The sequence below is a fragment of the Colias eurytheme genome, chromosome 2 (genome assembly GCF_061535395.1).
Source record: "Colias eurytheme isolate Ceu_HAF_F1 chromosome 2, ilColEury1 Martin Lab GWU primary, whole genome shotgun sequence".
In the NCBI taxonomy this organism is placed as follows: domain Eukaryota; kingdom Metazoa; phylum Arthropoda; class Insecta; order Lepidoptera; family Pieridae; genus Colias; species Colias eurytheme.
In genome coordinates, this window is record NC_142981.1 from 1,318,136 (window position 1) to 1,561,928 (window position 243,793).

The window sequence follows — 243,793 nt, forward strand, 5'->3', positions numbered from 1 at the left end:
TTTGAACTCTTAATGGTCCGAAAACAACGGATTATTAGGATGATGACAAGCAAAATTATATGATTGAGCTTTAGTTTCATTATAATGCAGGTGTAGTGTAAATATATTAATTGGCTTAATATGACAATCCTTAGCCTTTTTCTAAGTAAGAGTAGGTACCTAGTTGTCTCTATCTCTTTAATCTTTATACTATAAACTAGATGCGCCCCGTGTCATCTGCATGACTCCGCTCCTGTTGCTCTTAGCCTGATCACAAGCCTGCCACACGATAAATGGGCTATCTAACACCAAATAATTTTTCAAATCGGTCCAGTAATTCCAGAAATTAGCGCCTTCAAACAAACAAACAAACTCTTCAGCTTTATAATATTATATAGTATAGATAATAAGCGAAAATCCTCCGAAATTTGGTCGTTCTGTATAGAAGAAGAAGCTGGAACAAATAATATGTATTTCAAATAATTTTTACGTTATTTCAATTTATTATTTTTTTGTAAATTTTACAGATAAAATTGTAATTAACAGCTTTTAACAAAAATAAAATAAAGTTTTTACCTGTCATTTGTTTTCGTAGAATAGCAACACTTAAAACTGAATTCAAGTGAATTTTTTGAAAATCTACTCTATCTATCAGAATCTTTGCTTGTAAGGTCGCGTTTCCATCTGCAAGAAACCTTCCGTCTGAAAGAAATGTCCGACAGTCTGTCCGACAGCAGCTTGCAAACAGAGGCGGCTCGTGACAAAATTTTATGGGTGTTCACTTGAAATAAAACACTGAAAATACGTGGTGAAGGGCAGTACATTTATCAAAAAAATTACTTATAAAGGAAATACATACGTCTTTCTTTTTGGTGTGCAAAAATATCTATAACTTAAAGCGACATGACATTCGTAAATGTCTGTTGTTGCTTTCATCACAACCATACAACCACGGTGTTTTCACATACATAATATTGTTCGGATTTAAACACACGCGTATATTATGTTTTCGTTTTTGTCGTACATTTTTGCGTAAGGTCAAGGTCAGGCCGTGGCAGTCCCTGCTTTCAATTCAAGCCGAATTTGTAACGTTTTAACACACTTTTTAATGAACGCCACATTATAATTGTTCATTTTCACACTCACAAGTAATACTGATAACTACAGACTATTTCAACACGTATCTTATGATTTTAATTAGAAAATTCCCGAATTTGCATTCGCGCGCGTGCATTGAAGTTGACTCGAGAGTCGAGTGTTTGTTTATAATATAGATTATAGAGAGTGGCAATGTCGCGCGCGGCGGTAAAAACGAACCGGCAACGTTTGCGGGAGCGGCGCACCGAATTTTGCTATCTTTCCATAGAAAATCTTCTGTTTCACGCGCGCAGGGCACTGGCAAACCATCTCTTTCACTCCTATTGGATTTCGTATTAGGAAATGTACTAAATATTTTTTCATTGGAGCGCAATCGTGAGCGCTCCCCTTCGCGCGTTACTGTATAAATACAGTATTATTCAAGTGTATGGAAATTGGAATGATGGAATGATGGATATATTCATTGGTATTGACAGTAGATTTTTACGATTACGATTGATTTTAAATAGTAATAATTAATATTAATAATGAAATTAAGGAGTATGATTTTATTATAATTATTTATGGGAGTTCACTGCACCAGCGCTCCTTAGGGCGAGCCGCCTCTGCTTGCAAATCTAAACCATGTAGCAAGTGTTGGTTTAGACTAGCAAGCTGCTGTCGGACAGACTGTCGGACATTTCTTGCGGAAGTTTTCTTGCAGATGGAAACGCGGCCTTAGGGTCGAGATATAAGGATTTCTTTACTTTGTAATATAGTTAAAAGGAAAATAGAAATGCATTTCTATTTTACAGTAGGTACATATCTATTTTCCAGAAGAAAAAGGCAATAAGAAACTCTATAGATGTTATCTTCGTATTTATACAAATTATAATAAAAAAGCCTTTTAAAATGACATTATCAATACATTTAAAATACAAATAGAACATGAAAATAAGTGATAATTACCAGATTTTAATCGCAATTTATCTAATGAGTTAATAAACTTTTATTACCTTAAAAATGGTCGTATCCGGGATATAATACTTTATACTATAAAAATGTAATTTCCCTTTAAAATATGCTAATTATTTATAACATTTTCCTCTATAATGTTGAAAATAATTACCAATGTGTGACTCACGGCTCTTCTTCATTATTAACATGTTTTAACAATTACGATTATAAATAAATAAACTGGTCAGAGCTGTTTTAAGCGCCATTTTGTCAATTGAAAACGTTTCATTTTTTCGAGACGTCCTAGAATAATTTGAATTTAGAATTGAACAAATAGGTACTAAATTTGAATTGAACACACAAGTATATCTACCGCTCTACATTTTCGGCTTTTCAAATTAATTTCGTGTCAAATATTAAAACACGTGTAAAAATTATTATTCGAAGAAATTTATGTGTATATTCATATATTTCACTGGGCAATAACAATAATAGTTAACACAGATGCATTTATATTTAATTTTATACCAATCTATAAAACTGATAAGCATCAGATAAAAATCTCATCAAACTAGGTATAAACGATTGAATGATTGTAATTATTTATTAGCTATTTTATAGAAATCTAAAATCTTTAAACATTTCTGGCGACAATATAAACATACTAGCTTTCTGCCCGCGGCTTCGCCCGCATTTTCAAAGAAAAACCCGCATAGTTCCCGTTCCCGTGGGGTTTCCGGGTTAAAACCTATTCTATGTGTTAATCCAAGTTACCCTCTACATAATTCATAATCATATAATATTATGATGTATATGTGTGCTTAATTTCATTGTAATCGGTTCAGTAGTATTTGCGTGAAAGAGTAACAAACACCCCACACACACATCCTCACAAACTTTCGCATTTATAATACCTATTACCTAGTAGGATTTTGGTACAAGTAAAATAAATTCTTAGAAAATTAATTGTGACGCAGTAGATACAACGTTAAATTGTAAGGAAAATTCACGAAAACATACGTATTTTCGTACAAGTGTTGATGTAATTATTACGTACGTGTACGTGCCCCCCCTCCCCAGTCCCCGGGTGGGCGGGGCGAGCGCAAGGTCGTCTGCGCGTGCGCAACCGTGTACCTACTGTTTGCTACTGGGAATGTAAACATAGTGTGATTGGACATTCATATAATACTAGCGGTCCGCCCCGGCTTCGCCCGTGGTACATATGAAAAATAGATGTTGGCCGATTCTCAGACTTACCCGATATGCACAGAAAATTTCATGAGAATCGGTCCACCCGTTCCGGAGGAGTATGCAGACTAACATTGTGACACGAGAATTTTATATATAAGATAATATTATGATGATTAAATTGGCAATATGCATGTAACCGTGTAAATTGAAATGAAAGGGAAAATGTAGAGCATTAATGATATCTATTATCTAATAATTTTTCATTCTGCCAAAATTTTGCCAATAAGAAGGAATTTAAAGATGAATCGGCAATCTGTCTCTATGGTGCACTATTCATAATGCTAAAATTCATATTTGCTTATTTACAAAATATATTCCTTGACTCCTGCATAGTCAATCCTTTAGATAAGCAAGCCATCTTCATAACGATAAGAACCAATAATCTTACTTTGTAAGGCATTTCAAATCTTTGCTAATATTATAAAGCTGAAGAGTTTGTTTGTTTGAACGCGCTAATCTCGGGAACTACTGGTCTGATTTGAAAAATTATTTCAGTGTTAGATAGCCCATTTATCTAGGATGGCTATAAGCTATATTATATCATCTCGCTAAGACTAACAGGAGCGAAGCAATGCGGGTGAAACTGCGGGGCACAGCTAGTCTTAAATAAAATGACAAACACCTCAATCTGAGCAATTACAAAACTGTACATTAGAAAAAGGGTAACAATGTAATCCCACTCCTGGTGCAAATCCCGATCCCATAGTTATTAGAAACGGCTCGACTTATAATAACGGTAAAGCATTTGAATTATCCGACCGCTCGCCAGGGTCACATTTAATTGACTAAGAAATATGTCCGCTATAAACGTTTGGGGGTTTATTTTGTGTAGTTCCTGTGGGAATTGAATTGGTTCCGTACTTGGCAACGTCAAATTTGCGTTTTTCCGATTTAATTGATATACTTTTAGGTGCTGGAAGTTCAAAGATTGGACAAAATAGCGCCTGAAAGCGTCTCAAGGTTAGGTTTTTGCAAGTGTCTTGTGAGCATGAATCTGAATGATATTATCATTCTAATAAATTTTGTTTACTTGTAGCAAAGCCCAAAGCATTTGCAGAAATAAAACAAGACAAATTTCTATTGGAAAAAAGACGATCTCCTGATATCTTTTGTTATCCCATTCACACCCTCATTTTATTTCAAGGCCAGCAAAATACATGTTAACCCCCATTTGTTTTTTCCTGTACCATAATATGTTAACGTAGCGCAAATTGTATTATATTATTATGCACAAATTGTAACGTAGCAAGCAGTTATAATTTGTGCATAAACAGTCAGTAAAATAAGCTTTTTTGCTGATTATACAGCTTATTATTAATAATTGTTACCCAAACCTTACACGCGTCCTGAATAAAAAAGTGGACGAATCATTTAAATTTCGCAAACCGCCGCCGATACCTTCAATCCGTTTCACTTTTAGAACAATAGCGCTCGTGGCACTTTTTATTGGTAACTGTAAGCTCGGAATGTAGGCTGTACGGCATAATGAGCACAATTTATTATACACCCGAAATCTTTCTTAGAAACTACTGAATATAGTCGAGAGGTATGCGCCGGGTTCCCGCGGCACAGTTATGTTCGGTATTCTTACGTAAGGGACACACAAAAAGTTTGTTTGTTGTGGTAACGGAGCTTTGTATCAACTGAATTAATACATCAGTAGTGGACGTAGATGTGTGCGGGCTGTATACAGGAAAATTGTGAGGGAAAATATTTTTGTATACAGAATGTGTGTCATAAATAGTGCTTTACATGCATTTTTTTCGCTTCATGGAGGAGACGCTACCATGAAGATTCTAGTAATACCTCCTATTTGAATCTAATTATCAAGTATTCCCTTATGGAATAGATTCACCACTTTGCCCTTGTCCTTTGTAGGTATTCACAATCAAGTTGATTCCAAAAACCAAAATAAAGATGAACCTTTGCCACGCCTGTAGGATCAATATGTAAATTTCATACCAATATTATAAATGCAAAAATCTGTGCCTTTCCTCGGTTGAACTGTTGTTTTCCTTTTCTCAATAGTGTAGAACTGTAGAGGAAACCGCAGAAGACTAGCCATACATTTTTTTATTATCGAAAGGAGACATTAAACATACAAGCCATAAAGGAGATGTCCAAAAAATGACCCAGAATCGACAGGAATGAAATGTATACCAATGGATTGGTAATTAAATATAATATAATGTAGCAAAAGCAGTAATCCTGAAATCGTTATAGTATAGGAGCTAGGAGCAAAATAAAATAAGTAAGAAATTCGTTTAAAAAATCAAAAAATAAGTTTACGTCATGTTGTAGCTTAATATGACGTTATAATAATGTTGTATCACTTCTGTTATACATGATAATTATCATCAACACATTTCAAAAGCAACAGCAACATAATAACATCATGTTCAATCACAACATAACTGACTAAAGATGTAGTAGTTTTATTTTGGTTCAAGATACTACAATTGCTATAGTACTGTGTGTATTATTGGTGCCTAATTCTGTGGCTAAGGATTGGAAATAAAAAATAATAATAGGTATAGTATAGGAGTTAAAAGACAATAGAACTGAATAAAAAATCGTTTGAATATTATTATGATGTGGATGAGATTATCTTTGTTATTATAATTTTAATTTTAATTGATTAATTGCTTTTGCTGGTACATTCATGTGTAACACAATTTGTTGTAGATTCGAATGTAGTTGCTATTATAGATAGGTAGATTATAATATCATTAATACAACTTAATAAAATTAGACCTAATTATAAAAATAAATGAATAACAACGATATTCTAACACACAACATAACGAGTTTTTATTATTTTCAAACGATTTTTCACTTCGTTTTTTGGCTCTTAGCTCCTTTACTATACAGATTTTTTTTTTTCAATCTTTAGCCATAGAATTACATAATATAATACTATAACAATCGTAGTATCTATAAAATAAAAGAACAAAACTACAAAATTGAGAGTTTTTGTTATGTTGTGCTTTAACGTTTTTGTTTCGTTTCTTGTAAAATATGATATTTATTATGTGTAACCCAAGTGATAAAACATTATAACATCGTCATATTAAGCCACAACATAACGGAAACTTATGTATATTATGTTTTTTAAGGAATTTCTTAGTTATTTTATTTTGCTCCTAGCTCCTATACTATAACGATTTCGGAGTTGCCCCCTTGGTAATATTATATTATACTTCAATGCGAATCCATTGGTATACGTTTCATTCCTGTCGATTCTGGGTTTTTGGTTCATACATTTTTGGACATGTCCTTTATACAGTTTATTTTAATGCTGATTAGAATCTGCATTAGCAAGTATATCACATATTTTAATTAACAAAATTGCTATAAGTCGCAAATTTTCCATGATCGAGTGTTATTGACCCTGGTGCTATATGTGTTAAGTCATTGACAACAATCCAGTTCTAGAATTTTTATTATTTACACGTAGATTTCTTATTATTCGCGGACTTGTAGTGTTTATGTTGTAACGCCTCTCATTTTAAAGTGACTGTCAGAGGTTATGGATTGAAATATTTATAGTTACTGAAAATTGCACACATCATCAAAGTCATGGACCAAATATCCCTAGACTTTGTTGATGTGTGCAATTTTCAGTATTGCATCAAATATCTCAAAATCTATGGAGAATTTTGTGATATTGTAAATGGAAGAATTTTAGCTTATTTTAATTGAAGAATTAAAGCTCATTTTAAGGTCTTTAATAAAAAATAAAAATATTTCTTGTTTTTTTTTCAATTTTCATCAAAAATGTTAATTTTTCTCACCAAGGTGGAAACTTGAATAACAAGGATCTTCATTTGTTGTCAGAAAACTATAAATTTTGACTAAAACTGTTATTTTTAAGCTATTGCATAGCTTCTATCGCGGGCCTTGAGCGCGGGGACCGAATCCAGAAATTCCGTAACGAAAAACCTCACGCTCCCGCGTATTTCCAAACTATACATAGCCAGAACGCAACCATAGGAAACTGCTCGTGTATACTTTGTAATGCTGTTTTTAAGTTTGTTATTACAATATACACACGAATTTTGCGTACTGATCGTGTATACTTTGTAACGCGGATGCTTGCTTCTTCGTTCCAAACTATACACGATCAGTACGCAAAATATGTATAACTAAATATAGCTACTACACCACTTACGCTTGAGCGAAATAATAAATATATAGGCAATCAAAGACTTGTACAGCTATATCTATCTACTTTTATTCTTTTTGATTGATTCAGTAAATATGGAATAAAAATATTATTAGGTAAGCTTAGAAAAATAAAAAGGTAACAGATATCAGGGTTACCTATGGGTTAGGTCAGGTTCGTGTTTTTTTTTAACTACACAAAATGGGAGCCCCGCGAAGCGGGGCTCCGTCGCCTCGCAACCGTCTTCTTCTGGACTTATTAGATTCTTACATTTTAGCACTATTGTCAATTGTAAGTCGTGCAGTATAGTCGGGACGAAGACACAAGCATCCTCGATACAAAAAATATACGATCAGTACGCAACATTATATACACAACACACATGCATTTTAATAATAGATTTCAAAACAGCAACACAATAATATAAAAGCGAGCAATGGAAAGACGCCGCGCTTACTCCGAAACATATACGATTAGTCCGCATACGTACTGGCCAAGCGCGGATCCAGGGGGGGGGTCACGGGGTCATGACCCCCCCCTGGGCTAGGTCCACGACCTAAGTGGACCACTAATTTAATATTAACTTTTTTAAATTAACAAATTAATACTGTTCAATATGATGTTTTTATTGAATTTTGAGACATAAAAGTAATATAGAACAATGAAATCAATTACAAACGGTAACGGAAGAGAATATAACAAAAATTATAGAAAAAGTTTATTAGGGTCGACCTGTGGTCGTAATTTAAGGACAAATAACAGGTTTTTCGATTTAAAAAAAAACTATAACTGCGGAATAAAGTGTAATGGTAAAGTTGTATGTAAGTAATTAATTTTTTTTCTACAACTTTTGCTGTTACACTTTTCACACAAAACCTCGAATATCGAAATATCCCAGTTCGTGGACAAGACATAAAATAGCAAATTTTTTTTTCAAATGAACACTATAAAATACAGTCAAATTACAACAAAAATCGGCCAAGTGCGCGTCGGACTCGCACACCGCGGACTCCGAGCAAACATATTATGTTGTATCTTACAATTTTGTTTAAAGGATTTTTTTCTTTATCTGTGCTTGTAAGTGCTTAAGTCGTTGCTTTTAACCCAATTTCAAGACTGTGTTCACGGGAAGTACCTTGTAGGTTTTGATTGATGATTCCCTTGCAATGCAAGTAGTTGCGAAATAAAGAATATGCGGCTCTAATTGCTTTTTCGTCAGATTGCATTGACATATAATTTGAATTAAATAACAGATTTAAGTTATTATAGACCTGAGTTCTGATGTGAATATCAATTAAATATATGTAGACGTTCATGAGTAAAGGGATTGTAAAATTATTTAAAAATATATTTTTATTTAATTTAATTTAATAATTAGGGTTTTCGCAGTTATTACTACATCTGTGCTATAACACGATACTTTTTACTCAATTTCAAGACTGTGTTTACGGGACAGGGTGCTCCCTGCAGGTATTGATTCCCTTGCTAATGTCGAAATCCTACGGTCTAGGTCCCTTGATGCTGTGAAAAATTCAAATGTTTTAGCCAACGCAATCAAAAGATGCAGCTGTAATTGCTGAAATTTTTCGACACTCCCTAAGAAATCAAAACCTACAGGGTAGTTCCCGAGTACACAGAGTCATGAAATTTAGTACAATCAAACGTCTTATAACGCAGACTAGCTTACCCAAGGGCGGATCCAGCTTTAGTGCCAGGGGGGGGTCACATAGACGTGGTCAATTTTCAAAAGCTATATTTTGGTAATTTAATTGATACGTAGATTTAAAAAAAATGGTCAAGTGCGAGTCGGATTGGCGAACCAAGAGTTCCGTACAAACATTTTTATATGTTTTAATTTTAAATTTATGCTTTTTGCGATTTTTCCTTTATCTGTGCTATAAGACGTAAATTTCTATTAAATAAAGATTAAATATCAAGATTCTGTGTTCACGGGAAGTACCCTGTAGGTTTTGATTCCTGGCAACACTTGCGAATGTTGATAAGCATGAAATGTATGTTTTAGCAATTTTTTCTCCATCTGTGCTGACATTGCTTTTAACCAAATTTCAGAACTCTGTGTTCACAGGAAGTAGTACAATACCTATAGATTTTGATTCCCTTGCGATAATGTAAAAATTTGCGATAATTTACGGCATAAATGGCTGTATCTTTTGATTGCGTTGGCTTATAAGTTTGATTTTTACACAGCTATAAGGAACCGTAGATTTGAGTATTCCGTATGAATTTCAGATTGATACCTCCACGCGTTCCTGAGTAAAAGGGTCTTCACAGGCAGACAAACTTGAAAAATATATTTTTTTTGCAATTATTCCTGTATCTGTACTATAAGATGTTGCTTTGTACCGAATTTCAAGATTCTGAGTTTACGGAAAGTACCCTGTAGGTTTTGAGTTTTGATTCCCTTGCGAATGTCGAAATTTGCGAAATTTTTCGGCATTTACGGCTGTATCTTCTGATTCGTTGACATAGAAATTTGATTTTATTCATTTTATTATAGCGTAAAGGTATTTTAGACTTGAGTTTTTGGTATGAATATCAAGTTAATACATGTCAGCGTTCGTGAGTAACAGGGTTGTAAGTTAAAATTTTTTTTATATATTGCACGCCTCATAAGCGAAGCGTTGAGGTGGGTACTACTGTCACTTCGCGCAAAACATCTGATTTTTCAAACTTAAAATGTCTTTATGTATCATACATTGCACTTGTAAGATAATACATACACACACATATTAAGAAAAAACACTATTTTTAACGTTCATGATATTTTTGATGTCATTTTTGTTATTTAAACTAGTTAAAAAACAGTTTAAAAAAGTTCTGTCTTGGACGTCCGTGTGTCTGTATGTGCGGATCCTTTTTCTTGTTAACACGATAGCGACCGAAATACTTTACTAATCGAGTCTTTTTTTTTCTCTTACGCTTGAGTATGCTCAGGAATAGAACCCTTTCATTTTTCAGGGTCTGATTCGATGTGGTTTAATTGTTATTAAATAAACAAAAATAATAATTAATAAATATTTATTAAAAAAAAATTATGAGGCGTGCACTTTTGGATTTTCCAAATTATTTTTTTATATTATAATCTAAGGAAAAATTCATGCTTTTCGCAATTAGTAAACAAAGTCGTTGTCTCTGTGCCTATGTCCCTACGTATGATTAAATCTTTAAAACTACGCAACGAATTTCGATGCAATTTTTTTAAAGATAGAGTGATTCAAGAGGAATAGTATATAATTTATAAGGTTTTAGAGAAAGCGGGCGAAGCCGCGGGCGGTAAGCTAGTCTGCGTTATAAGACGTTTGATTGTACTAAATTTCATGACTCTGTGTACTCGGGAACTACCCTGTAGGTTTTGATTTCTTAGGGAGTGTCGAAAAATTTCAGCAATTACAGCTGCATCTTTTGATTGCGTTGGCTAAAACATTTGAATTTTTCACAGCATCAAGGGACCTAGACCGTAGGATTTCGACATTAGCAAGGGAATCAATACCTGCAGGGAGCACCCTGTCCCGTAAACACAGTCTTGAAATTGAGTAAAAAGTATCGTGTTATAGCACAGATGTAGTAATAACTGCGAAAACCCTAATTATTAAATTAAATTAAATAAAAATATATTTTTAAATAATTTTACAATCCCTTTACTCATGAACGTCTACATATATTTAATTGATATTCACATCAGAACTCAGGTCTATAATAACTTAAATCTGTTATTTAATTCAAATTATATGTCAATGCAATCTGACGAAAAAGCAATTAGAGCCGCATATTCTTTATTTCGCAACTACTTGCATTGCAAGGGAATCATCAATCAAAACCTACAAGGTACTTCCCGTGAACACAGTCTTGAAATTGGGTTAAAAGCAACGACTTAAGCACTTACAAGCACAGATAAAGAAAAAAATCCTTTAAACAAAATTGTAAGATACAACATAATATGTTTGCTCGGAGTCCGCGGTGTGCGAGTCCGACGCGCACTTGGCCGATTTTTGTTGTAATTTGACTGTATTTTATAGTGTTCATTTGAAAAAAAAATTTGCTATTTTATGTCTTGTCCACGAACTGGGATATTTCGATATTCGAGGTTTTGTGTGAAAAGTGTAACAGCAAAAGTTGTAGAAAAAAAATTAATTACTTACATACAACTTTACCATTACACTTTATTCCGCAGTTATAGTTTTTTTTTAAATCGAAAAACCTGTTATTTGTCCTTAAATTACGACCACAGGTCGACCCTAATAAACTTTTTCTATAATTTTTGTTATATTCTCTTCCGTTACCGTTTGTAATTGATTTCATTGTTCTATATTACTTTTATGTCTCAAAATTCAATAAAAACATCATATTGAACAGTATTAATTTGTTAATTTAAAAAAGTTAATATTAAATTAGTGGTCCACTTAGGTCGTGGACCTAGCCCAGGGGGGGGTCATGACCCCGTGACCCCCCCCCTGGATCCGCGCTTGAGCTTACCGCCCGCGGCTTCGCCCGCTTTCTCTAAAACCTTATAAATTATATACTATTCCTCTTGAATCACTCTATCTTTAAAAAAATTGCATCGAAATTCGTTGCGTAGTTTTAAAGATTTAATCATACGTAGGGACATAGGCACAGAGACAACGACTTTGTTTACTAATTGCGAAAAGCATGAATTTTTCCTTAGATTATAATATAAAAAAATAATTTGGAAAATCCAAAAGTGCACGCCTCATAATTTTTTTTTAATAAATATTTATTAATTATTATTTTTGTTTATTTAATAACAATTAAACCACATCGAATCAGACCCTGAAAAATGAAAGGGTTCTATTCCTGAGCATACTCAAGCGTAAGAGAAAAAAAAAGACTCGATTAGTAAAGTATTTCGGTCGCTATCGTGTTAACAAGAAAAAGGATCCGCACATACAGACACACGGACGTCCAAGACAGAACTTTTTTAAACTGTTTTTTAACTAGTTTAAATAACAAAAATGACATCAAAAATATCATGAACGTTAAAAATAGTGTTTTTTCTTAATATGTGTGTGTATGTATTATCTTACAAGTGCAATGTATGATACATAAAGACATTTTAAGTTTGAAAAATCAGATGTTTTGCGCGAAGTGACAGTAGTACCCACCTCAACGCTTCGCTTATGAGGCGTGCAATATATAAAAAAAATTTTAACTTACAACCCTGTTACTCACGAACGCTGACATGTATTAACTTGATATTCATACCAAAAACTCAAGTCTAAAATACCTTTACGCTATAATAAAATGAATAAAATCAAATTTCTATGTCAACGAATCAGAAGATACAGCCGTAAATGCCGAAAAATTTCGCAAATTTCGACATTCGCAAGGGAATCAAAACTCAAAACCTACAGGGTACTTTCCGTAAACTCAGAATCTTGAAATTCGGTACAAAGCAACATCTTATAGTACAGATACAGGAATAATTGCAAAAAAAATATATTTTTCAAGTTTGTCTGCCTGTGAAGACCCTTTTACTCAGGAACGCGTGGAGGTATCAATCTGAAATTCATACGGAATACTCAAATCTACGGTTCCTTATAGCTGTGTAAAAATCAAACTTATAAGCCAACGCAATCAAAAGATACAGCCATTTATGCCGTAAATTATCGCAAATTTTTACATTATCGCAAGGGAATCAAAATCTATAGGTATTGTACTACTTCCTGTGAACACAGAGTTCTGAAATTTGGTTAAAAGCAATGTCAGCACAGATGGAGAAAAAATTGCTAAAACATACATTTCATGCTTATCAACATTCGCAAGTGTTGCCAGGAATCAAAACCTACAGGGTACTTCCCGTGAACACAGAATCTTGATATTTAATCTTTATTTAATAGAAATTTACGTCTTATAGCACAGATAAAGGAAAAATCGCAAAAAGCATAAATTTAAAATTAAAACATATAAAAATGTTTGTACGGAACTCTTGGTTCGCCAATCCGACTCGCACTTGACCATTTTTTTTAAATCTACGTATCAATTAAATTACCAAAATATAGCTTTTGAAAATTGACCACGTCTATGTGACCCCCCCCTGGCACTAAAGCTGGATCCGCCCTTGGTACTGGCGCTGTATATTTTGGAGCGCTATTCTTACTTACTTCACTACAAAGTATACGCGAGTATTTGCGTACTGCTGTTGTATAGATTGGAAGAACTTTGTAAAAAAGTTATTTCCAAACTATACGTGATTAGTTTCACACCGTTGCGTACTGGCCTTGTATAGTTTGGAAAGACGCCACGCTCCCCACTCCGACGGGCACGGAGGTGTGACTTGAAGGCATAGCATAGAATAGCTTTAACGCGGCAGTCCCCGAGTACCACACGTCTTTTTTTTGTTTCGTAAGTGTAAACGAGAAAGAGTTAAGTTAAGTGTAAAGAAACACAACGATTGAAGTGATTTTAATGAACCTTTAATTATTGTAACGGAGACAATATTGATAGATACCTAACCAATATGTTCAGACATAAACATTTTTTAAAACTAATAATTAAAAGTGGAATTGAATATTATGCTAATGCCGAAAGATTCTTCTGCATTTATTTCAAAGTAAAGAAAACAAAATATATCACAGTAATAACGACGCCTCAATTGCACTATCAGCTGTACATTGCTGCCCCAGTACTGCATTCCGATAGACCACACGCTTGCGAAACCGCAATGTATACGAAAACAATCGTAAAACACACACTTAAAGCTTGTACAATGGAGATTCAAACGGTACGTCTAGACGCTTTTTTATAGACGCGTAAATTGTTCCCATATTGAAAACCTTAATTGGAAGTACTGGATAAAAATAATTAGTCATTTATATTTTGGATGCTTTATGACCAATATTTTATTTTGATGCATATTTTATTAACGTTTTGTGTTCGTGGAAAGGTTTCGTAATGAACGATTGGAGTAAGTAACTTCTACACTATATTATTAAAGAGTAGAGTGTTCATATTTGAAATGTTATTATGCTATTGCATAGCTTTTATCTCAGACTTTGAGTGCGGCGACAGAATGTAAAAACCTAACACCCCCCACTCCAACCGGCACAGCGATGGGATGCTATGCAATTATTAGCTTTACCGCGGCAGTCCTCGAGTGCGACACGTATTTTTTTTACAAATTGGATACTTTAGCTAATTCATTGTTCGCTATCGTGACTGAAAAATAATTAACAACCATATCAGTTTTTAAACGAAGTTCTTTAACGATAAATCAAGAGTTTTTTTTAAATATTGTCGTCACTGAAACGAACAGAAACTGTATTTAATAGAGCTTTATAATCTCAACTCTCGTGAAATATTTTTCTCCTCTGAATAAACAAAGCCTAGATTCAAAGTCAAAAACAAATGAACTAGCAATTTTTGTACATTTAAATGGCTTAATTATTTCTGTAATAATGCAGTATTATAATAAAAGATACATCATCAACATATTAGTAATAATATTGTATGCAACTTTGTTAATGTCAGTATTTTCAATGTCGCATATAAATATACACCCTTGCTACACTATAATTAATATAATTGAATAAACAATAAAACAATAAGCATTCGCAACACAGTTGATTAGCATTTATACACATTTATACTCATTTATACACATTTATAACAGACTTCAAAGGGAAGGGCTTAATGTTCCGCACGGTGCACAGCGAATGCTAAAATAGATGTAAACTTGTTCATTACACATGTTATTGTATGGTTCTATATATGTGTCTATATATTGTGGACGTAGGAACATGGAGAGGATAGAGTGAATATTCTGTGTTAGAAGCGTAGTCTATCGTAAAGATATCTTTCAGATCAATTATTGCAATAGAGTCTACATTTACGAACTGTATGAGATCTATTACAAAACATCTCTAATATACATCTATATACATATAATAAATCTGTAGAAGGGTCAATTCTGTACATTGAAAATATTGAAAAAATAAATAGCAGGGGGTGTTACTGGATCGATACCAAACCCAAATATGTATGTGATTAAAAAAATTTTTGTCTGTCTGTCTGTCTGTATGTGAAGGCATCACGTGAAAACTAACGGTTCGATTTCGATGAAACTTGGTACAATTATACCTTATTATCCTGGGCATAAAATAGGATACTTTTTATCCCGGGAAAATACATAGAAAAAAAATAAATAATATTTTTCTTAATTGTTCGGCGCGGACGGAGTCGCGAGCGGAAGCTAGTCTCTAATATATACAAAAAGGAATCCTTATAACATCCTTCTTAATACATAGTTTCAAGAAAATAAAAGTATGTATGTAATATGGATATATGTATCTATATACTCGCATGCAGAATTGTGCAGAAGTTTTCCCATGCCCATGACCCCGCAACTTATTCGCGAGACTAAGCATACCAACGTTCAATCGTTATATTAGACTAGTTAAATTGTGCTAAATGTTATTTGTCACTTATGGAACGGAAATACCGAGTTGGTAAAAAATACGTTCCTCTAGGGTCGGTTCATATCTAAAAGTTAATATCTTAGTATCTTTAAAAACACGTAATGCATGGCATATCTAGTTTATAAAAAGAGCTTAAAAGCACAGTAAAAGCTACTTATGTTCCTTTATCGTAAATGATTATATTTTCCGCAGAAAATAATTTATGAGTATGCTCTATGAATCATTTTTGGATGGATTGGATCAATATAAAACATATTATTCTTTTAACTAGCTGTTAACAGTTAATTACGCCTGCATTTGACGACATTTTGTGCTAGAATGTTCTAACTTTATACATTTAACAAAAACATATTATTTCAACATAACAAACAGATTTGATGTTATTTATCTGTATAGATAAGATGCTATTGCATACAAAACAGTGTTATTTATTACACAAAACGCAAATAAAATTGTACCGTTATGCACAACAATAACAGGTATCTATAGTTACTTATAAAATAGGCGTAGATAGATAAATCTGTGGAAATAAAATAAAAATAAATTCAACTCAGTGTCGCGTTACTTCGCCATGAATAATTCATAGATTGGAATCAATTCTCCGGCTATCGGACGACTTTCTGCAACCAAGTGTATGTGAAAAGCGTTATGTAATCGTAGTTTTGATGAATTATAAAGTTTTTTTTTAAATTACGTTTACTTGAATAAAAGGTAAATTTCTATGTCAAGTACCTGTACATAAAGGATGTGGTCAAAGAAAGAATGTTGGAGTGTATTGAAGTGTTTTGGTAGAGAAATTGTGTTCACCCACAGACATGGTGGGTTCACCATTAGAAATAGTGCGACAAAGTATCTGGGGACATTTTGTGAATACCTTAATTAAGGAAGGCCTACTATCTGAAATTCAGTTAGGATAACAACTACTTTACTATTTGCTACAAACTAAAACGTACGGGCGTAAAATCCGAGCCTCTAAAAATATTTGAATTACAAAATGCTATATTTAATAAACATGAATATTGACATAAAAAGTACCTCAAAAACTAAAAAATAACTAATCTAAGTTTAAAGTGTTACGAGAAACACTCCTTTTTTAATTCCCATAATATCTTAATTTCAACAATTTGTATATAAATTATAACAATAAAATCGATAACTTTAAATCGGTGGCATCAAAAATGCCGCGGACGGAACTCGTATGACGGTACAATGGTACTAATAAAATAATTTAAAATTTTATCGCATCTTATAGAGTAAACGCCTCTCACTAAGGATTAGCCACGTCTCACTATAATATGGAAGTCCATGTTGAATTTTATCGTTTATCCATGAATGAATAAGTATTCAGAATAAAGTAATAACATGCATTTATGAATACCTAGTTTGGTAATAGGAGTAAATGATTAGCAGATGTTTTCTAGTATCACAGATAATAATTATATATAATACTATTTAGTAGACTATATTTCGCATCTTCCTATTAATTATGGACTCTAGTCCAATCAGTAAAAATAGGAAGTAGCGAAATGAGTCTGTCAAGCACGTTATTTCATTAAATTAGGATGCATTTGGATAAAAACAAAACATTGATAAGAAATATCAAATATTTTTTATAAACTTAACCGTGAAGGACTTTAGGAAAGGCTTTGATTTACAAGCATTGAACATATTATTAACCCATTGAGCCCCGAACGGCCAGATCCGACCGCGACACAATAGATTTTCTATTGTGTCTGTGATTCCGGGGCCTGATATGTAATTTTTTCGCCAGTAAGTACATAACTTTTTTTTAAATTTTTACGTAGGTATTTGATATGTAGCTGGATAAAACCATTTGACACAAAGCTGATGAGAACATTACACTTTTAAAGCGGAAAATTACAACGTGTAAAGGAAAAATAAAACAAAAAGGTAGAGTCTATTAAAATCAAATTTTTATGGATAACAATGTTTTTCGAGTGTTCCTTACCAGACAGGAGATATAATGAATCAATTGGTCTAATCAAAATAAAATTTGATTTTTGTAATGATTACTGACATTATTGACGCACCGTTAAGAAGCCCTTATTTTATGGAGTGGGTATGGGTTCGAATCATGTTTGATAGGTGAATGATCCAAAGAAGGAGTGAAGAGAAATATTTTACAGCACTTCTATCAATTTACATTAAAGCTTTCCTACTCTTTAATGTTGATTTACCTGGATAAGAAGTAATGTATTTTTTTATATGAACTTTAATTACTAGGGTAATTACTAATTACTTTAAATTATATAAATGTTTCGTTTAAGTTTAGTTACCTGGAAGAAATGGCATTCTAGACATCCTTAGTCTATGCTTTTTAAAGTTTGTGTATACATACCTAAATTCCTCAACAATTTCCCTCTCAATAAAAATGAAGCAAACAAAATTAGGTTCTGTATGGCTACAAAATGGAAAGTGAATCAATCATGTGTCCCGCACGTGTTGTCTCGCTGAAGGCTCGACGGGAAGTGACCCAGTTCAGTGGAGTGTGCCCTTGACAGTGACTTGGCTGCGCGCGCGCGGCCTTCGTGACGGTGTTGCTAGATCCGGGATGCCAGGAGGTGCCTGGTTTTGGGGAAATTGGATGTTTCGAAGTTAGGAAAAATTTAGATTTAGGGCAAATTTTAATACCTAAATATTAGGAAAATTTGATAGTGTTTCGTGGTTGTTAAAATTTTAGATTGAGGACGAAATTTAATAATAGGTACTGTTGATTAAGTTTATATAGAAAGTAAATAAGGAACATTTTTTTTAAATGTTGTTTTTATTTTAAATGTTGTAACACAAGATAGAGTCGGTGTCGCCAGGCTGTGATGGTAGTTTTCATTCAAAGAGAAGACTGTGTTTTTAGAACTCTTATACTTATCGAAAGGGTCATATTATTATGTTATAATAACGTTTGCAACTTTTTAGGATGATTGTATTATAATAATGAGTAATTTGTTTAAAATGCATTTAAAATCATCATTAATAATAGTCCTCTAAAAGTATTTCCCACCACAAATAAAGTACTGATCAATTATCCTTATTTCAAATGCTTTTAAAGTTTTTTTCACCTAAATAAATGGATCCAAATACTTAATAGCTATTCTTTTGGAAGTATCTTCCGATATTATGAGGACTATTATGGACTATTAAGTATATTTGGCGCAAAAAGTTAATTTTTTGTTCTGTTGGGTGTTACGTGGGTGATTAATGATGTTGATACATGACCATTTAGATTGTCATTTAATAATGGATCATGCTGACATTTAAAAAAAATATTTTAACGAAAATACTTTAATTGTTATAATCAATTTAAATGTTTCAAGGCAAAATTATTTATTAAGAATACCTATAGATATTACATACTTCACATTTAAATTATATTTTATGACCCGTGGTGTCGTGAAGATCATTTGAGCTGTACAACCGAGAGGTCCTGATTTCAATCAACTCTGTATTCGATTAAGCGTTTCACACGTTTTTATAAAAAATTATAAAATATAATAATAATATCTGCATAGTTAACTGAGTTTTTAAACGAATGTTGGTATACTTTTGTAATTTAAGATCCATGTTTTGTTGGTTGAAAAATATTAGATGCTCTAAGTACATGAGTTTAGTAAGTGATAAGAACCTACAAAAAACGACTAATAAAAAAATGGAAAATATTATAGGTTGACACTCTACAGTAGTAAATTATGATGCCACTTGTAACACTACACCGCTATAATGTGGCAACACCGGCGGGGTCACCTTCCGGCGCGGGCGCAGGTTGCGAATTGTTATCATTATTGACTGCGCCAGCTGCTCGTGCAATTTATAGCGATTTTGTATAGGTTTTAGATAATTTGACCATTTATTTGGAAGAATTATTGTAGCTTGTTATATTTAGGGCCGATTTTTCAATACTTGGATAAAACTTATTCGTCGATTAATGTATGAAACTACCATTTTAAAAACGTATTCTTATTGCCCGTATTTGACAGTTTACGTGACATTTTAATATTATCGTGTAATACTTTATTGGACGGATAAGTTTTATCCAAGCATTGAAAAATCGGCCCTTATTAGACAAAAAAAGTTTTTTTCGACATGGTATTGGAACTTATTTCTATGCCTCTAAAGAGAATCGATTAGTATAACCAATGTAAATTGCATGAGTAGAAATATTAATTTTAATTTCTCCCTCGATATGTCCTGTTTTCTAAGTTATCGTTTCTCTGTTTATACATATAAATTTTTTTAAGTAGCTTACCAAATTCTTCTTAATCTTGAATTATTCTAGAATTATGAATCTTTAAAAAACAAAAGCAAAGGTTTTACATAATATGACTTATTTCACATTACCACCCATCATAAAGTAACATAACCACAATGACGGAAAATTACAATGTATTCTTTCAAAACTTAGTCGTTAAATTATTCGAGTAGGTATTCCGTAATAAGGTAATGTAAGTAATTCACAATAAATGGGTACATGACGTGAATAAACGACGCTATATGTATCCCATTCGGATGCAAATACTACTTATTAATCATGTAATGTTTATATTATTATATTTCAAATGTTTTATTTTGGTTTGCGACCGCCTGCGCAGACGCGTGTACGAGTTTCATAATGAAGCCTTTAAGCTAGTTTCACATTGTGGCTTTGAATGGATTTAAATTAATTTTATAGACACTGAAATCAACCTGCATTTTAGTTTACATATTTTACCCCAATTCGTTCAATTGTTGATCAATAATTAAACAATAAACATAGATACGAAATGACCGTACTTATGCATTCATGATTCTAATGAGGCTACGTTTCAAAAATTAAAAACACTTAAAAATATAAGAGCTTAAATTAATAATTAAGTATACTGTTTTTTTCTTATTTTATTACCTTTATTACAATAAAAATTCATTCTTGAAACGCAAAACCGAACTGGTTTAATGTCACTCTCATAATCCTAACTACCATTTGTTTTTGCATAAAGACATCAAGGCGCCATCTTTGTTTCAAAACTAAAAAACTCGACTGGGCTTTAATAAGTTAATCAGCTAATGAAATATCACGCAGCGAATGATTTGTTTCTGGACAATTTTCATGGCTTTTATCCCCTTGTAATAAAGGTCAATATTGTTTGTCCATTGTTTGGAGGAAATAAATAATTTGAGTGGAAAGATGGCGCGATAAAGTGTACCTGAGATTTGAGTACGGGCTAGGGTTGGCACTTGGCCAGTTTATAATAAATAATAATAATCTTGCTATATTTGTGTTTATACTTTATATAAAATGGAAGATTGCTCGATAATAGATTTTAAAGGGTTTTATTATAAAACGCAATAAATATTTTGTGAACAAGACACGGGATTATTTAAAATGAAGTTCTGCTGAATGCTTTACGTTTAAGCTAATGCAATATTTTAAACATATTTTAATATGCGATCGTTTTAGAACTTCATAGAATGAACATGCCTCTAGACTCTATTAAGAGTAAAATTTAGTAATAATTTAATTATGTATTTTAATAATAAAAGCTTACAACTGACAACCCTAGCATGATAAATGCAAAAAAACGTAAGGGTCGCGGTATTAAAATTCTGTGCACTTGCCGTCACCCGACCCCACAAGAGTTGTTAATGTTTTCATTTACTGTACCTACCTACCTATATTGTTTTAACATTTTATAACGTTTTATGAATTGCAAACGAGTTTATTTTTTCGTATGAATTTTCCTCAAATGTTTTTGGTTATTCAAATATTATGTAGGCACTCACTCGCTATATCATTATCTGGTTTAAAATAGCATTAAAATAAAATATACGTATTGATTTTAAACTCATAAAATATCAAATTCATTGTATTATTCTTAAGACTTACGACTATGTTAGTCAGATAGACGGGCTAGTTTTAGGCATGAGATTATGATGGTAAATAATAAATACCGACCTAAGTACAATTACTTTGCAATCAAAAGGTTTAGAACCTCTTTCCAGTGCTGACTTTTCGAAGTATACACACAGTATTTTTATCATTTCAGACTGACTCTTAGGCATTTAGGCTATCGTAAATAGGGCATGCACCCGGGTTTACCCGGTTCCGAAAAACCCGGGTAAACCCGGGTTTTTTGATGATCTTGAGAACCGGGTCTGAATTGTATGAAACCCGGTTCTCCCGGTTCCGACCAAAATATTAAAATATAAAGTATTATTTATATTTTGCTGCATTATTTTAACAAATTTATTCTATCTGGCAACGTCAGACTCACGTGCATCGCGAATTTTCGTGCCACGCCTCAAGCTCGGCTCTGATTGGTTGTCTAACCTTAGATGCTATAAGTTTCCTACGAGTGTATTACCAAAAAAATGTGTGTGTGTACTAGTGTACACACGTAAGAAGTGAAACTTCTTTATGACCTTATTTTTCAAAAAATAATTTACTATATGGAACTTTACAGAAATACGTCGAATCACGCGTGCGGTAGGGATAAGAAAAAGATGGCGCGTAACAGAAAAATATCACGCGTAACGAAAAATGTTACACTAAATTTTTTTCCAACCCCGATAAAGAAATTACACTTCAAAAAAAAAATAGGCTTCGAAATGACAAAAATTAGGCTACTGAAATATTTTGATTAGATTTGTCGTGAATTTGAAAAACCGTTGATTTTACTGTTTCATATAATGAACCAGTCATGTTTTTGTTTTTGGTATCAAGCTGAAATTTATATCGAATACTCAAGTCTTCGGTCCCTTGATGCTGTGAAAAAGTCAAACTCACAAGCCAAAGCATCAAAAGATACAGCCGTAAATGCTGAAAATTTTCGCAAATTTCGTCATTCGCATGAGACTCAAAACAGGATACTCTCATACTCTCACACAGAGCCTTTAAATTTGGTAAAAGTAACGTCTTATAACACAGATAAAGGAAAAATTGCTAGAAACATAAATTTTAAAGTTACAACATTATAAAAAATAAGTTTGTTCGGAGCCCTCGGAGCGCGAGTCCGACTCGCACTTGGCCGGTTATTTTTTTGCTTTACAGTTTGCAGTTAATGAATAAGGTTTAAGTTTATATGTGATATTATGATAACAAGGTACTTTTATAAGACTGATAAATAAAGAGAAGTATTGAAATTTTGTTTCTTTATTAATTAAATAAAATAAGACACAATCCGCGTAAAATAAAAGGCCCATCAGGTACTTTTACAGTTTCTTTTGTTTAATTTCGTATTTTTTTCCGAGGTATTATAAAAGAACCGGGTAACCCGGTTCTACCCGGTTCTGAGCTCGATTTGGAACCGGGTTTCAGAAACTTGGAACCGGACTCGGTTCTGCATGCCCTAATCGTAAAATAAGTCATGCCGATTTTCAGTGGCAAATTACGTCTTAATAATTCTAGCTCAGATCACAAAAAGCTTCGCATTTTACGCAATCAAAATGTTCTATGTTAAATGCAGATCGCCTTTGCAACACTAACTAGACCTGTATGATGAGCTAGTTACATAAACAATTATGTAACAACACACAGAATTACATCTTTCGCGAATTTCTCACGTCTTTTCATAAATTACTGACGTCTATTGGCCTGGAGATGTGGTTAAGGGAATGTAGACTCTAAGAACAGGGAATAAGGTCGTGTTTAGATTGTGATGTGTCTTGCACCTGACTGCTTTACCCCCGCACGCGGTCTCCACAAAAAATAATATCATATCTCGTAACTGAATCTATCTTTTGTTACGGTGGAGACGGGATGAGGTGATATTGGATGTGGCATTTTTATTGATATAATAATATGTGTATTACATTTTTGTTGCGGTTTGACAAAGATAGCACGATATTTTAAAAGCTTCTATTAATTACAGTGAATTGCAGCTATTAATTAGAAATTACAAAGAACAATAAGTAGTAGGTAAAATCAACAATATACGATTTTATTAATTTTTTTATCGAATCTAATTTTAAACATTTTTATAGCTATTTCGTGGTTGTAAGCACATAAACTATTAGAAAAGAAATGACAACATCTTCGTTTACGACTTCCTTAATCAGAAATAAACGAAAAATCTGTACCAAAGCAAACATAAATATTGCAAAATAATGCCGCATCAAATGTTTCCCACATCCGCACTTATCTCGATGCACTTTCGTTTTTATGCACCTGAGTCAGACCCGACCGCAACCTACGATCCTTTTATACAAATTCAATTTATCCTCCGGTCACTGTGCATTGTGTACACACGTAAAAAACACAAAAACGACGACTTTGAAGTCACGTTTGTTAATGCGCTTATCGTTTTATTGTGCATTATGCTGAGTAAAAAAATGCGCGAGTGGATGTGGCATGTGGGAAAATATTCGGCGACAATTTTTGGGCGTATTTGCGACACAACTGCTGCTAATGGCACTAAAATGTATATAGTGATTACAAAAAAATAAAAAAAGACGGGTTGCACTCCGGGAGTGCCGGCAGAAGTGAAAACTTGATTATTAACGTTCAGCATGTTTGATATTTTGGAATGGTATCCGTGATCCGTCTTACGCATGGAATATAAGGGCTAAAAAAAAAAAACATCCGTCTTACGCTTTTCCGATCAGGCCACGTGTCCTGACGCGAGTTTAAGATTTTATACCCAACGCCGCTAAAGAAGTTTTCACTTCAAAAAGTAAACAAATTATATCCACATAAAAATTGTTTCGGGAAAACCGACGTCAATTAATAACAATTCGATTGAATAAAGTAGGCAAAGGTCCATAAATTGGACAGGTTTCAGAGAAAGTACGGAACCGTGCGCGTCTAATCGCGTGTAAATATAGAAGTCGTTATGCAAATGTCGGGTGAATTATTTGTGTGGAACGCCTTATCTCAGCTTACGTGCTGTGATAGACTATATATGATGCTGTTGCGGTTTTAGGATGGATTACATTATATAACAACTTAACATGTAATTCTTATGAGTAAATCCTGTTAATGACTTGAAAACTGTACATTGAATATTTTTTAAAAGAATACTTTAATACTTGGGGCTCTATCACACATACTATAATATCTACTATGCCTACCAAAAATATAGTTTTTAGAATTTTTGTCTGTTTGTCTGTAGGTATGTCTGGGCTAAGTTCAAAAAGTAATACATGGATTTACTTCAAATTTTGTATGAATATTACTAATAGGACGGGTCACACATAGGCTATATACAATCACGTTAAAACCAATAGGAGCTGAGCAATGAAGGTAAAACCGTAGGGCACAGCATTTATGCTTCTGCAATCAAAACATTATAATAATGGAAGACATCATAAAACTATCGCATACCGTTCTTTAATTTAAATGAAAAACCAATTACGATTCTTACGGGTCACATACTCTCTGATTAATTATATTATACTAGTAAAAAGATAAGTAAAGGCCCATTAACATGCGAAATGACGCCCAATAAATTCCACAGATATCATAAAGGTAGAAATTCTACTAGTTTTGGACACTTTCTTTGGAATGCGATGTAAATCGGTATTATTAATCGTTTAGTTTTATGTCTCAGTTGAAGCAGGTTACGATGTATCTTGCGTGGCAGATATGTAGTTTAATTTTAGATCATGTTATCTATGATTTCTTCAGATTAGATAGATAGATGATACTTTATTGCACAAATCATTTGCATAAAGACATAAGAATACATTATGCAAAAAGTAGAATTAGCGGAGCGGCGGATTTATTAATTTTTTTTTGGAACTTTTAATCACCTACTACACTTCAAAATATTGCAATATTTGAAGCTGTGTTTATAAGAGTGTCCTTTCGTTAACCTCCTTCCATGAAGTGACCTGAAAACTGAACAAACCTTTGGATGACCATAAAACACAACTTTATCCACAATGTTTATCTCAATCGATATTCTAATTTACGATGAACAATATCCAACTCTACTAATAATATCGCTTGCCCAATCTTCGCCTACAAACTTAACGCGCCCTCTTCACAATGGCCAGCATTGGGCGAGTAGAGGCAATCACTATAGCGTAGAGTGCCTAGATGTCTATAATCGTTCATCACTGTAGATGTCAAACATCGACGATCATTTGTTGGGCCAACGCTGCCCATTGTGAAGAGGGCCCCTAAAACAATAAAACACACGAACATGGGTAGCTAGGTATGTACAGATTTCACACGTTCACATAATGACTAATGTATGCGAACATTAACACACATAGTTCAAGTAGAGATGATACCAGTATGTCGCGCTATAAATTTCGGTTATTCAAATCTGATACCTATCCGTACCGAAACTAATCACGACTGGTTTGCGTAGTGGTGTGCGGGTGTCGATAGTTTTGTAAAAATAAACAGAAATAATGTAACAGGCCTTATTGTGTATCGATAAATGTGATTTTTAATGATGATAGTTTTCAATTTTTGAAATAGTAAAGTGCAAAAAATTTGCTTTGGGACTATTTGGCACTTTGAAATGCCATATACACCTAAAGATAGACGAATTTCTTGAGAATGTTCAAATAATACGAATAAATAAGATTCTGCTGTGTGCGGGTCTACAATATGTTTGAAAAAATATTTCTATCGGCTCTGCCAATAAATAAGCCTTTTTAAATTTGTTCTTAAAGCAAATGCTTCATAAACTTAAGAATATCTTCTCAGATGGATAGAGTCTTATATCAGGAACCGCAGTCAATCGGTGATTCTAGGGGGGTTTAAATCAGATTTTGTTGATATTACTTCGGGCGTCCCGCAGGGATCGCATCTCGGTCCCTTATTGTATAACATTTACTTATTCGACATTGGTAACTGCTTTGTAAATTCTAATTTCTTACTTTATGCTGATGATAAAAAAATATTCAGAAAAGTCACTTCCTCTTACGATTGTCAATGTCTTCAAGATGATCTTAATAGATTAAGTGACTATTATAAATTAAATAAAATATCAATTAATATAAAAAAATGCCAAAAAATAAGTTTTACCCGTAATAGAAATAATAATATTATTTGTTTTGATTATAAAATTAATAGTGAATCTATACCTGCTGTTACTTCAGTAAGGGACCTAGGTGTGATTCTGGACGTCAAACTTGCATATCGTACGCACGTGGATTTTATTGTTCATAAAGCCTACAAAAATCTAGGTTTCATCTTGCGACAAGCTGATCCATTTAACGACATTACTTGCTTGAAAGTTCTTTATTTTGCCTACGTACGTAGTGTTCTCGAATTTGCAAGTGTGATCTGGCGACCGCAATATAAATGTCACATTAAAAGATTGGAAGCGATACAAAAAAAATTTGTGAACAAAATGAATTATAAAACAAAAAATTATTCGTTAAATTATGAACAGGCTTGCGCACATTATGGGTTAAATACTTTGGAGGATAGGAGAGATATAATAGACATTATGTTGTTATACGATATCGTGAACAACAAGTTTGACTATTCCACAGCGTTGGAAAATATAAAGTATCTTGTACCCACACAGCGTACTCGCCACACACGCCTATTCCACGTGCCGGCTACATCAACTAATTATCTAAAAATGTCACCGTTCCACAGGCTCCCGGACATTTATAATAAAAAATTTTCTTCTGTGGATCCCTTCTATTTATCACGTACTAGTTTTAAAAAGCAAATTTTACAATTAATTAATACTGAAGCTCAGCTCACATAATAATATAATACATTAGCTTTTAACACTCACACATTCTCATACACGCACTTTCACACACACACACACACACACACACACAATCACATCCTACTTACATTAAATTGGTTTTAATTTATTTGAATTCGAAGATATTTAAAACATTTCCTTTCTTTATAAATACTTATTGGGCTTGATCAATGCTTACTTATACCTACAAAAAATTAAAATCTTTTCTCTTATCATTTGTAAAATTCTTATACTAGTATTTGTTCACATACGTAGATTATTTTTACTACCTATTGGTGTACCTTTTAATTGGCGTAGCTTAGTATTTATTCATCTCATAAATTGTATCACTAGCTGTAAGGTACCTTATAATAAATAAATAAATAAATAAATAAATAAATAAATATCTGTGTAATTCAAATATGTACTTACTATATAAAGAATAAACCCGCTCTACATATTTATAATACTATAATATAAATAAATATAATGTTTATCGACACAAGCACAACACTAGTAGCAAACAAATATGGTTTTATTGGATATCTAGCCAATAATGTGTAATGAATCTCGTAAGTACCAATGGAATGAGATAACCAATTCGCCTAAGTGTGGGTATGGTCCGCTTTTTATTTTATATTATACCGGTTTTATTCCGTGTCACCGCACTCTCATCCGATTGTCACTACTGAGACTATACTTGTTTATGGAAATTCGAACAATATCGTTTAAATTTAGAACGCCCGCGTGGATTCGAATTAAATAGTTCCGTCAAAATTCTACGAATTATCGAAATTGTTTTTAGTCATTACATCACTATTTTGTATATTTGCGATATTAATATTATGTAAATTTTTGTTCATAACATTCTGGTAATTTATTTTAATGTGAAATGTTTTTAATATTTTTTTTTAATTAAGTTAATTAGCTGTTTGTACAATTAATTTGGTCTTCTATCACCGAGATTTATCTTAATATGTAAAGTCTATTAAAATGCTCCTTATAAGGCGTTGGATAATCTTGCTTCATTTATTTTTAAAATAATTGTCGACTTGAGATCCTTGTATTTTTTAATTGCGTGTTTCAATTTAGAGTTTTGTTTCAAATTTTTATCTTTTATTTCTTATTCTTCGAGTGATGATAAACTAGGCTATATCTTACTCATCAAGTGTTTATTTTATTTACAAGTCCCATGTTCCCTAGTGGGGAAGGGGGCAGATGCATTATACATCTGTTTCACTGATCGATTTTTTTAGGGACAAGTAGGTGATCAGCCTTCTATGTCCTGCCAGACCGAGACATTTCTTTTTCTTCGTCTCCACCGGGAATCGAACCCAGGACCCCTCGGTTCTACGCTCACGCGTCAACCACTGTACCAAGGAGGCGGTCAGGGGTCAGGGGTCAAGGATTTATTTACCATGTCATAAATAATACGTGCAATTTATTTATATCTAGACTTCATTTTCTATCTGTACTCGTAAAAGGGATAAAGACATACATACATAGGTTCTTTTTCAGATGTTTTTAATATACATAATTGCATTGACAATTTTAAAAATAATAGAATTCAATGTTAAATTACCAGTTACAAAAAATATAAGTAGTAATAAAAATAAATGTATCGACGTACTTATAAAAACTTGAATATAACTTGTATCATATATTACCTATTTTGTGTACGTGATCGCTAATTAGTTATTAGGAAAACATTGTAATCCCAATAAATTACAATTAAAAAAAAACATTGACGTTTATGATCTGTGGACTGGTAGATCACTCATAGATCTTCACTAGCTTTATATTTGGCCGTGATTGCCGCGCCCACGCTACGTACTCTACCGGAAATATATTTTAAACATATATAATTCGTAAATCAGTCTGTCTGTACGTTATTTTATGTCGTTAATTAAATTGTTGGTACTAATCGCAAGTCCGCATACTAAATAATATACTAAAGTAACTGTTACAATAGTATTAAATGAAATCGATTCAGTCTCTACATAAAAAATAATTAGAAAGTATTGGAATTTAATTGTTGTTAATATTAAATAGGATTACTATATAGTACACATTATATTTAAATTCTAATAGTGTTCAAATGATGCAATAAATTTCAGGAGGAATTCGTATAAATGTGCGAGTCCCAAATTGAATATTTGAATTAATTACATCAATATTATCCTAAGATATTATCTATCCATGGAAATATATTTCTTACTACATATATAATTTATATACTATAATAGTTGCTTATTATTATGGTCGTATTGCTCAATTACTTATATAATATTATTTTTAAGTAAGATATAAGACCATTTTTTTAACGGTTAAATAGGTGGTCTTACCTATGTATAAACTTAAACAAAAAAAAAAAAAATATTTATTTTTATTAATTTTAAAAAGATCTTAAGTCTATAGTTTCAGTGATTGAGCAATACGACCCTTAGGGAGTGTGACACAGCTTTACGTAGTTGCTAGATACATAGCTATAAAGTAAGCGATTTAATGGCGAGTGTAGCAGCGGTACCTACATCTTCAAAATATTCTATAATTACAATATACTTGATCTTTTATATAGTTTCAGTTGTAAAAACTGCAATTATTTTCAAAACTACTAGTAAATAGTATTTTTCCGCAACAAAGTAAATTTCAAGCATCTTTTCACTAAAATATTTTCAGTTTACTATGATAAATAGTCAGACTATATTAGCTTAATTTAATCAGTCAGAAATATTCATATTTATGGTGTCATAAACAGATAAACCGCTATATTATATGTTAACGATTTTAAAGATCACGTAAGACTATCAAATACATAGATAGTCGTGAAGTTGTTCCAATACAATCATATCAGTTTAATAGTTTAACATGCAGTCAAAACTAGGCACCCGCTGCTACGATCGTTAGCTTCATCACCTAGCCGTAGTATCCCCCAGGGTGGTGAGAGGCGCGGGCGCGGCAAGCGGCCCTCCGGCAGCTCGGCGTCCTCCCTCGGCCGCGGGGCCCTCTCCGACCCGGACCTGCAGAGCCGCCTGCAGCCGAACCTCACGGCCTTCTGGGTTCGTACTGTTTTACACAACCCGCGCCAATATTAGAACGAATTGGTTTACGCTACGCCGTGGAACGAATTGAGCATGGTTTACGCTACGCCGTGGAACGAGTTAAACATGACTTACGCTACACCGTGGAACGAATTAAGCATGAGTAATGAGTATGCTACACCGTGTCGCGGGCTCTATCAAAGATTATTTTATGAAGTGATACTTGCCTGACCGTGGCCCGGCTGTACACGGACGGGGCACGGCGTTGAAATTTGTATATTGTTTCATTTGTTTCCCGGTTCCGGCACGGTTCGTTCACGGCACGGTGTGGCGTAAATCACGCTTTAACAAAATATTCGATTATTTATTGGCGCGGTAATATGGAAGACTTTTGATGTTGTTTTCTTCCATCAGTTTTTTAGTTAGATGCACATAGTCACACTCCCTTTGTATTTAATGTAGGTTAAGAGAAGTAGTTTTGGTATTTTTTGTGTAAAATAGAATACATCATTGAAAAAGCAAATAATAATATTTAACTTCAATTCTTCGATGTTTGAAAACTATATGAGAAAAATAAGAATCTGAAAATAAAGAAGAAATGAACAACATCAAGTCACTGTAGGCAATTTGTATAAATTATGCAGTTTGTGTATTTAAATGTATGGAGGTTAGTAATTTTTTGAATTAAGACAAAGTAATAACATTCCCATAGGTATGCATGCATTGAACCTTTTTAATTGCACTGCACATTTTTTTTAAAAGCATGAGGTATATTTTACTGTAAGTAGGTATAAGTAAAATATACAATTGTACAGAAAATAAACGTCAGTAGTATAATATTTTAGTCAGTATTATTAATAGTCAGTAGTATATATAAGCATTTTTATAAATGTAATGAAAATATGATAAAACTTTTTTAAATGTGGGTTCATTCATCCCAACTCTCTATGCAAGTGGGGAAAAGATGTAGCGCGCACATTCTTTGAATTTATAAACATTAAAATTAAGTAAACATGTCATTTAATAATATTTTTTTGATGTCGAGGAAATAAGTAATGATCGGACGTAATAGATTTTTTTTGATTCCATATGTTTTTGTTAACAATCTATGTACCTACACATTAGGTATAAAATCAACAATAATTAAAGGATTCGCCTTTTTTAAATCACTCCATTACCTAAGATAACAGTTTATAGTTATAACTACGAATAAACACTTTTTTATGAGTAATTAAAAAGATTAGTAACACTCTTCATATATTCGAATGAGTAGTAAATAGTAAATCTTTCACTAGTTACTGCATCTGTTTTAAATTTAATCACAAATACCACCTATGTACAAATAATAATAGTAGTACTATTTATTATTTTTCCTGTTTTGAACTGTGACGTCAGGGACCAGCTAAAATAAAAATAATAACAGAGGTGTTGTATTACAATTAAAACATAAATCTGTCGCTTATTTTATTAATGCTTATTGCTCATGGTTGTTTACCTTCAAAATAGTTTAATCTTATATATAAAATTCTCGTAACTATATATAATCATCTTCACGTCTAATGAACAAATCATATTGAGCAATAGTAAAGGAAACCTTGAGATATATAATACACTAGCTGCTCCGCGCGGTTTCACCCCCGTGGCTCCACTCCTGTTGGTCGTAGCGTGATGATATATATAGCCTATAACCTTCCTCGATAAATGGGCTATCTAACACCGAAAGAATTTATCAAATCGGACCAGCAGTTCCTGAGATTTGCGCGTTCAAACAAACTCTTCAGCTTTATAATATTAGTATAGATAAAAAATCGCGTATAAATTAAATTGTTACACATCCAATTACTAGTAACATTGAATTTATCTGACCTGTTTCTAATTAATGCATCTTCGTGTATGTTTTTTTTTCTCACACAAAAAGTTCAAAAAAGTAATTCTAGAATCATCAGATATTCAAATATACAATACAATAATTTATATTCGATTCAAGATTAATCAAATAATCGAATTGTTTATTAAAATAAAACGAGTGCTATTTTTCCTTATTATTTTCCTTGAAAATTATAGTAACTCTACAATTGCTAAAAACCAAACCCGCGTCATAACGTTAGTCAAAACGTCCTTAAACTTTTAAACAAAGACTTACCGAAATTATTTTTTTACTATCGAAACTTACAAATAGTTATGCCAAAGCAATATGATCTCTATTGCTTAAAACATAAGAACGTTAAGCTCATTACCGTCCGACGCCTCAGTAATTTATTGCACATTGCGTAGAGATCGTTCCCAGACGTTATTCTAATATGATTCGTATATCGAAATGCCGAATGGTTTTAATAGAAATCATTGACATTGTTTATGTTAGAGTACCGTCTTCTTCGCGGTTCTCAAACTTTGGTAATAAATAATTATGATAGTTTTTTGATCAAATGACTTTTAAGTATTGTTTTAAAGAAGTACTGTTTGTTATTGTAAAACCTTTATTAATTTTCATGTTTTCCCTAAATATATTTTTCAGCATTAAATTTGAAGTAACTACATTACTTCTTAAATTCGTAAATTTTTGTGGCACTTCAATATTTTTTATAAAATAGATTAATAAAAGAAATTAAAGAAAATTATACCCACAAAAGTTCGGCATAAGTCATAACCAGTCGCCCGCTACGCGCGTAGGCGTGCTACGACGAGTCTACAAACTACATTCATTGCTACAGTTTAAGAACCGCTGACCCCGCTCCGAGATTCTCGTGTTTTATGGCGTATTATGCTATAATAATATTTTTTACTTAGCACATTTGTTTACCTGTATTCGCTGCGCGTGTGTGCGTAGAGCGCGCGGTGGTGTGCGCTGCGCAGGCGCGGGCCACTTACTTGTAGAATATAAAAATGTCGTTTGCTACAAACGGATCTAATAGCCAACTCGGTTTTATGTTCTTTCGCGGTAGAGATGAGGTTGCCACACGTCTTGTGGATTACGGATATTTTGAACTTTAAATATGAGGGGTTTGATGAAAAATATCTAAGTGTTTATTTCAAGACAAGACGATAGGTTGATCTTACAATACAAAATACTTGTCTAGTATTATATTGGAGGAAATGTTAACAATGAATTATGTCTCCATGAGAAAAGAATTATTATTTTACTTAAAATATACGTGTTGGCCAATTTTATAATTAAAAAAGGCTAAAATAAGATTGGGAACATCTTGAAATGATGGCAATCCTAATTACAATATACTGTTACACAGTGGGCTTTAGTTTTCGGTTTTTGACGAAATTGGTTATGGTATTTTCAATATGGCGACGATCCAATTAGACGATGTACCGCGAGCCTTTTGTTGTTCTTGATTTATGGCAATGGATTCCGGTCAAATGGTAGTTATATTAATATCTGTGTCTTTCAAAACAAGGAATTGTTATTACAAATACATATAATATGTATGTGTAGAACAAGTAATTGGTAGTTTTGATGATATTTACCAAGGATATATTATGTGACTAATAGCAGTAAGTTCAAACCGGACTAAGTTTTGGGCAACTTTTTAATACATTTATAAACTCTTTCCATATTAATTATGTCGACTATTAATCAATACTATCTATAACGATACGCACTAAGTATTTAAGATTATAAAAATAATTAAGACATAAAACCAGTCAACGAAATATCCACGTAAATCTTGTCACAAGACAAATGGCTGCGAAATCAATACATTAATAACAAAATTGAATCTCTAATCTTCGTGTAATACAAAAATACCTTACAGAGAAAGCTTAATTAATGAGTATGATTCCATCGCATTGGTAAATAATTTTTAGATGCCGCGCGTGTGGTCCCGATTACTCTAGCGGGTTAATTTATATCGGCTGGTACTGTTCTTTAAATTGATATCGCTTTTTTAATTTTATCATTATGGTTAATTAACTTGAGATTCGGAGATTGGTGGACGTTAAAATTTTGAGTCGTACATAGAATACGTTGAAACAGTTATTGAAAAACTTATTCCTTTAATTGTAGTGGTATGTAATTATTGATTTGGAAAAATATACCTATTGTTACATAATATAAATTTATTACAGGTTAGCTGTTTAACATATTAGGCATGTGTAGCCTCATTACAATAAATAAAACTTTTAAAGTAACGATCATACATTTAATTACATACTAATTATGAATTTGAATTAAAATTAAATAACTGAACAATACAAGAAATACAATGGGATTTGGAATGAGTTAAACCGGCTACTCACGTACCTGCCGCAGGGGCAATATTGGAACTACATTGCCCTTGCTTGCGTATACACATCACAATTAAGGAGCCAATTAAGGGTGCAATTTCAATATTGCCCCTGCTGTAGGTATGTGAGTAGCCGGCTTTAAATAGAAGGTATCTATGAATGTAGTAGTTTTCCCTCGTCGTTTCTTTTATTATACAATTAAATAGTTTTCTACCCTCCTCGCCATAAAAAACGTGACCTTACACGCATAACATTAAAACTCGAATCGAAGTTTTTACACAGCAACTTGTAATTGTTGGTACCTTTTAATATTTAGTACCAGATTTATTTTTACGGCTCCTCGCGAGTTTTATAGAAGTATTTAACGATTCACTATTTTATTATAATCGTTTTACAAGTGAGTTAATTAGTTGGGTTGTTAAGTGCTCTTATATCTGTACGATATTGTAAAGAGATTGATGGGTTTAGAATGTCGAGGTTTTTTTTGAAGATTTACTTTCGTAGTTTATCAAGCATAGGATGTATGATAGGACTAGCATACATGATAGAATATATGATAGGACTACGTAGCATAATGTAGATTGAAGTGAGCAATACTATAATATAGTAGAAAAAAAAAATGTATGCGTGCACTAGAGTACACACGTAAGAAGTCTACTACTACAGGATCTATCATGGTGAATGTGCTGAAGAACTGCACAACCTGATACCTGCTTCTCCTTTTCACCACCGGTCGAGTCGACGCGGTGCTGGTCTCCACCCCTGTCATCGACATTCCACCTATACGCACTAAGCGTTACGCTTCTTCCTTTCTCGTGCGTACCAGTAGGGAATGGAACAATCTTCCGGCCTGCGTGTTTCCTGATAATTACAATCTGGACTTATTCAAAAGAAAAGTGAATAGGCATCTATTAGGTCAGCATGCTCCATCCTAGACCATGCTTATCGCTTTCCATCAGGCGAAGCGATGGTCAAATGCTTGCCTAATCTCTAATAAAAAAAAAAATAAAAAAAAAGTGAAACTTCTTTATGACCTTAAAATGTCACGAGTATGGCGTAACGCAAAAATGTCACGCGTAGGTACGGCGTAACGCAAAAATGTCACGCGTACGGCGTAACGCAAAAATGTTAAACAAAATTTTTGTCCAACCCCGATAAAGAAGTTTCACTTCAATAAAATAATACATACTGCTTTTTTATAAGAATGCCCCTTAAAAATCAGAAAGGTTTATAAATATAATGTCTTTAATTTAATATTTACATAGACAATAAATATCTTATAAATAGCAATATAGTTTTTGATACATAGAAGTAAATACTTAATACATATAACTAACAAGCTGCCCTCCGCGGTTTCACCCGCGTTGCTCCGGTTCTGTTGGTCTTAGCGTGTTGATATATAGCCTATAGCCTTCCTCGATAAATGGGCTATCTAACACCGAAATAATTTTTCAAATCGGACATGTAGTAGTTCCTGAGATAAGCGCGTTCAAACAAACAAACTCTTCAGCTTTATAATATTAGTATAGATTTGTACTTAAACTGAATCCAGTAGTTATTATGATAACAAAACAATATACATTTCCAACAGTGTTCTAAACGAAAATTATGATAGCTCATTAATCCGTAATATCAAGACGGATCGGTAAACAATTTTTATTTGAGTTTCAGTAATAGTTACGTTATTATCTGATTGTCTTGCTGTAAACAGATGCCGCGTTTATTGTGTATAATAACTCGATGAGTGCGTTTTTATTTGATTCCGATGTTTATCTTTGATCGGGAATAGTTTTATCGCTTGCGATGCTGCTTTTATTGGCGTTCTTGAGGTACTGGTATCATGTTAAGTGGGTGCTTGTAACGTAGATTGTGTTGTTATAGCATAATGTATGTGGACAAATCTATACTTAATATTATAAAGCTGAAGAGTTTGTTTGTTTGAACGCGCTAATCTGAGAAACTACTGGTCCGATTTGAAAAATTATTTCGGTGTTAGATAGCCCATTTATCGAGGAAGGCTAGGCTATATATCATTACGCTAAGATCAACAGGATCGGAGCCACGCGGGTGAAACTGCGAAGTGCAGTTATGGGATAAGATCGGCAAAAGGCAGATCTCACTGACCGAACGTGGGGACTCACATAAAGAAATATAAACGTCGGCAATTTAAACCAACGCTTTTCATTACTATTCAAAACAGTAGTCAACGATGTTGATCCTTTTATAGCTGATATTTACATATTTTTAAATAAAGTAAGGATAATAATCCTTGTTGTTTTAAACACATACTATTTAATTATTTACACACAATTATTGTTCAAAGGTAAAAATTGTAGAACTATATTTCATTTTATTTCAAAACATTTAAAGACTATTGTTCAAAGGTAAAAATTGTAGAACTACCTATATTTCATTTTATTTCAAAACATAACCGTTCTGTAGAGCTTTCTTAAACTTTTATCAGGTATAGTATGATAATTTTCCTTAAACTGGAAAAAGTTTATTTTGCTACTGAATTACCTGAAATATATACAAAATTTAATAATATCACTCTTATACATAAATACCTGATCAACGCGTGCAAAGCCAGGGCGGGCGGCTAAGCTATTAAACTTAAAATTAAACACATCAAATATGCCAACGTGTGGTTGCGCTAGAACGAGTTCATTCGTGCCTTATTCGATCCATCTCGTTTTGGTCCACATCTCGTTATTTCTGTTTTATTGTATGAATACATAATGTTATGGCCGATGCCGAGTTGCGACATCGCCAATTGCCGAACATACTTAGTACGGTAAATTGGCATAGATTAGGGAATGTAGATGTGTTAGTTGAATGAAAATAAAAGTTTATTTATGGATTGATAGTAAAATATCACATTCATAAATTTAGAATGATTGCTTATATGCACTGTGCATTATAAATCTTATTCTGAAATATCTTTAAAATTATTTTTATTATACATATTTATCTAAAAACGAAGAACAACAATTATGGATGTGAAACGTAAATAGCAACGACTACATTGCATGAGCTACCTATGTAAAATACCTAGGACCTGAATTTAGAGTTAATCTTAAATAATGAACACAGATTAAATAGCTTACTTGCCAATATACTCGAGGAATATGTATTTTTAACTCGATTTATGCGCTGCACAGCACTTTACGTGAACTGAAAAATGTTTTCATTATACATTCATAAGTTATTAAGCTTGTTAATAACACTAGAAGTGAGGTCGCCGTTGAGGTGTGAATATATTATGATGCCTAATACAACGTGTGCAAAAATTTGCATTATAAATATGTATTTAATTTTTTATAATAATGAACACATTAATGAAAAATTGTTCAGCATCTGGTGGTAAATGAATATTTTAATTAGTAAACATTAAATCATTTCAGATACGTCATTATAATCCACTGATTTTAGACACTTCTAAAAACGTATGTCCTTTATCCAAAGAAAGCTTTCAGTCAAATTCTGAGGCTGGCTCGAAGGCACTAAACTAAATACGTCTCACATCTGTTACTAACATAATCTTTGGCTCAACTAGAAATAAATTTGATAAGTAGGTATGTGACATATGCTTTTTTATTACCCTATATCTTATTATTTAAATTCGTCCGACCGGTTGGTGTAATTATGTTGGCGTACATCTTCGTACCACAGATTAAAAATCTTACGTAAAATTTTAAGTATTATTATATTATATTTTATGATATGTTTGCGTGGATTATGTTATTTTTGTGATATTTTAAATATTTGACTCGGTTAGGTGCGAAGAAAATGTATGGGATTCAAACCTTATATTACTGTTAAGAAACAGAGCTAAATCAAATCGAATATCTTATTCTTTAGGTAATATAGAAATTAATAATGCTAATCTATAAAATAACTAGCTTTCCGCCCGCGGCTTCGCCTGCTGTGTCTAAAACCAAATAAATTATATTATTATATGTACTATCCTTCCTCTTGAATCACTCTTTCTATTAAAAAAACCGTATCAAAATCGGTTGCGTATTTTTAAAGATTTAAGCATAGGTACATAGGGACATAGGGACAGAGAAAGCGACTTTGTTTTATACTATGTAGTGTTAGTGCTATAACTTATATTAATTACATACAGAATATAACACTCATTTCTAAATTATTTACTTATGTTATGATAAATATAATTCTCACGCTAATTAGTTACAAAACACAAGTCTTGGTAATTGGGTATATTTACATGTATGTAAATTTATGATAGTATCATCATTTATTGATGAGCTTCGGCATCATTTCGTTAGTTCAAAATATTTCACTATCTAAATTATAAAGTTTTGTCAATATTGGTATAATGTGAAAAAGAGAATTGTGAAAAATAAGTAATATAAAATAGGTTTTACCCGCATTGCTCCGTTCATATTGTCTTGGCATGATGATACACTTTCCTCGATAAATGGATTATGAAACAGTGAAATATTTTTTCAAATCGGACCACTGAGGTTAGCGAGTTCAAGCAAACAAACAAACAAACTCCTAAGCTATGTATTAATATTAGTGTAGATTAGAAAACATATGAATTCTAGCGTTAAAAATTAAAGCCTAAGGAGAAAGTAGTTCATATATTATTTGAACAAAGATATAGAATTTGAAATGAAGATAAAAATAGAAACATAATATTATGTAAATTAAACATCTTAATGTGATGGAGGCGATTAAAGACGTAGTTTGGCTAAATATTTAATTATTATTTATTTATTATGTATGATTTTTTTCTTGGTGGGAATTGTTTTTATCAGTTATCAAAGCCGTGACATTTATATTCTTTCCTGTATTCCATTGGTGACATTTTTTTTAAATAAAAACTATTTTTTAATTAATAAATACTCTATCTGGCTCGCTCTAAGCGATAAGACCGCCAATTGTACTTAGTGTAAGTTATATTTAAGTGTTTGTATTTCTTATTTTTTTTATCTTTAAGTGAAATGAAGTATTTTTTTTTATATTATATACATATAAAACTCAAAGGTGACTGATATAGTGATCTATCAACGCACAGCCCAAACCACTGGACGTATCGGGCATATCGTAGATAGCATGCAGGTAGATGTTAGGACGTAGGTCACGTAGGCATCCGCTAAGAAAGGATTTCCCGAAATTCTTGCGGGAACGGGGAAAAACGGGGATGCACGTACAAAGTCGTGGGCGGAAGCTAGTTTATAAATATAAATATAAATACTCTTTAAATTGAATCGTACTCATTGCCTTCAAGCAATCTGACCTCCCATTAAAAAAAATGATATTTATATTCAAAACTAATCTAATTACATAAATGTTTTGCAATCGCAATAAAACGAACAAGTTTAGAGCAATTATTCGACACGGATGTTACTGGAGTGAGGAGTCGTGCGAAATTGTGCCCATCCATTTCCTAGAGCAATAATTGATTTGTTATGTTTGTTAAATACGTGTGCTGGTTTCCGCAGTCTATTGCACCAGTGCAAAGGCAAATGTTTGGAACCTGTTTATTTTTAATTGTTGTACGATCCGGGTGCGAAGTGACGTGGAATTTGCCGCCAAAACAAGTATTTTTTTTTTAATTTTGTTAAGTTGCCGCCAAACTGATGTTTTTTGGAATATTGATTTATAACGCAATGCCACGCTTGTGTGATGTTGCAGTGTGACAAAAAACAACTTACTGGACGTATACCTACCTACCTACACTTGAAAAACAGTATCGTCTGTATAGACCGGGAGATACTGACACAAAATTTCGAGTCATTTGTAACAGGATGGCGGTTCTACAGGGGTCTTAGTACGCAATGATAAAAAGAAAAATGATGGTGTGATCGCTGGTATCGGTGGTTTAGTCGCGTGGGCGTTAGCCGAACTCGTCGGAAAAATAGCGAAAGTCAAACGATTTGTAACACAAAAATTTTAGTATTTACCGATAGCCCATAAAAAAGAAGTTGGCGGTGGTGTCATGCCATACTTTTCCGGTGTGACTTACAGCCCGCCATACCGACGCGAATATGTTGATTTAAATAAAACAATTATTCAACCATTTGTACCAGGCTAACTTTTGCATAGGTAACCATCGTCGTGCAGCCATTTACGAAAATCACCATGCCATACTTTTCGGACGATTCCAAATGGTCGCCATACCGCCGAAAATCTGCAAAAAAAATTTATTTCGCCAAACTTTTTGTACCAGTATTGCATTTGGATTTTTGGAGAGTATTTGATAAAATGTGACCATTATTATATTTGCCATACTTCTAGTAGGGTGAAAAAGTGCTGTCATACTTGAAAAATTAATTTAGTATTAATTTATATAAGTGAAGATTTCCAACACCTAGATCTTTGAAATTTTGTATTTATATTCTTTGATCCTCAAACTTCCAGGAAAAATAAGTGCCATACTGTTACAAATCGTTTGACTTTCGCTATTTTCCGACGAGTTCGACTAACGCCCACGCGACTAAGCCGCCGGTACCAGCGTTCACACCACCATTTTTCTTTTTGTCATTGCGTACTAAGAACCCTGTAGAACCGCCATCCTGTTACAAATGACTCGAAATTTTGTGTCAGTATCTCCCGGTCTAGTACGACGTCAATGTTGCGTAAATCAATAGTCGTCTTTGAAAAATAAGACCATAATAAGACGACGTATTTTTTAACACGTTCACTGCGGCACCTAAAATGCCAAACTTACCGTTGTTGCGGCATGTCTTCCATACTTCACATCGGCAAGTTCACCACTGTGCGTCATGAGCCATTTTTATCACATCGCACCTTCTGACTTTGAAGGTTAATAATTTCATGAAATTTCAAGATATTTCAAAAAAATTTTTTTTAGATAATAGTATATATAGTCTAGTATATACCGCATAAATAGCTTTTAGTTTGACCCAATAGTTTAAAAGATATGAGGGAAAATGTAAACCGCTGATTTTGTGAAAAATTATTTGCCATCCCGCACTGCGATGATACGGCATGTTTAGTAATAGCGATGGGAAACACTGTAAAATAAAACATCGATATCGATTTAAATCAATTTTGTATATTTCATTCTGTTTGTTAACAGATAACGAGATCGTCGATACAAAAAAAAACACATATAAAACAAGGTACTTGATAGAGTACTATCAGGAAATTGTTCAGTAACTTTTGTTTTAATGTTTTATATTATTTTCACAACTGTCATCACATTTTTGCATTTATGCTACGAAATAAAAGAAAGTAAAAAAACTAAAGCCTCTAAGGTATCAATGTCATTTAAAAATTTGATAACGACGCGTGTGGTCCTGGTGCATCACTATGCGAGACTGACATGCGGCGCGCTCGCAGTACAGTGCGGCATGAGGTGCTTGTCCATGGCAAAATATTTGACATGCCGCAAACAAAAGAAACGGTTTCTTTTCTATGCGTTGTGTCCAATATTTTGCCATACGATTTTTAAACGAAATTGAGTCCTACTTCAAACTGTGATCACAAAAATATATTTGTCTCTTTTCTAGTCATTGATTAACATATAAAAAACCTCGCCGCTCCACGGTGAAAACTGCGATTTTGGGCGCCGCACTGTTGTGTAGTCGCTGATGGCCCGATACTGGACATGCCGCAGTGAACGTGTTAATTTGATTATTAAGCTATTGCATAGCTTTTATCTCAGACTTTGAGCGCGGCGACCGAATGTAAAAATTCCGTAACGAAAAAACTTAACACAGCGATGCGATGCTATGCAATAGCTTTACCGCGGCAGTCCTCGAGTGCCACACGTATTTTTTTTTATACCAACTCCATAAAATGAACCAAACGCATACTTATTTCCAACTACGCACAAACTATAAATTCTATATAATCTCTCATTATCTAAGATTTCATTAATTAAGACGGTTTTATTGCTGTTTTTCACAGTCCTTATCTTGCAAGTGAAAGACATTTTGATGAGATTTTAATTAGTGATAGTGGTCGTAAATACCGAAGAGAGCTTATTGGTTTAAATAAATAAATTATTTATGGTGTAGATTACCCCGTGATTGATGGATGGAATAAGAATAAGAATTCTTATGGCTTTTTAGGGTTCCGTAGCCAAAATGGCAAAAACGGAACCCTTATAGTTTCGTCATGTCCGTCTGTCCGTCTGTCCGTCTGTCCGTCTGTCACAGCCGATTTACTCGGAAACTATAAGTACTACAGTGATGAAATTTGATGGGAATATGTGTTGTATGAACCGCTACAAAAATATGACACTAAATAGTAAAAAAAAGAATTGGGGGTGGGGCCCCCCATACATGTAACTGAGGGATGAAATTTTTTTTTTCGATGTACATACCCGTGTGGGGTATCAATGGAAAGGTCTTTTAAAATGATATAAAGTTTTCTAAAAAACATTTTTCTTAAAGTGAACGGTTTTTGAGATATCAGCTCTCAAAGTCGTAAAAAGTATGTCCCCCCCCCTCTATTTTTATAACTACGGGGTATAAAATTCTAAAAAAAATAGAGGTGATGCATGCTAATTAACTCTTTCAACGATTTTTGGTTTGATCAAAGTATCTCTTATAGTTTTTGAGATAGGTTGATTTAACTGTAATTTATTATATTTGCTGCTACGGAACCCTTTGTGCGCGAGCCCGACTCGCACTTGGCCGGTTTTTTTATGTTTGGTAATGATGCGGGTAGCATAGGAAGAAATTGACGTTTTAGATACAGATTTAAGAAATCACTCTAGAAATGCTTTTGTTCTTGGAAAAATGCGTATTAAAAAAAAGAAAATAATACTTTAATGACAGAATGTAAGATGGTAGCTTATGAAAAGCTCAATATTTTTTTCCTCTTGTTGTTGGAAAAATCTAGATAACTAGAGGCAAAACCGGGATGAAAAGTATCCTATGCGATTATCCATGATAAACTATTTTAGTACCTAATTTTGTCTTGCTATAAAAACTATATATAATTGCATTCAATAAATAACTATACGAAAAGTCAGATCAATACTACAGGTTTCTTGTGCCTTATTATTATTGTATTTGTATATCTTATAACGCTACTAACTGTGCCCGTGGGTTTACCTGCATTGCTCCGCTCCTGTTGGTCTTAGCGTGATGATATATATTTATTATAGCCTATAGCCTACCTCGTTAAATGGGCTATCTAACACTGAAAGAAGTTGTGAGAACGGACTAGTAGTTCCTGAGATTAGCGCGTTTAAACAAACAAAAAAGCTCTTCAGCAGTAAGCTTTATAATATTAGATAATATAATATAGATTTAGTATGTATTGCACAATTAGCTTGCACAACACATACAATCCAAAGTCATATAAATATTCTATACATACCATATACAAAATTGGTGGGATGATTTTATTACACATTCTAATGTATAATGAACCATGTATCTTCTTATGAAATCGATTATTATCTGTTTTGTTAAAACTGGGTCATTTTGTTATTGAATTCGTGTTTACCGGATGCTCGTACCTAAAATGTAAAATTGGTTTTTACTAAATAGTTTAGTAGGTAGTGAAGAAAGTCTAGATTTTGAACACCTACGTCATGATATTTTTTGTAATATTGGATACAGATATTCTATTTATATTAATGGTAAAGAAGTCAATAAATATTTGTGAACTTTTTTCAAGAGCTTTTTGCTAGCTGTAGCTCTTACTTTTAAAGCTATTCCACTGCTATCTTAGTCATATTTGGTAATACATAGTTACATAATAATACATTCAAGAGAATACGTTCCACACTTTAGAAAAAAATTGTAGTTATCAAATCTTCATAGACACACTATAACTTTGTTAAACCATAAGCTCTACAGCTACCTTTTAAAGAAATTCCTTAAAAATAAACGCAATTTCTTCATGATATTATTAATGAATCTTTATTACTTCCCCGGAAATACATAATCACAAAATTAGCTGCGACTTATGCTATAAAAATACCAAACGGCGTGCGATAAAGCCCGAAAGCACTTAGTTATGTAAATAGATTGATAATGCCGCAAGCAATGAGCGAAGTTGACAAATCTCGGCAATATATTGTGGATGTACAGTTAGATCGTAAATATACATTCAAATAGGTTGTTGCATTGGTTTATGGATATTACGATACACGCGTATGGCACCTACTTTAGAGTTTTGTTGTTGTTCACATGTTTCACGGGTGTAGGTACTACGTTCGTATTTTGGACCTTTTTATTTTGCTTTGCGAAGTGAAATACCTAATACAATTCTTTAATTTCTAATTGTACTTCTTGTTATAGCTGTATTTACATATTTGTTACCATCCTCAAAGTTGCATGAAAAATCGAGTAGGATAGGAAATACAGGAAACTGTACTTCTATATTTAAATAGTGCTGCAAAATATGATGCTGTTATAATATATGTGTTATCTTCTTATATATAAAATTCTCGTGTCACAATGTTAGTCTGCATACTCCTCCGAAACGGGTGGACCGATTCTCATGAAATTTTCTGTGCATATCGGGTAAGTCTGAGAATCGGCCAACATCTATTTTTCATATGTACCACGGGCGAAGCCGGGGCGGACCGCTAGTCTATAATATAAAAATGAATCGCAAAATGTGTTGGTAAGCGCATAACTCGAGAACGGCTGAACCGATTTCGTTAATTCTTTTTTTATTATATTCCTTGAAGTACGAGGATGGTTAAAAACTTAAATATTAAGTTGAAAACTTAAATATGTACCACAGGCGAAGCCGGGGCGGACCGCTAGTAGATATATAAAAATGAAACCCGTTTTCCTTGGTCACGAGTCACGACATCACGCGTGAACGGGTGGACCGATTTTGATCATTATTTTTTTATTATATTCATTGAAATACGAGGATGGTTCTTATGTAGAGAAAACGTAAATATGTACCACGGGCGAAGCCGGAGCGGACCACTAGTTATTTAATACAATAAGAGTTAACAATCATATTATATTTGACACGCCTAGGAACAGTAGGAGACACTACCTACTAAAACAAAAACAATGTGAGTTCAATGGTAATTTGCTGACCAAGAAATAATAAACCAACAGATATCTTACATATATAATAAGTATGAGCAATTATTTATACAAAGATATGATCAAAACTCAACCAAAACCTACAAGATAGCATAAATAACATAGAGCCGATAATTATAACTATTGCTTTTCTAAATAATCTCAACATTACCGTTATGCGGGGTCACATGAGTCGTGTGATGTAAATAAATGTGCTTAATTAAAATCATTTGATCTGCAATCTAAATACATTATCTATCGGATCCAATAAGCCACGAGGTGGAATGTACGGGTAACAATCTTGTTTGGAATCGAGCGTTGAGACGCGGCGTTTTTAATTTATGGGCAGAAGTACTGTCGAAGTTGGGATGCTTATTAGTAGAGTATTATTATGTATTTAAAAGTGAAACTAGTAAAATTTACGAGGTTTTGAAAGAGAAAAAAGTATAATGTAATATTTATTATTATTATTTGTGCTAAGAAAAACTAATTCGAAATAGAGAGACTGTAAATACATATTATTTAATTCTCTACATCTAGTATTTTATACGCATATATAATTAGTGACTTTGTTAGTATAAATGATATCCATTTAAACAAATCAATTTGTTTTAAACTTAAAAGTATGTAAAACATGAAAACAAAACAATTCATAAAACATCCGCGTTTCAAAATATAATACCGGCCCGTATGTTTCCACATTTGGACACATTCTATACCAATAACAGGGTCATAATCGACAAGTGTTTCCGCCAAGAGAAATGATATCGACCAAATCAGAATTTTAAAATTAAATGTTCACCATTCAACAAAATTGGTATCATATCCATAATATATTCAAAAGATTATAGCTCTTATCTATTAAGTAATAAGTATTAGAATTGCTTGAATGGATGAAATAGAAAAACACGAAGATGGCTTTTACGATGAGCCGTTTGTAATAAAATTGGAAAGTACAGTATGAGAGCGGTATAACTACCGAGATACGCGGTACATCAAATGATTAAGAAATTCTTTAATTAATAAAATAGATAGTTTGATGTGTTGAGTTCATAAACGTTTCCTGTAGTTGTGTTTAAATTCATAAGCGCTTAAAGAGGTCATTGGTTCGATTACCAGGGAAAATTATTATTATTGAAGTGAAAACTTCTTTAGCGGCGTTGGGTATAAAATCTTAAACTCGCGTCAGGACACGTGGCCTGATCGAAAAAGCGTAAGACGGATTTTTTTTTAGCCCTTATATTCCATGCGTAAGACGGATACCATTCCAAAATATCAAACATGCTGAACGTTAATAATCAAGTTTTCACTTCTGCCGGCACTCCCGGAGTGCAACCCGTCTTTTTTATTTATTATTATTATGAGCCATGGCTGTCCCACTGCTGGGCAAAGGCCTCTCTTCCCCATCTCATCTCTTGAGCAATTTTGCTCCAATCTGCTAAATGAGAGTCAAGCTCGTCCCGCCATCTTATTCCAAAACCAGGGAAAAACAAAAACAAAAAAATACATAATGTATTTTGGCTCTATATAGTCTAAAGGTAGTAGTAAAGAAGTATTTTTAATTTAGATTTTAATAGCATCTTATGTTCTGTAAGTTGAAATTATTGTTGGTCAATCCTTAACACATTGTATTGTAGCCAAAGGCATTATAAAACGCAATGAGATATTAACTCAACTATAAAGCAAGTGAAGCCGCGGGCAAAGTACCTACTAATAACATATTACTTTCATTAAAAATATTCTAGCAATGTTTGCAAATAAAAAATAATTTGAATCATGCCAATTCAAGGAAAATATTAATAAGATTATTTAATAAGAAACTGAATGGAACCATTTTAAATTTCAAATTCTGATAATATATTGATTTTTATTTTCATACTTTTATTCCTACAGGAAAATCTCATTTACACGGATGAAACTGCGGGACGCAGTTCTAAAAACAATACTAGATTATATATTTCTACAGAAGTCATAAAGTCCAATTAACAAATCACCTTAATACTTTTATATGCCCAGGTGAAAGTACAATAAAAACAATAAGAATATTATCAATTGCGAATAACAGACAATACATCCCGTTCAATCGAATTGGCAAAATGCCAAGCGAGTAATAAAACATCGAATAGTTTTATAATTGCGCAAAACGATTTTTCGATTAATCCGATATCTACTTGATTGTACGTGCTTCTATATATGCAACTAGCTTTCCGCCCGCGGCTTCGCCCGCTTTTTCAAAAACCTAATAAATTATGTACTAAAACCTTCCTCATGAATAACTCTATCTATTAAAAGAAACCGCATCAAAATCCGTTGCGTAGTTTTAAAGATTTAAGCATACATAGTGACAGAAAAAGCGACTTTGTTTTATACTATGTAGTGATAAGTATTTTGCAAATTACAGACACTCTATTTTAAGACCTCAATAAAATCACTGTGATAAATGTAATAAACTTTAGTTTCCTTATGATACGTGTTTAATATTTTATAGCATATCAGTATGAAGAGATCCTCGTCTCTATTATTAATGTAGTAAATGATTTAGATGAATAATAACTATTATTTAGATATCTTTTCGTGAAATAGCTGTTAATTAAATGTGTGCTTCTTAAATTAAGCTCTATTATAGAGGCGACGATATGTGCACTATTTATACGAATAAATAAAACTGAAGTTACTATTTGCAATGTTAGAACAATATGATAATTTGAAGGAGTAAGAAGCAAGAAAAATGGAAAAAAATATGGAAGAAAAGCTGATTGTGGACAGCTATTTGTATCGTGTGACTAGAACATAAATAAATATTTCAGGACTAGACAGAAAATAAATAAATATTTCAGGAGAATTTTCACACACGGCACGATCTGATCCCATACTAAGCTTTCGCTTGTGTTACGGAAACCATGGCTGATAAACATACGTGTATAATTTTAAATAAATATACTTATATAAATAATTAACACCCAATGTTAATATTTACAATATAAATAAATAACACATTCATTCATTCATCGATCAATCCATTCAATTAATTCATTCACTACATTTTTATGGAAATCCTCAATTCTGATTCAAGTTTCACAAGCTGGCGAACTCATTCAGAAAACTAGAGAATGTAAATTATTCCAGAATTTATTGGATTTAATCTGGGTTACCACAATCTTATCATCAACGTAATTATGAGTTTTAAAATTCCTATGTAGCGTATATTATATGTGTTTTATTTATCGATAATACGAATCAGGCTCATATCTTTCGCTTCTTTTTTAAGCCAGGGTTAAAGCCATTGCCGTATATGAAACTGAAACCACAATATTATATATTACTAGCGGTCCGCCCCGGCTTCGCCCGTGGTACATATGAAAAATAGATGTTGGCCGATTCTCAGACTTACCCGATATGCACAGAAAATTTCATGAGAATCGGTCCACCCGTTTCGGAGGAGTATGCAGTCGCAGACTAACATTGTGACACGAGAATTTTATATATATAAAGACTAGCGGTCCGCCCCGGCTTCGCCCGTGGTACATGTTTACGTTTTCTCTACATAAGAACCATCCTCGTACTTCAAGGAATATAATAAAAAAAGAATTATCGAAATCGGTTCAGCCGTTCTCGAGTTATGCGCTTACCAACACATTTTGCGATTCATTTTTATATATAAGAGAAGATTATATAAGATACAATAAGATACAATCATATTCTATTAGCTATGAGTTAATACTCATAGCTCTATATTGTTCGATATTTGATTATGTCTGTGAGATTCTTTAGAATCTGTAAGTAGAAGTATTTTATCCCATTTAATGTAAGTGATAAGACAAAACCGGGGCAGAAGCTAAACCTATTTTTGCTTAGCTTAAATTATCTCAGTCTGTACACTAAAGTTAGACCTTCCTATAAGGCTATAACCTAGATTTCGAATGTAGAACTATATTTTAAACATTCCTAAATTCCTTATCTTCATACTTAATTTTAAAACATATTATGATCCCAAACCTTACTCCTAATCCTACTAAAATTCATAAATGCGAAACTTTGTAAGGATGGATGTGTATGTGTATGTTTTTACTCTTTCACGCAAATACTACTGAACCGATTACTATGAAATTTAGCACACATATAACTTAGATTAGCACATAGAGTAGGTTTTATCCCGAAAATCCCACGGGAACGGGAACTATGCGTGTTTTCCTTTGAAAACGCGGGCGAAGCCGCGGGTGGAAAGTTAGTTAGAAATAGTTATACCATATCTAACGATATGTCTCTTCATCTCAAGTCTCAACACACTTCATTGCGTAGAACAAAAAATGCAATATTCATCAGTATTGATTACTGGAACAAGTAGCGTTTTTTGTCCACCAGATGAATGTCCGTATGCGCCGGATGCAGCGTGCCAAATGTCAACCACGTGCGCTGCAAGTGCATTTTGTTGTTACTAATAATCTTACGTTTTGGGGCCAGTAGTTTGTTGGTTGCGTTAATTGACTAGCAGCAGAATAGTGAAATATGAAATATTAAATAAGTGTGTATTATACCTATGTAAGCAGTTTGAAGCCTGTTGCAATAAAAAAAAAGAAATTCTTAACAGAAAGGTACCAGGATTGATTTATGGGTACGATTGTCGATGTTGTTTATAAAGAAGTTAAATCTATTATAATCTATTAAATTAATAATGATATAATTGAATTTATATTACAATCACTAGAGCCCGCGTGCCGTGCGCTGTCTGTGCTAATTCGAGCTATGTAATATACCAAATTTATAGAAATCAGATCATTTCTTTTTGCATGTAATAGCAACATTACCATTTATGTCGTATAGAAAAGGGGTAAATAGCAGTATTCATTTCTAAAACAATATAATAACTACGGAACCATAGTTAATCTGAACCAAAGCATACGTCATCTTAAAACAAGACAAACATAATGACGCTTAGTTTTTGCGGCACTCCTCGGAAGTAGTGACATCTGTGCGGCTCGGGTTACAGTGACCTGGCTAGACCCTCTGTACCCATGCTGACATACTGGGCTTCTAGAAGCATCTATTTGTTATTTCATTATTTAGCTTTGACAACATTTTATTGAGGGTTATTTTTGAAGTGAAACTTCTTTAGGCGCGTTGAGAGTAACATTTCAAGGTCGCGTCATGGAGTAAAGCGACGATTTTGCCATCTTGCCAAAGAAGTTTCACTTATTTCACGTGTTCTCGGCACACACGCTCGTTTTTGTGCTTCTAGAGTCTTCTATTTGATATTTAATTATTTAACTCTTGAATAAAATGAAAACAGTAACTTTAAAGTAAAAAAGGAAGGGAAAGGGCATACTTTGGGAATTAAGGAAAATTTATAAGACGTTGTAGGGTAGTAGGTAAATGAAACAGATGATATACATATATAGATTTTTAATAAGTTTAACAATTCCCTGATTGTACTTGAAAGTATAAGTCTCTCCTTTTCATAGATCTTAGCATCTGAAGAAGATAACGTAGACCTGAAAAAGAAAAACAAGTTCTTAGAAAGATTAAAATGGTTATAACTTATAAAATTTGTATACTGAGCGACTTTATGTATTTATTTCGTCAAGGATTATGTTAGGAATTTTCTATTCTTACAACTTCATATTATCATATCTATAGTTCCTATACACTCACTACATAATATAAAACAAAGTCGCTTTCTCTGTCCCTATGTATGCTTAAATCTTTAAAACTACGCAACGTATTTTGATGCGGTTTTTTTTAATAGATAGAGTGATTCAAGAGGAAGGTTTTAGTATATAATTTATTATGTTTTAGACAAAGCGGGCGAAGCTGCGGGCGGAAAGCTAATCTATACTTTAATATTATAAAGCTGAAGAGTTTGTTTGTTTGAACGCGCTAATCTCGAGAACTACTGGTCCGATTTGAAAAATTCTTTCGGTGTTAGATAGCCCATTTATCGAGGAAGGTTATAGGCTATATTTCATCACGCTACGGGCAACAGGAGTGGAGCCACGGGGGTGAAACCGCGCGGAGCAGCTAGTTTCGTATATAATAAAACATTGCAACTACCGCTATTAGGTAAGTGCGTTTACAGTAGTCCGTTACTTGAGTACAAAGACATTATCAATTCACAGAGGCTTATGGGTAATATAAGACGTGTTATCGCTAACAATACAACGTGCAATTAGATAAAAATACTTATATTGTGTTGTATCGAATCACGGATCTCGACAATGCTCTTGTAAGGGTGCTTGTAGACGTGCTACTAAAAAATTAGGTATACAAGAAAGTTTAAATTTAATCGCATTACGAATTGTCTCTAAATGGAAACATTTTTGTTTAATCAACTCGATAATAAATTTTATTTTAATTTTATGATTCAGGTTTCTTATTTCTCTCAAACTCAAAATTAACGATTTTTACGTTTAATCTCATTTTAATAAAGTTGTAATGTAAGTAGGTACTACAAGTTATTATTATATTTTAAAACATATTATAAACATTGGAAAAGAGAACAAAAATGTTGTGTGGTTTTATGAAACCACGGAAAAGTGAAACTTAGGCACAAAATTATCGTATTTGTACGATAATTATCGTACGGTTCGACCGTCACGCGACATGCGCTACACAGAACAAAAAGTTTGAGACGATGTAATAAAAGTTTCACTTTAATAAAATAACACAATTAAACCAGCGGTCAATGTATACCTAACCGCTATGTAATATTGCTTTGAAAAATTTGTTTCAAAAGTCGTCATCGTCCGTGCGTACACAGCCTAATAGAAAAAAAAGCAATAAAATCCGATGTAAGTAAAAAAGAGCCATTAAATATCGAAGTACGATTATAACGAACACATGTTAATTATGAGTAAACCTCTCGGTATAAAATTTTACAATCGCATAGACAAATTGTAAATTTTTACAATGGTTTGTAATTACGCCAATAAAGTACGTTGTATTGAGGATATTTTTTACTCGATAATTGAGGTGTGGTTACATGAACTTTTAAGGTCGTAGTAAGACAAAAGAGGAGGCGTTTAGTGGTACTAGTTAGTAGTTCACACATGATTCAGGGATATATGTATGAATAGCTGTGCTACGTTTTGCCCGCATTGCTCCGCTCCTTTTGGTCTTAGCGTGATGATGATTTATATTGCCTTCCTTGATCAATAAATTCTTTTTAACTCACGCTATGTTAATTAATTAAACAAATATATGATGTATCAAAATTACAATTGCTAGTTATAAACATGACAGACCAATTAAAATTCTAATGTTATTTTTATTGTTGTTGTTTTTAGTTAGCTATTGAGAGGAGAAAAAAATATGTTTATCTCTATGTAGAGAATTAGTTCATAATTGTTAATTATTTAATTATATGTATCAGATAGTTTAACTATGCTAAACCACAGATTAAATCTATACTTAATATTATAAAGCTGAAGAGTTTGTTTGTTTGAACGCGCTAATCTCGCGAACTACTGGTCCGATTTGAAAAATTATTTCGCTGTTAGATAGCATTCATCGAGGAAGGCTTATCTTAATACTATTATAAAGGCGAAAGTTTGTATGGATGTATGGATGTATGGATGTTTGTTACTCTTTCACGTAAAAACTACTGAACCGATTACAATGAAATTTAGCACACATATAGAGGGTAACTTGGATTAACACATAGGATAGGTTTTATCCCGGAAATCCCACGGGAACGGGAACTATGCGGGTTTTCCTTTGAAAACGCGGGCGAAGCCGCGGGCGGAAATCTAGTAATAATATAATAAACAAACACGTCACAGCTTTGCCAAAGACAGATCTGATCTCATGTCTATAATATATAACATCACACTATTTTCAATCCTAATTCAAGGTATTAAGATACTAATTTGCAGGATCAATAATAACAGCATATTATGTACTAACATAAGGTGCATCTAACGTTGGCATTATCGCATGGTATAAAAAAGGATACTGTATGTACAAGCGTGACATAAGAGTGTCAGACTGGGGTCATTTAGGTATCCGCTCCATTAATTTTATTATACGATGTTATTTGCTAATAACTCCTTGTTTTTAAAAGGATGGTAGAGCTAGAGGTAGAGAAGGAATAATAGTACGAGAAAATAAATGGAAATAATTCGTGTAGTTTTGAAAATCGCTACAGTTATTCCTTGATAATTATGTCCAGATGATCATATCGAAAGTCCTCAAGGTAAAAGACGTTAGTAGAAAATGAAATTACATATTAGCTTTTTTAAACCGTTTTGACGTTTTTTTTTAATCTTTGACATTTAAACAAAGTTTCCTGATACCTAGAGTTATTATTACACCCCCCCCCCCCCCATTGCTAAACTAAATTCTTTACTTTTCTCTTATAGGACTGATTTAAAGATACCATAACAAACATAGTAATTGCTACAACAAGCTCTGATCTGTACATTTAAAATTACCTTCCTATAAGAAATGCCACCTACACATTGATATATTTACTATCGTTTACAATAAAACTATTGAAGAACCTCACAAGCACGAAAAAAGCGTAGCGCAATACATTTATGTGCGTATAAAATGATTTTCAATACGCATGACCGTCTGTTTATACTTTATACGGAGTTCTCACGATCAAAAATGACATTATATCTTCGAAATTTATTATTACGAAGCACAATGTTTTTTAAAATCGCCACTTTGCCAAGTACCTGGCTTGAGGACTGATTTGAACCTCCATTAATCATATTTTTTGTAACTCAGGTAGGTACTAGCAATGTTTTTAACTCGGCCAAATAGCAAAGGATCGTGAAAAAATATGGCGTCGGGATCATGGTTTTATCGACTTTTGCATTGTTTATCGTATTTATTTGTGATGTAATGTTGATTCGATAATTCTTTTTGAGGTTTTATATCCACTAAGACAACCGCGCTAGCAGGCTAAATAGTAGGCTTAGATAGTAGGCATCTGCTAAGGACATAAGGTAATTTTTTGTGCTAAAGTTGAAACAAAAATTTAAGTTTGAGTTTAGGTCATATTAAACGTACTCTATTGTTCTACTATCACTTTAGCTTTTACCATATAAGGCAAAAAGGTTGCATAATTTTATTCATCATTTTCCACGAACTATTTTCAACATACGGTATCAACTTTTATACATATATAATACAATATCACAACAAACGCTTGAATACACAACGCAACAGTTTACGCAATCCTTAAATAAAAAAGGGCAGGTATTGTCTAACGGTTTTTATAAGAAACTGGTTGACTATCGTATTACATTCAACCTGTCGTTTGTATTAATTGAATCCATTATAATATGGCTACAAAATATAATAAATCGTGTGCAAATTCCGTTAATATATTCTAAAAATAAATTTACAAAATCTCAAAATATCAGTTCTAGTTAAAGATTAAATACATAAAAAAGATTATACAAAAATGATTTTACATATAAGTAACATGATGCCGATTCGATCTGTATCGATTGTTGCGAATTAATTTAATTTGCTTCCTTGAATTTGGATTTGTAAGGCGTTGTTTACAATGTATGGCGAATAGAACAACTTAATAAAAATCGGATAAGATTGTAATTTGTTGTTTGATTTTAATATTTAATCATAGTAGGTAAAAAGAGTTGGTAATGTTATCTTCGCGCGGTCTTCCTATGTGTAAAGCGAACCAATGTCTTCAGTGATTTTGAATGTTTATAAAAACTAATCGTGACGTGATAATAATGAATTAAACTGCAATGTTTAGGTACTTGGAATACGTCTGCCTATAAGAAACCTATTTACTGTAGAGATGAAGAGTCCTAATCTATCGAGATGATTTTTGGTTATTTGTAAGTTTATAAATGTCACGTATTTCAATACACAACTGTAATATTAATTTATCTATCAACCAATATTTAACACGATGAATTCAATCGCTTATTGCACGCCTCATAAGCGAAGCGTTGAGGTGGGTACTACTGTCACTTCGCGCAAAACATCTGATTTTTCAAACTTAAAATGTCTTTATGTATCATACATTGCACTTGTAAGATAATACATACACACACATATTAAGAAAAAACACTATTTTTAACGTTCATGATATTTTTGATGTCATTTTTGTTATTTAAACTAGTTAAAAAACAGTTTAAAAAAGTTCTGTCTTGGACGTCCGTGTGTCTGTATGTGCGGATCCTTTTTCTTGTTAACACGATAGCGACCGAAATACTTTACTAATCGAGTCTTTTTTTTTCTCTTACGCTTGAGTATGCTCAGGAATAGAACCCTTTCCTTTTTCAGGGTCTGATTCGATGTGGTTTAATTGTTATTAAATAAACAAAAATAATAATTAATAAATATTTATTAAAAAAAAATTATGAGGCGTGCACTTTTGGATTTTCCAAATTATTTTAGTAATACGCTACCAAGCCTCAGTCGCAAAGCTCCGCGCTCCATGTGACCAAAGGTTTATCTAAATTGATCTGTCTGTACGACAGATTTATATTATTTCCAGTATGGGAGTATTTGCATAGCTTTCTATTTCTTATGCAACATACATATTTACTCCGTTGTAGAATTTACTACAGAATTACAGATTCATCTCCATTGTGAAATATTGTTTTGTTTTTATAAACACTGTTTTGTGGGTTGATTTATAATAATGATTTTGTTTTCTAGTAATAGTAATAAGGTCAGTAGGTAATTGTTAGAATTATAAAAAGTTGCGACGAATGAGGAAAATATACCAATATGATTACATTTTTGTGTTATTCTACTAAACTACTGTTTAAGATAAAATATGTGTCTAAAAATCGTATGTTAAAGAAGCTCAGAACCAACTTCTATAAATTATTATTTATATGATTTAAGTGACTTAAGTATAACTAACTAGCTGCTCCGCGCGGTTTCACCCCCGTCACCGTGGCTCCACTCCTGTTGGTCGTTGAGTGATTATATATTATAGCCTATGTTGTATGTATGTTGCGTTGAGTGATTATATATTCCTCAATGAATGGGCTATCTAACATCGAAAGAATTTTTCAAATCGGACCAGTAGTTCCCGAGATTAGCGCGTTCAAACAAACAAACTCTTCAGCTTTATAATATTAGTATAGATAAGCGACCGCTTCCAGAAAACAATATCAATATTATCATTGAAAAAAAATATAATTCGTTTTGGTATGAAAGAATGCGTAGAGAAATTCGTCACACGACCATAAAACACAGATTTTCATATTTATCTTTGTTTGATCGTATTAAGATGTTTTAAACTAATGTTTTATTATCAATAATTTAGTTTCTTTTACCTATTTTATTAATTCAATAGTTCTAGTAGCCATTTATATTCAATATTATCCTTTCTAGTCATTGTGATAGTTTTAAAATATCCCAAATTTTAAATCTTGTTCCGATGGTCGATTATGTTTTAACTTGTGAAAACCGAGGTCATGTTCATGATAAAAATTCAAAATTTGTAGTTCATTGCTCCGTTTGTTCAACGCGAATTATCACTGAGTTCACAGGTTCAATAATCTATTTTGAATATTTTATTTTACTGCAATACACTTTCAAGTCGATGTATAGGGTGATGTTTACGAACATGATAAAGTAGATAATTTTTATTAAAAAAAAAAATGTATTTAAATTGAACTGCACTATAGATCTATCATATTCTATAGGCGCGTTGAGAGTAATATTTCAAGGTCATGGCAATACCGTCACGTCACGTAAGACGACAATTTTGGTATAGTTGAATCTTGCCACAGAAGTTTCACTTCTGACAAATATGCTCGACACACATGCTCTTTTTTAAATATATATAAACGTATATAAAATGATTGTATTGATTATTAGGGAAGTTACGCAAGTCAAAACTGTCTAGTGTCTGAAATAAGTATAAAGCTTTCTTATACGACGTGACTAAGAAGAAAGTTTGTACAAAAGATCCTTGAGTGACGCAAGTGAAGTCAGTACATATAATATGTATTTTATTATTACCACTAGCTTTCCGTCCCGCCTTCTGTCGTATGAAGTGCACACGAGAGGTCTACATATTTTTTTTAGTTTTTTATCATGTTAAAAGACCTTTTCCAGGATTATTCTGTCTATTGTGATAGACAGAGTGACGATAAATTTAACTCGATTTTACTGTTGTGTCTCGATATCATAATAAACACACACGTTCATTGTCTTACAAATATTGAAGTTTTTGTTTGTAGAGGAAGCTTAAAGCTATTAATTGCTCATTTAAAAACACGCTGTATCTAAAATTATCTTCCTCTTTGCATTCTCACCATCTGCATTTAAAAATAATTTGGAAAATCCAAAAGTGCACGCCTCATAATTTTTTTTAAATAAATATTTATTAATTATTATTTTTGTTTATTTAATAACAATTAAACCACATCGAATCAGACCCTGAAAAATGAAAGGGTTCTATTCCTGAGCATACTCAAGCGTAAGAGAAAAAAAAAGACTCGATTAGTAAAGTATTTCGGTCGCTATCGTGTTAACAAGAAAAAGGATCCGCACATACAGACACACGGACGTCCAAGACAGAACTTTTTTAAACTGTTTTTTAACTAGTTTAAATAACAAAAATGACATCAAAAATATCATGAACGTTAAAAATAGTGTTTTTTCTTAATATGTGTGTGTATGTATTATCTTACAAGTGCAATGTATGATACATAAAGACATTTTAAGTTTGAAAAATCAGATGTTTTGCGCGAAGTGACAGTAGTACCCACCTCAACGCTTCGCTTATGAGGCGTGCAATATAAACTGCAATATGTTTTTAGTGAAATTTGCGGAATATTACAGAATTGGCTTTAATTGATATAATTTGCTCATCTGACATAGATTTGCTATTTGTATCATAAATGAAATTTTTAATCGTCGGTTTTTAGTGCAAATTTAGCATAAATAAAACCTATTGTTTGATACCGTTATATCGACAAATAACGGTAGGTACCTAGATCTTACTCTAAATATGTTAAATTTTCTTATTTATAACAAGTTTATTTGTGAATATACACAAATTTTATGCTTTTAAGTATTTTTGAATAGGTACATTGAAGATATATATTTAGCTTATATGTTGGAGCGGTAAGCAGTTTATTCCTGAATAGAAATATCACTTATAAAGACGAGTAAGTACCTAGTAGAAAGGAAATTTTTATTATTCTATTGCTGATTGTCCAGTCCTATCCTACTGTTGTTATAAAATTGGTGATTATAGGTGAAGGGGTTCAATTCTAATTACTTCATGTGAAACGGCCGATTAGTTGTCCATGAAGTTAGGCACGGAAGTCGGTGGATAAAATCACAGATAACACAAAGTTGAGCCTAACCTTATTGTCACAAATTTATTCAAGTTATTGATCAATATTTAATCTAAACGAATGCAATAATTACGACTAAAATTCCGTCTCTACCTCATCAATTGAACATTACAAAACGTTCATTGATAGCGCCATTAGTAATGTATAAAGAAACTAATCTTAAGTTTATCGCTTATAATGCAATTGAATCTCATCAATTTCGTAACATTCGTTCGCGCGAGTTCGTGTTTTATTGCCTTGTATAAATTATAATCTACATATTAGTGGTATTGCCGGTAATTTACAATTTTAATGGGTATTAGTGTATATTTTGAGAACGGGTTAGATTTTGGATACTTACTCGTCTTTATAAGTGATACTTTCATTTCGTTTATATAAAATGTAACGGTTTTTTTGTGGTATGTGATGATGCTTATTAATAAATTTTTAATCGAACTATTATATCTGCTCGTGATTTGAAAATTTTCCTCGACGTTAGGCGATGGTACAGATCTAGATATCATTCCATCTAATTAGATTGATCAAACATACTTCAATTTCTACTTTATTAAAATACTAGCTTTCCGCCCGCGGTTTCGCCCGCGTTTTAAAAGAAAACCCCGCATAGTTCCCGTTCCCGTGGGATTTCCGGGATAAAACCTATCCTATGTGTTAATCCAAGTTACCCTCTATACGTGTGTTTAATTTCATTGTAATCGGTTCAGTAGTATTTGCGTGAAAGAGTAACAAACACACACAACACATCCTCACAAACTTTCGCATTTATAATATTAAGTAGGATACGTATACCTACTTCTTGAATACAGGCGGGTCCAGAACCTCTTATAAATAAACTAGCGGTCCGCCCCGGCTTCGCCCGTGGTACATAATATGAAAAATAGATGTTGGCCGATTCTCAAACTTACCCGATATGCACAGAAAATTTCATGAGAATCGGTCCACCCGTTTCGGAGGAGTATGCAGACTAACATTGTGACACGAGAATTTTATATATAAGATAAACAATACCAATAAATAAAGCAACGAGCATAAAGGTCAAAACTATTAAAAAAAGCTTTACAGCCAGTGTTATTTCAGCCTAAAGTTGCAATTACACATGCGACAAAAAAAATCGCAGCGCTCACACGTGCACCACGGCACACGCATTCACGTAACGACTGTGAACGTGATTTATCACTGCGACCCGTTGTGAATCTGTGGACTAGAGCTGGAGCACCATCGTTATGGATTGCGCATTCAATGCTGAGAGTGTGCTAGCGAAATAGTTCAAGGAAACACGATATGGATGTGTTTGCGTTTTTTGATTGGTGCATGGACGGGCTTGTTTGCTAGGCAGTGTTTTAGATCACTTGGTGTAGGTAAATAAGAAATAATGGATAGGATTATTAACATGTTTTTATAGGTTCAAAATTGAAATGTTGAATTTGTTAATGGACATTAAATAAAAATGTATGTACCATCATACTAATATTATAAATGCGAAAGTTTGTGATGATGTGTGTGTGTTTGTTACTCTTTCATGCAAATACTACTGAACCGGTTACAATAAAATTAAGCACACATATAGAGGGTAACTTGGATTAACACAAAGGGTAGGTTTTATCCCGGAAATTCCACGGGAAAGGGAACTATGCGGGTTTTTCTTTGAAAACGCGGGTGAAGCCGCGGGCACAAAGCTAGTTTAATTATATTTCAAGGATTTAAAATAAAACAACTGATTTACTTAATAAAATACTTTTCTATAATTTGTCATATACCTAGTATTTAATTCTACCTAGTACCTACTTGTAGAATTGTACCTAGTTACCAAATACTAAATTACTTTAATTATTTAAAGAAAAAGCACGATATCAAATACATTGTCCTTACGAAGAATAGCCCGATTCCACCCTCACGTTTGCTATTTCTCTTGCAAAAAAAACGTAATACAAATGTAATCCATTTTACACGATTCACTACACAGTGCTAGTTTCATGGCATTTGGGTCTTTACCTGTAGGAAAATAGTGATGAAACTCGCGTACACTTTTGCTCAAAAGATTAACGTAGTTTAAGAAATTGTAGTTACAGAAAAAAAAGAAAAAATTCTCACTTTTTTATACAACAGTATGGTCAATAAAGTTAATGCGTTAAGTTATTTTTACGGTAGAATAAAACCTGCACTTATTCATAAATAGTTTTGCAATAAATATGTAATTTACAATAATGATATAGATGTTTAAATATTTTGTTTAGTAAGATTTAAATTGAATGTAATGCTATTACAATAAATTCGTACATGTAGTGACATCAAATATATTTAAAATTTCATCAACTCAATCCATCTTAACTTTAATGATCGTAACAAACTCCGCTTATGTGTTTGTATATGCTCATTATTTGCATTCCAATATCTCCTATATATAGAGACTAGCGGTCCGCCCCGGCTTCGCCCGTGGTGCATATGAAAAATAGATGTTGGCCGATTCTCAGACTTACCCGATATGCACAGAAAATTTCATGAGAATCGGTCCACCCGTTTCGGAGGAGTATGCAGACTAACATTGTGACACGAGAATTTTATATATAAGAGATAATCACTATATACCTATTTTCATGGGGTCAATCAGATCCTATTCCTGAGGTCAGATACAAGGCTTTATATACCTAATACCCTCTATTGGACGTGCTAAATTGTTCTTAAACCTCAATAATAAATGTCATTCCTGTACAAAAAATAAACGCATCGAAATACTAAGCTATAGATTGCGTTAAACGTTCGTATTTATTCGGGCTTAATAAAAACAAGTGCAAGATTTACCTGCATATAATAAATGTAACATCCACCCGCGAGTGAGAACGCCTAATGGCTTTTGTGGTTCCGTAGAAATGAATCGAGATCATTTTAATGATTGTAGATTATGATTTTGTACTTGATAACCAAAAAGTCGAATTTGAAAATTTTCCAGCAATATGTAATGACTTCTTAGTACTATAGATAAAACTATTATGCATTTGGGTCGATGTGGCGAGCTGCTTTCGAGCCAACACCAAATTAATCCATACTTAATGATATAATTCCTTCTGGATTTCCAGTTCTTTCCAAAAATATATTTAATCTTGGATTGTCTGGTGACTGTAAAATCCATACTAATATTATAAATGCGAAAGTAACTCTGTCTGTCTGTCTGTTACTCAATCACGCCTAAACTACTGAACCAATTTGCATGAAATTTGGTATGGAGATATTTTGATACCCGAGAAAGGACATACCACGGGCGAAGCCGGGGCGGACCACTAGTATTTTATAAGTCTAGAGATTCATATAGGTACCGAGTCAGAAATCTGAAGAAATGTCACATGAGGAACCCTAAAAGTACCCCAATACATTGCAATACGGATATAATTGGGGTAAATATAAGATTGGCAGCGACGTCCTAAACAAACAGACACGACGCACACTTGTGTGCATATTGTTACTATTTTTTGTCGCGTCTCATTGTAAATTCCATCGGATATTATAAAAACTAGTGTTAAATGATAAAATTGTACCCGAGTAAATAATGAAAGGTACCCGCCAATTTTAATTTGTTAGGGATGAAAATATGCGTGATTTGGGCATAGTATAGTGAATTTAGATGAAAAACATAAGGATATGTGTAGATTTTGTCCAATAATCCTTATTTTAATTTAGTTCATTTTCTTTCCTACCACTTTTCCCCAATGTTTTGCGACCTGGGTAATATTTCATGCACGTCTTATCATATTTGCAAATGCACCTCACATAACCATTTGGTAATATGACGTAACTATGTCATATCTTAAAATTTTCCGCCCTACACCAAACAAACCAACTCAACCCAGTATATAAGACAATTCCGCATTCCCAAGTGCAAATAAGAGTCGCATATCTCAATCAGCAGTGCACAGCTCGAGTTGAGAGCGACCCAGTTCCAGAGAACTTACCACTGTACAATAGAAATAGAAATGAACATGTCTTTGTGCTTGCACTCGACGCGACTCGAGATTTCATATTTCTTCACGTGGCCATGAGATTTGATCGTTGAGTTGTGCCTATGTAAGCTATGTTTTAGGATGCAGTTTATGTTGCAAGATCCAGGAACTTGGAGAAAAGTAAGGACTTTTCAATGTCAGTCACGTAGTCAGTCTCCAAATGGTTAAGTATTTGCAAAAGTTTCATTATATGCTATTATTTATGCTTTTGAAAAGAGCATCCTATACGATTATGATGAAGATGCAGGGGTTCATTTATTTGTGGGAGGTGAAAATTTTGCTCACCTGGGTAAACATTGACAAAGAACAATTACTAATCAGTTGTTTCTGGGTACCTTATAGCGAGAGGTGATAGAGAAACTTAAGATAATAATATTGAAAGATTGTAGGGATTGTGTTCCTGCAAAAAATTATAATGTCGGTCTTAAAAACATTTGTATATCATGAGACGGCTTAAAATGTATAGAAACGTTTCACAACTGCTATGTACTTTTTCCAATGATTTTGTTTCGCAAAAATTGTCAGCCAAAAGTAACGTATTTTCCCTAGCAACAAATCCTGGAAGTGATTCCTTCACATATATTATACAATGACCTGCGTTTGAATCGCAAATACAGTTGACCGAAGCTTGAGGTAAACGTACGGGAAGTTACAGTGGATATACAGTTTAAATTTACACAGATAAATAATAAGTACTTGATTCAATAATAAGTATTACAAATAATACCCGTATGTCGTATCTGTAACGATGTTTGTCGTTTGAAATTTTAAATTTTGTTTGTAAATCAACATAATGATATACTTTTTGGAAAAGGTCACTGACTCCTGTAAAATTGTTGCAAACTTTAAGTTTTCTGATGGTCTAAGAGCCAGTGGGGGATCGACCTTTATCCATCTGATCACCAGATGAGATGTATTTTTATCAAATATAAATTATGAACAAATATGCCTATGATCACTTGCCTATCAAAAAGTGCTCATGGCTATTTTGTCAATTTTGGCATGGCTGCATTGCTAATTGATTTGATTTATAATATTTAATTTAGTTCGTCAAATGTGAACAATAAGCTGTACAAATATGGGATTAACATAAAACATATGGATATTAATTAAAACATTACAATACGTAGATCAAAGCGGTGCAATCCTTTAATGTGCAGTCTCAATGCATTCCCTCAGAACCAAGGCAGGCTTCAATCGAGCGAAATCGCTCAGAAAATCCCGCCTTAGACCTTAGCAACGCGTTAGACACTGTTCACTGGTTCTAGACCAGTGTTCGGTTTCATTAGGGTTTGTTTTTATGCACAGGCACTGTCTAGATGGCTACACGAATATATTATACATTGTATTAGCTACTAGATGTGCTCTGGTTTCACCTGTGAATAGAATCACTTGGAAAGTTTAGACTTTTGTCTCATCTGATCCTGTTTGCTTTTGAGACAAAATATTATTTGTACATAGCTGTGTATGTAGCGTATGTAAGGGAAGCTCTAAAAAAGGATTGTTTTTCTCGCTTCTGCAATATTTTTCATCGCTGCTGTGCTCCTACTGGTGGTAGAGAGATCTTGTGTCATGGAAAATCATCATCTGACGACGTCATCGACGTCATCTTTCATTCACATAAAATTATTTTGTTTGAGAATTTTCCTCCTACGAAGAAAGCTTATATCATCAATCGAATCTTGCTCACGGAAAATCGTATTTATTCCAACATAAAACGGCATATAATTGTGTAATACTATAAGCTACTTACGACGATATTTTATAAAGAAACAGTTGTGAGGATTCGCAGTAGTCGATGATTTTGATCCAGTAAAGTATGAGTAAGTGAAAGTTTGGTAAGTTTTATGTGAATCATATGAATTTGATGATTTCATAGATATAATGAGGTTTTTAATGTAATAAATCATTTATGTACATACATTTTTGTGGCGTGACGCATTGAAGTTGCGTAAATCATCTAGTACCTACTATTGAAGAAGTATATCTAAGGATTAGATTCAGTTACAACCACTCAATGGAAAAATTCCAAAAAATATTAATTGAAAATAATCTCTATATTTTGTACCTAGTTATGTTATTTTCAGTACAAACGTAAAATCTTAATAATGTGCTCACCTCAAAAGTGGTTTATAAATCGATTTCGTTTCATAAACGATCTCCCAAAAACAACTCAAACATTTACAAGCGTGTTATAACCCAGTTTATTTAGCTCTAAAACAAAATGACCCGTCGGTACCCTCTTCAAACACTATTGCTCTTAATCGCTCGATTTAGTTTATACTTAGACAAGGAACGCCATATGTAAATGCATCGGGTCCTTCCGAGAACGCGCCATCTTGCTGCCTAATTATTTTTAATTGCCGCGCACAGACTCGTACGGCCTTCGAAATTTAAACATTTAATTTTTTTGCGTCTAGTCGTGTTGCCAGTATGAAAGTATGTATTCATACTTGGACGATTTGTTTTTTTTTTTTGAACATGTGGGCTAAGGAATAAAACAAAGAGTAGTGAGCAATATGTTACATTAGAATTTAGATTTTAATGAATATTAGTTTTCAGATTATAATGAAAATGTAACTGCATGCTCATTGCACATACCTAATTAATTAAACAATTAATTACAAAAGAAAAAAATTGTAAAAGTAAATTGTCACCACATAAAAACTAGTGCTCTTCTTCTTCACTTTATTAATGACAAAGAAGTATTTTTTTATTAAATTAAAAGATTATTACAGGTAATAAATCTGGCATCACACACACTAATATCAATTACTCTATGAGTCAGGCGGCGCGCAACAAAGCAGTCTTAAAACAAGTAAAGTTGCCTTCGTAGAAATAACAGGGCGCTCGTAAATCAGTAATGGCGCCTATTATTGTGGGTTTCGCATAAATTTCGGGATGGTAATTGCGATTCCGGAGCACCGCCGCGGGTGGTAACATTACTATTTTAAAATTACTGTAATGTGTACGATAGCTTCTTTCTTTCTTTGTTACTTTTAATGTGCAAAAAAGAGGTCAATTTGAGAAGTATTTATTTGATGTTAGTGTCCAATAGTTATAAATTAGGCAATTAGGGGTTTCAAATGCGAAATTTAGGCTTAGGCATGACTCTCCGTTTATAATTTTTGTTTGACTATGCATTACTCCGAAACTAATATTTTTTTGAACTAACGCTAGGGCGTCAGTTTAGCCGCTCATTTATCAATGGGAACGATCAACCGAGAAGATTTTGAGTAGCTAAAATATGAGATACCTAAGTTGAACAGAGCAATCATTAGCTACTATCTGTATTTCTTTACTATGTTAACAACGTCCAACGGTCCAATAGCTTGATTGATTAAGAAGTTATATAAATTATTTATATTCTTATTAACTTTTAAACACGAGATAATGTACCACTTTATTATCTACTAGCGGTCCGCCCCGGCTTCGCCCGTGGTACATATTTCGCAATAAAAGTTAGCCTATGTTCTTTCTCAGGGTCTAAAGATTATCTGTGCCAAATTTCATCAAAATCGGTCCAGTAGTTTATGCGTGAAAACCATACATACATACATACATACATACAAACCTTTCCTCTTTATAATATTAGTATAGATGTCAAGGTCATAAAGAACGATGTATTGTACATTTTTTATCTGTACTTATATCCTTACGTGGGTTGCTCTATATTATAAAAATTATTAATTTTGACTGACATTTTTTACTGCGCTTTAAATCACTTAATTCAATTTTCATAGTTGCTTTCAGCTTGCAAATTGCAGATTTAATTACATTTTTGCCTTGACTCTCCATCAATCTTTTGTTTTGTAGATTTAAATTATTTTTCATTGTTATAATGACCTTTCAATTTGCAGGCATTTGGTTTATCTGTCTCCTTTTTAATCGTTTCAGCTTTATAGAACATGTTATTCTTTTTGAATTCCACTGAAATTAAAAGAGTTAGTGTCTGGTAAATATTCTTCTTTAAAGACTTCTAGAAATGAATTTTATCCTGATTTTAAATATTCTTATAAGTCTATGAATGTGTCATGAATATAATTTATTTGCCTGAGTTTATAAGCTGTCTTCAAGAGTAGAAGATTTATACAATCTTCTTTATAATGTTTAATCCGAATAATGAACATTTTTCAAAACATGCATTCTTCACTACAAAAAATCAAAGAAATGGCACTATGGTATTAACGTGTAAAAAATGTATTAGATCGAACTGAGAATAAATTCTAAAAGTCCATTAAAAGAAAACGATTTATCACCGAAACCTTCCGCTCGCCCTTGCGTTTGCGCAAATCACACTAACACAACCTCAATTTGCAATACAATGCTGGCTCAACAAACGCTCCTACTCCAACTAGTCTTGTTAAAGGAGCAATGTATAGTGCATGTGTAGAATCTATCATATATGTACAGGGTGTATATGTGTGCGTGTCTCAGGTACTAAATTTAATTGGTATCGTATATGTTCAATACTCATACAGTTTCTACCTGTGTAAGTGTGGACAGGCTACTTTTAAGTTTTGGAATAATAAAATGGCTCTGGCACGATGGTTGCACGTGTCTCGGTATGGGAGGTCATGGGTTCAATTTTTAGTAATAGTGTTTATCGTATTTTATAGGATTTTTAACTGGACCGGACTGACTCTGAAAGATTACCAAAAGTGCTTATTGAAACATTAAAGATTTGTAATACTTCTTTAATTTCAGCATAGAAAGTAATGATTGAAAATTATAATCATAAAAATTATTTCCTACTTGTGAAGAATTTATTATGTCGTGATTTTTTGTGGAAGTAATTATCTTTTACTAGGTATTGATTTTCACACTTACCTGAATGAAATTTTATTTATGACTTTTAATTAATAAGGGTTGAAAATTGAAACGCAAAGTTCATTAAAACAATGTAGGTACCTAACTACCTACCTATAATTTGATAATTCAAAATCAGGAATTATAAATTATAACACCCCTCATTTAGATAGAGTAAATCAGTATTAAGATTTAATTACAGTCATATAAATAAATAAATAAATATTATAGGACATTATTACACAAATCGACCTAGTCCCACAGTAAGCTCAATTAAGGCTTGTGTTGTGGGTACTAGGCGACGATAAATATAATATTTAATAAATACATATATAGATAATAACACCCAGACCCAAGAACAAATAATTGAGTTCATCACACAAATATTTGCCCTGACCGGGGATCGAACCCGGGACCGTCGGCTCAGTAGGCAGTTACTTTACCACTGCGCCAACCGCGTCGTCGTCGTCGTTATAAACAGACAAGATACACAGCGTGGTCACAGATATAAATAAAAACTCCAAAATTAGTAGATCTAAAGTCCAATCACAAAATCGATAATAAATAATAATACTCATTATAACTGCATATTTTACATTTAACCTAAGGTCAGGTGGGGTAAGAGGGTCACTGGGGGAAGAGGGCCTAGAGACCATAACTAGTAAACCGAAGCGTTTATGACTATGTACTTTCCGTCGATAAAAAAGTGAAGGCGAATTAGTTTGAGCGGTTTTGAGTAGATGTCGCTACGTAGCACAGACATCACAAAAAATGTAAACAAATTTGACAGTTGCGAATTCGGCTAACACCAAGTTGGTTCGTTTTTTTGCGAACCCATATTTTAGTGATAAAAGTGTGCTAGAAATATTTTAAATATCCTGATACACGGAGAAAACTGTAAGTATTTCTTTTATTAATCATTTTAGTTAAGAAACAACTAAATATTGTGAGTTTCTTTCGCTTGAAAATCCTAGACTTCAAAAACAATAGCTGGGGTAAGAGGCTCACTATTGACGGTGAAAGAGGAACATATGTTTCTCTTCCCCCGTGTGAGGGGTGACCAACATTTTGATTAATTTATAATTATATGTGGATAAAATGAAAAGAAGTGACTGACTGTTCTGTACCTATTACAATTTTAAATTATAACTAAAAATTTCTCGCTCATGTGTTTTTTTATATTTTTTTTTTATTTAATAGGCGGGCAAACGAGCATACGGATCACCTGATGTTAAGCGATTTCCGCCGCCCATGGACATTCGCAACTCCAGAGGAGTCACAAGTGCGTTGCTGGCCTAAAGGATTATGCCTCCTGTGCCAGTAATTACTTCAGGGCCTCATCTCACCACCAAACCGGAACACAGTGATGCAAGCACCACTATTCGCCAAGTTTCGCTAAGTTCGCCTGTCTCAAAATTCCAGAAATTCCAAAGAATTTCTTTTGGATCAAGAAGATCATTTATATTTTTAACTGACTTCTTAAAAAGGAGAAGGTTCTTAATAGATGAATTAAAATACTGTTTCGTAATATTGATCTCATCACATAGTGCCATTGTTATTTTTAAAGAGTAACTAACTAGGAAAACTAGTTAGGGACAGACTGTTTACCATTACTATGTATGATTAAATAAAAATAGAATTATAACTAGTCGACTTCTTTTTAGTTTGCCACCCCTGATCGAACCTGTATGTCCCTCTTACCCCGAATTGATGTATTCTTGTTTTTTATTCCAAATTATACCTTATTTCATCGACATTAAGATCTAATATTGACCAAAGACATTCTATCTACAAATTAACGAACATTTAGCAACGAATATTTTAATTCAAACTCCAATCTTAGGAAATACAATGACTGTCCCTCTTACCCCTTGTAAGGGGGAAGAGGAACGATTACTCAATCTTGACATTAATGTCAATATCTTCGTAAGAACTGTTATTAGAGTAATGACATTTAGCCTACGGGAAGCTAATATATAAAGGTAAGTTCTGTGTGTTTCAAACATCTTAAAAAGCTATAAATGTTGTTCCTAGCAGTCAAAATATTTTACTGAAAATGAAATATGTTCCTCTTACCCCACCTGACCTTATAACCTTTATTTGTAATAATTGTATTAAAAATGTTAAAAAAATATCCGAGAATCTTATTACAAAAACAAGATACGCTTTACATTTAAATACCAAATGTATTTGTGACAAAATTTATTGTTTATATCCAGTCTTATATATTTCAATTACTAATTAACATAATATATTGAATGTATAGACAAAATACCGGTTGCGTTTAACAATTATTAGGTAATGGAAATCTATTGGGTATCGTTGTTTGGATGGGTAGTATCGCTACGACAATAAGTTTCGAGTATTATAAGACTAGCTTTCCGCCCGCAGCTTCGCCCGCGTTTTCAGAGAAAAACCCGCATACGCATAGTTCCCGTTCCGGTGGAATTTCCGGGATAAACCTAGGTATCCTATGTGTTAATCCCTACCCTCTATATGTGTGCTAAAAATTGTAATAGGTTAAGTAAAGTAGTATTTGCGTGAGAGAGGATTCTGATTGAAAATAAATAATGAATCTTAACGGCTAGCAAATTAGATTAACTTTGAATTCATTGTTTAATTCCCGATTCTATAGGGTTTATAAGCTTCGTAAACAGTCTGACTGTCTGTCGAAGCTTCAAAACGAAAATACCTTTTTCAGTAGCTTTTTAGGGTTCCGTAGCCAAAATGGCAAAAACGGAACCCTTATAGTTTCGTCATGTCCGTCTGTCCGTCTGTCCGTCTGTCCGTCTGTCACAGCCGATTTACTCGGAAACTATAAGTACTACAGTGATGAAATTTGATGGGAATATGTGTTGTATGAACCGCTACAAAAATATGACACTAAATAGTAAAAAAAAGAATTGGGGGTGGGGCCCCCCATACATGTAACTGAGGGATGAAATTTTTTTTTTCGATGTACATACCCGTGTGGGGTATCAATGGAAAGGTCTTTTAAAATGATATAAAGTTTTCTAAAAAACATTTTTCTTAAAGTGAACGGTTTTTGAGATATCAGCTCTCAAAGTCGTAAAAAGTATGTCCCCCCCCCTCTATTTTTATAACTACGGGGTATAAAATTCTAAAAAAAATAGAGGTGATGCATGCTAATTAACTCTTTCAACGATTTTTGGTTTGATCAAAGTATCTCTTATAGTTTTTGAGATAGGTTGATTTAACTGTAATTTATTATATTTGCTGCTACGGAACCCTTTGTGCGCGAGCCCGACTCGCACTTGGCCGGTTTTAATTTGTATAATCTGTTTACGACACAAGCGTAAACAGATTATACAAAATACCTATAAGTCAATTATTAGAATTTAATGTATTTCTTATTAGGATATTAGACTGATGTATTTCACGTCTTATTCAACGATCAAAGTAACTTTCTACTATCACAACACTTGTTTTTCCATTTTCACTAAGGATACATTCGAGAACCATTCTACTAACCTTGAATTCTGATAAAGGAGTACCTAGGTAATCCACCCCTTTACCAATTCCTCCTAAAATAATTTGGATAGATTGCATATAGCATACAAAATATATTAGTCCTATATACGTACCCACTCCTACAAGCCTCTACATAAAGATGCAGAACAAATAAAATCTCAATTATTTTTATCAAATATCCTTGAATACGTTAGATGCTTGGTGGAACAATTTAAATGCCAATGTTATCTTCAAATAAGGTAAGACAAAAAAAGAGTTACTCTAATCTCATTTGACTTACGAGTACGGGTACCTGGGACCCTCGGTAAATTTAATTGACAAAAAAACAGCCCCGACCCGACTTTATACAAAGAATTTATTTTATTACACGTATTAGTTACTTGGTATGTGTTAGGAAGCTTAGAATGTTGGAGTCGTTTATGTATTTTTGGATGTTGAGTGATTTTTAGGTTATATGTTCATAGAATAGAAAGGGGATTATGTAGATCTGCCGATTATGTTATTAGTATGTAGTAGACTTTTCGAAAAAAAAAAATAAATTATTGCAATTTATCACTTTTAATCTTTTAACCCATTGAGCCCCGAACGGCCCGATCGGTCCACGACACAATAGATTTTCTATTGTGTCTGCGATTCCGGGGCCTGAGTTATTTACAAAACCAGCAAAGCTTATGCAAAAGTTTTAATTTATAAGGATCATTGTTTATTCTCAAATCAAATAAACATAAATTCTTCTAATTAAATCAATAACAATAAAACAAAACATAACCTGTTTATCTCGTCCATAAGCAAAATAATAGATTCAATGACAGGAAACTTTTATACCGTAAATAACAAAAATTGGCGGCAAGCAATTGTAAAAATAAGGGATGAACAATAAGTGTGAGATTTCCATCATGGCGGGTGACGTTCATCCGATAGCACAGGTAGACGCGCCCGAACAATACCCGCCCGAGATCTGACGCAAAAACACAAAAAACGCGGTAATGAGCGCACTGTCCGGGATAATAGTGCCCATTGTCTATGCGGCCAGCGCTTGCTTCTGAAAAAAAAAACTTTCGAATTACATTTTTAAATATTGCAACGTAATGGCCATGAACTTAAAAAAAACAAATGTGCGCCAATTGTGTTTCGTTTATAATCATTAGTAGTGTGGCATCTTGACATGTTGTTGATGGTGATTTGAGAACTGACAGTGAAATAGATTAAGTTATTTTAGATTTTGGGATTTTAATCTCGTTATTTTATTGTTAATACATATTACATAGTATTCATGGCCTTCCATTTTTTACGATTAAAAAAAATCTAGAATTTTGCCGCCAATCGAACTACTTTCAATACAGATGCAATATGGACATTGATGATGATTTAAAAGTTGACATTTACGCTTAGAATAATTCATTTACGTTTCTAATTATAATAAATATGATTCTTTTACAAACGATTGACCAATCCGATTATTATTTATATTGTTGCAAAACCAATCAGCATCGTGGACACAGCTGTTTTATGAAAAATTGAATCTATCTGTGAATGAAGCGAATTACAATATTAAATGAATATTTATCTTGTAAATTGTGCAATAATGTCACGAACGATCTAGATTTGTAATTAATCTGTTTTTAACATTGAGTTACTATGTACTACGTACTAGAGAGGGCATCGCTACTACACTATTTAACAAGAGATAGAGCCAAGCGTCTCAAACATCGCTTATATCTATGACTAACTAGCCGCCCCACGCGCTTCCAGCACCGCCGCGATTGTCGCACAGATTTTGTTCGTGGTGTCCTCTCTATACGTAGTAATAATACCTCAATTGGTTTCTAAATGTTTGATTGTATAATATGACCTTTAAATTGCGAATTAAACGCAGATGATATATTTAATGGATACAAATTGCCAAGGGCAAGACTATAGTACCTCTTTCAATTTATCAAAAATAATTATAGTAGATTACCTATTAATGTATTTATATTGATGCACGAATTCAATCCATACTAATATTATAAATGCGAAAGTAACTCTGTCTGTCTGTCTGTTACTCAATCATGCCTAAACTACTGAACCAATTTTCATAAAATTTGGTATGGAGATATTTTGATATCCGAGAAAGGACATACTTAGGCTACTTTCTATCCCGGGAAAATGACGCAATCCTGGAAATCCCACGGGAACGGGAACTATACGGGTTTTCTTTGACTGCGTGGGCGAAGCTGCGGGCGGAAACCTAGTATTAGATACATTAAAAGGTAGGTCGGCTCTTCTATCATACAAATTATTGGAACTTGACTAGAGTAAGAGCTGACGTAATAAATACGTTACTAGGTACATATTATTATTATTATGAAAATATGTATAATATTTTATGTAATCGCAGAACATAGCGTGATTTAAGGAAAAAGCTTCACATTAGAGCTTAAAGCTTAAGTCTTAACCTTCAAAATCATCCTTAAACGTACCTAATAGAGGTTTTGTATTAAATTGCAATTTTATATAGTAAGTGCTGAAATTAAAAAGCAATATATTGCCATATACCATCGACCGCACAACCAGTGGTTGTGTGGTCGATGCCATATACAGGGTGTAATCGTTAAGTGTGCACAGGCGATTATTCCGTAACTATTACAGATATCAAAAAACTTTAAACTGATATCGAAAGTACTTAACCTAATGAGTAAAATGACCATAATAAATTTTTAAAAATAATACGAGAAATATCTAAAAAATTAACTTTAAACCCTCCCATACATTTAGTATGAGATATGAATATCCCATGTACATGGGTTGATCCAAAAGTAATGATAATCAATATTAAACAAGGTCATTACAGTTAAAATAATTATGTATTTCTCTAGATAGTCTTCTAACTAGATAATATACTTCGATATTTTTTTTCCTTAACTTAGAAAAAAAAAAACTTTGACTTCATCTACAAAAACCCCTCAAAATCGGCCATCACTTCGCTGTCGTCTTAAAATTTCTTGTATCGACGGTGTTTCTTGTGCCGAGGTAAGAGATAGAATTAACTAGGAGCTAGATCTTACAAACAGGGTGGGTGTTCAAGCATTTTCAATGCCGATTTTTGATTGGCAGCCATCGCAACTGACGCTTTGTGATCTGGTGCGCTGTCTTGGTGAACCAACATTCAAGACCGAAGTTTGCCATGTCTCTTTTTCTTACTAACCTACCCGCAATCTTTTAATTTGGTCTGTGTAGTAAGAGCCCTGTGTAGTAGTGGCTACCTTCTTAAAATATTCCACATTTCTTCAGCGTCCCAAAAAACTACGGTTTTAATCTATCCCACTAATTTTCACTTTGAAAATCTTCACCGTCACTTTGGAAGCTCGCATCCAGGCCATTGATTGTTTCTTGGTTTCAGCATAAACATGGTGAACCCAGGTAACGCCCATGGTCACAAATCGTGACAAAAAATTATCCTGATCTCATTAAAAATTTAGAAATTCACCCTCTAAATGTCGAATCGTTGTTTCTTCTTTTCGTCGGGAAACATTCTGGCTCGCACTGTTCACATTAAAATTAATGTTAATACTTGGAAACGTGGCCTGTAGATATAATTTTTTTGTGATAACTTAGTGATTACATGAGCAAGCATAAAACATTTATTTTATATTTTTATGTGCACAGGAAATACCCAATTATCATTACTTTTGGATCAACCTATACATTTAATATGAAAGATTTTAGCTTTTTTTTTGTTTTTTTGGTTTTCTGCTTTAATTACTTCGCGAATTTGGAGGGAAGTTCATTTAGAAACTGTAAATAGACCTCCTCATTGTATTGCACAATAAGGACGTCACTTCGAAAATCTACTATGAATACAAAATGTATGGGAAATAAATTGTATGGGAGCGTTTAATGTAACATTTTTGGTTATTTCTCGTTTTATTTTTAAAAATTTATTATGGCCATTTTACTCATTAGGTTAAGTACTTTCGATATCAGTTTAAAGTTTTTTGATATCTGCAATAGTTACGGAATAATCGCTTGTGCACACTTAACGATTACACCCTGTATACATACTTACAAAATAACAATTATGATAAAAGTCTATTAGAGTATGTATAAATATGTACCTATCACTACATAGTATAAAACAAAGTCACTTTCTCTGTCCGTATGTCCCTATGTATGCTTAAATCTTTAAAACTACTCAACGGATACTGATCCGATTTTTTAAAATAGATAAAGTGATTCAAGAGGAAGGTTTTAGTATAATATAATTTATTAGGTTTTAGACAAAGCGGGCGAAGCCGTGGGCGGAAAGCTAGTACCTACAGTACCTATAAATACGTTTTCGAATAAAGCGTGCCAAAATATCTAGTGATACTTGAATGGAGCCTAGGGCTGAATATCAAACGTCCGGATATCTTAATTTATTATAGATCTAAACCAGTATCGTATTGTACATCGAGTATGCAAATATGTAATATACTTAATAATATCTCACCGGAAATGAAGATGAACGAATCCACAGATTTATTACGGAATATTTTATAGACATCTAATTATAATTTATGTTTATTATCACTCTAATTGCAATCATTTTTAAACGATCTCAAAAGGAGGTTATCTTTTCGTATGTAATATGGGAGTTTATTTACGTAATTATTAATTAGGTAGTTATGTTTTAAAGGGTTTATAATTAATAATTATATATGCTAATGTAAAAAATAGAGATTATATTGCATACCTAGTTTAATGTTTGACTTTTTGTAATTTGGTGTGATTTCTTCTTCAAAAGGTCTCTACATAATCTGATCATTGCTTGTTGTTATTATTGCTGTAACGGGTCGTTTGATTTTTACACGCTTTATATTAAGCTTCACCTGTATGTTTGTAACCGACTTCTTTGAGCGCGATTTTGACCCACTTTAAACGGCCAGATTTCGTTCAAACTTTGTAGATTTATTGAGGACCGATGACAATACAATAATTTGATAAAATTTTCTATTTTTTAGTTCGGTTTTCTATGAAAAGCGTGTTTTTTAGTTTTTTTAAACTACATATTATTTGTATTATAATACAAGTAAGACGGCTTTACACAATTTTAAAAATATCAGTAGGTACTGTACAATGTACATTTACCAACAAAATTTTTAAAGTCATGTGCAATTACTTCAAACCATCTCCTATTATCCTATATTTATCCTTACTTACGACGCGAACTGGTGTAAGCATTTTAATTATTATTGTTTTAACTAGGGATGTAACGATACATGATTTTGCCGATACGATACCGATACCGATATTTGTAGTAATGTATCGGCGATACCGATACCGATACCGATATCGATGGCTTGGTAGAAAAATAAATAGTGAATTATGCATAAAAAGTTACCAACATTTAACAGAGACAACTGTTAATCGTATTCTTTTAAATAAAAATGTCAAATCAAAAAACAACAAAACCATTTATTTTAGTATTATTATTTTACGAAGTCAGTTATACTTTAAGTAATACACATACAATCAGTACCTAATAAAAGTTTACTATTGGTAGAGTTTTTTCAGAAAACAAAGTGCGCACGCGCGGGCGGCCTCCCGCATCGTTCATTGGGCGCGGGTTTTTGAATTATTAGCAAAACTGTACATTATAGGGCGTGGAGTTGAGAGTCGTAATTTTTTTGTGGTTAGCTATTGTCCTATGGAACCTAAATCTGATATTTCACACCGCGCAAACTTTTAGTTTTTGAGTTACGAATTTTTGAAAATCGGAAAATTTTACTCCATTTTAGCTTTGAAACGCGAACTTACTGTTATGACAGTGCCAAATTGACATACAGCGATTGTCAAACGCGTTTCATTTCAGGTAAAACATTTCTATCTAACAAAAAAAAATTATAATTTAAATTTTATTTATGAAATGTATATTTTTTAACAACAACATTAAAAATAATTATTATTAAGTATAGTTATTGTAAAATAGATTAAATAAAATAAAATTATTAATATTCGCAATTTATAATTTAACAAAAATATTAATTGTACGCTTTGTACCGTGGAACAAAACAATAACGACGTCATTTTCAGTTACCGTTCGTTTGCAGTCGAGATCGTTTCGTGCGTACTCCTGTTAAGCCCTAAAACTGTACTAAACTATTAAACTTTTACTTTTAGTATTCAAATAGGTAGCGAGGAGCGAAGCGACGAGCGTGTTAGGTTAACATTTGGTTGGACTAAAGCAAAGGGGGCGCAGGACTTAACAAATTTTAGGCGAATATCTCGGCCATTTTTTATTTTAGAGAAAAAGTTTTTTCTATAAAACATGCTTATCTTAGCGTTTTGAATAAAGTTTTCCTAAGTATTTTATGATTCCTATACAATTTTCTCTTTGGATCAAAAAATTTCTAAGTCCTTACTTTGCGCCCCCTTTGCTTTAGGCGGACCGCGACTTTAGGGCGATTCCCACTCAAACAAAAAAAAAACTACAGGTTAAGAAACTAAAAAGATAAGCAGTTTACTATGAAAAGTCCCTTTATCGATTAGACACCTCAAAATAATGAAATTCAGGGAGCATGTTTCAAAAATTTAACCATAATGTTTATTACATTAAATCTGTCATATTTCAAAACAAAGAGCTAATGCAATATTACTAGTATTGAAAACTATTATTGTAAAGTAATAATTAATATTAATTGCTTCAGATCAATGTGGAACTGAAAAAAAATACATGCTTTAGTTATAAATTGATGTTAATTTGCATCCTTGCCTGCCAAAAAGTGGTAACAATCCAACATAACCTCAAAAACTTCATTTGTAAATATCTCGAAAACTATTAATTTCCGCGCCCCCCCCTTTACAGGGAAAGTTCCTAGTACCTACCCCCCCTCCCTCCACCCCCCACCACCCCCAAATTCCGCGCCCTATAATGTACAGTTTTACCGAATTATTTGATACCAAAAAAATTGAAAACGTTATCACGTTAAAAATTAAAAAAATTCAAAATTATGTATTTCTTTCCTTTACATAAACAAATTTGTGATTGGAACACTCCTAGTAAATAAAATAAAATGCTTGTGTCAGGAGGTTCCGCTCTTCCTTAACACTATTACAGAAACAGAAATAAAACAATATGAATAAATACAATGCAAAAACATAAAAGAAAAGAAAGAATTTAATAAAAAAATATCGGTATCGGTAAATTTATTATCGGCGATACCGATATATCGGCTTGCCGATATATCGGCCGATATATCGGTATCAGTATCGGTATCGTTACATCCCTAGTTTTAACAATAAAGGGATCTCCAAAAGTTAAAAAGGGAAGTCCCGAGTCCCCATGTGGGGTAAGGGGCAGATGCATTATGCATTCATCTGTTTCACTGATTGATTTTATTGACAAGTAGCCTTCTGTGTCCTGCCAAACCGAGATATTTTTTTCTTTGTTTCCACCAGGAATCGAACCCAAGACCAGACTCCACTATACCAAGGAATCCAAAAGTTACTTGAATAATTTCATCATCTTAATAATAACATACTTATTTGTCATTCAGAACGATATTTATTACTTGAAAAGATTTCAAAGTATTCCTAAACATGATTTATATAATGTCTTCTTGCTTTCACCTATTTATTTAGAATAAGGTGATAATAAATATGTTATATTCAAATTAATTTTTATATTTACATAGTGACTTACATCTATAATCTATTAACTATAAATATAATAATCATTAACAAAGTGTGTTTTCTCACATAAATAATATTTTAATTTCACTTATTAAATTTGGAGGAAATATTGGTATTTCCTATACAAATGCTACCATCTGTTTTCTGCATGGATATGGTCAAAGAGCATTGATTATTTAAAGAATATTTAATATCTACTTCATCTATGTTCCTATGTTGTCCTTTTTTAATGATACTTTATTTCTATCTGCTATTAAAAAATATCACCCTCAAAAAATTGCCTGGAAATACTTGCTGTATACAGAGGCTCTGTGTCAAGAGAGTATATGTATAATGACAGCTATTAATGAAAAAAACAATAACGAGGAAGGCTATGTAATATAATCACGCTAAAGAGTGGAGCAATGCGGGTAAAACCGCGAGGCAAAGCTAGTATAAAATAACTATATTCGTAAATAAATAATTTATTAAAATCTAATTTTTATTTGCATTTATCTGATAAAATATCACCCAATACACTCTTAATTCTTTTTCTAAGCTGGTGGACGCGAACTGGTCCACGGGTGGACGCAAACTGGAATTTTTGGACGCGAACTGGGTAAAACGCCTAATTCTGCTATTTGTCTAGATAAATAATAAAAAACCGGCCAAGTGCGAGTCGGGCTCGCGCACAAAGGGTTCCGTAGCAGCAAATATAATAAATTACAGTTAAATCAACCTATCTCAAAAACTATAAGAGATACTTTGATCAAACCAAAAATCGTTGAAAGAGTTAATTAGCATGCATCACCTCTATTTTTTTTAGAATTTTATACCCCGTAGTTATAAAAATAGAGGGGGGGGGGACATACTTTTTACGACTTTGAGAGCTGATATCTCAAAAACCGTTCACTTTAAGAAAAATGTTTTTTAGAAAACTTTATATCATTTTAAAAGACCTTTCCATTGATACCCCACACGGGTATGTACATCGAAAAAAAAAATTTCATCCCTCAGTTACATGTATGGGGGGCCCCACCCCCAATTCTTTTTTTTACTATTTAGTGTCATATTTTTGTAGCGGTTCATACAACACATATTCCCATCAAATTTCATCACTGTAGTACTTATAGTTTCCGAGTAAATCGGCTGTGACAGACGGACAGACGGACAGACGGACAGACGGACATGACGAAACTATAAGGGTTCCGTTTTTGCCATTTTGGCTACGGAACCCTAAAAAAGACGTGTGGCACTCGGGGACTGCCGCGGTAAAGCTATTGCATAGCATGCCTTCAAGCCACACCTCCGCGCTCGTCGGAGTGGGGAGCGTGAGGTTTTTTCGTTACGGAATTTCTGGATTCGGTCCCCGCGCTCAAGGCCCGCGATAGAAGCTATGCAATAACTTAATAAAAGGAATAATATGATAATTACATAATTCGATGACACAATAGTGCTCGTTTACATTTACCAAAACAAGTTCTAAACAATTAGTTACAGTTTTTTTTAGAATCGAAGCAAATAAAAATCGTATATTAATTATTCGTAAATATTATTCGTAATTGTAAAAAATATAAATTATTCATCAAAGTATTAATGAATAACAAGTAGTACAGATGCAAACTTGATTAGAAGTGCTTAACAGAAATATCACTTAGATGATTTTTTTAATTTCAATTGAATCACTGATCAATAAGATTGCATCCGCAAGCGTGGGAATTATAATAATCTGGTAATACATTTATTTTTATAGTTTGTAAAAGTTGTAACGTATATGAGAGTAAAAGTTCATTAGCGCTCTTGATAGACTAATATACTTACACAATAGAGTAGTCAGTAGTGTTACAATAATAAATCTATACTAATATTATAAAGCTGAAGAGTTTGTTTGTTTGTTTGAACGCGCTAATTTCGGGAACTACTGGTCCGGTCCCATTTATCGAGGAAGGCTATAGGCTATATATCATCACGTTAAGACCAACAGAAGCGGAGCAATGCGGGTGAAACCGCGGGGAACAGCTAGTCATCCCAGGCAACTTCGTCCGCTGTAAGAAGCAATACATACGACAGCGAATAAATATTGCAAATTGCAAATCGCTCCTAAGGGCCGGCGCCCACTGCCGGCACGGCGTGGCATGGCAGGGCAGAGGATTTTATTACTAATGAAGTTATTTTGAATCTTATTTCAATCAGTTTAGAATTCAAGTTACTTTATTTCGATGCCACGATGCCGCGACGTATCGCAGGATGCTGCAGCATGACGCGGCACGCCGCAGGATGCGGCGGCATGACGTGTCTTGCTGTTTCATTCCAAGGAATGCCGCGGCGCGCCATTGCATCCCGCGAGGCGTATGCGTCACTTTGGGGTCGAGGAATTATGATTGCTAGCTAGTTGAAATAAGGTTGAAACTTATGCAGCATTAGTGGGGCTTTTAGCAGGATGCCACGGCATGCCACTGAATGCCGCAGGATCACGCAGCACGCCGTGGGATGCCACTGCACGCCGCGGGATGCCATTGCACGCCGCGGGATGCTCTGCCGTGCCATGCCGTGCCGTGCCGGCAGTGGGCGCCGACCCTTATGGTTGTAGTATGTTTAGCTACTATGAAGTATGCTGTGATTGTAGCTTGAATATTACATGATATTATATGTATAGCCTGTAATATAAATTGACTATCCAACAGAAGTAACTTTTCAATTCGAACTAGTTGTTCCTGAGATTAGCGCGCCCAGCCAAAAAAACAAGTAAACACACTCTTCAGCTATAATATTAACTTATTGATAATTTATGGAAAATTCTATTTTCAGAAAGATCTTTATTGATCTCGATTGATAAAAACACTCAGTTCAGATATTCCCACGTGATGCATATTCTAATTTCATATTATCAATTTTTCCTTATCGATATCTATGTTTAAAAACCGTCTTATCGTTCAATTATTTCATAGCTATACAAGAATAATTTAATGTGTCTGCGCTTAATGTGTTTACGGCGACGCAGCTAATTATAGTTTGAATATAAACAAGCATTTAGCGGGATAACGTCTTATTAAAAATTCAGCGTTACTCGCTGGTTGACCTGGGTCGTCACACGGATTATGAGCACGCACGTGTTCTATGGTCATGCTCGTCTTTTACCCGCTTTCAAAGTAGGTTATTTATTATATTTAATAGTTTTTAAAGTGAAACTTCAATTACAACGTCTCAATCTTTTTGGTTCGTGTAGCGCATGTCGCGTGACGGTCGGCTGCCGAGTAGGTATAAAGCAGTGTTCGGAACCGTACGATAATTATCGTACAAATATGTACGATAATTTTGTGCCTAAGTTTCACTTTTACCGTGGTTTCATAATTTTCAGCAAAATTCAAGCCGCAAGCATTTCCTGAAAGGTTACACCATAATAAAAGGAAACCGCCAAGACAGAAGCGACATTCCGAATTCGTAGTAGTTACAAAAAACATATGCACTTTTAAAAGTTCACTATATGAAAAAAGTTTTTGCTTTACAGTGTATTTGGAATCATTTTATAATCTAATAAGAATAATATACTTTTAGTAAAAGGCTACTTCTGAAAAAATTGATGTCACCCTCTCATTTCTACAGGTTCTCCAAGTTTTTGCGCCAAAAGTTTCGAAGTAGGCACGAGCTTTTGCCAATATCTTAAAATAATACATAAATAGAATCAAATTATAATTATATCTATCTATAATATTTTAATTTCCGAAAACTTGTAAAGCTGACATTCACAGATAATAAAACGAGCCATGTAAGTATTAATGACAATGGCCAGTTATATTTAAATATTAATAAGCAATGTCGAAATGTTACAAAATTTCCATTTGGTTATTTTGACCGTCGCAATTGTAGCATTATGGTCATTTTATGTAAATCTGTACGTCTTCGGCCATTAACTGAACGTCGAGATAAATTATAATATGTGCGGGCGCAAATTTAGTATTATTTCTAAGTTTAGGGGTCCGTGGTGGAATTTGTTAAAGCGAAACTTTTATTACATCGCGTCGTCTCAAACTTTTTGGTCTGTGTAGCGCATGTCGCGTGTATCGCGGCTACCGAGTAGGTCTACCGAGTAGGTATACCTACTCGGTAAGTCGGTAGCCGCGATACACGCGACATGCGCTACACAAAGCAGTGTTCGGAACCGTTCGAACAGTTTCACTTTTACCGTGGTTTCATAAAACCACACAACATTTTTTTTTTATTATGTAGGTTTTGTAGGTGGCTGAGATGGTTCTAGGAAGTAGGATTGTGAAAAAATCAATTTAGGAAGATGATATTTGAATGTATATTGTAATAATTTAAGTTGATGTTTATGCGTGGCTCCGTTTCAGTTAGTCTTAGTGTGATGATATATAGCCTACCTCGATAAATGGGCTATCCTACATCGAAAGAATTTTTCAAATCGGACCAATAGTTCTTGAGATTAACGCGTTCAAACAAACAAACAAATTCTTCAGCTTTATAATATTAGTATAGATAGGTTTTGATTTTAAGTAATAGGAATAAGTAGTAGTATAATAAAGTATAGATTATATTTTTTCAATATTTCTTTGTTTTGCTTTATTTTAACCCTTCTTCTCCAACTAATCTGTAAAAAGTAAGATAGCATTCGTTTTTTATTATATCGAAAACATATACAGAACCATTTCACTTATAATTTTTCATGCTTGCCTCTCCAAATACATGTAACGGTTGTACCATGTATCAAGTTTATTGTTTTTAAAGAAAGTATGTTGACATTCAAATTCTTTGAATTCCCCTTTTGAAATATAAATGTGGCGGCGATTGTCACCGTTATTTACTTACGTGAATCTAAATAATATACATTTTGATAAAAATATGTACCGGTCGCTTAGGTATATTTTTAGAGGAACTTTATGTACCTATTTTAAGAAGATTTACAAAAATCCTACCCTATCCAGCCTATTAAATGTTTAAACGAAAAACATGACTATAAAAAAGAAGACAAAACTTTTTTTTACAATAAGAAAAACTTCGCTAAAATACATAGACGCGAAAATATTCAGCTCTATTCAGCTAAATAGTCCGTTTCCAATTTAAAAATCCGCGGCGAAGACAACGGGCCGTGCCTCATCTGTCAAAACGGTTCAATGTTTTTAAAAAGGTTTCAAGATCAACCTGACTTATTGTTATTTATATTAAGACTGTCCGATTTGCCGGGACCCTTGCCTTCGCACTTGAGAAAAAAAAAACAATAGTTTCCCGCGCTTTTGATACTTATCGTGATCGAGTGTAGGTCGAATTTTGAGCGTTGGCAACATTTGTGTATGAAGGTATGGAATGTGGGATTGCGCGACTCATGAGTATAATTCTTGGACTTGGGGAGCAATCTATTAATATTTACTTAATAATTGTCTGTTATATTATTTCGGTTCACTTGAAAATTAAGTTTATGATAAATTATTAGAATCTTCTTATTGGAAGTGATCGAATTACTAAACCTTCTAGGTCTTAATATTTAGGGCGATTTTTCAAACTTCTAAACTAACCTTACCGACTTACAAAAAAGAGCGTGTGCTGAGCACACGTGTCAGAAGTGAAACTTCTTTACGAAATCAAAGATACCAAAACCTTTACCTTACTCCATGACGTGACGGTATTGCCATGACGCGACCTTGAAATTTTACTCTCAACGCCTAAAGAAGTTTCACTTCAAAATATATCGGTAAAAATAAATATATTTTTTTCAAATGCGTTTTTAACTCCACGGTTTATATGGAATGCGCTTGAGTGCAACTCGTGTAGGTACACGTTTTTTGTGTGTGTGCGAGTGAGAGATAGACAAGGGTCGTTTGCAAAGTGCACTAATGGCAGTTATAATATTACTGAGCTTTTTTCGATCGGATTTAATAGATTACTTTTTAAGATAAATTGAGTTTGAGTAAATTTTTTTTGACTTTGAAGGAATTTGAGTTACTTTTTGGTTACGGTTTATTTTGCAAAATTAGGTAATTTATCCTTTGTACGAAATATTATTACGTTTTCAGTATGGTCAGGATATGCCAAAATATGGAAATGATTTATTTATTTTATAGACATACCTAAACAATACAGAAAAGAAACTAAAATTTAGATTCATTAGGAATTAGGATATGAATTTTCTTCAGCTCTTACTCTTTTCAGTAATTTCAGATGGAACTTACCTGACCTACATCTTATCTTAGTACATTTAAATGAATTAATTTATAATACTAGCGGTCTGCCCCGGCTTCGCCCGTGGTACCTACATGTTAAAACTATCCTATCCACAAACCTATCTCTCAAGTTGGATCGAACTGCACATAGTGTGCGAATTTTATTATAATCGGTTAAGTGGTTTAGGAGTCCATTGAGGATAAACATTGTGACATGAGATTTATATATATTAAGATAGGGTGAATAATAATTTGTTTACACCACACACATAGCCTAGACCTAGACCTAGAGCACAGAATACATAATAGTAGCTAAACGCTACAGAACGGACACTCTCCGCCTCCCGCCAAAATTAAACTTACCTCACCCCCGCGCGATCAGACATAAAATGGGCCATATTTTTCTGCAAGGACGATACGCAACGAAGATTGACAACATTAATCAAATTGACTTAAAGTAATTTTATTATTTTGGATTTGTGATTATCGTTTTTCGTAGAAAATGGTTAGATATTGTGCTGTTTACGGATGTATTTCATCAGAAAAACGCGAATTTTTTTTACGCTAATCACAAATGTGCCAACCATAAAGCGTTAACACACACATTTGCAGTCTCTACAGTGTGACTGTCAAAACGATCATTTTGTATGGAGTGTCCGGGGTGTGCCTAGAGCATAAATTATTTACGATACATCAAATTCTATAACATTCTTAATTATTCCAAATTCCAATATGTTTCAGGAAAATAGACGTAGGTATCTACTAAAATCAATATTCAAATTACACGCATGAAATCTCAACCTTTATTACAATTAAGTATAATATTATTAAAAGATCTTACAATTCCAATAAGTATTAAATGAATACGTGAGTCAGCTAATAAGAATTCACAATTTGCTGATACAGGTATGAGAAATCTAAAAGAAAACACATTTTTTTTATAACTGTACAATTTTATATTATAGTAAAGGATAATTATTCTGTTCGATTCAATAAAATGAACTAATTCCCATAAGGTCTCTTATTACAATAATATTTCAGTAAAAATTGCAAAATTAATTGAACCACAAAAAAAGCGTCGGCAATTCTACATCTTCATTTATGTGGCTACCAAAGAGCACTGCCAATTTCTGCCGCCATAAAAAAGTAAGACCATAGCCCGGCCGAATAAAAAAAAAAGCAAAACCGAATGTTAACGGCATTTCTAAGAACAATTGTAATTTGGCGCGCTAATCCAGACGGGATGTAGTGCATTAGGTCACTTTCAGACCGGGCGTCCTTGAAGCCTGCATGTAGCCTACTTTGATACTCGCATTGTAAAGGCTTATGGTGAGACGGGTATACGCGATATTGGTGAGAGGAAAGGAGATGGAAGTAACGCGTTCCTGCACAACAAATGTATCGGGGTTAGAAGCACAGACTATAAACAAGGAAATATTGCTTTTTTTGTAGGGTTGTGCTGTCTGTGTTATTTAGCTATAAGGAAAATTTGATGTCTTTTCTTATTGGAATATGAAGGTGAAATTACTATGTAAGTTTTCTTAAAAGGGATATTAATATTAACCAATAAGATCGTAAAAGGATGAGATACAATAATTAAAAAACAGTAAAAACAATAAATAAATATTCAGGACGTTTATGCATTTTTTCAACATGTGTGTGCGTTTTTCCAGTTTATTTCTTCGAAATTTTTAACAAATTATTGTAGTTTTTTCCTGAGTTTATAGTATCTTATTTGTAAATTCAAATTATCTGGCTATAAATTAATAAGTTTACCTTTTTTACGTACTTTTTTACGTTTTAAACAATGTAAAACATAAGTTTATCAAAGTAATTTAATTGTTTTATTCAATGTAAAAAATAAGTTTATCAAAGTAATTTAATTGTTTTATTCAATGTAAAAAATAAGTTTATCAAAGTAATTTAATTGTTTTATTCAATGTAAAACAAAAATTTAATTCTTATTTACAAACTAAACTACACGTTGTTAATTCAATGTACAATTTTTTGCGTATGATCTATGGGCGGCAAGCGAAACATGATACAGAACTAGTATTTAAACTATAAGGTTACAAACATCAGTTTGACCTCAGACAGACAAAAAGAGCTAATAACTTATAATTACATATGACCTTTATTCAGTGGAATGGATAATCTTCCAATACATTACACAACTAGTACAATGAAACGATTTACATTATGTAATGTTGTTTTATTAATATGTTTTACCTACAAAGCACATATTATATTATGGATTTGAAATAAGTTTATTATGCATATATAATATGACAAGGTAGATATATAATTCGAAATTTTAAAAGATACTAGATAGAATTTTGACAATTTTGATTTATATGTACCTAAGTAATGTTGAGGAGAACCATTTTCTTTTCTCCAAAGAAGCTATTATCAGATTTGACTGATGATGATTTTTCATTAAAAATACCATAAATGCTAAAAGTGTGACTAATTCTGCAAGAAATAATTAATTAATATTATTAACGGCCTTATTTATAAAAGCATGTATAATTCTTACTAGGGATGTAACGATACCGATACCGATACCGATATATCGGCCGATATATCGGCAAGCCGATATATCGGTATCGCCGATAATAAATCAACCGATACCGATATTTTTTTATTAAATTCTTTCTTTTCTTTTATGTTTTTGCATTGTATTCATTCATATTGTTTTATTTCTGTTTCTGTAATAGTGTTAAGGAAGAGCGGAACCTCCTGACACAAGCATTTTATTTGCTTACTAGGAGTGTTCCAATCACAAATTTGTTTATGTAAAGGAAAGAAATAAATAATTTTGATTTGTTTTAATTTTTAACGTGATAACGTTTTTAAAATCGTTTTAGTCGGGTGACATGTTTATAAACTTGTGTCACACCAAAACCTCACGAGCGCGATCGCAGGTATAACGAGAGAGAGACGGACCGATCTCCCGTCTCGAGCGATGCCACCAATAAGACGTTATCACGTAAACATCTCGATTGTAAACCTACTTTACAAACAACCAATTTTTTTGATATTAAATAATTCAAAAATCCGCGCCCAATGAACGATGCGGGAGGCCGCCCGCGCGTGCGCACTTTGTTTTCTGAAAAAACTCTACCAATACCGCCGTCCTTTAACTAAAAAGCCGTTAACCCTCAAATGGTCAATTTTCAGTTTTAAATGTAGGGTGATAGAGTTCAGAATTCTCTATCTTCCTGTCTAAGAATCATTTCTCTAGCATTAATAGTTATAAATATATGAAAATATTGTAAGCCGTTAAGTAACACAATTTTCAGCGATTCCATAACTTGAAAGCGTCTAACCAACACTACTTCGCTAAATTTCCTTTAAAGTACCTTAACCGCCAGATTTAATAATTATTTTTTAGCTTTTTACTTGACTAAAAGTACGTTATCAGATAATACTTGACTATAGGGACGCAAAAGGACTATAACTGCTTTATGATATGCTTTCATATAACGATTCCAATGGAAATCCTTACCTTATTTGCAGTTACTCGCCCTTAACGCTTTTTTAGTTAAGTAATTTTATTTAGGAAAAATTCTAATAACACTTTTTTGCTTAGCTACAAAGCAGCTAACCCTCATTTTTTAGCTAAAAGGCAGTTATCCGATTCTGGTGATGCATCAGTTTTGGGGATGAGAGTGATGATGAAATGATGTCACTCTTATTTTTGTTTGATTGTTTTTGATTTTCTTTTACAAGACGTATTGTTTCTGATCAGGTTTACTAAGTTTTAAACAATCTAACAGCTAAATTACGGAAAATATAACAAGTCAAAGTTACGAAAATTTGGTAGATAATGGCTACGACAATGCGAACTTTCAATCGTACTTCTCTGTTTAGACTCTGATTTGTCTCTGTAACCGAGAAAGAGAAGAAAGACAGTCTGTACTATTTAATTTTTAAAACTATTTATTAATTATGTAATTTACCCCTTGGGTGGAATTAGTAATCGACTGTCAAGCAATGTACTAGAGATGGTGATACAAAAATTGTTAGGAGTACACTACCTTTGACCCGCTGACGGGGAGTCCATTTTGCAACGATTGCTATTTTTTCTTATCTTTATATGTATTAGATTATTAAGATTTGTATTTTTTACATTGTAGCAAATAAAAAGTTTTCTACCTCCTGCTATTTTCCACATATTCTGGTATATTATATTTTCTGAATGTGGATGAAAGAGTCTTCTAATCATTTGATAAGCGGTTCTACATTATTTATTAAGAGCATCCCACATGTAAGAGCTTGAAGCCCTATTGAAACCAGGGTGTATTTTTTCAAAAACCTTATGCACAAGTCTTAATTTATTTTTCAGGAAATGATTTATGTTTACATTGTTTGTGGTTCTATATGTACTCACATATCCGTGACTCGTATGATGGCTTCGCAGAAGAATATTTATAAAATAACATTAAAATTGCAATTCTAAATGAATATACGGTTCCAAAAAAGAAAAGCGAGAAGATTTATCTCAATCTTAACCCCTTAATGAGCCACTGTAATGAAATAAACGTGAACATGCCGAGAAATAAAGGTTAATTTTATCGAAAACTTAAAAGAGTCATTTAGTAAAAGAGTTTAAAATACTTGTTACTCACAATAAGAAGCTCAAACCATTAATTTAGATAGTGTTTAAATCCTTAATACTTAAACCTAAAAGCTTTTGATCCTTTTCCTTTCCATTGGTTGACCTAGAGGATGTAATTCCCGAGAGCAAAGCCTCAGACAGCAGCAAATTTTTAACATTAGTAAGATTAAAATTTAGTACAACTATATAGAATCATAGTACAAAAGCATCCAAAAGCCCTTAAACGCTGATTATAAAGTTTTTGAAATTTAAATTAAAACGAAAGTCATAGCTTAAAAGTAGTTATAGTAGTATAGTAAAATGAAAATAAAAATACTAAATTACTTATCTAAAAAGTCGCTATGGTATGTGAACGGCCGTCTTGTCCAGTAAATAGTTAAAATTTTCAGATTATATGCTGAACTAAACGAGAAAAAGTGAATTTAAAAATAAATTATAACAGTTTCTGGGTAAAAACTAATAATTATATATTATAATATAATTAAATGTCGATAGATGTATCTCACAATAATTATTGTAAGTGTCATAATTTTTAAGAAATAACGATTTCCGTGTTTTTTGCCATTTACTCGAAACTCACTTCGTGGGCTTAACGGCTTTCTAGTTAAAGGACGGCAGAATAGTAAACTTTTATTAGGTACTGATTGTATGTGTATTACTTAAAGTTTAACTGACGTCGTAAAATAATAATACTAAAATAAATGGTTTTGTTGTTTTTTGATTTGGCATTTTTATTTAAAAGAATACGATTAACAGTTGTCTCTGTTAAATGTTGGTAACTTTTTATGCATAATTCACTATTTATTTTTCTACCAAGCCATCGATATCGGTATCGGTATCGGTATCGCCGATACATTACTACAAAATTACAAATATCGGTATCGGTATCGTATCGGCAAAATCATGTATCGTTACATCCCTAATTCTTACTTTTTCGTAATTCCAATTGGAATTTGATCTTAATATTACGATTTAACATCTAGATTATTTAGATATTAGACCACTTAAGTAACAAATAAAATCATCTTTAACTAATGAAAATAAAGAAAAAAATAACTCCATAATTAGGACCGAAATCTGCACATGTCGCAGGTGCGCACGCGCCGCTAAATGCGCCTGTTTGCAACCTTTTGACGTTATTGTGTTTTATAAAACAACTGTTCATAAATTTTAAATTTTGATTATAAACCATAAAATTCTGAAATGTGTTAATTTTGGAACCATATAATTTGAAGTCGGTAAAAAGCTCAACCTGTGTTAGGAGTGTATACTACTACTTACTACATCGGTAGATAATGTCGTAATAAAATACTAGTTGTAGTTAAGAAAAATTTAAATATTATTCAACTTACAAACAGAAACATATTATAACATGCAAAAATAGAGAAAAAAGGAGAGTTTGACTTTATCAACTTCATATCTCTCACTGTGCTTTCTGATTTTCATGAAAGCCCTTTTATACCTAAAGTATTTGATAAACTACTTATAACCTGAAATAAATAACAAATAAAAAATACGTAAAAAAAGCTAACCATAGAAATAGCCACAACAAAGCTGAATTGTACACTCCACAGCCGTACAAACTCAAAGAATTCTCATTAAAATCCACGAAAATAGTTTAAAAATTAATTATCAGTTAAAACGCGGTTAAATGAAGCACACTGTAATTAAGAGAGACTCAGGTGACGCTCGGTGACGGTTGATGACGGTTTGTGACCCAGTTAAGTCGCTTCCTTTTCTCTCAATCAGGTGAATACGGAAAATTATTTTCACGCGGTTTTTAAGTGGGTTTGAAGTCTAGAAACTTCTGTGTAGTAATTATACTATTGATATCCATAAACTTTGTTGATAATTAGTATTTTCTGGCATTTCGATATTTAGGTACCTACTGATTAAATAATATCACATACAAACTCTCTTTTTCAACAATCGTCAAATAAGGTACAATTTAATACAATACGTACTTTAATACCTACTGCATATTATTGTTGATTTGTTACAATAAAGTAGACTTTTATTTTTTAAATTAAAGATAATTATCATGCTTACGATCAAATCAAAAATAATCAACATAAAGTAATCAAATCACATCAATATTCGTTAATCAATAATAAGATAATTTTACAGGGCAACTTTAAAACAACTGCGGTGGTCTCAAACGCTGTCATACTTTTTGCTTCAAAAACCTTCACACGGACACATGTACCTTGTATGTGTAATGGAATAAATAATTACAATTAGGTACAATCAATTTGAGTAATTTGTGTAGGTATTCTGGATAAGTTGTGTACCTGGAACCTAACTTTGGTTTTTTTAATGAAGAAAAATCTTACCTAATGGTACATCTACAATTTACTTCACACACAGAAATGTAACTCGAATAATAAAATACTCAAAGCATTTACCAAATCATCTACATGCACGAAGACAAAAAACGTCAGCAATTACGTCCGAATATCAATGAAATAGCTTCAAGTAATGCCAATTATATCGCGAGCTTTGATACGATAATGGTCGAATGTAATATTAAGTCGTCTCTACACGATCATGCAGCATGACATGCATAAGTGTCATGCATGCATGATTAGATCGATGATTGAAATGAATGTCATGCTAACTAAGAGCTGACTGATTGATGAAGCTTCCTATTTTCTATCCTCCAAGTTAGACTGATATGCGGCATGATCATTAGGTCGGTTGCAATCACTAGGCTAGGCTGACTAGCTGTGCCTCGCGGTTTTACCTGCATTGCTCTGCTCCTGTTGGTCTTAGCGTGATGATATACAGCCTATAGCCTTCCTCGATAAATGGGCTATCTAACACCAAAATATTTTTTTAAATCAGACCAGTAGTTGCTGAGATTTGCGGGTTCAAACAAACAAACTCTTCTGCTTTATAATATTAGTATAGATTTGATATTTTAGATGCTCATGCAGCATGACAATAAATACATGTCATGCTTGCTTTACTGTCTAGCGGCCATTTTATGTTATCTGTGGTTGAATGTAAATGAGTAACGTTTACTTTACAAAAAATGTGAATCATGTTGGGTGCGCTTTTTGCGAAATAAGAATCGTTAATCTGTACACGGTTTTTAGGGTTCCGTAGCCAAAATGTCAAAAACGGAACCCTTATAGTTTCGTCATGTCCGTCTGTCCGTCTGTCCGTCTGTCCGTCTGTCACAGCCGATTTACTCGGAAACTATAAGTACTACAGTGATGAAATTTGATGGGAATATGTGTTGTATGAACCGCTACAAAAATATGACACTAAATAGTAAAAAAAAGAATTGGGGGTGGGGCCCCCCATACATGTAACTGAGGGATGAAATTTTTTTTTTCGATGTACATACCCGTGTGGGGTATCAATGGAAAGGTCTTTTAAAATGATATAAAGTTTTCTAAAAAACATTTTTCTTAAAGTGAACGGTTTTTGAGATATCAGCTCTCAAAGTCGTAAAAAGTATGTCCCCCCCCCTCTATTTTTATAACTACGGGGTATAAAATTCTAAAAAAAATAGAGGTGATGCATGCTAATTAACTCTTTCAACGATTTTTGGTTTGATCAAAGTATCTCTTATAGTTTTTGAGATAGGTTGATTTAACTGTAATTTATTATATTTGCTGCTACGGAACCCTTTGTGCGCGAGCCCGACTCGCACTTGGCCGGTTTTTATTTATTATGTTTTATGAATATTGGATAAATACAGGAAGTGTTTGTTTGCATATTAAAAATTGCTTTTTTATTTTTGATAATATGTTTATCGTCTGTCTTTTTTTATTTAAATACTCTTTTTAGGGTTTTTTCCGCAAAATAACAAATATATACCTAATATAATGTTGTTATTATAGACATTTTTAGAAATGTACATACTAATAATCTATTAAATTTGTTTAATTAATTTAAAGTATTTCAGAATAATTAATTATCACTTACATTGACATTATAAAATCATGTTTTGATTTGCTACTTATTAATGCAATCTATTCAGTACAATTTTATACATCCATTATTAATAAATGTAAGTACATACTTGTTTTTTGAAATAATTTTAAATTTTAAAACATCGTAATTCCTTATCAATTTTATAATGTCACATATTTTAATTTCCTTGTACACTTACTCATTAGTTATTATTTACAATATTATACGTAAAGATATACTATACCTATCTATATTGTTTAAACTAGCGGTCCGCCCCGGCTTCGCCCGTGGTACATATTTACGTTTTCTCTACATAAAAACCATCCTCGTACTTCAAGGAATATAATAAAAAAAGAATTGTCGAAATCGGTTCAGCCGTTCTCGAGTTATGCGCTTACCAACACATTTTGCGATTCATTTTTATATATAAAGATTTTTATATATAAGATAAGAAGAAGATAAAACTAGTCGATATAAATACTTACTAAAGTCGGCAAATATTAGCACCTGTCCTTGTACATTGTTGTCTGAGATGATTTTTGGCTTAAGGCATTGTATAGGGATGCGCATGTCGATATATTTTATCGATAGATCTTAAATTCTTTATTTAGTAATATTGTAAATAAGAAATGTTACTGCATAAGAAAATATGCCGAATCAAAGAAGTTTAGTGACAGTAAACATAAATATTACGTTTTCAGTAAATCATTTAATGTCATGTCTGTAGTACAAAACACAGTTCTTTAATATTTTTGTAAATTACGTATATGCAGTAAATAACAAATACTATTATAAAGGCGAAAGTTTGTATGGATGTATGGATGTTTGTTACTCTTTCACGTAAAAACTACTGAACCGATTACAATGAAATTTAGCACACATGTAGAGGGTAACTTGGATTAACACATAGGATAGGATTTATCCCGGAAATCTTACGGGAACGGGAACTATGCGGGTTTTCCTTTGAAAACGCGGGCGAAGCCGCGGGCGGAAATCTAGTAACAAATATAATTAAATATCTACCTAATTTTTTTAATAAGTACAATCACGATATCAACTTGTTTTTAAGCAGTCAAATTAATTATTGATTGAAATATACTTTACGATACTATGTAAATAATTCTTAAGGAATTTCAAATGCATTTTTATCGACAAGTGACAACCCTACAACAAAGCTGGTCATTTAAAGCGAACAATACATGCGAATACGAGCAAGGATTGAGACAGTTCGCGGGGCGGGGGTGCGCAAGGGCAGCCTCGTGCCCTTCGTGGGTCACCTTGCGCAGGTACATGCGTCTATTGTGCAACCTGACACTATGCTAGGGCTGTGAACGCGCAATTATGTGCACATAGATTTGCAAATATGTATTTGTATTATAAAAAAGTGTTATAGGATGACTAAAATAGTGTCGTAATTGTAGTTCGATCTCTGTTCAACTAACGCAATATAAAAATTTACACCTAGTTTTATTATTTCATTTTAAAATTTGGAGTTTATATTTGCTTAAAAGCTAGGTATTTTTTAATGAGAGACTTTTATGTTGAGTTCCAAAATTCCAATTCTCAACATCAATACTTAGGGTAATTCCGGGGTAGATGGCCATACAGGAGAGATGGCCTATCGAAATATTTCAGGGATTCGTTCACTAGATGTCACTATTTAGTGCTTAGTTTGCTGCGCGTCGTGTGTGAGGGCAAAGGTACGGCAAAAAATTAAGCTAAAAACAAAGAAAAAGTAAGTAAATCCTTTGTTTTTTGATTCGAATAGCTTGAAAATTTTTTAGATGTCAACTGTTTTTCACTACTGTGGTGTAAGTTTCTTAAAATAATGGTGATATTTGTATTTGTTGTAAAGTATACGAACAGTGCTACGTTATAACCTCAAAATTATTTGGTTCATGTCATTACTTGTTTTAGTTTTTGATGTGGCCATCTCTCCCAAAATATAAGGACAGATGGCCAATTCTTATCGGTATATGATGGCCATAGTGATATAATATAAAAAACTATGTTTCGTATAAATAATTGATTTAATTTTATATTTGTTTTAGATGCCTAATAAATACAAGAGAAAGGCAGTGGCTGTGAGAGGTCGGAAGAATCGCTAAAAGCTATTAATGCTGTAATGATAGCTTATCTGCACGCTCGGCAGGGCTCCAGTAGCTAGAAAAACTCCAGTAGCAGAAATATTCATATGCTGAATGAAGAATAAAAATAAAAAGAGCGTGTGTGCCGAGCACACGTGTCATAAGTAAAACTTCTTTGGCAAGATTCAAAGATACCAAAATCATCGCCTTACTCTATGACGTGACGGTATTGTCATGACGCGACCTTGTAATTTTACTTTCAACGCGCTTTAAGAAGTTTCACTACAAAAATAATGTCAAAAAAGGACCAATTGGACCTACTTCATTTGAAGAGAAAAACGAGAAGAAATTTGTTACTTCTATCAAAACAATGCAAGTTAAAGGCTTTGCTTTAACGATGTATGACGTGAAATAAATAGCTTACGAATTAGTCGAACAGTTAAATTAGTAGTAAATGCATAATTTCAACTGCTTGAATGCGTCCTTATCCAAGACAATTAGATGTTAAATCCTAACTGCGTCTTTAACATGGATGAATCTGGATTACAGCTAAACAGTCGTCTGGGATACGTGCTTGTTGAAAAAGGTTTTTAAGCGGTCTCCAGTCTCCACAGTGACGTCAACTGAAAAGGGAGAGACAAAACCAAAAAAAAAAAAACTATAAAATGGGACTTAAAAGTAATCGAAAGCCTTTCATTGAGCTATGGCCATCTTACCTCTAGTGCCATGGCCATCACGCCCGGACACCTCGGGAGAGATGGCCAATTGTGATTTTTAAAAAACTTAAATTAATAAGGTGATCATATAAGAAATTATTACTTTTATGTTTAGAATATCATAGTTGAATCTTTAAAGTTTAAGAAAAAATAAAAACAATCTCAAAAACAAAAGTATTTCATTTCTTATAGAGCTTAGAAAAAACTATGGCCAACTACCCCGGACTTACCCTACATAAAATTAAATAATGTATAACGTTTGAAAGTGTAAATCTGACAATGTACATATTAAGTTCCACAAAAATGCCAGAATTTTATGTAATACTAGCGGTCCGCCCCGGCTTCGCCCGTGGTACATATGAAAAATAGATGTTGGCCGATTCTCAGACTTACCCGATATGCACAGAAAATTTCATGAGAATCGGTCCACCCGTTTCGGAGGAGTATGCAGACTAACATTGTGACACGAGAATTTTATATATAAGATTTACCTTACGATTGGCAGCCCTATAGCACCCACCACCCCACCGCACCCTATTCCCATACCAATAAGAATCACATTGCAACACCAAGACACCGATATTCTAACGAGTTTGAATTTTTTCAGACGCCAATTGCATTTCATAGTTGACCCTGACAGGATAATTTAAGAAAGGCCTTAACGCATGCGATTTATATTTTTTGTCGGTCGCGTTTTTTCCTTTTGTTATGTAATTACTAACGAAGGCTATTCGATAAGTTTGGTTATTTATAGGGTGGCTCTGTGCTTGAGAAGAATATTATTAAAAACTTTGGTGTAAATGTTATGTACTTTTGGAGGCGCAAAAAATTTGAACGTATAAACACAGACCGCTTCCTTATCGTTTTAACCCATTGACCACCGAGCGGCCCGATCGGGCCGAGACACAATAGATTTTCTATTGTGTCTGTGATCCGAGGACTGACGGATTAAAAGAATCTGAATTTAGGATGACTAACAGTAATATAAAAATTAACGTTATAGAATGTACATAGAAATTCAGAATTTGCACTGAATTATAATCTATTTTTGGGTAGAGCTCAGGTAAGTTTTTAATCTATTACATTATTGATTATTCAGGAGTAAATCTCGTAAACAATTGATTCTTTAGGAATAAAATGATCTGAATCACTATTACAAAATACGCCACATTGCAATAATGCTATAGAAAATTTAAGAAACCGGGTTTTTAAACACTCTCTAAAAAGCTCCAGAAAAAGCTTCGGTCTCTATAGTTATATGTACGTAACTCCCCGTATTCCTCCTCCTTTTAATAAACCTACAAAAAATACTGTAAGACGATTATCTTCCCTTTTAACCTAAATATTGGAATTCGCAAAATAAATTTATTTATGTAAACATCCACTCCCTCATAACATCCCGCATTGTACATAGATAAAAAAATCCCTATGTAGATTTGATTGCGTTTTTGACAATTTCATAAAAAAAAATACAATCCTATCTCAAAAATTGATTTTAATACATGTAGGTAGATTTATATAATTATATATGCAAAGCTTAAGGCTTATACATGCGCTAATAACCTTGACCATACTTGACGGATCTCAAACCTCTCCCGCTGCACCTTCTTTTTTCCTCGCATTTTGTATTTAAAAAGATACCAATCAGTTTAACAAAAAATCCTCGTCAGGGATTGTTGTGGACATAAAATTTTCAGAGCTCTAAGTCAGCAGGTTACGAAGTTTATAGAGTATTTGCGGAAAAATCGATGACCACGGCACATTTTTTTTCTAGAAATCTATTAACTTTGGGAAAAATTCCTCGCGAGCAATTAAAGATCAAAGACCATCCTATTTTATATATTTTTTTCGGTATTGTGCTTTATGTTGTACCAGACTTTATAGAGGTTGAACATAGTCGAAATTGCCGGGTAGCGCCTTAAGCATACCTACATATAATTATTATGGATCGAAAAATCCTAATCAAACACGCTCGGTTATACACATGCATACACATGCATACAAAAAATAATAGTTTAACCACATATCCTACTAATAACTATTATAAATCCGAAAGTTTGTGAGGATGTGTGTTTGTTACTCTTTAACGCAAATACTACTGAACCGATTACAATGAAATAGTACACATAAAGAGGGTAACTTGGATTAACACATAGGATAGGTTTTATCCCGGAAATCTCATGGGAACGGGAACTATGCGGGTTTTCATTTGAAAACGCAGGGAATGCCGCGGGCGGAAATCTAGTAATATATAACGTTTAACCGTGTAATAATTTCGATAAGTATTGTTTTTCTGTTTTTATTCGTGCAATATGTTATTATATCTTTGAGGAAACGTTGGCGCACGATTAATTTATGGCGTCTAATTAACGTTACTTGGTATTTAGATTTTGTGAATCATAATTCAATGGTTATTGTTGAAATGACCTTTGTAATATAACTAACTAGCTTACCGCCCGCGGCTTCACCCGCTTTGTCTAAAACCTAATAAATTTTATTTTAAAACCTTCCTCTTGAATCACTCGTTCTATTAAAAAGAACCGCATCAAAATCCGTTGCGTAGTTTTAAAGATTTAAGCATACATAGGGACATAGGGACAGAGAAAGCGACTTTGTTTTATACTATATACCTAGTGATTTGTTTAGAATTTAGATGGTGTGGTAGTTAGTGTGTTTGCCGAGAACAAGAGATTTTAGTTAAGAATATCGGGTAGGAAATGTATATATGGAATTTTCAGTCGAAATCCAAGTCAGGAAGTTGAAACACGCTCTGAAACTGATAATATTTATATGTCGGTCTTCCATCTTATCTCTGGGGCATGTCCATCGGACTATGAGACTAATATTAAATAATTTGGAAAATCCAAAAGTGCACGCCTCATAATTTTTTTTAATAAATATTTATTAATTATTATTTATGTTTATTTAATAACAATTAAACCACATCGAATCAGACCCTGAAAAATGAAAGGGTTCTATTCCTGAGCATACTCAAGCGTAAGAGAAAAAAAAAGACTCGATTAGTAAAGTATTTCGGTCGCTATCGTGTTAACAAGAAAAAGGATCCGCACATACAGACACACGGACGTCCAAGACAGAACTTTTTTAAACTGTTTTTTAACTAGTTTAAATAACAAAAATGACATCAAAAATATCATGAACGTTAAAAATAGTGTTTTTTCTTAATATGTGTGTGTATGTATTATCTTACAAGTGCAATGTATGATACATAAAGACATTTTAAGTTTGAAAAATCAGATGTTTTGCGCGAAGTGACAGTAGTACCCACCTCAACGCTTCGCTTATGAGGCGTGCAAAAAAATCTTAAACTAATTAAGATAGTGGTCAATTTATCATGCCTTTCCTGTTATTTAGAATATCTCAATAAAACTTCTATTCAACATGCCGCCATGAAAGGGTTACGTTTTCCTTCACACATTGATCCACTACATAAAATAACAACAAGAACAAAAATACTTTTTATCTTTAGTAATATAAATGTATACCAATTATCTCTGAAATCAGACCGCAAACCCTCATTCATGTACCTCGTGTACACGTGACGTGTCCCTACATTTTCCTCCTGGATCCACCAATACGTGGAATCACGCATCAAGACATTGACTCACTTTACTCGATACAAAAGTATGTGATAATTGTTCCTCTTAAAAAAGCGTGCGAAATCGTATTCATGCGATTACTAGGTATAAAACGCGGATTTGTTGATTTGTAATCGGATTACATTACTATGTTTGTCTAAATCTATCGAAATTTGTTACTATTTGCATTTTTTAAGTACGTGTGGTCGTTACATACCTAGGTACCTACTAGATTTTTAAAACTGCATAAGCTTCAACTTTGTTCATTATATTATCAGAGTTCAATAAATAGAGAGTTTTTAACTAGTACCTAGTTATTAATTATTGTGTATTATGAATTTTGTGTTATAGTTAATTTATGTTAAGATATCGTAGACCGTAGTGTCGTGCAATGTGGCTTTTTATCTCTTAAACATTTTTGCATTTATTTTTTAGATTATTCTAATTTTAATTTACTATTTCTATTGATGTTTCAAACTGGCGATCGATTTAATAAAATTTTAATAGGTAATAGTGTAAATATTATCAATTATCTCCAAGCTAGACCAAAGAATAGATAGATCTTAGATAGATATTGAATTTAAAGGTTTAGTATTTATTTATCAGACTTACTTAGTAGTTTCAACATTTTGAGGGATGTTTTTAGAATGCTCCAGTTTCATTTATAAATCTAGATCTTTAGCAAAAAGTTTTAATTTCAAAAGAAGTAAATATGTTAGTCAAATATTTTACGTAACGGTTTTGAAATTATGTAAAGACATTTTCCTAAATTACTATTATTGTTATAAAGAAATAAATTCCTTACTTTTAATTTAGCGACATTGAGTAATAGTGAATTAGTGAAATGTTATTTTCTGGATAGTACGTCCCATTTCCGTGTTAATAGGCATGACGAAAGATTTTGAAATCCTCTTCCATAATGTGTGTATACGTTTACTATACAAGAAAAACCCTATATTTCGGTAATATACTTAAATTTAACGAAGATAAAAGCCATTTTCCAAAAAATATTCATTATCTGTGCCAAAACAGCTCGCAGGTGTCATGGCGTAGGCGTGACGTCACATTTTGGTAAATACGTAATTATTTGTACGCATTGCGAAGAAAATTAAAAAATATTTATTTAATATGTTTTATAGAAACGAATTTCAAAGTTTATAAGTGGTGTGCAGTATTGCAGTGTGAATCCACATAAAAATAATGCTCAAAAATGTGTTAGTAATTATTTTAAACGAGAAAATAATAAGAAATGATTGTATAAAGTTGGCGCGGAGAACCCCGAACCATGTATTCGTGAATTCGCAATTATATTTATGTTCTGAGTCGATAAATCATACGTGAAACAATAGAAAATAAATAAAAATGCGTATTCTCAACATATTCATAACAACAAAAAACATCTGATTTGAGTTGTTTACTTAAGCATGACGTCACGCGTGTTTTAGTCAAAATGGCCAACTGCAGTATTTCAATGTTTTATTTTATTGATAATCTCATTAATCTTAATGTTTTTAAGATTTCTAAGTCACTATATGTAATTTATCTATTATACATTTTCCCTTCAAAACACTTATACGATCATTTATGGATACTGTCGTCATGCCTATTGTAAATTAAACAAAAGACAACTAAAGCAGGCCTTCTGTCTTTGTTCCACAGGAGTCTTCGCCCACATTGACGCTTATATCTTCGAAGGTAAGTCGAAAAAATAACAAAATTTGTCGCGGCTGTAAGAATCGCCATTTTGAACATCTTTTTTTTATCATTCTTTTCTTTTTCAATTTCATTCAGAAATTATTATTATATTATTTAATTATTTCTATTTTTTTTTTGAGAATATAAAGTTTTATGACATAATGTTTAAACATGGCCACACTTGCATACATTATTTCTAAATGAAATTATTTACATATTAATTAATTCAGTCATTTTACAATCATTTATTTTTAATATATGAATAATTTCGTTACCTTTTTTTTTCACCTAAATCCTAGATAAATCCTAAAATCCTAAAAAAGGCGCCTTTGCGTTAAATTATTTTTTTTATTCTATTGATGTATCAAACTGGCGATACCATTTTGTCGATCATGGCGCGTACATTGGCATGCATATCATTGCTTAGAAACCATTAAACAAAGACAGAACGCCTGTGAACCTATTTGTATAGCTTGAAAATCCTTAAAGCAGTTAGTTGCAGAAATAATATCATATAAAAGCGCTTTGTTATTTATCATTAGGCATATGTGTTGCTATTTTAGGATAAACCATTGCTAGGAGTAATTAGGATTAAGCTAGTTTACAATTCTGTGGTCAAATCTGTGGTTTTATAGAGGAACGTTCTAGACGTCAAATGGAAAATGGCGCCAAAATGCAAATAGTGTAGACACGTGAAGTAAGTACAGAAGTGAAACTTCTTTATGACCTTATTTTTCAAAAAATAATTTACTATATGCAACTTTACAGAAATACGTCGAATCACGCGTGGTAGGGATAAGAAAAAGATGGCGCGTAACGGAAAAATGTCACGCGTAACGAAAAAATATTACACTAAATTTTTTTCCAGCCCCGATAAAGCCCAAAAATATTTAAATTATTAACTATCAGCAATTTTTAAGAAGGTAATCCATTAATAAATGTAAATCATTAAATGAAAATGCAATGAAAGTGTTATGAGAACAAAGACAAACGACTCTATCAATGAATCTATGATATTTCTAATCCATAATCCATAATCCATAATAATATTATAAATGCGAAAGTATCTCTGTCTGTCTGTCTGTTACTCAATCACGCCTTAACTACTTACTGAACCAATTTGCACGAAATTTGGTATAGAGATATTTTGATACCCGAGAACGGACATAGGCTACTTTTTATCCCGGGAAAATGACGCAATCCCGGAAATCCCACGGGAACGGGAACTATACGGGTTTTTCTTTGACTGCGCGGGCGAAGCCGCGGGCGGTAACCTAGTTTCTAATATTTGATAACTACAACACCTGCTATGATTTTTTATGGGAATATTTCATTATTCTTGTCTTATTATTTGTTATTGCAAATGTAAATTGTATTCCCAAGATTAGTTTTGTTAAGTTTGGACTTTGTACTCCAGTACATACTTTATTTTGGGACAGTTATTTAAAGATTCGGTGTAAAACTAGAGCTTAGATATCTGATCTTTTAGATATAAAACGAAATAATTATTTAGTTTTTTTAATTAATATCAATAAAAAAGTAAACTAATCAAATCAAACTGTTGATTTATAACGTAATTTAACATAATAATAAAAGTTAAAAACTTCTTCGATAACAATCTAGACGACTGAGAAATGTTTTTTTTAACACACATTAACTTTCTATGCCTTTAATGGGCTATTTTAGGCGATATATTATATTAATGTAAATAGAGCAATATTAGGCGCATATTAAACAAGTCTAGAGCGAGGCGGCATTGCACATCTAAGGTTCCGTATAAACTGAATTTAGAGTCTAAATTTTAGACACAAAGTTACGTTGGAAAACGATTATCATCAATGAATGATGTAATTTGTTGTGATGCTACTAAACAAACCGGTTTTCCACGAAAGTTATATTATATTACTTGGTGCCAAATAAAACCCATTGAGCGACATTTTCAGGCTTATTTCGTTTTCAAAAATTGATACATTCTAACACACAAATATAAATGAGTATTTTTTTTACTTAAAATTCGATATGCTCACACATCTAACATCTCTAAGCGACTGTCCTATATGATAATTAATAATAGGAGAGTCGACGCTATATACTCCTGTGAATCATTTTTATGTTTGACCTACGGAACTCTACCTTCTAGATAAACATGCTCCAACTTAGGGGGCGTTGTCACTTACCATCAGGTGAAACAGCGGCCAAATGTTTACCTATCATGAATAAAAAAAAACCTTGACCGTCTCCTTGGTACAGTGGTTGATGCGTGAGCGTAGAACCGAGGGATCCTGGGTTCGATTCCCGGTGGAGACGAAGAAAAAATTGTCTCGGTCTGACAGGACACGGAAGGCTGATCACCTACTTGTTCCTGAAGAAAATCGATCAGTGAAACAGATGTATCATCCGCCCCTTACCCCACTTGGGGAAACGGGACTTTTTACGGAACTCTAAAAAGTACGAATTGCGTAAAGCACACTATAACTTAAAATTTATTCATACACTTCTCCCAAATCTATCAATCGTTAAACAACGCATATATCCGCCATTAACGCAAAATGTCACTAATGAGTATTTATCATCAAAAAGGCCGATAATTATTTCCATTTTAAATGTAGGCTTTCTAATGATTGGTTCTTTATTTTAAATGTTTCTGACTCGCTAAAACTGATGTACCAAGATTGATTATAATAAATTTTGTGTATTTTAGTGAACTATCGTTATTGGTAAATTGATATTTGGTGGCACGTTTATTCAAACCTCTTACGACATTTATGTAATTTCAAAAGTAAAATTGAACATTATAAAATATGTCAGTTATTTCAAACAGCATTATATGGCACATGCATTATTTTAATCTATATAGAAAACGTATATTGTTAAACATTTAAAATAACTTCTGAATCACAATTGACTTAACATCCTACAATATTAAAGAATAGATACCTGTCCTAATACATAACAAAAATGCGAAAGGTTGTCAGTCTGTTACACTTTCAAAATAGTTAAAGACCCATGGTCAAGCATGGTCAAACTATACATATAAATTAACACACCAACACATTCACGACATACGACACGACAAAACATCGTAACGATATCATATAAACCGTTAGCTTTTCGGTGTCGAAGCGGACGTTAGAATAATTAATTTTAATTAAACTAGCCGATGTAGCCCGCGTGGGTGGTGCCTTATGGCTCCCACTGATATATTGCACTGAGATTTAATTAGACGAATTATTTAATTACTACTAACTGGTATGTACAAAGTAAGATTGTTTGTAACAGGTGAAGAGGTCAATGACCACAGTTACTATAAATCGAACATAATTGCTCGATTGCTAAGTATCGTTGGTAATAAAACAAATACTTTTTATCGTGTTTCCCCAAAATTCAATACCCTAAGATGTATATCGATCAAATATCCTAAACTTCCCCAGAAGTAGATATTGCAAACAATATAGAGATATTTTCTATTATTGGGGATACGTACATACTTAGAAGATATGACGTATAAATACCTTGTTATCACGATTAGAGTCTTATCTGTTATTATGACGTATAAAACCTATATAGTTTGTAATAAAATTGATAAATACACTTGAGACGAAGTTTCCCAAAATGACGTCAGTGAAAGCTAGCGAATCTCAAGTTTAATTGCATTACTCATATGAGTAGTTACCCAGTACTGTATGTAATGACTCCTGGTTTGTGACTCAGAATATTGCTTATGTAGGTATTATATCTTATGTATTATACTTTGGAAAATACGTGTGAATATTATGTAAATTTGTGAAATAGTTGTATGTTATTGTAGTTTAAGGATAAAATGGAAAAGAAATAATTTTCTTACTTAATCTGTACCTACTTTAATATTAAAAGCTGAAGAGTTTGTTTGTTTGCTTGTTTGAACGCGCTAATCTCGGGAACTACTGGTACGATTTGAAAAATTATTTCGGTGTTAGATAGCCCATTCCTCGACGAAGGCTTATAGGCTATCATCTCGCTAAGACCAACAGGAGCGGAGCACTGCGGGTAAAACCGCGGAGCTCAGCTAGGAAGCTATAAACAAGTTTTGACTCAGTATTATAATTAAGAAACAGGTCAGTTAGGTAACTGAATAGCCTCTATTTTAGGTCGACCTTTCCACAACAATGGACTGAAGTAAATTATTTATTTACACTAGCGGTCCGCCCCGGCTTCGTCCGTGGTACATATGAAAAATAGATGTTGGCCGATTCTCAGACTTACCCGATATGTACAGAAAATTTCATGAAAATCGGTCCACCCGTTTCGGAGGAGTATGCAGACTAACATTGTGACACGAGAATTTTATATATATAAGATAAGATATATAAAATTCTTGCTCAAGCTTGGCGTATTGTACCCAAGCTTTATCAAACTGCATTTATTAAATATTTTAAGAACTGTAGATACTTTTATCAATTTGTAATTACTAAACTATAAAAATATACTAGTTAGAGAAACATTAATACGGAACTCGGAATTCCATGAAAATACAGGACAGTTCTAAAGCATCATTATTACTTTACCTGAAAATAAATCACTTGTTAAAACCTTAAAAAGGTTTTAAAAGAGCAGCTACAGCGATTTTGCCAGATTTGTAGAAACTTCGCGAAGTGATATCTAAACGCTTCGCCCGCGCCACTTTAAAGGTATGAATATTTGTTTCAGATTATAGTTTAGATAGATAAACATCTAACATTATTTAAAAACAAACATATACACAGTCTTGCAACCAGATATCGATGCCCAGTTTAAACAATAAATTATTGTCGTAACATTAAGAAATAAAATGCCACCGACGAAGATAGTTCATGGTATTATTTTCAAGTGTCGTGCGATACCGTTAGTTCGTTTATATTGATTTGTTACCTCAGGAACGGTAGGTTTGATTTTTTGTTTGTTTGTTTGTTTGTATGAATTGAATAGGCTCCGAAACTACTTGGCAGATTTGAAAAATTCTTTCACTGTTGGAAAGCTACATCATTTCTGAGTGACATAGGCTAGGTTTTATCCCGGAAATCCCACGGGAACGGGAACTATGCGGGTTTTTTTTTTTGAAAACGCGGGCGAAGCCGCAGGCGGAAAGCTAGTTTAATAATAAAATGGTTGGAATGCTGTGTAAATTGAGGAATTTTTGAGTGAAATTGTAACTTCTTTAGGCGGAATAATCTAATAAAAACTATATGATGAGAATTTATAAAACTTCAACGTCGCGTCATGCAATTCCTGCACGTGACACGTCATGGAGTAGGCGACGAGTTTGGTATCTTTGATCTTGCCAAAGAAGTTTCACTTCTGACTCGTGTGCTCAGGACACACGCTCTATTTTTATCAAAAATATTTTTTTGCTTTTTTCATATGATTGCCAATTCCTAAGTTAGCAAGTGTTAAGTGTATCAAGTTATTGAAGCATATTTATACGATAAGTAATTACAATGAGTCAGAGTTACAGTTGTTTCGTGCGGCTCTACGCCGGATGCGGCGACTCTCGCGCATGCCACCGTGTAGCGCTTAGAATGGACAGATCTGCCACTTTAATATTTATTGAAATAAAATATTTATTAAGTCAAGAGTTAGTCTTGCTACTATTTATAATATTAATTCGAAAAACATAATTTTTTTTACCCTTGAAATTATAATAATTATCACGAGATGATTATGTAAAACATGAAAATTGACGATGCTTTGTAATAAATGCAAATGTATAATGGGTCAATCTAATTCATTTCACGAATCATACAGAAAGGTGGAGAGCAAAATAGTTAGTAGTTAGAACTATGAAGTCGGTTAAAAATAAGAGAGATTTTATAAAAGCTACAAATTAATACCCTAAAATGTGAACTCTACAAAAATACTTATAGAAAACGAACAGCATTACCTATTACATAAGGAGTATCAAAATATATAAGAAAACGGAAGTCAGAAACAAACTTTTTCCAACAATCATTACAATTTTAATCCTGTTATTAATGGAAGTAAATAATATAACAAGAATAAATAATTATACAGACCAATCTAAAGGTTGCTGACTGGTCAGACCAAATCTACACAAATAAAGTGCGTAGTGTCTCCGATTTAGAAATAGCCCGCGGTGCACTAAGATGCTAGGGGTGAGGGGGGAGTGAGGGGGAGGGGGCAGTGACAATGTGCTTCCGTCGCGTGGCACGTGAATGACTAGCTATTTGCCGCTGTTTTACTTGTATTTTGATATATTAATATAGTATATGTACCTACTAGCTAATTATCTCGGCTCTGCCCGGAATAAAAAATAATTTTAAATATGTAGTATGTAATGCTTATGTGATTCAGGAAAAATTCAATAAAACTTCCTAATAATTGTTTAATTCGGAAAATAGTTTTTGTGTTTTTCACACCTATGTTACAAACACACATACAGAAACAAACCTTTTTCTTCATAATATTTTCCGCAATATGCATTTACTAATTAGTTAGTTAATGTTTTTGGTGTGGAAAGGCGTATACTATACCTACTAATATTTCGCTCATTTTTTCCAAATGGTAATGCATATACTTTTACTCATTAAATTTAAGATAAATTTTAAAATCGACCTATCTTTTACTATCCAATATTTTTTGAGATAAATCGTAATATGAAATATTAATTCCTCGCCAAAACTCTAGATTACTAACATCTGTGCCAATCAGGTCAATAGATAGAAATGTATTTTCTATTTTCTCTAATAAGTGAAGTCCCGTGTCCCCGTAGTGGGGTAAGGGGCAGATGCATTATTCATACATCTGTTTCACTGATCGATTTTCTTTAGGGACAAGTAGGTGATCAGCCTTCTGTGTCCTACCAGACCGAGACATTTTTTTTTTCTTCGTCTCCACCGGGAATCGAACCCAGGACCCCTCGGTTCTACGCTCACGCGTCAACTCTCGTTATTTATTAAATTAATTCCTCGCGGAAACATTGCAAATCAAATAATGTGATTAAACTAATAAATAATAATAAACTTAGCTGGGCAACTTTGTAAGCAAAGCGAATGGCTACGAAAATAATTTCATGTGATATTTAGATTGGTACGAGTGGATAATAGTGTCATTTTATACTAAAGACTAGCTGTGCTCCGCGGTTTCACCCGCATTGCTCCGCTCCGTGTCCGCTCCTGTTGGTCTTAGCGTGATGATAGATAGCCTATCCTATCCTTCCTCGATAAATGGGCTATATAACACCGAAAGAATTTTTACAAATCGGACCAATAAGTTCCTGAGATTAGCGCGTTCAAACAAACTCTTCAGCTTTATAATATTAGTATAGATATAGTATAGATATAGATATAATATTATAAAGGCGAAAGTTTGTAAGGATGTATGGATGTATGGATGTATGGATGTTTGTTACTCTTTCACGTAAAAACTACTGAACCGATTACAATGAAATTTAGCACACATATAGAGGGTAACTTGGATTAACACATAGGATAGTTTTTATCCCGGAAATCCCACGGGAACGAGAACTATGCGGGTTTTCCTTTGCAAACGCGGGCGAAGCCGCGGGCGGAAATCTAGTATTAGTATAGATTTAAATAAAGTGGATTCTATTTTTCAAATATATTAAAAGCGAAATTGCTTATTGCGTAGCGAAGTAGCTAAAAGCTAGTGAAAGTTTAGAATTATTAAAACATGATCAAAAAAAGTATACCTAAAGTTTATCCAAGGATCGCAATATGAAGCTCCTTAATGTGAAATGTCTCATTTCCTTTAAATATGCAGACAAAGCCGCAGGCCGTAATCTATTTTATAACGATTCGTAATTCCAAATATTTGTCACTAGAGGTCCGCCCCGGCTTCGCCCGTGGTACATATTTCGCAATAAAAGGTATGTCCTTCCTCGGGTATCAAAATATCTCCATACCAAATTTCATGCAAATTGGTTCAGTAGGTAGTTTAGGCGTGATTGAGTAACAGACAGACAGACAGAGTTACTTTCGCATTTATAATATTATTAGTATGGATTACCACGTGGTCTGGGTATCACATACAGACGACAGACGTGTCAAAAGTTTTATTTCGGCTCCCGTAATCTGCCGCGGGGAGGCTGAATCACGTTTACCGCTAAATATTATGTGCTCACTATTTTTGATTTGTGAGCTTTCGTTACTATTTACAGATGGATGTGTTATTCATGATCTTAATAGTTGAACTTACTAGGTTCGGTTGAAATTTGATTATGATCTAAAATCTAAATAATGCTACTTAAGCGCCTCACACACGGTGAAGATACTATAATATTTTATCTGTATCCTGTTACAACTGACCCGAAATTTTGTGGGTCATTTGTAACAGGATGGCGGTTCTACAGGGGTCTTAGTACGCAATGACAAAAAGAAAAATGATGGTCAGTACGCTGATACCGGATACCTTAAGATACTGTAATATAAAATATTACAGTATCTTGAGATGAAATATTATAGTATCTTCACCGTGTGTGACGCGCTTTAAGACGTTCGGTTGGTGGTTGAAATTATCTTCGAATGACTTCGATGATGGTGAATGCTAATGACGTAATGGTAATGTAATGACGATTCAAAAGAACTAGAAGAAGTCTAATTGAACAGATAATAAATGATTTTGACTCTGTTGTGGTTCGGACTTATCAGGATGTATCATTATTTTATTACATTCTTACTTATTAATTGACATTTTAAAATATAAATAATGGATATGGTATATGTAGCATGGCGATATGTAGTTTAAAATATCTAAATTATCTAAAAAAAATGACCACAACTTGCTTTGAAAGATTGCTTTGACTAAGAATACTAGTACATCTTATATATAAAATTCTCGTGTCACAATGTTAGTCTGCATACTCCTCCGAAACGGGCGGACCGATTCTCATGAAATTTTCTGTGCATATCGGGTAAGTCTGAGAATCGGCCAACATCTATTTTTCATATGTACCACGGGCGAAGCCGGGGCGGACCGCAAGTCTTATATATACAATTCTCGTGTCACAATGTTAGTTTGCATACTCCTCCGAAACGGGTGGACCGATTCTCATGAAATTTTCTGTGCATATCGGGTAAGTCTGAGAATCGGCCAACATCTATTTTTCATATGTACCACGGGCGAAGCCGGGGCGGGCCGCTAGTACTTCTATAAAATTTATATCACACGACGCGATATCGTCGATCCGACAAACAGTCGTCACCACTAAAAAAGCAATAATTCTAATCAATACAGAGGTTAACACTTGTGCGTGGTACAGTGGTGGCCGGGGTGGCGACGTCGGCGCCTCGCGTGACGATCTTTAATTGCTCAACTTTGTTTGTACCTCTGTGCTTTGTTTGGTGTAAGATGTACTGGCGCTAGTTACTGGATAGTTGAGTTAATTGAGTTAGCGATGGCCAATGAGGGGAGGTTATAAGTAAAACTAAAACCGATTGATAACAGATAGTAAAGGAGGTTTCGTTTCTAAAGAAGTGTAAGATGTAAGTTGATGGAAGATATACGTTATGTGACTTGGTTGATTTGTCATGACACCTAGATTTTAAAAGAACATAGGTACTTATATAATATCCCTTTAAATTTTAATATTATAGGAAATAAGTACCTTTGTCGAAAATGCATCAGATATCTCTATCAAAATACCGAACTATGACTGTAGTCGTAATATCCGAGGATATCCATCCAGTACGAACCAGCTAAGAAATTACTGACCGATCATTTACTTGTTAAAGTAATGCGAATATAATTAGCAAATTTCCAAGCTAGTAACTGGCGCGTTTAAATAAGCAGCCAGTGCGTGTCAGTCAGCTAAGTTACAACTTCATGAAGTGCGTGAAATAGATATCCCGTCCGACCACCTCGCACCGATTTATGGGGTATTGTTTATAAGTTTGTGTGTTAACTAGAATTGTGGTTACATGCTAGTTGGTACCCGTGACACTGTCTGTGTTTACATAAAAAAAATGTGTGCGTGTACTAAGTGTACACACGTAAGAAGTGAAACTTCTTTATGACCTTAATTTAAAAAAAAATAATTTACTATAATAATGCAACTTTACAGAAATACAAAAAATAAATAAAATAAATCACGTGTAGTAGGGATAACAAAAAGATGGCACGTAACGGAAAAATGTCACGCGTAACGAAAAAATGTTACACTAAATTTTCTTCCAACCCCAATAAAGAAGTTTCACTTCAATAAAAAAATGTGTGCGTGTGCTAGTGTACCTACACACGTAAGAAGAGAAACTTCTTTATGACCTTATTTAAAAAAAAATAATTTACTATATGCAACTTTACAGAAATACGTCGAATCACACGTGGTAGGGATAAGAAAAAGATGGCGCGTAACGCAAAATGTCACGCGTAACGAAAAAATGTTACACTACATTTTTTTCCAACCCCGATAAAGAAGTTTCACTTCAAAAAAGTATGGACATATGAAGAAGAAAATCGTCTTTATTTTGCTTCCTCATCACTACATAGGTAGTATAAAACAAAGTCGCCTTCTCTGTCCCTATGTATGCTTAAATCTTTAAAACTACGCAATGCATTTCAATGCGGTTTTTTTAATAGACAGAGTGATTCAAGAGGAAAGGTTTTGTATATAATTAATTAGGTTTTAGAGGAAGCGTGCGAAGTAGCGGGCGGAAAGCTAGTAGCAAGTACTGCTGCCTCATTGTATTAACTATATTTCTTTTTAACCGAGGTCTCTAAAAAGGACGGAGGCTCTCAATTCTTAGCGTACTTTTTTCTCTACAATTTGAAGAAAAACTCATACTTATCGTTTAACCGAATATAAACCAATCATGAGCTAAAAGAAGAAATAGTTTACAAAACCAAGATCCCTTGGAAATGGGTGCATCATACTAGCACATACCGAAGTTATGATTGTAACAAAAATACATTAATTTTAATACAAGACAGGATAGAACATGACTCATTTGCCCCGCGTTATTTTATGCTTTCCAATTATTTGGAGGAAATAAGTTGAAATAACTTCTCAGGTACTATTTGCGTGACCTGGGCTGGCACTATGTATAGTGAAGCTTGTGCCTTATCCATTAACGTGTTTTTTGAGAATTATTGTAAAATTGTAGTTTTATGGAAATGAATATATTGCGTTATCTTGACTCATCTTTTGGTAATACTTGATCTAGATTAGGTACTTTTTGCCCGCTACCTTACTTGTGTAGCTTGTTAGCCTTTCGGTAGTAGGTATTATTATTTTCGTGCTCAAGATCTGATCTTGGTGCAAAAAAAATTACATAATTTTAAACATTTTCTCTTTGTGCTTATAAACATTAACCAACATTAATTATATTATTGTAAACGCTGTAATGCGAAATTTAATTTTTTCCGAAAAGAAACCAAACTATTAGTTTCTATAACTAACATATTTATTCTTTAGAATATTCTTCACAATTTTCTTCAACTAAACCATCAATGTATGAACAGCAATCGAAACCTTTCGCGCCCTATTGGGGGCTGTAAAACTTTTGACAGCAAGACAGGTGTTATATTTATGTTCAGGGGTGTAACATTGCGTGAACACATAGTTGTTTGAATGATTCGCGGCATTAATAACCATTATTGTTGTATATTTTATAGTGTACAATAGTTTTCTTGTGGTTGTGTTAGTAAGTAAGCTCTACATGGCGATACGTAGCTGTAGGTTATTTTCACGGAGGTTAGTTCAGCCTGCTTTCACTCCTATTTTACGATGGTTTTAGATATGCCTATAATAGGGTTATATGTATTATGTTTTTACAAGGTATAATCTTTCTGTATATCAAATGAGCTAAATCGGTTTAGTGGATTTGGTGTAAAACAGCAGTAGGTAGTTATATTCGAATATCTACGAATGGCAAATTCATAATTATGTAGTTACATTTGTTATTTTTGAATATTCATATGTATTGAAAAGCCTTAGGAAAACAAACAAATCATATTATTTGACTGAAATTTGGTTTCCACATCCATAATTAACAAATGTTCTATGCTATAGGTGTCCATATAGATTACTTTTTGTAAAAGTCACAAAATATCGCCCTACCCACCAAAATTGATTTATGTGAAACACGCACTTTTCCATTTATCGAAAGAAACGGAAAGATAAACAGCATCTTAATTAGTCAAATCTCAAAATACCCGATACCCTTCTACGTCCAAGTGACACGGAAGCGTCCCTATTTCCCGAAAGGCACTTTATTTTAAATATTCTGTAAGAGGTGAACGCACTCTCATTAAAAACACCAATGTCTATTCCTTGTGGTGTACATTGATGGTTTAGTTAACACGTTCACTGCGGCATGTCCAGTATCGGGCCATCAGCGACTACACCACAGTGCGGCGCCCAAAATCGCAGTTTTCACCGTGGTGCGGCGAGGTTTTTTATATGTTAATCAATGACTAGAAAAGAGACAAATATATTTTTGTGATCACAGTTTGAAGTAGGACTCAATTTCGTTTAAAAATCGTATGGCAAAATATTGGACACACGCATAGAAAAGAAACCGTTTCTTTTGTGTGCGGCATGTCAAATATTTTGCCATGGACAAGCACCTCATGCCGCACTGTACTGCGAGCGCGCCGCGTGTCAATCTCGCATAGTGATGTACCAGGACCGCACGCGTCGTTATCAAATTTTTAAATGACAATGATACCTTAGAGGCTTTAGTTTTTTTACTTTCTTTTATTTCGTAGCATAAATGCAAAAATGTGATGACAGTTGTGAAAATAATATAAAACATTAAAACAAAAGTTACTGAACAAATTAAAACAAAAGTTACTGAACAATTTCCTGATAGTACTCTATCAAGTACCTTGTTTTAAATGTGTTTTTTTTTGTATCGACGATCTCGTTATCTGTTAACAAACAGACTGAAATATACAAAATTGATTTATATCGATATCGATGTTTTATTTTACAGTGTTTCCCATCGCTATTACTGTAAACATGCCGTATCAACGCAGTGCGGGATGGCAAATAATTTTTCACAAAATCAGGGGTTTACATTTTCCCTTATATCTTTTAAACTATTGAGTCAAACTAAAAGCTATTTATGCGGTATATATAAGACTATATATACAATTATCCGAAAAAAAAAATTTGAAATATCTTGAAATTTCATGAAATTATTAACCTTCAAAGTCAGTAGGTGCGATGTGATAAAAATGGCTCATGACGCACAGTGGTGAACTTGCCGATGTGAAGTATTGAAGACATGCCGCAACAACGGTAAGTTTGGCATTTTAGGTGCCGCAGTGAACGTGTTAAGGAAGGTTTGGAAGAGTGCGTGGAGCGCGCGCAATGGATGTGTAGAGTGTGAAGTATGGAGGAGTTAGGGATGTAGCGGTTGTCGATTGTTTTAGATAATTTTACGATGATTTTGGTTTGTGTTATGATGTTCTAAGAGATTTTATACTTTGATGAGTTTGAGGACATAATATATGAAATAATTTTGTGCATTCCTTACAAAGTATTATTGTTATCAGAGAGTAGTAGGTACCTGTTAGAGTTCATATTCCATAAAAATTGATAATGCGTAACTCGAAGAATTACTTACTTCTTACACTGGTACGCTTACCATTGCAGCTAAAGCTTTAATAAGAAATTGCAACTATAACGTCTGTTTTGAACTGAACTATACACATTATTTTATTATGAACATAAAATTTAATGTACTTCAGCTAAAAACGATCCTCAAATGAAGAAACTATCGAGAAATCGCCGTACATCCCTAGCGCCGTGTCACATTACGGGCACGCGTGGCTCTTATTTTTATTTTGTCAAATTGTAACTGAAATAAAACGGTCGCCAGTAATAAAAATACCATGGTACTGTTATTGCAGCCACGGAAATAGCAGCGTGTTCCCGCCACTTCTTACATGGAGTGGCTAAACCATAGATTAGAAATTGCGCCACAGATTATGTTATTCAAACGGTGTTCTGATTTTAAACTTTGTTATGTGGTGATTTTGTTAATTGCCGTAAACACAAGCCATGTGTATGAATTTTGGTTGTATTTTGATTAATATGTTTTAAAATATAGTCGCGTATAGAGCTTGCTAATTACAAAAGCGTTTATTAAATTTCGTATTTATTTATATATGTAGAGGAGCTTTTTAGATTCGCTATCTTCTTATCTTGCATATAATACGTTACATAGACAGTACAAAATCGATGTTTTTTCGGATAGTGTTTTTACATTTTATCTTAAGGTTCTAACAGGCATTACATTACGTAGTCCATAATTATAAAATATGTCTTATGGAAGACAACCAAGAAGCTTATATCTATGTCGTGGCCATATCGTACATTTGCTCATTTCATGAAATGATTGGCCATTTCACGAAATGGTCGCATTTCGTGAAATGGCCAATTTAGTTTGGCCACATCATGATGTGGTTTGAGCAGATCAATGATAAGAAATCGTTTCACGATATGGCCAACTAAACGCGCGGTTTTTTCATGAAATGATCAAAATTATTTGATCATATTATCGTAAAATAGTTACATTAATCATTGGTAGAGGCGCTGCAAGCAGAGGCGGCTCGTGACAAAATTTTATGGGTGTTCACTTGAAATAAAACACTGAAAATACATGGTGTAAAGCAGTACATTTATCAAAAAAATTACTTATAAAGGAAATACCTACATACGTCTTTCTTTTTGGTGTGCAAAAATATCTATTACTTAAAGCGACAAGACATTCGTAAATATCTGTTGTTGCTTTCATCACAACCACACAACCACGTTTTTTTTTACATAATATTGTTCAGATTTAAACACACGCGTATATGTTTTCGTTTTTGTCGTACATTTTTGCGTAAGATCAAGTTCAGGCCGTGGCGGTCCCTTAGCTTTACATTCAAGCCGAATTTGTAACGTTTTATCACACTTTTTAATGAACGCCACATTATAATTATTGTTCATTTTAACACTCACAAGTAATACTGATAAGTACAGGCTATTTCAACACGTATTTTATAATTTTAATTAGAAAATTGCATGAATCGCGCGCGTGCATTGAAGTTGACTCGAGAGTCGAGTGTTTGTTTATATTATAGACGTAGCAACTGGCAACGTCGCAATCGCTGTCCTGCCGGGCGGTAAAAACGAACCGGCAACGTTTGCGGGTGCGGCGCACCGAATTTTGCTACTTTTCCATAGAAAATCTTTTGTTTCACGCGCAGGGCTCTGGCAAAACCCTCTCTTTCACTCCTATTGGATTTCGTATTAGGAAATGTACTAAATCTTTTTTCATTGGAGCGCAATCGTGAGCGCACCGCTTCGCGCGTTACATAATACAGTAGGTATTATACAGGTGTATGGGATGATGGAATGATGGATATATTCATTGGTATTAACAGTAGTTTTAAAGATTACGATTGATTTTAAATAGTTATAATTAATGTTAATAATTAAATTAAGGAGTATGATTTTATTATAATTATTTATGGGAGTTCACTGCACCAGCGCTCCTTAGGGCGAGCCGCCTCTGGCTGCAAGCTCTGTGTTTATGTGATAAGATGGCGGCCGCTGGCGAAAATTTAATTATTCGCAGTTAAAAACTTCATAATTCGTTTAATAACAATATGAAGAAAGTCATAGCAAAGAATTTACGACGAAGAGGTTCGAGTACTATGGAAAATGTGGATATCTTATATGTATTGAAGAAAAAATGCGTCTTAAATAAAATAATTTAAGACGCATTTTTTCTTTTAGGATATATATTTATATATCCTACTATATTATTATAATTGTTTGTTTTTTAAAAAGCTATCCGCTTCTGGCACTCGCCGGCCGCTGCCGCGGCACGCTCGCTTTGCTCGCTCGGCTCGTGCGTTGTTTATCAAAGTCTAACCTAACCTAACCTAACTGTTTTCTATTGCAAAAACGATTCGCTTCTGGCATTCGCCGGCCGCTGCCGCGGCACTAACTTAAATGACATTAAACAAGTTTTTAGAATATTCTGAATTTTTTTATTATTTTATGGACTCTTTATATTTTATACGATATGGCCAAATGTGGATGACCAAATCGTGAAACGTTGACGATTTAACGATCTGATCAAACTATGTTGGCCATTTCATGAAATGCGACCATTTCGTGAAATGATCGATCATATCATGAAATGAGCAAATCTACGATATGGCCACGACATCTATACCTAACTAACTACCTAGGTGTGAAAGGGATAAAAAACATACAGGCGTCATTCAACGTCATATTTTCTTGTTACAAGTTAATGTCCATACTGAAATCTCCAGTGTAGGTACCTATTAGATATAAGCTTCTTGGAAGACAACTAACAATTGCGGTTGTCATCAAGTTCATAGCGAAACATTTTTTTGCAAAATATCAATTGCCTTATAAATAATTTTCAAATTAAAACACAATCAACATACAGTCCAAAGATGCGAGACTACACTTGCAGTAATTGTAAAATTACTGTGGAATACAAAATGGATCGTGCCAATCCTGCATCTATCAGTATTCTTCTTTTATCACTATTTATTTATGTTATTTATTTATTTATATTATGTTATTATGTTATTATTTATGTTAGCTATTTATTTATTAAGGGCGTATTGAACTTCTTTAAAACTGTTCTTCCTGAATCCTGGCAATTATTTTCGGGAAAAGCCATTTTACCGTAAAGCTACAACTCTCAAGGTTTTACCTGAAAGCCATATCTTCCCATAAAGTCATAAGAAGTTAGGTTTGAACTTAAAGTAAATGTAAAGCAAAATCTTAAATCAACGACACAGACGCCACACAGTAAATCCTAGATGTTAATAATCTCATTAAAACGGACTTTCTTTTGCGTTTAACGTAATGACACTCCGAAAATATTTTCCATCCGTTTATACATTACCTGCACCATCTATTTCCAATCTTAATTAATTGTATTAAAGTCCAAATTGGTTCAACAATTATTTCTTTGACTCGTAGTGCACAGTAGGGAGATATCAAAAGTAAGTGTTTATATCGCAGTCGGATATAGAAATTGTCGCAGGGTGAACGACACAGATCTATTTCAGGAGTCATTATATGCAAGTGGTCTTCTAACGGTGTATTTAGAAAAGTTCTTTTTATTAAGTGTCGAGTTTACAAACTGCTTTTCAGATGGTTTTACGGTATTTGCGCTATAAATTCGTGAATATACCTAGCATGAAACACAACGTCATATTGTGACAGACATACCTATTAAACAACATACCTAATATAGTCGAGAGCACGTATGCTCTAAAATTATAACATATTTAGGTACCTAGATTTCAAAAATCCTTCCGTGTAGCTTAGAACAACATACCTATGTTTCATGATTGATGAGCGAGGATAATGAATGGGAACTATATTTTCTATCACCAAAATTTATATTTGTCATCAAGTTGTCTCACCTAATAAATAGATCTATCACCACGAAATATTTTCGTACTCAGATAAACAAAAATTGTACCCAGGTATGAATTATCAAATTAATGTTAATATATGTGTAAAATAAGAGATCGATAACCAATAAAATTATATTGCATTACATGAATATAAACTTCGTTCTTATAATGACAGTTTTGTTACTTAAATAATAGCACTGTGCTCAGAATGTAGATCTGTCACCAAATAAATCGATTATCGATCCCTAATTTATTAACTGAACCCTGTAGTCCCCCTGTGTCCTTCTTTTACACTTAGGGTATTTCATAATTTAATATTAAACTTCCTGGTTGATTGTTTTAAATGTTAGATTATTTGCCTTACAGTTATCCTTCTAATGCAAACATGAAACAAGCTGATAATAAATATCTACCTACATTGTAGAAGATTCCACAGGCGCATTATTGTCGTCTATTATTATGCTGATCTAGAATGTGAAATTATTTGAAAATTAATTTAATCGAATACAAAAGCTCTAATTCGTTTAACGTTTATTGGATAAAGTATAAGGTACTAGCTTTCCGCCCGCGGCTTCGCCCGCGTTTTCAGAGAAAAACCCGTTCCCGTAGGATTTCCGGGATAAAACCTATCCTATGTCCTTTCTCGGGTATCAAAATATATCTATACCAAATTTCATGCAAATTGGTTCAGTAGTTCAGGCGTGATTGAGTAACAGACAGACAGACAGAGTTACTTTCGCATTTATAATATTAGTATGGATATTATCTATGGTATTAACTATTAGTAATAGGGTAGGTAGGTACATTCATTAATTGTAATTCAAGACTTTTTTCAACCATAGAGCCTCTAGTTTTAAAACACTCGAATTAATGACATAAACAAGTTCGAAAAAAATACCAAGACATTTTGCAGTTGGCTCTATTACCTTTTTGCGACATTTTATCCAAGAAAGAAAGCCAAATAATGTCCCCTTTTGTTATACAAAAAAAAATCCAATTTATTTTTTATTTTTAATATAATTTTTGAAAAGCGGAGCGTATTTCGGAATTAGTAACAATCATCTACTACCTACTACTACAGCTACTCTACCTTCAGATCGAACGTAGAGTTACGGAGTAATTAAGCATTTAATTTTATCCGTGGTACACAGTCTCTTTGAGCCGAACAGGAAAATTCCAATTATTTAATAAAACAATTTTGTCACGTAGGTATAAAATATATCAACAAACATAATCCAGAATTCCAGTAACATTTCTATAAAATTAGGTAAACGAAATAACAGAGCACATAGATTTGGACACTGGCCAAAGTTTGCCGGCCCCTTGTTATATACGAGAGGTATTTCATTCATAACTGTCGCCAGGATTTGTAAGAACGATTATTTTTATACTACAAAATCGTGTTACATGGCGAGGTAATAAAAGTCGTAAGCGATTGTTGAATAATGGATTTGATGTAGTTTTATATTTAATATGTAGTTAATTAAATAGTTAGAATTATTTGTTTTTGTTGTAGAACCCATTTTACTTAGGTACTTTAAAACTGATAATTGATAATGTAAATTTTTGTAAATATTAAGTATGGGAAATAAAACAAAACCCGTCAAGAGCAAAGAGAATACAAATACTACGTGTCAAGAGGACTAAAATTTGTCTAAAATCTAAAATCGTGATCTCCATCAACCGTCGTCGACTCACTGCGCGAGTCAAGTTCAGCTAGCTCTTGTAGTCCTCTTAATAATATTTTATTGAATTCACAAAAGATAAGGTTCCTACTAATTATGCATACAAGCCGCTAAGTTAAATCACGTTACCGCGCGACTCTACATATTGCAGACTAGCTTTCCGCCCGCGGCTTCGCCCGCTTTATATCTAAAACCAAAAAAGTTATATACTAAAACCTTCCTCTTGAATCACTCTATCTATTAAAAAAACCGCATCAAAATCCGTTGCGTAGTTTTGAAGATTTAAGCATACAAAGGGACATAGGGACAGAGAAACGACTTTGTTTTATACTATGCAGCTATGTAGTGATTTTCATCGTTTTAATTTTACCCCATCAATATTCTACAGATACATTATTCCCTAGCAATTTAAACATTGTTTTCAATATTTTATCATTTTTTATTTATAAAAAGCTTTATTCAAATCCGTTTAACAATTTAGCGCGAAAATGTTATAAACAAATACCTAGGCACACGTGTAAGCTCGTACCGACGGACAGTTTAAACTACCGAGATTTAAGAAGTACATTATTAAGATAATTTATTGTAATGTGATCGTCATTGTAGACTTTAAAAACAAAGTTATTATTTATAATCTCCTACGCAATAACAAAGTGGACAGGTGACTATGTAAGTACACAATATAAATCATAAAATTACATACGAATATATCTCCTGACGCAATAGAAGATTTGATAAATTTTTGTGATTAAAAACATCTTATTGTGTACGTATGATAATCATCAGATTATTAAAAAAAATAAACAATAGCATTAACACTAATGACATCTATTTTATATAATGAAACTAACTGTTATATTTCAGCGCCATCTAGCGCCATCCTATATAACCAAAACCACCACCTTATTATAAAAATTCTATAGGCTACCGCAAAGTTTGTATAGATGGCGCGCACATAAACTTCTATACGAACTTGTGTCATTAAGTCTAATAATTTAACTAATTAATAATTATTCCGTGCTGGATCAATTTATTATAATTTACTTCTGTTGACACTCCTCGTTTTCTTTATGAATTTAAGGCAAATATTATTAATTTATTAGATTATTTTTAACTTACGCCTTATTAGGTGCAGCACACGTTATTTTTTTGTTATTATCAAAATGTAATATGCTGTTTGTAAAAATCGAATTATTTATTGCCATTGAAAGTCCGTGGCTATTAAAAATAATTACCTAATTTATTACCTAAACAAGAAAATTTTCCTGTAGGTAAATATTTGAACCGTACTTTCTATTGCTTTATTTTTTGACTTTCTTTTCATTACCATTTAATTAAGTACAGTGTACAAGAGTTATGGCATATTTGACATGGACCTTTCAGATCAATGTCAGGCTAGACGGAAGCCATCGATTTGGCAAAACGTAAGGTGTTAGGAATAAAATAAAAAATGTACCATATTATTTATTTACCTAAGAGTGAAAATGCAAAAACAATTTCTAAATACAGAGGCCGAAGTACTGGCACCGATCTGATACGCGATATTTTCGAAATGTAAGCAATCCATTGCTGATTTATATCAAGTTTTCAGTATTCTGAAAATACTGGTACCTACGTAAAGCGGACATGTTATTGCTTGCTTGGGCTAGGGCTTCAAATAATTTGTTATTATTCTAAATAAAAAAAAACAGATATTCTATCATTTAATAGCAAGAAAAGTTACTTTAGGTACCCGTACCTACCTGAATCTGTATACTTTCTGGACTAACAATGACCTTTCCGTTTATCGTATTTGTATTGGTAGAAGTAGAAGGTACTAAGTATAGCAAGGATATGGGGTAGTTATTTACAATTCTACGCGTAACTTTCAATGAAGATATGCAAGAATAACAGTGCAAGTGTCCTAGCGGCTAGCGATTCTGAATTCAGATCAAGGAAAGTGATGATAATACAGATTATAGTAGATAAGTTATATAGATGATATTTGATGAATAACAGTAGAAGTACATTATGATTTATGACCCCACTAGCCGCGCAACTACGTGAAATTACACTAATAAATCTCCGTTTGGTTAGTCTCTTATTTGTATATTGGTTCAACAATTAGTAGTATCAATTAATTAAACGAATCCTTGATTGCATTATCAATTAGTCCAACCACCAATGTATGTGTCCACTGTTATAATCCCACCGTCAGATTTAGATACGAGTCGACTATTTCGGGAACGGAGCGAGTGGCCGCGATTCTGCGCGCGCGCCGGACGTGTGAAATGCTGTAGTGTGCTAAGTGTGTGTGTGTTATGTGGACATTATGACGAAGGCTTTGAGAATGGACCACTTTAGGCGGCAGCGGTACGGCCTCCGTCGACGAAGGGTAGGTGCAAGTTATGTAAAAATGACGAAAGTTTCGCACAGGTTTTTTATGAAAAATCTTTATTGACATAAATCATACTAAAAGATGAATGCAAGGTTTTTGAACTACGAAAACACTGTTTCAGGAGCAAATGGTTTATTCAAATTACCTGTTCTTAGCATTGTATGAATACCTATGACCTATGTCAAAAAGTCAGTGTATTTGCTTCTTTTAAAAGTGAGTAGGTAGGAATTGACAGTCCGTCTTTCAGTTAGTCACGGATTTAAAAGCAGATACAAGTGGTTTCATGGTTTTTATGGCGGCAGTTTACGGTTGTTGTGTGTATGTTTGTTTTAGTAATCGAAACACTTCCGTCTCAAACAGGTGCATTCGATTACCTAATAGTTGCCTATAATAGTTCTGTCTAGACTCCAAGAGATAACATGATCAAGAGTTTGTTCAAAACGTTATCGATCTTCTAAAAAAAGGATTCCTTCTAAAAGTACTTAACTCTTAATATTATATGACCAGCATGGCGGCCAACTGGGCACTATAAAAGATAGTAAGTATTGATATTGTATCTTGTAAGTCCTCTTACTTGGGGAAATTTTTAATTTGCTGTGCTTTGCATAATATACTATATATTCGGTCTCACCTTTTATTGTAATCTTGGTTGTTTAATGTTTTAGAAAGATCTGTAATGCCACTTAACTAGGTACTCGAATTATCTTAAACGATTCTCGATCAGAGGATACTGCTTGTTCTTCTTCTCTTCATATTTACGTATTTCTCTATTTTTAATGAATTTAATCTTCCATATTTTTTTTATGAAGGAGAAGGCAACAGAGCAGACGCGACGCTTGATGGTAAGCGATCAGCGTCGCCCATATCTATACATCTATACAAATATTATAAAGAGGAAAGGTTTGATTTTTTGTTTGTTTGTTTGTTTGTATGAATTGAATAGGCTCCGAAACTACTTGGCAGATTTGAAAAATTCTTTCACTGTTGGAAAGCTACATCATTTCTGAGTGACATAGGCTAGGTTTTATCCCGGAAATCCCACGGGAACGGGAACTATGCGGGTTTTTTTTTGAAAACGCGGGCGAAGCCGCAGGCGGAAAGCTAGTTATAACATATAATTTCAAAGTAGGTACCAACAAAGTATGATTTGTTTTATCATAACAAATTGATTCGTTGACAAATGTTTTAATATGTATGTAATGAGTAATGACGATTCAAAAGTGCTTCTAGATGAAGTTTAATTGAATAAATAAATGTTCGAGTTTGATTCTTTTTACCAAGCAAATGAAGCTTGGCATTTTCATTCCTACATCTGGAATTTAATAATCGACCAAAATTTTGGATGCTTGTATTTCATTGCTATGAGTCACATGCCAATGATGAAGCCGAGTTTGTGAATATTGTTTTATTTTACGAAATCAATTTTAAAATGCAATTATTTCCTGTAAAATACAATAAATTTAAGAATTATTTTCTGTAAAACTCGGTAAATTAAAAATTGATACCTACTAAATTTTTCATTTCTTCTGACATTTCTATAGTTAATATTACATTTAGAACCTGTGTTTAGAACGTAGATTTAGAATGTTATATCATAGATTATTTACCTACATAATGTAAAATACAAAATTCGGGAGAATTGTTGCTATCTACAGGGAGAAACAATATGGACTTTATTAGAATAATATCATCTTAGGTTATGATAAACGTCTGTCTAAGTATTCCATAAATGATAAAAAAATCCAAACCTTTGATGTAAAGTGCAATACATACTTATTTTTCTAATAACGTTTATTCATGTCTAGCCAATGTTTTATTTAAATATACAAAAGATAGCAAGATGGCGAAATTTCGTGAATTTTCTCCCGATTTCGAAGTTTTTCATCCATTGAATGACGTTGGATGCAAGCCAGTTGTAATGCAACATTACAATATCAATATCAAGGTTTATTTTGCACATGGCGTACGATACTATATGTATTTCTGGTAATTCGAAATGAATGAAAATGGATCAATCGTCATTTACAACAGCATAGAGAATGTTTGAAAGAATAATTAATTATCAGTTATCACTGATGCGGTAGGTACTGTGCCGGAACTGTGGGCTCACTGATATGTGTGAATCGACCTTAAACGATCACAGATGTGTTAGAGTCGATTTTTCAGATAAGATTTCAATAAATAAGTTTTCATGTTAGAACAATTCGTTGCATCTGGGAAGTAATAGTAGCAGTACCTAGTCAATTAGGTACAAGCAATAAACAAAAATTTTGATTTTTATAGGTATTATGTTTATATTACCAATTTATATGTTGATTTATTTTGTGAACTTCCCTTATTAACTTAAAATTAGTTTTATAGTTATCAATAATTATAAACGACCCAATCAAGAAGTTCATACCCACGCGCGACCCAATATCTACAATACGCAGGAAACATGTAACCTGAAATTACACGATGCGTCACCTAATGAATGGAAACGTCACCTGCATACATCGTCATGAGTGTTGCATCGTCTATGGATTCATGATGCTAATTTAATATGGGGTGACTTAGTATAAGCCTTGGTAAGACTTGGTATAAGGTAAATGAGCGATTTTTGTTATATTCTTAATAGTGCTTTTATTGGCATTTACGAATAATAATTCTTTGTAAATCCCAAAAAAAGCAATATTTCGATAAAAAGTCATTAATTAATTTTGGTCCCCTACCTAAAACCAAACCGAATGACTCAAGTCTGTAAGACAAAATTAATGTGTTTACTTTTACAGTTATTTCTTACAACTCCGTTCCTACGATATCTCTAATTTGTAGATCATATTCGTTTTCAGCTTACATACAATTTTTACAAATGTTCGCATGTGTTTTATGATTCACAATGAATATGGAGTATTTTGGTAAAAAGCAAGGTAAATGAAACCATTTGTTTGTTTTTATTTCTGCCTGCTTTCACGTGGTTTAAATCGGGCTACTAGCAGACTTTGTATAAGTATGTTAGTCTTTTAAGAGCTGTGTTTCAAAACTAACTACTTAATTTGAAAATTTTATCTAGGTACACACTTGTCATCTCAATTCTTCCATCCGTTTGAGTTCATCAAATAACGATCCTTCCAATTCTCATATTAATATTACAATAATACATTTTTAATATCCCAGGAATTTTTCTCTTTTATCATCATATAAAATTTCGGTTAGTATGCATGTCTGTCTTCAGTGACCACTAACGCTTCCTCAGCCTTGTCTAGACGGGGCGCACACGTGACGCCAAGTGTGTAGTCACAATTAGGTCAACGTTCCATCGATCCGCGAACAGCGCATGCGTCACTAGCACAACCAATTTTACACCTTATTCTTTTAGTGGTAACATTCAAATTGTGTTGTCGTAAACCACTGCACTTCTTGCGGCTGTTAAACGAATTTCGACTTTATAAGCTCTGGAAGTTCGGTTGTTTTGGGCGTTATGCGATTTTAGACTTTATTGTATTAGCATAATGTGTATTGTTGTAATTTTTTGGTCAATGTTGAAGGAAATTATAACTTTAATACTATCGACTCGATATTTTCTTTCAAGTACTTTATAGTTTACTAGCTGTTGCCCGCAGCTTCGCCTGCGTGGAAAAGATAAATTTTCATGGTACAAACTTTCATCCCCTATTTGATCCCCTTGGGGGATGAATTTTCTAAAATCCTTTCTTAGGGGACGCCTACGTTATGACATCTACCTGCATGACAAATTTCAGCCCGATATGTCCAGTGGTTTGGGCTGTGCGTTGATAGATCACTATATCAGTCACCTTTGAGTTTTATATATTATATTTTATAGTTTATTGTTACATTTTATATTTTATACGCATTGATTGCGTGCTTCGATTCAATGAAAGTCAATGTTTTTCTGAAATTAGTACCTGAAAACTACGAACAGGTATTTGATTTCCTACTTTAAGAACCAGAGTTTAAGGACGAATTTTCCTTGTATTACCATGTTATTGGATTTATGATCAACACCAGTATGTAAGCCATTTTAATTGTTGTATACACAAGCGATATAAATCTCATTATTGCAGTAGCGCTTGATTGTAATAAAATTGCTGGTATATTATTATTGACCATTCAAGAGTTCAAAATATTTACTTATGGAGCTAGAAATACGTCATTTTCCTTACTAATAGCGGCCTATTTCGCGGTTGATTGGCAGTGTCGTTTTATAAGGTGCTATTACCCTTTAAAAAAATTCCATTGTAATATTTAGAAGCTGTCTTGTTTTGTCTTGATGGAAAGATTGGAAATATCTCACTTTAAAATTTAGTAGCAGAATGTAGTAAATAAGGTATTAGGTAGGTAGATAGTAGGATATTTGAGCAGCATAGTTCGAGAAAAAGCAGACCAATAGAAAATATTTAGGATTCAAAGTTTTGCAAAGAACTTTAACCAAATAAAATCTTATAAGATGAATGATAACAACATTAAAAGTGTGCAAGAATTATTAAACTATTTTAAATTGCTAGTGATTTTGCAAAACTTCTAATTGCACTCACAATGATGTGCAGTTTGCTGGACTCCATTATTATGTAAGGATATTAAATTATTAAAGGCTAGCCTCCGTGGTATAAATTGTTAAATAATTTCGTAAAGATAAATAAGTACCTATCAACTTAGTTACAAAAACTGGGATGAAAATATCAAAATAGGATAATTTATATGTCAGACCGGAGTAACAAAAAGTTTACTAAAATCATGGACCAAATATTGGTCCATACTAAAATCTAAAAAATAATAGATTTTATCTAATCTTAATCGCGAAAACACGCGAATAGCGATGTGTAACACCGAAAGGAACCAAAGGGTTTTTTAAGTATTAGATACCTACCTACATACAATTAAGTGCTTTTATAAATGGCAATCTTATACTTATTTAACAGTAAGTTTTGGCAATACTAAAACAAGAAAACTATCCCCGTTTTTACTTGAAAATGAACCTTGGATGAAGATCAGGAAATATAAAATAACAGCAAATATCTCAAGTGTAGCTTCTAGGTTACCGATATGAATGGCCTGGGCGACGCGAAGTGCTCCTTTCATAGAATATTGGCACTTTATAATGGCTTTTAAAACTTTCTACCTTGTTAGAAGAGTATTTTACAAGTGACCTAGCTACGTATTCCTCTCCTACCTACTGTATACTAATTACTACCTATGTAAAAAAATGTATATGTATTTTTGTGAAGTTTACCATAAGTTTTGGCTCTGGTCCACTTTTTTTTCCTGGAACTGATGCATAATTTTTAAAAATTATTAACTAATATTGTTATCAGTGTCAATTCGGAAAAACACTCGGAAAATATTAAATAGGTACCCACTACATAGTCACGTAAATAGGTATCTCTATGGAGAAAAATGGTTGCAAAATATGTTATCATAAAAATTTTAAATAATAAAGAAAAAGGAGGCAGATTGCTTATTCATATTATTAGACATCCATAATGGAGAAAATATAAACGAAACACCACTATTTGTATTAGAAAACAACACTCCAGTCTCTGGAAAATGCTCGCGAAAACCGCGCGCAAGAAGTTTTTCCCATTAACTATTTACATAAGTACTTAAAAACACATGTTTATTGAACTCTCGGTAATATTTACCCTGTTGCGAAAGCAACATTGCGCGCGCACCCCATTCACCCGTCCGGGGTGCGGGGCGCGGGGGTGCGCGGGTGAAGGAACGAGAGGGCGCGCTAGTTCGTGACTCGTGCCTATTGAGTTCAGTATTCGCGCGGCCGTCGCGTCGGGTAGACCGCGCGGCCGATGCGTGGCCACAACGGCCGACCACGACGGAATCCCGCTGGTGGTCCAAAGCGGCCACCATCTCCAACCACCATGCCGTAACATGATGGGGTACAACAGTCAAGGGCACGGTTACAACAAATTGTTCGCTCAGGTGCGTGCGCAGTGGGCGTCCTTTTTATTCAATAGTGACGCGATAGTGATGTGATTGAAGATGGGCTTCAGTCGTGTTTGGAGGTTTTTGATGGATCTTGGTAATGTCGGTTTGGTGACTAGCTCGGGATGTAGTCAGCGCTAGACGACTAAGTCGAATCTCTGAGCACTGGCAAGTGTAGGCGGTGGTTGAACGATTAGGACTGGTAAATTCATCCCTTTGTGTCCAAGCTCAATCATTTAGATATGTAGCAAAATACAGCTGATTAGATCAGACTTAGATTTATGTACAAACCTTAGGTTCATAAGAATATACCTCATATAGTTGTTCTACGAGTAGAAAAACATCCAGAATCATCCAGAACTTAAACAATATTTAGATATGGTTACATAAATAAAAAGGCAACATTCTGTTATTGATCATGCAGTAAAAGTACGGAAATGGGATACCCTTGTAATAGCGCCAATGCATGTTCCTTTGAAATAGTCTGGTTTTTATCAATTCATCAACATGTCTGTAATCAGGACGCGGTAATATCTAAGCTGATAGACGTTTATGACCGCTGCGGGGAACTGATGAATAATAGCATCGGAATACAGGGAGTAAACAGGAGTAACATTCCTGATTATTTTGGTCCAAATGAAACGGAGGGTAAACAACTGGGTCATAAGGAAAGACTTACTCACACAAATGTTGTTAAGGACTCAATAGGTGATGATGAAAATAAACGAGACATTATCGACGTACAGTCGCATTGTAGGGGTAAATAAAGCGGGTATACGTTCTTGAATGTTCTTGGCTAAACTACAGATGAAAGCACTACATCAGGAGTATTAATCAAAAGTTTCAGGCTACTTGTTTGCCAAGAAGTTCTCAAATGAGGCTTCATTTACTGTCCGAATACAAAACATAAATTATATTGCCGAAAATATAGGACTATACATATACTTAATTATAAATCTCCACAAAATCTACACGAAATTATCATCGTGGCAGTATTATACTGACTCACGGCAAATTATTGCACTATAGGCATCGATTGAGAACATTATATTCACTGGACTGAACAAAAGCACCAGTTTCTACAAGATTCCTTGTATTATTCAGGATATATTTTTGTTCATGATTAGTATCATTTCCTAGTCTCATGTGCTAGTCCCAAACAAATTCTTATGATTATCTCATTAGATAGACTAAAAATGCTAAAGGAATTCCTTATGTCATCGCGAATAAAAAATTAAAATACCTTCTAAAAGCAAGATGGAAGTAAGCATTTGATTCGACAAAAAACAATAAAATAGGAATAATAACGATGAGAAAAAAGACGAGAAAAGCTTCCTAAAATCTAAATCTTAAACAAATCTCTTTCGGTGTTAGATAGCCCATTTATCGAGGAAGGCATAATATATAATCACGCTAAGACCAACAGGAGTGGAGCCACGCGGGTGAACCCTCGGGGCGCAGCTAGTATATCATATTCTTAACAAATATTCTAAACCATCAGTTTACTTCTGGGCATTGGTTTACTGTCACCATTGACCGACATTGGTTTAACCTGATGGTAGTTCTCGTTCCGAACGTGAGATGTAAAAACCCTCTTAGACAAATCCTCCTACAATTTTGAAATAGGTTATATCATTTTACTGAAAGAATAGCCCAACAATAATTTAACTGGTTATGGTATAGTTACCATGTTTTATTTCCTATAGCAACCTCTCATTAATAAGCAATATCGTAAACATCTTTGACGTCCTGAATTGACGAAAGTTCTCAGCGGATATCTATGTTACCCAAAATTAACGAACCCCCTATATATTTTCACCTAATAGGTATTAAACATTGTTATCAATAGTTCCAGAAAGTCATATCTATAAATATAACTTGCTATTATTGTTCACAAAATTCAACTCTGCAACTGTGTAATTAAAATTTGTAAATTTCAACTCCGTTGAGGTTGTTATGAATACACTTCAGTTCTGAGTTAAATTTAGGCAAGCTGCATAATTTGACAATGTATGAAATAGACTTGGTTGCTTGAAAATGAATATTTTAAAAGCTGTACATTGTAGAACAGAGTCATATAAATTTATTTCTGGTCTGAACGGTAATGGTCTCTAATCTCTATACATAATATATTTAGAAGACTGATGTATCATGAAAAACGTTTATTTGGTTGTCATCTGTCTATTGAGCGATGTAATATCGATTGTAGATGTTTGAATAATATTGCTTCTCTGAAATTTCGTAAAAATATCAATTATGGTCTAAGATCCGCCAAACCTTCGCCCACATGTTTGCTTATGACAATAATGAACCTCACGGTACCTTAAAGGTGTTCAGGGCTTTATTTTATGAGAATATTGTTATATTTTATAAAATTCCATTGCCTTGCAGGCCTGATGCTTTTACAGGATGCAAAATACAGAACCTGTTAAAGTTGGGGGTAAAGGGTGCCATCTTTTTCTTGGTCCCTATACTTGGTTCCAATGTAAATTCAGATTAATTGAATATGGAATCCTGTATGTTGTAGGAAAATAAAAGGTTAAATTGAGTAATGAATATAGTAAAGAGAACTAAAAAAACACGCTCATGAAATTATTGTATTGTCACCGATCCTTGATGTTGATAAGTGTACAGAGTTTACATTAAATCCGTCCATTTAAAATGGGTTAAAATCGAGTCTAAAGGGGTCGGTTACAAACAAACGTACAGTTGAACGGGTAACCTATTAAAAACTCGAATTTCTATTACCCGAATCTTAAAAGCCCGAAAACGGTTGTTAGAACTTTTAAAAGACAGATGTAATGAATGACAAATTTTTAAAATTCCTTTTTTAATTTCCCAGATGAATCGATTTCCAGATGCACCAAAACCAGATTTTTAAAAAGTATTTTTTTGTTACCCGTATTCTCATAATACAGATCTCATTATACCAGATTCTCAGAATACTTTTTTTTGTTTCCCATCGTACCATTTTCCAAATAAACTATTGCCAATTTTTCATAATCTTTTTATTTGGTTCCCATATATTCGTATAACAGATAAACTATTGCCAGATTTTCATAATCTTTTTATTTGATTTCCATACAATCGTGATTATACCTTTACTATCGACAAAATAAACATTGTCAGTAAGTTTTATTGTTTTACTTGTCCATTACAGACCGGTTTTAGTGTCAAAGTCGACTCAGTACTTCAGTAGGTTAGGTTTGAACTACGACCCCCACCGTAGAACCGACTCGCTATTGTTATACTTGTCCATTACAGAAAGGTTTAAGTGTCAAATTCGACTCAGTAGGTTAGATTAGGTTTGAACTGTGACCCCTCACGCACGAGCCGAGCGAGCGAAGCGAGCGTGCCGCGGCAGCGGCCGGCGAGTGCCAGAACCGACTCGCTATTGTTATACTTGCCCATTACAGAAAGGTTTAAGTGTCAAATTCGACTCAGTAGGTTAGGTTAGGTTTGAACTGTGACCCCTCACGCACGAGCCGAGCGAGCGAAGCGAGCGTGCCGCGGCAGCGGCCGGCGAGTGCCAGAACCGACTCGCTATTGTTATACTTGTCCATTACGGAAAGGTTTAAGTGTCAAATTCGACTCAGTAGGTTAGGTTAGGTTTGAACTGTGACCCCTCACGCACGAGCCGAGCGAGCGAAGCGAGCGTGCCGCGGCAGCGGCCGGCGAGTGCCAGAACCGACTCGCTATTGTTATACTTGCCCATTACAGAGAGGTTAAAGTGTTAAAATCTATTCAGTAGGTTAGGTTAGGTTCGTGCTGCGACCCCCTGGAAGGATTTCGTTTCGCTGGATATCGTTTATTTGAATTTAAAAAATCTGGATATTGTTTGTCTGGATATCAATTAACTGTATTTCAAAAATTTGTGTTTTAAAAATCTGGCTTTCGTGCATATGGATTACGGTCATCTGGATTTTGTGCATTTAGATTTCGTATGTCTGGAACTCATTCGTCTGGATTGTAAAACGTCGTACAAATAAAGAAATGGGCAAATGAAATTCGAAGTTGCGATTATATGGCAAACAAAACTTCGAAATTTTAAAATTCGGGGTTAAGAAAAAATGTCCAAACGTTTTCTGGATTATGATATTCGGAATATTAAAATTCGAGATTAAGATAGGTAACCAGTTGAACGTAATAAAAGCATTTTAAAAAGAAATGGCACGCCTTAAATTTAACAGCAGTACAGGGTTTAGTTGCATTACCACAAATTTTAGAAAAGAACATATTTTTTACGACGTGAGTGTTTTAGAAAATTACACAAATATTTTTTACGACGTGAGTGTTAAAATGTATGTAGGTTATAATCAGTGTCTGAAAAACTATCTATTGATCATAGTACACCAAATCCAGGACACCTGTATACTTTCCCACAACTGAGGGAATTGTATCGATAACCTATACAAGTGTACAATCATAGAATAAAAATTCCATTGTCATATTCATTACACTCATTATTATAGTGTACTACTATAATCTTATATATAAAATTCTCGTGTCACAATGTTAGTCTGCATACTCCTCCGAAACGGGTGGACCGATTCTCATGAAATTTTCTGTGCATATCGGGTAAGTCTGAGAATCGGCCAACATCTATTTTTCATATGTACCACGGGCGAAGCCGGGGCGGACCGCTAGTAGTATATAATATTTTGAATCATGCAAAATTAATACAGGTTACGAATGAATAAATTATATAAAACATCTCCATAGGTATAAGAGGCCCGTGTTCCAGCAGTGGGAACTGGGAACGAGCTGATGATGATGATGATGATGTGAAAAATTATAACTACAGACATAGGTAGAAATTAGAATTAATTATGTAATATTTAAAAATAAAACCAACCAAGTGCGAGAACATACACATTATAATTACCTATATTGTAATTGTAAGTTGTAACTTCAAAAAATTTCCTTTATCTGTGATATAAGACGTGGTCACCAAATATCAAGACTCTGTGTTCACGGGAGGTAACTTGTGGGTTTTGATTCCCTTGCGAATGACGAAATTTGCGAAAATTTGCAGCATAATTTTCAAACCCGGATTCTGATATTTTTCTTTAAGAATTCAATGCGTCATCTCTAAATTCACTAGAGCACCATTGCTCCATTGTTAATGTTAATGAAATAACAATGCGATGTGTTGTCATAAATATTTACTTCCATGGATAACAGGGAATAATAACAAAGGCGAAATTAGTAGATACATTGTGAAATTATGCGCAATTTCTTAAATTAGATCAAGGGATCGATCAATCGGGGATTTTATACAAGAGAAAAGTTCCCATAGATATAGAATCTTCTGTGGAAATAGATTCTCAAGATAAAATATTATGAGAAGACTGAAGAATATGAGAGATACCACAGTATAAAAATGATGTAGTCTATGGTGCGGGTTCTCTAAATCCGGAAATTAAACACCTCGCTGATAATATGACAATCACAATAATACTAAATAATTTGGAAAATCCAAAAGTGCACGCCTCATAATTTTTTTTAATAAATATTTATTAATTATTATTTTTGTTTATTTAATAACAATTAAACCACATCGAATCAGACCCTGAAAAATGAAAGGGTTCTATTCCTGAGCATACTCAAGCGTAAGAGAAAAAAAAAGACTCGATTAGTAAAGTATTTCGGTCGCTATCGTGTTAACAAGAAAAAGGATCCGCACATACAGACACACGGACGTCCAAGACAGAACTTTTTTAAACTGTTTTTTAACTAGTTTAAATAACAAAAATGACATCAAAAATATCATGAACGTTAAAAATAGTGTTTTTTCTTAATATGTGTGTGTATGTATTATCTTACAAGTGCAATGTATGATACATAAAGACATTTTAAGTTTGAAAAATCAGATGTTTTGCGCGAAGTGACAGTAGTACCCACCTCAACGCTTCGCTTATGAGGCGTGCAATAGGTACCATTATATTAGCAACTAGCGGTCCGCCCCGGCTTCGCCCGTGGTACATATTTACGTTTTCTCTACATAAAAACCATCCTCGTACTTCAAGGAACATAATAAAAAAAGAATTATCGAAATCGGTTCAGCCGTTCTCGAGTTATGCGCTTACCAACACATTTTGCGATTCATTTTTATATATAAGAGAAGAATAATGTAACTGAAATTTAATGAAAACACGGAGCTATCTAAGCATACTTAAATATAATTTTCATAACATTCCTTAATACTAATAAACAGCGCATTTATGAACTTCTTCCTAATACAATACGCAAAGTCGTCGTCGTTCTATTCCAGAATAATATCCAAAATACCATGTAGTATGCATAGGGGTGAACATATAAAATGACGTCATCGCTTCGATCGCCGCCCGTCTGCCGCCAACCAAACCCTGACCAACAAACCTCTTATTACGTGATCGATTCACGCTGGCTGAATAGATGATAAAACTTTCGACAAATAAAAATAAAAGCGTGACGTTTGTTTTGGCGGGAATTTCAGTTTTTTTTTTTTTTATTTCAAAATATTTGGAATGTTTTTCTTTTCCAATCACAAATGAAAATTTGATATTTGTTTGATAATAAATGAAGTTTTGAAATATTGCTGATTTCATAATATTAAAAAAAAATAGTGAAAAAGTTAAAAGAGTGTATCTAATTTTACGAACGATTTCTACATGATTCTACGTCTATTAGCATATTATTCGCGTAGATAATCACAATGCATATTTTACTAGAAACATCGAAACAATAAGGGTATGTACATACTAAAATAATAATGCATTAGATAAACTCGCATTTACTTTAGAACCTATTTGTCATAAATAAGCTCATTAGGTATACTTAGTATTATCCATATTTATAAGTATGTGTCAGTAGTTGCTTTATTATTTATTCTGCCTTATCACTTTTGTAGAGCTAATCAGTACATCACAAATCACAATCTGTAGATAAATGTAATTATAGATCTCATTGTCATTTTATTTTATAATTCTGTGTTGTCCATCGCTTACACTTTTGTCAAAAAAAAAATCAATTTTGTCCCAGTCCTATCAAATTCCTTTGTGCATGGCGTATAAAAAAAAAATACTTTTTCTAATTGATTACTACAAGTTCTATTTTCAAATTTTTGAATTCAATACAAAACGAATTGCGCCTAAATGCATGTTGACGTTGACCAATGTTTTTTATTTAATGCTATTATTTACAGATATTTATTTGTGCATTATTACAATGGGCATGTGTCTGATTTGTTTTGTCTTGTGCGTTGCATGCAGTGGGCACGGCTCGCGCAACTCAAATGAAAAAATATAAACCGCTGGTAAGATTTTAATTTTTTGCTTTTATTGTTTATTGACGGCATGATATTTCTTCCAATTTTTATATATTACCTAATGTGCTATTTTATGTATGAATAAGGTTTTCAGGGAATGTGAGCTAGGTACTGAAAATTGTGTATTTAACCTATGTCCTATCTGTGTATTTTAAAAACAAATGCAATGTCTTTGTTTAAATGTTATATGAAAAACATACTGTATGTAAGTACATTAAAGTGGTTCTACATAAATAAAATGTAGTGATTATCTATTAATTAAATAGTATTCGGTTTTATTTGGATGACGCTGTTAAAATAGTACCATATAAAACAATGTTTTAGTATTTTATGGAACATTTGAAAGAATCGTGTTTAATATAACATATCAATTATACGTCGTATTATTCTAGGTTCATACGTAGTACCTAAGACGAGATAAAATACTTAATAAGAAAGTTAGTACTTATTTATTGGACTTATTAGTCCAGTCCAGTTTAGGTTTTGTAAGTATTCAGAAGTATGAAATTAAATAAAATACAAATAAATTAGAACTATACAAATAGGTACCTAATAACCTAATACGTTATAGTAAGGTCGCAATTACTTTAACCTATGTTCAATGGAGCTTCTTCAGCTTCATTTCTAAGCGTATTATGCACTAAGTATCTTTGAAAGATTTAGTCGACTTACCGGATTCTTTACATAAACTTCTTTTATGCAAGGGGCAATTTAGGTTTATACCTTTAAGGCTAGTGATTCTTGTGGTTAGTTCTTATCTTTTAAGCTTCTCTGTTTAATGGTGCATTTACACATTCGTGTTCAACAATCGACGAAACATTCGTATACGAGTGTTGACGCTTACCAAGGTTGACACAGTTTGATTACGTCGAGTGTCCGAAAACCATCCGTTATCACGAACGTTCTCATCTCTCGTGTTTTCTTGCATTTGATGGAAAGCGAGTATAATTTTAAAAATAAATTCGATTAAAAAGTATATATGTACTTTCTATATGTGTGTTCATAATTCGCCTGGCTATTTGCACGAATGTGTAAATGCACCATAATATAAAGTCCAGTATAAATGTTAATATTACTACCGTTATGATTCCAGGGCTCGGCGGATTCTAACTACTCGCAGCCGTCTTCGGAACTGTCGTTGGACGAAGACAAGGAAAGTCAGAGGAGGGAGAAGGAAGCTCAAGCCCTGCTGCAATTGGATAAGGCGAGGGTAGGTAGATTTTATAGTTGAGGGTAGTTTTGAAAAAGTTTGTGGTATTAACATAGGGTGATAGGAAATCTATGCAAGATTTCCCCACTTAAAAAAAAAAAGGGTTGATAGGAAATGGTCATTTTGAGCTGGACGGCAGAAATAACCATAAGCCCTGTTGTAATTGGATATGGGTAGGTAGATTTTTTAGTTGGGGGTAGTTTTTATGGTAAAAAAAGTTTGATGGAATTTATGTAGAGTGGAACTGGTTTTGGGATATATTGCATATTATGTGCAAGTGGCTTGTGAAGTATGAGCCACTATAGAAATAGATGTGTCAATGCCAATTCAAAATGTTTACCAATTTTATTCTTATTGGAGATATTTCTCATTAATTCGCGATAGGTTGTTTCAGAGAAAATTTCTTCTTTCTTTTGTGCAAAAACTATTGAGCCAATTTAACTAAAATTTTGTTCAGCGATCAGATAAGTGAAAAAGCATAAAGACTACTTTTTATCACAGTACCTCGGGCGAAATCAGTGGACAAAACACCATATGGATGTAAACGCTGAAATGCCTTTCAAGTTTTTTTATATAAAACTTGAAATACATTTTACCAAAATATACAGAGAAGAAGAAGAAGATTTTCCATGTTTTTTGAAGTGAAACTTCAGTAGGCGCGTTGAGACTAAAATTGCAAGGTCGCGTCATGAAAATACCATCCACCATGGAGTAAGGCGACGATTTTGGTATCTTTGGATCTTGTCGAAGAAATTTTACTTCTGACATGTTTTTTTAGTACAAGTTATATTTAAATGTCCTTGTTAAAAGCCTTAGTACCTGTTCTAGAAACTGCATCAGCCCCTAAGATGCATTCGATCTCCATAATTGATTTTCCACGTGTTCGTTTAAAATAGAATACCAGATAGCGTACATAAAGAGCAAATAGTACAGCTGACCTTTACAAAATTGTCCGTTATTTTTAAGGCTTCGTGGTACGGCTTCGAAACCTTGCAACACCTACATAGAATAAATGTCAAGTTCGGATTATGTTCTGCCAAGATTTTTAAGTGCTGTGATTTATTTTAATGAAAAATATTTTTGGTTGTGCTTCTTTTACAAAGATATCGCATTTTTTCTTACAAAGTTCTTTTTTGAGGTGAAGAAATATTGAATGTTTAAATCAAATGTGACTTGCATTGTAGTATGTTTAATGCATGCCGTAGAGTGTAGACAATCCCGATAAATCTACAAACAAGCGTGACCTAGATAAAGATGAATATTTTAGGGCACGACACGTTTTTGATTGAATGGGAAGAAATACGCGTATGGTTACATTCCATTCTAATTTTATTATTTTATAGTTTCGTCTTAACTATTGGTTAAATGACCCTTCGTTTCGAGTTCTACACTTTGGAACCTGGTCAGACATCGCATATCAGTTTATTTTAAAGTTCCTAAAGCTTATAAAAGAACCCTGGCCACGATGGCGCGATGACCATATTGTTATTTGTATTTTTGTTATTGTTCCCTTAATTGCGACTATCTTCAGTTCGGATGTTATTTCAATAATAGGAAATTTATTTAAGTTGCTATAAAAATTAATTGCATAGAGATGGCGAGATGAACTTGACCAATTTAAAAATGACTGGTTTTCATTAGGACAAGACAGCATTGGGACACGACAGGCTAATACAATACAATACAATACAATACAATTATAATCACAATTACAAGTTTTTCGAGTGTGTATGTTTTGGCATGCCCTACAGGCGAACGGATTTTGACATATGCAGTCGTTGTAATCGTGAAAATACTGGTAGTGACATAGGCTACATAAATAAGTAGTCGGGTTGTTTTCTTATTGATGATAAGTGCGCTCTTTCACCACAGATGTGCGAGGATGCGTAGCGAGAGATGTGTTTATAAATAACTAATATTAGTATCTATAGCTTCAAACGGTAAATGAACTGATATGATTTGTTCTTCCTCCATGATGTAAAAGCACCCTTCTTGTTTTTAAAACATTTTTCTTATACTTATTGTTTCTCTTTCCAGTCGAAGCCGGTGGCGTTCGCCGTGCGCACGAACGTCGCGTACGATGGCAAGCTGGACGACGACTCGCCGGTGCACGGCAGCGCCATCTCCTTTGAAGTGCGCGACTTTCTACACATCAAGGTATACACTTGGAGATATTTCTTTGGTAGTAAGAGCTAATATAGGATGTGGATCGGGTTTAAAATTATATTGTATCAATTTATTTTTTGGCCTATGTGAGAAAGAGACATTTCATGAGTTTTAGTGTAAATTTTTAGCTATATTTTAGATAATTATTAATTAATAGTTAAACAGAATCCAGTGCCTTATGTAAGCCATACACGCTATGTTCTACCGTACAACGGTACAAGTTTACAGTAGGTATACTTGCGCAAGTTAACCGACCATAGGTAGACCATACCTAGGCAGGTATACCTGCGCAGGTTTACATGTGTGAAAAAAAAATGAAACTGAAAATAAGGACTTATTACTTGTTTTTATTTTCACCTGTAACTGTCGCCGTGCTGTTGCCATAATAACCCGTGTCTCCCGTGACAGAAGAAGTCCGGCAACAACACGACTGTCACTTTATTAACTTGTCTGTTGCCATGGTAACCCGTATCTCCCGTGGCTGGAAAAGTACGATAACACAGTACGACAACAACACGACTGTTGCTTTCATTACTGTTGCCATGGTTACCTGTTGCTGACCGGTTGGCTTGGTTGGTAGTGGCCCTGCCTTCCAAGCCAGAGATCGTGGGTTTGATTCCCACCCGGGGCAAATATTTGTGTGATGAACATAGATGTTTGCTCTGTGTCTGGGTGTTAATTATCTATATAAGTATTTATTTAAAAATTATATAGGTATGTATGTTTATCATTCATCTGGTTTCCATACCCAAGCGAAAGCTTAGTATGGGATCAGATTGTGCCGTGTGTCAAAATTGTCCTGAAATATTTATTATTTATTTTCTCCTGCTGCAGGAGAAGTACGACAACAACTGGTGGATCGGTCGGCTGGTGAGGGAGGACGCGGACGTGGGCTTCATCCCGTCGCCGGTGAAGCTGGAGGCGGTGCGCGCGGGGCTGGCGGCGCGCGGGCGCTACCCGCGGCCGCCGTCGGGCCTGCAGCACCCGCTCCCCAGCAGAGGTAGCACCCCCCCCACGCCCGGTACGTCACGTCATGCAGACGCTTTTGTTGTGGTTGATAGGGTTTTGTTACTTTGTTGGGTTGAGTACTTGTGGGGTTAGGGAACTTTGTGGGATGCGTGGGTTTTATGAGAATACTTGTGGGGTTAGGGAACTTTGTGGGATGGGTGGGTTTTATGAAGTCTGTAGAGTTGTGTGGGTGCAGATATGAAATTCTGGTGTACGGGGATTAGAATTTGGTGTATACAAGGTGTCCCAACGTTGGTGTATTATGCTCAATGGAATGTTTTAATTTTTCATACGGCGATTACGGTAAAAATACTCAAAATGTTTGACGCATTTTTTTTTCTTTTAGATGAATTCTTAAAACTCTTATGTGTACAGCCCTAACTGGCAATCCGCACGGTCTTATGTTTAAAATTATGTTCTCAGAATCATAATACCCACAGTCTGTAGCGTAAAATACCGGCTGCGCGAAGCTAGGGATGTAAACAAAAAAAATGTAATTAAAATTATATGACGTCATTTTTCTGTTTAAGTATTTTTTACGAAAATAGCGTATGCAAGACTAACAGTTCCATTGCGCATAGTACAGCGATAGCGAGACACTAGCTATGTATAAATTAAGGGAACCTAAAAAATTGGTTTTATGAATGATAACTTTAAAATACTGGGACTAGGACTGAAGAAATCCACAAAACCACAACAAAAGCACATTCAAATAACCCGTGTCATATTTAATAGTTTATTTACTTCTAGACACAATTTTTGATACCTGAAATTTAAAAACCATCCAAATAGGATGGAATAGTGTCTAAAAGTAATAATAAAAACTGAAATGCATCAGATGAAACCGCTTTTTGTTGCCAAAGTATATAAATATTTAACTTTAGAAAACTATACGAAATTTATACAGGTAAATTAGCTTGGAGAAATTTTTGCGTTTGTAGTAGTGTATGGTCAGCAAATAAAATAAAACAACATTTTATTTTTAGTTTTTATTTTATATATATAAGGGATTTTAAATTAAACTATATGTGTTTCTCCTCTGAAAAAGATGAGACTTTATTTTAATATTTGCACATTTAACATACGTATAACTTTTACATTAACAATGTTACTAAAATGAAAAATTTACTAACCTGAAAAAGAAACGACATTTAAAGTTTAATTCTTTAGTTTGAGAAGTCAAAGGCTTGCCTCGACCATGTTTTAACACTGCGCACTGGAGCCATTTTGAATTAACAATATAAAGTTACAACACTTACACACAAATTAAACACTTCAACAAATATTATAACAATACAAATAATAACAACAATCAACAAATACAAAATTTAACAATTAAACTACTAGACCGGGAGATATTGACACAAAATTTCGAGTCATTTGTAACAGGATGGCGGTTCTACAGGGGTCTTAGTACGCAATGACAAAAAGAAAAACGATGGTGTGAACGCTGGTACCGGCGGCTTAGTCGCGTGGGCGTTAGTCGAACTCGTCGGAAAAATAGCGAAGTCAAACAATTTGTAACACAAAAATTTTAGAATTTACCGATAGCCCATAAAAAAGAAGTAGGCGGTAGTGTCATGCCATACTTTTCCGGTGCGACTTACAGCCCGCCATACCGACGCGAATGTGTTGATTTAAAAAAAACAATTCAACCATTTGTACCAGGCTAACTTTTGCACAGGTAACCATCGTCGTGCAGCCATTTACGAAAATCGCCATGCCATACTTTTCGGACGATTCCAAATGGTCGCCATACCGCCGAAAATCTGCAAATTTTTTTTTTCGCCGAACCATTTGTACCACCCTAAATTTTTTTTTCAACAACTCCTGAATGATTATAAATAGAAGTGTGATAATGCCATACCTGTGGGAGGTGGCGAATGTGTATAAGATTTTTTTTTATTGTATTGTAAGATTTTATTCGTATTTTGAACGATTAGTAACAGTATGGCACTAATTTTTCCTGTAAGTTTGAGGTTCAACGAATATAAATACAAAATTTCAAAGATCTAGGTGGTGAAAATCTTCACTTATATAAATTAATACTAAATTAATTTTTCAAGTATGGCAGCACTTTTTCCCCCTACTAGAAGTATGGTAAATATAATAATGGTCACATTTTATCAAATACTCTCCAAAAATCCAAATGCAATACTGGTACAAAAAGTTTGGCGAAAAATCATCACCATCCTGTTACAAATGACTCGAAATTTTGTGTCAATATCTCCCGGTCTATACGTAATAATTATAATTTTTGAATGAAATGTGTGCTTTATATAAATTTATAAATATTTGTGTGCTTTATGTTCTAACGTTACCAAACGACTGCACGTGGCACCTGCGGACAGCGTAAACTGGTTTATTCTGGTTTTGTGCGTGTTTCCACTTTCCACTATCAAGTGACGATTTATTTATTTGTTTTGTTTCGTAATTATTATGGTCAAATATTATGGACAAATTATTATGGACACGATATTTTATTGTTTCACGGTAGTCGCCTTGTCGTTTGCTCAAGGACGTGAAATTGAATGATATATATTTTTTTATAAAGTCAAAACCATTTTCTTTCAAATAAAAACTTGTTTTTATTGAAAACAAAAGTGTTGTGAATAAGTATAAAATTAAATAGTAATGTTAGGATATCGAAACATTTTTGTATAGGCCAGAACGATATAGTGGAAACGCGCTCTAAGATCTGAGTAATATACACACCACTACATATGCAAAAATTTCTCCAAGCTAATTTACCTGTAATGGACGAGCAGTGTAGAGTCCAGTCCAGAGTCCAGTTGTGCGAAGCTAGGGATGTAAAAAAAAGTTAAAAAGAATATAAATAAAATTATATAACGTCATTTTTCTGTTTGTCTATGACTATCTACATAAATATGAAAATTATTTCTATTTTTCCATCCTTTAGAAAGCAGAAGAGCGTTTCATCTTGTGCCAATTTTGTACAACGCAGTTAAATTGTTTTTGATCGCTTTGATGTTTCAACAATAAACTTCTTTATTTTGGAATGTTTATGTTTTTTTTTAAACAATGAGAGGCCAAAACCAAAGCAATCAAAAACTAGAATAACTCTATAAATTTAGTTGTATCGATGTTGTGGTTGATGTTCTTGCAACTATTTTGTCTATGTTTTATCACAAGTGGCGTCTTTTTATTGTCTCACTTTATCTAAATTCAATACATCTTTAAAATCCTTAACTGTATTAGTTTCACATTGTATAATTTCAATTCACTCCAACCTATACCCACTCTGTTCAGGAAGGGATGATAAAGAATGAAATACAGTCAATTAGGCATGAAAATTTTATGTGTATTAAAATCACATGTTGTTATAGACAGGCAATTATTTAATGAACAGTACATAATTAGTCATACAGAAATAAAGTACCATTCTAAAAATGACAACACACATGTTATGATCAATTTAAAAGTCAATAAGGAGAGCGGGGATGAAAGTCACATTTTTAGCTTTTTTTATGTAACTTCCAAAATACGTTGTTTAGGAATGATATTTGTATACCAAAAGATAGTGTAATTATTCTGTTACAAAAGAAATAAACGTTTTTTTGTGTAATATTATCAGTTGTAGAAATATTTTGCATTTTCACTCTTAAGAAAAATGTGACTTATAACCCCGGGTCAGGGATGGTTGTCACAATGCCTAGGGTAGGTAGTCACATACTAAATAACAGGCAATTTATAAATAGAAAGTCACACTTTGGTCTTATAATTTTACGGAATAGTTTTTAATTAAGAACTCTTAACCAAATGAAACCGTGTCTACGGTCTTTATTTCAGTCTGAATATTAATCAATCACAATTTTAGCAAACAATAATAATCGTGAGTCAATATAGAGTCATCAAGGACAGATGGACTTCCAGCAGGTTTGTTAGGGTGATTTTCCGGTGTTGATTGAAAATTTACGGCTAAAACAAACAATCTCAAAACGCAAATAAAGTCATCTCGCATACAGGGGGCTGGTTGATAGGTGACAACCAGCCCCCGAAAATTTGTGACAACGAGCCCCATAACACGTTTTAGGAAAATAAAATTGAAAATAAATTCCGATCAATGAATATCTAAAAAACTATACTACGATATTATAAAACACATTTCATCATCATTAAATGCACTGAAAGATTATTACTGTAAAACAAGAACGTATAATTACGAGGTTCGACACAGCAGCACAAAAATTTACTTTTGCTGTGCGAAAACAATAAACACGTGTGAGGCCCTCACGGCAGATCGGAGCGGTCTGACGCGAAGTTGGGACAGCGTTTTCACTGTATCGCTCTTGCCACGCTGTTCAACAGACTTATTGGATAGTTCAGTTTTGTGTTAAGACCGCTGTGACAACCAACCCGTGAGACAACCAAACCCGGTCTCCCTAAACAGTACAGTAACATAATGTTCTTCAACAAACGTTGCACAACAAACAATTGACGCCCCACTATTTCAATTGAGACCCCTCGCTTCACACTTTGTGACGTCACTTGTGCCTGCTTCACTAAGTATTTATTTATATTAAACTGCTTTGTACCGTCATTACTCTCACTCATCCAAGTGGAAGTTGTCTATTTCCTGGTTCAATAAACTTGCACTCAAAAATGTCATATTTTCAGATGTCCCGACGTACGACCGAGGTAAGACCATCCATTCATAAACCAGGAAATGCACCCAATTTTCACTATTTGTTGTATGCCTCGAGTAAAGTGTCTCTCTCACTGTATCCATCCCGCCTGCCATTGCCTCTTTCATTTTAAATTCTGTTAAGCATATTCTGGTTTTTTTCAACAGGTGGTACATTTTATTTTCCCTGGGAATGCTTGTAATATTTGTACCTTTAGTGAAATTTTGGGAGCGTCTTTGTCAATGATTTTGATGAAATTCTCTCAAAAAATTTCACTGCAATGTTATTAATATGTTACGTTTAGCTTGATGCCCAAAATTATCTATTTATATCCAAGTAGGTAGTTCTGTTGGTGTTGTGGATTGTGTAAAAGTATGTAAAATTATATGAGCAGTATATGTATGTTGTAAATTGTAGTTAGATTTCTGTATGATGAACGTCGCATGTTCTATAAGTTGCATATCCGTAAAGTATATTATCTGTGGGTATTGATGGTGCTCTGTAACTATAAAGAGAAGTATTACGCCCCTGGCATTAATCTTATGTTTACTTCTGAAGATGATTGCTAAATCACAGATGTGTTACCTAAAAGCGAGGCCATAGCCATATAAACTCGCACCATTACCAACGAATTCCTCTCTTAAGAAATCCACAAACAACGAGAAATAGAAAAAAAGCTGTCGGCTACTCGCAATATCCTTGACATCGCCCATCAGTGCAATAGGTCTGCAATAAAATAAATAGTGACCCGTACCTCCAGATAAAAATATCTGAATGAATATACGAGCAATAAGCTTTTCCAAAGAAGCACCGCCAGTACAAGCACCATTAACTAAGCGGCTTGTTGCCAGGCGAGGACTCAGACACAGCGGGGCGCGGGCGCGGGGCGGGGGCGCTGCCCGCGGGCAAAGAGAAGCGCAAGCCCTTCTTCAAGAAGCAAGAGGCGTGCACGCCGTACGACGTGGTGCCGTCCATGCGGCCCGTCGTGCTCGTGGGGCCCTCGCTTAAGGGCTACGAGGTGACAGATATGATGCAAAAGGCCCTGTTCGACTTTTTGAAGCGGAGGTTTGAGGGCAGGTGCGTGTAGTGTACTTTTGATAATGTATTTAAAAATACATTCTCGTTCATAGTTCGTTTGATTAGGGTCACGTAAAGGGTACGATACATTGCAAAAAATTCAGCAATTTTCCTTTCAAAATAAAGTTTATTGTGTCATCATTGACTTTTATTGCATAATCTCTGAAATTTTGCTGAAAACACAGACCTATCCATTAAAATTCCCTAGAATCTACCAATACCAAGTATATTAATGTAAACAAAACCACATTTTCATCGACAGCACTTATTTTAGGCTTTAGAAATTTGCTAGATTCATTTAAGAAATAGTTTTCTTAGTTTTCTGTCCAAGTCAATAACCGTAATCTAACATAGCTATAAGCGCAACTGACATTGCAGGATAATAATAACCCGCGTGATGGCGGACATATCGCTCGCAAAGCGGTCGCTTCTCAACAACCCGTCCAAACGGGCCATCATGGAGCGATCCAATTCACGATCCACGTGTCTTGCAGAAGTACAGGTACTAATTATTTATTATTTTTCTACAGAATTATCATCACTCGAGTCACAGCGGATATATCTCTGGCTAAGAGATCGTTACTAAATAATCCGCCAAAGAAACCGTTGATGGATAGAGCGAATTCCAGAACGAATTGCTTGGCTGAAGTTCAGGTTGGGTGAATGGGTGTTAAATGTTTGGATGGTGGAACTAACTGTTATAGGACTTGTTCAGCAATGGTTTAGAATATAGATGGTGTTAATATGAATAACAGATACCTGCATGTTGATGTTGACTGGTGTTGGTGTTGAAAGATATTTTTTTTGCTTTCTCGTGTAACATTATAAACTCTTTAAGCCATAAATGTTATATGACTAATATCCAATCCGTCAATACACTAGATGGAAAAAAATATGGCCACTAATATTTGTGCAGATTACTTCAATAATAATAATAACAATTTCCAACCAAAGAACCAATTAGTCTAAAAACTAATCGAACTCTCTAATCTAGAGACTGATCTAACCTTTTAAAAACCTTCATGACATGACGCACCCAACTAACTTCGAATTTACCAATACGTAATAATAATTTTTGACCCAAAAATATTTTATTACTAACATCTTTATAAATGTCATATTCTAGACGGAAATAGAGCGAATATTCGACCTGGCGCGTACACTGCAACTGGTGGTGCTGGACTGCGACACCATCAATCATCCCTCACAACTTGCAAAAACCTCCCTTGCGCCTACTATCGTGTACCTGAAGATATCTAGTCCGAAGGTAAGATATCTATACTATCTATATTATAAAGAGGACAGGTTTGTAATTATGTATGTATGTATGGTTTTCACGCATAAACTACTGGACCGATTTCAAAAATTATTTCACCACTAGCGGTCCGCCCCGGCTTCGCCCGTGGTACATATTTCGCAAAAAGTGGCCTATGTCCTTTCTCGGGTATCAAAATATCTCTATACCAAATTTCATGCAAATTGGTTCAGTAGTTAAGGCGTGATTGAGTAACAGACAGACAGACAGACAGAGTTACTTTCGCATTTATAATATTTCCCCTTCCTCATCGGACCGCGCTCGAGTGTAGACGTGTGACGCCGCTTGCTTGAATTTCACAAAAATAAATATTTCTTATCGTGAGTAATATCCACGCACACAAGCCACCTCACCAACATTACCGTGCACACAGTGACAACCTACTAATATCATGATTCGTTCGCCTACGAAGTCGGGCTCGGACTCGGCGCTAAACATTTTAAACCGAGATACAACACCGCCACCGTCTTCGTTTGTAAATCAGCGTATGAAACGTCCGCGTCGTTTAGAAGAAATAACCAGAGCGGACTTTGATGAATTCAAGGAGGAAATACGACAGATGCTGTCAAGTTTCAAGATTAATTATGACAAAATCGAAAATACTTTATTAAATATCGAAAAAAATATAGCGTTTCGGAGTGAACAACAAGACGAGATGGAAATTAAGATAAAGTCACTAGAAGAACACTGTAAAACGAATCAAGAAACGATCTTGGCCTTGCAGCAACAAGTTGATGAACTCCAACGTTGCTCAAAACTTACAACCATCGAAGTTAAAAATATACCCAAAAAAGATAAAGAATCAAAACAGGACTTGCTGGCATATGTTTCTAATATTTCTAAAAGCCTCAATATTGACTTACAACCATCTAACATTCGCGATATATACCGCATTCCGGGCAAACCCAATACCAAGAAACCTATAATAATTCAATTATCGGACTTACACGTAAAACATTTAATATTTAATACATTGAAAACGTATAACATTAATCATCCGACGAACAAATTAAACTTGACACACGCTGGATTTTCGAGCTCCGAACCTATATTTATAACTGAAAATTTAACTGCAAACGCAAGGAAACTTTTTTATCATGCTCGGGAATTAAAGAAAACCAATAAAATCAAGTACTGCTGGATAGTGGACGGCAAGGTCTTAATCAAGCGGGCAGACGGAGAAGCATCAACGGTCATAAAATCCTTATCGCAACTTGAACAATTTAATGAATTGAAAATATGACTAAGTTCACTAATAATTAATAAACCTCGGTCAAATCGTTAACTTGGTCTCTGTATAAGCTCCGTATTTAATAATCATTTAGTGCTCTAAAAGTTTGTTTAAACAAGTTTTCTCCATAATATTTATCTAAAATAAACTCTGTGTGAACGATCAAGAACAGTGCAACAAGTATTTAATGAAATTATATATAAAATTTCAATCAATTTAGTGTGTAAAGTGATTCTTTCGCAATTAATAAAGTGTCGGGTAGTGTCCTGCGGCAGCATCTCCGTGCAAGCGATTACCGCACGTAAGTCCTGTGAGCGACCGGGTGACATCTCCGTGCGGCCGCTTGCCGTGCGCTACGAGTCAACGCGCGGCAAAGATAAGCTTCCGCAGAACTGACACGGAAGTATATTGTAAAAAAATCACGGCGTCACAGTTTATATATTATTAAGTTAATAATATGAAGTGCTCCGGTTGCCTTAAATCTTTTAAGGATAACAACTTCGTCAAATGTTCGTCTGCGGTCTGTGGAAAAAAATTTTGTCCATTATGTATTGACGTGAGTGGATTATCCGCAGAACATAAAAGCAAATGGGAGTGCCCTAACTGCTCTTCGGCCCAAAAGAGAGGGGGTGATAATAGCAATACCCCGGTGAGGTGCACTAGCGACTCTAATTTTATTACGATGCGTAAAAAAGATACGGCCGCTGCGACGGTGACGGGTGAAGAGGTAAAGGAACTCACTACCGAAATTCGTCGTCTGACCCAGGAACTTTCCTCCGTCAAGCTGAAATTAGAAGACGCTACTCAATCGTTGATACTTTGTAACGAGCGCCTTGATAAACTTGAGGAGAAGGTTAATACAAGCGAATCGCGTATCAAGCTTTTGGAATGTAACTCTGGGCAGATTAATGACCTGAAAGTCACTCTATCTAATCTTCAATGCGAATTAAACCTTCAAGCGCAACAATATCTACGTAATGAAATTGAATTAGCCGGTATCCCGGAGACTTCTCACGAAAACCTTCAGCATATTACATTGTTAGCGGCTCGAAAAGTCGGCGTGGAACTAAGCGATGCAGACATAGACTGGGCAATGCGAGTGGGTCCCCGTATTTCGAAGGAGAAGGGCCCTAACAATACCAATAAGCTATCTCGTCCCGTTGTTGTCCGATTACTTCGCCGTTCGAAGCGCGACGAGATATTGAAAGCCGCAAAATCAAGAAAAAACATTAGTAGTGCAGATTTTAATTTACCCGGAGATGCCTGTAAGATTTATATAAACGAAAGATTAACCAAAGATAATCGAATTTTATTTCGTGAGGCTCGAAGTCTATATAAGAACTTCGGTTATGCCTTCTGTTGGTGCAGTAACGGAAATGTTTATGTTAGACAGCGCGAAGGGAAAAGCGCCATTCATATCCGGTCGCGAGAAGTTCTGGCCAATATTTTTAACACAGACAAACAGGTCCCTAGTCAGCCGTAGTAATAAAATTATTATTTCATTATCTTTCAATTGTAAAAGTCTAATTTATTGTTCAATTAGTCTGAAAAGAATCCTATTTGTCTTATTTATTCATCGAAACATGTTAACCGTGTATAACTTTGTATTGTTCCAACTACTAATGTATATATTACAATCTATAATCTATTTTTATATGTATTTATTTTATTGTATTTATTATAAACATAAAATATTATATTATCTCACATTAATTTTTACTATAGAAATTCATAATATTATACTATTAATACAGTTTTGTACATACACAAATTTGCTACAATATAATCGCCAGGCGAGAAAAAATGTTCTTTGCATTTTTAAAAAATTATTTTCACTTTTTTCTCTATACATAAAATTAATAATCAAATGGATTTTAACAATCATTTTAAATGGCTGCGAATAATATTGCAATAGACTTAGATTCGTATAAAATAAAATGTAACACTGTTTCTAACCTTGAATCATGCAGAACTTATCTTACAAGTGAATATAATTTAAAAATTTTTTCGTTAAATATTCGCAGTATAAATAAAAACTTCGATAGTTTAATTGTAGCATTAAAACGCTTAAATATAGTGTATGATGTTATTATACTCACTGAATGTTGGCTCAATGATCTGTTGCAAATTCCTATACTACCTAATTACACTGCATATAAATCCAGTAAGTTCATTAACCAAAACGGTGGAGTTGTGGCTTATGTACGGAGTGCCCTGAGCGTTTCAGTGTCGGAACCTTTAATCGACGATGCAAATTGTTTGCAGCTTGTGCTGGATGAAAAAACCTGCATATTGGGTATTTATCGCTCCCCGTCCTTCAGAAATCCTTCAATATTTCTTGATACTTTACACATGCATCTTTCAACACTAAATTTTCAATATTTGGTTTTGGCGGGTGATATTAACATTGACATTTTGGCACAGTCTGCAAACTCCTGGTGGTATGATTATTTATGTATCTTAGCAGAATTTGGTCTTGTTCCCGCGATTACACAGCCTACAAGAGAAGGGGCGTGTCTCGATCATATTTTTGTGAAAACGAACAAAGCTGTTGTGGGATTAGTTTGTGGAACTGATATAACAGATCACGATACTGTCATGGTTGGCATGAGACTGGGGAAGATAAAAACTCAAACACCAACAAAGTTTATGTTTAAAAGAAATATAGATCTCATCAAAAACGACCTAAAAACAGTGAATTGGTCCGAAGTATTGGCTATAGATGATATACATGTTTTGGTTGAGACATTTACAGAAACACTACTAACAATTATTCATAAACATACTCAAAAAATTTATTGTTCCAGATCAAAATATATTTTAAAGCCGTGGATAACTCCCGGTCTTTTACGTTGCATACGCCATAGAGATCGTCTTCACATTAAAGTTAAACGAAACCCTCTCGATGCAGTATTACTCCATGTCTACCACCGTTATCGTAACTTTACTAATAATCTGTTGAAAAAACTGAAACGCGAGTATGAAGCCAATATCCTAAAATCTAGTGTAGGAAACCCCAAAAAGCTCTGGAATGTAGTTAAAAATATTTGTTACATAGATAACCACAAAAATAAGCCTTTAGATCTCTTAAATATCAATAAAAATGGAACTACAGAATCTCTTAATATATGTAACGAACATTTTACGTCTGTCGGTGAATCATATGCTACTAATATTTTAAATAAATTACAAATTACTCAAGACACGTTAGCTTCAAGTATTAAATCGAACAATATCCCAGCAAAATCGTTCTTTTTGAGTCCAACGGATACATCCGAAGTTGAAAACCTTATTTTACAATTACGGAATGAAAAATCACCTGGCATTGATGGCCTTAATAATTCACTAATTAAACAGATTCGGGAAGAAATTCTATATCCTTTAACGTCAATATATAATCGAAGCCTATCACTCGGTATTTTCCCTAATAGCTGGAAGGTTGCTGCAGTTTGCCCGATTTATAAAACAGGAGTTCGTGACAATCCCAATAATTATAGGCCGATATCACTTTTAGGTGTTTTTTCGAAAATCCTTGAGAAAATTGTTAACTCCCGACTTACCAAGTTTCTAGAGTCCAATAATCTTCTATCATCTCGTCAGTTCGGTTTCAGATGTCAAAAAAGTACGTCAGATGCTGTAAGCCTATTGACATCTATAATATCTTCACATTTGGACAAAAAGAACGCATGTCTCAGTGTTTTTCTCGACCTTGCTAAGGCCTTCGACACTGTTTCTATCCCGCTGCTGCTTAGAAAACTTGATAATAAAGGTGTCAGGGGACATGCACTGCTATGGTTCGAAAGTTATCTCAGAGGGAGACTTCAATGTGTGAAGATTGGAGAGAGTGTTAGTGCCACGAAAGAAGTTAATTACGGTGTTCCCCAAGGCAGTATCCTGGGTCCCACTCTCTTCATTCTTTACATGGATGATATTCACAACCTCCCACTTAGCGGTGCTGATATTCTTTGTTATGCGGATGACACTGCTATCACTTTTCACGGTGGCAGCTGGGATGAGGCAGTGTTAGCTGCAAGGCAGGGAATGATACAGGTAAACTCTTGGCTCGAACGTAACTTATTGACCCTGAATCTAGACAAGACGAATTTTGTCTGCTTTCATAAGACTTCTGTGTCCGCCCCATCACTGATCGAATTAATAAATGTATCTCCTGACGAATGTGCACCTCAATACATTGAAAGAGTTGAAGTTGTCAAGTACTTAGGTGTTTTGGTGGATCAAAATCTAAGTTTTAAGAATCATATAAATCTTCTGTCTGATCGCGTGCGTAAAATCATTTTCATTATGAAGCAACTCCGCCGATCTGCCGATTTCAAATTGCTCAAAACTATATATTTCGCGTTATGCCAATCACTAATTACTTACTGCATTGGTTCGTGGGGAGGCGCCGTTAAGACAAACCTAATTCGTATTGAGAGGGCTCAACGAGCGGTACTTAAGACTATGTTACAAAAACCTTTTAGATACCCTACTTTTGACCTTTATAAAGACGCTAGTGTTCTTACAGTTCGCCAACTTTTTATCCTTGAAAAATTTATATCGACGCACAAATGGGTCATTACCTCTCCCAATTACAAGAATTATGTGAGAAAGCGTATTTACAAAATACCAAATGTTCGTGTAAATACTTCTTTTGCTAAGCGTTTCAATCCATTTGTTGGTATATTTATTTATAATAAAATTAGCTCCAATTGTAATATTAAAAACTGTACTTCTAGAAAAGCAAAGATCATCGTAACTAATTACCTTAATTCTCTGAACTACGTATCAACAGAAAATCTTCTTGCATCATTATTTTAATTTTAATTTGAGTATAATCGGCACCTATATTATTTCATATATTTTATTATATTTATTGTTATATAAACATTATCTATATATATATGTATATATAAATATATTTATTTATTTTATAAAATATTATGTTAATTGTATTATTTAGTATCTTCAGTATTTATTTTCCTGTAGCTTATAAGCGATAAAATGCCTTTGTACGTGTAAGATATAAGCGTTGATCATACCGAGGACATCTAATTTTGTTTTTTTGGTAAAACGTCTCAGTGCCCACGATACAGGCTTGCCTAGTGTGGGTACTATAGGTAATCCATTTTTAATAAACCTAGATTAAGCCAATATGTGTAAAGTGTGCAACGTCAATCAAAGTGTATCTGTGTAAAAACATATGGTTTTTAAATAAATATATTTTCATTTTTTTTTTCATTTTCAAACATAAATACCTACAACAGATTTATATTTTTACATTGTTTTTTGTAATTTGCACAAATATTATTATGTTTAAGCTATCATTTCTCATCTACCTTTTAGTTTTAATGGCTTTTGTGAGCCAAGTTTATACTTTATTTTTATTAAGTTTTGTGATTTTTCTTAATAATTTTACACTAACGAACATGAAATGGAATTTTTCCAATATAACAATTTCACACACATCATACTACCACAAATACCATAATTATCATATTCACAATAACTACGCCGTTCAACGTATTACTTTCAAAGTCTTTGTTAAAAGTACTGATTCATGCAATTTGTTATCTTCTAACACAGCATATTTATTTTGCATATACCTCCATAGTGAAAAAATAACTGTACAATCATTTTTGAACATTGATGTGACACAAATCTATAACATTAAAATTCGATAATATTTTTGATTTACATGATAACATAGATAGATTCTATGTGTCTACAAGCCAAAGATGCAGCCCGACTGACTGTAAAAAAATGATAAAATACCCGGATAAATATCTTAAAATAATAACTCAAAACATTAGATCAATTAATTGTAATTTTAATAGTTTCACAGTTTTATTGCAAATGATAAACATAGACCTTGATGTTTTAGTTTTAACCGAATGTTGGCTCAAAAGTAATATCCTTTTACCCAAAATAGACCATTACTTTATGTATCACACACAAAATAACAAAAATCAAAATGATGGCATTGTCATTTATATTAAAGATAATCTAAATCATTCTGTAACCGAAATCGACTTTCTGGATGGCTCATGTTTGCTCATAAAACTGGATAACGATACAGCAATCATTTGTATTTACCGTTCCCCATCTTTTATAAATACTACGAATTTTTTGGCATCTTTAGACTCTGCACTGAATTCATTATCAACAACAAGAACCATTGCAATTGTTGGTGATATAAATATAGATATTGCTTGCACGCCACTTGACTCTCAAGCCTCTGATTATCTGAACCTATTAGCCTACCATGGTTTACTACCTGCCCATAATCTGCCCACGCGCGACTCAAGTTGTTTAGACCACGTGATGCTCAAATCTAACTATGAAGCCCTAACCCTAACCCTTGATTCAACCGTTACAGATCATAACAGTATATTATTGTGTCTTAAACATACTGGAAGATTCTCAAAGACTAGACATAGTAATGTTTTCTGTAAAATTAATTACGAACAACTCGACCAAGATATAAAAAGTTATAATTTTCAACACATTACACAACTAACCGACGCTGAACAGGCTACAAAAATTTTTATAGACTTGATTATGAGCTTTATTAAAATTAATTCGTCCATTGTAACTGTGTCTAGGCGTAAACAATTAATCAAACCATGGATGACCCCTGGACTCCTAAGGTGTATTAAAAACCGCGATTTGCTACACAAAAACGTAAGATCTAATCCTACAAATGATATTTTGAAATTGACGTACAAAAGATACAGGAACTTCTGTAACAAATTATTAAAAAAAGTTAAAAGAAATTTCGAAAAGAAAGAACTTAGCGATGCTGGTTCTGATAGCAGGCGTATCTGGCAGATTATAAGGAGGGTTACGAACTGTGTACAACAAAAAACGACTTCTAACGATTTATTACAATTGTCTTCGTCTCCACAGCGTTCAGTAAATGAAGTGAATGAATTCTTCGTTAACGTTGGTGTGAATCTTGCTAGTAAAATTAAATCACCTAGTTTTATCTCGGAAACACATTTCAATAGCTCCGCTTCATCTCCCAGTACATCTTTCGTAATTCTTCCAACAGACCATAGTGAGGTGGAATCCATTTTGACGTCTTTAAGATCGGACTGCGCAGTGGGGTGGGATAAAATTTCAACGGGTTTGCTCAAGAAGCATAAGGTTCAATTAATACCTATCCTAACACATATTTTTAATCTTTGTATAAACTCTGGTTCATTCCCTACTTATTTAAAAAAATCTATTATTCACCCCATCTTCAAAAGCGGCAGTGGTAACTGTGTCGCCAATTATCGTCCAATAGCCGTCTTGCCTGTAATGTCTAAAATATTGGAACGAATAATAAATAAGCAGTTGATCAATTTCCTAGAACATAAAAATCTATTATCTCCAAATCAGTACGGCTTTAGACGTAACATGTCCACTTCGAAAGCGGTATTAGACATTACCAATTATATTATTAAGAATTTAGATCATAAAAAAAAAGTCATCACTATCTTTTTGGACCTTGCCAAGGCGTTCGACACAGTTGCCACTCCCCTGCTTTTACAAAAGCTTGAAAAAATAGGCGTTAGAGGCCATTCACTTTCGATGTTTGAAAACTATTTAAGTCATAGAACACAGTGTGTTAAAATTAATAATAACGTAAGCGATGAACTTCCAATATCACTCGGAGTCCCGCAAGGCAGTGTGATCGGTCCGACCCTGTTTTTGGTATACTTAAATGACCTTTGCCAATTGGATCTCCAGGATGGTAAAATATCTGCCTTCGCCGATGACACAGCCCTAACTTTTATAGGCGACTCATGGCCAGAGGTTTTTCGCAAAGCACAGGGTGGGTTCAATTTAGTGTCAACATGGCTAGCTAAAAATCTCTTGACCTTGAACACCGATAAAACTAATTACTTGGCTTTTTCTCTTCGGCAAACATCTCAACCCCCCCTTACTTTATGTCTATACGCTCACACTTGCAACAATCCGTTTAATCAGCAATGCAATTGCCCCAGGCTCACTCGAAAATCAAGCACTAAATATCTGGGTATAACTCTTGATTGCAATCTTTCCTTTTCTTTACATATAGAACAACTTCAAAACAGAGTCAGAAAATTGATCTATATCTTTAAAACTCTTCGCCATATTGCTGATGGTCAAATTTTGAGACAGGTCTACTATTCGTTATGCCAATCGGTTTTATGTTACTGTATATCATCTTGGGGTGGTGCGCCTAAGACTCAACTCCTGAAGCTTGAAAGAGCTCAGAGAGCTATTTTAAAAGTTGGTACTTTTAAAAAATACAGATTTCCGACAGCTGACCTGTACAAGAGCCTTAAAGTACTGACTGTGAGGCAACTTTTTATATTACATACTGTTCTTTCTCAACATTCTGTGACTCCATTTCAAAATATTATTAAAAGGCGCAAGGATAGAATTTGCGAAGTTGATAAATGTAATTTCGTACACTCCAAAAGATTTAATTGTTTTCTAGCCCCTTCATTATACAATAAAATTAATAAAATATTACCTATTTATAAACTCCCCTACGCTACTTGCAAAACGCAAGTTACTAATTGGCTGCTAAATCTTAGTTATCAGGAGACTGAAAATTTAATTTGTACAATGACTTAATGAAAGTTTTACATTCATATTTCACATTCTTTTATATGCATACACATCTACATCCACTCAAACACACACACACACACACACATACACACACATTCACTTACACAAACGCAGACACAAACATACTCAATACACATACGCACACACACTAACTTATGCCCACACATAATCACTCGACTCTTTTCATGTTCATAAGTTAAGATATCAATTAGTTAATTTACTTTTATATTCTTTATATCCGAACTTAAAAATCAATTTCGTTGACTAAGTTGTGATGACCACCTTAAGATGTTTTTTCTTATATTATATAAATTATATGGGGAAGGAACTGATATCTTTAATACAGGTTACCTACTCGGTAATCTAGCAAAGATGCCAGTCTCGAACCGTTGATTGATATATACCTATCATTATACAGTTACCACAAATGTATTTAGCTCTAAGGTTAGGTTAAGTTAAGACTGAATAAACGAATTTGAATTTGAATTGAATTAGTATGGATGTGCTATTTATTAAATAGGTTTGAAGTTGGTGCCGAACATTAAGCACTTAGTATTAAGCCCGTGCACCGACATCAAACCTTTTTAATAAATAGCACATATAAATAATATTATGTAGTAAATAATAATGTCAAATCTTTTTTATTTCTTACTTTTCCGTTTTTGTAGTCGGTTGTTTTTAACGCAGTTATTTTTATTAGTAAATATTAAGCTTTCCGTGCGATTAGAGCTTTTTATGAAAATTAAGCTCTCCGTGTGATTAGAGCTTCTTGTGAAAATTAAGCTCTCCGTGCGATACGAGCCTTTAATGAAAATTAAGCTCTGCGTGCGATTAGAGATTTTTGTGAAAATTAAGCTCTCCGTGCGATTACAGCTTTTTGTGAAAATTAAACTTTCCGTTCGATTAGAGCTTTTAATGAAAATTAAGCTCTCCGTGCGACTATAGCTTTTTTGAAAATTAAGCCTCCGTGCGATAAGAGCTTTTTGTGAAAATTAAGCTCTCCGTGCGACTATAGCTTTTTTTGAAAATTAAGCCTCCGTGCGATAAGAGCTTTTTGTGAAAATTAAGCTCTCCATGCGATTAGAGCTTTTTGTGAAAATTAAGCTCTCCGTGCGATTAAAACTTTGGGAAAATTAAAATCTCCGTGCGATTAGAGCTTTTTGTGAAAATTTAGCTTTCCGTGCGAATAGAGCTTTTTGTGAAAATTAAGCTCTCCGTGCGATTAGAGCTTTTTGCGAAAATTAAGCTCTCCATGCGATTAGAGCTTTTTGTGAAAATTAAGCTCTCCGTGCTATTAGAGCTTTTTGTGAAAATTAAGCTCTCCGTGCGATTAGAGCTTTTTGTGAAAATTAAGCTCTCCGTGCGATTAGAGCTTTTTATGAAAATTAAGCTCTCCGTACGATTAGTTTTTTGTGAGAATTAAGCTCTCCGTGCGATGAGTTTTTTGTGAAAATTAAGCTCTCCGTGCGATTAGAGCTTTTTGTGAAAATTAAGCTCTCCATGCGATTAGAGCTTTTTGTGAAAATTAAGCTCTCCGTGCGATTAGAGCTTTTTGTGAAAATTAAGCTTTCCGTGCGATTAGAGCTTAATGAGAAAAATTAAGCTCTCCGTGCGATGAGAGTTTTTTGTGAAAATAAAGCTCCGTGCGATTAGAATTTTTTTGTGAATATTAAGCTTTCCGTGCGAATAGAGCTTTTTGTGAAAATTAAGCTCTCCATGGGATTAGAGCTCTTTGTGAAAATTAAGCTCTCCGTGCGATTAGAGCTTCTTGTGAAAATTAAGCTTTCCGTGCGATATGAGCTTATTGTGAAAATTAAGCTCTCCATGCGATAAGAGCTTTTTGTGAAAATTAAGCTCTCCGTGCGATTAGAGCTTTTTGTGAAAATTAAGCTTTCCGTGCGATTAAAGCTTTTTGTGAAAATTAAGCTCTCCGTGCGATGAGAGTTTTTTTGTGAAAATTAAGCTCTCCGTGCGATTAAAGCTTTTTTGTGAAAATTTAGCTTTCCGTGCGATTAGAGCTTTTAATGAAAATTAAGCTATTAAACACCGATTACTCCGAGGTTTCTGAACCGATTTACGTGATTCTTTTTTTGTTCGATGCGGGATGGTGTCGAATTGGTCCCATAAATTTTTTTTTTCGGATAGGCCCAGTAGTTTTTATTTTATGAGCATTTTTGTCTGTACTCGATGACTAAGTTGATATGTAGCAAGTCACTTTGATTCACTTCCCGGTAACCGATTGAGCTGAAATTTTGTGTACGTACTATGTAAATTTGATAGCGATGAAATATTATCATGACATGAAGCTGATATATAATTTATTGACTCGTTTGGGCTCGTTTGATTCGTGTTGAAAAATACACTAAAAAGTATTAAATAAAAATAACTGCGTTAAAAACAACCGACTTCAAAAACGGAAAAGTAAGAAATAAAAAAGATTTGATATTATTAACTACTACATAATATTATTGTACATATTTCGCAATAAAAAGTGGCCTATGTCCTTTCTCGGGTATCAAAATATTTCTATACCAAATTTCATGCAAATTGGTTCAGTAGTTAAGGCGTGATTGAGTAACAGACAGACAGACAGAGTTACTTTCGCATTTATAATATTAGTATGGATTAGAAAGCTGCATCTTCACTAAGCAACATAGGCTATAAAACATGTAGGTACCACGGGCGCAGCCGGGGCGGATCGCTAGTATTAAATATTTATTATTACCTGGTAATCCTGGTTGCTTTACGAACCAGTGATAAATAATTTCCTTCTGTATTTTGACGATTCAAAAGCGCTTTTAAAATTTATTGGAATAATGTTACATTATGGCTTATGTATTTATTTGAATTGAAATAACGGTTACCTTTCGTGATTCTTTTCCAACTTTTCTCCTTTGTATCCAATATCTGCTTTGGTACCATATTGTCTTAAAGCAGTATTTCCAGTGTGGAAAAGTACAGCACTATCACTTTCCCATGTCGGAAATAGTGCCATCACGTTTCCCACATTGGAAAAAATACTGCTTTAAGACATCTTCTTCTTAGTCGTACACTCTTGACAGAGTGGTCGTGGTTATGGTGATGGTGCTCTATTCTTGTTAGATGTGGTCACTTCTTTGTTCGCTCCCTGTCCAACAATTTCCAAACCAAGTCCCAATGTCCAAACTTAAAGCACAAACCTCCATAAAAACATACATACATAATAAAAATTAAATACCTCAATTATTTTTTTCTATTTTTCCATATTATCTGACCATAAAAACATTATCTTACGTTTCAATACCTGATCCTATTTTCCAGGTGCTCCAGCGACTAATAAAGTCCCGCGGCAAGGGGCAGAGCAAGAACCTGTCGGTACAAATGGTGGCCGCGGAGAAGCTCGCGCAGTGCCCGCCGGAGATGTTCGACCTGACGCTGGATGATAACCAGTTGGAGGACGCGTGTGAGAAGATCGCGGAGTATTTGGAGGTTTGTGTTTTGTTTGATATGATAATATTATGTTAAATTTGCTGTTAATATTTTGTTAATTATTATTTTTTTGTTTTAGAAGAGAATGTATAGGACGTTAAAAAGTCGCTTAAAATATAGAGCGTATTTTCTTTGAATGATGATTGCAGTTCTATCCTTTTTTTAATTTAAGTTAATTTTTGTGAATAAAGTAGATGTTTAGTGAGTTAAATGTTGTTCGTGCAATTAAAAACAACGTCATCGTCCGCTTATGTCAGCTGTTGAGTTTGTTTTAGTTATTTTAAGATTTTGTTGTATCAGCACATAAAAATGTGAGAAATATTGGCAGCACAAAAAATTGCATAGCTTTTTTGAAGTGAAACTTCTTTAGGCGCGTTGAGGATAAAATTTCAAGGTCGCTTCATGGCATTACCGTCACGTAGTAGTGGCAACGATTTTGATATTTTTGAATCAACAATTTACTCTTCTGACATGTGTGCTCGACACACATGCTCTATTTTTCTTGTTTCTACTTTTGGACCTACCATTTCGATTTCTCATCAATGCCGTCACAATAAGTTACAAGTGTTTATGGGCGGTGGTGACCACTTAACATCAGGTGGCCCACCTGCTCCTTTGCTTGCTCTGACATAAAAAAAAAACAAAACTAAGTACAACTATGTTATGTGTAACACATTGAACACTTGTATATCGTTACAGAAGTACTGGCGCGCGACGCACCCGCCGGCGGCGGCGGCGCGCGCGCCCGCGCTGCACCCCGCGCACCCCGCACACCCCGCGCACGCGCACCACCCCGCCGCGCACGCGCAGCCTGGTGAGTACACGGGGGGAGTGGGAGTGGGGATGGGGATGTGTGGGGAGTGGGGATGGGGATGTGTGGGGCGTGGGGTGGGGTTGGGGATGAGTGGTGATGGGGATGAGTGGGGATGGGGATGTGTGGGGAGTGGTGATGGGGATGTGTGGGGTGTGGGGATGTGTGGGGATGGGGATGAGTGGGGATGGGGATGTGTGGGGATGGGGATGTTTGGGGTGTGGGGATCGGGATGTGTGGGGAGTGGGGATGTGTGGAGAGTGGGGAGTATGTGTATGGGGAGAGTGTAGTGTAGATGTGGTGAAGATGGTCATGGTTATGATATGTGTGGGGAGTGGGGATGTGTGGGGCGTGGGGTGGGGATGGGGATGAGTGGGGATGGTGATGTGTGGGGAGTGGAGATGGGGATGTGTGGGGAGTGGGGATGTGTGGGGGATGGGGATGAGTGGGGATCGGGATGTGTGGGGAGTGGGGATGTGTGGGGAGTGGGGAGTATGTGTATGGGGAGAGTGTAGTGTAGATGTGGTGAAGATGGTCATGGTTATGATATGTGTGGGGAGTGGGGAAGTGGGCAGTGTGTGTTTGGGGAGAGTGTTGTGTAGATGTGGTGAAGATGGTCATGGTAATGATATCGATGACTGTGGTGGGGTTAGTAGTATTAATGGTGATGATTATATTAGTGAAAGGGATAATGATGAGGATTGTATTATGTGAAAATTTTAATAATTATGATAGTAGATAATTTTCAAATGATAGTCTTTTTACAGTGTAATACACTAAATTATTAATTTCCGGTAATACACAATTTGAACTAAGCCATATAAGTTTCATTAATGTGATAATTTTTGAAACATAATACTCTTGCCAATCTCATACTCATTACACATTTACAATAGGTGAAAAAGGGACTTTTTCAAACTTTTTGAAGTGAAAGAAAGCAGATGAATATCCAAGTGAATTAGTGTAAAAAAAATCTGACCGTAATTCGTAATACCAAAATTCAATTATGAAGAAGAAGAATAAAATCTTACAATAATTTTCACAATCCGTAATTTCTTATGCAACAATGTATAGTACATCCCTACGAAGTCACAGGTTCAAAATTGGTCTATCACATACACATCTAGAATATTTTAGAATAGTCTATAACTGACAAATAACGTATTTTAATTTAAAAAATCCCAGACAATATCATTTTAAATTTAAAAGTAGATTTTTATTTTTAACATGACGTTTTATAACAAACACATAATATACTGGTTTGGTTAGGTTACACCGGCCGAGGTCAAAGGCTGTCACAAGTGTACTCAGGTACCCGCATATATAGTATAAATGTTGTATCGTAGCAGTACTAATTGTTGCTGTAATAGCCCTACTGGTATCTATGCTTCTATAGGACCTTCAAGTTTAGGGGCAAGATCATTGCCAATAAAAAATGGGGGTTATAATTTTTAATAATATTTTTTATCAAATCTGGGTTTTGGGAGTTCAGTTCGAATGGAACTGATAAAAGAAACTTACTGTTTACACAATTCGTTTTAATGATAGAATCTTCATTCATTTATACATTTTTACTTTTACTTACGATCCTAAAAATCTCTTCCCTGACAGTCATGATAATTATCATTAAAATTTTATTTACAAACTCGAACATATTATTGTCTAAAACAATTAAAAAATCCTTATATTCAATTCAAACTTATTGTCATGACTGTTTGTCAAATTCAGAATGGTATAATAAATGTCTATACGTTATCATTTTTTCCTTGTAGACTTTCCAACCCTAAAACTTAGAAGTAGACTTCATTTTCATCTAGACATTCGTCACCTAAATTACCAATTCCCTGTTCGCCACTTTCTATAATACAAATTTCATCACCATAATATCATCTATGTATGTAAATATTTCTTGATATCTGTAACTAACAAATTCATTATCTCTATTGAACCCCCTGCTCACTCGGGAGGACACCGGGAGAGGTCCGACTCCTACAATTATGAGAGGGAGCGAGGTAACTAACATGCAGATGTCAGTTTCACGAACAATCGGGATAAAAAGTTATTTATAAATACGCTTTCCCTAAGTCCTTTAAAATTGTAAGGAAACTTTTATGGAAGAAAACGTTCAGTTTCCTGAAACTGATGTCTAATTTGAAGATTATGATAAAACTTATCTATGGGGTATAATTATACACCAATTTGTGATTACTGATAAGTTTTGTAATAATTTTATCCTGAAATTCAATTAACTTTTTATACATAAGTTTTAGTCACAAAGATTCACAAGAAAACAAGCTTTCACGGCAGACAACGGCTTAAAATATTAATGATAAATCTTAATGATAGCTGACGGCTGACGGCTTAAAATATTAATGATAGCTGACCTCCTTCGTTTCTTAATATTGTATGTCCGACGTTGTATTGCACTTCACTACTTAGTTCATAATCTCCTGATTCAAATGTTTCATTTACACTTCAGCATTACGCCATTCACATAAATGTTGTAGTCTGTATGTTGTCGCTTATTCGAACATCATTTATATGTATTGGTACGCTTTTAGAGCTATAGTGTTCACCGTGTATCATTACAAATGTATTATAGAATCGTCCACTTCATTAGTTCCTGTTCATTTCAGTAAACGCGGCAGGACAAGCACATTAGCATCGCAGAAGATCATATAATCCTGTTGTCATTTAGCAGACCGACGAAGCCCCATCCAGGTTGAATCATTTTGGTTCCCAAGTTTTTTTGCTTGTCCCACTAATCATGGTGTCGCTTCTACTAACTCAAATAGTTCCTCACAGATCCGTTACTATCAGGGGTCACTTTGCACTGTCGTCTTTAAATTTATCGATGTCTATTCTATTTCAAGCTTTTTTTATATTAAATATTGTCTCTGAATCATCTTTGGACTGGCCGTTTACTTATTATTTATTTCTCGTAACATTTCAACTCAAACCTACGTTCAAAGATGGCAGACCAATGCTATGCTACTCAGAAACGCTTAAGGCGCTACCCGGCAATTTCGACTATGTTCAACCTCTATAAAGTCTGGTACAACATAAAGCACAATACCGAAAAAAATATATAAAATAGGATGGTCTTTGATCTTTAATTGCTCGCGAGGATTTTTTTCCAAAGTTAATAGATTTCTAGAAAAAAAATGTGCCGTGGTCATCGATTTTTTCGCAAATACTCTATAAACTTCGTAACCTGCTGACTTAGAGCTCTGAAAATTTTATGTTTAATAAATTATCAGTTACACAACAGTCCCTGACGAGGATTTTTTGTTTCACTGATTGGTTTCTTTTTAAATACAAAATGCGAGGAAAAAAGAAGGTGCAGCGGGAGAGGTTTGAGATCCGTCAAGTATGGTCAAGGTTATTAGCGCATGTATAAGCCTTAAGGGCTTCATCAGGTGTGTGGTTTGCAGCGGCGCCGCCCCCCGCGCCCGCGGCCGCCGTGCTGCCCAGCCCGGGCAAAGTGCGCAATGTGGGGGAGCTCAGGGCGCCCCTCGTTACCTAACAGGGCCCGTAAGTGCGTGCCAGTGTGAGCGCCGGCCCTCTCCCAGCCCTCGTGTGCCGTGTGTCTAACGTGTGTCTTATCCTCTGCCGGTCGACGTCCGATGCGAGATGGAACGGGTAGAATTGGCCAATCGTTACATAGATATGATAAATGTAAAATGTTCATAATAATCTACCTTTTCCATCTCGCACTTTAACCCTGACCGAGACGGGCAACATAAAACAGACAATTGGTTTGTTCCACTAACCCCCCCACCATATTAGAGCACATAATAACTCGTACCATCATCAGGCGGCAGGTCCCGCGCGCGGCCCGAGCGGCTGGAGGAGGAGTACTACGCGCGCGAGCAGTACCACCGGTACCCGCGCGAGTACCCGCGGGACTACCACGAGGGGTACGCGGGCGAGTACCGCGGGGACGAGGCGTACGGGCACGACTACACGCGCGAGTACGCGCGGGAGTTCCCCCGCGAGTTCCCGCGGGAGGAGCGCGGGGCGCGCGCGCGGGACCGCGAGCCCGGCGACGAGTTCGCGCCCTCGCGCCGCGCCCTCAACGCGCTCTAGCGCCCGCCGCGCCCCGCGCCCCGCGCCCTACCGCCGCCCCGCGCCCTCCCCGCGCCCCGCGCCCCGACAGCGCCCCGCTCTCACCCCCCAGTACCCGCCTCGAAAGCACCGACATTCGCCGTTCACCGAGCTATCCGATCAATTTTACGTCGATACTCTAATGCACTTTCGTCGATGATATTACTCATTAAGTATTGAATTGTAAATATAGATAGGTCCGGGGCCGGTTGCGGGTCGCTCGGCGCCGCTTGCGGCCGGTCGGTTTGCGATTTTGTGTAATTTCGGTATATTTTTAGTATTCATTGTCGCGCATAAAGACGCTGTTTCGATTACTGAGCTTTAGTGCCACGCTTCGAAGACGGTGTGAGTGATTTTTGCCTTCGAGTTATCGAATCGATTCGGCATTTTTGTTTATTTCGTTGTTTTTACTCACTGCGACTGCGGGCAGTTTAGTTTGAAAGCCTGGTTTTGCTGAATTAAAATGTAATAAATTTGATATCGAGCATCGTTTGATCGACGACAGTGTACCACTTGAAAACCTTGTAATGTTAAAAAGCCTTATTATAGTAGTTAGATGTGTAAGTCCCCGAGATCTTGCAATTTTTTGTAAAGCTTTTATCATATAAATCAAAAATATTTAAATTAGCATAGATTTTCGCAGACCGCAAGATTTTGCTTATTTCCATAGACGAGAGACTTATTTAAAAAAATTGTTATTGAATATTCAATATTATATTTTGAAGCGGTACATTGAGTCACGAAATTTCTGCATAAGTTATGAAAATTATATGTTGTATGTTAATAAATAATATATTGTGTAGATTTTAAGAATTCCTATTTTTAATTATGATTCCCTTGTTCCACGTTTTATGTTAAGTTTCTGTAAAAACATTAAGCGAATTGTTTTAAATTTTACCTAAGATTTGTCCACGATTTACCAACGAAAGAACAGATTGAAGTACTGTCGTTTATTAAATGAAAAATGTCATAAAATTCACAATTATAATTGATATATCTGTTATATTTCAAAGCTTGATTAAGGCAGGAGCGAGTCTCGGCTTTCTTGTTTTGTGTAAGTGATTGTGTGTGTTCGTGAGGAGAGATGTAGGGATCAATGACGTCATAGACATTATTGCCGTTCGTAAAAAAGTATCTATCTTACTAATTAATCAACTTGCAAAGCTAGTTAGAGGCGCTAGTCACACACAAATTAAAAAAATACTTTACAATACTTAATTTGCATGTTTTTGCAATTCATCATAGCATCTTACTCACCAAGCTATCAACGAAGTTAAATATTTTTCATATTACCGTAGTATTGTAGTAAAAAATGTGGGTACTTTTCTACGCACGGCGCTATGCGTTCAAATCGATATAGACAGCGGCCGTGAGCGGACGTCTACGGAAAGCAGTCTTCAATTATTTGCTGGCTATTTAATCGCTTGGTGATTTTTTCTGCAATTATTTGTACAAAGGCCGTGTCTATAAGTATTTGAATGTATGTCTATGACAACCCTTGCACTGACGGTACGGATCATGTTATGTATAATACTGAATGATAATTCTAGTGCCGTTAGATATTATCTAATACCCATTTTTGGACATACATACTCTTGTAATAATTATAATGCATCGTCTGTACTTCATTGTTGCAATCATTTGTAAATAAAATACTTTATATCGATTCTGGTATTTTTATTGAAACCTTTACCAATTAGTTTTATAACCGTGAAAACGGCTAAACACGTGATCCGATAACAAAATAATAGTTAACTGTTGAAGGACTATTAAACGCTTTATTGTAATTTTTAAAATACACGTGAATAATTTTATTGAACAAGCTGAATTTTGCCCTTTTTTGTCATGATAAATTAATTTTTCATCATAATACCATTCTGCTAATATTATAAATCCGAACGTTTATGAGAATGGATGGATGGTTGTTTGAACTACTCTTTCACGCAAATACTGCTGAAACGATTAAAATGAAATTTGGTATATAGGTAGCTAAAGACCCAGAATAAGATAGGCTACTTTATACTGGAAATCCCACAGTAACGGGAACTTTGCGGGTTTTTCTTTGAAAACGCGGGCTAAGCTGCGGGCGGAATTCTAGTAAATCATAATACCTTTTGCCTTAATACCTGGGGCCGTATGTTAGATGTTTACACTTTACATAATTATTTGAAATGTGCTCTGACATTTGATACCCCACATATATCTTTTTTATTCTTTACTCTAAATCCCTTAGAGGGCGCTGTAGTCAATTTAATGTAACGTTACTTAAAACCAGCGGTCAATGAAAAGTCTTCTAACGATACCTTAATTCTCTAATTATTATTACAAGTTAAGAAGTTATGAGTGAACAGATGAACATCCATACTCAGTACTCACATACATAGAGGTCAAAATCATTCCTCTCCTATTGCTTCGACATAGTCGGGTAAAAAGAGATATATTTATACTTTATAGTTTACTTTGACTGCGTCGAAATAACAATTTTTTTTCAGGCATTTAGCATGCATTTGGCGTGACCAAATTTATCACCTTGTTGTTCACCATCATAGTAAATTTTTCTGACTAAAATTGAAGTAAAAGGGATGAAAAATGAAACGAGCATATAAGAAAACGTAATCATTTAATTTATTACAGGCATTATAATTGACATAATCCATTCGGGCATCGCCCCACATAAATAAATTAAACATCACAATACATAACAGATAAATATCTAATCTTGCCTCTTTGGTGTCTACTAGCTAACGTTATATTAATTTTATTTACAATTTTACACCCAGTGCTTGGTATACAAGAGTTTATTACATACAGGAATATATCGTTTTACGTTGATGACGTAAGACTAGAAAACTATGTATAATCATTTATTCATTTTAAATAAACAGAAGAGAAAATTCGTGTACGGAAGGTTAACAGAAAACACATTTTAAGATGATTTACAATATTTCGAATACAATGTCAATTCTTATTTATTTTCCGATGAAGGTAAAGTCGCTTTTTAAAGGGATTTGGGTACTTTTGTATGGGCTAGTGGCGTCGTGATGACATTTCGCGGCCAGTAATGAAACTTGTCAGAAAAATCTTATAATAAATCATCTAGATTCTAGGTAAATGAATAATACAAAACCAAATATCTCTGTTCCTAATACGTTTCGAGATTTGTGTTCATAATAACTTCCGCTTACAATATATTGCTCTTTTAAAATATCCAAGTTTCATCACTTGCTGCGAGAGTTCATCACGACGCCAACTTTAAATATAACAGTAAATACATTGGTAGTAATACTTATCCTAGTCCCTAAAGAACTTGTGAACATGTCACCTATTATATTAAATAAGCTTAGAACACAAATTCTAATTGCATTAATGGACAATTTTTTACATACTTATAGTTATACAGAAGTTCTCTTGAAATTATTTAGGTACATATAGCTCATAGCTTCACAATTACACCTGGGTGATTCATATGAATGTTATAATACTAGTTCTATCCGTCCACACCTTAGCCTAAATATTTACAATCCTCTCGATCTTTGGTACAAAACGGTCCAATATTTACACTTTACATTTTTACACTCGGCGCTTATATTTCAGCGCTTTCTTTCCAAAATTAAATCGGACTAGTTTCATCGCTAGTCAGATGTACAAGTAGTCGTTTTTTGTTTCTCTACAGTAGCTTATACTGGGGAATTTGTATACTGGGCTGTATCGTCTGTTGTCGTCTGACTCTAGGGAGAGAGCGGACAGCGCTCTGGAAGCTTCGTCGTCTTGGGTGTCGTCGGGGGAGGGGAGCGGGGTGTGGGGCGTGTGCGGGGGGAGGGGGGTGAGGGGGGCGAGGGGCAGTGTGCGCGGGGGGAGGGGGGGCGCGCGCGGGTTGCGGCGCACGCGGAAGTGGCAGTCGCTGTCCGACGGCCACGCGCGCTGGACGAGGAGGGGGAGGTCGTCCGGGTGCAACTTGCGCTCGTACTCTTGGGAGGGGCAGACCTGGAATGAAATTGTGGAATTTTAAATAGAGTCAAAGACAGACGTAAGGACAGAAAAATGAGATTACAAAGAAATGTCTTTTTTCTACAATTTATCGATAGCTTTAGGCAAAATACATGGAACCTCAATGTTAATAACTTAATAGACAAATCCTCAAATTCTGATTTAAAAGTAGTTCTTAAATAATTATCAAACAAAATCAACCTACCTCATACAAAGAGAACCTCTCAACGCCCTCATTAGAGTCGTAACAGTGTAGCAGTATCGCTAGCAGTTCATCAGCTGTCGTCCTCTCACTCGTTAGCAAACACTTGTATTGAGATGACGACATTAGTGCTGAGTCGTAGATCTTCACGAGACCACCTGGCCGCATTTGCAGAGAAAATCTGGAAAGAGAAACGTCAATATTAGGAGAAGAACATGAAAATAAGATCATTGATGGAGTTGAAACTCAAAATCAAAACAAGTTTCTAAAATAATACGTATGCGTTAATTGATATAAGCACTGAACCTATTGAAATGTCGCATAAAATAACTCAAAACTCAGAAATAAAATTAATCTAAATAATAAGTAGTACATTGTAATTTGTAACATAAGATTAACATTCTAATGTTACTATGTACTACAAATACAATAATACTAGAATTTATAATGTAACGAATGAAATATGTTCTCAAATAGATTAAAATATAAACAATGTAACACGTAGCAACGAGCAGATAAATAAGCTTGTTAAAGATAAATCATCAATCCATACGCATCCACTTGAAATAATTAAATGTAACGATAAATTTGAAGATGCACTAAAAGGCATTACGGGAACATTGAATAAAGAACTCAGAATGTTAAAATATCTGATGGACATAAAAATTAAATTAAATGTTTATGATATGTTTTTCGTTCGGAACTTCTTTGATAAGGAAACCTATAAATATTAAGTACTATAACTCGTGTATAATAAATATTGCCAATCGGTTAAAAATATTGAATTTCACTTACTTTTACCATAAAAAGAGAAGACTAAAATCTCACGTAAACGTGAATCATAACAGCTATAATATGATTAAAAAAAGCATTCTCATTATAACATTTTATTTGTACTCCTAATTTCTATCAATAACATGTTTATGAAATTAATCTATACCTTAAAAAATAAGTTCTTAACTCTCTGGTAGTCTATTTATAACTTCACTTTCTTATCCATAACTCTATCAGTTACAGCAATAACAATAGATATTACGTCTACGGATAATTTTAACGATTATTGGTGTTATTTACGGTCATAATCACCATTGTTTGCGTAATAATTATCACAACGGCAATAAAAAAGAAAACTATGACGATACATTGATGATGCACTTCTGATTAATGGATTTCTTACATTCCTGGTATATTTAGATAAGTTTTGGTTAAATCTATACTTGATATTATAAAACTGAAGAGTTTGTTTGTTTGAACGCGCCAATATCGGGAACTACTGGTCCGATTTTTAAAAATTCTTTCGAGCTGTTAGATAGACCATTTATCGAGGAAGGCTATTAATAGGCTATTTATCATGTTGCTAAGACCAACAGGAGCGGAGCACTGCGGGTAAAACCGCGGAGCGCAGCTAGCATAAATTAAAAGTAAAGTTCGTAGGTACTCCTATTTCCGAATCAAAAATCATCTCTACTAGAAAGAAAAGCATCTTTTCTATTATTTAAAAACAACATAGAATAAAATCATCATTAATTATGAGATTCTCAGCAAGTGAAAGGGCTATAACTAGGCATAACTCTCTGATTGTTTCCTCTACAAGCCATCCGTAATTACTCATTACTAGGCTAAGAATTTTCTCCCATCCGGCGGACCTTGTTACATTGATTATAGCAACAATTCCCTTCAATCATTTTAATTCAGCCTTTATAAATCAGAATTGAATGAGAAGAATGTAAACAATGCTATCAAGTCATTAAAGCGCAATCAAAGTGCCACAAACAATACAGACGTCACAACAAAAAAAGAACAGCCATACGGTCACAGGGCTTGGAGAAATCTTTAAACTTTTTATTACTGTCGTGTTTATGCGCCAGGAATAGCACCGGAAAGGGGACAAAAGCGTCTTTTTCGAGCGGCTAGCCGGTGGTCCTACGAATGTTGTAGTAACACTGTTTTGACAGATTTTCGACTAGAACATCAACGTTTTGACAAAACCGCTAACAAATGGAATCGGAGAAGACGAAAATTTGTTAATTATATTGCTGACAAATATCTCAATTTTGAAAGAGAAGCAAATATAACTGCTGCTAGTTTAACGAAAGAATGCTAGTTGCTTTCAAAAGCATCTCAACTATTACAACCAAGATTATCCCAGAACTATTTTAAAAACATTGTCCAATGTTTATTGGTTTTCTTTGTACTTATAGATTTTGATGCACTATGATCATTATTCTTTAAATGTCATAAATTTAGAGTATATTATTAGTAAATTCTATTATAATAGGAAAAGGTCAAAGATTGCAATTAAATATAATTGCAGACAACAAAATTGCCATAATAATATAATTTGGGTGCAATTATTTAGATAGAAGTAATTACTTCAATTATTTGATAATTAATTATTATATTATCAACAGTCAAAACAGAAAGGTTGCGAACTTATAGTGCAATTGGCCTAAAATTGAGATCTAGTTGTGACCTAAATTTGATAGCCCAGTACTTTGAGGACGAAACCAAAATTGACCAACAATGTGATAAAAATATGAAATAACTTTCGTAAAGTAACAATTTATTTGAAAAATAAATATTGATTATAAAATAATAATGTTACAAAAAGATCCGATCCTATCATTTTAGACATAAGCCAGCGCTAAGTTGTGAACAGGTTGGAATTTTACATTAAGGAGTACTTGAGTAAGTTATATTTAGGATTTATGTTTTATCCAAAAAGCACTTCAAAGAAATCTTGGATATGGCATGTAAATTCTTTTATTTCTTTTTTACAATTAACTACGTGAATCATGATACAGACAGAACAGAACACATCGATTAACTTTTTAGGTGTATGTTACCACCACTAATTCGAAAATTCACTTGCACCGAGAGAACACGGATAAGAGTTAAAATATTATCAGAAAATAATAATCTTTATCATGTTCATAGTGCCGATACCTTTTTGTTTGGAACTACATAATTATAGATATTAATATGTATAAAGTTTTATCCAAATCCGTCCAGTGGTATTTTCGTGAAAGAGTAACAAACATATATCCATCTTCACAAAGTTTTGCATTTATGATACTGTATACATAAATATAGTAGGAGTATTCAATATATAGGTAGTATGTTTTATGAGTAGGATACTTACTTCGAGTAACCCTTAGGATGGCAGGCCTGGAGCGCAGCGGGTCTCGCGTCGTCATCCAACACGAGCGTGGTCCGCAAACCAGCGGCTCTGACCCTCACTTCCATGCTCAGGTAGAACAGCCGAGGGTCCCGGTGCCTCATGCGGAACTTGCCCAGGAGGGTGGCCACTACCTCCTTGGCTCTGGTGCCCCAGGTCACTGAGAGGGTCTTGTACTCTATGTCCGGTCGCAGGCAGCGGGCGTACACTTTTATTGTGGTCTGGAAATAAAATAGTATGTCATTTTTCTTAACCATTTTTTTTAAACATTCTTAATAGGTAGTGTTAGATGAAATCAAGAACGCACATCACTAGTCGCGGCCACGTCCCCTCCCTAATGCTGGAGATGTCAGTCTATTGCGCGGGAAGAAAACAGTGTGACGCGACATTCCGTTTGGATATATTAAAAGCTATTAATTCATTAAAAGTCTTTATTTAATATCTTATTAGATTCAGAAGTGGTATGTTTCTCACGAGCATAAACGATATATGTGATTTTTGGCATGATTAATTCGTTAACAAAAGTGTGTTGAAGTTTTACTAACCTAACTAATTGGTGACGGAAAACTTACTTGTTGAACTTTAATTTTGCAATAATGGATGCTTTTCACTGTTAAACGCTTAAACTAACTTTGGTGTGGGCTTTTGTTGTGTTTTATGGACAATTGTTGCTTTCTTAATGATAAATCTTATTGTGTGACCTTGCTCGCGGTACACGTGGTGACAAGTTTGAAATATAAAGTTGGTGTGGTATATTGTGCAAGAGACCTTGGTGAGCTCCATCCATATTGTTTTTTTTCATATTGTCTTAATTCTGTTTGGATTACTAGAACATTAAATAAACAATAACTAGTGAATATTAAAACATTCTAAGTGTGTGGACTATTATAATAATAAATTTTAATATTTTGAATTTATAGAAGATAATTTAAAAAAACTTAATTTCTATTTTATTTCTTGTGTGCGTTATATATATTGGACAATTACTATAGAATAACATAGAGGTGTATATGTGTGAATCAGAACAATTTAATAAAAACCTAAGTCTAATTAGATTCTTGATATAGAAAAATTTGTTATAAACCTAATTTTAAGTATATTGTAATTAAATAAATAAGAGTAATATGGGTCGCTCCAAGGATAGGAAACGGGCTCATAGTAGCTCAAGTTCTTCATCTTCTTCTTCTGGGGAAGGTGGGAAAAAGCTGAAAAGTAGGATAAGGAAGAAGGAAAGGAGGATCAAGGATTTGAAAGAATTAGTCAGACAGTTAAGAAAGAAGAATATGCCCGCTAGGAGTGGGACACCGCCCATATCTAAGTCGAGTACTAGTTTTGATAAGGATATGCGACCTGTTGTGCGTTATGTAGGGCGTAACGACTTTGTACCAGAATTTAACCCCCAAACAACATCAGTATCGATTGAACATTGGATTCGGAACTTAGAGAGCACAGCCAAGATGCATGGGTGGGATGAACGTACCCTAGTATGCAATTGCACCTCAAAATTGAGTGGGTACGCTAAAGCGTGGTATGAACAACAAGCTTCATATGAGATTAATTGGGACGAGTGGAAGGAAAAGTTAATAAAGGCATTTCCTTTCACCAAGAATAAACTTTCTCAGATTAGGGAACTCGTCAATAGGGTGAGGTTGCCAGATGAGGACCCAATTGAATTTTTCTACACAAAGCTGGGTATTGGAATGTCTTGCCATCTGAGTGATGAAGTCATAACTGAAGCTGTCATTGGGACACTTGGTAACAAGCTGTGGGAAGTTGGTGCTAAGTCAGCCGGGTGCCGTGATAGTGGTTCTCTTTTGCAATACTTAGCTAGCATTAATTCTGCAGATTTGGGCAATGATAATGGTCAGCCAAGCACCTCCAGACCTAGTGACCAAAAATTAAATAAAACAACAAAATGTTTTTCATGTGGCAAAATTGGCCATAAGGCTAGCAGGTGCTATAGGAGTACTAAGAAGACAACTCAAATTCAGAACAAAAATAAAACTGACAAAAGATGTTCATTTTGTGATCGGGTTGGTCATGTTGAAGCCGACTGTTTCAAGAAACGAATCCAGAAACATTGCAATTTCTGTGATATTAAGGGCCACACTCTTGATGAATGTAGGAAACGGTCCAGAGCGAGTCCTCAAAACAAACTGGTCCGAAAAGTTCAGACAGTATGCAATGATGTCTCAGACAAAAAGTATTTTAAAACTGTACTGATTAATGGGAACCCTGCTGAAGCTTTTGTTGATTTTGGTAGTTCTTGCAATACTATGAAGCATAGTTTTTGTGAGCAACAAAAATTGGAATGCACAACTAATAATGACATGGTTATAAAGGGTTATGGCGATGCTCTTACTCTACCTCTTGGTTTGACTACAGCTGTGTTGACGGTGGATGGACTTGAGTTGAAGACTAAGTTTTATGTTGTACCAGATCAAGTTCAAGATTTTGATATTTTAGTGGGACAGCCATTTACTGAAGCGGAAAATGTGGTGGTGGTTAAGACTGCTTCTCAACTTAGCGTCTTCAAAAGGGATATGGCTTTGGAACTCGCAGAGCTGTGTGAAGACATTGAAAAGGTGCGCCTCTACCCTTATGTTGATGTTGTGTTAAATCCAGGCTTGAATAAAGTAACAGTCAGAACTGAACCATTGGCTAGGGGTATCATGGATGTGAAGCCCAGTGAACAGAGACTGCCAATGCATGAAAAGGACATACTGAGTGGGGAAGTAGAGAGTGAAGATGGATCAGTCGTTATAAAACTTATAAATAGGACACATGGACAGATTGAACTAAAAAGTGAAGAATGTGTAGCTCGAGCTGAATTAAAGAACATGGTCAAAGAACCAGTGAATGTACCTAAATTGGGTGATCACTTGACTGATGAGGAACAGGAAGCTTTAAACTCACTTCTCAAGCACTATAGCGGGTGTTTTGCCGGCAACGGCATGGAGTTAGGGAACTGTAACATTGAAATGAACATAAAATTGACAGAAAACAAGGTAATTAATTACAAGCCATACCGGATGTCCTTTCATGAGAGAGAAGTGGTAAGAAATATTGTGGCAGAGTTACTTGAAGCTCGTATAGTGGAGAAATCAACTTCGCCTTATGCAAGCCCTGTACTGCTAGTGAAGAAGAGGGATGGGGGCTATCGCATGTGCGTTGACTATCGAGCATTGAACAAAATTACCGAAAAAGAAAGATATCCCCTACCTGTTATTCAAGATCTACTGGACAGACTTGTTGATAAGACAATGTTCTGTTGTTTGGACCTGGCGAATGGCTATCACCAGATTAAAATAGCAGCAGACTCGAGACCTTACACGGGTTTCGTCACACCTGATGGTCATTTTCAATACCGGATGATGAGTTTTGGGCTTTGTAACGCTCCCGCCGTATTTCAGCGGGCCATGAATGAAATACTTGCTCCTGTTATTCATGAGTGTGCGGAGGTATACATTGATGACGTCATAATTTGGGGTAATGACGTCTCTAGTTGTCTGGACAATCTCAGGAAAGTTTTAGAGTTGATTGATGCTGCTGGTGTCAAATTGAAGCGGAGTAAGTGCTCATTTCTTACCAAAACTGTAGAATATCTTGGACATGAGATCCATGGAGGAGAGATACGACCATCTTCTCACAAAATAACAGCTGTTGCGGACTTCAGGGCTCCCAGTAATGTCCACGAGCTTCGTCAATTCTTAGGGTTGGCGAGCTACTTTCGCAAGTTTATTAAAGGGTTTGCTACAATTGCGAAACCACTTACAATGTTGACCAAGAAGACTGCTGAGTGGAGCTGGGGTACCGAACAGACTGAAGCTATGGAAACATTAAAGAGGGTACTTACTTCTGATCCAGTCCTTGCAATTTATAATCCGAATCGTGAAACACAGATCCATACTGATGCTTCGAAGTTGGGTCTGGGTGGAGTGCTACTACAGCGACAAGAAAATGGCGACTGGAAAGCTGTTGCTTACGCGAGCAGACAGACCACAGCTACTGAGGTAAATTACCATAGTTTCGAACTTGAGGCGTTAGCTGTCGTCTTTAGCATTCAAAAATTCAAAGTGTACGTAACGGGCATCAAATTTCGAGTTGTGACAGATTGTTCAGCTCTGCGACTGGCATGGTCAAAAAGAGACTTGTCACCTCGCATAGCGCGTTGGTGGCTTGATCTGCAAGAATATGATTTTGACGTGGAGCATCGACCTGGGACATCTATGGTACACGTGGACGCGCTCAGTCGAAATCCTATTACAATTAAGCATATCGAAGAGAAGGATTTTATTAACGCCTTACAAGATGCTGATGAGGATATTCAGTCAACTATTACGAATTTACACTTGGAGTTAGACGCTAATAAACACAAAAAAGAGGGGTTATCTAAGGACTACAAAATTGTAAACGAATTGTTGTGCCGTATTGTGGATGGTTCTGCTAAGCCTGTTGTGCCTAAAAGCGCGAGATGGCATATCATGAAGACCTATCACGACAACAATGGTCATTTAGGTGTAGAAAAGTGTCTGGAGGCTATTCAAGCCAAATATTGGTTTCCTAAAATGCGGAAAAGTGTAGAACGGTATGTGTCAAGCTGCATTGGTTGTCAGTTCGCCAAGAAACCGACTGGTAAACAGCCTGGGCTCTTACACCCGATTCCAAGAGCTCCTGTGCCTTTCGACACCCTACATGTCGATCATTTAGGGCCGTTTTGCAAAAGTAATGGAAAAACTTATATTTTTGCTCTGATAGATGGATTTACAAAGTTTGTGTGGCTAGAAGCTGTTGCCAGCGCCAATGCAAAAGGAGCTATTACTGCCCTAAATAGAATAATTCAAGTTTTTGGTTATCCCACAAGGATAGTGAGCGACAGAGGCACGGCATTCACCGGACGCGAATTTAAGGAATATTGCAGTGAGTTTGGAATAAAGCATGTTCTGAATGCCGTGGCGACTCCACGTGCGAATGGGCAGGTTGAGCGCCTGAACCGCACCATTCTTAATTCGCTAACCGCTCATATGGGCGAGGAGCAAAAAGGGTGGGATAAATACCTGCCTAAAGTACAGCTAGGCATCAACTCGACCGTGAGCCAAGGGACTGGCAAATCGCCGTTGGAGCTATTATGTGGTTTGAGACCCCGTTTAGCTGGGGATATACAGGGAGCGTCATATGCGCCATCAGAGATAGCCCCGAACAGAGAGGAAGCCTCCCGCAAAATTATTGATAACGCCGCACGAATGAAACTGCGGTATGACAAGGGTCGTCGTGCTAGTTTACCAATTGCAGTTGGTAGCTTAGTGATGGTTGAGCGAAAAATTATGCGACCAGGGTTGTCCAGTGGCAAGTTGATCCCTAAATACGCGGGACCATATAAGGTTACTGCAGTTTTGCCTAACGATCGTTACGAAGTCACGTCAACTGCTAAGGGCAAAAAAGCCTATAAAAACATAGTGGCACGTGACAAACTGAAGTTATAGCGAGCTCGATGTGAGTCGTCATCTGATGATAGCGCTACCTAATGGTGTATTAAATTATTATCAATGAGCAGTTTCGTGTTTTGATTGGTTACTGCGTTGCATATATTGTGCCAATTAAAGTAGTTTGCCTATGGGGCCTTATACATTTGATTTTTATGTAAGAATTATGCCTCCGGGGCCTGTCACTGTCCGCAGTGGTTACCTCCGAGTATCTGATACAATACTTGCCTCTGGGGCCTAGTGTATTTGTTAACACTTGTTTTCGGAGCCTGTTCACACTGAAATAACTTATGTTGCCTGAGGGGCCAAAGCATCATTGTCGTGTTGTACGCTTGCCTTAGGGGCCTTAGCATAGTGAGCCAATGTCTTGTTTGCCGTGAGGGGCCTCAGCATTAACTAATATCCTTTTGCTTGCCTTAAGGGCCTCAGCATTGACAACGACTCGGTTGCTTGCCTCAGGGGCCTTAGCACTATCACCGAAGCCTGCGGTTGCCTCAGGGGCCTCGCAGAGTTGGCTTGCCTCAGGGGCCTTGGCAATATCAATAAATCCTGCATTGCCTTAGGGGCCTCGCAGAGATGGCTTGCCTCAGGGGCCTTAGCAATATCAACGAATCCTGCATTGCCTTAGGGGCCTCGCAGAGATGGCTTGCCTCAAGGGCCTTAGCTGAAGAGCTGCCGAAGCTGTCCGTTCGAGAAGCAAGAATCGTCGTGTCCGCGGGAATGAGTGAGTTCCTGTGGCCGGCCGGGTGAGCTTCCTTCGGGGACCGAAGGGTTGCAGGATGGCCGAGCTGTTAGATGAAATCAAGAACGCACATCACTAGTCGCGGCCACGTCCCCTCCCTAATGCTGGAGATGTCAGTCTATTGCGCGGGAAGAAAACAGTGTGACGCGACATTCCGTTTGGATATATTAAAAGCTATTAATTCATTAAAAGTCTTTATTTAATATCTTATTAGTAGGTAGCAGAATATGTTTACGAAAAGCTGCGAGTAAGAGTTTTAGTGGTAAAGAATTCGGTAGTAAACTAATTACGATCTTTTTTCAGAAATTAATTTACTCTGAACGTAAAACTCACGATCAAAATACAATTACATTTATAGAGGTATAATCCCTGTATTGGTAGAGCAGGTGTAGTTACCCTGTAATAAGCACTAGCTTTAAAGCTACTATAATCTAGATTCAAGGCACAATTACGTCTAGGGTCTAGGTTAAAGTCTAGGTTGGAATTCTTACAACATTCTAATTTTAACCCATACCTTTAATTATGCAAATCAACAGAAAGTAGCCTATAAACTAGCCTATTTTCAATTTCGACCATTCCACGTAAAATGTACTACGTGTACTACGTGAAAGTTTCCCTTTTCTTATTCTCGTGCAATACCAAAATAACTAAATCGCAAAAGAACTAAATAATTCTTAGTAAAAAGAATATCAGAATCATCGTCTTTACTATCAGTGGAGTTATTTGTAAAACAAAAGTTTGTAAGTGCGTCAAGCGACAACTGCTGTCTCAAATCAACACTTCGCCACTTCCTGGACGCGCGCTAACCACAAAATAAATGAAAAAAATTACACAGAGTAAGAATATCGGATGGTAGGATGTCACCTGGGGAAGTGTTATGCAATTTTTTTGTAATATCAAAATTATTTAAAAAATATCCAATTAGTTTTCGGAACGAAATTTTTTTTAGGCTAAGCTTAAAAGCTTCTGCCAAAGATATCGTATACTTGGTTATGTAGTCTTTTCCATTGTTATTCGAAAATATGCTTACGTATTGTAATGCCTCTACACTTTACAATTGACAAACAGCACAAACATTAAAATTATTACGACACAACAGTATGCAAAGATTGCAGAAAATCTGGTTCCCACGCGCGAAGGTCTACAAACACGTAACACTGAGCAAGCACTAAGCTTTAAAAAATTATTATAAACACAATTTTATAACCAAAAATATTCCTATATAACTGGCCATTAACAAAAAAATTAAAAACATAAAAAAGAATAATATCATTGGTCTTCTTCCACGTTCCAAGTTCAAATTACAGCACGAAATTTGACATCTACCAAAAAGTATTATCTATTCTCAATAAAAAAAAAACTTACATGAATGTTATGGGGGTGGAAGGCAAGACGCATCCGCGGGGCCGGCACGGGCGCGGCCATGATGCGACAGAACGTCCGATCACAACGACAGCTATTTGACTACTGAGCCAGGATTTACGGTTTGGGACTTCGCGGAAGTGCTAAGGGTACGAGGGGTGCCACCTGCTGTTTCCTATTGTTGCAACAGGAAGCCCTGCGTACTTGTCTATTATGCTCTGATTATGATGCTTATCTATGGTGTCCTATAGCGATATCGAGAGGACATCGATTATATTAGATATATTTTGATCAATGATTTTCCCATAGACTTATTCTTCTTTACCAATGCTATAGTATCATTTGCATCTATTATTTATTTTCAAATAGTACTTACCTACTTAATGTTTGATTATCTATAATATAAAAATGAATCCCAAAATGTGTTGGTAAGCGCATAACTTGAGAACGGCTTAACCGATTTCGTTAATTCTTTTTTATTATATTCCTTGAAGTACGAGGATGGTTCTTACGTAGAGAAAACGTAAATATGTACCACGGGCGAAGCCGGGGCGGACTGCTAGTTAAATATAAATATACCAGACGAGTTTAATTAATAATTGCGAACTACTTCATAACCAATAAAAAAGTATGGTAGTACAATAACCTCTCGTTTATTAGTGCAATTTTCCCACGGCATCCTACCGGCTACCATTTTGTTTTAGTGCAGCAAATTTTATGACTGGGTTATTCAATGTGTAATAAAAATAAAGCTAAGGAAAGTTTACCATGTACCTACCCATGATAAGTATATTATAACAAAGAAATTTGCTGTCCATTTAGATAAATTTCTGCATAAAAATAGTTCATGCCTCATTATTTTCAACACAAGTCATCAATTGATCTAAAAATTCATCAAATTACTTTCAACATTATATGGACTATTTTAACTAGGGATGTAACGATACATGATTTTGCCGATACGATACCGATACCGATATTTGTAGTAATGTATCGGCGATACCGATATCGATGGCTTGGTAGAAAAATAAATAGTGAATTATGCATAAAAAGTTACCAACATTTAACAGAGACTCAACTGTTAATCGTATTCTTTTAAATAAAAATGCCAAATCAAAAAACAACAAAACCATTTATTTTAGTATTATTATTTTACAAAGTCAGTTAAACTTTAAGTAATACACATACAATCAGTACCTAATAAAAGTTCACTATGACTATTGGTAGAGTTTTTTCAGAAAACAAAGTGCGCACGCGCGGGCGGCCTCCCGCATCGTTCATCGGGCGCGGTTTTTTGAATTGTTTGATATCGGTATCGGTTGTTTTATTATCGGCGATACCGATATATCGGCTTGCCGATTATATCGGCCGATATATCGGTATCGGTATCGGTATCGTTACATCCCTAATTTTAACATAATATGTATAATAAACTACTATAAATACTATCATACAGGAAGGAGGACGTAAACTTTGTTACCGAAAAAGTACGGAACTTTTTCGGTAACAAAGTCAACCGAATCCGCGGGCAAACATCTAGATTCTAGTTATTTATAGTATATGAACCACAGAACTATAATGTGGTATGAAGACTATGAACAACATTTTTATGAGATCGTAATATTATATCGCAGAACAATTATCGAATTTACAAAAACATCAGTCTCGGGATGTGTTGCGAATTTCTTCATATTTTTAAGATCCATAAAAATAATATGCTCTTTGAACAGTTAATAATTCATGAACCTTAAACATAACATAAAAGTAAATATGATTTCTGTTGATTTGTAATTTGTATGAATCTGTCAATTCTGTTGATTTTGATGATAAATAGATGTAACAATTTAGACAATTTAGCTTATAACTTTTATTACCGTAATTACATTTTTTTGCTACAATTTAATTATTCCATCAAATCCTAATTCTTGCGAAACACATACAATCAATAAGTTCTAAGGTTACATTGAATGACTCAAATTAAAATGAAGCCGCATGGTGACAAAGCAGATGCATTTCACATCTGTTAAATAAATCGATTATTTATTTAGAAGCAAGCTGTATATTGCGGTTCTCTAGACTGTCTTTGTCTAGTCAAGAAGTCATAGTACGAGATCCGGCTCCCAAAAATCGATTAGAAAAATTTTAATTAAACATGCTTGCGGCCAAATTTTGACTGGCAACCTAGTCGATATATATTCTCCTAATTATAAATATACATAAAAATTCGGTTTTCAGCAAAAAACCGATGAACGCATTGATCCTGCGGTGGGATCTTAGACTGTCAGACTATTCCAGGAATAATATCGTACGATAATCGTCTGAAATAGACGTAAATGGCCAATGATTGATTGACCTTCCCTAAAATATTGAGATAATGTTTGAATCCCAGAGAGAACTAGAAAAAATCAACTCACCTGAGTCTTTATTAATGTACCTTATAAATTAAATGATAGCTTGATATAACCATTCTTAGATAGTACTGATAACGTGTCACCTTTTTCAAAACATGTCTACTTGCATCCTTTTCAAAATGCCCAGTTATATTCGTCCACGATGGGCATAAACATTGACAATTACACACATAGCAGTAGCTTGAAAAGCACAGACTTCCTCAATAATCATAACTGGGTATGGTAATGAAAGTGTCGGTAAAAGTGGTCATCATTCGTGAACTTGGAGGAAGTTGAAAAACCCGCGCCGGATGATCTTGGAATGTGTTGGTAAAAACTTGTAAGTGCGTAAGTATTGAATGACCTTTGTTAGTATGCATTTTGATTTATATTGTAAGTAGTGAAGTCAAGAATGAATAAAGTTTGCATGATTTTTAAGGTAGACGGTGAGTAATGTTTTCCTATTCTATCGTTAAGGTGATGAATTAATTTTTCTAACATTTACGGCCCTTTTCAAACCTTCGTAATTTTTATATTATTAAAGTTGTCGTGATGAAAATTCTTGACAAGAAAGTTCAATAGTAACACAATACGTCTACCGTTTTAGAAACATGATTCCATGATATTTTCTCGATACAAAAAAAATACAAAGTTCTCATTGTTATTTTTTTATAATCTCTGGCATCTTCAAAATAACAAACGTAAAGTTACGACTTTTTGGATATTAACTATAAAATATACAACCTATACGTCTACCGATTTAGAATTTTGAAATATGCGATGGTTTTGAAATAAACAAGAAATACTTGAAATTAGCGCGCGACCAGCCAATATAGCGAGAGCCGCCCTGTACCTTCCTACCCCGATCGCTGCACGAGTCATTCCCGCTACGGCCGTCACACGGGGAACTTGTGTCGCTCGCGCAATCGTAAAAAAGGGTGACAACACGATAAGACAAAATGAGACAAATGGGGACAATAAAGAAAATAAGAAGAAGAAACATAAAGGTTGGAGAAAAAAGAATGCTTACAATTGGAACAAATTAATGAAGAAGTTGGTTTTATTTTAAATTTGATGATAATTGTATTATAGACGATGTTTGATATGTACCCCTGTTTTAAGTACATAACGAATGTGTAAGATTTTTTTCATTTATAGCATAGATAATCTTTTCAGAAATCCGGAATCCAGAAGGAAAATAAACCCACTGATTGTTCACAATGTGAACCCACTCCTTCGTAAGTACCTTTATTCAGTCAAAAATGTATGTTATCAACGTTCTACTGGTTTTATCGCATGATTCCATTTTTAGCAAAAAGCAACAAAGTGCAAAGAAATAAAAAATCATGGTGAACTTAGTGGAAGTATGGCGGACGTGATATGGAACAGGAGCTCATTGGAGTAGTATTATATTTAAAAAAAATACGAAAAAATTTCAAGAATTACATTTCTTAGTAGGTGGTAGATAAGTATGTTGTATAAAGAATTTGATGTTGATATTTATTTCATTTATACTTACTACACCTGTGCGGAAAATTGCTTAGTACTAAAACAGGTTTATATTCATATTTACATAGTAATGTGAGTTTTCATTTCGAAAAATTTTGTGTAAGTATATTAAATTGAGTTCCTGGGTGATCTGGAAACACAATTGGGCCCGGAAGATGGCGCTGCAGTCACTCCTCCTAATGACATGAACCGATTTGGATGAATATTTGTGTGCACATTTCATTTTTGTGGGATGATTGGTTGATTCGCTTTCACATTAGCTAATATTATGTATTTTTGTTGTTAGAAAGCAAACTTAATTTAATGTTTATAATACATTATTATTGGTATAAATAAGCCAGTGTTCGTCTCACATTGCTGTACCTGCCTACCTACCCTACCAGGGCCTAACTTTGTTCTGGCTATTTTATTTTGATTATTTGTAATGAATAATTACAATTATAATAGAGTGCAAAAAATAAATACATGCGTCAATATATTTTGTGTTTTTTTTAAAACAATTTTTCTATTTAAAAAAATATCATTCCGACCGCGGCTTTGCCCGCTTGGAATTAGGTTATATCGTGAATCCTGTTTTATCCCACAGAAGTGTTCAGTTCGGATAAAAAGTATCCTATGTGTAAATCCAGGCAATTAGCTATATTTTATAATAATATAAAATTGGTAATGTAGTCTTGACGTGATTAAGTAACAACTAACAAAAAAATATACAAATTAACATCCAAAGTTTCTCATCAGTTTTACTGTATTAGTGATATCTTCCACTCTTGACTTTGACTGAGAAGAATTAGGGTTTATAACTTCTTTCAGAAATAGTACCTTTCATTTCTGGGCATGATGTAATATCTACGTCAGCATCAAATTCTATCTAAATCAATTCAGTAGTCCGCGATAATGAGTACCATTTCATTTTTTCAGAGTAACAATATTTTTTGTTATTTTAAAGATTATTTATAACCTGTATTATTTTGTAATAAAGTAAACATTACGAAATGATAATAATTATTATTAATAATGTCTAAGTAGTTGTTAAAAAGAAGATTATTTGTTTATAAGCAAGAAAATAAAACCAATAAATCAAGAATTAAATAAATGTATGACAATATTATAACTGTATGACGACTCCATACATGTTTGTCCCGAGTCGGCCAGCGGCAGCGCGGCGAGTATGCAAGAATGACTTCGCGCACACCCGCGTTCGCGATAGCGAGCTATTAGACTCCGCCCGCCAAGCAGTGGATTTTTTTTTGTGTATCGTCTTAAATATGTTTGGATATTAGGCGAAAAGCTCGGGTTCGAAACGACTTACGATCGAATTTTTCTATTTATTTTAATTGTTTAAAATACATTGTATTAAAAAAAATATCGAATCCATCAGCTTAAATCTAACCAACTAGGTACCTACTACTAATAATTAAACATTTACTATTATACCCAATTTATTTCAAACAATTAGCATTATTGATTTGAACAGTTAAATGTGCGTTTACAACATACAAAGTATGGAAAGCATATTATTACGTGGCATATATTAATATAATTTATTAGTACTTATCTACAATTACGTTCTGTAATAGCCCAGAAACAAATTAGTGTCCACTCTGCCATGCACCACAATCGTGGAATCATTAGCATGACAATTACACACGTGCGGCTTTAGAGATTAATCGTAGTTCCGTCTCTAAAACACAGATGGCGCTAAACTTAAAAATAAAACAATGCTAAAAATTATATTAAATCCGTCTAAGCTTATTTTATTTATTTAGTAATAAGTTAATAATTATTACGACATAACAAAATATTATTATTTTGTAATATCCTGGTTATATCATTTCCTATTATGAAAGTAGAGCACTAATGAAAATTTTACGGGTCAACCGAAGCTTAGATGATTGATTTTCACATTAATTAAATTCGTTGGGTTGAAATTATTATAATTAAATTATGTCATTTATAATTAGGTTTGCCTGTAATTGTAATATTTTTATGATATTGAAATTAAAAATGTATCCATTTTTTTAAGAACTCGTTGACTCAAAGTTTTCTTAAACCTATACCTATAGAGATTCTTTTAGTCAACATTGGAAATTACAGCTGCAATAATTACATCGTCATTAGGTACATAACATGATCTAACTACATTGACACTGCATACATTAAAATCATGTCTAATAATAATCGCATTAGATTTGGTATATTTTTACACGAGACAGGACGCCCTAAATTGGGTGAATGAGGTGTGACGACAGGAAATTAGGAAATCGGAAATAATGTACCTTAACTCGTTAATAATAAAGGCGTGGATCAAACGTTTTTCGGAAAGCACAATTTGAACGTCCGCCGGCGTTTCCATTCCCAATCATTTGATAGCAAACATTTCCTATTTCTTTTCATGTTTTAAATTTTATCGGAAATTGTTTTTGATCTCGCTAGTGGGATGTAGGAAGCGTTTTGATTATGTGATTATATTGAGGTTTAAAGTGGGATTATAATGCATCATCATTTTTTTTTAATTTTCAACAACAGATGGCGCTACGGTTTTGATGGTATTCATTTAAAAATCAAAATTGATCTTTAATTAATATTTATTGGTTTATAGTTATTACTCGACGAAATATAATATACACAAAGGAACCCGTTTAATGTATTAAACTACTGGAGGAAAAGGAATAAAATTAAATAGGGTCCGTCTTAATGTAGTTGGTGCTAATAGGTATATAAAAATTAAATAAGTGCATGTCTAAAAGGCGTTTACTTAGTATCAGGAGTTGAAATAAAGCAATCCTTTACAATTCATAATTGCATAATATATATGTTCATACATCAAACCAAATTGGTCAATTTAAAAAGCGTGCTACCACAAAGGACGACCATTTAATGACTACGTTTACTTTTTATGGCCTGCTGTAATTGTCTAAAGAGTTGTTATAACAGTTGTAGACGAACTATGAAAAATCCATAAAAGTTCCTTAAATACCTTATCTCTAAAGTACTTCTTGGAACGCGTGGGGCACTTCAAACAACCAAAATACATGAAGTATTTCAATTTCTACCCCTCCCACGAAGAAGGCTTTATCCTTAGTCATAATATACAAAGTTTCAGAAATGTTTTAGTAGGAACAGAGATTTTCATTGGATCATCTTTTACATCACATTCACACCACAAACAATATTATTGAATGCGATGTTAATAATTAATACCTTATAGAAATTACTGGCAAGTTTTTATAATTTTTTTTTTTACAAATTCTTAATTTTTTCAAATAAAGAACGTCCTTCAAACGGGATGGAATCCCGCCATCCAGACAGGAGCCTATTTTAAAATTTAAAAATAAAACGAAGAGTTGTGTAAAAAACGCGGCAAAAAATGTACGTGGTGTGCGCACGTGCTCAAGCACACCAGGTGGACAGGATACGCAACCGTTTGATGCTTAGATAGTCTGTGATTATATTTTTATTACCTGTTGTAAAAATAAAGGGTTGCCTGTTTTTCTTTTATCTTTATTATGTATAGACAAGACAGTGATAGCCGTAGCTTTGAAAGTCCGCGCGTTTCCTAGTACATACCTACATACATAGTAGAAATTATATTAAGTTATTTTTGCAATGTATTTTTGTCATTTAGCTGTTTATGATAGCGGATAGGTGAGGTTTTTTTAAAGGGTTCTGCAGTAATTAATATATTATACATATAATATATAAAGCATTATATAAACCGGTGACTTGATTAATTTTCCTTTAAGTATACTTAATCTGTCTTATCTAACCCAATCTAGGTGACCAAAATATACCATTATTTTCAAATTAAAACTGCCATGCCATTAAATCATCAAAATGAAATATAAGTTGAATGAATAAAATAAATATTTCAGTAGCGCCACATCGAGGTAGCCGGTCGTTCGGTTAATTTATTGACTTTTAACTGGATTTATTACAATGATCCGCGCTCGTGTCGTAACTATGTGAGAAATGAGTATTTGAATAAAAAAAAATTATTGATTTTTTTTATGTATTTTGAAACTTTATTATCAATAATATTGATATTTAATGCAAATAACTTCAAAAAATTTTTTTTCCGTTAATTTTAAGCAATTAAAAATTGATGAAATTTAAGTTAGAATCACGTGACTAAAAACGCGCCATGACTGGTCACCACAGTTGTGACGTCATAATGTTATAGCTATTATTAACTGCAGTACATAGCGTTTACATACGATTTGTTAGTTGGTTCCGAATTAGTTAGTTAGTTACGAATAATATTCTTGATGTTGATATATTTATGATCACCGATTTTTGTCAGGAGTTGCCTTTGTAGTATTCGTACATAATGGTACAAAACGATAACTTTTGAGGTTCGCCATTTTTTATATAAATTTAAATAATATAATTAACAATCTTATATATAAAAATGAATCGCAAAATGTGTTGGTAAGCGCATAACTCGAGAACGGCTGAACCGATTTCGATAATTGTTTTTTTATTATATTCCTTGAAGTACGAGGATGGTTTTTATGTAGAGAAAACGTAAACATGTACCACGGGCGAAGCCGGGGCGGACCGCTAGTAATTAATATAATTAATATGTAATTTAATAATGACAACAAAATTAAATAGATCACTGTATTTATTATTAACACGCTTTTATTAGCTTCACCTGTATGTTTGTATGTAACCGACTCCTTTCGAAGTTTCGACTCGATTTTGACCCACTTAAAACCGACGGATTTTGTTCAAATTTTGAACACTTATCAAGATCCGATGACAATACAATAATATCATAAATTTATCCTGATAAGGATCGCCAGGATCAGCTTAAAACATATGTTTGTATGTAACCAATTCTCCTTTCGATTCGATTTAGACCCACTATAAACCGACGGATTTAATTTAAATTTTGTATACTTATAAAAACCCGGTAACAATACAATAATTTCATGAATTTATCTTTTTATCCTGTTTAGTTTTTCAAACTATATTAAATTTTCTACCAACTGCAATGAGTGAAAACTAACATTGTGACGTCACACGCGATCGGGTGACGCTTCGGGAGTTGTCGGCGTGTCTTCGGTACTGGATTCAAAGACTAATTTTTATTTTGAAATAACTTTTGCATTAATTATTGAATTATTGCAAAAAAAATAAAAATAAAAACAGTTTTGTTATAAAACTAATATATAATCTTTCCATTTATCACAAAAAAAAAATTAATTCAAATACTCAAATGCAGTGGCGGGAATTCTTTGTTTTTTTTTTTAATATTTATTTGATAACGATATTGATAATAAGTATTTGATAAAAGAAAATTGGTGTATTTAATGCTATTTTAAGTATAGAAAATTGGAAATCAATTAAAATACAGGACAGATGTCAACAGCGGAGTTAACATCAGCTGTTAAATTTTAAATTTTAAAATTACATTAAAATTAATTAATTAGTGCTAAAATAGTAAATATTAGTAATTAGTAACTATTTTATTGATAGAAAAGTGAAAATAATTGTGAAACACACCTTCTATGTGATCTACGCAACGTTTTGTATAACGAGGTCAACGTGTCAACGGTTATCCGAATTCAAACATCTTCTCCAATAAACCAGGGGAGTACTAGTTTTAAAATTTCTTATTTAATTATAAACGACACCTACATTCATTTGTAATACTAACACCGCTCATATTTAATGAGCTACGTCACAATAAATACATTGGCATAAAAGTTACCGTCTCACTTTGCTTGACAAGTTGGAAGCAATTTAGAAGACAAAAACTTATCGCCCCAGACAATATTATTCTTTACTCTTTACTACATCATACCGTTAATCACTTAATATCAACATTCAGTTCTATCATAATAGTATTCAGGAATAATTATCTCATACATTTCCTTTCATCTGTTTCAGTAACTTAAAAGTACAACATGCTGACCCGCAAGGCAGTAGCTAAGGACATGGAGAATAAATTAAAAGCTACACTCCATGATTTAAAAGCTTCACAATCTTTATGTGAAAAGCTCATACAAGAGCGGGATGAAAGTGAATTAGAGATTCAAGGAATTATAAAAAAGAACTCTCTTCTTAAGGCCGAGCTGGCTGAACTACACATGAAATACATTTATAGTGAAGACAAGTGCAAAGCCCTACAAGACGTTGTGGACAGCTTCCAGCAGTGCTCTAGTGACCATGAGAAAGCTCTTAGCCGTATCGCTGAGTTGGAATGTAGCTTAATGGAAGCGCAAGAGGACAATCCCAAGCGGCAATGCAACACACCAAGTAGTCTTCATGATGAATTAATTGAATGTGGACAGTTAAGTGGCTCTATAAACTTTAAAAAAATCAATTTCTCTTCGCATAAGAAGTTAAAAAAATATCTTAGAATAAGTAAGTTCATCAAGCGTACGCAATCTATTGTTAGAAAGAGTTCTTTAAAAAAGATAGTTCAACTAAAGAAAGACAACATAAACCTTGTTCAGGAGTTAGATAAATATCATAGGGATCTAGAATACTATAAAATCTTATATGATGTAGAAACAACTGAACTTAAGGAGAAGATAGACTCCTTAAGTCAAATGTTAACTGATGTGAACCAGAAATACTCTTCTGCCCAAATGCAAATTAACGAGCATATACAAGAGGCAGATTATCTTATTAAGTTGAGCAATGAGAATATGGATCGTTTTGAGTCGCTGACCAATAAATATGTATGTCAGTGTTCAAACAATGACAATGAGCAACCGTCGCCCCATAAGCCTGACTACACAGACATACATAGTGTTAAACCCACTACCACAATTCCAACCAGTAATACTAAATACCTTTCAAAGCAGGAAATAATTGTGTTGTCAGATAATATTGGTCAGGGATTTGGCGCTATGCTCAACAACTTAGGGCTTAAAGTTACTAATGTTTGTACGCCTAACAGTTCATTTAAATATATAATCAAATCACTGGATAATTTCAGCTTTAATAAGAATAATATTGTAATTATATTATATGGGGACAGTTTAAATATAAATAATAAGGATATTGATGTAGGATTAAAAAAAAATGTTAGATATTAGTAGTAAGACTAAATGTAAATTTATGTTGTGTACCTTGCCATACCTACCTGGTTTAACACAAGAACAAAATAGATTAATTCATAATATGAATTTAAAATTGTATAACCTAACAAATCATCATCGTGATGCATTTATTTACTTTGACATTAACTCATGTATTAAATCTTTTACTTTGACAAAGAATACAGTGTATCTGCCATATAGATATAAGCGTGAACTTGCTATGTTAATAGCATATAATATTAACCAGTCTGGTACATGTTCGGTATCAGACCATCAATCTACTATAATTTTATGTAGTAGTAATTTTATACATCAACCTAGATTAAGTGTAGAGAGACAATCTAGCCCTAAGCTAGATTTAAACTAGTATATAAGACAACAGCTAAGCAGTCTTTTTCCATTGTGCATCAAAATATTCAAGGCTTGGCTAGCAAATTGTTAGAAATAGAATTGTTTCTGAATGATAACAATATTAAAATATTTTGTGTAACAGAACATTGGCTTAAACAATGTCAGTCGTTAGTAAATATTGAAAATTACAAATTAAAAAGTATATACTTTAGGACGCAGGCTATTCACGGAGGTTCTGTTATTTTTGTACATGATAGTGTAAAATGTAAAGAACGAACTGACATTGTTAGTCTTTCTGTAGAACGGACCATTGAACTGTCCTGTGTGGAGCTGGAGCGTTATGTTATTGTTTGCGTTTATAGACCCCCTTCCAGTGACTATAATATGTTTGAGACAGTCATGGAAGAAATATTAAAGCGTCTAAGCAGGAGTAAAAAAAAAATTTATAGTATGTGGTGATTTTAATATTGATTTACTTTTACAAACACAAACGGCTACACGAATTGTTAATTTGTTTCAGTCATTCAATCTATATAAACTTTTTAACGAACCCACACGAATTACACCTACTTCTGCAACTTGTATTGATAATATATACTGTGACTGCATCTGTTTAGAGAAAAATATTCTCAATACATTGACTTCGGATCACTGTGGCCAGAAAGTAGTTTTTGAATGGGATTGCATACCTACATTTAAAAGGATTAATGTTAGGCCTATAACTAAAAAAGGCATTAATAAATTTAGGAATAATATTAATAAAAACCTGCCCGTACTAAATGATCAATCCTATCCTAATAGTCCGTGTGAAATGTTTAAAAATCTTTTTAATTTAGTACATAAAGAATTTGAAAAAATATTTAAAGTTAAATCTTTAGATATTACCAAGGATTTACCATTTAGTAAATGGGCGACAGCTAGTATACATAGGTGCAGGAACATTCTTTATGAATTATATGGTATGAAGCAATATAATAAAGACCCATCTTTTCTTAGTTATGTTAGAAATTACTCGAAAATCTTTAAAAAAGTTTGTTTCACTGCAAAGCGTTTGTATATCAAAGAAAAAATACGCGACTCTGATAATAAAGTTAAAACAGTTTGGTCAATTATTAATGGTGAAATGGGTAAAAGCAAATCAAGTAATACCATAAAACTTGTAAATAATGACAGGGTTATTGACAAAAGTGCTGATGTTGCGCTTGCTTTTGAAGAATTCTTCAGTAGTGTCCCTGCTACTATTACTAATAGTTTAAATTCGTCTTCAGCACTTGCAGAGACCTTTTTGAGGGACCATGTTGCGGAGTGCAGTACATTATTTGAATTACGACACGTAACTGCTAATGATATTGTTACTGTCTTTAAGACGCTTAATCTTAAAAATACTTGTGATCTTTGGGGAATGTCCGTAAATTTAGTTAACAATATAATAGAAAATATTGCGAAAAATTTAGCTTCTATATTTAATAAGTGTTGTGACTATGGTACATTTCCTAATTTACTAAAGCTTAGTAAAGTTATACCTTTATTTAAGAAGGGCGATCAAGATGACTGTAACAATTATAGACCTATCTCTATTTTACCAACATTAAGTAAGGTATTCGAGAAGTTAATATTAAACCAATTGAGTAGTCATTTTGCATCTAATAATTTACTGCACACCAAACAGTTTGGTTTCACAAAGGGGCGCTCAACCACAGATGCTGGAGTTGCACTTCTAACACATATATATAAGGCATGGGAAAACTCAAAAAATGCTCTAGGGATATTTTGTGACCTCTCCAAGGCATTTGACTGCGTTGAACATTGTACTTTGTTACGTAAACTTAATCACTATGGAATTAAAGGAAAAGCACAGAACCTCATAGCGTCATACCTGCATGATAGGATACAGACTGTAGTTGTTAATGGAGAACGTTCTAGCGGTGCGTCAATTAACATTGGTGTTCCACAGGGGTCAATTTTAGGTCCCTTCTTGTTCTTGGTATATATCAATGATCTTCCCTATTATTTGCAGGATAGGTGTGAAATAGTTCTGTTTGCAGATGATACCTCATTAATTTTTAATGTGGATAGGCATGACCCAAATGTTGACGAAGTGAACAGTGCTCTTTTACACATATCTGAATGGTTTACTGCCAATAATTTATTATTAAATGCCAAAAAAACCAATTGTGTTGAATTTTTACTTCCTAATGTAAAAAAGTTGAACAGAGATATTACCTTGAACGGGGAGGTATTGCATCCTACTGAGTCTACTGTATTTCTAGGGTTAACATTGGACGAGAAACTACAGTGGGGAGCCCATGTCAACACCGCTGCAGGTAAGCTCAGTTCTGCTGCATATGCAGTCCGAAAAATAAGGCATCTCACCGATGAAGATACGGCTAGATTGGTTTATTTCAGCTACTTTCATAGCATTATGTCCTATGGAATTCTACTGTGGGGCAGGGCTGCAGATATAGAAACTATATTTATCTTACAGAAAAGAGCCATTCGCTCTATATATAATTTACGTGCTCGGGACTCACTAAGAGATCATTTTAAGAATACTGGTATCCTTACTGTACCATCACAGTATATATTTAATAATATTTTGCATGTACACAAAAGCTCTGACTTACACACAAGAGTAGGAGATAGACACGATTATGGCACAAGGAACAAGAATAGAATTGAAATGCCATTTTTCCGATTAGCTAAAGTTAAAAATTCATTTATGGGTCAAGGTATACGCTTATACAATAGAATTCCTCACAATATTAAAGAGTTTAGTAGTTCTAAATTTAAAACTTACATAAAAAATGTACTAGTTCAGAGAGCGTACTACAGTATTCAGGAATATATGGACGATAAAGACCCATGGAGGGTTGTCGCGTAAAAACCACAGGACAGTTCTTTGGCATATTATGTAGTTAGGTAGATATAAGTTACATACTATGTAAATTTATTGACATTATTTAAAAGAGCAACTATGGAGTTTCTTGCCGATTCTTCTCCATAGATACTGCTTTCCGAATCGGTGGTAAATGTTAAAAATACTATGTAATGACGATTCGAAAGTGCTACTAAATAGTAGTCTAATTGAATAAATGAATGTTTGAGTTTGAGTTTGAAATAAATGAACATGCCTTTATTATTAAAATAACAGCGTTTTGCCACATGATACACGTTAAAAATCTTTATTTTTTAAGAACGTAATTATTAATCTTAGGTAGCAAGCAATATTAAAATAATGCTTTCCATGGTATAAGTACTAGAACGTACCTTATTATGTAATAAAAGTTCATTAAACTGTTGTTTGATAAAATATTATTGACCCATCAATTACTGGAGGGACGATAATTGGTTACATCGGAAATTACAAGTTTCCCAATCCACAGTTCACTTCACACATCAATTACTGTGATTGAGACGTTATTATTTAACCATCGTTAAATATTTATTGAAGTGAAACTTCTTAGGCGCGTTGAGAGTAAAATTTCAAGGTCGCGTCATGGCAATACAATCACGTCACGGAGTAAGGCGACGATTTTGGTATCCTTAAATATCACCAAAGAAGTGCACTGCTGACTACTGAGTCAGCAGTGCTGACACGTGTGCTCGGCACATTTCATTTTTATAATTTTACTCTTGAATAAAAAATAATTTAGACTACCATTTAATTTTCATTAAATTAAATCCACAAATTTCCAGAGACGCAAAAGAGTAACAAAACTATAAAATACTGATCATTGTTAAACTTTGTTACGTTAGTTCTCTAACCTACTACCTACACTTCAATTGCATTTGATAATCTTTACAAATCCGAAACAATTGTGAGTAATCAACTTTATCAGATCTTATTCGCAACAGTTTATGCTTTAGAGAATATTGAATCAAACCTTTCCAAATATTTTAAAAGTTCAAAGTACAAAATATCGTTCATCATGTTATCTCTTTTCTTGTTAAATTAGTTAAATTGTAACTACGATATAGATATTTTGTTACCCAAAATATTCAAATACAAAATGATAAAACATCGTTTAAAGAGTACTAACAGTTTTTGAAATTTATCATTTTTCGCAGAATTATAGTCGGCTTGAAGTACAAAAAACCTTTGTTCAACGGACAGTGTCTTTTTATTAGAAACTAGGTAGTGTGAATCGCTATTTTTGAGACGTTTTAGATATCATAACTGTTGAATACTTTGTAGTCAAAAGACAGATAAAAGATGGTGCACGTGCGTGAAATACAGATAAAACAAAATGCATGGTAAATCTATACGCTAATCTCAGGAACTACTGATCCGATTTGAAAAATTCTTTCGGTTTTAGATAGCCCATTTATACATAATATCATCTCGCTAAGACCAACAGGAGCGGAGCAATGCGGGTAAAACTGCGGAGCACATCTAGTGTTGTAATAAAAAAAACAACTGTCAAATCTGAACCGTCATTAAATATTAACAAGCTGTCCCTGTAAATTAAAACCGTCCATTTTTGGATTTCAAGATAGACTTTAATTATCTGTAAGCAAGCGGTTCTTCTTGACCTGTTTGAAAGCAAATGGACAACACATGTTTCGTCTGTAGCATTCTTTGCAAATCGCACGTAAACGCTTCGGCTCTTTTATCTGGATTATTGGAGCGAGAACAGAGTGCAACATTTGTTTTGAGTATATCATCTGTCTAATGCGATTCAACTGTGGCTGTATGGATCGTTGTCCTTTGCCCGTATATGTATATTGAATGTGAAAGTTGAGCTGTGTTGTCATAAAATAATCATTTTCTTTTTTGTGTTTTTAATAATAGTAACTACGTACAAAATTTATAGGTTATTTTATAGGTAAATTTATAGTATCTAAGTGCAAATCTTTAGATAGTACTATAACAAATAATTTAAAATATGAACTCTACCAAAGTACCATAAATTGGGCTTACAATAAAAATTAATTTCTAAACTCGAAACACTGGAAGTTATACTAACATTTTTATACACTATAAATAGCGGTAAAAGATTAATCTCAGATAGCTTCTAGGAAGAGTGTGGGCGTGATGAACGAATTCTCTTATTTCTTAAATCTCTCAAAACGTAACCACTTCGTGACGATGACAAATTTTTAAGATGAAATTTCTGTCCCAATTTAAGTCAATTGTTTTTAATTACGTGATTAATTAATTAATTTATTGTTTAACCGATTGGTAGATATAATAAGAATCAAAATTATCACGAATTACAACAAAATAAACTATCGGATGACTAGTTTTTAGTTCTCAGTGATATCAAAGAACATTAAAAGTAAATGAAAGATAGTCCGTGAAGATAAAAACTGATTGAAATTATGACAATCAACTCAAATCTTAATTGAAATTTAGTATCGGTTATGTTTAGACGTGATGAAGCAATTGTTTCTTTACGTTCTGTGTAAGTTTGCTTTAAAATATAGTATTAGTGGTATTTACATACAAATTTCTGTGTATAGATTTACATATTGTGTGGACAAAACTCTTATTTGCTTATACCTGTTATTGCACAAGAATTTAGTATAGAAATGAAGAATAACAGTTCCAAAAACTTCTTACTCAAATAGTCAAATGTTTATTTATTCAAGTAGTCTTAGAAAAACTGTAGGTAAATACCGGGTTTGGTCATCGCTCTTGTGATTTAGAATTCCAAAAATCATTTCGTTCAAAAATATATATTTTTTCATAAAATGATTTCGCAATTTTGCATTTGTAATAAACAAACAATCAAGAAGAAAATGCTTTCTTATTTTGTTAGATTCGCCGTATGTATGACGGTATGAGTGATTTCCATGGCAATATTATTCTTCAATCACTACATATTATAAAACAAAGTCGCTTTCTCTGTCCCTATGTCCCGATGTATGCTTAAATCTTTAAAACTACGCAACGGATTTTAATGCGGGTTTTTTTATAGATAGAGTGATTCAAGAGGATGGTTTTAGTATATAATTTGTTAAGTTTTAACTTTTGGACAAAGCGGGCGAAGCCGCGAGCGGAAAGCTAGTTATATATATACCTAATAGTATTTTATTACTCATTGCTTGATGAATATTCCATATAGTAATTCTATCAACAAACGCACAGAAAAACAGAAAGCCCCTCCCCTTCCCGCACCTCACAGACTTCAAGCTGGAAGACGTCGATGAACCAGTTTTTACATTCGAGGGTGTAAACTATGATGAGCTGCCTCCACTCCTGAAGAAGAAGTATACTGACTGCGTCGCAGATTATATCAGATGTTCTAGACAATTGTTACGTACATTTTTAAGTTATTATCGCGATTTTTTTAAGCTATTGCATAGCTTCTATCGTGGGCCTTGAGCGCGGGGACCGAATCGAGAAATTCCGTAACGAAAAAACCTCACGCTCCCCACTCCGACGACTCGGGCTTGAAGGCATGCAATAGCTTTACCGCGGCAGTCCCCGAGTGCCACACGTCTTTTTTTTACTATTTATTTTTCCTCGCATTTTTTTTTCGTTTTTCATCATCCTAAGTACTAATATTATAATTTATGCGAAAGTTTGTGATTAGATGTGTGTGTGTTTGTTACGCTTTCATGCAAATACTACTGAACCGATTACAATGAAATTTAGCACACATATAGAGGGTAACTTGGATTATCACATAGGATCGGTTTTATCCCGGAAATCCCACGGGAACAGAAACTATACGGGTTTTAGCTTGAAAACGCGGGCGAAGCCGCGGGCGGAAAACTAGTCTTTTATAATATTACGTAGGTAATATAAGTATACGTATAATTTATGTTTTTATTACATACAGGTTATATCACAATCCCCTATGTGGTTACGACACATACAGATGGAAGTATCACTACTTTCATAGCTACTGCGAACTAGAGTATCAGAACTGCGAGGACAAACACATAAAAGATAGTAAGTAAATTAGATTCAGTACAAATGACGATTTAAAACTAATTAAACTTATTTTTTTACCTATACTAAAATGTGGTAAAATTATGTGGACACCTTTCACATGTGATTTACAAGTGCATAATATCAAATACTAGCTGCGCTCCGCGGTTTCACCCGCGTGGCTCCGCTCCTGTTGGTCTCAGCGAGATGATATATAGCCTATAGCCTTCCTCGATATATTTATCGAACACCGAAAGAATTTATTAAATCGGACCAGCAGTTCCCGAGATTATCGCGTTCAAACAAACAAACTCTTCAGCTTTATAACATTATTATATTAGTATAGATGACACCAGTATTATTTAATTAGAGGTTTATTTTTCTAATATTTTGAATGTTATTAAAATAAAAAAATACTTTATCAAATATAATATTTTTCAGGAAGGTATCACGTCATGGGAGAAGGATTTAAGTGCGAACTGCAAAGACGTTTTGGTGATGATAATGTGGTTATTGATAGATTACTTCTGAAATAAACCAGTTTCTATTTATTTTGTAATAACCTGACATGTGCGGTTGTAAAATAAGACAACTAGATTATTCAGTTGTTCACCGCAAGTACCAGAAAAAAAAAATTCCCTATTATGTTAGGTTAGATTTTAGAATATGACGATGCTGCAATCATGCAAGAAATATTTTTTAAATCAATTTACTATGTAGATGAATTATAATTTATAGCCAAATATTATCTAGGTTAGTCAGGAATTAATGAAAGAAAAATGAAATATATTCTTTGACCGCAATAATTATTATACCTTGCGCTTTCACAAAGGTATTTTTATAAAGATATTTTCCCTTTATCGCTATTGCAATATAAAAATCGATTATGCACTTCATACATAACAAGACCGGTTCGAGGAAATAAATCGAAACCCGAAGGTTTGCGACATGTTCTCAGAATAATGATGTAAAGGTTGTGTAGACTTACAAGGTGTTCCGCAATTATTAGCTTAATATCAAAATAACGAAGAAATGTTGAAGGCCACAACTAATGGCGCTAATTGTGCTAAATGATAGTATTTGTACATAAATTAAATAAATTAATATTCCTAATTCACGCAATCAATTCGGCAACAAGAAAAACTTATATTCTAAAAAAATCTATTGCATGTTTCATTCTTATTTTTAAGTGAGCGAGAATTTAAAATCTTCTTGTGCTATACACTAAGAAATGAACTGTGGATGATGTCAAATAGAGCATAATAAGCGTTAAACAGTGCTAAATGCGCTTCTAAACAGAAAGGATGCCTGCATTATACATAGACTGGTGAAACCAAAAAGCATATCTAAAACGAAGCATGTCACTGTCATGCATGTATGCAACTACCTCATTCATTCTCAATTATAAGTCTCACTCACAATACAGATAGTATTGTTCCTATAGTGTAAAGTGAAGTCCCGTATCCCCAAGTGGGGTAAGGGGCAGATGCATTATCCAAACATCTGTTACACTGATCGATTTTCTTTAGGGACAAGTAGGTGATCAGCCTTCTGTGTCCTGCCAGACCGAGACATTTTTTTCTTCGTCTCCACCGGGAATCGAACCCAGGAACCCTCGGTTCTACGCTCACGCGTCAACCACTGTACCAAGGAGGCGGTCAAAAACTGTTTCTATAGAAGTAGTTATATTAGGTACTTGTGGTACTAACAGGAGAATTTATTCGTAAAGTAAAACCTTATCGTCAGTTAAATAAAACGACATGCGGATTTGAAAGCAAGGCAAGGTCGTATGCGACATGATTTAAATTCCAAGTTGGCGCAGTACGCAGATGCTTTAATTTATTGACCCATGATACAAAAAAGAAAGAAAAACCGCTATAAGTTGAACTCCCAGTTCCATTGCAGCTTGTAGTTATTTAGTATCACATTAGAATGGTCCTCCATGAATGTATTAAAAAGCGTAAAGTGATTTTGTTTTGCGTTATTTCTTTACTTTAACCAAGCAAATACGAATAGATAGCACAAAAATAAGTACCTTTCATTAAAAAATATTCAACTAACAGTCCCCTATAATATTATTATTCTTTAAATCGAGATTGGGAAGCATCCAGGATCTACTGGTGAAAACTAAAACAGACAAGCATGAATCAAAGCAATCAGTATTCACTTTCACAATTACCATAGATAACACAACAGTCGAACATGGCGGCATGTCTCCGCGTGAAATGTCATTTTGACAGTGACGTCATTAGTGCACTCAATACGTCATTCATGTCATAATCTTATCTTATTAAATAGTTGTTTCTTCTATGCTAATCTCCTGGCATTTGATTGAGTGAAAGCTATATTTTGTGTCCTAATTTTAAATTGGGCAAGACTTAAATATTTTATGGTAGTCCCTTTTATTCCATTAGCTACAACTGTATATATATCTTTTTTTCTGATAGCTGTGATTTCAAAATATTTTCAAGGGTATTATTAAGACTTAAAGATACAGGGAATCGATTCAGAATATTACAAACAAACCCGATTGCTTGTGCAATATCAATCGTTTGAACTTTGAACATTTAGTTCCTATTAAATCGAGGCCGGTGAATGACGCACAACATTTTGAAAAAAAACCTAATCAATTTTAGCTTTTATGTCCATTTACTTTGATTTAGTACATTGCATATACATAATATACATTGGAAAACATAAAATAAGTTATACCTAAATAGATTAAGTCACTAACTTTTTTTATAAATGAATTCATTTGAATGTCGATGTGACTGCATAAAACTTTAACTTTCAATCTTTTATTTATTTTATTTTGTAATCTAAGCTTTCAATAGATATTTGTTACGAAAAAATATACCAGCCGAATTGAGAACTCCTTTTTTTGAAGTCAGTTAAAAACTATTCTTATAGTTAGTTTATATATTTCTGTGAAAATTAACATTTACTTCTACCGACTACTTAAGAAGGCATACAAATAATCATAATAAGTTAAACTGCAGTTACAAGGCAACCAAGATACACAACACCTCACACTCAATACGTGTAAAAATTCATTTTCCTATACAAATGAGTCACAAAAACCAATAAGGTAATTCCCGTCTACTAAGAATTGTATGTCACCACGGAAACATGAACAGAGATCGTATCAATAAATGATAATATTAAATAAATAGTTCCGTCACTAATAATAATTATTGGCGTTTTAATATTGTTATGGCAATGATTAATCTATACTAATATACTAATAATATTGTAAAGCTGAAGAGTTTGTTTGTTTGAACGCGCTAATCTCAGGAACTACGGTCCGATTTGAAAAATTATTTCAGTGTTAGATAGCCCATTTATCGAGGAAGGCTATATAATATATATCATCACGCTGCGCTAAGACCAACAGGAGCCGAGCAACGCGGGTGAAACCGCGGGGCGCAGCAACAAATAATAAAATACAAGTTTAATGAAATAAGCATAGCAACATATAAGAAATACCATACATTAGTAGTAGAGAATCTGCTATTTCGTGTTAAAATCTGTCTGCAATTAGTTTATCTTATTGATCATCGTGACTTCGCATAAATGCATTCAATTTGCATTTATACGATAAACATGTACACGATAAAAATAGCGTGTGCATTCCTTAAAAACACGTTTGGTACTTGAACAAAATCCGTACCTATTCCGCAGTATAGTATTAGTACAATCACAGTAGTTAGATGGTACAATCAACACAAACATATCAAAAGACATTCCGCAGTATAGTATTAGTACAATCACAGTAGTTAGATGGTACAATCAACACAAACATATCAAAAGACTAGCTTTCTGCCCGCGGCTTCGCCCGCGTTTTCAAAGAAAAACCCGCATAGTTCCCGTTCCCGTGGGATTTCCAGGATAAAACCTATCCTATGTGTTAATCCAAGTTACCCTTTATATGTGTGCTAAATTTCATTATAATCGGTTCAGTAGTATTTGCGTGAAAGAGTTACAAACACACACATCCTCACAAACTTTCACATTTATAATTAGTAGGAAGAATTTATATATTAGTAGGAAGGATAGGATTCTACATTCTTCCAAATGTACAACCTTATGTACAACACATAACTATTATGTAATATTTGATAAGCTGTCATATCTGTAGAATGCCTAAATTGTGTACAAATGTGAGTAAAGTTGATACAATTAGTTGTGAACAAACAATGTGCTTCCGGGCTTACTTCCTGTCAGCTCATTGATCTAAATTGACCACGGAATAGGCCCGTGCCCTGGGATAGTGAAGCTGAGTTATCGATAGTTTGATGAATATGTTATCGATAATTTGGAAATAGGAACACAACTATTCACTTCATTACAATTTTACGGTACTCTTGTCTCTTCAGTACAATTAGACGGTTTGAATTTATTTTTGTAACTTGGAGTAAATAATTTAAACTTATTTTGTGATATAATGCAGTAGTTTTTAATCCAATTACCAATGCATTCAATCCTGTATTATATAAACACTAGCGGTCCGCCCCGGCTTCGCCCGTGGTACATATGAAAAATAGATGCTGGCCGATTCTCAGACTTACCCGATATGCACAGAAAATTTCATGAGAATCGGTCCACCCGTTTGGGAGGAGTATGCAGACTAACATTGTGACACGAGAATTTTATATATAAGAGATAATATAGTAACCTAAACTATAAGTAGTCGTTTCTTTATAATATTATTGTTACAATAATCCGATGCGTGCCAGTGAAAGTTTTGCATCCAGGAAGGTATTAATCAATAATTTGTTAAAATACATATATCAGGATATGAACAACGGTTACCATTTCTCCGATAAAACAAAGCAGGAAATGATAACTTTTACTTCGAGACATTATTTAGAGCACAGATTAAACAGCGTTTAGTCTATGGTCGTGAAAGTGGACAGAGACAATGTTTTATTTTGTGTTTATGGACTGTAATGAGAGGAAAAGTATGACATTTTAATATTATTTCTAAAATTAATCTTTTGACGAAGGTTTCGTTATATCTATACTAATATTATAAAGCTGAAGAGTCTGTTTGTTTTAACGCGCTAATCTCAGGAACTACTGGTCCGATTTGAAAAATTCTTTCGGTGTTAGATAGCCCATTTATTGAGGAAGGCTATAGGCAGGCTATCATCATCACGCTAAGACCAACATGAGGGGAGCAATGCGGGTGAAACTGCGGAGCACAGCTAGTTCTTAATATGTGTGTTATTGCTAGAATATTTTACAACAAATATGTAAACAGTATACCATATATTTCCAAAACACATGAAGTAATCATACACGCATGTATCGAATTGAGGAATGTCTTTTAAGTTCAATAAATAAATAAATAATTGATAAATTCCGATCGATCATACAACAAATAGCACTTAGATGCAGGACAATTACATTCATACTCTAAAGTCAAACGAAGCCGCGGGTCGGAGTTTATCAAGCGTATTGTTGCGGCCATGAATGACATGCAATAATTATTGTGCTAATTACGTATGTTATAATAATAGAATTTACAATTACGTGTTTATAAGATCTTGTCAATAGAAAATATTTGAAAAACTCTTCCTATTTGGGAAAGATTCCTCTGTCCTCACTGTGATCGGGAGTTGCCACTCAAGAAAAAGAAGAAGGGTAGGATTTATTTATTAATTAGAAAATAAATGTAACAAATACAGCTATCTGTAAGAACTAAGAACTCTTAATTATGACAGGAAACTTAATAAATCGGAAGCAATGCAATGGCTAAAGTAAATAATAGAGAAATTGAACATTACTTCTTGGAAAAGGTAATAGGGAGGAGATTAACAGCTATAAGTAATCACACAACAAAGAACAGATTTTAATTTGTAAAACGATCGTCAATGCTTTGTGCAATTAAATGTATTATAGAGAACTTGTAATTAATTACGCATTCAAACAAAAACATTATCTAGTAAGAGTCATCAATTGTGTAAGAAGTAAATAAAATAATAAGCAGAGACTGTAAACCTTTTTTTAGTGAAGGTGCAGGTAATATAATTATCATATAATTAGAAACATAAGATATTCATATAAGAAATAGCGTGTATTTTTAATTACACTAAGAAACCAGGAACTTGGCAGAACACTGCTAAACGCACAATGCAAAGTTATTATGAAGAAACCGTATGTTACCACAAAAATAAATACATGAATAAATTAATTATAACATGAATTTTATTTATTATTGTAATTATATTACTAAACAGTAAAACTAATACAATAAGATTAAATAAGTCACTCGATATTTTTCTACTAGGTTCGCGACCTCTGCATGCACCGCGCTGCAAGTTCTTAGAAAAACAATACTGATAAGTGATAACGTATCTAAGCTTACGAAATGTTTGTACTAACTGGACCATACGGACATTAACGTGTCTATTTTATTACTATTTTATCGAAAATGGTGCAGCTTTTCTGATAAAATTGTGTTTTTTGTGCGTATGGAATTGATTGCCTAGTAGGAAATAAATAAGGAATAGTTAGTGTTACAACATTTTATAACAATATTAATTATATGTAGTGTGACAAGGGACGGTTTCATCTCTTGCTGATAATGTATCTGATGATAATAATTTTAACGCTTTTTGATACAGATGTGTGAAAATTTATAACATAAGCTATGTGCTTTTGATATTTTGCGTACAAATCATAAAGCTTTGTAACCAGCCTTAAATAAACGAAAATAAATACATTACACACAATAGATTTACAATATATATCGGACTAGCTTTCCGCCAGCTTCCTTCCCGCTTTTCGCCCGCGTTTTCAAAGAAAAACCCGCATTGTTTCCGCTCCCGATGGATTTCGGGGATAAACCTATCCTATGTGTTAATCCAAGTTACCCTCTATATGTATGCTAAATTTCATTGTAATCGGTTGTAATCGGTTCCGTAAAAGAGTAACAAACATACACACATATATGTACATACATCCATCTTCACAAACATTCGCATTTATAATATTAGTAGGATAGGATTACTGTAGTATGATTTGTAGTAGGTTGTAGGATACTAGCTTGTCACCAAGCACGCGAACGTCATGTACTGTTATAATATTTTATAACCCGTGTTACATCATGCATACAATAGCGTAACGGAGTTAATTTTAACACGTGCTATGTTGTAGGTTTATAAAATTATAAGTAACTAGCTTACTGCCCGCGGCTTCGCCCGCTTTGCTTAAAACCTAATAAACTATATACATAAACTTTCCTCTTGAATCACTCTATCTATTAAAAAAACCGCATCAAAATATGTTGCGTAGTTTTAAAGATTTAAGCATACAAAGGGACATAGAGACAGAGAAAGCCACTTTGTTTTATACATACTATGTAGTGTAGTGACTATGATATTTTGTTTAACTATTTTGATTTAATATGCTGCATTTTTATAAATCCTATTTATTTTAAGCACATTTCCTGTCGTTTTAATAACATTTTATTTACAAATTTGACTAAGACAAACAACACAACATTTATTCATTAAAAAAAGCATTCTTTGTGAATATTTCAGCAAAAATTACGTAGTTTTAGACCTATTTAGTACCTAGTTACTTGTAGATAGTTCCTGTAGTACTAATACATAATATTCCTACAGTTACTATGGGAGAAATAAACGTACATGTAAAATATGAATTATTATGCACAACACCGTTTGAATGAACCTTCGGATCCGTGACGTGGGTAAATTGGAGTCGCGGATGTGTGGCTGTGACGTAATGGGTTATGGTAATGGGTTATATGGGCCTTTGAATGTGCCTTTGAATATTGGTATTGTTATTATAGTTTATGAATATAATATGAGTGCGAAATGTAAGTACTGGCTGTAAAGATCATTCCATTCTTGGTAGTTTTAATTAAAAAATACCTATTCTTAAATCTTTTTACATGTTTAAAAAATTGAGTTTGATTTCGGTGGTATTTAAATGAATTAGAGAAATCCAGAGAAAAGTTTGTAAGTCTAGCTTGTATTTATGTTCGAGAGAACAGCTGAACTAGTTTTGATGAGTTTTTATAAAGCGATACATACAAAGCATATTGATCCTTTTCAATTGTATACAATATACAGATGGAAAAGTGTATGATAATACAAGCCAAGTACTTTAATTTTCTTTTACTGAATCAAAACCAATGCCAAAAGCTAGCTTTGCTACCTATCAACATACAGTGTAATTAAGAAAACGCATACTATCTCCATCACTCGTTATGGGAATCGAACCTACGCTCTCTCTGCGCACGTACTCTCATTAGACCATCTCTAGAACAATAACCTCTTCACATTAACTCGTGGGATATATGCTTGAAAAGAAATGAACCTTATTAACCCATTGACCACCGTAAGGCCCGATCGGGGCGCGACACAATAGATTTTCTATTGTGTCTGTGATTCCGAGGACTGATGGATTAAAAGGGAATAGAGGTTATCAATATGTAGATTATTAAATTGATTTATTTGTTTAACACGTGATAAAGATGTTAGGTTTTAATATTCATTTTATTTACTGCTCAATTCGGAGAAATTAATTTGTTTAAGCTGTGTTGTAGCTTAGGATTTGATTTGATTTTTGTATTATTTCAAAACTATTATGATATAGGGTTATCAATTATCATACTCATTTATTAAAGAAATAGTGTTCTAATATAATTCATTAACAATTAAAATACAATAAGAAAACGACGTAACACAATTTAAATTATGTACCTACTAAGTTTTCATGTAATAAATCAATATTAATTATCAAATTATATTATAAAATTTAAAATGCATAATGTAAATTGCATATAAATCAAACTTTTTACAATAATCCATCACTTAATTGAACTCGCTACAGACTGTTGACCTTGGGAAAGCATCTCGATTGTTCGACGATGAATGAGAAAGTTCACTTAAAAAATTCTGCATCCATAGAATGCAGTTCTCGTTAATACGAACATTATTAACGGTTATAAGAAATAATTTATTCTCTAGATCACGGAATAAAATACCTATAGCTTTTATTTAAACTTTAATAATAGTTATTGATAAAAAAGTTATTGATCCAGTAGTAAGTATAGTACTTGTATAGTAATCCAATACAATTTGTTCCAAAACATTTAACACATTTTGTAAACATTACACAATTAATAATTAATAGGTTTCTTCACTACATAGTATAAAACAAAGTCGCTTTCTCTGTCCCTATGTCCCTATGTATGCTTAAATCTTTAAAACTACGCAACGGATTTAGATGCGGTTTTTTTTAATAGATAGAGTGATTCAAGAGGAAGGTTTTAGTATATAATTTATTAGGTTTTAGACAAAGCGAGCGAAGCCGCGGGCGGTAAGCTAGTGTTTGATAAAATTAATTACTAACAGACGACACAACATGTAAGTAATTCAAATATAAATTCCTCGTCTCAATACAAGCAGTCATTATTTTTTCCACTCAATCTAGACTGCAAATTAATTCAATCTGGCCTGTAGGTACTTATTTTTAGATAAGCATCTGATAACACGAAGCAGAAAAAGCCAGTACCTAATAACACATACTACAACGTACGTAGTACTTACTCCACTATACCAATTGTCTGATACTTTTCTATGTTTGAGCGCACTATTAACTGTAGGACTGTAACTGTATATTACAGACTAGCTGCTCCGCGCGGTTTCACCCCCGTGGCTCCACTCCTGTTGCCCGTAGCGTGATGAAATATAGCCTATAACCTTCCTCGATAAATGGGCTATCTAACACCGAAAGAATTTTTCAAATCGGATCAGTAGTTCCCGAGATTAGTGCGTTCAAACAAACAAACAAACAAACAATAGTCCATTGAATGAGTCCCTCCAATCTATCAGTACCGGTCACAAGTTGCACTTTTGAGTTTTTTGGAAGAAAAAAAATAAAAAGTTCAAGTATCGTAACTACCCTGATAAAATTCAATTCCCCGTAAACGCCTCCGTGGTGGAATCTGGTATTTTTATCAATGATAGCCCTAATTATGAGCAATCTATTTGTACCGGTCACAAGTTGCACTTTTGAGTTTTTTGGAAGAAAAAAATAAAAAGATCAAGTTCAGTAACTCAAACTGCCCTAATATAATATTTTGACAATCGATTCCTCCTAAAGGCTTCCATGGAGGAATGTGTTTATTTTACCAATTATAGACCTAATTAAGAGCAATCTATCAGTACCGGTCACAAGTTGCACATTTGAGTTTTTTGGAAGAAAGAAATATTTTTTGATCGATTGATGTGTAGTATGGGGAAATTGTTTGAGCCAAAATCATTTTTTACTGCGTATAACTCAGAAACGGTAGGATATAGGAAAAAATGATTTAAGTACAACTTGTAGATAATTTTATGGCCTTTCAACTTTTCCTTGAAAGTTTTTCTCTAACATGTACCGTTTTTGAGATTTAAGCGAAAAATGAAAAAATGGACCCATTCCCCCCCTCCCCCCACTCCGGGGCTCCTCCTAGTGTCCCGGGGTTTTAGTATGTTTATTACCTAGGGACTCTTGACATGTTTCCGAAGAAACATCTTACGTTACTAACTCACGCACTCTAGAACTTTTTATTCAATGGACTACAAACAAACTCTTCAGCTTTATAATATTAGTATAGATAATATAATACTAGATGTATATGTTCTTGTTTGTTATACTAACTGAAGTCCATGGCTTCACTTGTGAGTCCGTATAAAGGATAGCCTAGCTAATCCAGACAATAATATATCTTCTTACCTTTCAATTCCGATCTTTAATCGCATGAAAGTAACAAAGATCTATGTTAACAACCTTAGATATTATTTTGTGCTTTCCCGTTTTTATATTAGAAGGATAATATTTGATATGCATAGTGAGCTAAAAAGCAGGTGCACTCTCAAAGTTGATAACGGATATTGACACCATAGGGAAGATGGTATAGTCAGCTAAACGTGCCCTTTGCTCTATTCTCCATGAAGTACTTATTTATGCTTATACTAGCGGTCCCCCTGGCTTCGCCCGTGGTACATATTTACGTTTTCTCTAAGAACCATCCTAGTACTTGAAGGAATATAATAAAAAAAGAATTCAAATCGGACCACCCGTTCACGCGTGATGCTGTGACCAAGGAAAACGGGTTTCATTTTTATATATACATAATATATATACTATATAGATCATTACAAGCTCGATATGTACTTAAACATATTGAACGTTTCGATTCCTGTACAAATAGACAAACAAAATTCTGAAATAACTGCCTTTAGCCAACTTGGGCAAATGTTTTTATAGAAGTACTTTTGAAAATGTATTATTAAGTATGAAGCTAAGCCGAGCTGTAATTCTTATAATTCAAACTTGGTTCATCACTTTTCAACGAGCGCTTTTGGCTATGCTTTATAGTTTATTACCAACACATGTCTCATATGTTGGTTGACCTTATTTGGCGCTACGGCGTGATTTGATTCATAAATATTTTTATAGCTTCGAAAGTATTTTATATAATATAGTAGTATACTGAGCTTCCAAAAGTATTGGATTCATAACTGATACGATAAATGAAAAGAAAAATCTCGATTTTAGTAACTTTTCCATATATAAAAATTTCCATCAAATATTCTTTACTTTACTCTTATTATATACAAGACTCATTCTTATCCTTTCGATATTTTATGTATAAACATACAGACAGATTCATATTTCAAAGATATAAATATAAAAACCGAAAGTACCATACTTCTATGAATAAATATACGTGTGTGAGTTTAGTTACCGACCTTTACCAAGTTTAACGATAACCAACTATAACCCAAACATAATGAACAATAATTGACAGATTCCCAAACTCAATGAGAATCTGACAATGAAACTAAATATTAATTAGCGATAACCCAGTGAGATAGGGCGATAACAAAGATGGGAACATTACGGGGCTGATGAAAGCGGGGACCGTGGGATGTGACCGAGATTGCTACCATGCCAAAGATTTTCCATGCTACAGGGAAACATTTTCAAATTAGTGTGGAAATACTCCCAATTGAAGGTTTGGAAGGTCGGATAATCTTGGGAGCATTACGGGGCTGATGAAAGCGGGGACTGTGGGATGTGACCAAGATTGCTACCATACCTAATTCTTTCCATCTTGAGGGAACATTTCTGACCAGATTCGCGTGGAAATCGTCCCTTAAAGGTCCAAAACTTTAGGGAAGGTCAAGTTTTTGCATAAAAAACATTCAAAAAATCATGGATATGTTACTGAGGCTGGTAAGTAATGAAAATTGAAACGTTTCCAAGTATGGTATTTTAAAGTTGCAATGACGAATGGAACACATTTAGGCTAGATTAGAATTTAATAAACTCAGTCATTACGAGTACAAATAGACTTTATTAAATAGAAATTATATACTAAAATATCTATAGAACCTGCAATTTTTTATCAAAACTGTACCCAAAATATAGGTCTGTTAAAGCGCTAATATAATTCCAAAATTGCAAAAGGACGTGGGAAGTATTTTATAGCATAAAAACTCCCGCAAATCCATGTTTGGATAATTGCCAAACGGTTAGTAAGATAAGGAAGTAAATATTGATTATTGGTGAAATATCATTGAGTACACATTGGGCTTCCTGTACGGGAGCTTGGGGAAGATATTGTATTTGACAGTTATAAGTATTACTAGTTGATGTAATGTTTATACTCAGTGGATATAAAACTATATCCGCTTTGCCAAATTTACAAATTGTCTTAACGTTTCTACATGTTCTACATTAATATTGAGATCAGATCTCGAAGAAGTTATTATAGCCGGCTGCCGAACGACACAATATAGTATTTTCGTAACCCAAAAGTTGTTTTTTATACATTTAAATAATAAATATCTGATAAAATAAAATAGTATAATCATACAATCGAATAGTAATAAATAAAAGATGCAAAGACAATTCAAAGACAAAGATATTCAGGAGTCGACATTTGAAACAAAATTTCTTCTCTCTGTATTTTGAATTGTAAAGATCGGTGATTAATTATTAATACACACAAATTGTTTCTAATGTTTCCCATACTGCAGGCTTATTATATTCGAGTTTCCGTCATTACTGTGAAAGTAAAACAGAGAAAGGCAATTAAAATGGTTCACAAGGTTAATGCTGCGATTGTGATTAGAGAACAATATTGTTCCAAGATTTCATTCACTTTCAGCTAAATTAAGAGATCATAGTAAACTATTTTATAAACATAGAAATATAAATTGATGCTCGCTACGAACCAATGCAATTAAATTTCTTGGGAGCGAAAACAAAGAAATTATAATTCGATTCTTCAAAAAATGTTTCGGTGATAAATATTACTATAGACCATCCATACTTAATATTATAAATGCGAAAGTAACTCTGTCTGTCTGTCTGTTACTCAATCACGCCTAAACTACTGAACCAATTTTCATGAAATTTGGTATGGAGATATTTTGATACCTGAGAGGGAACGGGAACTATGCGGGTTTTTCTTTGACTGCGCGGGCGAAGCCGCGGGTGGAAAGCTAGTGTAGAATATAAATGCAATTACAAGATTTTGAGAACACAACCAATTGAATCCTATTTAGCCACTTTTTTGTTTTAATTAAACGAGGTTTTTTTTAAGTTCCTCTGTCAGCATAAACTGTTTTCATTCTTTATGAACACTTAGTTCTATGGATGAAACGGATAAAGGTCCCTAGTCGAGTATTAAATAAACATTAGTAAGAGGAAAGCCATAATAACAAAATAAACAATGTTAGCAAGTTAAATTATTGCTTTACCGCACACGAAGAGAAAATGTGAGGATAGAACTTAGAAATTATTATAAGAGTTTGTATTTTCAAACTTTAAAAAGACGTTTCTAGAAAAATATTATAAAAGAATCAAACTGTGATTAAAAATTGAAGTAAAATTATAATACAATTGAGAATTGATAACCTCCTCCTTTTTTTGAAGTCGGTAAAAAACATATCCATAACTTTCCTAATTCCTTTCAATAATGTTCCGCAGTAATATTTGAGGCACACATACGTAGTTTAAAATGAAACAACAACAAAATAATACACTTTTGAGCATTTCTCAACACCGTGGGTGTTTCCTTAGCTATTAGACGTTCAGCCAAATTTCACAAAGCTCGCATTGACCAACCTATTGTACACATATTTTATAGTCCATTATTAGCATTGCAATGTTGCCATTAATTCGGCCGATTCACAACTAACTGCTGGTTATTATTTATCGGTTGAGTGCATTATGATGCAATGTATGTGGTTTAATTGTGGCATTGTGGCTTGAAACATAGATGCACTGAGAGGTAGGAGTAATTACATAGATACGCTAGCGATGATGTACTTAATGCATCTTTGTTATTCCTCTTTTGTTTTTGTTCATAGAACTAACCGAAATGAATTTCAACTTTAAGATTACAAAAAGAAAACAGTCGCACAAATGATATCCATTTATTATCATCCAAATTTGCTTCCATAGTATTTAGATTCTATGCCATAGAAAGCATAGATTATATATATATTTCTATATTCAGTGTTAAATTTTACTGCCTACCTAAATACAGTATGATCTCTCTCAAATTCTGCAAGATTGTCAATAATAGCTAAATCTATGTAGACTATCTGCAAGTTTAAAAATGTTTTCTAGAAAATACTGTAGAACATAATTATTCTTATAGTTCTGTGCGAAAGGTCGACGAAGCGAAGGCGAAAGTTAAAACTGTGAATCCCTTGAAAAGTCATAATAGTTAAAGCTGTGAAAACCCCTGAAAGGTCATAGTTAAATCTACATACTAACCGTTCTATTAGACAGGTCACCAACAGAGTCGTGTCTGTGCTCCAGGCTGCCGAGGCTGCAGCAGGACGCGGAGGACGACAGGCTGACGGAGTCGGCGCGGGCGCGGTGCGGGGACACCGCTACGTGTTTCAACATGCCTTTACCTGGGGGAGAAGAGGATTGGTTAAAACATTTATTTATTTTATTCAATAACTTCTAGAAGCACTTTTATACATAACATTTATTCAATTAGACATCTAGAAGCGCTTTTGAATTGTAAGAACATAGTAGCTGTTAGAAGCAAGATGTATGAATAGTAGTCTGATTAGAATTGGAGGCTTGTGTGTGGTGTATATTTTAGAAACTGGTATTGTCTGGTGTTAAGAACTAGTGCTCAGTCGAAATCGCAATGAAAACATTAATATCTATTAAGAATTAGGTAAATGTGGTATGAAATCATGATCAGGAATGAAATAATACAAAATTATTAAAGTAGACATAGTTTTATTCATTTACTCGAGTGGAACAACAATAAATAGAATAATAGCGCATTTTCCTCATAGAAACAATGAAATACTAAATTAAAAACATTGGAAAATAACCGAATAGTGTTCATTTACAATTACAAATGCAATAATATAAAAACATACCAAGTAATTTTTACTTCAATGCCAAATTAGTTAATATTCCTTTTCAATATTTATTTAGCATATGCCTGATGTTTTCAATTACTTTGGAACAAACCTTTAAGCCAATATTAGCGCACGTGCTTCCATTTTGTTTGGTTAGGCTGGTTCTGAGAACAGCCTACCTGATTGTAGTCTGGAGATCTAAGGGTTGCTTGGTGTTAAGTGTGAAATATCTTAGGTTTATTTTCAAATAGTTTGTCATGGTAATTGTTTTGTCGTGGTGTTTAAAACAACTTAAATATGTAGAAGGATACGGTTTAAAAATATAGTGCTCAATTTTGAGATTTATTCAGTTTTGTCCAGATTTATAAATTATACCAATGTGTTGTGCTTTTGTTTGAAAACATTTACATTTTCTGGTTATGCCTGATAATATGACAGTCTTAATCGTCATCTTATAACGATCAATTAAATGTAATTATATTATAAATCAAGTAAAAATAAACGTAAATGAAATCGATCCAATAAGATAAACCCATAACTGATTTGATGAATTTGAAAGTAACTTTTGGTTTATTATGTTTTTATGACTGCATAAATGCAGAGGTAGAGAATGCATATATTTAACTATAGTATTATATTATCTGTGCCTTTAACGTAATACAATAAGGGCCTGATAAGGATGTAAATGCAGTTGAAATTTTTTTGGGTGATGCTGTAAAGTTCTAGAAAATCTATTAATAATAATCCTAACAGCATACACGTCTTTGGTACAGTTTCTAAGGCCACTGCATTATTAATCGAAAACGGGTCCAACACTTAAGTCATTTTACCATACCATTCACAAAAGTGGTAATTACGAAAGGTCGACAGTGGGCGGCATCCGGACGCATCTGCTGAACAATTGTGACTACGTCATCTGTATGCTGCAATGTGTTAACATGGACACAGATAATCTATACTAATATAAAGCTGATGAGTTTGTTTGGTTGAACGTGCTAATCTCAGGAAACGCAAAAATTTAAAAACTGTTAGATAGTCCATTTATCGAGGGAGGGCTTTATATCATCACGCTAAGACCAATAGGAGCGAAGCAATGTGGATAAAACCACGGGACACAGCTATTATAATACTATAGAGTATAGACTATGCATAATAGGCATGGGTTACATTTTTTTTGTGGCAAGAAAACATAACGATATGCCAGTAAAATAAAAGGGTTATAATAATTTTAAGGCTACGTCATCTGTCTGCATGCAATGTGGTGTTAGCATGGTGTTAGCGTGTCTGTAGTAATCGTTAATGAAACTTTGTAAATATTGCGCGATTTAAAAGTTGAAAACTTAGCTGCTCAAGATAAACATCTAATAATTAAGAGATGATGCTCGGCACGTAGAGAAATAACATATTGATTTATATTTTATACATTTAATATCAATCAGAAAGTTTTTAGGAGTGTGTAAATGCATAACTACAGTTGTCTTACAAAAAAGTGCGTGTGCGCCGAGCACACGTGTCAGAAGTGAAACTTCTTTGGAAAGATTGAAAGATACCAAAGTCGTCGCCATGACGTGATGGTATTGCCATGACGCGACCTTGAAACTTTACTCTCAACGCGTCTAAAGAAGTTTCACTTAAATAAATAATTTTGTTTATATTATTTGCAAATTTATTAAACTACTATAATAGGTGTAGGCTTCGTAGGCGTTTCTTTAATATTGATGTAACCAATAATTTATTTACATGGAAACATTATAATACAATTACATAAATCACGCACAACAAAATGCCATTAAATCCAAAAAAAAATCAAAAACTATATCCTTGTTTCGTACATGGGAAAAAACAAAAATCGAGTTATTCCTAAACTAAGGTTTAGCCCACGTGTGAACGAATGTCGTAATATATACAACCATGAGTTTATTTGCATGACCCAATTTGGCACAGCTTCAGATGTTAATCATATGTTTCAATAACTGTGTCAATAAAGTAAGTTAGATAACCCGTTTTTTAAACGCTATGTGTAGGTTTTAGAATAATTTCCGATTCCGATTATCTTACTATTATTTCATCGATATTCAATTATTATGTGCGCATTTAAAAATGTACGCATTTTTATCTTAAAATTATTATTTAGAATGTTCTTCTTCTAAGTTTCATCTTTCTCGCAAATAATCCAAAATTGTAGGTCAAAAGCTATCTTAGGTACCTAATAGACGCACTTTTTATGTCATAGAATGAACAGAAATATTTATTTCAAATACTTAAAAAAAATACGCAGAGCTATCCGTCCAAGTCAGCGACTTTCATGAACAACGAAATAGATTTCTAAGCTTTTTGCAGATTAAACCAGATTATACTTAACCAATTATGTGTTTAATATGAGTCAAAATAGATCAACAATTTGGTTGAAATCAATAACATTAAGTGTTCTAACAGACGAACTGCAAGTTGCAAACTGCAGAGGCTACTTCAGCCATCGCCACATGTCGACGTCAGTCGTCGACGCGTCGGCGGCAGCAGTCAAAAATTCACAACTTGTCGTTCGTGTGTTAAAACTCTAAATGTAATCAAAACAACACTACGCACATACTGACATACATAACCATAACTACAGAGATCAAAGATTACAGAAACTATTGTATATCAAACTATTAAGATTAATTAGCAGATTTATTTTGTTAGACTTCGCTATTGTTTTCTAATCGCTTATAAATGATATCCAACACATAAAAGAATAGCGCATTTATATTTCTCAATATAATTAATGCGTTATTTTTAATTGAACAATAATGTTAAACTAATCATGTGCAACGATTGACCGCTATTGAAACACAGTTGTTGTAATTTCAATGTTAATGTTTGGATGAAGAAATATGCAAAATAACATGAGTTGGTAGTTTAACGTATTGTATAGGCTCTATTTGATATGATTAATTATATAGTTCAACTGTAAAGCAAATATACCGCAAATAACCTATTAGTATTTAACCAAAAGTAAACCAAATTTGAATGGGACTACAAGGCACGTACGTACCAGCTTTTATTAGAGACGAGAAGCTCCTCCGTTCTTTGATGTTGGTTGAAAAATAAACAATCAATTACAATTACTTTTAAAATACATAATCTAATCAATTACGAATATTTTACAGGTCATAGATTTAGTAGGTATCAGAAATTCTTACCTTCAACTTAAAACGCCTGTAAACCAAAGAAATGTGAACTATTTATTCTTCAAACAGCAGTCAAAACATGCCAAACAAATCCAACTTTTCAAACACGATCGGAATGTTGGAATTGAAAATTGATTGGGTATACATCGTAAACTTCGAAATGGCGTTGCAATCAATGTCAATGCTGTTTGCATTGCATATTTGTTTAGTTTGGCTTTGAAAGCAACTGTTCACAGCATTAAATGAGTAAATATAGATTTTTATACGCGGTCGAATGAAATATTTTATGATCTGTGATCCTTCGTAGGTTGAAGTTTGTTGTCTATGGTGAACATAGATTCTGTGTTTTTTTTTGTTGACTACTTCATTTCTATAGGTGAATGTATATTCTGTATTTTTATGTGTTGTTTTTGTTGATTATTTAATTTCTTTTTAGATTCGTATTTGTGAAAACATATGCATATAACACTGTTTAGGTTATCTGCCGAGCTAAATTTACAAATTTCGACTAAAGCTCATATGCGTTACACTTTAGTTGTCGCTTAGAGAATAGGTTTTCATTCAAATTTGTAAACAAATGTATACAAATATTAAAATCCAAGACATGATGTTAAATTTTACGATCATCTATTTATAAGTCGGGTTAATTAATTCGAGAATTTGTGGAGGAAATCGTAAATGGTCGTACGGGACATGTTTACGAAACAGTTGATATTTAGCCCGTTAAAGTATGAAATTTATTTTTATTTCATAATAAACTTTAAAGGCGTACATTAGAGTAATGTATGGATATTTGGTTAAAAGTTTTTGGATATAGAGTATAGGTAGTATATATGGAGTTCGTATTTCGAAAAGTTTTGAAATAAATTCATATTTATAAATTTTATGACGTTATAAATATTTTAAAAACATTTGCAGCATGGAAATTCCAATTTCAAAACTTGTCACGCGTGTCCTTAACTTAATCTAAGATATTTTATATTATTGGCCAATACTTTCATTTAAAAATCGAATAAATCTCATTCGATAGATAAAATATAGATAATATAAACATTAGTCCAATTAATAGCACAATTAGCGCTTTAAGAATGACCGGATTTTTATAATATTTAATTTGATTGACTTGTTTGTAACCCGGATATAAAATAACTATAAAAAGCACAAATAAATTAATCAATAACATAGGTATGCTTGTCCAAATCCATTTTCCAATCGTATTAAGTATTTATCTTTAATTATATATTAAGCTCCAAACATATGCGTGATGCATACATCTGCCGTTCCCAACCTATGGTGAATGGTCCAACAAAAACAATAATTCAATTTTTTTTTTAAATAATATAGATTGACCTATGTGTATACTAATTTTTTAAATAAGTTCTTTAGTGGTCCGCAGATCATGGTAAGGTGGCGCTAGAGGTCCGCCTTTAGAAAAGGTTGGGAAAGGCTGGTCTAGACACACTTTTATTCGGTTCGCACGACGCAAGGCCACAGACTTCACATATTTTTGCAAAAGTTCTGTATCCGCTATTTATATATTTATGCTATTTATTTGCAATAGAATGTTTAAATAGTTCAAGGAATGTTGAATACATCGGATGTTAAGTAACTCAGGATGTGACACCGTTATGAGGAATCTAGACGCTCAATAATTGACCCTTAACTTTATGTAAGACTAGATTTGAGCTCGCGGCTTCGCCCGCGTTTTCAAAGGAAAACCCGCAGTTCCCGTTCCCGGTGGGATTTCCGGGATAAAACCTATCCTATGTGTTAATCCAAGTTACCCTCTATATGTGTGCTAAATTTCATTATAATCGGTTCAGTAGAATTTGCGTGAAAGAGTAACAAACATACACACACATCCTCACAAACTTTCGCATTTATAATATTATGATATTAGTAGGATATTTACCGACCATTAGTCTGATGAATAGATAATGATTAGTATTACTAGATAGATATAAATTAATAATTAAATATCTTTGAACCCAAATAATTATTTCCGGTATGTGTATAATCTGTCCAATTTAATCCTTCATTTATAGTCTTGTTTTTATGTCAGCTTTTTTAGACGAATTAAATTTATTGAAAGATATAAATAATCTACAAAAACTTAGGTGTTGTCTGTTTTAAAAAGGTACGTATAACCATGATTTAGCAGGAAGGTACTAGGGCTAAAATAGCAATTTTGAAGCTATGCAGCCGATTAAGCAATTTGGGTCGCTGAGCATCCTCACAATTGATTAATGTCCGCAATTGAACATAGCACACATGAATCATTCTTAAGATATTGACCAAGATGCTATTATTATCTCTATTTTCTTAGCTTTTTAAATAAAAATATGTGGTCCAATTCATTTAGCGAAATAAAATGAGTGTAGCTAATTTTTGGCGCAATGACTCGTCAATGGAATGTCAGATTATCGGACATCCTGTACAAAAAAGTTCATTATCAGTCTATAATTTTAGCTTAAATTTTAGTATTAAAAATATACAAACTGAATTGGCTGTTTATAAAAAAAAAACTTTATTTAATAAATGGCATACAAAACCGAATTCTTTTTTTAAATGAAAAAGATAATATTTGAAGTTTAATATATCAGCCAGTACACAATATTAACAAGGTGTTATTTCATTTGTTATACGTATGTTAATAATTTAAACAAATATTCATTTATATTAAAACATAATTTAATATTACAATAAAATGCCACCATTAAAAAAAGTAAAGAACGAAAAGAATTTCCCGCCTAAAAATCGAACTCTGTAATAGTTTAAAAATATTACCAACACGAGGTCATTGTACTTGATATAAAGCTGTGTACACACTCGCGTGCGAGGCATATTGAGTTACCGCAAGCTTGTATGTTGCAAATAAAGCACGATTATATGAGATGTTATTTAAACATTAATCCGATACCGATTGCCGATACGTGTATGAAATTACGGAAGTGCATTTGCCCTTTTGTGCAATTATTTTTAATTTAGATATATAGATTTATACTATACTTACAATCATTTAGAATTATGCCAAAATGTGAGTAAAACAAATTTTGGGTCTTGTTCCCTATAATATGTAAATAATAAAATAATAGTATTTCTCTTAAATTAATGAATACATTTTAATGATCATCCAAATTATAGGCATGCAAATCAGGTTTACAAAATGATAATTCAAACGACGGAAGTCTGTCTGTACGTATGTTAGCAAAAACAAACGGGTGTCATACAAATACGTAAACGGGATCTGAATATTAATATAATTTTGGTTACCAATGTATTAGTCACGGAAGGAAACTTTTGATGACACCATGTGTATAAATTCGTGTAACTAATTAATATTAAATATTCATACTATATTTAAAATTAATTCATCAAAAATTACCCAAAAATGTATAACACTCATCTTGTGAAAACATCTAATCAAAATATAATAAAATATTTACGACTAGTATGAACCTGCCCTAAAAAAATTACTTGCATTCTTTATTTATATTTTATTCTCTATAGTTATTTTAGATCTCACAAAACCTTCCAACAATTAACTGTAATCAACAAAAACATGATTAATTCGAAACGCGACCCATTCACACTCCAACGATAATTATTATCTATGGGAAGACGCCCAGCAGAATCGTGTGTTGAATATTCGATTTATTATTGTTATAATGTACAATATTTATATCTTATTCAAATACGTATTGTTTTCTAATTTCATAGAAGATGTGATTTTAATAATTATATTTTCCAAAATATCCATTATTTTTTCTTTTATCGGTGGATTAAAAACAGATTACAATCCATTGTGCTCGTTCGAAAATTCAATTAATCTGAATCGTAAAAAAAATATTCGAATAGGAGATAAAAATTCCTGAACGAAATTAAATGTACACGCTCCGTTGCATCAGAGGTATTTATCTGAATATTAACACCGATACGCACGACCGATACTCTATTTTCTAGTTATAAATCGTTATTGGAGTCATTACTGACACATAAAAGTGAAAATAGTTTGCATTATATTATGCGACTTATGCGAGCAATGTGTCTATGGCAATGCGAATATCTGTTGCTCTTTTCACACTGACAGTAAAAAGAGCGCGAAAATTATTATTTGGCGGGAAACAGTGTTAACCCATTGACCACCGTAAGCCCCGATCGGGGCGCGACACAATAGATTTTCTATTGTGTCTGTGATTCCGAGGACTGATGGATTTATATGATGCTTACTGTGAAATTAAAAGAAAATTATGCTCTTATTATTATTATTTAATTTACCTTTATAAAATATAGAAATTAAAATATAGAAAAGCCATCGATTATTCACCATGATTTTATAGCACAGATAAAATAAGCTATTGTTAGCACAGATTATGAAAGCGCTATTACTATTCGTACCACGGTATCTCGCATTTTATAAACCAGTCGCGTCATGGGAAATTCAACCGTTTGTCTGTACATTGAAGGTCATTGTCGAGATTAGCTGGCGTAAAGTCAAGCTATTGTCCCCTGTGTACAGGATGAAATACTAATGAAGGCGTTTGCAATATATCTGCGTCGATTCTAAGAAGAGAATGAACTTTAGAGGCCTTGAAAGGGCTGTGCAAAGACAGTATAGAAAAGGATAAAGATATTTTTTCTTTAGGCAGCCAAAAATCGCCAACTGTTGTATTTAGAGAAAAAAGTTCCTATTACAAACGGCCATAGACATTTAAAAATTCACTTACACCACGATAATAATTTCTGTGTATTATTATCGCACCCACACATACACACAACAGCACAGCAACATTTCTCATAAAATTATATCATTTCATAATATCTTCACACAAAACGCAATAACTCAAACGAACAGACACCTTAGTCCTTACATATTAATAATTAATACGTGCATTCCAATATACAGGTTTATTTTTTCTCAAACAATAACAAGACAGTGATTAAACGGCCATGTCCTTTGATTCTCACGGTGTTTTTATAAGTCTACAGATAAAATCCCGTTTTGCCTTATCTGTGCTAATAATAACCAGTAAAGAAAGCGTTTGTTATATGTTATTATATAGTACATGTTCCTTTTATGGCTTTCCATTTTTATTGCATTTGAAAATGTATTTTCATTGTGTAGGTACAGTGAAAGTTTATTTCCTTCGTGTTACGGTCATGTGAAATATTATAACGTTTAATATTAAAATTTACAATGTTTTTTAAGCTATTGCATAGCTTCTATCGCGGGCCTTGAGCGCGGGGACCGAATCTAGAAATTACGTAACGAAAAAACCTCACGCTCCCCACTCCGACGGGCACGGAGGTGTGGCTTGAAGGCATGCTATGCAATAGCTTTACCGCGGCAGTCCTCGAGTGCCACACGTCTTTTTTTATTAATTGATTGGTGAAATATGCTTTAATAAATTAATTAGCCATTACAATCGTTTAAAAATTTAAAAAGAACAATAAAAATAATTTCCTATTTTTAATAAACTGTAATTTATTACGTATTAAATAAATCAAATGAATTAATTTCTTTGTGCAATATTAAACACTTTCGAATGCTAAACGACAAATAATTATCGAAACAAAAAATCGTAATTACGGACAGCAATTTTTCTTGAAACATCGTTTATAATGTAATTCTAGCGATTAACTTTCTACGCTTATTTCACTTAAAAAACGATTTTTGTCGTATAAATAATGTGTCTTTGTCTTGCATTATTCGTATATTGATATTTTTATTTAGAACAATAACTAAATAATTCACAATAAGCTTACTGCTGAAAGGTGGCAAATTGGGAATTCAAGGAACTCATTGTTGATTTATTAAAAGCACATTTATCATTTGATGGATATTATTTACGATATTATTGCACGCCTCATAAGCGAAGCGTTGAGGTGGGTACTACTGTCACTTCGCGCAAAACATCTGATTTTTCAAACTTAAAATGTCTTTATGTATCATACATTGCACTTGTAAGATAATACATACACACACATATTAAGAAAAAACACTATTTTTAACGTTCATGATATTTTTGATGTCATTTTTGTTATTTAAACTAGTTAAAAAACAGTTTAAAAAAGTTCTGTCTTGGACGTCCGTGTGTCTGTATGTGCGGATCCTTTTTCTTGTTAACACGATAGCGACCGAAATGCTTTACTAATCGAGTCTTTTTTTTTCTCTTACGCTTGAGTATGCTCAGGAATAGAACCCTTTCATTTTTCAGGGTCTGATTCGATGTGGTTTAATTGTTATTAAATAAACAAAAATAATAATTAATAAATATTTATTAAAGAAAAATTATGAGGCGTGCACTTTTGGATTTTCCAAATTATTTTAGAAAATACTCCGACGTAGTACGATCAATACTCTATTTAAGATTATTTTTAATAAACATAAATCGTCCCAATCTTTCTATACTATGATCTGTTCATAGTCATTTATCTAAGAAGCTCAAAACAATACAGATAATAATTTCAAAGGAAATTTAACTTTTACATGTCGCCATTATTGAAGTTACAATGTTATTATTAGATTGAACTTTCTTCGGTGAATGATGGAGGATGTTAATATACATATTGTTTGAGAAAGTTATAATTCTTGTTTCTATCTTTTATTTATTTAAAAAGTGTGTACCACAGTTTTAAGCGAATTCTAGTTTCGTTTACAAAAGCAGACATTATTAACCGACTTCAAAAAAAGGAGGAGGTTATCAATTCGGCCGGTATGTTTTTTTTTTATGTATGTACACCGATTACTCCGTGGTTTCTGAACCGATTTACGTGATTCTTTTTTTGTTCGATACGGGATGGTGTCGAATTGGTCCCATAAAAATTTTATTCGAATAGGCCCAGTAGTTTTTATTTTATGAGCATTTTTGTCTGTATGTGTAAATGTTGCAAGTGCAAGTTTGAAGTCGGTTGTTTTTAACGCAGTTATTGACTTGTTTTAGCAATATGTCTTGGTATCTAAATAAAGCAAAGTAAATAAATATAATTGAAAAATTACGGAACTATCTAAGAACTAGTCAAAAACAACGAATTGAACACTTCTAATCGTTTATGAGAACATCTAAAAACTTAAATATTTTAAAACAATTAATAAGGTAAAATATATCATACAGCCTTAGAATAGCAATTAAAACCAGTCACTTGAATACCTACGTCTTATAAAAATTGACTTCAAAACTGTGAAATAAAAGCAATTAGGACTATCCAATGTAAAAACATTGGTGTAGAATGTAGATACATTCACTACGTAACATTTCATCCATAGTTAGATTGTCATAATTATGTGAAACAACACGAAATAAGACTGAGGATGCACATGTGTTTATATAAAATAAGCGCCATTACATAACATGAACATGTAAACATCCAACATGATCGACCGTGTCACGCAACCTCGCAAATTACGCTCAATTACAAGGAAAATTACTTTATCAAGCCATTATCTCGTAAACAGCATATGTTCCGTGTGATTCCTCGTCATTAGACACATCGCGAGTTTTTCTGCGATTTTAAATTATAGATTACTTACGTTTCTTTAATTTAAAATCACAGGAAGCAAAGACGTTCAAGACTTTTTCCAAACAGTAAAACCTTTATTTCAAGATTTTTTTTTTATACTTAAACAAGAACAATACTTGCTGAAAACAAATTGGCGCCAAAAATACTATTTTTTATTTTCCCGCACTCGAATGATCTCTAACAATAAACTGTATTTTTGTAAATAGAACGCATAAAGACTATAATATCAGCAAGGCGATCGCTTGGCTGTCGGGTTGTTTTCAATTAAAGGCCAATTAACATCCTTGTGCGCTTCCCACGGCTTATGTGTAAGAAATAGTACAACAAGTAAAAAGTAATCCGATAATTATTTTATGGCAAATGCATCATTCATTGTTTTAGATATATTGTTTACGTCAGAAGATGATACAAATACCGCAAACGCGTAATTCTGCGTATTATGTTTAGTATACAGCGAAACGCGTCATGTTTCGTTATCCATGTAATATGAATAATTAAAAGACATTGATATTAAATTGAAGGTAATTAATAGTCTGTATTAATCATATTAAAACTAATATAAAAATAATTATACATATGTTATGACTTATGAGATGACTAAGATGATCTTTCCAGATTTTACCTTTCTCACCATCAGCAGGCATGCGTGAACAGAGAATCAACAAAATGGAGTTATAAGTACTGGCCATTCCATTTTCGAAACAACAAATAGTTTTGACATTTGACAGTTTTTTTTTTTTAATTATCCTTTAGCGAATGGCGCCATATTTGACAGTTGTGTGTAGAATTTGTAGATTTCGTCATTCAAATAGATTTGGATTTTAAATTGCAAATATGTAAATGTGTTTGCAATAAACACGTGTTAGTTAAACCGGATACGCCTGAGTGATTGAAAAACGTATACGAGAAGATGAAAATGTTCCGCTCTAAATATGACGCTTCTCTATTGAAATACGAAATAAAATCTTATATCTTGTCCTCAATACCTACATAAATTATCGTCATATTGGCGACAAATATTGAATTTCAAATTGAAATTAACTGAAATTTCACCAAGTCAATCTATATATGTAATATATCCCACACTATGTACGAATAGTGAAAGTTTGTATTTTTAGCCAATGATATTTTTATTTGTGGTAATTACAAAACTGTTCCATCCATTTATATTTGTATAAGAATTTTATTTATTCAACATAAAAGAAACAAGTAAATATTGAAACAAAAATATGTAAAAACTGGAACAAAAATATCGTGCAGCAAAATGTTTTCTATCGTTAACAATATTCCATAGATAAGCCATAAATTACAAAACCGCGCGTTGCACCGATAAATGTTTACTGATAAACCATAGAGAATAGATAAAATAGTTAAAGTTTACGCCCGAATTTTACTATCGTTAAAAACATAATTTTAGACAGGCCGCTTGGTTAAACAACGTTTTATGATAACATATTTTGTAGGAAAGAAAACTCCAAGATATGCATAATTCATTATTATTAACACCTCCTTTAGAGTATAGAAAATTATCACTATTTGCTATTTATTACTTCTAACCAAGAAGCTTCTTCTAACTAAAGAGAAATGATATTAATTTTGCGTGTAGATGCTTCACTATCACCATCACACTATCTATTTTATTTTATTCGTGCATAATCGCTGAAATAAAAATATTTGTACTGTTCAGTAAATCAAAATACACAATAGAATAATCAAAGACAATTAAAATGAAACGTATGCTTACATAACTGTTGAAATTACTTACATAGATCCGCTATCAGATTTCAAGCGTATTATAATTTCTCTGATCGATAAAAGTATTATTGTCTTAGTTATATAATCTTACATCTTATAAGGTTAACTTGTTTAATTTCTTAAGTATAAAACAATTATTATAACTGAAACGACCTACAAAAGGTACTACTGTCATAACTCATAGGTAACATAGGTGGTTAATATTAGGTATACCTATCACAAAATTTAGATGTAAGTATTAAAGATGTATTAAGACAAAACTTAATGATATTAGCTTTTAATTTTTTTGATTATTACAAAATTAATCAGCAACAAAAATATCACAATAACATCTCAAGACTAAATCCTCTCATTTCGATAATTCATCAGCAGGTGGCATAACTCTGCGTCAATTTAAATCATCTGGGTACATCTCAAGGATGAGTAATGGCCGCCAGCAATTGAGCCAAATGACCGCGGCGCCAACGCTACCGGGTGTTCAATGAGCAAATCGGGGAGAATTAAACTGTCAGCAATTGACTGTAGTTATACTTATTGTTTCACTTTTTTTTTCTTTTTTGTAGTTGCCTGCGGTTGCAGATGTCAGATTGACGTTTGAACTGTCAAAACTGATGTTGTACTGTCAGTGGTGAAATCAGATTTGTTGAGGCCGCGGTTTTTGAATTTGGAATGTAAGAAGAAAAATAATAACTAAAAGACAAAAATATTTACATAAAATTATAAGTTTTATGATTTCATCAAAAATTGATATAATACAACAAACTAAGTGCTTGTTTAAAAAGACATTTAGTAAAGAAATATTAATTTGACAAATAAACGATATCCATCAGTTTACATCGTATATCAAGTTGATCTATAACCAGACCAGTTCTATAATTTATGGACCCCATATTTGTATCTCCCGCGTAAATTATTTCAAATTGCAACAGATTACGCAAGCCCGAATGCAAATAATACGAACCTGATAGTATTACATAAATACCGCATAATTGACAATGAGTTACTACGTTTGTAGCCAAATATCAATTTCGTTGGGAAATATGGAAGGCAATAAATAATTGTCCGTAGACACTACACCATACAATCAAGGTAAGAGTTGCTTTAGTAATTTGAGTTTAGATGTGTTATGTGTATTTTAATAATAGCAAATTTCATCATTAATTTATAGCCTAACTCTTAGATTGCCTAACTATAGGGTAAAAGTGGGATAGATGCCCCACTTTTTGAAATAGCCTCATAATTTAAAAAACATGAATCTTATACGAACACTTTGTATGAATATAGCTAGGTTAATTATCTGTTTTGAATTACTATATATATTTTTAATCCTATCATTTATAGATAATGTGTAATAAATATTTTTGTAGAACACCTTATTTGAGGATAGACGCCTACCTAGTTGGATAGTTGCCCCACCATGAAAATACTAAGGAGGATAGATGCCTGCAGAGTGGGATAGATGCCTGACATACTCTATAAACGCGAAATCTAATAAAATTAATATGATAAACCAGCAAATGTCAAGTTCACATAGTTGTTCTGTTGTCCAAGAATATACTTGCGCTCGCACTCCTTCTTTTCTTTTGTATTTTCGTGGCGTGGTTCTCCTACAATCAGTATAAGGGCAGATCATTAATAAGTAAGTAAACATAACAAAAAAAAAGCAAATTAAACGAGTAAAATCGGTTAACATAGAGAAAACTTCTGACGCAATCGGGTAAAAATATAAACAGTACCTGTGATTATCGATACTAACATGTACATATGTATTGAGGGATAGATGCCCTTAGAGGCCCAGGCAGGGCATCTATCCCTCGAAAAAAAAGGGGCAACTATCCTTTTTGATAAGGATAGCTGCCCCAGTAGTTTTTTTATTAAATAAAAACAAAAGAGCCACTATTTTCACTTAGATTTGTACTTAATGAACCAGTGTATAGACATAATAAGAAATATAGTGTAATTTATTAATACTTATAAAGTTATGCAAAGGCAAATATCAACCTTTTTAAATTTTAACGTGTTCGTGAAGTTCGCCGCCGATATTATAACACGCACTAGCGAAACACGTCTTCACCAAACAACAGCTCATGCGTACACGAGGTGCGGGGTGATAGGAGCTCCTATTTAAATCATTAATTCGTAGTCAGGACTCTGGGAAGTGAGGTTTTTTGAAAATGGGGCATCTATCCTAGTGCGGCATCTATCCCACTTTTACCCTACATAAAAGAAGAGATTTCTTTAGCAATAAGTAGACAATAAAAAATACTACAAAATACGTAGAAAACTAATAACTATGTTCTGCTGATCCATACTACATATTCGTAATAATAAACATATAATTCATATTACATTTTATCCCAAGAGGGAAGTTGCACAATCCGTGATGAATCAATTGAGATAAAGGACAAAGATGAGAGATTTAATCTAATACATATCTTCATGTAAATTAAATGTTATTGAACTTTAAATAAGTATTATCTTCTAAAATACACTTTTATTTAAAGTAAATTTAAGATCTTATTCAAACGAAATAGAATTAAATATATTCATATTATTCCAATTCTAAAGATAACCACTAAAATAAACAATCAAATAGTGGGCAGTCTGTTATCAATTGTAACACAAGGGTTTAACCTAAATATACTGTTGGTATATCCTTATCTAGGCTAAACAGTGCAGGTTGGATTATCTGTGAATTTTGAATCACTTTTAAATATTTTCAAATTTGTGTTCCATTGGCATATTTCGACATATAATCTATAATTATAAAAATTAATGTTTGTAAGTCCTTTACGGATTCGTAAACAATGCATTTCATCATCAAGATGATCTCCGTACATGCGCCCACGAAGGTTTCTGAGTTAGCACACGGCCAATTTTCGACCACAGACCAAGCCAGAGTGTAAAGCTGGTCGATATAAAATTAAAATTATAACTGAAGTAATTTAATACTAAGATACAAAATATGTATTTACCTATAGTAAATATTAAAACAAACAAACCCCGATTTTACCTTCAATTCCAACTTCCAACAATCGTATAAGGTCAGGGTCGACAAAATAGGTAATTGTAGTTTTTATTGTGCATTAAGTTGGGATTAAATAATTAAAATTTAAAATATTATGATAATTAATTTATGTGCAGTCTGTGAGAAGAATAATTTACATAGCGTGTCTTTTTTATAGAAAAATAACAGATAATTTAAAGCTGTATTAATAGAGGTACTTCGCTTAAAACTTTAAACACCTAAATAACACGCTTTAATAAGATAAACTCATGAAATAAGTTGGTTACATGGTTACATCCTACTAATATTATAAATGCGAAAGTTTGTGAGGATGTGTATGTATGTGTTTGTTACTCTTTCACGCAAATACTACTGAACCGATAACAATGAAATTTAGCACACATATAGAAGGTAACTTGGATTAACACATAGGATAGGTTTTATCCCGGAAATCCCATAGGTACGGGAACTATAGGGGTTTTTCTTTGAAAATGCGGGCGAAGCCGCGGGTGGAAAGCTAGTATAAACATACAGGCGAAGCTAATAGTGTTAAACTTCGAAGGGTCTGGCGCTAAAGCCTTATCAGTTATCAACATTTAACCTTGATAACAACGGATGCTGGTAACCGATAGCTAAGCAAATATAAATATTGTATTTTTAACACCCACAGATATGCTATGGACAGAAATGAATCGGGACGTTTTATTATTGAAGGTGTTATAATACATAATTTGGTCTTGTTTCCTTGAATTATCGCAGGAAAATTTCCAAATTTATGCATATCATCATTGTCATTTATGGAAATTATTTGATAGTATTGTTTTTCCTATTATTTATTATATTTATTTATTGTGCATTAAAAGCGTACTATAGGGTTGATTTTTAATAATTTTGATATATATTTTTTTTATTCTAAATTAAACTTATGATGAGCTTTTACAAAAAACAAGTGAAGTAATAGCTAACATGAAACGCAGTTGCAAGTAAAACACGACCAAAAAAACAAACTTACATAGCTCCTTTTTGAATGTCGGTTAAAAAAGACCCTACATCTCTCAACCAAAGATCTTCAGTATCAATAGATACACGCAACGTCGCGTGCGAAACCAATTGTTTTCTAAAACATACACTTTCACGGGCATTGGTTAATTCTCTTTAATTACGGGCAAATAAATGGTCGAGAAGGCCGTTCGAATTTGTGATTTTTGTGTCAATGTTTTTGTCTTGATAAAACAAAAGACAATTGATTGTGTTTCTTTGACATTGTTTGAGAATGAAACGTTAACTTAATAAATACTTAATAATAAAAAGTACAAATAACTGCGAATTGTGTATTCATTTATAGAACTTATGACACAAAAATATTCTCTCGTTTTTAAAATGTGTTTTTCTTATTCATGTTTGCTTTTTGTCTGGTAATTATTTTATTTGCTCTATATTATAAGCTGAAACAAAAACTGGATTTGTATCAGGGAGAATTACTTTCACTGTACATGACCACAACAGAGACATAATATAATATTCTCAATGTGAATGAATAACGTTTGCAAATTCTAAGACATAAGAGCAAAATTTAGATCCTTAGAGTTAATGTAAAACTACGAATAATAATTAAATAAGTAATAGTAAGAGTTTAAAGTAGTATTTAAATCAGTAAAAGTAACCGTAGTATATTTCATTCATAAGTACTATATTTCACGTTGGTACCTATTAGAATATTGGAATCAATATCGATGAACTATGAGTCACCGTTGAATCACACGCAGCATCTCATGATTTCTTCTGAGAATCACTTTACAACTTATTAACGTAAAATCACGCTAAAAGCCTGATTTCATAGGAATAGGTATTGAATTTATTATCATACGAAATACTGATACAGTAAAAAATACTTATTTGAATAAAAAATTAAGTACATGTAGGCATATAAAGAACTAGCGGTCCGCCCCGGCTTCGCCCGTGGTACATAATTACGTTTTCTCTACATAAGAACCATCCTCGTACTTCAAGGAATATAATAAAAAAAGAATTATCGAAATCGGTTCAGCCGTTCTCGAGTTATGCGCTTACCAACACATTTTGCGATTCATTTTTATATATAAGAAGATTAATAAAGTATATAAAGGCATTCTATACCTCTCTGTCCGAAGCAGAGCTACATATTGCCATTTACTTAATTCTTAATGTGAAAAGCATATATTTATGTTGTGTGTCTGTTCATCCTACTAGTCCTATCCTACTACATAATATTATAAAATAATGCGAAAGTTTGTGAGGACGTGTGTGTGTTTGTTACTCTTTCACGCAAATACTTCTGCCCTATCAGGCTGCAGATAAACGTATCTACAGGTTACGTCAATCTCATACATTCGTAGTCTATTCTATTGAACGCTACGCTAACAGAAAGCCACTTGACTAGGGGGGCTGAACCGATAACAATGAAATTTAGCACATAATATATAGAGGGTAACTTGGATTTACAAATAGAATAGGTTTTATCCCGGAAATCCCACAGGAACGGGAACTATACGGGTTTTTCTTTGAAAACGCGGGCGGAAAGCTAGTATAATATAATTTATCTGTTAGAGTTTATACTACAATATATATTAAAGCATTATAAAAGACTAGCGGTTTTACAGGATTAATAATATAATATATAGCCTTCCTCGATAAAAGTTCTTGAGATTAGAGCGTTCAACCAACCAACCAAACAATTAACAAAAAATCTCTTCAGCTTTCTAATTATTATTAGTATAGATAATAATATAATCCAATACCAAGGAAGTAAAGCAAAAGGTATTCTATGAATATAGATCGGTAGAAATCCAAGCGCGTAATAGTTATTACGAAAATAAGTAAAAACGATTACCAAGAATAGTTAATATTCATCCAGTTAGCGTAATTTAATTTATTCGATCGTTCATTAATATTTATGGATCGATTGATTTGACATAAAAGTAATGATTTATCAATCGGAGTATAAATTAGATTACGCGTGCAGTAGAAAATAGAAAACTGGGTATGTATGTTTAGTCATATTAGCATTTATATTTGGGTTGTTGAGGAAGTGATTATGAGGAAGAGGAGGAGGAAGAGGAATTTTCACACACAAATTTAGAGGATGCGGATGAGGAAGAGGATATTTTTTTTGAGGAAGAGGATGCGGATGAGGAAGCGGAAGAGGAAGCGGATGAGGATGAGGATGATAAGAAATTATAATCAAAATTAAAAAACAAAAACTTTTAAAATTAAAAATTAAAACAAAAGCCATTCTCCTGTCTCTACATATTGATGTTTAAGGTTAGGGGAGGTTAGCTCTCCCGATCGCGAATTTACAAAGCCTGTAAGTACTATAACTATTTGAGTCACGAGCCGGACTCAGATGAGCTTTTGTTTATGCATATTACTCGAAAAAACCCACAGAAAAAACCTAATCTATATCAGTGTCAGAAGCGACATTAGGCGATTTCCACAAAAAAAAAACTAACTGGTATAGTACGACATAAAAGAGATGAAATTAATTATTTTGGAACTAATTCGTTTTTCATTACCTGGCAACCCTGAATTGGCAATGTAGCTGTCAAGTTGAATAAAGATTTGTTGTTTTTTTCGTGAAGTGGAGAATTATTGAGATAAAATTGTTATTTAGAACAAGAAATTTAAATAAAAAAGGAGACATCATGAAAAAGGTTAAACGTAGCGGTGTCCGTGAAGTCGTGTATAAAGTTTTTATTCGGTGTTTGTCCGAATTTCAAGCTGGAAAGTTATTGACTGATTTGGAAAACGTTTACAAACGTACAGCAGAATATACCGGTGAGATTCCATTTATTTTTGCTCAGTACTACGTAAAATAGAATATTCCATTAGTGACGAGTGTTTAATGTATGTATGTATGGCGATTATTACGTTTTCGAAATTTAATTTGAGGTTATTTGTATGTAAACAAAAACTAGTTTTTATAGTGCGACCAGCACAATTTGAGTCAAGAAGTTATATCCAATCCAACCAGCCTCAAATAAAGTACCTAGTTTAGATTTTACTACATAGTATAGTGATAACTGTTTTCATACACCTATCTATTAATCAATCAAACCATAAGAAAAAAAAACATATTTTAGATTTAGCTTACTAATTACTTACTAAAGTAGCGCAGGGACGCTGGCGTCCTACATTAAAAAAAATTAATAAAATAAAGGAAGTTTTAGTTTTAAGCTACTATAAAAATATGTCAATTAATGTACTATTTGATTTTATTCATCTTTATTCGTTTGTTATAGGGGTTTCTGAAAGCACAGTACGCAGGATAGTAGAGGAAGGGAGTAGAAATGAAGGCAAATTTTCAACGCCAGCCAAACATAGGAGAGGTAGACCATCAAAAACTTTAGATGACTTTGACGTCTGCGCAATACGCCAAAAAATTCATTTTTTTTACACCGTTAAAAAGGAAGTGCCAACAATTGGCAAATTATTGGCTCAGCTACGTGATGACATTGGGTATGATGGTAGTCGTGAGCATTTGCGAAAACTTTAAAAAAAAATAGGATTTCGCTATACAAAAAATAAATCCAATAGGCAGGTTCTGCTTGAAAAACCCATTATAGCACACAAAAGAGAAATGTATCTGCAAGCTATAATGGACAATAGAAATTTGCCAGAAGAAATTCAGAAGGATATAATTTACTTAGATGAAAGTTATATACATTCAAGCTATAAAGTTAAAAAATGTTGGCAGTCAATAAATACAGAAGGTGTGACTACAGAAATTTCTAAAGGAAAGAGGTGGATTTTAGTACATGCTGGAAGTGAAAAAGGCTTTGTGCCTAATGCTCTTTTAATCTTTAGTGGTTTAAATAAACAAGAAGATTATCACTCGGAGATGAACCGGGCAAACTTCCGAAAATGGGTTACTGAAAAACTAATACCAAATATTAGAGAACCCTCAATCATTGTTATGGACAATGCTCCCTACCACTCGGTGGTAAAAAATAAATGTCCAACATCAGCCAACAAGGTTGATGAAATAAAAATGTGGTTGTTAGAAAATAATATTCCCTTTGATCTACAACTAAGGAAACCTTCTCTTGTTCAGCTGGTAAAGAAGCATAAACCAGATCCAATTTATGAAATTGATGAATTATTGGGGCAACACGGTCACACAGTGGTAAGGTTACCGCCTTATCACTGTGACCTTAATCCAATAGAGTTGATTTGGGCACAAGCAAAAAGAAAGATCGCTTCGCAGAATGTTGGAGCAAAAAATATTAAAGAATTAGCTTTAGATGCCTTCAACTCCATTACAAGGGAAGATTGGAAGAATTGTTGTGACCATGTAAAAAAAATAGAAATGGAATATTACAATAGGGGCAAAACCCTGTACGAAGACATTGAGAAATTTATTATTCACGTTGGTGATGAGAGCAGTGAAGATGACTCAGATTCAGATAGCTGTTATGGTGCTGAAGAACCAAATGATGATACTGAAGATGCCCCGTACCCTCTTGCCAGTACTTCGAAACAGAGTGATGATCAGTCCTTTGAAGGAGTAGAATATTTAGATTTTGATGAATTATATTAATGTACAAAATTTATCTACAAAAAAAAATAAAAATATGTGGTTTTCAAATCGCCTTGTTTTTTTCTACCCGACGGACCCAGAAAGAGGGTAATGTGTTTGAGCTGCATGTATGCTTGTTTGTTTGTATGTTTGATTCTATGTGCGCCTCTGCAGTCTAAACACTTGACCGATTTTTATAAAATAACTAATTCCAAATACATTTAAGTAAAATTTGACCTAGGTAGGTCAATTAAAATACTAATGTATTTTTGTCTTAAATTTACACTATTGCTAAAATGAAACAATTATAACGGTTTAAATCGCGGTATTTATTTTAGATTATATTATATAGATTTTTGGATTTTTATTCTATAGTATCAAGATCGCTTGCGTCGCAGTATCAGTGTTGCTATATGAGCGACGGTGGCGCCCTCATTTATTTTCATCTCTTTTGTGTCGCACTGTAGATATTATTATGTAAGCTTAAACATCTTGTTTGTTTTTTAATTTAAAATGACATTTGACAAACATTATTTGGTAAAATATGTTTCTTCTGATTATTATGTTTAGAGATAAGTGTTAGGCGCAGATATCTATAAATAAGGCGGTAAGACTCTACTCTTGTTCGTTAGTAGAGTCCGACTCGTAACTCAAATACATAGTTTAAATAGGCTTTGTAAATTCGCCGCCCGATCGGATCAGCATCCTCATAAATTTCCTCTAAATTTTGAGGAAGCGATAGCGGAAGAGGATTTTTTTATTTTCATTTTTGAGGATGCGGTAACGGTAGAGGAACCCAAAATATTGCGGAACTTCCGCATTATGAGGAAGCGGAAGAGGAATCCTCAACAACCCTAATTTATATTAGCATACCTCGAGAGACAAGATGGTATCCTAGAGATGGAAAAAGGAAGAGGGGCAGACCGCTGAAAAGATGGGACGATGATATTAGACAAGTGGCAGGGGTAATGTGGAATAGAGTAGCTCAGGACAGATCGGAATGGAAACGGTTGGAGGAGGCCTTTGCCGATTGGCAAATAGATCTTCAGAAAATAAAGAAACACCAAATATTAAAATAGTGAATATAGTTTGTTAGTTTTTTCAATTGTTTCATTTTCATTATATGTATGTATTAGACTTAAGTTTAATCTGAAATGGCTATCTTATCTTATCTTACCTAGGAGAAACAATGTTTAAAGGGGGTGAAAAAAAGAACGTTGTATAGGTAAAGGTTGAACGCAAAATTTATATATCTAGAATCACAAGGCAATATGTCCATTAATGTCAATTTTTGGTCAAGTATGTAATACGACTAGGGGTAATTTATGTTTTTATTGGCAATGTGAGTAATTTAATTCACTACGGAAATAACAAAACATTAAAATTCTCAAATCATTTTCAATGAACTTAATTTCGTATCAAACGTATTCACGTATGATATGTCCTCGTTCCTATTAAACTCAAACGTTTATTCCTCAACTAGACTTCTTCCAGCGCTTCTAAATGTGCAAAATACAGAGTGATTTATTTACCACCCTATATTTATAATTAGACTAGCTGAGCTACGCGGTTTCACCCGCGTGGCTCCGCTCCTATTACTCTTAGCGTAATGATACATAGCCTACAGCCTTCCTCGATAAATGGGCTATCTAACACCGAAAGAATTTTTCAAATCGTACCAGTAGTTCCTGAGATTAGCGCGTTCAAACAAACTCTTCAGCTTTATAATATTAGTATAGATTATGGGCTTATGGCAGATTTAACCAGCCTGTATACAGTACAGTTATGATCAATGAGCATTGACACGCGTTGATTTCGAGCGAAATGTCGCAAGAACCACCCAGAGAGCGTGAGAGCCTCTCAACAGCATTGTGCTGCGGTTCCCACAAAAATATGCAATCTGTAACAGTGTAAAACACAGAAATCGCGGGAATAACTGCTTTTGCGCAAGACTGTACGCTTCTTTGAAAAATTATAACGTGTTATGAGGTGTAACGGTCTTGTCAATATGTTATGAATGTAAGCAAAATAATAATGTAGTTTTCCATCAATTGATAATTTTGTATGAGGGTTCCACAAGGATCTAGTTTGGGACCGCCACTGTTGAATATTTTCACTGTAGCTGCCTAACTTTGTTTTATCATTCGAGTCGCAAAATCTATAAAACTACATGCATTACATCAAATTCTAGACTATAAAATTAAAGTACTAAATCTAACGGTGACATCAAATCACAACTTAGATATAAAGGAAAGTGATCCTTAACCTTTAAAACCGGTAAACGATAATCAAGATCACGACCTTACATACCATAACATCGGTAAACAGAGGCAAGATGTTCGATAAAACGCGGATTTATTTAAACTCTAGTCCTGTATAAACACGGGCCTCGTTGCTAGGAGATACCATCAGATGCTGCGTTAGGTAGCGGATAGAAATAAGAGATATCCTTATAATGTGACTTTCTATTTAAACATTCATTTTGTCAAGCCTACGCGACTATTTATTGTAAACTAGTTTTACACAAAATGTGCAAAAATATTGTATGAACGAGCGCGAGCGTTTATTGCGCAGTTTTACGAAGAATACGAAAAATTAATCTGAAATACAAGCCAATTGTGAAAAGCATCGTTCATAAATCATAACATTACGAGAAAATAGATCAATGCACGACAAAAATGTTGAGAAATTTATGAAATTAATTATACAGTAGGTAATAAATACCAGCTCAGTGTGCGTGCAACCTTATTTGTAAATTGATTTATCTTTTCTGGATTAATGATACGCGACAAATATTAATTTCCATGAAGATTAATGACTTAGGAAATCTCCAATGGAATGTGTACAAAAACATTATTTTTCGGAACTAGTAAACATTATTAAACAGTAGCTTAACCACATGAGTAGAAAGACTACTCATGTGGCTTAACTATCAAAGAGAAATCAAAATTGATTTATAGCATGAACACATTGTATTTTGGTGACGTTGAAATTTATAACTAGACTAGCGGTCCGCCCCGGCTTCGCCCGTGGTACATAATATTTACGTTTTCTCTACATAAGAACCATCCTCGTACTTCAAGGAATATAATAAAAAAAGAATTATCGAAATCGGTTCAGCCGTTCTCGAGTTATGCGCTTACCAACACATTTTGCGATTCATTTTTATATTTAAGAAGATAGTAGGTATGTTGTGTGCAAATTATACATTATCTAATGTAAAAGTCTCTCGACTCTGAGTGGTAGAAAAAACAAAGGAAAGCAAAGAACCACTAACAAGAGTCTTCCTTCTCTAATTACCTACTATAAAGTGACCCAAAAACAATAAAAAAAACTTCTGCCAGTTACTTGGCCTACCGGTGACTAATCTTCGAAATTGACTTAACTACGAAAAAAGTAACGGCCACGTCTTTTATACCGTAAGCTTTCATGAGATAATTTTAATGTAAGTCCAATCTCATGATGGTTATCGTTGAAGCTCGTTCACAACATTCCTAGGAAGAATTAAAGCAATCAAAATATATAAGACGAGTTTATAGACCTTATAACTCCAATTTAATATCTGCTAATTACTTCGCAGTCTTCAACAATTTGTGCGACAACGGGATGACTGCAATCGTAAAAATCGACTCGTTTCGGATTATCGTTTCGTCTCTGTTACTCACATAGAACCGTAGCAGTAATTGATCTCCTGTCCTCTTCTAGATTCCGACGTAAGCTGGATTGGAAATTCAGGTTCAGAGCTCGATTGCTTTTTTAGATTTCAAAATTCTAGGCGCAGTATATGGTCTGTTTTAATGTTTGTAGGTTTACATCTCATTTATTTCGTTGTCTATCTAAGTGGGCATTAAATATTATAAAAAAGTTGTTGGAAATATACGTAAAATCTTTGCTAAAAAGATCTGAGTTCTCCATATTAAGAAAACTATTATATCTCACAGTTCATGTGTAATTCCACATGCTGTTGCCATAAACGTGATAAATGATAATGTACCTATGAATCATGTGTCAGATGTTGACCGATTATAGTTAACACATTTGTCTACTGTTTTACATCCTTGTTAACTCAAATGGCATAATTTTGAGCGCCAAGGTCGAATGTCAATTAGTCTAATTTTTATTTTTTATAAGTGCTTTCAATTCAAACGCTTTGTAATGCTTTTGACTACAATGAGAGCATAATAATAAAAAATGTTGTGTGGTTTTATGAAACCACGGTAAAAGTGAAACTGTTCGAAGTTCGAACGGTTCCGAACACTGCTTTGTGTAGCGCATGTCGCGTGTCGGTCGGCTGCCGAGTAGGTATACCTACTCGGCAGCCGCGATACACACGACATGCGCTACACAGACCAAAAAGTTTGAGACGATGTAATAAAAGTTTCACTTTAAAAAAAATCTGAATTCTGTGATTTTGATTTCAACTGTATTCAGAAGTTAATTCATTTTTATTTGTGGTAATAACGTTTCTTTAATAAAATATTTTTTTACCTAGATGAGGAAAACACATTCGTCATGGTAGGTGTAACCACTTAAGGGTAATTCCTTAGTTTAAAGCGTAATAAAGGCACTTGAATTTAATAGGCACACGACTGTAAATTCCTTGCAGTTATTTACAAAGCACTGGTTCTTATGTTGGAGAAAATACATATTTTAGAGATGATAAAACTAGTCTATCTGCTATAATCTTCTATAAAACCCATAATATTATGTAACTTGAGAAACATTTGAGAAATTAAATCGACTACCTCGCAAACATATTTTTGAATTAACTATACGAGGACTTTGCCTTTTATCCAGACATATTTGAATAATTTACGAAATATATCCAACCCCATGTTATAATATTATATCCTATACAAATAACCTTATCTTGTGAGCTTAAGTGACAAATCTTACACGTTTATACGGACACTACCAAAATGTTTAGTATTCCCTCTAACAACGATTTAAACAAATGGATGATTTAAATTTTTACTATTACTTAAATTATCGTTTACTACACTCAAGTAATTCTTCTCACATCTAACTCGTAAACACAGAGGTATTGTATAGAATTTATTGAAACCGACAAAGGAATATTCAATTTTATGGTTCGGGATAGTGTCAAAGATTGGGTTTTTAACAAAAAAATTGACGATACGTGATGTGAAAACACATTGTTGTTAATGATCAAGCACGGCGCTTAATAGGTACCAAAATAATGCCACATGATCGTTCTTGGATATGGAGTGTTAAACTATTAATAAAAAAAATTATCGGTGAAATCATCCGATAACGTTCCTACATAGAGTATTTAAAAGTAATGGTGGAAATACTTTTTTGCGCTTTATCTATATTTTTATTGACAAATAAAAGCTCATTTATTTATTGTTAATTCATGACATTCGATTACGACGATATGTTATATCGCTTGTGCTTATTTATCATATTACGTAGTAACTATTTAGTAATTTGTGATAAGACGTCAGAGTTGCGTCTTTAGTGAGTCTGTAGAACACATCTGGTGACGCTAGTAATTTTGCTTCATTGTATCAGAGGATAATTGCTAAAACAATAACGAAGTTCGTCACAATAGTTCCCTGATTGATTGACTGATTGTCTATGAGCTATGACCCACCATAAATTCAAAAGAACATTCCAAACCATAGTAAATATTTAGTACCTAATCTTTGCAAGAATGCAGACCATCACAGTTGTACCATAATTATAAGATAAAGAGAACTCTTTCTCTCTCGTTCTATTTATACTATGGTAGTACCAGAGATTACTAAATACTACAGTTGTACAACTAATATGCGGTTAGCCGCTGTCATAAGCCAAGCGATTAAAAACTAAATGGTCAAAGTATGAAAGTAGTTCAATGACTCAGAAGACCTTTGCATTTTACTTCGCGCGGATTCCATGATTCACGCGGTACTTTGTATAGAGTACAGATGATGAAGTCATACAGCCTTTAGGTACTGCCTTTATTATTTACTGTGATATTTTTGTAAGAAAAAAAATATAAAAGACCAAAGAGCAGAATACTTGGAAATAGATACCTACACTAATATTTTACATACATTTTGGCTTATCTTACTCATCATCGCATCGTTTATTTTAAACATGCGTTAATTTATTGCTATTGTTTAACTATTTATTCAGGGAGAATGCTGTGTGCATTGATAAGATCTGAGTGATTTAATGATAAGCCCCACTTCCCATGAATCAATTAAAATCAAGCTTTTTTGTTCCCTGTTTAATAGTACAGTACCTATATTCGGAAGGCGCTGCAGGTAAGGTTTAAAAAGTTAAGATGCGACAGCATCTAAAGCTTTGTAAGAACCTTTTTTATTTGGTAGTATTATTTTTTTTTTTTTTATAAAATACTTCAGTACTTAAAAACAAAACAATAATGTTTAAAATATGATACCTACCTATCTTTTACGAATTTGGGTTCCAAATATAATTTTTAATTTTTTTATAATTTTTATAATTAAACTTTATCTTGCCTTTCAGTGAATTTAAAGGTTATAGAATCATATCCCGACGTTTCTTAAAAGCGACGAAGGTCAAGATTAAGAGCAGTCACTTAAAGGGCAATTAAATTTCACAGCCGACACCAGTAGCCCTAACCAGAGAGTCTGTATTGGGCGGTAAGCACTTAATGAAATAATTCAAGTACTCCACCACAATGGTCCATTAAGCGCATTATGCAGCTGCATTCTGTACTTACCAAATAAAAATATTCCGATAACAATAAGCACAAATCAGCCCTCCAGGGCGGTCACTCAATCAATTCCAAAGCACATGTCACAGAGTTAAAACACGCACAAAATAAATCGGAAGCGCACGATACGACAAACGACGCGACGCGTGTGTCGCGCACGAAGGTTCGGCGCGGAATGAAAAACAATGCTTGATTTGATTGCTTGCGAGTTGCGCGGCGTGCCTTGCCCCCGCTAGAGGCTGCGCGCGAGTCGATGCAACGCGTTCATAATAATATGCGTCCGTGCCCTGAAGTTTGTTTTCAATTCAAACGTAATGGTGCGTGAATTCTAATCAGATCATATTAGGAGTTATGAACGGAAGTCACTTTATTTAAAGGAACTGTGTGTGGTCTGTAGACCGTGTGTTAGATCCTTAGATCAAAGAAATACTTCGATTTGCTTTGTTTAAGTGTAACGAAGAATCGAACAAGCTTTGATTTCCTTCACTCAACCACAAAGTATCAGAACTTACTTAGTATGTTTACACTTTACAGAATAAATCAAATTACGTAAACATTAGGAACTCAATAACATTTGAGTTTATTTACCAAATTAAATTTTCCTCTCTTGCATAATTATTAATATGCAGAGTCACGACCACACACCACACAACGGCATCTAAAATTATTATTATTGCTGATAAGGAATGTTATGGTTATTTACTGTTTATTGCGTAAGTAAATCTATCATCGATTATTGTCCATCAACCAATCTAAGTAATAAAATTTACAAAAAGCCATTCCTTATAGGTACTTAAGTAGTTTCTAGGTACGTCAAATTATTATAACAAAACGAACTAATTTGAAATTATAATACCGATAATAATTAATAACATAATAATTAAGCATAACGCTTATAACGCTTATCAGTTTTCAAGATCTCTTAACAAAAAAACTTAATTCGACGTCAGTTTTAATTAATTTAATCCAGCGTTCAGTTTTTTATATGAATTCTTTAAAACTGCGGTTCTACAGTTCTCACCGTGTCAAGTGAAACCTGTATTAACCACTAGTTGAGTTACAGTCTTCATGTATGTATTATGTTACCTATCAAATTGTTATGAAAGATGACTCTAATAATCTGATTAAAATAAAATAAAAGTGATCTCTTTACTGCGGTATTGGGTAGCTGGCTTCTCTCAAGCACGACAGTGTGTGTAAAAAAATTGAGAGGAATTTATATTTTAATAATTAGGTACTTGAGAGGAATTTACATTTTATGAGTTTACCAAAAATTATTTTGGTCTAACGAAA

At 33.7% G+C, this 243,793-nt stretch overlaps 4 protein-coding genes and 1 long non-coding RNA gene across 11 annotated transcripts; 4 read left to right on the forward strand and 1 right to left on the reverse strand.

Annotated features, from left to right (window-relative positions):
- Positions 1–123,193: 123,193 nt before the first annotated feature.
- On the forward strand, positions 123,194–166,230 carry Ca-beta (Calcium channel protein beta subunit). Of its 7 annotated transcripts, XR_016457554.1 has the most exons (12): positions 123,194–123,322; positions 137,665–137,781; positions 139,819–139,938; positions 140,782–140,968; positions 146,453–146,678; positions 147,057–147,180; positions 147,805–147,945; positions 161,132–161,299; positions 161,999–162,113; positions 163,380–163,421; positions 164,747–164,831; positions 165,928–166,066. XR_016457554.1 is itself a non-coding variant. In XM_090110405.1 (11 exons), the coding sequence occupies exons 2-11, from the start codon at positions 136,539–136,541 to the stop codon at positions 166,197–166,199; spliced, it is 1,491 nt and encodes a 496-aa protein (XP_089966531.1). In that variant the 5' UTR covers positions 129,098–129,259; positions 136,449–136,538; the 3' UTR covers positions 166,200–166,229. The 7 variants fall into 7 exon arrangements, 5 of the variants coding, with proteins under 5 accessions (XP_089966525.1, XP_089966504.1, XP_089966510.1 ...); XR_016457555.1 differs by lacking the exon at positions 163,380–163,421; XM_090110405.1 differs by lacking the exons at positions 123,194–123,322; positions 163,380–163,421; positions 164,747–164,831 and adding exons at positions 129,098–129,259; positions 136,449–136,559 and having other exon boundaries at positions 165,928–166,229.
- Positions 166,231–169,132: 2,902 nt separating this feature from the next.
- Positions 169,133–242,686, reverse strand: rau (RA domain-containing protein rau). Its single transcript, XM_090110309.1, has 5 exons — positions 242,507–242,686; positions 214,174–214,316; positions 173,549–173,805; positions 170,410–170,587; positions 169,133–170,201 (listed from the first exon to the last, which is right to left on the reverse strand). The coding sequence occupies exons 2-5, from the start codon at positions 214,306–214,308 to the stop codon at positions 169,854–169,856; spliced, it is 918 nt and encodes a 305-aa protein (XP_089966435.1). The 5' UTR covers positions 214,309–214,316; positions 242,507–242,686; the 3' UTR covers positions 169,133–169,853.
- LOC149910079 (uncharacterized) lies at positions 184,214–185,694 on the forward strand. Its single transcript, XR_016457235.1, has 3 exons — positions 184,214–184,614; positions 184,738–184,799; positions 184,874–185,694. It is a non-coding gene; the product is annotated as an uncharacterized LOC149910079 (long non-coding RNA).
- LOC149910080 (uncharacterized) lies at positions 197,854–199,942 on the forward strand. The gene is made up of 4 exons (XM_090109790.1): positions 197,854–197,881; positions 198,545–198,734; positions 199,265–199,377; positions 199,798–199,942. Exons 1-4 carry the CDS (start codon positions 197,854–197,856, stop codon positions 199,890–199,892), a joined length of 426 nt encoding a protein of 141 aa, XP_089965916.1. The 3' UTR covers positions 199,893–199,942.
- Positions 235,114–236,083, forward strand: LOC149910081 (uncharacterized). The gene has a single exon (XM_090108937.1). The coding sequence runs from the start codon at positions 235,114–235,116 to the stop codon at positions 235,810–235,812; it is 699 nt and encodes a 232-aa protein (XP_089965063.1). The 3' UTR covers positions 235,813–236,083.
- Positions 242,687–243,793: the final 1,107 nt, after the last annotated feature.

Coding starts and splice junctions, on each gene's coding strand:
- Ca-beta (XM_090110378.1), top strand. CDS start 123,260: ATGACGAAGGCTTTGAGAATGGACCACTTTAGGCGGCAGCGGTACGGC. Junction 147,946..161,131: donor TGAAGATATCTAGTCCGAAG/GTAAGATATCTA, acceptor CCTATTTTCCAG/GTGCTCCAGCGACTAATAAA. Junction 161,300..161,998: donor AGATCGCGGAGTATTTGGAG/GTTTGTGTTTTG, acceptor ATATCGTTACAG/AAGTACTGGCGCGCGACGCA.
- LOC149910080 (XM_090109790.1), top strand. CDS start 197,854: ATGAAGCAATTGTTTCTTTACGTTCTGT. Junction 197,882..198,544: donor ATTGTTTCTTTACGTTCTGT/GTAAGTTTGCTT, acceptor TATTCCATATAG/TAATTCTATCAACAAACGCA. Junction 199,378..199,797: donor GGACAAACACATAAAAGATA/GTAAGTAAATTA, acceptor AATATTTTTCAG/GAAGGTATCACGTCATGGGA.
- rau (XM_090110309.1), bottom strand. CDS start 214,308: ATGTTGAAACACGTAGCGGTGTCCCCGCACCGCGCCCGCGCCGACTCC. Junction 173,806..214,173: donor GTGACCTGTCTAATAGAACG/GTTAGTATGTAG, acceptor TTTTATTTCCAG/ACCACAATAAAAGTGTACGC. Junction 170,202..170,409: donor AGAGGTTCTCTTTGTATGAG/GTAGGTTGATTT, acceptor ATTTCATTCCAG/GTCTGCCCCTCCCAAGAGTA.
- LOC149910081 (XM_090108937.1), top strand. CDS start 235,114: ATGAACCGGGCAAACTTCCGAAAATGGGTTACTGAAAAACTAATACCA.